Here is a 228,263-nt window from a genome sequence, read left to right as displayed (position 1 = left end):
TATTGTATTTATATATATATATATATATATATATATATATTTTTTTTTTACCAAAAGACTCTGTCAACAATTTTCATTGACTACAAAAACATACAAACTTTTTTAAGTCTTTATATGTGAAAACACATGTGGACCGTATCCTCGTGTTGTCTGGAAACCACTGCTGCCACTCTGTGGGTCACTGGACTCGTCTGTAAATATTTGCCAGTGGTTAATATTTTATTTACCTCAGTGAACATCATTAGTCATGTGCGCTTTCAAGGTTACTTGTGGCCCATGGACTGTACATAATGTGTTCTTAAACACATTGAAGCGGTGTTGTTTTTCCCTGTAAGCTGGACAAATGTGATGTACGTACCTCCAGAGCTGGAGATCTTTGCTATCCATAGGTTGTTGACATAATGTTGTTGTTAGGCCTGTAATATCAGCTGTCATGTAGCCATCGTAGGACATGCAGCTGGCAAAGTCTGTTGAAAATAATGACCAGTGTGGAGCCCGCTTGCCAATTCCAAACGGCAATTTCTTTTCAAACAACAGTTAACCCAGTTTCATCAGTGTTAAACTCTGAATCCACAATCCACTCCCTGTAAATCTCTCCTAGATCATTAGCTTGCTTGTTTTTTTCACCCACACCTTTTCTGAACTTATCAAATAGGGTCCCATCAGTGTGCAGCGGTCCTCAGAAGATCAGAGGGATGATAACAAGCAGCTATTTCTGAATTGGGACATGGTACAAGCCCAGCATTATGAGGCTGCGGACTGAACAAGAAGAGCAGAAGCAGCCCCAAAGAACATGCTTTGTTCTTGTTCCCATTTGGCTGGGATGAATGGGATGCTGGTGGAGAGCGGGCGCAGTGGCTGACATGCTTAAGACGGCATGAGACTGTCACGGTAGATTCTTGAAGCCTTAACAAACCTGTCCATCTCACCGAGAGGACGCACGTGTCATTTTGGCTTATCTCCAAGGTCTGAGTGAGTCACTGATTAAAAGAAAGCAGGGATAAAGCCTGTTTTTTATTTCTTAAGGCCATGTAAAACCCCACATGAAAGTCGATCTGTTTTCCTCTGTTTACCCCCCAAGTCCTTGAACTCTGCAGTTACAGTTTCCTGATGCAAGTGTGTTGTTTTTATTATTTTTGTTGTTATTTTTTATCAGTGGTCAGCATGGCCATTCGCTGTGGCTACATCTCTACATGGATTTAAATCTTGCAGTTTTTGTACTGTCAAACCATCATTTTGAACGTAATCGTTACATTTATGACTGAAGTGTTTAAAAAAAACATGGCTTTTACCACAAGGTGGATTGTTGCATGCTGTTATAATTTAAAAGTTTTTTTTTTAAATATTACGATGATAATCACATTATTATTATTAGAAGAGAGGTTTGATTTAATAAAATATTTACAGAATTTGATGTAATGATTTCATCTAACTAGCAGAGGTGAAATAAAATTGAGGGAAAAAAAGGTTTTGATTAACTTGTTGCACTCATCTGGATTGACAAAACTGTGTTTTGTTGTACACAAGTACAATGTCAATAAAGTTGAAATGAGTTTAATAGGTAAGAGGCAACCAGCAAGAGTCAATAAACACGGATCTCTATTATGGGAATGTTGTGTAAATATTACTGGTTTAGACATTTTGTTCACTAATAGATACAGACTGCTGACACTTTACCGTGTAGGATGTTCACAAATGACAACTGAAATTTTTAAAAATGAGTTTCAGATATAAAAAGCTTTAAGAGCTTCATATTAAAATAAGAGACTACATTGCAGGATGGTTATTATGTGCCCATGAGAAATCAGAATTGATGTCAAGGCCTGTTTTGTGGAAATTCTAAATAATTATTCTGTGATCACAAGTAGACAGAGCCTCTTAGTCTCCCTGTGTCCATTAGCACATGGAAATATTAATTTAGCTTTGAATAGTAGTCAGAATCAGGGGCGGATCCAGATTAATTTTGGTGGTGGTGGTGGTGCTGGGGGCACAGGGAGGTACAACAGATATTCTGGGGGGGGCACCGAAAAGTTGTAAGAAAAAATGAAAGCTGCAACTGACCTCTCACTTTTACAAAGTAAAAGCTTTTACAAATTTTTCATGTTTTTTTTTGCTCTTTAACCCAATAGGAAAGCTGTACACAGTGTCCTTGAATGAAGTCCAGGGTTAAAAAAAATGCCCACAAATTCTGTCAATGCAGTCTTCTAGTATATGTTCTTGGCTTCAATTTGAGCCCAAGATCTAAATCATTGGTTTGCAAAATGTTGCAAAAATTGAATTTTTCGATTTTGTTATATCACACTGCAGATTTATCACATTTCTCTAAGAAAAAGTCAGACAATACTTCACATATATCTTTCCAAAAGTGATATAGTACTTTCAAAACTGAAAAAGGATACATCAGTAAATGGTCATTGTTGATGACCCCATTGCACATTTGTGATAACTAAATCTGAGGCAAATTCAAATACTAGTAAATTTACTTATCACACCATAAACCCATTTGCCTCAAACAAGAACGGTTTGTTACTTATCCTTATACTTTTCTTTGCAAAGGTGCTTGCATTGGTATTATATTTAAGCAGCTAAAGCCTAAACTACCTTAATAATTATAACAATGTGTTACACACTTTATTACCTGCCAGGTAGTATTCCCTATATAGGCTTATACTATACAAAAACTTCAGAACATACTTGCCTGAAAGTCCTTAAACTAAAGCAACAATTCTTAAATGTGGTATGAGTTGAAATGCATTACTGTTTATTATCAAAGAGGAGTACCACGGTCAGTGCTTTGAGGGCAACGAATGCTCTAGATTCCTGCAAAACGTAGACATGTTGCAGAATATGTTACCAGAAGAGCTTCAGCCCTTTCACAAATGCTTTGTTGCATTGCAGGAAGCAATGAATTCCTGTTTTGGGTACACCTTGGATGCGCCTTTCAAGGACAAGGTGGCAAACTTTGCAACTTGCTAACAAAGTCTCAATTTGTCCATCACAACAAAGGGTACATGTGTTAACAAGACATGTGCCTGAATTCATCGATAGACACCGAAGCCTCTAGGACATTTCTGTGAGCAATGTTGTGGAGCAATGTCATTCTAAATTTGAAAAATTATTCAGTAATTACAAAATCAAAGATATTAATCATCCGAACTACATTAAAACAAAATTTTAAAATACAATAATATAAAGTAGCACTCGATACATTTAATAGTAAACCTGAGAAGATCAAATTAAACAGAGGAGACGATAAAACGATCAAAAAGAGCAATAACAGATAAAGGTCTTAAAGCATTTTCTAGGCTCAAATGAAAACATCAAGTTGTTTCTTCAAACATTTCCTCTTTCTTTTTTGTTCTTGGTTTGATTGTGGACAGATTTACTAAGAACTCATTTCAGAAAACTGCTTTCCAGATAAAGTCTACTAGTAGTTGAAGGCATCGATCAAACTAATGTTACCTTCTGATCTCCACAAACTTTACTGTTCAGTGAAGAGAATCAAAGTTTGTTCAGGATTTCTAAAGAACCCACAGGTGAAGGTCTGAGAAGAACTCAGATGGATGGTCTAAATGTGAAATCAAGACTCATGGTCACAAGTTTTAAGGCTTCTGTTAACCACAAAGTTCAAAGTAACAGAGAAAGTACTGAGAAACTTCTAAATCTTCAGTCCTCAGACTGTCGAAAAGTTAAATCTAACAGAGATCCACTGTGGGACTTAGAAAATTTCAGTCCTCAGACTGTCTAAAGGTTCAAACAGTGAACTACTCAAGGACTTAGAAAATTTCAGTCCTCAGACTATAAAGGTTCAAACAAACAGTGAACTACTCAAGAACTTAGAAAATTTCAGTCCTCAGACTGTCAAAAGGTTCAAACTAACAGGGTTCTACTGTGGGACTCTACTGTCAACCCTCAGACTGTATGAAAGCTCAGGTCCTGAGGACTCGGGAGGTGTGGAGGCTTTGGAAAGTCTTGGAACTGAGGGTTCAACCCTCCAGCACAAAGGCTGAAGTCCAACCTCCTGAGGAAAAACGGTCGAGACGAGACTCAAGTTAAAAAAAAAACTTGAAAAACCACAAAAAAATCGATGATAAATGCGCAAAAAAAAAGAATAATCAGTATCTGAGTGAGTAGCTCAGGAGGATAAGAGGGGAGCCTATTAAGTGGAAGGTTGTAGGATTGAGTCCCATCACTGGCATCTTTCTTTTTGTTTTCGTCTAAGTTTTTCAGAAAACTTAAAGAGGTCCAGGTCTTGAACCAGCGACCTGAAGCGCCATAGGCTAACCCTTAACTTACTGAGCTACAGATTAGACAAAAAATATATAATTTTGTCCTCCCTTTGTCATCGTAGTTTCCAAGTGACCACATGGGTGGAGTCAAGGCGGAGTCAGGGTGGAGTCAGGGTGGAGAGTAGGCGGGGAGGTGGGTGACGGCCTTCCCCCCTTGACAACCCACTGCCCCCCGCTACTCCCCCACCTCCCCCGAATATGACGTTTTCAGCGCGACATGCTGTCCTATGACGTTTTTTTGGACGACATGCTATCCTATGACGTTTTTAGGGCGAGATGCTATCCTATGACGTTTTTAGAGCGACATGCTATAATATGACATTTTTAGAGTGACATGCTATAATATGACTTTTTAAGGTGACATGCTATACTATGACGTTTTTACAGCAACATACTATAGTTTGACTTTTTTGGACGACATGCCATAATATGATGTTTTTAGAGCGACATGCTATAATATCACGTTTTTTGCTCGACATGCTATCCTATGACGTTTTTTGGAGCGACATGCTATAATATGAAGTTTTTTGGACGACATGCTATCCTATGACGTTTATAGGGCGTCATGCTAACCTATGACGTTTTTAGGGCGACATGCTATACTATGACGTTTTTTGGACGATATGCTCTAATATGACGTTTTTAGGGCGACATGCTAACCTATGACATTTTTAGGGCGACATGCTATACTATGATGTTTTTTGGACGACATGCCATAATATGATGTTTTTAGAGGGACATGCTTTACTATGACGTTTTTAGAGGGACATGCTATAATATGACGTTTTTAGAGAGACATGCTGTACAATAATGTTTTTAGGTCGACATGCTATAATATGACGTTTTTTGGATGACATGCTCAAATATGACGTTTTTAGGGCAAAATGCTATACTATGACGTTTTTAGAGTGACATACTATACTATGACGTTTTTTGAACGACATGCTATAGTATGACGTTTTTTGAAAGACATGCTCTAATATGACGTTTTTAGCGCAACATGCTATCCTATGACGTTTTTAGGGCGACATGCTATACTATGACGTTTTTTGGACGACATGCTCTAATATGACGTTTTTAGGGGACATGCTAACCTATGACGTTTTTAGGGCGACATGCTATATTATGATGTTTTTTGGACGGCTATAATATGACATTTTTAGAGCGACATGCTATAATATGACATTTTTAGAGAGACATGCTATACTTTGACGTTTTTTGGACGACATGCTCCAATATGATGTTTTTAGGGCAAAATGCTATACTATGACGTTTTTAGAGCGACATACCATACTATGAAGTTTTATGGACGACATGCTCTAATATGATGTTTTTAGGGCAAAATGCTATACTATGATGTTTTTAGAGCGACATACCATACTATGACCTTTTTTGGCTGACATGCTATACTATGATGTTTTTTGGACAACATGCCATAATATGATGTTTTTAGAGGGACATGCAATACTATGACGTTTTTAGAGCGACATGCTATACTATGACGTTTTTTGGACGACATGCTCTAATATGACGTTTTTAGGGGACATGCTAACCTATGACGTTTTTAGGGCGACATGCTATAATATGATGTTTTTAGGGCAAAATGCTATACTATGACCTTTTTAGAGCGACATACCATACTATGACGTTTTTTGGACGGCATACTCTGATATGATGTTTTTAGGGTAAAATGTTATACTATGACGTTTTTAGGTTGACATACTCTAATATGACGTTTTTAGGGCAAAATGCTATACTATGACGTTTTTAGAGCGACATACTAACCTATGACGTTTTTTGGACGACATGCTATACTATGATGTTTTTTGGACGACATGCCATAATATGATGTTTTTAGAGGGACATGCTTTACTATGACGTTTTTAGAGCGACATGCTATACTATGACGTTTTTAGAGCGACATGCTATAGTATGACGTTTTTTGGACGACATGCTATAGTATGATGTTTTTAGGACAACATGACGTTTTTAGCACGACATGCTGTCCTATTACGTTTTTTGGACGACATGCTCCAATATGACGTTTTTGGACGACATGCTCTAATATGATGTTTTTAGGGCGACATGCTAACCTATGACGTTTTTAGGGCGACATGCTATACTATGATGTTTTTTGGACGACATGCCATAATATGATGTTTTTAGAGGGACATGCTTTACTATGATGTTTTTAGAGCGACATGCACGAGATCATCAGTAAATCCACAATGAATAATTACAACCCCTGTACAAGTAGAATTCTGCGTACATTTCTACCTCAAAGTTTCTATTGACTGTCAGTATACTATAATATGATGTTTTCAGGGCGACATGCTATAATATGATGTTTTTAGGCTGACATGCTATAGTATGACGTTTTTCGGACGATATGCCATAATATGATGTTTTTAGAGCGACATGCTATCCTATGATGTTTTTAGAGCGACATGCTATAATCTGACGTTTTTAGTGTGACATGCTATACTATGACGTTTTTTGGATGACATGCTATAATATGACGTTTTTAGAGCGACATGCTATACCATGACGTTTTTTAAAAACTTCATAGTATAGCATGTCGCTCTAAAGATGTCATATTATAGCATGTCACTCTAAAAACACCCTAAAAATGTCATACGATAGCATGTCACTCAAAAAACATCATATTATGGCATGTCGTCCAAAAAACGTCATACTGTAGCATGTCATCCAAAAAAGCAGGGCGTTTGCCTCAGCCTCAGCCACCTTTGCCAGTTGCAGTCAGGCTCCTGAATGTTCCACATCATCTAGTTTCAATGCCAGTCTGTGTGGCTGTGGGAGCCCCCTGTCAGATGGGACCTCTTGCAGTGCCAGCTCCAGTAATGGCAGCAACCACTCAGGGATCTGCAATGAAACTAATGGGCTATATGATGGTGAAGAAGAGGCCATGGACCACCAGGTCAATCCAGAGCCAGAGAATGGTCAGTCTGAAGAGGAGGAGGAGACTTCTGACTTGGAAAATGGGTCCAAAGGAGACACAGCAAAGCTCTTCACTTTCAGCATAGTCATGGAACAGCCAACATCAGCCCGCTGCCCTGTGATGGTTTTACCAGTAGCCTTTTGTTTTTAACTTTAGTTAACTGTAGGCTTTAGTTGGGCACATGTGCACTTCTGAATGTATCGTAATATTTCTTGTTTTTAGAGCCACATGCTATACTATGACGTTTTTAGAGCAACATGCTATACCATGACGTTTTTTGGACGACATGCCATAATATGACGTTTTTAGAGCGACGTGCTATCCTATGACGTTTTTTAGGGCGACATGCTATACTATGAGATTTTTTGGAGGACATGCTATACTATGACGTTTTTTGGGACGACATGCCATAATATGACGTTTTTAGAGCGACATGCTATCCTATGACGTTTTTTAGCGCGACATGCTATACTATGACATTTTTTGGAGGACATGCTATACTATGACGTTTTTTGGATGACATGCTATAGTATGACTTTTTTGGATGACATGCTATACTATGACGTTTTTTTGGATGACATGCTATACTATGACGTTTTCAGAGCGACATGCCTTATTATAACGTTTTTAGAGTGAAATGCTATACTATGACATTTTTAGAGCCATATGCTGTACTATGATGTTTTTAGGTCGACATACACTGACAGTCATTAAAAACTTTGAGATCATATTTTTCAACATAATTTTCATTTTGAAGCCCGAAACTGGATTTTCTTCATATGAATCATTTGTTTAGCATATTGGCATACAGAAACAGAAATCTAAAGTTTCAAGAATGATTTCAAAATAAAGAATTTCACAAAAGAAAACGGCACCTGCCAAACACAAAGTCACAACAGTCAATACCGAGTATGGCCTCCATTTGCTTCCATGCAGGCAGCAATCTGTCGGCGCATGCTTTGGACCAGGCTTCTGATTGTGGGTTGGGAACAGCCCATACGCCTGGCTACATCACTGGAGCTCAAACCGGCCTCCACCATACCCAGTGCCCGGAGACGTCGTTCATGTGATAGACGCGGCATGATGCTGTTCACTGGACTAACAATGGTGGCCTTTTTTGGGCCTTTATATAGGCCTTCAAAACCCATTCTCAAATTGTGCAGATACTCACTGAGTATTGCTTGGTGTGTATTTGGTTCACTTTTGCAAAGTGACCAACCCATGTGCAATGAATCATGACAAAATGACAACTCATCATTATCTCAACTACCAGAGCACTAGATCATCAGTAAATCCACAATGAATAATTACAACCCCCCTACAAGTAGAATTCTGCGTACATTTCTACCTCAAAGTTTCTATTGACTGTCAGTATACTATAATATGAAGTTTTTTGGACGACATGCTATCCTATGACGTTTTTTGGTCAACATTCTATACTATGACGTTTTTTGGTCAACATTCTATACTATGACATTTATTGGACGACATGCTATAGTATGACTTTTTGTGGATGACATGCTATACTATGATATTTTCTGGACAGCATGTTATACTATGATGTTTTTAGAGCGACATGCTATCCTATGATGTTTTTAGAGCGACACGCTATACTATGACGTTTTTAGAGCGACATGCTATACTATGACGTTTTTTGGACGACATGTTATACTATGACATTTTTAGAGTGAGATGCTATAAAAACTACATGCTATTTAAAAATTACTATACTTTTACTTGTGCAATGAAATATTATTCTATGGCACTTTTTAGACGATCTATTGCACTCTGGTGTTTTATTGAATGACATACTATTTTCACAATATACTGCACTATGACATTTTTTGAACCACATATCATACATGACAATTTTAGGGAACATCCTATCATTTTGTGCATATTGAAATACAAAATAATCTATGGGTTGTTTTTTTTTTTCCCGACATGTTATACTATGAACTATGTTATTCTTGAAAAGTTAAATCTGAGCTGTCGGTCAGTATTTCAAACATCAAGTGCGACCCGAGTGCCCTAAAGCATGAATGAAACTTCAATCTCCACATCACCAACGACATTGTTACACTCCAAAGCAGAACACCTGTCTGCTGGACTTTTAAAAGTGGACTATAAAGGTGAAGAATGTGAGCAGCTGAACAGATGTGATCAGAAAGAAGTAATTTTCTTTATTCTTTTCTTTCTGGTTGACTTGATGCTGTCAGATGCAAATGTTGGAGATGATTCTGATAGCGAAATGTCGGATAAACAACGTTTCCAAGGTTCTCTGACAAAACAAAAGCCGTGATTTGTTTTACGAAAAAATTACATGATTTCAAAAATGTGACTTTGAAAATGTAAATCCAACTGTAATAAGCATTAGCTAGCTGCTCCACCTGCTCTGAATATTTTTGTTCTACTCTTTGTCAAGCCCAAATGAAAAATTAATCCATATTCTGGCTACATTACTGATAACAGCATCCATGGACTGACCGGAAGTTAGCCAACCTAGCGGAAGTGCTAATAAGGTCTGGTCCGGCAGGGATTATAACAGTCACACATGTAGCTTTGAAAATAAATCCTGTCCAAGACACAGAGCTGTAGCTCCGTTTCAGTGTGAGGTCTAGTGTTTCTCTGTGTGACTGACTTTCCCTAATAAAATCGATGCAGTCTCGATGATGACGTTTCACGAGTACGTGAGAACGCAGATACGGACAGTTACGGTACTGAGAAACGGCCATAGTCTTCTTACCGCTAAGGTACAAAGCTGCTCGTCTTCTCCTCCGGCATCAGGAAACGTCTTCAAAGCTCCTTCAAATCCAAACGAAATGCGATCAAAAGATCAAACTAGAAAAGCACTCAGAGAGTGCAGACCTCCGCCAAGGATAGAGAGGAGAACAGGAAACCCATGCAGTAAAGGATCACAAGCTGGAATTGAACCTGCGTCTCTGACACAGTTCTTTTTCTGAATCACTTTTTTAACCAGCTGAGCTATCTGGACACCTTGTTCAATTTGTTGGACGACATACTAACCTATGATGTTTTTGTCCTATTTTGGACCACATACTAAACCACATACTAAAAAATTCAGTGATCCAGAATCCAGGATCCTTTCCGGATTGCCACCAAAATTAAATCAGCTCTTCCTCTTACCATAGTCTACATCCCCTCAAAATTTCATGTGAATCTGGGGGGGCACACGGCACACGGGATGGCCAATCAGATCACAGGGAATCCGCCAATGGTCAGAATTTAACCAAAAAACTTGCATGCTGCATGTATTTTCTAAAATTCTGCAAAGAAACAGTTAAAATAATTTGATATTTGGTTTCTATGACACTCATGAAATTAATGTGATCCCTACAGGTCCACAAGTTGTCATCAAATCATGCTGTGTGCTTCTGTGCTTGGCTGAACAAAAAATAAATCTGGTAAAAAAAAAAAAAAAAAGTCATAGAGAGTTACATCAGAAACAGAGATGAGTTTTGCAAAATAGCATACATCATATTTGAGGAGGGGAATGTAAATTTAGGACTTAAAATTGTGCCACCTGGGAGCAGTGATCAAATATGCGTTTTATTTATATATTGCAGCATATAAGTAGATATATATTTTATTTATTACAGCCTAATTAGAGTGCTCAATCTGCTGACTATTTCATGTGTTCATAATTATCTAACAAGCTTGGTTGATGCACTTGATTGCACATTTCTAACAGCACCTTAGTGGTTGTGGTAAATCCAGCTTCCCTTCAAATTACTGCAGCCTCCCTTGCTCTGCATGTCAGACAACCTTAGTCGCATTTGGGTGGAGCAGCGTTTAAAAAGTTTATAAAAATAGTGTAAACTTGCATCCTAAGTATTCTCCAATCCGCTCGGATGTATAATCTATAATACTAGATTGTGTTTCATTACAATAACAGCCATTTTGATGAATACATCCAAGCTGTGTGGTGTTAAACTGAAGGGTTATATGATCTATAGTTTCTTTTCCAATGCTGTGATGTGGTGTTTCTAGGTGAGAACATGTAGATTATAAAATCATTTCATGTTTGGCATATGGCTACCTTCATCTAAAAAGAAAAAAAAAAAGGGCCCAACTGAATTATGAAACATGCTTGATTTTTTTTTCTATCACTCTGATGTGGTTATTGCACAATGCTTTTGGGTCTTTGATGTTCTTGCAAAGTCGTGCCATCTCTTTTATATGAGCCTTTGAAGTCGGACTACTTGCGTTGCGTAGTGATACGCCGCACTGTTGCCTTGGCAGTGCCTACTGTGGTCATGATGTGACACTGCAGCAGTGCCGCGGCTCATTATAATGTTACAGGTTTAACTATTCCATTTGATGTCTATTTAATTGAAGCCGCAGAATCCAGAAGTGATTTTGGTCTTCAACATCCGGTTCACTAATCACTAGAATTTGACTGGATTACTTTAACTTGTAGCTCAAAGAGTGTATTCTGACCCCTATGAAAGTATAGTGACAGCTGCTGTTATGACAAGTGGACTACTGTCCATTATGTAGATCAACAGTCACCTCGATGACTTTGTGAACTATGCACTTTGTACCACTAGGGAGCATCAGAGCACTTTTAAGAGAATGAAAGATTTGAATGTTATGTATTTGGCGTAGCTGAGTTTGTATTAGAAGATTTTCCAGCAGGGATTTGGTGGGGTTTGAAACTCTTTGTATGGATATATCAAAACAAATGGGGGTTCGTCTAAGTTCACTGTAATTTCAATGTGAAGGAATAATAGACAATGGCTCAGGGGGGAACTTTAATAAAGCATTTCATTATAGGTTGGTGGTGAAGGGGGGTGGTATACCCTAAGGGAGTCTGATGAGAACTTTGAAGGCATGTATTTCAGATTTGGAGCCGAGGAACATTCAAAGAGATGAACCTTTGTTGAGTTGTATATCATAAAATATTTTAAAGTAAAAAAAGAAGAACATGTAAAGAATGTGGGGGATGCCGGAGCAGCAGAGATGAGGTCAAAAACAACAGCATGAAACAACTTTTGTGCAAAGAAAATTCTGCTCCCGTTTGGTTTGAAATGCCGTTTGAAGTTTAGCATGAAAAAGAAACCACTTTTATATGAAGGAGTTGTTTTCACAATTATGCCTTCCATCATCAGAGCTCCTCAGTGCTTTGATGAATAACACTTAGCATGATCAGTGGAAAAGCTTGTATCAACCCAAATGTAATGTTATAAAAATTAAGCTATCAATTGTTCACACACAAACGTATAACATATAGCCTTTGTAACTTCTGATGCAAACCAAGTAGATTCTTTTTAAGTCAACTGTCTACATTTCAGGTTAATTACGCTTAAAATTTCTTCAGCTACAATTAACACACTTCAGTTCAGAGCGGCTCTAAGCAGCTCACTTCAAAGTAACGCTGTCTCCTTATGCTTTGTAGCTCAGAAGATGTATTTTTAATCATTAATGTAATTTGTGATTTTGAAGTGTTTTTGGAACATCCTGACTATGCATATGTCACCATTTGGAAAGAGTCTCTTCAATGGTTTCCAAATTAGCATCTGGTTAACCCCCACTTAATGCCACATTTTCCTACTTGTGAAATGTTCTTTTGAACACATGCGAGATGAAAACAAAAAGGCAGAACTTTGTCCAATTCTTAAAAAAACAACACACCCAAAAGAACCCCAATATCATTTTAATCCATGAGTGCATTTAACATTCAAAAGAATTATACCTACCGAGAACATGGACGTGATCTATACTTGGATCCACTGTAACCTTGTTTATGTGAGATGGGTTCATGAAATATTTGTGTTGATGAAATATTCATTGGACAGGAAGCCAAGTCAAAAGGCATTATGCCCAATAAACATTAAATTTAGTGGAAGTAATAGTTGACTGCATGTTATAGATACATCACCACTTGTAAATACTTGTCACTACATGCACAGGTTTCCGTTAATTACTTAAACAGAGCATTGTGGAAAAAACCTCACATTAGCCATATTGGTAGGAACGTAGCTTAAAAACAACAAAAGACAAAAAAAGAGAATCCATGTCTGGCAAATCACATAAAATAAAAAGAATAAAAATCAAAGTCAGCTGAACTTTATTTATGTATAAACACAACATAAATTACTGGTAATGACTAGTACAGACATTTATTCAGTTTCTTAAAAAAACGCCATAAAACTCTTGCATAATTTACAAAACATGGTGTCCCTGTGCTATCCAAGACACAGCTGTGTCTTGTCCCCCACCCCAACGGAGTTCTTCATATCTGTGCTGTCCTTTTCCCCCCACAATGGACATTGGGTATTTAAACATGTTTCTTTTTTTCCATTTAAAAGCATTTCAGGGAGAATAAGACATTTTGATCTTTTCATGATTACAGTGCTAAATCTGGTATACATAGTGGTTGTTTGGTGAGGATATTTCTAACATCAGAAGTCTCTGATTTCAAAAACAAATAGTTGCTCAAGGACACTGCTTTCTTCAGGACTGTGAACCCAGGAGTCCAGTACTTCTCGAGAAGTGCAGATATGCATAATGTAAACATTTCCTTTGCTCTTACAATACTCTGTTAAGCCAAACTTCTCTCGATGAAAACATAACAAACATAAAACACCTAAATTAGCTCACTGTTTCCTCAAAGACACCAATATTCCTCTGTTTTAGAGTCCAGAGTCCAAAAGGCTTGTGCTACAGAGGAACGGACCTGTAATTGCCATGTTAAGGCTTGGTGTAGTTGTACATTTTCTCTGTAGTCTCCAGGTCACAATGCACAGCATTGCTTCTGACCACTTTCAGTTTTTTTTTCTTTCTATTTTTTTCTTCTTTCTGTCTTTGTTTTTTTAATTTCTTTTATACAAAAACACATTGACACTCAGAGTACATATCAGCAACTTTTGATTACAGTTGCTTGTCATTTTGTCCACTAGTATGTCTCTACCAAAACAGAGTCTCTTTGGCAGAAAATGCACCTCGTATTGTTACCTTTTCCCGATTTCACTTTGCCGCAGAAAGTGGATGTTATTCGTGCTATCTGCTAATTCTGGATACTGCTCGATGGAAAGCACATAGTACCCATCATATCCCAAAACTTTTCCGCTACTCAGAAGCTGTCTCTTCTCCCCTTCTGTCCAGGGGCGAACCCCTTCCTCGCCATCTCGGACTCGTTGCTGCTCTTTGGCCCACGCACCCGCTAGGGCGCGCTGACGTGCCAGCTCAACAACTCGAGCTTTCTCTTCATCCACTGTGGATCCATAGCGGATGTGGAAAGCAAGAGCACCAGCGCGAATCTCCACATCTGCAAAACGCCGAGTCCGACTGTCCATGACCGTTGTAGACTGGGAAACGGTCACATTCACACCATTCTCCAGAGTCTTGTGTCCACTCGTGAGGTGCAACGCAGCAAGGTCGGCATCTGGAAGGCCCGGCTTGACAAAGTAGTGTGTGTCCCGCCCTTCTATGGTGAAGTGGAGGTCTTCCAGATAGAAAGCGTTGTTGAGGATTGTTGCAACCTTAATACAGTCCTCACTTGCCACGTTGAGAGTGTGAGTGTGGACGCTGCCCTTGTAGATGGCGAACATAACGGCTCTTCCGATGGGAGACATTGCAGCTGAGAACCACAGCCAAGACTTTTCACCTCTGCGACCTCGACTGAGATGGACCTCTGGCAGCCGCTCAAATGACAAGAGAGAATGCGCTTGTCTGGTTACTTCCTGCTGGACCCCAGAGATAGACTGTAGGAAAAGTGCAGTGAAACGTTAACGCCTGAACATGGCAGAGCCCGACTCTCCAGGCCATTTAGAACCAGCTACTGCTCTGCTTCAGAGGGTTTTTCATCCCCATCCAAGATAATGGTGTTTTCAAGCTGTGTTCTCAAGCCAAAAGTAGATAAATCCCCAAAGACAATTTTACAGCAACACTTTCTGTGTTAAGGCCTTAAACCAAAGAAGACTAGCATAAATAGCATCAAAAGATTGTTTTAACAGTAGCAACATTACATATAAAATTAGACAGCTAGTAACTGAAACAAGACAGAGGGAAGAATGCTTTTTCCTATTATGTGTTTATTCTTATTATGCAAATATGGCCCAATTAAAATTGATATTCTATGAAATACATTGCAGTCCAATTAAGAGATGGCAGCTTCAAATTACTGAGGTAAGAGGAAAACAATGAAAAAAAATAAATATCGTTTGTTGTCTGTTCGGTCCTCTGCACTAGCAAAAGCTTTTTTTTCTCTTCAGTTGATTTTGAGTTCAGTATGTTTGAGAGATTTGAATTTTACCCACCGGCAGATCATCCCAGAGCTGACTCTTCCTCAGTTCATAGGATGGCATGCTTAAGTCAAACTTGGGGACTGGAAACCCAGGAATGGTGTTGTGAAGATGAAAGCCAAAGGTAACAAGCCAGCTGTTCACGTCTGAAAAATGAAATTAAAAGCAGTTCAAGACAAAGAAAACCTGAATACCTCTCCTGAAGATATTTTTCTTCACTTAATGAGAATTTTGCTAAAACATTTATGCTGTATAGTGACGTGTGTGTTTTAACACAACTTAGGATTTAAAGATGTAGTTTGCAATTCATGAGAAAGATAGTTGGCATATAACAATTTGCCGAAATGAAAGAATTAGCATTAGATTTAGTATCCCTCTCACTCCTACTGCCACCTTTCCCCCTTTCCTGTGCACGAGCATGTACGTGCATGAGGACATATTTGAATAATGTCATGTGGACTGGTCTAAACCACTTTGTTTGTTTCCCATTCACTGAGCCAGGGCTGTGTACAAACACCAGATTTTTTTGATAGCACACACAGAATGGACAGCTGGCAGGCCATGAGGAGACACTGAATGAATCTGACAAAAAGTGGATTGGAATAGAATCACTGACACTACCTTTAAGTGACAAGTTTCAAACTTGTTCCTTTTATGCTTTAAAACTGCAAAGTATTGCACAGTCAACAAATACAAAACATGAAAATATATTGATCCTCAAAACCCACTGGCAGATTTAAATTGCATTTTGTCCTTAAAAGATCGTCATTAAACCATTTGTCCTAGCCAGAAACTGTAAAAAAAGAAAAAAAAAGAAGGAGGAAATGTCAGATTTTCCACTTTCCTGTGGTCCTTGAACAATCGTCTGTGACATGTTGGTTTAAAATTGTAATATTTCATCAAAGTTGCTTTAGTATACATGTCGACTAAAATGTACCTATAGTAAACCATTTGCACAAACTGGATATTGTACAAAACAAAAATTCTGTACTCCACAGTGAAACCGTGAAGCCATTAATGACTTCATGTGACAGAAATTCAGGGACCTCTCTCCTGAAGTGAACTGCCAGCTGTGTTTACACAGAGCAGAGAGGTACATACAGGAAACACATCAAAACTCTGAATCGTAAAATATCTCTAGTATGTAGAAACACAAGTCTTTTTCCAGTATCGGTTACACAGGTGGGCACTTCAAAAATTTTACATCTTGATTCCAGGCTTTGTCGCTTTATCGTAAAATAAATAAATAAAATTTACTTTTGTTCTCTATAATTGATGGCATGATACCTATCATTCTGCACAGAAGACATTCCTGAGTTCTCTGTACTTTCAGTACTTCTAGCCACGGCTGTGCTGTTTCCATAGAGATGCAGAACTATATATTGCGGTAAACAATACTAATAACCCTAAATTTGGTAGATGATCGTTTCATTAAACAGAAAATGAACACAGCTGAACATTTTTTGGCAAAACTGCCAAACATTTGCAGTTTCCAGCTTCTTATGATCAGATAGCATAAGGGCAGAGATTGTTTTTGCAAAAATATGAGAAATTATGGCAAAAGTTTTTACTCTTTTCTGAGGATTACAGCTAAAAATCATTTAGAGAAAGATGCACTTGCAGAAAAATGAGTCATGAAATAAACAGCTGTAATAAACTTTAACTGCTGTATTTCTTACCTGCAACATATTCTCTGACTTCATGGACTTTGCTGATGGGGTTGTTATTTCTGAACATGTACAAATTAAAAGGAGCTGGCTCTTGGCCAACTTTTTTCCAAGTCGAGACATCTGGAACAGTCCACCTTCCAGACATTATATCATAATCCTGCTCTCCGAAGTGCAGCAGCTTGGTCAGGGGATCATACAGTCCTCCATGAAACCCAAGCACGAGCTGGAAGTCTGGGTTTGAGTCAAAGTAGACCTCGCCGTATGCCGTGTACTGGAGCTGTTTGACCAGAAGGCCGTTGCTGGTGAAGACAGCCAGAGGTGTGCCAGTGTTATCACAAGCGATGTAGAACTCCTCCCCGCTGCTGATCTCCATCGCAAACAGGTGGCCTTGGAGGTCATAGTAGAACGAGGTGATCTCTGAACTGGAGTGGTTGTATACATGTGTTATTCTGGCTGGGTAGCTCAAGTCTGCATAAAAGTACTGCAGGTGTTGGCCCAAGCTGGTCTTGGTGGAAACTCTGCGGCCGAGTCCATCGTACCGATACTGAATTGTCCAGCCGCTGCTCTTGCTGTAAACCCGCACTAGGAGTCCTTTGGAGTTGTACTCAAAGATTTCTGCTCCTCTCTGACGGAGAAAGCCGTCTTCATCCATTCTGTACTGGATATCTCCGAGACGAGTGATGCGGTCTCTCAAGTCATATCGCAAAGGCAGAAGCCTTGCGCTGTTTCCTGCATTCAGCAGATGCAGATTTCCATTGAGGTCATATGTATAGCGCCACATTACTTTGTCGTTCAAGTACACAGTCTGGAGCTGGCCATCCACATCATACTCATAGCTGTACTTAGTGGTGTTGGCAAAGGGCCCAATCTTGATCTCTCGCTTGGTGACTCTGCCCACATCATCATATTGGAAGGTAATCCAGTACATGAGCGAACGAAATATCTCATACTGGATCTCCTTTATGCGGCCATGTGCATCGAAGTGCTTGGTGTATGTCATGACTGCAGTAGATATAATCTGATTTATATCATAGTAGATCACCCCGAACTTTCCAAACTGCTCAACCTTTCCTGAGATGTCGTCAAACTGGTATAGGTCGATGGGTAACGGTGTTTCATTGATGACGCCTTGCACACTGGTGACACGCAGGCTGCTGTCGTAAGTGTAATCAAAGCGTGCATTGACCATGCCATCCTCACTGAAGCGGAAAATCTGCCGGTCAACCAGGGGACCCACTTGACGATAACGAATGGAGCAGATGAACCCTTCATTCTGTAGGTTGACAGTCTTCAGCACACCTGCTGTCTCATCGTAGGTGAAACTGACCCTTGTGCTGTCATACAGGATCTCTGACAGTTTATTCTGCCGCCGGTACCTGTACAAGACTCTGCGCCCTGTGCCGAGGTGAGCTACTCTCAGTAGGAGGCCGTCTTCGCTGTAGTCCACAGCTACTGAGGCGTTGCTCTCTGGAGGGTGATAAAGGTTCCTGTAGTAACCCACTGAACGGATAGTCTGCATGGTGTAACGGGCTACGCTTGGCATGGTGACAGCAGAAAGCCGGTCCAGAGAGTCGAAATCAAATATGTACTGGCGCTGACTGTGGAGCAGGAGAACCATGGACTAGAGGGAAAAGAGCAAAGCAGAAAGTGTTTTCCTGGGTTGCATAATATTTCTACATTTTATTGCAAGGCAGGGTGAGTGCATGCAGAGTATAGAAATTTCCTTTTTGGAGGAAAGGAGAAACGGCGTGTATGAAAAATGTAATATGTGCTGAAATAAGCACTTAATATAAAACTTCTGTGAAGAGTATTTACATCATATTGGAGCTGAAAGTTTCACTTTGTGTATGTGGTGAACTGTCATTGTCTACTAGTGCCAACATACTTCTAACTGCTATTATCCCAAGAGACTTGCTTAATTACTTTACAGTTTACAGTTTAGAGTGCAGTCTGCCTTCCAAAAGGTTCGCCACCCTTTCTGTTTGAAATACCAGGCCCAGTCATGCGTTGTGACACTGAGCTTCTCTGTGCTCCCTCAGCCCTCTGTGTTACTTATGTCACAGTGTTGACATGGCCTCTCCAGGTCACACAATGAAAGGATGCAGCCAGGAGTGGCTGAGAAAATCTCTGCACGTTTTTGTAGCTGAGCATCCCTGTGCAATATTAAAAAACACTCCTCACGACAGCCAAAGAATATTTATGGAAGAGACATGGAGAGAGACAAGAGGGGGGTGCAGCAGAGGGTTTCTCTTTTGTTGCTTGACATGTTGTCAGAGCAGAATGCACAGATCAGAAGCCCTGTAGGTTTTCATTATTTCTGATAAAGGTACTATTCAGGGGACTCCTACAGTTTCCATGTATGCATAGTACACTTGCGTACTGATAATGAACTCATTATTGTTGCTGTTTAGCCACTGTGTATTCTTGGTTATGGTACATTCCTCTGTTTTCCAAAGTGTATTCTAAAGCTACGGACAAACCCTAAAGACTAATGGAAAAGACTGGACAGAATACTAAACCATTTCCCCAAACATTTCAGTATTTTATTCTGGCAGCAGCAAAGCAGCACATTAAATATGTGAAAAATGTACTCGCACAGGATTTCACTATTTGCCAAGGAACACATCTATAATCTTAACTGGTGGAAAGAGTCCAGTGCGAGGTGTCTAGCTAGGTTACATGTTTCAGCTATTTATTTATTTTTTATTTATTTACTGATTCTGTCACAAATCGAGACCATGAACAATTTAAATGTGGACTGAACAAAAATATATTTACAAGAGAGAATGTCTTACTAAATTCTATGCATTTCTATTTAACATAGGGGAATATTAGGGCATGGCACCACATATGCACTTCATGGGAAATGACAATGGGATGATTGAAAGTGGGGTCATTGACTAGAAATCACAAGTCACATCTGCAACACAGAGAATTTGCGAAGTTGTTGATGCTGCTAGTGAAATGCTGTGCCACTTGTCCTTAAGGCCTTGGTGAAGTTGACAGAAACGTTTTGGACACGATCATATTGTCACATTAATTTAGAGCATCATGTGTCAGACTGTCTGTCATACTGTGCTGTCTAAAATGATTTTGTTGATGACAAAGGGTGGAGTTATGGACATTTAGGTGCCTGGCTACAGCCCTAATTAACATACCAACATCCACCATGCCAGCATATATCTGTGTTCTCGTCTTTCTCTTCTTTTCTGAGGCATCATGTTATTTGAATTAAGCTGGGCTTTAAGGTGGCCTTTTAAAGCCACTGGTCAGTGGAGTGTTTGTGTACTGGTCACACTATCTGATCATTATCCTTTAAAACCAACAAGGCTGGGGATTAACTGGCTGGCTGAGAATTTCTCATCAGTTGAACAGCTCAAAAACTGTTTTTAACAACTGCTTAATTAAACCATTTTCTTTTTAACTCCAACAATAAAAAAAAAATGTTTTTTTTTTTTTTTTTTTTACTTTTCTCCAAGTCAGAATAAGGCCCATTGCCATGCTGTATTTATATTTTTGTTCAGTGTAAATGTTACCAGGACAGATTGTGATTTCAAGAGTAGACTGTTCTATTGCACATATTCTTTATGCTGTACTCAATGTATTTCAGACAATACACCACCATCAAGTGCTACCTACCACACTTTATTTGGATGAAAATATGGCCCTGAGACAATTATGGTCATTGCTCCTTCGTACTAAATTCTTAAGGATCTTTTTTTTTATGGTTAACCTGAAGAAACTGTCAGAAGACAGTTGAATAAACCATGTTGCATCTCATATTTTATTCTGTCATACACTTTCACCTCTCCTCAGAATTTTACAAGACTGAGTTATAGCTCATAGTTGGGAGATGCACTGTAACGGGAACCCAACTAAAATTTTTAATATCAAAAGCTTGGAAGTGGTGCTCATAAGTGAGCATTTGGCAATGATTGCTGTGACTGGACCTGGTGATTGTTGCCAAATAAGTCTTTTCAGGGTGACCTCTGCTTCAGTACTTCTTCAGGTCTTGAATCATCCTGTAGTGATAAAGAGTGGCCTGCTGCACAATGTATCTTATTACTGCTTCCTCTGGTCATGCTGTTTTCTTACCTGCTCCAGGTAGGTGTAACTCCATATCTTCCCATCAGCGAACACCCTGGAAATCAGGCGGCCTTGGCTATCATACTCAAGTCTCTCAGTGGTGGGGCCTCTCTGCAGGGCGCTGATTTGCCCGCTGCTCGTGCGGCTCACATTAACCGGCAATAGCTTACTGCTGGGCACCCAGAGGACTGGGTGGCCTGCGGTGTCATAAATAATCTTTAAGAGAAACTTCCTGTGGTCATCATAAATCTTCTCTGTCCTCAGGGTGCGATCATAATCGACAGAAAGAATGTTCCGTCCGTTTACCTGTGGTAAAGATTTGATTTAGGAATGGGGTTAGACAAAAACATCTAATACTACTCCAACTACTAGTGGTGATAATGTGTGATTAATGGACAACGCTCACAACGCTGATTGAACAGCAGTGCAATTTCAAGAAGAAAACCTCGGTTTTCCTACGACTATTCTTTGTCTGGACGGCTCCTTAAACTGCATTCACAGAGATTTTCACTACGGTCGTCACAGAGATTAACGCCCCCTTCTCAAGCCTCATTAAACTGAGAGACACTCTGGCAATTGTTCAGGTACACTTAAATCACAACTTTCCTAAATTTAGTGGAGGCAAAAATTACTGCGAGGCAAAGTAACCACCCGAGTTAAGTTCATGAAGTACCTTAAACTCATAAATCTGTGTCAGTTTCTAGGAAGGAGTAATAAGAAAAGGTGGACTTATGTACAGTACTAGAATATTGATAACCCTCTATATCAGGACAAATGTTGTAACTAATAAATTCAGTCGAAGGTAATAAGTGCAGAAACATTTCCCAAGGTTATAATAAGAATAGTGACACAGATATAAAGCAACAAGTCCGTTTGTGGACAGTTTGATTATTGATCCCTCACCCTAATATTGCCATACGCTATCACTCACTAAGGTAAGAAACGCCACAGGAAATGCTACGTTTTTTTATCTAAGTTTAACTCGTCATTGCATGCGCCATGAGAGCAAAAAAAACAACCAAACAAACATACCCTCAACTTCCGTCCAAACACGATAACTTTCCCTCTGGCTTGTTCCTTGCGGAAGCGCCACTCGACCAAGTTTTGCCCACTCTCTCCTGGCAGGCTCATGTTGCGTCTGGCTACCGTCGGGTTGGCGGCACCTGCCAGGATGTGGGGCTCTGTCTGGTAGTGGGTGTCCATCCCGTTGGCATAGGTGACCCTCAGCGAGTTGTCAAAGCCCACTTGATAGCTACTTCTACACTGGTCTGTTGATAGTGAACAAAAAAAGTGAAACTTAGAACAGCAATTACAAAGCACAATTAATGTTTTTGACAGTCTCCTGGGGCGATTATTGGTTGTATATGATTACACTGTAAGTCTTTAGTCTTTCAAATGAGACAGTTTTCAGATGAAGAGAATGGACATGAATGATGCGCTGAAATAACTGGACCATCTGGTTCTGGCAGAGAGTAGAAACCACTTAGCTACAAGGTTGATGCGTCTCCCTGACACCCAAACCCACACAGCGAGAGAGTAATCATTTACACTGTCGTCTGTCAGACCTTCGGAGTTGTAATGATACACGACTTAAGCTTACTCAACACTGCCCCGCCGACCCCTGAAACAATGACAAATAACAACTTATAAAATAGCTGCCCGAGTTGGGAAGACGAGCAGCGGGGCCTTACCCTGAGCCAGAGTGTAGAAGGCACGGATGGTGGAGGTATTCGTTGTGATGCTGATTTCCTCCTCTGTCATGGAGCTTTCGATGTCCACCGTCAAAGCGCTGTATATGTCTGTGTACAAGTTATTCACCATTCCGGTCGGGAACGTCACATTCATTAGCCGTCCTTCACTGTCATAGCTGTTTGACAAAAGGAACGTCAAACGACAAAGCATTGATATGTATGAGGGCTCTCAGTGCCACAGTGCATTCAATTATCAGCTCTTTTATACTTGTTGAGCAAGACCATCGACTCTCTCTTGTAATTAAAATGTCACATTTTCTTTTCTGTATATGTTCAATTTCCAGAGCATAAGTGAAGGTGGTGTCTGTATAAACCCAAGGCACATTCCAAATATCGTACATCGGAGAGTGACACATCTCATCAGCTATCACTTTCATATAAAAATAACACAGGCTTGTAATGAATTAAATATTTGGGATTGATGTGTCATTATAATCTATGCTGACTGCTTTTTTTAGTTATAGTGAGGGTATCATTCATGGCATAATGTGACGTGACAGCGAATTACACAAGGGAGAAAAATTCAATCACTGACAGGCTACGCTATCAAAACAAAGCATGATTGTGATAAAAAGTCCAGTTGGCTTATTATATTGGAATATAATTGGTGATTTTGTTCAGCTTTCCTTCTCCAAAATGTATGCATGTCAACATACCATACTATTCTAATCAACACTGCTGCCACCTATACTGTTATTGAACACATGATATACATGGTTTAGTCATGGAAAAAACAAGAAGAGAAATGTAACATACTTTTTTATGGACTTAGAGTTATTAGAGTCTAACTAGGCTATTGTAAAGATCTGAGGCAAATTTTATAATTAGGTTTCAATTAAATGTGCACCCTAAAGCAGTTTGCAGGTAAGTATGGTTCCCAATTATAGAGTAAACTCGTACTGAGCTGTGAGACTAGAAAGAGAATGCACAGGATTACACACATGCAAGCACCCTGTTCTCTTTGTATCTCATGACTTCAGGTTTTCATTTAGCGTTAAAAATTTATAAATATTAGCACAGTAGTAGGTAATGAGTTCAAACAAGTTTGTTTAATAAGACTTTCAGCTGACAGACAGTTAATACTGCCTTTTCATCCACGAGAAGCGCCGAAAACCTTTTTATTCCTCCACATCACATTATCTGCCAGAGTGCAAAGCACTTCTGTTTACACAATTTGTATTAGTATGCAGAAAGTGGGAGGTGTTTTAATTTGTAGTGTGGGCCTCTTTCCAGATTCAGAAAGCTTAAATGAATTGCAACCTAAATCAGTCTGACTTTGGCAAATGATACAAAGATTTCCACAGAACGATGTCATCACTCACTATTATACTTACTCGTAGAAAGTTGTCCATCCAATCTCAGACGTCTTTGTAGCCAGCAGGCCGTTGTTGCCATGGTAAGTGAGCAGCACCAGCTCCTGACCCTGTGCTGTGAGAGTTTTCAGCCCGCCGTTGGTGCCCATGGTCAGCCAGATCACCTGGTTGTCAGGGGCGACGATACGTACCGGCATGCGATTGGGATCCCTGCGGATCCTCAGAGTGTTGCCGCTGCTGTCGGTGACGGCTGTAATGTCGTTCTCTGTGCTGTAGCTGAAAGTATATTTTAAGTCGCCGGTGAGCAAGCTCGCAGTGTGTTGGTGGGTGCCATTGCTGTCAAACATATACAGCTCCTGGGTGTCCGGGGAAGCCACCTCGTATGTACTGGCACCGGAAGTTGAAGTTGGCCCGTTTCTAGAGATGGCCCGGATGCGGATGTTGCCCAGGTCTGCCACGTAGAGTGTTCCATCTGGAGCTGCCACTAAAGAAGATGGAGCATTGAGCCTTGCATCCTTGGCATAGCCATCCCCTGTCTGGTAGCAGTCACAATTGGCATCATTCTTGCAATCGCAGTCAGAGGGAGCCCCGGCCAAATGCGTTATCTCACCATCCACAGAAACCTTCCGGATCCTGCTCATCTTCCTCTCATCTGTCTCTGCTATGTAGATGGCACCATGGTAAGATATGGCAATGGAAACAGCAGATTCTAGAGGGGTTAACTGTGCCCTTTGACCACCAGCCACTCCACGCTCCAGGCCGGCCAACGGGCAGTGGATAGGTCGGCCAGCTGCAATGCTTACTTGACCGTTCTCTGTGATTCGCAGCACTATGTTGTTGTCCAGGACATACAGAGAATTATCCATGGGGCTGACTGCTAGGTCTGTGGGCCACTCCAAAATAACCTGAAACACAGGAAACCATCAGTTTAGTGCAACTAATTACACCCCAGCCATTATGGAGAATGGCTAGATGCAACATTGTGTAAATACTGGTATAACAGTGCACATTTCCAGACAGTCTTTCCTTCTTGTTGCATCAAGAACGAAAAAAAAAAGCTAGAGATAAGTACAAAGCCTGGCTCCTTTTTCACCTCCACATAGCTTTCTGGCAGACGGTCGGTTTCAGAAAGTTACAGAAATGGTCTGACACACCAGCCCCTATTCTGATGTTAGAAATGAGTGAGGGGAAGGGCATTTCTGAAGCTATTGGACTGTGTGACAGGCAATTGTGATGGAGTATACTGGCCTCTTAAACTGAGTTATTGAGCCATATTTAGCACATAACAGTCACACATCCCACATTTCTATGTTTGGGATTGTCTAAACTCACTAAGCAGAGAAAAAGAATAGTGTAGTAACAAGCCACAAGTCAACAAGGAGCCATGAATACATCTGCATTGCAGTCACGTAATATATTCACCCCTTTAAGCTTGCCTTATTTTCACTCTACTCAGCGAGACAGTGTATTTTTCCAAAGATGGTGTCTTTGAAACAGCTAATTCTTTGTTTTACGGTGGATATTCTACTATAAATGCTAGTGATCGAGACAGGCGAGTGCAGAAATCAAGCACGTGGCCTTAAGTTGTCGTTCTTTCTGTTATTATCGTTTTCCAAACTTTAAATATACTAGATTTTTTCAAAGACTCAGGAGAAGCACAGTTGCTGCATATATCAGAACTTAGATTAGCTCATCTCTTCATTTTGTGTTGATCTCTGCAGTCTGTACATTTCTTTAATTTGCTGCTAGTGCTGATCCATCAATTTAAGGGACAATTTTGGCCACAGTGACTGCTACGATAATTTTCCCTCTGTCTCTCTCTCGCCTAAACAAGTTTTAAGATGCTGCTACTGAGATTTCATCCTAAGTGAAGCGCCCTGTGTTGATTACAGCAAAGCTTTCAAAAGAACCACAACTTTGCACTTCACACCTTCCTGCTTCATTTTGCCCTGGATGACCTGAGAAAGAACCTCTACAACGGGCGATCAATTAAATGTAGCAAATTGAATCAGAATTAAAAGACATTTTCACACATTGAAAATGATAGCAGTATTAACAATGTCCTGGAAAAATAATAAGTACATTTCACAATCCAAAGCTAAAGCTCTGGCCAAAAATTACAGTCTGCTTGTCAGAAATGTGTCAGTGAATAAAAAGCTTATTTGTAACAGCACAAATGACTGGTCTGGCCTTCCAATACATAAGCGTGTCATTAAAACTGTCAAAACACTCCTGAATTGTGCTTTTCCACAGGGTGATTAATAATAAAACACGCTGCCTTCAAGGCTGCCACGAGTTAAACTGCACTGAGCCGGTTCTCCAGCTTGGATGCCTGAGGATCACACAGTCTCGCCAACACCATGTCTTTATTGGCTGGTACCAAATGACTTGGTTAATTAGCAAAAAGTGACAAGCTTAATCCTTTGTCTTCATGTTCTCTTATGTTCACCCCCTTCATGTTCACCACCCACAAAACACTGATTACTTTCTCTTATTTTTTTGTGTGCGTAAAATATACTCATGTTGCCAACAACAGCCTTTCATTTCCTCTCTCGCTCTTATTTTTGTTTATGCTTTTCCAATATTATCTAACCTCTCAATAGGAAAAAATTTGTGATATCTGCTGTCGGGGTCATTTGGTTTTGACTGCTGTGATCCTCCGTCTCTAATTTTGAAGTGTTTTGTTTGTAGACTTGTAACTCTTTCTTTTGTAAGCTGATCTGCATTAAAACATTAGAAATCTAATTAAAATGTAAATTGGTTCGTTAAAAACAACAAGAAAAAGACTTTGGTGCACACCACACGCGAGGTGGGTGAAGCTGATCTCTCGGCAATTTTATTTTCAGCGGCTACACCACTTTAGAATTCACTTTCTGCAGGAGCAAGAGTAGAGAACATGGTGTGAATGCAGGTATTTCCTGACGATAAAAGCCTGTTTGAGGGGGGTCTTATTTTCTTTATTATTCATTTTAGGTCAGATTTTGAACATTCAAAGGAGGTAAATGAAGAGGGATATCAATATTTAAGCTCAGAAAGCAGCACATCTACTTTGGAAGAAGTGTTATTGGTATTGTAATTTCTCAACCTTTTGGATCAGGACAGGGCGCTGCTTTTATGTCACCTCCTTCACAGGCAGAAACTAAATTTTGTTGGACAAAGCCGGCCATCGCCAGGTACTGCCGGAGAAGCGGCTTTCTGTGCGGTGAGCCCTCTACCGAGTGCTGCTTCATTATCATGGATGGTGTAAGTGTCCTCATTCCTGAGAATTTCTAGTGGAACACTAAACAGTAATTCAGCTCCAGTCACATCAAAACAAGCCCCCCAAACTGAGTAATTATTCTTCCCTCCATATCATCTGCCGTGACCTGAAAACTCATCTCTTCAATAAACACTTCATGTCTCCACTTTCTGCAAAATCACATCCTTTTCCCCAGCACATATTTTCCTGCTGTACTTTCAGAGAAAATGCTCTGCGCTTGTTGGGTTGAGAGCGAAAAATAAATAAATAAAGCATAAAGCCTTTTCCTCTATCTCAGCTGTCTCTTTACCAAGCGGACTAATGTTGTATGAATTCAGGATTATTCCTCTAATGGCACAGTTTCTGTCACTAAGACCTGTTAAATGGCTATTTAGCATTTATTTACCCAGGAAATTTGCACCAGGACAAAAAAAAAAATCCTTTCAAGAATGTCCTTGCAAAGATTGGCAGCAATAACAATGTTGCTGACTAACAACATCAAGGAGATGACACTCAGAAGATCAGAAATAAACAAAAATGGGATTATAAAACTGTGAATACAATTGTCAATAAGAATAATTTCAGCGGTCACATTAGTGAAAAATGAGACACAACCCAACAGGCAATCCAGACCCATCAACATAAATAAGTAATGCTATCAAATAATAAATGAATTACATTAAAACATCCATATTCTAATCTGCTACCAAATATCAGCAGCCAGAAGACAGCAAGCAGATTTTGCAGCAATGATTTAAATTCCCAGGAAGAGACCAGTTTTTGCAATTTATTTCAAATTTAATTGCGGAAGGATCCAGGCAGAGCAGGCGGCATGTGAAAAAGCTCTTTCACCTGACAGTTTGGGGGTTCTTAATAATAATATACACGGTGAGGTGAAATTAGAAAAAAAAATAATGTGGCTCTCGCTTGAAAATCATTTGCTGTGCCTCGTTTACTAGTGTGCACAGTTCCACAGCCCTGCATGACAATGATGAGTGACCAAAATGAAAGCGGGTTAGAGGGGTGGGGGCACAAGGTGGCACTGTGACACACTCTGCGAGAGCATACCGGCTGAGCTAACAACCGTCTGGCACTCCAGTGTTGAAGTCACCTGATTGATGTCCATGCTGTTGTCACAGGTCAGGGGGCGCGCCGATGTCAGGTCGTTGGAGCCGAGGAAAGTGGAGAGGATGCCGTTCTGGTCCACCTTTCTGATCGTGGTACCGTCAACGAAGTAAATCAGCCCGTTCTTATCCACGGCTATGCCTGTTGAAACCAGGTGAGATGGGGTGGGGGTGGGGGTGGGAGGTGGGGGGGAAGTGGAGAAAAGAGGTTAAAGTAAAAAAGCTTGTGATAACAGGAAAACATGGGAGCTATGCTGCATCCTTGCTTGCATGACTCAGTGGACGGAACATGATGGATACATGTGTCAAGCTTGCCTTCCCATTATTCAGGTCACTGCAAAAAGCACAGCCATCAATAATTCACAGGCTGCTTTTCTGGTATTAAATAATTTCTCAGGCAGAAGTGGGAAAGGCTGTATTCATACGGTATATATGCACTCGCCTTGTCTTGTACCCCTCCCGTCTAAAAAGGACCTCGGTAGGTGGGAGCGTCAATGAGTGGTGCTTTCAGGAGCTTTTTTGACATTGGCAATCATCAACAATCAGCACACCGTTTGGGAAATAAATAAGCGAGGGAATGAAAATGACAGAGTTGGACAGTTTTGGATGAAAGAGGTGAGAGACAGGCAGTTGCCTTGGTGACAACTGTGGACTAAATTGTCTCGGTGATTGAGTGTCAACTCAGAGTTGTAAGTTGCAGCCAAGCCAGTGAGGAGTTGCAATAACCATTTGTCCCAAACTGAGAAAATACATTACCAGGCCATGCCAGTCTGCACATCACTCTATGTGTCACCGTTCTGCTTAATAGACACCGGCACATATGGGATTTCAGTCATACCTACAAATGCAAGGAGGCTGCGTTTCATTCTGCACACTGGTTTTCAGCATGTAGAGTTTAACATTAAGAGCTGCTGATCTCAATGGCGTGTGAGCATAGCGGATAATTGTTCTTTAATTTTTGGAGGAATTCAAATGCTCTGAATATGTTATAACTTGGCTTTCACCTGCTGAGTATGATTTCTCTTTCATTGAAGTCTTAAAAAGCTTCTACGGAAGGTGAGTGGTTTGGTTTGACCTGTGGCTAGATTCTGCACAAGACTGCTTTCTGCTAAAACATTGACGAGCCGAGGGAGCCACGGTGAATCCTTGGGAGCTGGCTATTTGACAGTCTGAGATTCGCAGACAGATGAAAAGTGTCACATTTGAGCAGAGTTCAGCAAATGTCTGAGGGGAGAAGAAAAAAAAAAAGGAGCCATCTGCTGTTTCTTCTCTGGTCTCGGCTTCCACCCACTCCATCATTAGAGTCGCTCCCTCAGATTGCCTTCACTCAAGCCTTTATCACTCAGCTGAAGCTGAGCTATTGCAGTTGGCATTCAAAGTGGGCAACAACTAATGCGAAACAATTCATCCCGGCCTTTTCTTCCAAAAGAATTCATGGAAAAGTGAGCAATCACGCCACAAATGACCATGTGCTATTTGAATGTGGACAACAGCTTGTGCACAGCAGGTACAGACTTTTGAGTAGCTGCTAGCTGAAGCTTTAAAAGCCTGAAGACTTTACTTACTTTTTACTGGAGCGGTTTGGGAAAAATTGTTACGAATTAATACTTTTTCCAAGGATTTTTGTAGGAATACTCAAAACAACTTTCTGGTTAGGAGCATCAGCCAAACTAATGTTTTCCTGAGCTGAAAGTCCAGTCTACTTTTTACTTTCAACACATGAACCACGACCAAAATTCGCTCATTAATATCAGCAGGTGAGTAGTTGGCAGGGAGCCCAAAGCACACATAAATTTACATCCAGCAGTTGCCACACTGAATGAGAAACCCATCACCGTGGACCGCCCCTCCATTTGAGTACAACATCTTCATTAGTTTTAAACGATACCTTTGGGTCCAGTTAGAGAGGCCTCTGGAGCTTTGCCTCCGTCGCCACAGTGGTTCTCATCAAAAGGTAGACAGTGTTCGCCGGTTCCTGCTACCACCTCTGCGTTCGACTGCAGATCCTTGGTCCCCGTCAGAGTTTTCGGGCGGTAGATCCTCCGGGAGTTTGTGTCTGACACATACAGCTGACCAGTCACCGGATCAGTCGCCAGGTAATACCGGTGCGCCGGGTTGTTACTGTGTTCAGGACGACAACTCAGTTGTAATTGCAGACAGTGCTTTTCTTTAAAAGCCCTCTTTTTTTCATACAATGCAGCCAGAGTGTCTTTTAATGGTGCTACTTTACCCCTAAAATGTGATCTAATGCATCTATCTCTTAAATACCAGAAACTGTCTGTAAAACCCAACTGACCCTGATGGAATTTAGCCTGATTTTCCTTTTGGAAATGAAACAAAACAAAAAAAAGAACATTAAGAATGTTCCATTATGTAGATCGAAGAGATTCCATTATGTTTCTCCAGAGAGGTAACATTGCCGTCAGTATGGATTAGACTTTTAAAGTTGTCTGGAAAGGAGACACTTCTCAGAGATAAAAAAGGTCTCTGGACATTCAACGAGGTTTTAAAAATAATAATAGCAAGCCCTACATCCTATCACACATCCCCTCAAAAGCAAATTAGCAAACCCATTTCAGACTCGTGTAATTGTTAAATTACATCTAAAGTGACAAAGTTAATACGAACATTCAGGCTCAGGTTATCTTCTTAGTATTTAAGCTGCCGTTAAGAACATTATTTTCTAAAACACACACCATTAATTGGTAATTACGTGTAACTTGTATTTTCTGCCCAGTTGCGGCTTAAAGTAAAAACCTTATTATCAGCTCAAAATTAGTAGAAACCTTGTCATGTAAGTGGATAATGAACCAAACTAGAAAATAACATCTATTTTAAATGAGAGAAACTGTGAAGAATTTCCATAGCAGGCAAAAAGGGCCAAGCTTCTAAGGATGAAAGTGTGAGAAAACAGACAAGGTTGAAAAGATGGAAGCCAAACAAAATCTAACAGGATACCACTGCAGCGGGGTTCCAGCTTACAAAGCACAAATGACAATTCATGTGCGTGATCATTTCATTTGTTATCACTCCCCTGTGGGGAGAAGCTTTTGGAAATTACAGAAATGACTGGCTTGTGTTAACAAAGTGCAACAACTAATGGCACCGGATTCTGCTTATTTGCATTCCTGTAACTGTCACATAATGAATATAACTCCTCATGGATCACAGAGAGAACATGGCGAGGGTTATGAATCAAAAGACTTACCAACACGAGTGACTGATATTTATATATTTTTAAAAAAGTCAATTAAAGTATGATCTCATGTGCCACTTGCATCTCAATAAACCAGATATTTAAGAACTTCTGAATTAAGGCAGAGTTGATACATAGCAGGTGCTTAAGTATCATTAAAGAGCTCAAAACAGACGCACTTAACATGAAAAATAGCTTGTTTTACAGTGCAGTCGTAAACACGGCTTCGCTGCTTGTACTCCAGCTTAATGGTACCTCACTCAATAGTGGTTGGCTTCGGAAGTGGATAATGTGACGGCAAAATAAATGTGGCAATGAAACATCTTTGTAAAATGATAAAGATGGAGTCATAAAACTTGACAGCTATTATGAGTCAAAGTAAATGCCCAAAATGGGTGGCTGCTATCAAGTTCCTATAAAGAATTCAGTGAGTCTAGCATTAGTAACCCTTTCTTTTACAGTCAACCTGCAGGGGGTGGACATAATAAATGAGACACCTGTGTGGTGTTATACAGTCCAATGAAGCAGTCACCCAATACTTATTACCACTGTGAAGCTTCTAATGTTGAGACAGATGTATGTAACTTTTACTATATACATACATGTTTTTACTATCATGTGGTTTTGCTTATCATTTAAACACAAGAAACATGACAAATCTCAACAAAAAGTAAACTACTACCACTTGAGTAGGCGTTTTCATGCGACATTTTTCTCCCACTCCATCTCCAGATCTTGAACATACCTGGCTCAGGTGCGAGCACAGGTGCTAGTTACCTCCTCATTAGGCAATCACAGCATCCTGGTAGCTGGCATTACTCTGCAGGCAATCACAAACCCCCAACTGATCCAGAAATCAGCAGCCATCTTGATAACAGGCGTTCGCATGCCAGGCTGCCTCCCTTCACTGGCCTCCTGTAGCAGCTCGCTTTTATTTTTAATGTACCAATCTTTTTAGATTAATACTTCATTAATTAAATATTGCATTATTTGTGCAAATCTGAATCCCACCTAGAGTGGGGTATCAACAGATGAATGAGCCCGTCGTCACACCAGAGGCTTTGTTTGGACAGCCAGCTTAATAAACTTTCTCCGGTTTACTCTCTGGAGCACCTCTGGCACGGCCAACTGAATCACTGGGGCAACCTAATTGCCACCAATGTGCATCTTCACTTACTACAGCGCTGTTGCCTTAGTCATGAATACAAAGCAGTTTTGTAAGCCCCTCTGGATGAGAACATCTGCCAAACATCATCACCGGAAATGTAATTATAAGCTTCACAGTGATGACTGTTTATTGTGGCACCTGGCATTGGACTGCATTACGTAGGTGTTGATTGTACATTTTTATGTGAGCAGCGCTTTCGTTTCTGTTTACACATCATGCAGTGAGGCCGTAATTGGTTATAGTTAGAGTCACACATGGTGATGCGCACAGGTGTTAAAGTCGACTGTAAAAGGGAGAGTTATTTATAAAAAAAAGGATGACGTACAGGAAGAAGACAACAACACATACACTTAGAAATCATACCTACCTGTGTCTAAAGTCTTTATTTCTGTGAAAGAGTATAGAGGAAGCAGAAAAAGAGGAAAAAGAATAAAGATAATGAAACTGATACATCTCAAGGAGGTACTTTCACTTTCTTTTTTTTGTACTTTTTCATTTTCAAAGTTGTTGCATGCCCAATTAGATTCTTCTTTTCTTTCTCTCGTAAGAACAACTTGTAAGCTTGACTTGATTTTTTGCCAAAAGCCTTTAATCATTTTTGGCATTCCTCACTGAACCCATGGAGTCATCAAAAGCTAGTGCTAAAAAAAAGAGCTAAAAAGCCTTATTTTTTTTTTCACAGAATCTCATGAAGAGAAACAAACAGCCAGAATTCAGAAAGTCAAAGTAGCCCCCTTAAAGCATCAACACAGACGCTCCAGAAAGTCACAGGCAAAGACGCTCCGGTTTTTGGCAGAAAGTGGAGTACATGCTGCAACCCACAGAGAGGAAAACATGGACTCCTGTGTTCAAAATGCCCCATCACTCATTACCACTGCTCTCCTTGATTTGACCACTCATACTGAAATATTGATTCTGCAACTTGCTACGCTGACCACTGAACCCAGAATCTAAATACAGACTTTATGCCAACAGCAGCAGTTAAAATAGGTTGAGGGAGTCCCAGAACTTCAGCCACTTGGGTCTTTGAATGTTTAAAAGAGACTAAGATCAAATACAAGATACGTTAACTGAGCTGCTTTCGTTTCTGCAAGCATGTTCTATTACACAGCCAGACTTCTTCTTCTACTCCACTCGTTTATATCTGTGTTGCAACTGCCATCTTCTGTGAACAGAAATTTTCCTTAGAGTGCTTTTTTTATGTCCGACTAAATTTAATAAAGCTAACGCAAGTCCTCAATGTAGTAGTTTGTGCTCCTCTCCTTGTAAACAGTGTAAATAGTTGCTCGGAGTCATAAACCATTTCTTAAACTATTATTTATCTAGCAAAGGTCTGCTGAGCATGCACGATCCTTTACAGCCGCACACTGCCTCCATTTCATACTGTTACACACTTTTCCAGCAACAGAGCCACACCGCACACGCTGATCCCTTTGCAGGTACATTAGCAGGTTTCTGGGGTAGATGGGAGTGCTTTTCAATCACTTCTCCATTTTAGATTTTCACCAAGCATCCACTCTTGTAATCCCGATATTAACTTACAAACCACTCGGCGTCCAGCTACCTGCCAACACTGTGGTGACCTACATCCTTTTAAGGCAGTTTTCATATGTTTGTCATGTATGCGTCTCGTGGAGGACGGTGGCCCAGTGTACATTTAATCAACATCTGCCACTTTGAAATAAGCCAACTGGCCGAATCGGAGTCATTGCTAACAGAAGCCAACTTGGCATGAGGGCGTAAATCATCCCAATTACACAGTGAAGACAGGATGTCTATCCTAATTATGGAGACGGATAGGGAAAAGATTTCAAATTTCTATGGGTAGGGGAAAGATGTGTGTGACTGACAGTCTGTCCACCACGTCGTTTCAATTTCTCTCTGCAAATTGAACACTAAATGTAGAAATGAAATGTGGGCTCTTGTATGTCTTTATGCTTTTGGGTTCGGTTAGAGTACGTAGCATGTTTTGTCTTGTCTTTAAAAATCAATAATACATCATTTGTATTTTTTTTAAACTAACACAAACACTAAAATGAAGTCTCTTTTGTCCTTTCATTTTGAGTTTATGTCCAGTAAGTCTTCATTCAAGGGTCAATTCTGACAACCTAAAATGGATCTAATTTGTTTCAGGGTCAGATGTAGCTGGATAATAAAGGTCAATGAACAAATGAGAAAAAAAATCCAAACAACGAGGCCTTGATCTCACCTGAGCTCCATGATACTTGTCACATTGCCAGATGGGTAGATGCGGCGGATGTAGTTGAAATCTCCGACGTACAGGCTCCCATCGATGCCCCACGCCAGAGCCACTGGGGCCAGCAGCTTGTTGCCCTGAGCCTGGCCGTTACAGCTGGGGCATGAGATGCTTCTGCGCCGTCCGTTCCCCATGACAGTGGAAATCACAGGGGGCTGGAGGGAGATGAACTGGTTCTCCCCGCTCCCTTTGTAAAGAATACCTGACAAACAAAACAGCAGCTATTTGCAAGTGCAATTGGTGTTTGTCGCTGCTAGCAGATAACTGCACTCATTATTCACTCTTTTTTTAAACCAGGAGGTCTCTTGAGATTGGGAGAGCATCGACAGACATCTACGACAGATCCAGATAAAATGCAAGCATAGAATAGTTGAAATGTAAATACATATATTCATTTAGGAGTGTAATAACAGTTCGACATTTTAGGACAATGTGTGTATTTGTTTCCTTGCAGACCGTTGGATGAGAAAATTGACACCACTCGTATGTCTTGCTGTAAAGTGGAGAACTGCAGCCAAGAGGCAATTATCTGAGCATAAACACTGGCATAAAATTACTTAGAAAAAAAAGTTAAAAGTGTTTAACACAGTGATGCCACTGTGTTTTTTCTCCAGCTTCGGGTACTTTTGTTAAGCTAATCACCTGATGACAACAGGTTTTACACATAGACATCAGTGTGTATTTCATAATTATGCATTGTTTATTTGCTGGCAATGAACAAATTCTCCAAAAATGATTTCCAAAATTGCCCATTAGCAAGTCGATTATATTCCAGAGGCGTAAAAGGTCTTTTGAGGTTAATATTTGTGTCATAAAAAGTGAGAAATTATTGTTTAAATGAGTTTGGCTCATGTTTTCCTCAGCAAAAACAATGATGTGATTTAACTAGATCAGGGAGTGAAGGCAACGAGCTGACCATCAGTTTAACTGATTTACACCAACGCTTCAGCGCTGTGCAATGCTTTACAACAGCGTCAGTGGCTTCCTGGAAGCCCTCCACAAGTATATTTTACGTAAAATGATGTTCTTTTAACTTGACAGGGAGTCTGTTTTTCCCCAAGTCTCAGAGAGGTGGTAAACATATAGTCCTGTGTACCTCCCCCTAAAACGGTGCATACATTTCACTGAGCACTACCCAAATTTGGTGAGTCACTACAGATTAATATTTTAACAAGAAGCAGATATAAATGGCTTTTTAGGGGCTGCTGATATAGTGGGACTCTCTTCAAAGGGGGTGAAAACACATCAAAGGGAAGAAGTACATGCTGGAAGCACTTAATTATTCACATCCAGTAACTTGTGTGAATTCACACTGCCTCTGTCCTAATTAGTGGATCTATGACACCAGTGAATGGCCACATAATGTCATTCTCCCACAGCGTTATACCATAAGCCATCGTAAACCTCGATGTATGTGAAATCAAGCATGCAGCTGAGCTGCTTGTCCCTTCTCTGATTAGTTCCTTTCATTGATTTAATTGATTGAAGGACGAATTCAAATGAAGGCACGGTCTGGCGAGACAGGACGATCTGACCAATCCGTCTTTTGTATCCGCGAGCATTATACATGAGCCTCTAACAAAGACAAATAGGTCCGTGGGAAGGCTTTATGTGTGACGCCATCAAACGCGCGACCTTGGGACTTTAATTGAACTGTGATCCATGCATCTGCTCACTGAACGAAACATACAGTGTGATGAAAACGATCAGTGAGCCGAAAGGTTGACACTGCACCCAGAAACGCAGCTACAAATAACAAATACGCCATGTAATCTGACTAGAATTTTAATGTCTGTTTGTGTAATAACTCCGTAACATTCTCGGGAAGACAAAGACGTCTTTAATATCCAGGATTTAATGCAGTGTGCAGGACATGGCTCAGTTGCAGCACTACAGCAGTGTAGCAGTTTGGCTGACGTTCAGCGTCAAAAAAAAAGGAAAAGAAAGAAAAATGAATGCTGAGGTCATTTTGGCAAGCCACTGTGGTCCTGTCTATTTACACTTCCATCACAGTTTACTGTACGCACACGTCTTAGCATAGGCTATTAGACGGCGTAATGGAATAGATTAGAAACACTTATCAATCATCAGCCACCCCCCACCATCACTCCACACTTAGTATTGACACTACACTCTTTCACTTTGATTTTCCCACGTACACAGCGTCTGCCGCCAACTTTGGAGTGAGTGAGCAGATTAAGGTTCAGCTTTCCCCCCTCAAGGACACTTGGTCATGACACATTACTGCTGATGAGTGTTGCAAGGATCAAGCTTGTGACGTCTCAGCTGGAGAGCTGCACTGATGGGAACTTGGCTTGTGACTATCCAGCGCCCCAGGGCTGAGGACGGGGACTCCTACAGTGTCCACACTAAAGTGGCTTTGGAGTCCATAAACATGCATTCATAAATATTTCAAACTTTTACTTCACTCGGCTCGGAGTCGGGATGAGAACTACTAAGCTGTAAACACAACTTTCTCAAAAAATAAGGTGCAGCTACTGTTGTGTGAGACGAGAAGAAACGCAAGTTCGCAAAGTTCTGTTTCTCTGCACAGACTGAAACAAACTAGTGCTCCCTCGACAGATTTTGCAGAGGAGACTTCAAGTCAAAGTATAAGTACGGCAGCTGAATGGATCAGCCGTCAGGGATGTGGATGCTCATCGATTAGTAAATGAATGTGCGGAGGCGTGTTTTAGATTTGGATAGAAGTTGGGGAAAGAGAGAAATCACTGTTTAACTTGGCATAGTGGGAAAAAGGCTTTTTCCGAAGTCTGAGAATCTGTTGTCTCGTTTGCTCCAAGATCACTCCAACACTGTTCCGTTCAACAAGCACACAGCCCAGAATGTAATGTAACTGCATGTCACGGAGCATTTACCACTTTATTAAACGCTCACACACAGCTAGACTCTGAGGGCAGCGTGGAACTTCCCAAAAAATAACAGAAGAAACACTGAAAACAATCCAACATATAAATGTGTATGAAAAAGAAATTATAGCGAATGAGATGTGGAGAAAGCATGAAGGCCATTTTCTATCATAAAGGATAAAGCAGAAAATAGAAAACTCAAATAGGAGCCATTACAGACATATTTGAGCAAGGAGCAGAACATCATCTTTGCAAACTTTCCCTCCTGCCTGTATATAGAAATGATAATTCCTCACTAGACTGCCCCAAACTGAATTGATTCTTGGAATCATTACAGACCATAATCATTTGTTTGATAAAAGGCTAATTTGAGTCATGTAGTGGGGGGCGGGAGGGAACGCTTTAATGTCGACATCACAGCTTCCGCAATGATTAATGGTACAAACGCGAGGCCGAGTCTCCGTACCTGATAAAAAAAAAAAAAAAAAACTGGAGCGCCCTGAGCAATGTCACCTTGGTGACACACAGAGAGCACAGAGATTGGTAGGGGAGGATTGGGAGTGTGTCTTAATTGCACCCTGTCCTTCTTTGTTCTCCTTTGCACTGTGTCATTCTCCCAGATACCACCCAGGCTCCCACTGATCCTGATTGAGGCTAAAAGTGGGCAGGAAATCTCTCAGTGCTTCAAATGCAGCGTGTGTGTGAGCAGTACAGTAGGCACACTCAGATTCTGGATTCCTGAACTCTGCCTGTGTCCAATAAGAATCAGCTATGTTACCCTAGATAGAGACGAGCCGCAGATTGAGTGGAAGCCATACCCACTTGTAAGGAAGAAAGGAGGGGCAGGAGGACATGACTAAAGCACAGACACCAGCAATTTGCCTTATCTATTTTGACAGGCTCTGGAGTGGAGACTGAGGGAGGGAGACGGCTTTTGCTCGGATCTTGTGCCACAAACGATGAGAGAAAAAGTCCTCAGATGTTCGAAGTGGTGCAAAAATGAAGCAGGAGTCACAACAAAGAGCGATAGCAAATGTCTGGAGCTAAACCGCTGTGCAGCTGCGGAGGACCACCGCTTGATAACATGTTGGGTGAGGACATTAGTCAAGGTTTACAGCATTAAAGAATCAATACAGGAGCAGCAATGAAGGCAAACAGTGATATTTGGATTCATCTTCATGCCGCTCGACGATATCGAACTGCATTCCTTGCCCAAAAACCCACGTGGGCCATAAATCTCAAATGTCAAAAAGTGGCTGAATGCAAGATTGAATAATTCAGTTTGGAGGAATAAAACTAGATGCCTCCTCACAGCAACTGTAATAAAAATTAATGTGTGAGGGCAAGAAGAGATCAGTTTACAGATAGGGTTATGGTACTTTGATGTGAACTCCGTATACACTAGTCGCTACCAAAAAAAACATTTCACAGTCTTCCCAAGCTTCACTGTCTTTGGGATGAGCTAATAGGATTGCAATATGAAACCCTTTTGGCAAATTGATTAAGCTCGTGTCAGACGGCGGCAAATGAGATGGAACAACACGAGTTTGCTCCACTATTTTTGAATCTTTTTAAATTCAGTCGGACTCTGCAATGTATATTGAGTGCGCTGTTGTAACAGGACGAGGGAAACGTGTGAAAAAGCCTTGGGGAGGCTGCAGCATTTACGGCATAAGAAAAACTCCACACCATCTGGTTCTGGTGTTATTTCTGTCATCACTGTTTCCATGTACAACAAGCATTCACGTGATTCTCCATGCACAGCGACTTGATTCAGCATACATTAGCATATAACACGGGCTGCACCTATCTGTTGATCACAAATGCATCTCGCAAACGACTACAACTCCAACTGTGATGCTGCCACTGTGAAAGCTTTGGAGATGGGAGTGCTATACTTTGAGACGGGTGGGATGAAACGCAACACACCGGCAGCAGTCAAGCTAGAGGCACATTTCCCTGTTCTTTTGCACACTTCACAAACTTCAGGTTCTGGATGGCTTGACAGATTGGGTTCGGAAGTGGGCTCCTATGTCTGTTCTTTTAATGTTCAACAAAGAAGCAGGACAAAGTAGCATCAAGGACTGAACAAAGTAAAGAAACTGCTTTTTTGACATGTTTTCAGCAACCGCATCCGGCGGTTTGTGCAATCTCAGGCATGTGAGAGGACTGGTATAAATGTAGAATACATGGATGATATTACTGTGCAAACCCACTGAGTATTGTGGGATGAATAATGTTGCCCCTGCCAATTGTGGGTGTGAATGTAAGATGCTATAAAAGACTATATTCTAGAAGGAGGCAGAACAGAGTGCTAGCTACACAAATATGCCTCCTTACAAAGCGACCTGCGCTGGTAGCCAAAATATCTGGCAACAAAAATAATCTCAGTGGTTTACTTAAACTTTGATGGACTGGGCCAAAAAGACACAAAAAAGAAATAGATTTATACTTTTGTGTCAGGCGGTTGCAGAGGCTTTGTAAGGAGCCTCCAGAGCTCATGTGAACCTCCTCATAAATGTAACTACACACAAAGGCCGTGCAGACACCACATATAGACCTCCAGAAATGTGACTGGTCAGCTCGTGCTGCTTTTGTTGTCTCCTACATGCTTACAAAGCAGGTAGAAATTTAGAAAAGCAGTGGTTCAAACTCATTATTAACACAAGTAATATAAAAGCAGCTGTCGATTTTTTTAAGCTAAATGAGCCACACAAATCCTTTAATAGTGTGCTGTTAAATCAGCACATTTCATTAACCTCTTCAACCTCGCTCGACCTGCTGGAGATGCCTTTAAGCCACTGTTTATTCATATTGATAAATACATTTTCAAATGAGAGCTTTTGCCATTTAGAAACCAAGCCTTTACAGAACTTTGTGTGTCAAGCAATGCACTTGAAAGACAATAAATAAAATAACATTTTAAAGAGATTCATTTGTCAACGAATCTAAAAGCAACGATGATACAGTCATTCCCAGCACCTGCTTTCAATGTGAGGCAGCTTCACAGTAATATACATTAAAGTGTTGGTCTGTGCCGAAGGCCAACCTGTTACCTGATAAAAGCTCAAACAAAGCTGCATCGGTGTATTTTTTGCTGCTTTTGGAAGCATTGATTTTATTTCTGTTCACACGGAGCACTGCGAAGGGGAGTGAGTCAGAAAAGCAGGATGCCTCTACCTGTTAGGTGAATAGTGTGACCTCTGAGTGAGTGTAGGTGTACAACACATCTCTGTAGAGTGGAGGAAACCACAAAGGCACACTACACATACTACACTCCAGATGACGTCTTGCAGGGGTTGTTAATACTAACATCATTGTTCATCTTGAAACTACCATGCTACGAAAAGGTAAATAACATTAATGAGAAAAAGACACTTTCTTGTTTAGTCTCTAAACTGAAAAGGTCATTTACCTCACATTGACAAAATCTGGTGTAGCCTCTTTTTTTTCACCACACCGACCTCTAAAAACATTTTTAAACTGACCTACACCTTGCACAGAAGCCTGACAGAATCTGAAATGTGCATGTCTACAAACATAAAACTGAACAGAAAAAGAAAATCAATCCCAACCCAACCAGTGTGCCCTTTGGCCTACAGAACCAGGCAAAAACCAGGCACACCACTACCACAGGTATAATTACGAGGTGCTGGGATGCATTTGTTGTTCATGCACTCTAAAATATCATACTGTTTGCCAATGAAACAGAAGGAATCCAATATTAATTTATCTATGCTCTTTGAAAGTGAGTCATCTATGATTTATCTTCGACTTGAAAGGGATAAAGTGATTATACAGCTTAAAACTAAAAGCAACGACCAGCATTAAATACTCACTAAAATATAAAATTAGGAACAAATGAGCCTGAAACAAAACCTGCTCTCTCAAAAAAAAAAAACAAAAGATCTAGTCACGGACTCTAATCTGTCAGTGTGGAACTAGGACTGACCCTCCACTATTTTGGAGATGAAAGGGACACAAATTGTGTCGGACATCTGGAACAACGATTGTGAGCCGGCGTGGGTTTAATGTCAAAACAGCGGTCTGGCACACTGACAGTGCGCACTGCCCTGAAGCCCTGAGGCGTACTTCTTATAATTGCAGTCATATTACTGCCTCCACCATAGTAGCACAGTGAAACCCTTTAATAGTGTGCTGACTGAATCCTCCAGATTATAGAGTGTGACCTCGTGGTCCTGTAACCCACTAGTGACTCTGCTGTATGTATATTTGATATTTTCATTATGCATGTTTCACTCCGTCATGTCTGTGCACCAGCACGACAAAGACTAACTCTTGTCCATTCATTGTACTCGCCGATTAAAGAGGATCTGATTGATGACGGAGCAGGAAATTAATTAAGTTTACTGAATTAATGCGAGAATTAAACATGACGCCTGTTCATCAAAAGCATGAGCCTCGGCGAGGAGCAAAAGGCCGACTTCTTCCTAAAATAGCTGAGCGCTGTGGAATTGTAGCGAGCCCTGCACCCTGGTGACTTCCTCACTGATTTATTCAGTCATTACTGTGAATGATCGGCCCTTCAAAACTCTCCTCTATTATCTGCAGATGGGATGACGAACCATATTTCATTTTGATTCAAGTATTTACTGCGGTGATTCCGGGTAAAGACCACCTGCCTGTAACCCGAAGAGGCCACCCGTCTTTGGCCCACAGCCACACACACATGCACTGCACATGCGAGCCTTTCTTACCGTTCTGAATGTCCAAAATGTGGTGCTTGTCTAACATCCATCCTCCCATGTCAGACGCATCCAGTTCATAGCCTTGCAGCACCGCCGTCCTCTTCTCCCAGAGCACCACATCAAGGCAGGACTCGTATTCATATCCCACTGACACTGAAAGTAATGACAGCAGATGCCTATGGTGAGCAAGGTTGTAACCTCCGTACTTGACACTTACAGCATCAATGAGGCTTGTAGCTTATAAGACATTCAGAACTCGTTGTGGCTGTTTTCTGTATTTGCTGGTTGTGCTGTCTCTTTGACTATGTAATTTTCTCCAGCTGGGATGATTTTAGAAGACCCATGGGGTTTCTGCGTCTCACCTGCACTATTTGGATTTTATGTGCTCTTGTCTCATTTGTCTGTTTTATCTTGCGTAAATGCAAATAAAGCACAATGCAAAAGAGCCTGTAAAGTGGCATGAGTTATTGAAACGATAAAAGAGAACATTTTAGTAAATACAATAAATGCTGTGATAATGATTCCAGCCATAGGGCATGAATGAATCCTATTGATTGTCAGGGTTATGCTTTGGGAGGGCTTTAATATTCATCCTTCTTAACAATTTAAAATCTTAAAACTTAAACAGTATGGACATCAGCAAACTGTAAATGCAAGAATAATGCTTACAATGCATTTAAATGATGAAAAAAGGTGCAGAAGCTATTTAAAATGGAAGCTCAAAATCATATTTAATCAAAATCTATGTAAAATGTGATGTATGTGATGCAAAAAAAAACAATTCAGAGATATTTCGGTTGAACTGCAGGCTGTGTTTACACAGAGCAGACAGGAGACAAGAATGGAAACAAAAATGAACATGTAAGCATTAAAATATCATAATTTTTGTACATTTTTTTGCAAATACTTCTATTTATGTCTTTTACTCGACTAGTTATTTTTTTATTATTATTTTATGTCCTTAACTTATTTGTCTTGTATGTTTAAAAGGAAGAAAGTCATCTGGAACTTCATTGTACACTGTGTATAATGACAATAAAGCTTTTCTATCTTATATTATGTAGTGTCACCACTTTTTCTCCAGTACTGGTAAAATATGTGGGCACTTGAAAATGTAATACATGTTGAGTGCAAATAACTAATCAAAGAAATTTACCTCCTGGTCTAATGTTTCCCATAGAGGCGCAGGATTTTATATTGCAATGAAAAACGAATCCACTGTCAGGAAAAATGTGGTAGAAGCCAAACGCCAGATACTGCTTGGGGTTCATAATTAAAAGATTCTATTAAAAAAAAACGATCTGCCATTTCATTTTTCAATAGATAATGTGACGATTGACTCGTTGCTGATTTGTTTTCCCTCATACCGCTGCTTCATAGGCAGTATTTTAGTTTAGTGCACAGCTGCTGAAATATCATACGTGCAAAACAAAGAAGTCAGCAAAAGAGCAATGGCCTTCAAAAATGCAGCACTGGGGGATTTCTGGATTTCACACCACCTGCTAAATCTTTATTGCACATGGTAACAAAAGCAGTCCCCAGCTAAATAATCCTCAATTTAAAAAAAGTAAAATCAATCTTTCAAAGTTCATCCAAGGTTCACTGCCTGAAGGTAGCGCGAGTATCCGACAGTGTACCTGTGCTTACACAACATCTTCAGTAGGCAGCTTCACAGCGGGAACTCACCCACAGCCTCTGCCAGGCCAAAGACCTTCTGATTGTAGGCGTCTGTTTTATCCCAGATGAAAGTGTAGGAAAGGTCGGGGAAGGCGGGGAAAGACTTCTGGAACTGACGGCCCATGACGGCCACCATCAGGTGCACCTTCATCAGGCCAAAGGGGAGACGGTCCTGGGTCAGGAGCACCTTGAGGATGGGCTTGTAGCCAGCTGCCCTGGAGCTCAGGTAGACCAGGTTGAGGTCGCTGCCTGGTATGGCCACTTGCTCATGAAGGACCTATGATTTTAATTAGCAGTCAGACTGGTGCCAAAACCACAGTGTGAAGTATCGACTTAAGTAACACAGCTAATTGGAGCAAGTGGAGTGTGTAGCCAGTGTAGAGGATGGCTGTAACCGTGGTATATACATAAGATTTATGTGGAAAAATATTAATTTATTGCAGTTCCTACAGTGGCGTTCCTTATTATCATACAGACCACAACAAATTTTATTGCACTGTACAAAAAAATGGTTGCCTGACACTGGCTAATCCTGTTCCTCTGCAGTGCAGTCAAATATATAAATTAGCAGCCAAACTATTAAAAACAGGCGCACCACTGACTACAATGTTCAATATGCAAATTGAGCTAACTCCACAGGCAATAACTTAATTCTTCTTCTTAGAAAGAAACTACTACAACACCACAGCTCTGATAATTGACAACTCTTACTCTACTTTTTTAAGGACTCTCAGTTCTTGACCGTGTTGCACCACAGACTGCCACTATGCTGAAGCATGTCCAAGCAATTTGGACTTCTTCCCTCAAATGTAGCACATAAATTTTGTTTTAACGAGTTTAAATGGCAAAAGCTGCAGAGTCACATTTTGCATTTAGGGATTTTCAACTCTGATTTGGGCCAAATGGATACAAACCAAATCCTGAGGCACGTAACCTCCACGCAATGTGCCCTCAGAATTTATCAGTGTTGCTGTGAGATAATTTACGGCTTAGTATTTGGGGAGATGCCTCAATTCAATCACAGCCCAAAGGCAAACTGAAAGGCAAATCTGACTCTGTTTAAAATAGGCAAGAAAAGCCATGGTAAAAGGAAGATAACAGTATTATCATTTTCTCCGTGCATGTGTAATTTCAACAATGCCGCCTGTAATGTCGGGATCAACATGAGTCAAATTATTGAAGTCATTCAAAACAATCAGATATGGACGGAAATTTGGAATTGACCATAAAGCCCTGTAATATGATGCCTCCCAATCGCCTCGGTGACGTCTCACCTGGGTCTCGGGGATGATGGGACTGTCCTCTGGGGACGTCTTGTACAGGGTGGAGAGGGGTGTGGCCAGGATGAGGGGGTTGGGCCGGACTAGACCAGTCAGGTAACAGCTGGGGATGTCGTTCTCCTCCCGCTTCATCACCACGGTGTCCATCACGTGGTAAACGTTCCAGGGCAGCCACACTGTGCGGTGCACGGTGGGGAACGGGGCGCGTTCGTAACTCAGCGTCAAAGAAGCACCGCCATTGGCCAAGAGGTCAAACCTGAAAACACGGAAACACATTGTGAACAACAAATGCACGGATAAACTGTACCTTTTTAAGCCTAAAAATAAATTATCTGCAAAAACCTTTTATTGAAATCCTGGGTTTTATTTTCATTTCCATTGGTTCTGATAAGTTTATATACTCATCAAACTAATATTGAGGTTTAAGAAGATGACAACATTGTAATGTCAAAACCTGACAAGTAAAGATTATCTGACAGATTACAAACAAGTCATTTGTTTCACCACATCTTCTAAACCACTTTATTTGCAGATAAAGCCAAACTGACCACACCCAAAATAAGATTAGAGAGGATAAGTCTTTATTAATCCCACAGCAGTGAAATGTGCAGTGTTACAGCAGCAACGGTGCAACAACAACAAAAAAAAAAAGAGGTTCTCCTATATGTAGAAATCCAGATATTACACAAATTGCTTTGAATGTGGGAAATAACAATATTGAATTGAATTGGTATTGCACAGATTCTTCCATGAGTAGAAAATACTAATTATAATTTAATTATAAACATTGCCAATAATTGGTTATTTACCCCGAGGAATTACTGACAGAGAAAGCTACAGTAGGTTTAAGGAAAATTAGGAGGTTGGACTGACCTCTTATTTGCCACATTCCCAGCACTCATCATCATTACCTCGTGTCTGTGTGTGTGTGTGTGTGTGTGTGTGTGTGTTTGTGTTACTTTCTTCATTTTTCGAACATTTTTTTTAACAGAAAAACATTATCGTCAAAACTTACACTGAGATAATTTTGGAATTTTCCTTCAAGGGCTAAGTAGCTCAGTAAATATTTATTTCGGGACTAGCCTAATAATCCTTTTTTCAAAGGAAGGGATGTGTTTTTTCCCCCTTAACCAGAGTGTTCCCTCTATTCAGCCTCCATATATTATTATTGTTCAGTGAATCTAATTTATGACTTGTGTTTAACCAGGCATGGCGTCAGAAGACACTTTATGGTTGAATTTGGTTTGGAGTGTCGAGTCTTGGGAGTTTTCTCTGGCGAACTGGTTTTAATTAGTCCAACATTACTCAGGGAAAAGTTACTGGTTTGGAAATGAAGGGCGAGCCTTTGAAGTGTTGCTCTATATATTCGGCGAGCTCCACTACCCAGGGGGTAAAGCATCTGTGTGGTGACATCGCATGCATTCACATGCACAAAGACACACGCACACACTCACAGATTTGAATGCTTGTGCACGTCTCTCATGCACGCGCTCACACTCAGAATGACACACATACACACGGGCGCGCCAACAGCCAAGCTGTGCAGCTGACCTAAAACAGCTTCCTTCTCAAGCTCTCTCCACTTTGGGCAGTGGGGAGCTCACAGCTGCAAGAGGCCAGGCTTTGATGCTGCCCCCCACTTCTTAACACACTGAGCGGATCTGTTGGCTAACCAAGTGTGATTATCCCCCACCATTTATCACGCTCCTTGTCAGAAGAGTTACAGGGCGGAATATCTGAAGAAATCAGCTAATCCTCAGCTATCTGGGGACCCAAGGATTGTGATTCATAACAACAGCTGTACAATTCTCTGCCACTCAATAAGCCTTTTATTCCACTCTGGCGACACATAAACATGGTCTCTATCTGTTGATTTTGAGAGAAGGCCGAGCTCATAATCTCTGATGACCGTCTGCAGAATGAAGTTCCTACCTGAGGTGGACCCTCCCCGTAAAATATGTGACATACGTTCGTCTTGTATGTGTTTGCACTCCCATTATTAAGGACCCGTCTGTGGTAATAGCAGGAGAAGGTCAGACAGTAATCCCATGTTTTACTGCACCGCGGGCAGATTGATTCTATCCTTGCTGATTCAATGCATTTTAAACAGCCTGGTTCAAAATGGCCTCCACCACTGTGACATTTGCATGAGGAATTGTTCTAGGGCACAATGTGCTGCTGTTTCGATTTGTTTTGAGCGCTTTTTGGAAAACAGCCAGGGCAATTCTCACAACGTTGGACAGCTTTTTCTGCATTTTTCCACGCTGCACTGGGGACAGCGTATGCCACAAATAAATCGTTGTAAGGGCATAGGTTGGACCTAAGGACTGAGCTGCTACTGAGAGACTGCTTGTGTTTGTTTGAACATGTAAATCAGTGTTGATAAATGCAGATGGATTGCTGTGTGTCCCTGCATGCGGCACCTACTGATGCATGTGTGCACGGGGGCTGGCTTACATGCCGTCTTGCCGCGTGATGGTGTAGCCGTACTCCGGGTAGTGCAGAAAAGACACGTTGACTCCAATCAGCGGCGTTCCGTCTCCCGTTAGGACCTGACCCCGGATGACTGATGCCAAGCTGTGTGGGCGCACAAGCACAGAAAGAGCTGAGTAAACAAACAATGCCAGCCGGCGTCAACAGGCGACCACAGCATCAGCACTGCTAACAACTGTCATCCCGTTGCCAGCAGCAGTGGTAGGAGGTATGATATACTGACCGTTAGGAACACACACGTCAATGGTTGTTATTCATGAAAATGCCACTTTACAGAGTCCCTCTCTGTCTGTCCACTGCTTTGAAGAACTCACAATTCACTGGGATAAGGGTGTCTGTGAAGACTTTGCAGGACCTTGCACGTGTATTGCAGCATTTATGTTGCACAAAGATCTATTTTTTTTACATTTCAAGCAATTTTATGACATAGCGCAACATGCGACATTATATATAGCTCTCATAGCAATTCAGTTTGCGGGGCCATTACAAGCTAAGAATATAAGCAGCATATTATCCAGCCAACAAAGATTCACAGTTAAATCATCAGTCTGCCAAGCAAAGTCAACTTGGTAAATGAAGTGTACAATCCACCCAGCAGTGAGGCTATCAAATGAGATTCATGAGTGAAATATTTGTAGAATGGTTATCACAGTGACCTTGCGGAATTAAGAATTTCCCCTAAAATGCATCTGAAGAGGTTGTGATCCAAGCGGGATTATTCTGGCAAGTACTTTAGCTTCCAAAAAAAGTCTTTTGTCAGTGTCATACTGAAAGCTGGTGCTCAGTGGCGTGATAAATGTCTGTGGTAATACTTGTGATGAAAGATAATATATCAACAGGAATTGTGTTAGAACGAGCTCTCCAACTCTGTTACAGATATCCTCTTGATGTGAGAACTTGCAATGCTCAGCGTCTGACGTGTCAAGAGGCACTTTATAGGAATGCGTAACAACAAAATGCAACGCTGGAGGCAAACTGTCACCGAAAAAAAGAAAAGTGTGTTTTGAAAGAAGTGAAACACAGGAATGCAAAAAATAAAATAAAATCGCCACAACAATTTAGAAAGGTGAGGCCATATGTGGTGACAATTTGAATGCAAAAAATGCAAAATGCTCAGCTGTGAAAGTGGAAACATTTGGTTGGAAGTCTATAAGCAAAAATATGCTCCATATTTATGGAAAAAAACATGAGGACATATGGGAAAAATAAATACAGGAGCCATTTTCTGAACACAGATCCTCTATTCCAGCAGTATTTTTATGTACAGTCACACCTGATGGCGGCCTTACTTAACCCAGCTTCCTGTGCTGGCCAAACAGTAATGCCACTGGAGAAGATGGGGGGGTTAAATGCTTCACTTCAGGGCACCTCTGTGGCAGTTTGCCTAGCATGGGAGACCATTACTCATTCACTTTCCCCACTCAGATTTTCCCTGCTGGTAAATGGATTTGCTTCTGGTCAGAAGGCTCTCCACCCCTAGCATTCCCCTCTCCTGTATTCACCTAAAAAACTGTATTTTCTTTGGCATTTTTGCTTTATAAATCACACACACACACAGAAGATTCATACATGATTAAAGCCTGAGAAATCCGCCGCCATTATTCAACATGAAGCCAGGGCCTTCAGGTAGAACTCGTCCAACACTGATCCTTATTCTTATATTCTTAAGAGTGAAGTCATTTGTTAAGTCAGTGCTGTGTATGAAGGCAAGAGGGGAAGACAATGCTATATTTCTCCATCAGCGTTTAATCATTCCCCACTTCTCAACCACAGAGTGGAATTTTAAGTGTTGCCTCTGCATTTGTCACTGGTGGGCAAAAAAAAAAAAAAAAATTGTCCCATTTTGCCACTTTATCTCCGGGTCATTACGTATATGAGACAGGGATGATCAACAGCTTCAGCGCCGCTCTTCTTTCCCTCCTGCTCCAAGTCTGGCACGACCATCTCCCATCGTTTATTTACTGGCTCAAAGAACAAGGCCACTTAAGAGCCCCAGCAAAGGTTCACTCTTTCTCCGCGGCGTCTCTATTAATCTTTGGAGAGGCAGACGGGTGCTACAAGAACCGAACACCCCCTCCCCAAAACAAACGTGAAGTGACACCACCTGCTGAAACCCCAGACGTGCATCATATAATTCATGCATTCTTATCTGTCAGTGTCCCACACTGGCTGTAGAAAAACACCATCTGAAAACCCAGTGGGAGGCTTGTGTGGGGACATGTGATATGGCTGGGGGGGGTACTACACCACGACACATGTTTTATTCTCTGCGCTACACAAGGGACATGTTTACTGCTGAGTTCTGAAAGCTGACCACACGCTGAAATCTGCTCCCCTTTCTCTTGGCTTACACAATGAGCTCCTGCAAAAAAAAATAGAGAAAAATTACCTCTAACTGTTCACCGTTTCTGTACCCTTAAACATTAGACACAACTTTGAATAACAGTCCCCTCTGCTGTTGGAAGACTTCTCTTCTGGCACCGTTCCAGTGCTTCAGAGAATTTTTTATTTTTTGATTTTTTTTAGAATTTACATTCTGCAAAGTCTCACGATAAATTATTCACACTGTAACCTCAAATTAATGTTAAAAAATGGGTCTCCTCACAAACTCTGCCACTACTGGAATTCTACTTCATTATAGGACTCTTTGGAAAATTATTTCATGTGTGCAGCGTTTGTGCTGATGCGATGTGTAAAAAAAAAAAAAAAAAAAGATAATTAATTTTGTCAAACTTGGTGGTATGCATGTTTGCACAGCAACTAAAATGCTGTTTTTGACTACAATACTAACTTCTACGACGAGATAAAAGGCAAATGAATATTGTGAGCAAGAGAGTTAATGCAACTGCCAGACATGAAATCGACAGTAAGCTGAAGACAATGAGGATGAGGATTACTGAGAACCCGGCTGGGGGGGGGATTACCTCATTCTATATTTTCAGTAAAGCATGCTATTTACATATGGATTACTTTAAACTATTGGAGGAAATATTCCCAAAGCCTTCTGCACACAGTTAGCGTTCATTTTCCTCTCCTCCAGTCACAAAACAAACTCGACTTGCGATTCTGCACAGATGTGGGAGTGCACTGGGGGCTTGGTGAAAAATGTAACCGTCTCCTCGGTTCGCACACTGATGCAGCTCGGCACTCTAATAATTGGGTAAGATCTTTCTGGCCTTTGCATCAAACTTTTCAATCAATGTCCTCACCTTGATAAACCTAAAATTTGTATTCTCGCAACAAGCTGCAAACTGAAAAATCACGAGTTCCATGTATACAAATGTCAAAAGTCTTTAAATCATGATAAAACTCCTGGGTTAAAACATCTAGTGGGATCTGCACAAGAAAATAAATCTGAAAAGTTTATGACAAGTGTAAAGAAAATGATAAAACAGGGATACTTTAGCCTTCGTACTTGCCCTAAACATAACGTGGATGTTCAGAACGTAGAATGTTTAACATGTTCTCCATTGTTGCTGATGTGTTTGCATGCTATCATTTGTTAATTAGCACTAAAAACAAAGCAGGTAAGGCTGATGGGGCTGTTTCCTTTAAAGGTGTTTGCTCTGGTATCACCAGAGTGATTCATCCTGATAGGAAGGTGACATTAAATTACATGGCAATACATGCAAAAGTCAGCTTGGACCAAGGTGGCGGACCAACCGACAGCTCAACAACACCTTCTGAAGAGTAACGTGTGGCTAATATTAACATCACATGAAACACTTTCTTTTCCTACCCAAACACCCAAAAAACAGCACCTTTATGAGTTGTGAACAGAAGAAAAATCCTTGAAACTGTCATCAAAGTACAGAAAGTATCAAGTTATGTATCACATACAAGCATCGCTGGGTGTAATTTTAGACAATGTTTTTACTCAGTGGTAACTTGCAAAATAAAAAATACATTCCTCACACCCTTGTTTGATGTTCTTTTGTTGGACGAACACTTTCAAGCAACAAAGGCTTTCTTGGTAATATCAAAGAAATGTCTATTGAAGTTTTTCAGCCTCAGATATACAAATGTACTGTGTGATGCGGGGAAAAATATTCTCATACAAGATACAGTATACGGGAGATTGATTTGCAGTGAAAATGGCCACCTTGCCTTTGCTGTACTTTCCTTTTCATTTTGGAAAACCACATGGTCCTGTTATCTTGATGTAAACAACCTGATGCGTTGGGTTTCACTGTCACAGGGGCTATTTTTATGGAAGGAACAAGCTCACTCTTGAGCTACTTAATCTTTACTTGCGTGTGGCAGCCAAACTACTGTAAACACACTTGTCATTTTGACTGCAAACACAAAGAGATGTGAGATTCTTGGACGTTTCAGAGTGGCTGCACAAACACAGGTGCCTCCCTCCACTGGTAATGAGACAGCAAACAGCTAACGTGATCCAAATAATTAAAAAGCTGTCAGTAATTCATTAAGCTGCTTACCTGCTGTTGAAAGGGTTATCCCAGGGTATCACGTGGCTGCCACTGGGACCAATCAAGAAGCTGACGCGCTCGTAAAAGCTCTTAGACGTGGGCTGAGCGGCTGAACTCTGGCCCTGGCTCGCGATGGAAACGGGGTCAGGCGAGCCGCGACAGTAGGTCTGACCCTGGCAGGAGATTTGAGTGCAGCAGTCTGGATCCATGCAGTCGACGAGCCCATCTGGAAAACAGGAGGGATGTTGAAGACAGGCAGGAAGAGCTCGGTTGACCTGCATACGCTCGGGTTTGACAACAGCAACGCCAGCATCTCCATTGCTGTGCTGTGCTCCAGTACACATAGGTGACTTCTAACACGAAATAAAGTGTGTTAAAGCGGAGATTCTGCGCTGAGACAAAGTAGGAACCATTTCAAAATATGCCACCTCATGTGAACCTGTGAAGCGTCGTGCCTGCTGGTCAGGCAAAGGAGCAGCTCGTTACAAACCCAGCATGTCGGGTGCAACTATATAGCTCCAACTGCTCCTTATAATTGATCTACTGTATATTCTAAAGCGCGCTGTTTAACAATCCGCTCTGCAGCTACATTTGCATATTCTTTCCAGTGATGTTTTATGTATGATTGATTTGTTTTGTTTGTTTGCGCTGTCACCGAGGAGCCACATCAAAGCCAATTTTCTGTCTGGCACAATAGCAGTTGCACACAAGTTTTTCTGAAGCTAAAAGACAATTTGTACAAAGCTTTTACTTCCTCCTACCTCCCTCGTTATCCTTGCCATCTGAGCAGAGCGTTTCGGTCGCCACGTCGCAGCCCAGCCCTCTCCATCCTGACTGGCAGATGCAGTGCCAGACGTTCTGATCCAGGACGCACCTCCCGTTGTTGTTGCACAGCCCGGGGCAGCCGTCTGTCAACACATCATGTACATGTCAAACAGTGGAGCAAGTCGGAGCAGGGAAATCAGGAAGAAGAAGGCAAGGGAAGAGGGCGAGAAGACAAGAGCGAAGGGGGCATTTAGAGTGGACGGGGGGCAGAGGAGGGACAAAGATGATAAAAGACAGTATCGAGTGAACATACAGTACGATACACCTCTGACAGGACTGGGGATGGGGGCGGAGGTTGTGAGGAGTTACAGTCGTTTCACATGAGTTTTAGGACTGTGCAACTGTAGTCAAAAGTGAACTGTACGGGATAAAAAGGAGGTGGGACCTGTTAAACGGTTCACTTACTGTCAGGAGACCAATGGGAGATGCTGCAAATGCATGTTGAGTCAAATCCTCATAGGAATTTTCGAAGTTGTTTTTGTGCTGAAATCAAAGTTTGAATGTCTCTTTGTGAGTTGAAGTGACTTCTTTTATGGTTGCATGAATCTTCACAGTGTGACTTTTAAATGAATGCCTGTCTTCATGTCAAATACGCAAGTTGTTTTTTTTTTTCCTTTCTTTTTTTTGTATTTGAATTCGAATTTCAAGGATGCTTTTCTTTATTTTTTTTAGTTCAAAGTTGCACAAATCCCATTTAAGAAGCTGAAAATCACTGTCTTAGAAGTCCATTGCTTTCCCCTGAAAATAATTAAAGTAGGAATTGCCCAGTGCAGATGTTTGAAACACTCATGTGAAGTAACAGCAACATCAAAGGGGAAGAGGAAGTATATATGTAAATAGGGGGAAGAGGGGGAAGAAAGAGGGAGGATCTAGAGTCCCCACATTTACAGAAAACAGTGCACTTGCTGCCAGATCGCATTCCTTCTAGTGGAGGGTGAAGACAGGGAACCGAAACATGACTAAACCACACCAGTTCAGGGCGTTTAATCTGGCAGACACAGGGAATTAAGACAGGGTGGTGGAGTGGGGGGAGAAGGGACCGTGGAGTCTGGTGTGAGACTGGTTAAGACGGACAGGAGATGAGGGGACATATCGGGGGGGAGCAGGATCACAGCAGAAACATTATGATCGACTCGGACATAAAACAGGTGTATATACGCCGTGCTAGGAAAGACAGAGAGCGGGGAGGGATTGTTCGTGACAATCTCCCTTGGTGGGGTAGTGGTTCAATTTACCTTTATATCCTATCTTGACTGCTCCTATTACACAACCGAGGAAAGGGAAACATTTGGAAAAGAAAATTACTTATCTCTGTGGTGGCAGAGAGCTAAGACTGACAAACACATTTACTTATTGTAACTTGCAGGGAGTACAAAAACGTGGAAACGGTGGCTGGCGTAAAGCTGATGTACCTGCCAACGTGGTTTAAATATTTGCAAAAGAAGCTTTGCAGGTAGTTTTCCCAAAGATTACCGTTGTCTTCGCCACGTGTTTCTAATTTCAATCTCTCCACTGTGTATGTAATTCACAGCAGTTACGGTGATTGAGCTGAATAGCTAACACTAAGCATGAGTGACAGGATACCACTGATATTACTGAAAGAGAGCCAAGCTGCGAGTTCACCCTTTTTTTTTTTATTAACAGAGTTCACAATTCACATTTTTTTTAAAGCAAAATGAAGCTGGATCTTGAAAAATCAAAATAAAATAATAATAATAAAAAAAACATCTAGCATGAAGAGTATAATTCTTAAGCAAAGTGAAAAGAGTGTTTTTTTACCTGATACTCTGGAATCCAGGGCTATACATGTAAGCCAAGAGGGAGTTGGAAAGAGACAGATAGGTAGGCAGAGAGGCATACAGACATAAAATAGAAAAGAGAATGGATATAAGTAGGAGTTAGGCATTGGAATGCAAATAGAAAAAAAAAACACAAGTAGAAAATCTATGTAAGAGGGAGACAACAGAGACGGGGCTGCATATTTAGAGCAGATTCACAGTTTAGCTGGGGCAAAGTGGAAAAATTCAACTGAGAGTGTTGATGTTAATTAAAGCATTGAGTGATTAATCGGAATTATAGATGCCTCTGTGGTCAAAATCAAAAAGCGTCTGTCAAAGCGCTGTGAATGGTGGTTATATTGTTGTCTATAGGAGAAAGCAGAAATTAATTCAGCAACTTGTGCTCGGTGAAATATTCATTGCTAACACTCTCCATCTGCTTCGCTTTGACAAAGCAAGACAAGCTAACACAATGGAGAGAAAAAATAAAACACAGTTTCTCTTGCTACATGAGTATTGTAATACCCTTTGCTTCCAGGCCATATGAGCCGGCTTCATCAGAGCCTGCTTCAAAACACTTCACTGTCTGTTTACTGCCATGTATACAGGCTCAGTCTGATTCTAATATGAATGCATCATGAAGCAGAATGCTACACTCCGCTACTTTTTTTTTTTTCAATTTTTCCATCATCTCTACTTCAGTGGTTTTAACAACAGCATGGCAATAAGCTAGTGATATACTAAGACAAATCAAAAACACCTTAGCGGTAAACTGCAGTGCTGAGAAAGCAGTGACAATGGGTTAAGCCTTGCATATAAAACAGGATCTAGATGCTTGTGACAAAAGAATGGCCAAGGAAGTCCTCTATTCAAGCTCTGACCATGTAATGTGATTAAAAGGCGCTTTGTGCAAATGGCAGTTATTCAGCGTTTGAAAGACAAAATAAGCTCCTGGTTCTCCAAGAAAAGGTAACGCATTGCCTATTCATCGCCACTGCATCCAATGCAAGGAGTTGCTTTCCTGACGGGAGCCTTAAACAGAAGGAAAAAGAAAGAGAAAATGGATGATGCACAGTCGGCCCTGAGGAAGGAAAGATTAATAAGATCAGGAATGCGACCCCTCCGACAACTCCCTCACTGCAATCTCCTCTCCCCTCAGAGATGGATTTGCGCTGTGGACAGGGGATTGCTGATGAGAGAACTTGTAAATACATAATTAGGGTTCAAGAGTTTGGAGTGCCCGATCTTTGTTTCAGGGGGGAATGTGTCGTCATTGAGAGGCTGGAAATGACACTTGAGGGAATGCTGTTTGACGCGGGGTGTCAAGGTTTAACTACAGGACCTTTGACAGAGGCTAAGGTGTCGAAGAAGTTTGAGTTAAAGGTCAATAGGAAGTGACATCTCAGAAGTCATTATCCTCATTAATGCCAGGTGAAGCACTGCCATTTCAGAAAAATGATATTCCAAAGAGGCCTACCCGCGGCTTTTTGGCTCCCTAAATACCTGCCCTCGGCACACTAATACAGGAGCGTCACTTCAGCAGTGGAAAAGGTGGAATATCTAAATCGATTATATAAATTACAAAGTTAATGCGAAGTGTTGCAAAGGGGACAATTTTGAAAAGAGAGAAGAAAAGTATGCGACAACTTGCCCAAACCAACGTTGCAACACGTTTTTCTTTAGTTTTCACTTGGACTAAAGTCCATCACGACAATTTCAAGTTCAAATTTGCTACATTTTGATTCTATTCATCTTTGGTTTTCAATCTCACTATTGTCCGAGTTGAATTCCAGTCCATTCAAACTTCCACACTGGCCACACATTTTGTCTGTAGACAGAGGACGAGTTATTTTGCTGAATAGAAAGATGACATTTGCAGAAGGAGTCACAGCCTTCAAAAAATGAAAAACTCATGTGTTTATGTGTTTAGCAACAGTCCGCACAGAATGATGAAAGACAGACTCAAAGCTTTTACTGAAAGAAAAAGTCCTTGGAATAAAAATGTTAGTCAGGTACAAAAGTATTTTCATCAACACTCCACATATAGCTATACTTCTATATCTATAGCATCTGGTTCAGGTTTAGGCTGCTTTAGAAACATTGCAAATAGTTTAAAGTTATAAAATGCAACAAATTTCACAAGCTGATGATAGTGTATGATGGGGATGTAAAATATCAATGAGCATCTAGTTGTAGTGGAGCAGAAATTGGGAGGTGAGAAATGAGAAACAGACAAAAGTATCTCGAAGATGTTCTTAGGCACTTGAGTAAAAGTTTGCAGTTACTTGCCCCCAGTGATTGTGGCTGACAAGCCTTCAGAGAAGAAATAAAGAAAGAAATCCACGACCACAGTGTGTGGTTCAGTGATCTTTGGAAATTGGATTCCAAGAAGCACTGAAAATATGACTAAAACTACTCATCACTAGTTTGTCATGCAAAGGTAGTTGTTTGGAGAAGGTAGGCAGCAACAGGGGTGTATCATGATCGCTGCCAACTGATGCTTGTAACTGAAAATACTGACATTCACACTCTGTATTTTCCCCTTTAAGCCAGCCCATAAATGAATTTCCTCTGTAGCTGGTGCCCTTCTGTCAAGAGTGTGTAGGTGTACAGTACAGTTTGTGTCACCGTGGCTCACCGATGGTGCAGTGTTCACCCGTCCAGCCCTGGTGGCAGTCACACTTGCCCTCTCGGCAGACTCCGTGGTCGATGCAGCGTGGGTGACAGTCCCTCTGCTCACATTCTGGTCCTGTCCAGCCTTCCTCGCAGTGACACACACCACTGATGCATGAGCCGTGGGGACCGCAGTCCACCACACACACCTCTGTCGCAAAACAAAGAGCCATGGAGACATGTAGCTTCTGTTCTGTGAAAAGCAGTTTTTTTTTTCTTCTGCTGCTGCACTGGGGTATTTTTGTATTCTGTATAGATGCATCTGCCACCACAGAAAAATGCTCTGATGTTTGCTGAGAAGTCTTGGCTCCCTCAGTTAAAGTGGGCCAACAAGTTTAACTGTAAACAAGACATGCTTTAAACCCTACTGGTTTAAAAAAAACTGCTGTAAAAATTCTGACTTACACTGTATGGTAGCTATTTCTGCTACTATTTCATCTAAAGACACTCAAAATTACTGCTATCTGTTAGAGGAATGTTTAACACGCTTCATTTTACATGGAAAATGTCGGGCCTTTACTACTTCCTCGTGCTCTATGGATCTCAATGGACTTGTCGTGTACACAATTCTTTTTTAAATGAGCGTAGCTGACATACCAAATGTCAGCGCATTAAATCGAGGACAAAAACTGAATGCCCAATCAACTTTTATACTGCTGCCATGTACCAAAACACACAATTGGTAGCTTAGGGAAAAAAAGGGCTTAACTCATCCTCTAAAAAGTATATTAATCTTGATATATAGTCTTATTACTTTTATGGGATCAGGCCATAATAAAATCCTTTAAATTCTCAGCACTCGACATTTCATCTGTAAACTGTTCTCCACAGCACAGCAACAACACAATACAATCCAAGTACACTAAAACCAATTAAAGCACATGGGAATCCACACTGATGAAATAGAAAACTGAAACATATTAAGGTATCATATTGTGCTCCTATAATGGCACATAAATTATATACTGTATGACTCAGATTTAAGTAAAATTTACTCAACAATTTCTGCAGGACTTTAATTAGCTTGTAAACAAAACTGCTCCAATCAGTGTTACCACCATTGTTCTTCAGTTTGAAGTGACATCAACGCTAATCACATAAAATAAATAAATATTTCTCTGAATAATTACCTGGGAATAATAAAAAATAAAAGCATTTCCCCCCCTCAAGCACATGCACAAACAAAACGGTTTGTTGTCATTTTTCTTTCTGCAGCTACTTTAACACATCTTTATCAGACTAATTTCAGAGACCACTTTATTTTTTTTTCAAGATTGCAGAAGCCCTAAAATAAAAGAAAACATGTCATCCCTCTAAAAGCTCAGAAAACTAAAGCACTGTAATTACTGTGCATCTAAAAACTCCCACAACTGCTTTTCAGTTTTACATTTTGTGAAAGCTCATTTGCATGTAGTCCTGGCAGGCTGAGGCGAGGGTTATGGATTAAACAGGTTCTTATGTCTGGACTCGGATGTTAGATCGTCATCAACGCAGCATTGGAAACGGTGAAGCAGTTGTTTTGAGTCTGTTATCTTCAGAAAATTCTAATGATTGACTCCATGGATGGCGAGTAAATCAGTCCGCAGCAAGCAGACTAAAGCTAAAGCTCAACAAGCTGTGACTGCTCTTGTGTGAGAATAAGAAATGTTGATTTTCTGGAACCGAGAGCTTCTATCAAAGCTTTTGAACAGAAGAGCCATAAAGCTTTCGGCTGAGACAATAGCCGTCAGTGTACTAGAGGAAAGGAGCTCAAGTATGTTCTCAAATTTTACGAGACTAGATGCTCCAGGAAATTTATATAGCCCCACAACGGAAAAAGTTTGTGCCTTTTTGAAAACTTGGTACAGCCTTCCGGGAAAGCAAATTAGCCCACATCATTCTACAGCCCAAAATGTAACAAGTCATGGATAAAATATCCTCTCATTTTGTTCATGTATTTTTATTATTTTTTTACTGCTTTCCCCACACTCATCCCCATTACTGAGGCTCTTTTAACTGTCTGTTCCAGCTCTCTGAATAGAGTTTTTCTTCGATTGAGGGACCTTGGATGGTTCTGATTAAGCTGAGCCGACACTGTAGAATATTAAGCATGCCTCTGGAGGGGAGTCATTCGATTCCAAAGGAATACCTCCTTCCCATAGAATCTATGCAATCAATTTTTCATTAGTGCAAAAGTGTTTATCTGCCTTTAACATGCCCCTGACTCGAGCTGGATAGGGGTTGTGGGCGTTCGATCCATGCTACGCGCTTGTTAATTAAAGTTTATTTAATTGAAGAAGAGCCACAGCATTAATTACGAAGGAATCCTCCACCCACCCAGATGGGTAAACTCCCTAACTTTTGGACCGCAGCGAGGCCAGTCTCTTCAGTGTTGCTCCTGACAAGCCTGAGTTATCTTGCCAAGCGAGAGGACTGTGTCTGAAATTTTGAAAACTTTAACAGAATAAGAAATTACTTCTCTTTAAAAAACGAAAATAAAGCACGACACAAGAAGAAAAAGAAAAAAAAAATCCCTTTTCACCAACACAATTATTCTTTCTTCTTGGGCACGGACCAAACAAACAACACGCTGCTTCCAAAGGTCTGCACAGGCATCGATCATCTCAAACGTACCATCCAGCTTTCTTATGCTTTAATTTCTAATTCTAGTTCAGCCAAGAGGAATATATTCAACCTCCTTTTGTACTGACAGAAGCAAACTGCAACTCCTGCTTTTAATTGTTTGACACAGTATGCGTTTCTCTGTGGATTTAACATGCAGAGAATGAGTCTATTCTGAGAGGCGAAACGCGAATAAATCACCTGAATCTCAGGCACAGATAACAGATGGGAGTGGCCAGCCTTTGAACTAACATGTCACCTACCTGTGTCGCAAGACAAACCCTCTGAATACAAACCCGCTAACAAATGAAGAGGCGCTGCTGCGAGCAGATGGGAATGCAAAAATTGTCTCTTCTGCTTGAAAAAAAAATTGAAGTTGCTACAAAATGCTCTGACATTTTTGGGAAATGTTCTGAACAAATCTAGAAATCTTTTTTTTTAACGACGCACTTTTGTTTCGATAAGAACATACCCTGGGTCACACACATAACATGTGGTGTGACTGTTAACATATGCTGTGCTTACAACAAGCACACGCTTACAAGTGTTGATTACCCAACTTTGCGAGTGTGATCACACCCACAGTTTGATTTGTCTCGTCCAGAACAAAGCGAAAGCATTTTTATATATTCTGTACTTAGCCTTTTTGCTTGTTACACAACACTTTTCAAGCCTGTGTAATTCTTGACTATCAGATGTCAACATCTGTCTCCTCATACCCAAGAAAGCCTTTGTATTGGATTCGTTTCCTGTAGTGGTTTCAGATTACTATCTTACTCCTACTTGGAAAAGAGTTAAAGAGTTAAGACTTTTCAAAGCATTTCAATGATTTTGTCTTCTGTCAGCACACATTTTAAGTTGTCCTTGTGTGAACTAATGAATTGAACTGCCTAAAAAGAGCTGCTATTAACAGTTCCAAAAGCTTTGTGAACACATTGTCATCAACACTAAAAGCACTCTTCTTTGTCATCAAGGCTGACTTGTGTTTAAAATGTGTGTGAAAATGAAAAGTGAAATTTCACTCAAGGTGATGGAGAAACGGCGTAACCTAGAGTAATGCTCATAAAACCCAACGGTGCTGGAACATGTGTGCATCGATCAATGAGAAGGAAAAATCTCAGACACACTCGCCGACGGTGACTCAGTGGGACGTCACAAATGAATCTTTTTTTTGTTTTTCGTGCTTACCTACGGGAGAGATCTAAAAAATACTGATTGATTCAAAGGGTTCATTCCAAATTGTGGCACTCATGCAATTTAGGAATACAAATTATTCTCTAATGTTCACTAAATTATATTTTAACAGTAGTGATGATGAATTACCTCAAATAGCGGAATGTTTCTTGTAAATAATTAAACATTGAATTATATATCACATAATTTCTTTTCTTTTTTTCCTTAAGACACCCGCGCGTCGACATACTGCACTGTATGAAATAGATATTTTATTTCAACTTACAGCCTGTTAATGAGGGCTTATACATCTGGTGTTGTGGACACCTGGTGTCTGCGCACAGCAAGGGGGGGGTTTGTTTGGAATAAATACAGAAAAATGTGGTGCCAATTATTTGCTAAAGCAACTCAAACCACATCCATAAAAACAGCAACAACAAAAAAAAAGACAGAGAAACTAAAAAGGCATTATAGACCTGACAGCACAGTTTGTGAGGACTTGTTGGTGGAGTACAAACAACACTTTGATAATTCAAAAATGTCCAACTTTGTGTCTCCAGTGGTAGTATCAAAAAAGATGACACAAATGTCACATTTTTTGAACTTGTATCATTAAAATACGAATACCACATGCAGCTCAAACTCAGCCTTGATCAATCAATTAGTCGATCAACAGAAAAGTTCCCCGCAACTAATCTCAACGTCCTTTCTCAGCATAAAAGGTCAAACAAGAGCCTTTTTCCAAATTCTCAATTCTTTTGATTGTGTTTTTCATAACTTTTAATCTTTGCCAGCCATTGGAGGATGTCACCTTGGCCTTGAAGAAAGTCTCTTTCCCTACTTTTCAATGGCCAGACCATGAATTGAGAAAGTATCTGCAGTTTTATTGATTTCGAAAATAATTATCTCCTGCAACCTTGAATCATATACAAACTCTCCACATAATGGCTTTAAGTGATGGAAAGAAAGGTGAAATGTGTTCTGACCTATGGAGCAGTCGGCACCCGTCCAGTTGGCCTCGCAGATGCAGGTTCCCGAGTCGGTGTTGAAGGTGCCATGACTGGAGCACTGCTCGGGACAAGTGCTCTTCAGGATCTCGCAGCTGATCCCTCCCCAGCCCGGGTTACAGTGACACTCACCATGATGACAGGCTCCGTGACCGGAGCACTTCGGGTCCACACAGTCCACTGAAGACACACAGTGAGGGTGACAGCGGTGTCAGTTTACCACTTCCAGACGGGATATCAAACCTACTTATTTACCCTGGCCACTTTGAGTCTGCCACCAGCCAAAAATCATTCGAGAGTGGAAAAGCTCGAGTGCCAGATGATGGCTAGGGAGCCACAGCTGAAATGTCTGCAGAGTTTGGTGGTGGCCGGTAGTAATTTTCCACCCTATGTTCAGCTAGCTCCTCTACGCTATATTATAGGGTACTTCCAACATACTGACAGTATAATTATGCTCCATTATAGGCACTAGGAAAAGCAGCACAATTAGTGTCTAGACAGATATAATCAATTACTATTAACAATCTGCAGATCAACTAGCTGATCTAAGTTAATAATTGGCAATTATGACCAGCATAATCAACCCATTACTAACAAGGGATAATTTGGAACAACGTTTTTGTGCTTCCCCTGGAGTCAATTGCTGTGTGCATTTTTATATCCACTTGGATACTGATAGTGATTATTTACCTGAACTCATTTATCAAACCAGAGCTACAATATACAAGCTTAGAACAAATGCAGCCTCCTCCCATATATATTTCCTTGCAATACTGCTTCACTTGGAAGAAAAACCGCAATATATTCATTAAATGAACTCAATAGCTTTTTACATGTAAGGTCAACAGCTCCCACATGTAAATCCGAGCTGATAATTGCCTTTTGTCTGCATGCAGATCAATAAAGTTAAATGCACTAAAGTGAGGGAGGAGGTGGAAAAGGTTGACAAGACAGAAGAAGCAGCTCTTTCTTAGTAAACGGAGAAACAGATGCCATTGACTGATCGATTTAAACAGGTGTCTTCATCTGTGGAGCCTTCCAATAGGTGACCGCATCAATGGCCACCGCACAGTGTGTTCCAGCTCGTGCACTGATGTGGTCTAAACACTAAGAGGGAGTTAATTTATACACACGGTATCAATAGCAACATCCACAGCATTATCTGCTCGGTGGAGTCGAAAACACCGATTGTTTCACCAATGGACTGTGTCAATTCCCCCTGAGCCTCACCCAGAAATGTGTTGCATCTAGCTGCTTTAAATCCAACGGGAAGATTTTTCTCTTTTTTTAGGTTACCTTGTTCACAGTTGGTTCCTTTGTGGCCGGTGTTGCACAAACAGTTTCCTGCCACGCACAGTCCGTGTCCCCCACACTGGGGATCGATGCACTGGGAGGCAGGAACGTCACACTCGGTGCCCTTCCAGCCACTGTAGCACTGACAACGCCCCCTGGTGTACTGGCCGTTACCGCTGCACAGCACCGGACAGGCGGCTGAGGAGAGATGACGGGTTTAAAGAATCCATCAACAGAATGTAAAAGGACCTCATCAGCCAGTTTGTGCTTTTAATTTTTGCCGTGCAAATAACAAAGTTCAGTGATATTTCTTTTTTAATAGAACACATCGGATATGCTATGTCTGCATTTTAAATCTTAGAGCTAGCACAAGTAGCTTGTTAGCTTAGCGTAGCTTAGCATAAAGTTTGGAGACTGAGAAGAGATTGTCTTGGAGTCTCTTTAGCGTTGCTAGTAGGCAGATTTTGTGCATAGATACAACTACATAATTAGTGCACCGATATTCCTTTCAACTCAGCAGTTCATTAATGTTTGTAAATTTAAAGATGCGGATTCAGCTTTGGGGTACTTTTCTTTTTAAAAGTCTGTTCAGCCAAAAGATATAACATTTTGCCACACAGATAGGTTTGGTTTCATTTGCAAGATGCACTATTTTGGCACTAAATTGATCACAAGGGAACTCTTCGCACATTTATGTCATGAAGCAGGGGTGTAAGAGAGGGAAGAGCACATCGACCAACTGCAAACACAGACTTTGTCTAACTTGCAATCATAAATTTATTGGTGCAATGTTACGGTACTAGACCATCACACCAGACAAATAGTACAATTTGCCTGATGAATCATCAGGCAAATCAGGAGTCCTTCTGTGGCACTAAGCTGATGCCAAATTTTTAAAAATGCGTCTGTACTTGTTTTTGTACAATACACAAAAGCTCTGTGGATGCTGCATGTATGGGTGACACCGCACAATAACAAAAACATGTGCAATCGCAGCCGCAACAGGTCAGCTGAGAGTTGTGAGAGAAGAAACAAAAAGTCACAGATTGAGTCGAGTTGATTAGGAACAAATTAATCAACCAAAAGCCAGAATGCTAACAGTGTCAGAAGATTTCGAACAAAATGAGGAAAGACTTCAAAATTATCTAAGCAGCTCAAAGACACAAATCTGGGTCTGCACACAGAAAAGGGCTAAACACAATACACAGGCAAATGTGTGTTGTTGTGGACATTCTACTTGTGCTCTCTAGGGAACAGGCAATGTAATAGTGGGATTGTTTCTAAACTGTCACAGAGGCAACTGTGGCATTCCTAGTTTGAGATTTACCGTTACCTACCAGATGACATATATACCAAAATAAGCTACTGTTGGTCCTGGCAATTTATCAATTAGGCCCTCGAGACGGAAATTCATTTTAAGTTTTTTTGAACACCTTGAACAAAATCCAGTTACATACGGGCGGCAACACAAATCTCAGATATCTGAAAATCTGGGAAACAATAATCAAAACCATTGCTGGCTGGGTAAGAGAGAATAATAATGTTCAAATTTTGGGTGAACTGACTCTTGAGATAAATGGAAAAGTTGAGTAATTACCTCTGGAACAGTACGGTCCTATGAATCCTGGGAAACAGTGACACGATCCTGCCACACACTCTCCATTCCCGTAGCAGTTGTGTGTGCACTCCGTTACAGATTCTGTGGGCACAGCAGTGTGCAAATCCAACTATCAATAACTCATTGGATTGTCATATTGGACAGATCTGAAATTTCTCTTTAATATAACATTTGACAAGTGTGCAGTTTATGAAACACTGTGAAACAACCAAGCCACCAACTTATCTTTCTCGCCTGCATGAATTTAGGATTTCTAAGCATCTCTTATCTGCAGTGCTTGTATCAGGCATGGCATACATTTACAGCTATTTGTCCATGTCCCACTAAGGTCTAAGCCTCCATAACAGTATGCTGCAGCCCGGCTGTTCCCATCTAAGCCATGTTAAGTAAAAGCCACACAAGCATTTTAAATTAGACCCAATAATTCCATTTCTTTGACACATTTTCCTTTCCTCCTGTCTCCTCTACTGCTTCGCCACCATCCCAACCCCCTGAATGACTGATCATGCCCGCACAAGCCATGCAATCTCCTGAGTGTTTACAGCGAAAATCCTCTCCGAGTTGAAGTTAATCTGACATATCCTACAGACAGATCTTGTGTTCATTCAACAGACCATCGCTCATAAAGGGCACCCCCAAAAGGCTGGGACCCTCATTTTGATCAGCGTTAAGAGGGGCCAACTTTTTTGTTATTACACAAGCTTGCATCGGATGCTCATTGAGCCAGTGCTGGACCCAGGCAATTTTGACCTCTCACATCGATACCTTCATATTTGTAGAGCCGGATCAATAGAACCCCCCAAAGGAAATAGAAAAAGAAAAACGTTAACTCAACTTTAGTGTTTTTCCAACCTCAAAACCCACAAGGAAATTTCACAGACTTCAGAACACTGAAGAGGTTGTTAGAAGAGAAGGATCAATGTTGTATATGGGCTTGTATTATAGTGTTGAGCACAATAATCCACTACCCTCCAATGGAAACCTAGATCTGCCTCCAAGGTGGCTCAAACTTTAAAAAAACCTCAGCTTGTTTGTGCGGCTGCCAGATTTTCCAACAATGTAAGTGCTTGTTCATGCCGGCGCAGCTGCTTAAGGAAATTAAAGTCTTTCAAACTGCTCATTACACATCATTCCAATCACACTCATCAGCCATCACGGCAGATGTGCGTCCTCTTACCCTGGATGATGGTGTTATAGGATACCGATTCCACACTTCTTCCGTCGTTATAAAATGCAAAGTGCCACACCCCTGAGTCCAGGAACTGGATGAATCCGGCTTGGTGAATGGAGACCGGGTGATCTAGCCGAGTCCTCGTGTCTGGTTCGCTCAAAGTCCGGTGCTCTTTTGCGATTAGCCGACTGCCATCCAATAGCTCCACGAAGTCATACTGCAAAACAACACCCCAAACAGATCCCACAAGATGCAAGTGTTATTCAAATGTCAAAGTTCAAACAGCTTATTTTTTGTTCATACTGGATGCTTTGTATGCAGCTGGTGATTTCCCCAACAGCTTGACAGGAACTCTGCAAAGTTCTAACGCAAGACACATCCAGAACAGGTTTGTGTGCACAGCAAATATTCCGAGTATAATAAATGTTGATTTTTCTGTGACAGTTATTTGGAGTTGATAGATGTTGTTTGGAGACTTGTTTGTATACTGATAGAGCTGATATAGCTCCGGGGCAAATGCTCAGAAATGTTCCAAAAATACATTGTTAACTCTGATGGGAGCGCACTTACAGACATGATGGCAATCTGTTAAATTAACATTGATAATGCGGTGTGTAGATGCAAGTACTTAAAATTCTGATTTGCTCAGTGCTGGTGTGCCTGCACAAAATATAGATACAAACTATTGAGCTAAGTGTTTGGCTATTTTTCAAATTAAAGTTAATAGTGAAGTGGATTTACAAGCTTTATAAACTGTCACTGATGTTTAATTTTTTTCTATCAGATTGACTGCTAATCTGGTATGATATATAAATTCTCTTAGGAAAAAGGTAGGGAAACAACTTCCATATAGAACTGAACACATGACATTACAGTACATACACAAAATTAAAAGAAGTATGACAATATATATACCCTCAGGTATATTTTTGCTTTTGTACACATTGGAAATTCAGCAAAATAGTATCTCTACATTTATTTATTTTTTTCCGAAACAAATATCGATTTCCCGAGTAAACAATGAATAACGAGTTATCCCTGCCAATGAGTAAAGCAGTGCATCTGCTCACACTGCACCTGCTCAACACCTGAACCTCATTTTGACTGAGGCAGAAGGGTACGGAGCACTGCAGCAGAAAACAGTGTAACACATACCAACAATCTCCAAACAGGCTATAGGCTGCAGAGGAGCTCAGCAGATGAAGACAGCAGATCCCCTGGCTAAAAGAGTTGTTAGCTACACAGATGTACTGAGCCTATAGTGAAGACTCAGGCTGGAACAGAATCTGTGGGCTGCTTAGGAGTGTGATGAATACTGATTGGCACTGAAGCTGTTTTTAAAAGTGCTTCAGTTTAAATCCAGTGATGAGGCTGTTTGTGGAGGGCTTAGATGACCTGCTTAAGCCATTGATTTTTGACTGATACGCTGCCGAAGAATTTCAAATTTAAACTTCAGGCACAGTTGTTTCTAACAGGAGAGACATTATATTTTTATAATATAAAAGATAAAAAATGTGCTTTTTTACATAAAAGAAATAGCTCAGTTTAAATTGATTTTCACTGAAATTTCCAGCACATAAAGACCATCTGTTTCCTTCAGCAGGGAAACTGCTACTGTGGTTCAGAGTCATCACAGGGTTATCTGATGGCCAGGGCAGCTCATAATGTGCTCCCAGCAATAAAAAAAGTCACAAGACATGAATGTGATAAAGGCGCACGTCAGCAAGAAACAATGGAGGATCTTTATTTTTCCTTCGAAAAATTAAAACAAGGAACCAGTAGAGCAATAAATATGTCATTGCAAAGCCAATAACTTTTAACATTAATTGTGGAAGCTGAATTAATCACTGCTTGTCCTCTAGTGGTGAACCGTTGATGAATGAACAGTTTAAACCTGGATGTATAAAATATGCAGAATCATTGTGGGAACACAATGGACTCCCAAATGGTTAAAAAAAAAGCATTAAAACTGGACTTAGTGCTCAGGAATGTGACCAACATGGACCCAAGCAACCATTCAGTTGACTGCAGGAAAGAGAGCATTAAGCGAGGGGCAGGTGAAGTCAGCGCTGTGATTTAAACCCCTTTGAGTAAAGCAGGAGGCAGGGTATGGATATTAACCTGGCGGAAGTTGACTTCTTTGTGTTGTTGACTTGTGGGGGAAATAATAAAACAGTTCATCCCACAAGCCCTAAACCCCCTGGCCAAGTGCATACATCTCGATTAGCTGGTGTGAAAGCCCGCCAACTCATCTCAGTACAACAATACCAGTGAATAACAGTCAAGAGACCAAGCGTGGAGAGACTGCCAGATGCCCCATGGACAGAGGAGGAATGCTCAGCGCCTGTAAATTCTTCAGCCTTTAGATTGAGGGAACTTAGTCCGGTGCAACAAATTCCAAAGAGAAAAACTAAAAAAGTTTGTTACTCCTAACTTGTCTGGTTTGTATCAGCACAGACAGACACTCAATAGCAGATGGAGGAAGTCTATATTTGAGAAAGGTGGAAAGGCTGTTGCTCTTAAACGCTGTCTTGTCTTCCAAGCTGTGAATACGACCAACAGTCAATATCTCTCATTGGGGTCTTTCATGCTCAGTTAAGTAAATGCATTGATTTGTGCCCCCAGTACCTGAGCAGAATGTAATTTAGAAGTGGCCACAATGGACACAGTGTCCAGCATTGACAAGCTTGAGTGTCTGTACAACAATTGCTCGCGACATAAAAGTAGTGTCTTGTTAATTAGTACCCTTTGGTCTTTGATTTTGTTGGGCTTCCTTTTTTCACCTTGAAAGTGCAATGCAGCTCACCTGTTGTCACTCTCATCGGACTTTCTTCCATCAGAGAGTGGCCCTAACTGTCTACACTTGAGTGAAGCCCATCTTTACTAAGACAGAATGTCGAGAAGGTGAAGCTAAGAGCTTTTGCAGTCAAGTGTGGTGGAAAATAGCCATTGTCTGAGTGCTTCCATCACCATCACCAGACATCGGACATTCAGATGCCCAGAAATGTCATTCAAGTGACACATCAGACTTTTTGGAGACACTTCAATTTGCAAATGGCAGACATTTAGTGAAAGCGAAAGGCATGCATGCCCACACACAGACAAACTGACACAAAGGAGAAAAAAGGAAAGTAAGTGCTAATTTGCAAATGCACACGCTCAAAAATTAAAGCAAGTAAACCCGTGAAGGCAGATAAATATTGCAATAAGTAATATGAATTTACACTGATTGACACAGTTATAATTATTGTAGATTTTTTTTATTTTAATGCACTGTTGTGATTCTCCTTTTTCTAAAGTACAAAGTGAAGTGGCCTCTTCACATCCTTAGAGATGTTATAATTATGTTCATGTATAAACCACCGACCGCATGGCTATGTTTAATGTGAAAAGGCTAATTTCTAGTGATAAACCCAAAGATGATTGTTGTTATTAATATTAAAACTCATTACGGCATTCGCGGAGAGGTTTCACAGCTCACAAACTTTACTGTTGGTTCAGTCTCACTGCTCTTACCAGGGTCTTTTCCATACACAGCAGGCAGTCATTCCTAGCGAAAAATCTCTATAAACCAATGCACACTATCTGCCCAGCACCAGATGGCACACAGACGTAGTGGTGTAGATAAAAGAGCATTTAACAGATAAAGAGACAGAGATTTTCCTAGGGAGTTGGTAGAGACCATAACAGAGCAAAAAAGTATGTCACTGCAAATTTCCACACTGTGGGATTACCAAAAGGCTTATCTTATCTTATCTTATCTTACTATCTTATCTTATCTTATCTTCAGTCAGTATTGGAATTGTGCTTCATGTGTATACCATCACATCTTTTTAATTTGATGAATATGTCAGTGTTGTGTTGTGTCCAAATGGTAAAGTAAATAAATGACGGAAGTTTAAAAACACCACATTTACACCCTTAACATGATGTAATTCTCATTGAATAAGAACATTGCTCAGGACATAAAGTCAACAGAGATTCAGAGATTTCCAATGGCAGAAACCAATTTGTATAATATATAATAGTCATAGAAAAAGGCGTTTGATATTTATATATATATATATACACATATATAAATATATAAATGACTATATAAATAAAAATATGCAGTTATGCAACAATGTTCTGCTTTGAAACCTTCTTCACATGGCTATTACTTTGACTCATACCACCCACCTAAGCATTATTGCAGACAAAGCACACCCTCCATGGCAACAGCTCTGCCAGACGGCAGCAGCCTCCCCCAGCAGCAGAATGTGCCCTGCCTCACCACAAAAACTGCTCTGGAACAGCTCAAGGAACATGATAAAGACACCAACGCTTTGACTTGGCTGGATCGTCAGTTTCCAATATGATCACACATTAGAAGGTGCACAAGCACAATCCATGGAGCCCCCACCCCGCAACCAACAGATCCAGTGTCCTCTTTTAGTGGCAGACGAGGGACATGCACAATATTGGGTTCTTGCTCAGTCTCTTTCTTATACCCTCTACTGCAGGGTGAGGTCACCATAAATGCAAGAAAAAGCAGCAACTGTGGCCATGAGTGGGTATTAAGGAAATTATTGACTTTCCCTCCATTTGCTTCTGTAATAAAACTACTAATTTGTGACATGTCTAAATGCATTTTAGCAGTAGCACAGGCAGACACCAGAGTCTTAAAATCTGTCAGCTGACCCAGTAATGTCAGTTACAAAGCAATAGCTATCAACATTTCTTAACTTTAATTAACATCAACCACCGCAAGCTTTTAGTCTCAACAGATCAAGAAGCTGCAAAAACCTTGATCGCATTTAAAGAGAAATGTATTTTTTCCTTATAAATGATCCTTTACCAACTTAAAGCAAAAGTTACATAGCATCGTAAAAAACAACAACATGGTAGTTTAACAGTGTCTTTAATCTCACAGAAATCTGATTACTAAGCCTTTTTTAAAAGCCCTTACCTGAGTGTGAGACGGTGCGAGACCCTTTCGTCCATAGACTCCAATCAGTGCGTTCTTTTGTACCGAGATGTTGAACTTGAGGAAGCGTGGTTGCTCCATGTTCAGCTGAGAACGCCAGAACACCCCGGGTGGGACGCTCTGACCGACCCTCTTCCCTATGTCGACTTGTCCAGAATCAATGGAGTTGTTCTCCTGATGGAGCACGTTATTCCTTCCTGCAAGACAGAGACACAACGCAGAATTAAACTGATATGATGTCAAATAGTCATCGTGCCATCAGCTAAAGCCGTCGCACTCGGATCTGAATTGTACTCTTGATATTTGCACGTCTTTGATCTCTTGATATCTGTAAATGCTGCACTCTATCTTCTACCTTCTAGTGTAATCCTATTCCTTTATTCAAGCACAGACATAACAATAAGACGGTTATATCTTTTCCAAATGAGCAGTAACCAAGCAAGACAGGATTAAAAGTAATGATTCCCTGTGGTCCGTGATGCACTGTTCACCTAAAAAAAAGTGGACCAGATATAATTGCCTTTTTATAAGACTCTTTTCTTTGGTCCTGGTGACTCAGAGTAAGACTTCGTATCAGATAAGGTCTAAATGGAATCTGTCAGATATACTGAGCACTACCTTGCTAGAGCAGTAACAGCAAATCAAAACAATTTGGCGAATGGTGTCCTTAAACTGTGTCCTTACAGTGCCAACAATAGAGAGCTGGTGGGTTTTAGCATGAATTATGGTCACATGAAAAACTGTAGCCTGCAAAGTGCTCTTCCAAGAACAATTTTCATTGCTAAACAGAAAAATCAGTAAAGCGTTTTCAAGTCCTGGCCATCGAAAGCTCTCTGCTGAGGAAGGGATGCAGCTGGATGATACGAAGTTGTCTTGCAACATAAACAGCTCAGCATGTGCAGCTCCTTCTGTTCAGAAGCATTTTAGTGTGTGAACACATGTATACTGTAGCTGCGAGTATATCTGTTTGCGCCAGACCTCCATTATTTGCATGCCTCTGTGTTGTGTGTGTAATGAGGCCATTGCCTGTCACTTTAGCTTCAGTCAAAGTGAAGACTGGAAGCCAAGTTTACCTCTGGAGAGAATAATAGCTGGCTATTGATTGCCTTTAAACAGTCCAAAACCTGCCTCATGCTATCTTAATTAGCAGTACTTATGAGGATTTAAATCTAGCTGAGTTTAAACAATTGAGCTTTTGCCTGGCCTACTCAACTCAATTAATGCTTTCGTGGCCATGCATTCTAAATACTAGAGTGTGCTTAGAGATTAATTTGGTGGCTTTTGCTGTAAAGGTGAGCAGAGATGGCCTGCTTGTTGATGAATACACAATGGTCCAACATTATGATTAGGGAATACAAAGCTGTCTGGAATCAGTCAATTAATATTCAGAAGATGAAAGATCTCAATAAATTCTAAGGACTGGGCCTCGAGCTGAACATGGGGGCCAAATGTTTTTGCTTCTACAATTTGTCTTTCTTAATCATCATTTGAACCTTTCCTTGATTTATTTCATTTGGATTTTGGTGTTTTAAAGATCCCTTAACCCTTTTTTTTTTTTTTTTTTTTAAGTTTATGCATTTAACTTCTAAAAGCATTAATTATAGGCAGCCTTCTTTTCCTGACAAGTTAAGAGCAAGTCTTCGTCCAAGAGCATTTGACAGCTAGTCGACACCCCAAGCCATTAGTTTTGTTTAGTTTTTTTAGTTTCATATTTTCATTTGGAAAGAAGAAAGAAAAAAAACCCATGACAACAAAACTTATAGAATATTTTAAAAGCAACCTTGACCACAAAATTTCAAACATACACTGAAGCCAATGAAAGAACAAACCGATTTATTACTGTGCATGAACACAATATTAAATGTCATTCTTCGTTGCTCACCATCAGCAGCCAGAGCTGTCACTATGCTCGACTGAGTGGGCCCTGTCTTCCCAACTCCTCCGTTTTCAAAAGCCGGCTGGTTTTCCAACTCTTGGAGCTGCCAGTTGAGGCCGAAAAGGTGCATTGCTGTGAAATACACACAAAAAAGAAAAAAAAAGTCTGTGGGCTTGTAGAAACGGATAAACAAATACGCAAATAGTTGCAGAAAAACAATCAAGTCACTTAAGCACAAAAGACCGGTGGGCGATCCCAATGGATGGATCCAAAGCAGGCAGAAAACAGCAAGATTAACTCCCAGTGTTTTAGTTAAAATTCTGTTTTCAGTGGCTACTCTGCCATGGGTGGCTTTTGTGTAAACACAGCTCTGATACAGGCCAGACAAAGTCATTTCAATCAATACTTGCTGTGGTATGTTTCCTTGGGGAGCGCTGTTCATTAACGCTCCAAAGTGTCTGCACACAAACAACTACTGTATTAAAGAGAGCAGCAGGCAGAATTTCTATTTTGACACAAAGCTTCTACTTCATACAAGCATAAAATGTCTAAAACTGTTCAAGTCTAATACAAAGCAGAAAGGACACAGTCAGTGTGTGTGTGAGAGAGAGAGAGGAAGAGTAAGGAAGAGACAGAAAGTGAGACTTTTGAGGAAGCGTAAGGCAGTGTATTGAGACAGACACTCGCAGCAGGAGAGGGGAAGTGAGAGAGTAGGATTCTGCAACACTCCTCTAGTTCTGTTACATAACTAAACTGTGTCTGGCTTTTATTCAGATAACCTGCTTTATTGTCACAGTATTGGATGCAATCAAACTGTGTACTTGTTGTTTTGGGAAGCTGAGGTGCTTCTGTGAGCACAGCGAGGGGGCCGGTCTCCTTCAAAGTCACCGGCCAGGGAACATGCTGAGGAAGCATCTTGATTTCCGACCATTTGATCTGCGGGAGGAACTTTTCTCCAACACCCGTCGCTCGCTGGGAAGATGGATATCGACTGCAGCAAATAACTTGAGAGGTGGATGTGGGGCCAGAGAGAATATCAAATGTGAAGGAGACCAAAAGCGAGATGGAAAACTAGTATGGACAAGAGTATGAATAGATACTTTGTTAAGAAATAGAGTGTGCTTTGTTAAAAGTGTACTGATGAAAATACTTGGCATCGCTTGAGTGAGAATGCACACAGCACTCGTCCTTGGTAGATCAAATGAACAGGGGCGCCGTAGCCTTGAATTTCAGTCAAATAATGCAGCTTTAACGCCGAGTTGGATGCCTAGCACATTCAGTCGACATGATGCTCGGTGTCAGAATCCATTTTTGTAAACGTCGGTGCAAACCAGCAACATCACCAGTAGAAGAAATGGTCTCTGACTGGTTCATCAATAGATCTGACAAGTCTGACTCTTCTCAGGCTCTTCTCTCCTCACAATGTGAAAGCCTGTGAGAACTGTGTACATCTATGTCTCGTTTTTTTTTTTTTTTTCAAATTTGCTACATCAGAAGGAGCTCCAATTGCTATTGATAACATTTCAAGATGTTCTGAAACTTTTGCTATATTTAACAAAATATAGATAATTCTCAGTACAGGAAACCCAGACAGGCAATATCTGCAATTTGACATAATTTGCAAAGGATCATACCGTTCCCTCACACTGAACCCAAACACACAGTACAGGCTCCTGTGTAAATATTTTCAGCTCTTACACTGACATGTTGGTGGCTTTTACCGAGGATAGAATGTCAAGAAACCGTGGTCTCCGAAGCAGGATCCCAAATTGCAAGGATCAAGTGAAGACATGGAGCATAAAACCAGAGTGAAACACAGTCCGAATGAAAAAAAGAAACTGGCACCATGATTGACAGCATAAAAGTAAAGGAGGTTAAGCTATTACTTAACCAATAAAAGGTGGCATAACCATAAATCTTGCATTGTTTAGGAAAGTTGACCCGTTTAATGCCCAGACATAAATCTGTCTCTAAGCTGACTGGCAGAAGACAGGACACCAAGCTTTATGAAAAGGACACTTTGAATGACAGACAATGCACTCACACACAGTGACTGGTTGCCGTTTTTGTTGAGGATACAATCAGCTTTGTTGCCATGGACAACACTGACCAGCTTCACCGACTTAGATTAACCTTTGAGTACAGCTAATGTTGAAGGGAATGGCTTTTCTTTTGCACATATTTGATCACAAACAAAAGTGTTGAACATACGTCCTCCAGGGATCCTGACTACCTGCAACAAATTTCACTGCTTTTCACCCAGAACCACAAATGTCAACTTCACCGTGGTACAAACGGAAAAGTTAGGATTCAGGCTCATGAATTTCTATTCCAAGTCAATCCATCCAATAGTTATAATATTTCAGTCTGCTGCAAAGTGGTGGGCAGCCTGATCATCCAATAAGCAATCCAACCAACACTGCCATCCCTTGGGCCGTGCTGCTAGCAGAGCTGAAAATTAATACACTTTGCCTTCAAAAATTTAAACCAATACACAAAGCATGAAGTCTCTCTGTCTGAAAAACACCTTCACTTGGCTGGTTTTTGCATTGCAGACTTCATTTATTCCGATAGGTGCAGAGACTCTCTCCTCTGCACTCATGTCTCCTAGTATCACCAGCCTTCCTCCAGAGAGGGAACAGAGCCTGGCCGTGAGCTCTTGTGTATCAGAGGCGCCACAGAACCACCAAGAGCCTTCCGCTCTTTGCTGCTCTTAGTGCAGCAGGACCTGAATCCCCACTTACCTCATCAACAAATTGCCTTGAGGTGAATAGCCCTCAATTTATGAATTTGCATAAGTTATTTCTGCAGCCTAGGCCAGTCCAATTAATATTTATGGGCCATGAGCAATTCTCTTCCTGAGCAAGAAGCTGGAAAAGCTAGCCTCTAATCGCCGATGTCAAAATTTGCCCTGTGGAACATCTAAACTGGCGCTGTAAGAGAGGCTGAATTTGTAAGCTCACACCATGCTTGTTTGAGCTCTGACATCTACATGGTATTTAGTGTACAGAAGCACAAACACTTCTACAACGTGAAATGTAACATGCCCCCCAGAAAATCCTCCTGGACGCTCTCACAGCAAATCCCTCCATCTTGTTCACAGGATTATTAGCGGTGTTGCTGTGGACTACAGACGAAATTAGTTTTTTTTGTTTATAGGAAAATCAAAAAAGAATGTTTATCTCTGCAACCTAGGGCATTAGGAAACACGAAACACTAAAAAAAAAAAAAGCTTCTTAAGTGTTTCTTGTTAAAACATGCAGGTGACATTCTGATGGCTATCATCACCAAGGATAATTAGTCCATTTACCAGAGAGAACGGTGGCCCATCTGGAGTCACAGAATGCCAACAACAACTTGGAGCTCAACAGCCTCAAAATTATTGAGATAAACATTGTTTTATGCTGGAAACTGTGTGCACATCTCCCTAGAAACATCCCTGTGGATCTCATAGAAATATGCTGTACAGCTCAGAGCGTAGCTGTTCTCTGGGAGAGTGTCTCCTTCCACCTCAAATGCATTAACAACACCTCCTCCACATGCATCGACCAGCACGAGGTTTGTCTTCAGGTCCTGTGGCAACTGGAGCAAGCTCAATGTCTCCTTGTGTTAGTCTCAGGAGGTTCCCGGCATTCGATTAATATAAGAAGCAGTCACGTCTCCAACACCGTACTCAGCTTCACTCATGAGTGGAGACACCCGAACCGTCCACTGTTCTCCCGTAACAGCCTTGTTAAACAAGTTCCCACTGTCAGCGTTTTCACAAGAGCCACAACTTAAATCAACCGACCTTCACTGAATAACATAAATAATCCGAGATTGAACATCTCTTTTTGTCATAAAAGATTTCAGGAAATGACTTTCATTCTAAATTTGAAAAATCTATAAGATGCACTTTCACAAAGCCACAGTTGAGACAAAACGTCTCATGCTTCATTTAAAAACACGAATAACTGATATATTCTCCATATCTGTCTGACATTCAAAAGCAAATTTCATGTAAAAGAAGCAGGAAGTGACAATTTAATCAGTGAGGATATTGTTCACATTTAGTCTTTTGTTTATGCAGTTCGATTTGAAGTGCATTTTTGAAAATCCACACGGTGTTTCGGCATCCAATCACAGCATCAAAGCTGGATTCGGTCCTGATTGGCCTCCCTATATCTGAACAATCGCTGAAATCCTTCCAATCAGGCCAGTTTGCAGAGCTGGAACGGAAAAAGCCTCACCTCAGCAGGTTTACCTCATTTGAATTGCAGGAGGTTCGCCAGAGTCCAGTTTTTGTGACTTTTCTGCTAGTGAGGAATTGAAAAATTAAGTCTTCAATCTCATTCAATAAAAAGCACATTTTATCAGCACACTGTTTGCTTCTAAGATATCACGACACGTATAATCTTTAAACCGTGAAACAGAACAAACAGAAATTGGATAATATGGCGCAGTAAACTTCAAACACAGTCCATTTTACCACAACAGATGCAGGTGCGTCTGTATTTGTCTTTGAGCTTATCTTTGTACTAATGGGACTGTGTGAGCTGACAGTAGAAATGTATTAAAGTATGAGTGCACATTGTCCCTATTTGAGTCATTGCACCTGGCAGGTGAATTGGCGGTGGATGAAAGAGAGAGGAAGTGGTGGAAACACTCTCAGACACCTGAGGCAAGTGGCAGAGGGCTGCATCTGTTTAACTCACTCTCCCTCCCTCACACCACCCAACACCAAGTGAGCCGAAGCACCACAATCTGGAATCAGGCCAGAAATACAATTCCCCAACATCCGACAGGTCTGCAATTAAACAAGTTTGGTGATTGTTGGGATGAAAATGTTGTAAATGAATCCAATCTGCTAGAACTGTTAGTGACAGCAGCTGAACAAATGACTGTTTCGGCACATTTTCCCAGTGTAAACTGAGCAGATCTGTTGCGAGCAGAAGCTCATATGAGACAAACAAAAATAGCAACTGATTCCTGCACACAGAGGAGCAAAGGTAAAATACAGTATATATGCACACATCCATACTAATTTTATGATATAAGATCGTGAACCAGAAAGAGTAACAAAACAGTTAAGTCAATAAAGGCATTATGAATGTTGATATTGATATAGCACATTTATGACCTCTCTTCCAAGAGAGCACTTCCCTCTCTGTTCTGCAATAAAACACTGGTTATAGGATCTTCCCAACATCGGCCATATTTCTCCTTATACTACTGTGTCACATTTCCCCTGCCTCCAAGCTGGATGAATACTTATATATCCGCTGAGGGAGAGAGGCACAGCGTAAAGATTAAGGGCTTGGATGACAAAGGAGGGCATGAGGAGGGATGAATCTGTAACAGTTTTATTGCTGTGGTCAAGATTCTAAAGGTTAGCAAGAAGTCAGCTTTGACAAACCCTATAAAAACCAACAACAGCAGCAGCAAAAAAAATAAAAAATTTCAAAAGGTTTCTCGTAGGAACTGATACCCAAAGGATGGAGGGATCGAGGAGGAGCATTAGTTTATCTTCCTGACCGAGATGAAAGCATTTCCTGTACGAGAGAATGAGTGAGTTTCGGTTCAAGTACAACAAAGCCTTTGCGGACCCTGGTCTTCTCCTTTAAATTTCAAGTTTTTTGTAACTGTTTCCTTTGTTATAAGAGTACAGCTCCCAAACTTGTGTTTCATTCTGACATAGCCATCTGCACCATTTGAACCTCCCTCCATGCTTGTGTTTTAACAGAATCTCCCCCGAGGCTTTTTATGTGTGAACTGGGGATCAGAAGTGTAGGGATGATGCACAGTCAAAAAAGGACAAACAGGAATGTCTTGTTGGAAGCTGTACTGGGGCCATGGCTGCATATCTGACAGAGAGCTTAGTCAGATAGACTCTACTGAATCATATCGGGACATCTGCAATTGGTGCAAAAAGGAAAAGGAAGTGAAATAGAAATACTCCAGGCAGAGATCAAACTTCATACAGACTAAGAGGCAGGCCTGCCAGCTCCATTCACTCTAAGCAGCTTGTCTATCATTTGTTCCATTTGACCAAATGACATGTCTAAGAATTGCTTAATGCCACTGCAGATAATGGAGTCATGTTTTCTCTCCCTAACACTGTATGAAATGTATTGCTCCTGGCACAATAACTGCTGCTCTTCGTGCACTCAGGTGACAAGCAGTGCTGCACCTCTGCGTCAGGCAATAATAAAAAAAAAGCATTCAGTAGAAATATATCTGCTAAAGCTTGGGGGTATGTTTAATTTTGTCTGGCTGGATGGCTGATTAGTTCCAAATTAACACATTTAACAACAGTCCGTGCAGTTGGCATCTAATAGTGTTAAAAATATTGCCAGTGAATGCTTTGAGTACAAGATATTTAGACCTAAATTCTTTTTTAATTGTTACTATCGAGAATCAAAGGCGGAAGTTTTGGTTTAAGCCTACCGTCAGTAAAGACGTACAGCCTAGAATATCTGGCAATGTGAGAAGTTTACAGATTGGATTTCTACCGGCTGAACCACTTCTAAACATGATCAAGGACCGAACCTTGTGAGTGGACTAGTGTGAGGAAGATAAAGAGAAGTTTTCAAATTGCTACCACAGAGCTGTAAGGCTGCAAGTTTGATAGACAGCTGTAAGTGAAAGGGTATCAGGAGTGTGGCCATGAACTGATGAGGCAGAAGAGTCTGCAACTCCACAGTTGAAGAGTTGTGGAAAATGTGTGCAAAGGGCGACAAAAGCCAAAGAATGAGTGTATTTCTGCATGTATATGACTGAGACAGACAGACACACAGATGAGAAAAGTCACGTAAAGTTCAGTGGTTACAGACCAAATCTCCATTCCTTGGAAGCATGACCCATATAAATTTGAAAGCTGTCATATTGCAAGACATGGTGTAGGAATTTAAATGGTTAATTAACCCTCTGAATGCAAAAATGTACCCGTGGGTTAAAATGCATGTTTTCTTTGTTTTTTTTTTAAGTGCTAAAATCACAGCATTTATCAGATCCAGAAATATAAAACAGAAAGCGTCATTAGATTTTCAATTTCCCAATGTGTGATGTGCATTTTGTCAGGAAAAAACACCAACAAATACTTAAAAATTGTGATATTTCATAAATAATCAATCAGAAATTTGCCAAAAAAAAATAAACCGTTCACACTGAAATGTAAAAAAAAAAACTAAAACCACTCTCCGCTCCCCTGCACAACTGCAAGGCCACAATTGATTAAACTGTGACCAAAAGACACAAGACCAAAATTTGTTTTTCAGGTGAACTGCAGGCTGTGTTTACACAGAGCAGAGAGACTGAGAGGAAAAAACAACATACATGATCAATAAAGTAAATACAGCAAGGCTCAAAAACAGTAAACAGAATAAGGCAAGTTGTTGGAAGATACATTCAGTCACAGTGTGGAGAGTTGATGTGCACGGTAGTGTTAAAATATCTACTTTGCAGAGAAAAATGTAAATAGTAAAATATTTATGGCATTTAGAAGCATCACTTGCCCAATAATATTGGTAATACCTGTGGGTACTTTAAGGTAGACTTAAAGCAATCTTTTGTCTTTTCTTTTTTTACTGATTTGTACATTTTAACTGTGTTGTCTTACATAGAAGGTGTTTCTTAGGTCTTTAGATTTCGAGTCATGGTTGTTTTGTTTCAACAGTGGTGCAGGATTTCATATTACGGTGAAAAATGAGCCTAAAGTGAATGCAAATGTGACAGGAGTAACTACACGCTGCCCAAATTGTTTTTCTAATCTAAGAAAATATAATCTGTATAAAATATCCTCTTGTATGTATTGCAACCAGTCAAACTTCACAGCTCTTACAGTCTGATCCAACACTTACCTATACAGTAGCAGAGAATGATGGACAGCACCACAGCTATGCCGACAGCGATCAAGGCGGTGCACTTCCAGGAGCAATGCTTAGGTGACTTCTTGAACTTGAAAGCCCCTCTGGACAGGCTGTTTCTGGGCAAAGGGCGCGCAGGTGTGGAGTAAACCGTCCCGGTTGCCATGGTGTAACCAGGGGCTGCTGCACCAAAGAAAGGTGTTGTTCCTGTGCCCGTTTTAAAAAGAAAGTGCCTGTAGGAGGAAAGAAAAAATAAAAACAAAAAAGAGAGAGCAGCTTATTGTGATGGCTATAGTCTGATGTGTTTCAAGAAAACATCCCTAAAGTTTTCTAAACTTTGCAGCTGCAAATGAGTCCATCTCTGTCAAGTCTCAATTTGTTCCCGGTTGTGTCTCTAATTGGTCCCCGATAGCAATATGTGAGTCCAAGTTAGCCTTATATGCCGAAAGAATTACCAAAAATGCAGCATACCTGACAATACCACAACTCCCATGTGTATCACAGGGTACCAAGAACCGGGCTATAATGTAATATCCAGCACAATCCTGACATTGGAAAAGGTGAACAAAAAGTACCTCATAAAAACAATCATCTCCCACTTGCCCTTTTACAACTGGGCCTTTGCTAATAGCCCATTATACCTGGGGTAATTAAGAGGGTTTAATCAAATGCACTACGGAGTGATCGTCCTATTAACTTTTAAACCCCACGTGAAAAGCTCTTAAGTAAATGAATTAAGCCTTGTTGCCACTCTTGCCACTACTTAGAGATTAATACCCAAATGCCTTCAGGCTTATGGGGACAGCGAGGGAAATTGGACAGATTGACCATGCATTGCAAATGTACTTCCAATCCACGACTGTATAATTTCATTGCTCTGCCCATGTCTTACAAAAAATAAAACACATTTACATTTATTGCAAGCAATATTACTTTTTTTTTTGTTTTAATCTGGCTTGTGTACTTTATTTTCCACAAATAATGAACAGGACCAAATGCGAGGCTTAAACTCTTCACCATGTGTGCTCAAGTGTTTCGGTAAATGCTTGACTGTAAAACCCAATTTATAACTCTTTAAATAATAATGCAACAACAACAAGAACCAAAAAAAAACATTTGAATAAATTATTTACTTTATCATACTGGCAACACTTCATCTCTTCACATTCGCTCCAACACACAATGTTACAGTGGAGCATCTTGTCCAGCTCTACCGCAATAATGTTTCTTCAACTGGAACATTTTGAGGTTAAGTGGTACAAAATTGGCACTAAAATTGTACAAATGCGAAGGTCAAGTTGTTTGAAAGGACCACTAAAAGCTTAAATTCAAAGAATATTGCAGTAAAATAAAGGCTATATATGCAGCAGCACAGAAATACTTGAATAAGAGGAAACATTTAGTTAGTTAAATGCCACTTTAAGCAAGCAAATACATGCAAGATCATGAAACAGTTAAATTTCAAGGATTAAATGTACAGATATGCTTTTTTTCCTGTGCATTCGGTATTCACTTCTAAAAGCCTTTTACATTTACACCAGTCGGGTTTTATACATTCTATAGATCCCCGCAGGAATGTTGCCATGGCGACCGCTAATTTAAATAACACCAACAAACTGATAAAGCAGTGTTTGCTCATCAGTTATTTGTGTGGCATCTGTGAAGTCTCCATGTAAGTTTTGTAAAAGCTTTTTTTAATCCTGACTGTACTAAAGAGCTTGAGAACGGCTAATTGAGCGAAAAGTCTGAAGCTGAGCAGCTAAAGACTGAAAATCCATGTAGTAACACTTACTAATCAGCCTTCCACTGATTATTTGATGGAAACAGTGGGTCAGCACGGCTTAAGGAAGCAGTGAATGCACCTAAAACATTAGTCTTTCAACCATAAAATCCTTAACTTTTTTCTTTTTTTTCTTGTTCAGACAAAATATAGCCGGGCAGGGTTAATAATACATCGGTCAACTGCAGTTCTTTTCCACATGTGGAAAGAGAACACGCATCATAAACTTTCATCAGGATGCGTTGCCCATATCTCAATGCCATCGCTGATATTTCAGGGCCCCTTCGTATCTCCTGTGAGGACATCTCTGAGGTAAACCCGTCTCTGATCAATTCTTGACTAAAAGAACAAATGTCAGATTCGGATCGTCTGGCCCAAATGACACGTGCCGCCATGATCAGACAGGGATTCCGTTTAAAGGTTACCGCGTTTCACAGTTGGAATGACAATGCAGCACGTGACTGCAACCTGGAGAAGTTCAGATTCTGGTACAATCTGTACTGTTGCTACGGCAAACTCTGTAATATGCAGTTGGGTACGAATTGAGGTCAAAACTTGCACAACGTCGGAGGCGGCAGATGTGTAGCGAGACACGCAGGCAAATAGACACCGCCATCTGGGGAGTCAAATGTAAGTGGATGCAGTCTGATGAGGTAGACAGAAAGGGACGTGGACGTGTGTGCTCATGTATGTGCGTAGCGGGAAGGTTACGGACTCTATTTGTAGAAAGTTGATACCTATTGCAAGTTGGGGAGATGATCTGTCGACAGTTTTGCGTGTAAATAAATGCAATAAAATCTCAAAGGACTTTTATTCGGGCAATGCTATTATGCTCTTCTGGCCTTCAAGCCAAAAAGCACCTAAACTCAAGTGACACGTGACACCCAAAACAAACAGAGAAGGCACAATGTTGGCAACTATTAAACTAATCAATGAAAAAGCAGCATTAATGAAAATTTGGACTGAAACTACGGGTGAAGAATTCCTAAAATAGTTTTTAATTGCACTAATTGACAAACTGAACAACGTGAGTGAATATATAATTACCAGAAACATATGGCACGCCATGGGTGGTTTAAAACTAGGAAATCAGCTATATTTCCATCATTTATAACCCCGTTCTGTTTTGCACATAATAATACAGGGTGAACCAGAGTCCCCGAGACAACTTCTGGACATTTATTACACTTGGCGTTTAAAGTGATTCTGGTGCTGATGGTTTTTATGTTTGCCCGTTTGGTTTTTCTTTTTCCTTTTTTTTTTAGAGCAGACTGAAGGGGTTCAAAGATGAAATGCTGTTGGACATGATTAACAAACAGCAGACCAGTGTAAATGTCTGCAGCTATAGACACGGGATGACCGGCTGTAATTGATTACAGCCAGTGTGATGCAACAAGGCACATTACTATGCTAATCCCGCCAGCCCGAGTGATAGCAATGTGGTGCGTTGTGAGAGAGAGCGAGGGACAGAGAGAGAGAGAGAGAGGGAGAGACGGAAAAGAGACAATCAAGAGAGAGTGTGAGACTGGGAGGGAAAGGGAGTAAATGAATGGCTGTGCGTCAGTGTGATCACAGTGTGTTTGTGTGCACGCCTGTCTGTCCCATTGAGGAGCCCGTAACACAAAAGCAGCAGCCAGCCTGCTCTCCTTTGCTCTCACAACATTGCTTGTCATCATGATGACATTTGAAAACATCCTCACAGAGGACAAAGGACTAAACAGTGAGTGGGTGGATTTGTCTACGGCTAAGCTCCAGCTGTACGGGTGAGAGAGCACGCGAGAAACAATGTGAATCGAAGCCCTCAGAATATGTAATCTGCCTATTAGCCGCTGTTCTGTGTTAGCATTAGCATTTCAAGGTGAGAGCTGGAATAATAAGGCCGCTTTTAAATACGGCCAAAAAAAAAAAAAAAAGAGACTACAGATGTGGTTCCACATTGCAGTGACGGGTTTTCACACTTGCCGCCATTGTAGTCTCTCCTCTAGATCACCACCTGCCCTCTCGACAGGGGGTCTGCTAGCAGGTGCTATTCTGGTACAGTGAGCTCTGCACCATGTGAATGTATTTCAGTGCCGCCGTGCTTTTTTTGTGCCATCCTGCCCACGGAGATCAGCGTGGTGCCATCTTGAGGAGCTCCAACAGAGTGCTCAGATTGTTTGCACATGGAGTTTATCATACTTAACAAGTTGAAGTCTGACATAAGAGGAGCTCAGCTCTTTAGTACACAGTATAAGACCATCTCTGGAGTCTAAGACTGAGGTAGTTACTCTGTAGCTTAAATTTGAGGGATAATTGCGGTGAGGATATGTACCTCTGCAAGCCAATTGCTGGTATATTTGAGCCGCTGCAGGTTAAATTTGTGATGCATAATTCCTTCTGAGATGAATAAGTGTCTCAGATACCCTTCACTAAATGTCTGTTCGTGTAAGCTTTTACATTTGCTGGCAAAATCATCTGGACAAGAAGCAGTGTGTGTTGCTCACAGCAGCAGTTTATACAGTAGCCTGAAATAAGTAGAAAAACGTTGCACAACTCTGGAATCACCACAAAAATGTGTGCTTGGCACTAAAGATGTTGGCAAAATAAATAAAAAGGAAAACACATGAGAAAAAGAAAAAAATATGTCTTGAGGATTACCACTTTGTCTACACCACCATCCACTTTGGCAGGTAACCAGCATTTACTGCAAGCTCCTTTCTGTTCCAAAAGGCTAGTTGGCTGGTATCTTACACATGACTAATCAGTCCTGGTGCAATCATGACACCGTGGCTGATGTACAACAAAAAAGTTCAATTTTTTCTCCCTCTGAAGTGAAGCATGACTGCCTGACTCAGGATTTACATGTGCATTCACCACAAACAACTCCACGCATACACGAGCACACACACAAACCAAATCCTGCCTGGATTACCTCTGCTATTCTTTTTCACAACCGGGAACACTTCTAACACATTTTATATCAGGAAAGTGCACTGTCTGTGGGACATTGCAGCACATGATGATTTTAGAGCTGAGACATAATTTCATTTCACCGAAGGACTCCCTTGACACATGAATCCAATGAGGATTGACAGTACATTTATAACTGCAATGTGTGGCTGGGCAGGCCTTCAAAGACTCATTCTGAAATGTCATCACGACTGTTCTACTTGAATCTCATTGAATCTAAGTGCAAAAAATGTTGAAGTGGGTTCTAAAGGACATATATATGTGTGAGCAGATCTGAGCCACAGCTCACGGTATTGTGTTCTGTATAGCACGTATAGAGCTTTTAGCTAACAACATAAAGGCATCAAAAATACCCATTTCATTCATACTGGTATAGGGTATTTTAAACAAAGCACTGCTCAAGAATAATTAACTCATATGTGCATTGGTCTCTTAAGAGACCCAGTAGTTCATTTATAATGAAATTCAATGGAATATTTCTAATTGAAAAAAAAAAAACTATTTCAGTGAAACCAAGTGGTGAGAAAGGGAGACCTGAGGGGTTTATTAAAAGTACTCCACACGTTTTAGATCTGAATGTCTCCTCAGCACTTGAGAAAAGCAATGAACAGAGAGCTCTATCACTGTGCTGCTGCCAACTAATTGAGCCTTTTAAAGCTGGGATATGCAGTATATTTTGGCATCACTAGGGGAAAAAATCCATAACTCTGTTTTCAGGCTTTAGCAAATGTGGTAGGAGATGTTGTGATGGGGGCTGCACAGTGACTGGGTGGTTAGCACTTTCGCCTTGCAGCTAGAAGATCCTCACTTCATGTCCCAGCCCTCCCAGGATCTTTCTGCATGGAGTTTGCATGTTCTCCCTTTGCATGTGTGGGTTTCTCTGGGTACTCCTGCTTCCTCCCACAGTCCAAAACATGCTCAGGCTAACTGGTAACTCTAACTGTCTGTAAGTGTGTAGGTGTTTGTCTGTATATGTAGCCCTGCGACAGACTGGTGACCTGTCCAGGGTGTCCCCTGCTTTCGCTCTAAGTCACCTGGGATAGACTCCAGCCCCCTGGTAACCCTAATGAGGACTAAGCGGTGTAAAGATGATGCATGGATGTTGTAAATGGCAACAAATTCTGCAGTGGGAGTCGGATGTAGGGGCAGAATGGGCTAATTGGACGACTTCGGAAACTCTGGTTTGGATCCCTTGTGAAGTTAAAAATGAATGCGGACTGATTTTTGCAAGTTGGGAGCATGTTTATAGGTCGTTCCTCATCTGGTGGGAGGAGGGCTACATTTTTCCCTTTTCCATACATCTCTGTACTCCTGAGTGTTCTCAGCTGCAGCACAAAATCTAAAGCAGAATAATTTCATAGAATTATTTGAAGTGTCTGAGTTGCAACGCAGACTAATGTTTGTTTCATTTTTCCTTTTCCGGGTTATTAAAGAGAAGCTTCATTTGTCTAATGTATATGCTTGATCTTTCCAAACTACAGGCATAAATGAGCTGAAATTAGGCGCTCTGTTTTAACACAGCTTTGACAGTATGATCACAGTGGGATCAGTGACTTTATCCACTCACCGTATAATAATGAGCAGGAGTTGCAGTGGTAGTTACCGAGTGCAGCACTTCACTCATTTAAAGAACACTGAAAGCCATTCACTGTGAAAGCTAGTTGGTACTGAGTCAAATTAGCACACTCGTGCTTTGAAGACCAACACTTTTATGGGAGGTTACACACACATAATTCATTACTGCTAATTGCTGTAAAAGTAGCTAATGCTGTCAAATGAGTGCTTTATTTTCTAGGAGGTCGTCATGTCAAAGGAAATGTATTAAACAAGATCATAACATTGTGATTTATACTTGACACTTTTTTTAATCAGCTGCCATGTAGAGAATAATTTACTGTCTCCACATATGACCACTTCTACTGTGCTGAACGCAGATAAAATCCACATCACTGTTCAGGATTCTAAACAGATTCAGACCACTGTGGCCACCTACGTGTGTTCTATGCCAGGACTTTGCTGCCCCAAAACCCCCTGATGGCATCCTAATGAATACTTTCTAGAGCTTCTGTTTACATTTCCCAACCTGGTGGTTTTCTTGACATCTGTAATTATGTGCTGAACCGGGTCTTCCCTTTTGGCCCCGTTGGTACGCAGCAGCCCCCTGTTCCCACCCACTGACAAGCACTTGATTTAGAGTCCACTGTGGTGATAGTGATTTATGCCTCGGCTGATGATAGGTGTGCACATATTGTTTTGTCGATGCAGCTAAGACAGCTCAAGGTCATTGCGCGGTTAGTATTCAATCACCGCATCTTCCCGAGAAAGTGAAACTGTCACCACATATCCCAATTGATTCAGTCAGATCATAAGAGGTTGTTACTCCATGCTGCCACAGATGAAATTCAAAGTTTACATTCATCCAAGCTTCAGAAAGAGAGCACTCGTGCCAAGGAAATATCAAGCTAGAATGCAGTCACCTACTCGAGGCCATTTCTGAGTCACGGCGCAATGTACCACACTTCATTAGCTGAGATATTTTGAGCTCACTGATTGAGAAAGATGTAACTGATGTTTCAGGAGCAAAACTTGGCAGAGACTCTTATGTCAAAGTGTGATCTTGCACAGCAAATTTTGATGGAAGACACAATATGCTTACCAGGTTTCTTGATAAGTTATAGCCTCTCTGATTTTAACGGGCGAGCTCTCCGATATTCGCATGCTTCACTCCAATCACACGGTCTTCTTTCTCGCTGTGTCTAATTTAGCAATCAGCGCTTAATTGTAGGTGCACACAAAAAGAAGAAAACCAGTGAACACTTAACATTATTCCCAAATGAAGAGAGACTATGTCCGTATTTATCAATCGCAGCAGGGACTATATTATGTCACGTGCAATTTGTGGCATAATATTTTCACTTGATGAGATGTGGTACTTAAAGTTTGCCTGAAAATGTACCATCCTTATAAATCCTGGAGAGAAATAAAAAAAAATTACCCCCTTTTGTTCGAAAGAGTGGCACTGAAACATTAACAAAATCATCAACTATTGAGAACTGCCGTCTACTATTTTAGATTCCCAGTGTGTGCAACAGTCCCAGTTGTTCGACACCCCACTGTTGTTTTGTGGAAGGTGTAGCCCAGCAACGAGACCACATCCCAGCAGTTTCTTTCACCACTGAGCTTGCCTTCAGCTCAGTGCAGGTCACACAAATGATTGCAAAGGTGTACCAAAGTCACGAAAGCATAAATGTAAAGCCGGTAAGTCATATTTGTCGTTCAAAAACAAACTGGTGGTTCAGTCATGACTGAGTTAGTCACTGATAGCATTCACTGTGAGTTTGAGGAATATGGGCCAATATCTGATGTTTTAAAAACACATCAAGCGTGCCAGAGGATGAATGAGACAGGCCAGCAGATCTGGGACATCCAAAATGAGGCAAACAAGCCATCAAATGCAATATGTAAAACAGACTTGTATGTGCTCTTTTCTCCCTCAATTTTCGAATGGAAAATGTATAAAATTCAGCGATACAATGGCTTTTGGAGAATCGACTGAAAATGAAATACGCATTTTAAACAGCAGCCTGCCCCCAGCTCATTTATTTCACATCATTTTGTTTTCTGAGTCAGTGAAAAAGGATCCGTTATAACATCTGGAGCTGGATTTTCCGGTTCTGTTGGAGGTCACCGAGGGTCACTCACCTGCTCTCCAGGGCCACATTGCTGCCCAGGACCCAGCTGTCCTGCAGCTGGACGCATTCCGCCGTACTCTGCAAGTCAGCCGCCAGGCCGGCTGTTGGTGGTGGACTCGGGCTCCTTTGATTGGCCAGTGAGCTGCGGCACAGCGAGGTGATGGACGGATGCTGCTTGTGTGGAGGTGGGGCCGGTGGGAGAGGAGGTGGGGCTTGCTGACTAGACAGATGGTCACCTGGAGAGGAGCACAGAGACACGCACATCTGAATATTAGTTTATATATTCTTCATAATAGCAAAATAAAAACAAGTATTTTATTTTTGCTGATTAAAACTATACCCACAGTGAACAAACGGCATTTCGAAGAGACAGCAGATGGGTAAGATTATGCATCTGCCTTGTATGCAAGATATGACAGCACACAGTCACTTAACAGACCCAGAAAAGTAAATACAACCAAGAGCAAGACATTAAAATGAGATGCAACCACTGCAAAAAAGGGGGAAATAAGAGCTGCTTTTATGGCGATACACATAATAATTGTCACAAAACGCCACACGGCTAACAGTTGGGTTCTCTTAAACAGAAGGTCACTTAGAGAGGCAGCTGTTCTTTTATGGCCGCTTAACGCAATGTTTCACGTTTGATTACAGCCAGAGAAGACTCTCAAATAACTAATGACCAGAACATCCATTAGAGCTCTGAGAGAACAGGTTTTCCAATTTCACACAAAGCTGTGTAATTGGCCCCCAGAATGGCATGTGGTGATTATCTATCCATCTTCCCTGTTTAAAAGGTAAAAACCCACAGTGCTGACAATTCTGATTTGCTCCAATGAGCCCCAAATGGGTATCGTCTTTCTTGTCTTACAAAGGCTTGGAGAATATTGAGAAAGCGGGCAGTTGCGTCTTTCAGGAGCTTCTGTTGTTTTTGCTTTGACAGCATGAATTTTTATAAAGCCTAAAGGAGCCTAAACGTGGCGCATACGAACACTGGAGGTCAACGCATGATTTAACCTTTGCTTTTTCAACCGTGCATACAAGGATCAAAATCTGCTCTGTGCATTTGGCTGCACAGAGCAACTTCAGAAAGGGGACACGAGTCGTTGTTTTGAAAAGATCCTTTAATGACCATGCCATTTTTGTCCTTGTGTATGCGCCTCCACCTTTCACTGTGCCCTTCTATGCATCAAACAAGCTGTTCAGTGCTGGCAAATGAGCTATTTGGTTCCACACAACTGGGTGGAAACTGAATGCCATTCAGAGATAGGAAATCATTCCCGGCGCTTTGAGGTAAAAACCTTTAGGCTACTGTACATGCAGGCTATTAGTACAACTGAAGATTACTGAAGATTAGCCCTCTCATGTTCAAAGCGAAGGAAAATTGTAACAAGCATCATTACAGAGAGTAAAGCTTCTTCCTATTAGCTAAATGCAAGGACACTGGACACTGGTTGCTGCAGCAAAGATTGCACACACATACATACATATACATATATACATAACCAGCTTGGTGGCACAAAGGTGAACCGACAAATTACTGCCTATACAAACATTTTTTTCAACATCAGTTTCATCTGTAGCTGAGCAGATAAACAGGTTAGATTGACAGATAAACACGGCACAGAGCAGAATCAGGAGCAACAAAAGTCCACACCGCAAGAGCAGAAAACCAATCTAGGAGTAATTAATTCCTGACTGCAATTACATAGCAACAGCATGTGGCCGTAAAGACCATAAAAGCAAAATCATCAAATGCAGATGAAGGTTGTTTTTTTTTCCCACTCTCTTTTTTCTTCTGGACTGTGATTAGAGTTTTATCAAACCCAATCAAACATGATCCCCTCATCACCCCACATGGCCATGTTCAAAGTCAGCTCTGAATCCTAACACAAGCTTTACCTGAGATCAGCTGCAGTATTGGCTTTGGAAAAATATAAGGGTCCCATGACTTAGTGATAACGAATACAAGACACCCCACTCATCTCCTGGGCTAGACTGTGAGCCCTATTAGAAACGTGCTAAGTAGGCTAATAGAAATGTGGATTATCTACCAACACTGGCTGCTTTTACTTCACCTCTGGGCCTTATTCCACAGTATGTGCCAGCAGCACCCATGAGCTCCACTTGTCTTCCCAGCAGAAGCATTTTTTTTTCATATAATCATTATGCACCAGTGAAACAGTAAAATGTCAATGAGCGGGGAAGCAAAATAACACTGAGCAGACAATCGGATTGACTCGGAAAAACAGAAAATTGTCTAAAATGAGGGTAAGTGGAATGCTGACAACTAGAAAGAATTATTTTCAATACTTTGACACTTGTTAATAACACTTGTGAAGATAAGGTTAAAACAATCTTAATTGTCTATTAAATTCAATTAGAATTTTACTTAAAATGAGGACAGCATCCTCTTAAAGTGCCACAAAAGCTTCTCTTTAGTAAAATACATAAAACAGCTGATTTGTTTTCCTGGATAAACATCATCTTTTTATTTTCACACCCACATGAGGCGAGTCGATCCCCGAAAATGATCTTCCCTCCCATTATGCATCACAAATAAAGATACATGACAGGGGCTGCACAAATCTGCTCATTTATCTTCATGTCTGCATATCGATCTGGACATCTTTATTGCCCTTGTTTAGTTTCTTACTGCTGGGCTACTTGGCCTGACAGTCTGAAAATGCAGCAAACTTCAAAGCCATAAAACTGTACAGTATGCAGAGCGAGTGCATTATGGTTGATGGAAATATTGCAGGCACAGCAAGCACAGAGCTCAGACTAAAGTCGTTCTCTCTCATCAGTTTATGGTTACTCCTGAATCAATTTCTGATGAATCAACATGTGAAAATGCATGTCCGAACAGTAACATGACATGAACCGTTTTTTATTTATTTTATTTTTTTTAGGTGAAAGCACATGCTGAGCATAACATTCTGAAAACACAAATCCCAAAACCTTCAAAGGAGTGGGATTTGACATGCAGCAAATCTGAATGTATAATCCCACAATGTACCAAGGGAACATAAAACCCCATGAACTGAATTAAACCTACTGTATGCAGCGCTTTACAAACTGCCACAAGGCTGCTGTGCTACTATTCACTGATGCGTCTGTAACCTAGAAAGATCCAGCAGCTTTAAAAAAACAAAAAGAAAAGTCACTGTTTTTCAAATTAAAAAAGGACGTTGATTGTTTTGCCCCAAGTGCCAAACAAGTCAAATAAAGTGCACCAATTAGACTAAATCCACCACATCACACGCTTTTGCTGAACTTCCTATTGCACATCTTTAAGTCTGAGGAGCCACTAAACTAGCCAACTCACCCCATGAGTTATCACTTAACACCAAGTTATGCCCTTTTAAGTATTTAGATCTGAAACCTGACTCCTTGTGGAATTTGACCGATTAATTATGCAAACATTTTCTCTCAGAGTTTAGGGGTTATATCATCTCCTTAATCTTTGAGCAGCTAAGATCAAATGGTGAATTAGTTGTTTTTTTTAAAGGAGACTTCATATGTCTGGATTTTAATGTCAGAATCAACATTTTAACTGCATGCACCCTTTCAGTTCAGCGAATTTTGAAAGCGTTGTCTGCATGCGTGGTGGCCATTTGTATTTGAATTTCCGGGCTCTAATTTGAAGTGTGGGTTTGAATCTAAATTCCAACAAGGTCCCCTTGTGATTAACATCCATAAATGATAATCTCACTCCGTTTCCATGTAAGTCAATGAGCTAAATGTAGTGCTATCGGTACAGCAGTTCGGTGCTCATTCTCTGTGTACTTCACTGCCAAAGTTGGAGGTTTGAAAGCCACGGGGGCAAACCACGCTGAAATATGGGCTTTTAGCAGCACAGCACTTTGATTTACATCATCCACTGCTGAGCATATGTTGGACTGTGAATTTTAAACAAAATAAGCGCACTAAACAATGAGCCTTTAAGAAAGTCTGGCATTGTCTTCAATCAAGACACACAGGGAATTAAGCTGGCCTTTAATGTGCAGACTCACTGACTAGGAAGGCAGATGAAACAGCTGTGTGGTTTATGGGGCTTTGCTTTGAAATCAGATCAAGACGGATGCCTCCTTTGCATAATTCTTCAACGTCAGCTTGTCATCATCTCCATCAGCAACACGCTTTAAAGGACTTTTGTGATTAATACTGCATGCCAGAACTGAAATGACAGACTCATTCCCATCCCAATCATGCTTGCAGTACCTATCAAATGTAGCTTTACGAAGTCTGTGTGTTTTTATGAAAATGGCACCTACAGAGGCTCTTTGGTTCAATTTCCTTTAACATTTATTTTAGAGATTTGTGATCTGAAGTTTGATTTATTACAATGTCCACAAGAGAAAGCCGCACTCTGTTGTATCAGTGAACCAAAAATGTCTATCAGATAAAATATGCCTTGTCATATGTAGTTTTCTTAGAGAGCATTTTTTTTCCTCGAACATATTAGAATGATTTAAGTGGTTTAGGCTTGTCCATTCACCGAATTTAGCCCATTTTAAATAACTGTGTCAGAGGCTATCACTGTCTACAAGCTTAGTTCAGATTTCACTTCATTTTCTTGAACTTCTTGATGTCACTTCTTGATTTTCAGATGTTTAGGCCAATTAGGTTTCTATGATGTTCACTCCTTTGAAAATATCCTTTTTTGATTAAAGCGCTGACAAGCCTTGAATACTGCACATAATGTTCCAATACGGAGTCAGGACACAATTAAAAGCCGTTTTGCACTCACTAAGCTTGGCAAGCTCGGTGAAAGCCTTTTCATATTCATTGTGTAAGTACTGCAAAAGGTCTTGTGCCATTTTACTCTCCATTAAGAGACTGATGCAACTGCTAATGGAATTGAAAGGGCATTTGCTTTGACTGGCTTGCCCTTCACCAATAGGAAAATTGCAGTATGTGTGCATCACGAGAATTCCGCCAAAACAGATCACAGAACTTACAGAGGCCCCTGCTTTTCTATTATAGCCTAAAGTACTCATTTTCTACAGAAGGATATTGACAATTACAAGAAGCACGCAGCACCTCCACTCTACGAAGTTTGAATTTCAGAGGCCCTCTGTCAAAATCCCCATTTGATTTTATACGAAATGAATAATGGATGACCTCCATGATAAAACATGCCATTTGGCCCAGGAAGGATGTTTATATATGTCAAATCAATAAATTCATTCTCATCAATCACTGGATTTCCTCGGCACAACTCCAGTGTGTTGTTGAAGGCAGCAGCAGCAGTGTTCTTCAGTGAAGAATAAAAAAAAAGAGACAGCAGCTCCTCACTGGGAAGCCCTGAAGGTGGGGTGGGGAGGTGTTGGAAGGGGTGGAGGCGGAGGCTTACTCAGTGGAATATGGGACCATTAGAGCAACCTTGCCCTAGGTGAGTTTTGGGGATTTACTCTGCAAAGAGAGTTGGCAATTTTCAGGGACTTGGGGTTTGGAGAAAAAAAATAGGAAGAAGAAGAAGCTGTGTGAATTCCATCATATTTCCTGCCAGAGTACCTTCACTGCGCTCACAGCCTTGCCCACTCTTCTCCTCACTTTCTATCTGATCAAAGACCGAAATTTCTTTCAAGCTATTTCTGAGCCGCAGAATCAGGATGTAACCAATATTTCAAGGATTGCATAATCATTGTATTATTGAAAAAGACATTCCATTTACCCATACATAATGTGCTCCTACACAGCCATATAGGCATTCATCAACTTGCATTCGACGCAAATTCTAGGCTGCCATTCATTTAAAATGTATGATTTGTAAATACACTTAGAAAATTGAACCCGCTGAAGATGCACTGCGAATATAAGCAGCTTCACATCACTGCTTGTCCATCTCTCCTTCTCTCTCTCTCTGTCTCTCTCTCTCTATCTCTCAGACATTGCTACAGATGGCAGATCATCATACAGATGATGACTGCTTAGCAGTTCTTTCTGACAGCTCTCCGATTACATAGCAATTACACTCCTTCTCAAAAGCTGCTTTGACAATTAGCCTGCTGACAAAACACTTAGTTGTATTTATTCATGTGTGGACAGCTTTGGCTTCTTTGTTCGTCCAGAGATATTGTGTTCACACCTAGACAAAATGTTACAGTTTCTAACTTTGGTGCTTGCGGCACATTTTCTACAGTTAAGTCCTGACATTACACATATCGCTGTGTTTTCTTAAACTTACAGAACTAAAAACCTGGCACAGTCCACAGGGAAGTGTGCCAGTTCTCACTTCTCTGAAATCTAAACTTTATTTGTGTTCACACAACTTCATCAACCAGTCACGGAGTTCACATTCAACAGAGCAACTGATAATAAAGCACGGAATAAGTATATAGATTTTTTCCTGTCAAGAAATGCCACAAAGATTTTATTTAAAAGTGGCATTTAACATTATTGAAATCATTATTGAAATCATTATAGCATCATTATAATAAAGATGCTAAATAAATCAATATTAATAAAGATAAACAATGACATAAAACCCTTTTTCGATCTTTTTTATATCTATATTTGTAGTGTGAGGAGGATAGTAGTGATTAACCCACAGAGAATTATTTGTCAAATAATTATTTTCACTGAACACATAGTCGCTTGACTTATTAATATAAACATATTGATTATACCAGCTTCAGGAACATGCAACATTAGTACCACAGCTGGCTATATTTCTCAGTGCATTGAGAAACTAATGAACCTACCGCGCCGGTCTCAAGTATATGCCATAAATTTGCAATACCACCTTGCAGTCCCAATTGCAACAGTCATGCTGGCTACAAATCCTCGGCTTGCCAGTTTGTTTACACCTTTAATGTTGTGTTATAATGACAATACCAGCAGCAACCTGTCACTTCCTATCCTTCTGTTTGATCCTTGAGCAAGAGTAAGAGCAGAATAAGCAACAAACTGTACATTATAAACAAATCACGACAAGGAGGCAGGAAACGGAGACACTGGAGAGACATGCTCTCATCCAAATGTGCCTCTGCTCTGCACTTTGTTGCGAATATGTTTTGAAAGGTTGCCCTGGCATTCTTCTGAAAAGAAGTTGCCAGTCTCGATCTTTCTCCTGTGCGTATTTGAACTGAACCGGCCTTGAAGGTAGTCATCCACTCTGTCTAAATTGCTGTGGTGGCTTGAATGGCTTGAGTCCTCAGTAAGAGCTGCGATGGCGGCGGGCTGATGGAGCAAACATGAAACTTCAGCTGGGGTGGTCCCAGCCAACCGCAGAGAGGCTTTTAAACATTCTGAGGCTCGGTGGAGGATATTAAGAAATATACTTTCAACTGCACCAAGCCTCTGTGTGTGTGCGAGGAATAACAACAAAACAATGCAATCCAGTTCGGCTGAACTGTGAGTCACTTCTCTCACGAAAGCAACATCGATTTGAATTAGTAATTGCACAAAAAAAACAATGAAATAAATAAATAAAAATGTCTACATCATCTTAGGGGTCATTGAAATGTGACGGCATTCTGAGAACTATTCATGTGCCTCCCCATTCATTTACAGCTCGCTTCCCCAATCACTTGAGAAAATGGTTGCAGGAAAAAAACAAACCACTTATGGTTGTATTGGCACAGTCTTTTCCAATGGTTGCTATAATTGCATTTCCTGTGCAAATCGCTCAGTTTGTGGGGAAACCAGACAAAGGAAGCAGTATCCATCTAAAAATGGAAAAGCCTATCTTTTCCTGATTAATTGTTGGCATATTGTTCTCAACTGGATGCACTCCACTTGCAGAGATGACTAATTTTCACCTCCATTGTGAGGAAATTTGAGGAAGAGATTCATACCGTGTGTATCTTTCACACCGCATTGAATAAACAAATAGGCCCATGAAACCTATATGATTCTCTGGAGGTCGACATTTTTTTTTTTGTCTTTTATTAATACTGAGCTCAAACTTCAAGGAGAGTTTCATATTATTTAACCATTATGTAAAAGCATGTTCCTATTAGGATAATGCAACAAAGAAATGCAAAAGAAATTAAAATAGCTAAGTAAAAACTAAACATTACTGTGGATCTGCTGGTTTTAAATAAAGCAAACAGAGTGACTAATTGATAAAAAGTCACCGACTGGGTGATCAGCAATCAGCTGCCTACCAGCAGAATTACTCTGCTGATCTTGAGTATATAGCAATTTTCTTATCATTGCAACGAATGTTTATTTTAATTAAGGATTCATCTGCAGATTATTTCCTTGAATTTTCTATTAATTGCTTTTTCTATGAACAGTGGGACAACAGCAGCAAAAAAAACAACAAAAAACACATTTGATTTTACATCTTATATAATATTCAAACTGCTTGTTTTGTCTGAGCAGCAGAACAAACCCGGAATAATGCGAAACAAGACAAAGAAAAAGCAAGATTTTCTCACATTTAAGAGGCTGGAACTAGTGAAGACAAATAAATGGTGTTACCTTATACTGTACACATTAGGTCAGTCATTAATTATTTATGCAGTGTCATCCAAGTCTCTTTATCTGAGGAACTAGAATGAACAAACAACACATGTTGGTGCCTTTATATCTGCCCCTGACCGACTGCTTCCAACATTCCCACATATTCTCTAAGCCAACATTTCTTGCAGCGTCTGGCTCCAGAGCTGGAGCTATAGCACACAAGCTGAAAATCCCTCTGCTTTCCAAAGAGCTTTCCTGAGGCCAAGGCTATGAATTGATACCCCACTGTTGCATTACTCTTGGCCACAGAGCAGAGCACGGGACAAGAATAATAATAGGAGAAATCAGTGGTTTATTCTTACACTGCTCGCCAACTCATGGATTATAGTGGTGAGGAGGGTTGGGCCGGAGACGTCAATATCCTCAATGGGAATAAGTGATAAACTTTATGTCTGCATGTACATGTTAGGATATACCGTCTATACATGTGTGCGCGCACACACACACACACACACACACACACAAGTCAAAGCCCGCTGAGAAAAGCCTTCCAGCACTACTGATGTTTTGGAATTTTCCCCCCTCGCTTCTCGCGGCAAGAAGAACTGAGATGTAACCTGCGTACCCTCTGAGGCTTGGTGGATGCTCAATCAGCAACATGATATGGCCCACGGCTCTGTGCTGAGGTCACTGCTGGAGTCGTGATGACTGATCATGCATGAGCTAGCAACACAGTGTTTCCTCATGATGTGCCAAAGCTAGCCCTGCTGCTTCTACAGCTACTCTTCGGCTGCATAGCCTGAGCTCCACCCTGAGGAAACTGGAATCTACCTAAAAGAAATCTGCGTTCTGGGCATGAACAAGTGCAGAGACTTTTAAGACACGGGCACTGAAATTTTAAGCCGTTCAGCTGTCAAAATTTGAGACTTATCCCAGGAATTTGGTCATGCTGTGAAATAGAGACGCTGTTCTGATCTGAGGACCAATCCACTCTAATCAAGATGACTGTACTTTTGTACTAAGCCCAGTTGGAGGCGAGGTCTCTCGAGTGGCCCCGCATCACAATTCATTAGTGAAACTGGCCTTTAAAGTTTAATCTGCCGTGCAGTCGTTGTTAATTTTGAACCTCATCTCCCCTCCATTTCAGGCTGGCTCTCACACATGTCCACATCATGTTAATCAATAATAAAAGTAGTCAGGGAAGTCAGATGTACTGTCCTTCAAAATCTCTCTAATGCCGCTTTGCTTGACAACAGCAGACAGGGCTGCCTGCGTTCCAGTCTTCATTCACCTTAGAAAATACCACCCTAAGCCTCATCTGTCATGTATCGGCTGCAGCCTAACATTTCACTTTGTTTGGCAGACATTGATTTTACCTCCAAGGTGTTGTCAAGGAGGCATCCAACTCATACATACCTCCTCTGCTGTCTCTCCAGAGGCTGCTTTAGAAGCAATTGTGGGAACACACACACACACACACAAAGGAAAGCTCATAGAAATGATTACATTTAAAGGTAGTCTAAAACAGTGCCGTATTTGTTAAATAAGGACACGAGAAGGGATGGAATGTGTGGGTGATAAGCTGGGGCTTATGGAGGCAGCACTTCTCAGAACCTGTTTTTGTTGTCCATGTATTGTAATAGGCTTGGCAGCGTGTAATCCAGATTCAAATATATACTGTAAATACATGCTGATTGTTGATGTGTATCAAAGCATGTCAGCTGCACAAGTGCGGCGCTATTGTGGTTTTACGGCTTCTGTCCACACCACCTCGCAGCCAAAAAACCTCTCAGGACACCAGACGTCAAAGCATGTGGTCACTAAAGCAGCCTGGAACCTACTTCAACTGATTTATCCAATCCTCCATCCATATGTTAGGAGTGTTTTCCACCACAGCAAGTCAGATAACAACAATTTATCAACCGCTGTCTTGCCACAGCCTCCACCCCGCCCTGTACGCAGGCAAACACACACATTTTCAGCCCAGCAGAGTAACACTTTATATTCATTAAGTGCCAAAATGTTATAACAAATAGCCGGCTTAAAAGAGCAACAGTATATCTTGTTTAAGAATTATTTGGCACCAAAGAGAAATGATCTATGAGGCAGCCTTGAAGGAAGCATCCTGCCACAGTTTGATAATAATGTAAACTGCAAGACTAATTAAAATACAGTGCATTTGTGCTGAGAAGCACTTTTACCTGTGCAACTTACAGCAACTTACAAAGATCAGGCCGACTTCATAAAATGCAGCAATCCTATTAGAATGTTAAAAAAAGAGATTAAAAGTGCTACTGTGGTTTATTTAAGGCTCACAAATAGAACTCGTTCTCATTTTGTTTTCAGCATACCATCAGCATATGAGCATTGATAATAATATTTAACAGTTTCAATGATTACCATTTTTAACCCTATGAACTACTCTGATTAAAAAAGACGCAATTTATCAGAGCCACAAAACTGTCATTTTCAATTTTCGACTCTCTCATTGAATGTATTATGTGTCGTGTGCAGTTCCATCTGAAAAATAACCAAAATCACTTTATTCTACTCGTCTCATTTAAAAAATTCACGAAAAATATACTGTTTGTGCCAATCAGAAGCTGTAAAAAAGAAAACATTCTGCGCTCTTTGGCACATCTGAGGAGCCACGAATGACTCAGCTGCTGTGACAGAAATTCAGGGACTTTTCAGTTGAATGGTGTTCACACAGAGCAAACAGGAGACACATTTAAAAAAACTAACTCGTAAAATATCTATAATATATAGCGAAGCTTCCTTTTTTTTAAACTGTATTGGCAACACCTGTGGCCGCTAAAAAAAAAAGTTGTTGAAGGTTGTTCAATTTTTGTAAAATAAATAATCAAAGAAATTCAACTTTACTGTTCTTTTTTTCTGAATTATGACATTACAATCATACTGCACAGACATTTCTGAGTTCTCTCTACTTCTAGTCATCATTGTGCTGTTTTTATAGAGGACAACGATTATACTTTGCAGTGAAAAATGAGCCCACATCGAGTTAAAATGTGATAGGGGCAAAAAAAATGCCCAGAATCTGCTTGGGCTTCAGAGGACGGCTGCAATCAGACCCATCTAAAAAACCCACAAATGTCAAACATATGTTGACAGTAGGAGGAAAAGTCGAGGACGACCACAGTCAGTGAAACATCCCTTGAGCGTAGATGTTACATTTCATGACAAATCAGCCAGCAGTTGTTGGAAAGCAGCGGACGGACGACTGCTGAGGCACAGAGCTGGAACGGCTAAACAACTTTCAGAAGTATAACTGCAAAAAAAACACACAAGAACAGCCAGTCCTTTTCTGCAGTAACAACAACTATTTTCTATAAAAAGACAACACAAAAAGAAATCCTGCAAACTGAAAATTCTGCTCTCTTTTAGCCCTACAATAATTTGATGCTCTCAACAGACTGTCCCTCTTTTCACTCCAGGTTCAATCTCACCTCCATTTTGATATTATCATGTTGTTAAAAATAAGCGTCGATAATGATACAGTGCCAGCATGTCTTTTTACAAAATGGCTCAAGAGGAAGACAAAGGAAGAAAGAAAGACGCAGGCAAGGTTTGGCTGTGCATCACTCCGCCTGCTTACATCTTGCTGAGAGCGTGCATCATAAAGCTGCTCTGTTCTAAAAGCATGTGATAAATATAGTGAATATTTATGAAAATGAAAGAGACCAGGGAGAACAACTTCATCATTTCGACACGCAGCAGACTGATAACGGTTTCCCACAGTTCACTGGCTTAAATATTAGAAATCCTCTCCCAAAAGGTCAAAAGTTCATTTTCTGCAGCAACAAAATCTTTCCCCAGCGCAAGTCCCTGAGTTGTTACATGACTGTGACTCATTCTGGAGGCGCATCGGCTTAATCTTTCATATGCAAAATGTATTTTTTACTGCAGCTAATAGCATAAGTAGCAAAAACTATCATTTGGGCTAATGGCCGCAAATGCAATCATTGCTGTTTAATGGCTTTGATGAGTGTATGTATGGTATACTAATAAACCTGATGAGGAAACTTTTGTCTGACATAATGGAACTGAATTTGCAAATACAGTTTTATAGTCATTCCAGGATTAAATTATCTGTTTGCTTCTTTTCCTAAAAAGCGACCATTTGGATAAATTTAGATAGAGATATGAGTGATGTGTGTTTGCGGGTGTCACGTTGTGTGCGAGCGGGCAAATGATGTTGACATGACGAGAGCTGCAGAACAGCCCTGAGCAGGTAGCAGTGGTGTATCGACAGCATCCATTATGCTGCTCTGTGCACGTTCTCCATTTAGCCCCTTCATACGACTCCGGCGGGGCTGTGCACGTCTGCAGTTTGGTTGCTGTACTTGTAAACTATGCAATTTGCGTTTCATGCCACAGCAGGCATCAATTAGCACCTCTCTCACGCCTCTACATCTGAACTGCATCAAATTTGGTTCTGTGCTGCCGAGAACACGATGTGAATTTGTCGTGACTCAACTGAAAGGCAGGAAATGTTCAACACCGAGGAGCTCGCTCATTGCTCACCTTGTGCTTTCAAATCAAGATTGAATATCAGATGTTGTGGTTCATAATCACAAATTGAAATGGCATTCATCACAGTGGCGGGATTATCTGAAAAAGCTACAGTATGATGGAAAAGAAATAAAAGCTATTTTGTCTGGGATGCACCTGGATTTTTTTTAAAACACACATCACCCAAATAAATTAAGGCTTTATTTGTAGACTTTTCATAGCATTGAAAGGGGGAAAATATGTTGAACTGCTTCATGTTGTAAAGCTCTTTTGCAAAGTATAATGCCATGGGCTGAAATCACAGATGCCCCAGATACAGCTGCACAAAAGGTCAAGTTCTCAAAGTTTTATTGAGTTTGGATTTCAGGAGGAAACCCCAGCAATTGTTCATTTTTTTTTAGATTGTATCATCAAATTTCACTGCTAAACATGGATACTGTAGTTAATTGCCATTGCTCTTCACTTGCAAGCAACACAAAATCAGATGGATCATGTTTGAAGGCTTTCTTGCCTCAAAAGCAGAGACAGCTGTGGGGTCAGGTCAGAACAAAACACTTTCAGAAAATAGGAAACCTAAGCATATTAACTTAGGTGAAAATTCAGAACAGTTCCAGTTACCAGCTTAAATCCATCTGTGCATGTGCATGTTGTGTCATAGCAGATAGTTAGATTAATATCTAGATTTGCCCTCGACAACAGAGAACAAGATCTGCATCTAGTCTCCAAGAATCTACATCTTTGACTATGACAGTGATTTTGACCTTTCCAAATTTGCTTATCCGACAACATTTACCACAGAGCAGTTGCAGTGGTTTAAGCTTAGTTGCATCCCTGTCATAGGGGCTGAAGTTTAGGAAACACATGTTCTGTGTAAGGAGACTTGACAAGCAACCTACTTATAAGATTGGGTATAAGTCATTTTTGGAATTAGTCTTAGTGGGGGAAAAAAAAAAAACTGTATTCTGCAGTCACGTGTTTGTGTTCAAACAGCAGCTTGATGCTGTCGTTAAACTGCTTGTCTGCCTCTGAGCAGCGCACGCGGCAGATCGGGCATGACTGTGAAACGTCTCTGTGGTGGAAGACACTGATCGTCCTTCAGATTGGGCTTAATCATGTTTGCTTTGCCCCAATTAGATAAGGGAGGTGCGTCGTCAACACACAAGCTTTCTCATGTCTCCTCTGACGGCTCCTGTGCTTTTCCTCCCGCTCACCAAATGGCAGCAGTAGGAGGCAAAGGATGGTCCACATTCACACCCGGCTGAGTCATTTCACACTGGAATACATCCATCAGAATTAAGATCATAAAAAGCCAAGACGAGACTGACAATGGAAACTGAGAAGTGAAATCTGAGAGAAAAGGCGGCAGCAGCAGCATATGGCTTAGCAAAACCATAAGTTGTCAGTTTATTAAAGGCAGCAGCTGGTTAAGTTTCCTGGCCAGGATTAATATTGTATGACAGCACTGTATATTCTTTACGCTTTACCAGATTAAGCTGCACAAAGGCGTATTGATACAGCAGCAAACCCTTAGTTGACACCACAGTCTGAATTCGTACGATCATGTTTCGACCATAATGCACAATGGATTGTCACTATTTGCATATGTTTTCCTTGTGTATCTTGATGACATCCTTTCTCTTAGCGTCTGTAGCAGAATACAAAGCGACATGATGACAGGATACTCCATTTTACCGGTCTCTGAGTGGATAATATTAAGGAGCTGTAGAAGCATGTTGCAGCTTGGAAGAAGGACCCGGCAGCAGAGACGATGGCAAATCTCAACTAACATGCAGTGCACACAGTCAAAAGATACACTTCACAGCCAATCTGTCATGCTGGACACAATCTGATACCACAGCTAATCACACAACAGTATCCTTTCTCACCGTCAGCTCTAAAATTATATCAAGATTGGGATGTTTAACATTGAATTATGATAATTCATCGCATAAAATAATTATTCAGCACCAATGAGATATGCTCCGTTTGCTCTAAAACCTCAACATGCTCCGGACGCTGTGCAAATAGCGAAAGACAATGAATTTTGACCTCATCCTGATGTTTATTCAAGGCACTGTCAATAATGTAATCCCTATGATTTACTTAGAAATCACATCTGCCACATTCAGGTGAAGGCCACCTTCCTCCTACATATTCATAGGTAACAATATTGACTAAATGTCTTGTCTGGCTAAATATGCAATGGGAAGTGTGATACAAGAGGATCAGTTCATGTGAATATAAGCAGAAGAGAAATGCATACAGGAGATTCCGGGATTACCTGTGAAAGCTAGTATGCCACTGCAGTCTCTTCAGTCAGGTCTGGACACTGACACCAAGGACTTACTGTAGCGAATGTTTGGCAGACAAGATAACAGCGGTGTACAACTTCCTGAGGAGTGCGGAGTTCGGAAGACTTTAAAGTTTCCTTCGGCACAAGGGCCCAGCAGTGGAAAACAACAGTCTCCATGCTCCAAACTTCATGCTGCAAATCATACCTGTAGTGAAACTAACCCGCGGCTACAGTAGCGTTCAGCGGTAAAGGTCAATACAAGACACGTTTACGGAGAGTCTTTGTGTTCCCAGAGTGACAATGGAATCTCATTGTCAGGTGTTTAGTCAGATAAGGTCGCACACCCGCAGGGATTAGCGTCTGCTTTTCATCAATGTAATGCTTTAAAAACAGGTTTAACAAACGTGCGGTGGATCAACCAATTTAAATGCTAAACCTCTTTCTCTCTCAGAAGATTGGGGCCAGGGGCTAAACACATACAGATAAACAAATCAACCTCGCTGTAAAGACTTAGAGCGGGGGAATCAAATGAATGACCCTTACACCTTTTATTTGTAAAGGGACTACTGGGGAAATGGTGATATAGCCCGCCAAGCGTTGAGGTAAGAGCCTGATTCCCTTGTTTTCCGTGATAATACTTGCAGTGTCAAGTTGCTCAGTTAGTGAGAGCCATCCTGAGGCAATGTATGCAGCGCTAAATATTCAAACAGGGCTTCAGGAGTTTGCGATAACAGCAGGAGGAGGTGATTCTGAAATGTCACTGGTTCTGGTTTAACATAACGCTGTTGTAGCCGCTTGTATGTACAGTAGCAATATGCAACGCCACTTCTCATATGCTACCCACAGCAGTAGTTGGATTAGATGCTGGCTGGATCATGCTGGGAAGTGACATTACTCTTTGAGAGCAGCATAATGATCACTATCAATCTCTTTATTGTCGAGTCACATTAGTGAAATATCAGGGAGGAGTACTGGAAAGGGGAAGGAGACCGCCGAGAGACATCCTCCACCATGGCGGCATGGCAGTGCATTAATCACAGTGGCGGGACCCTCTGCATGTCCGGGCTGAAGACTGTCAGGGTAAACACTTCAGTCAATAGAGATGCCACTGTTAGGCTAGGGAGAAATTCCTCGCCAGTTTCCCACCACATTTGCAAGGAGCGGCAGGTTCTGCTTTGGAGCACTTAACTGTCACGGCTTTCTCACTTCAGATTCACATTTTTCTCTTAGGCCATTTCAAAATGTCGCTGCTGATATCTTCAGTCATCTTTTTGAAGAAATACAGAGCCAGGCGAGCAGACAAAGCTGTCATTATTTCATAATCAGCCAGGCACTGCGAAAGATTTCCTGCTGCATATATTCAACTCAGTCATTTTGAATGCAATAACAAGCAGCAAAGATGCTGTATTTAAAACTATAATACCACATCTGACATGCACCATGAAACAGCTGGATGAACGCTTCGTGACTTTCAAGGCCTATACAGAGAGCAATCCCGGAGAACTCGTAACGATTTCATCCATTAACTCCATCAATCAGAGTTTGCTCCATCAGTTTCAGTTAGTGTCGACTGTCTCAACCGTCTCTGGCAGAGAGCTGCTACAAGTGCCCTCGCTAGGAGAAAACATTTTGGAGGTGAAACTTTTTTTTTTTAAGTCTTTGCGTCTAGTATAGCAGCACACATGTCATAGTCAAGTGGTTTATGAAACCACCCCATCCCCTGCGCTGCTACTGCCATCTAAATAATGAATACTCTGCCACTTGCAGTAATCCTCCAGCAGCCATTCCCAGAAATAGAACAAAGTCAGACAGAGCACTCGTTCTCTCCCGTTCACTTTTCAAAACAAATAGTGCTGATTCCTGAAAAACTCCTTCAAGATGCTGCCAGTCAAATCATACAGCACATTAATGATGTGCAGCACTCACTGTTTGCAAACAAAAAAATTTGTGAGCTGTTGAGTTATTGCAGTGATTCGACATTCTTGGCCACATCTAGGTCGCGACTTCAAAGTTTTGCTTAGTACCCATTTGAAGGCAACATCAAAGCGTGGGTAAGCCAATGATTTCAAAAGGCATCAAGAGCTAACCAAAAAGGTACAGTAACTGCAAAGGGCACCTTTGGGCTTCCTATGATGGATGATAAGAAAGAGAAAAGACAGAAGGAGAGAGGGGGGGCAGGGGAGAAAGAGAGGTGGGAGGAATAGGCGAAAAGAGAAATTACGGAGGAGAGAGGTGAGCTTATATGAAAGGTATCCTTAATTAGATGGAATGTTTGCCCTCTTCCACAAATTCCTTCATGTGCTGCCAGGAAAAAAAAAAAGACCAAAGCTGATGAGTTTGGGGAGAACTATCTGCCTAAGTGGCCTTTTATTGAGGGATAAAAAGCTACTCTTTGCCTCTGTTCCCATCCAATGCCCTGATTATGGAAGAAGCGAGGGCAGATAAAAGGAGGGGCCAAGGATTTATGACATGTCCTATTGTATGCAGATGTGATGATAAGCTGGTATTTTGCAGATGAAACCAGCTGACTGTCTCTCTCTAAAGGGAGAATGCACAAATCTGTCGGAAATATTTTATGATTCCATAAGGACTAACAGTTTGTATTTCAATATCCTATCACAAATCATTTTTATTTAACAATGCCACCTTGTTGTAATCAATGTTTCGGCTATTTAACCATGTCACTACTTCGAAATATACATCCATCAGGCCAGCATTAAAACCACCGACAGATAAAGTGAACATCATTAATTATCTCGTTACAATAGCACCTGCCAGGGGGAGGGATATACTAGGAGGCAAATGCATAGTCAGTTTATTAAGTAGATGTAATGTAGTGAGGAAAAAAATCGGAAAACATATAGGTCTAAGTGAAGTGAATTTCTAAAGGGGAATAATTGGTCTTTGGCTAGACAGCTGAGTCCCTCCGAAGCAGCTGGTCTTGTAGATTGTTCCCACAGGCAGACCAAAAGTGACCACCAAAAGCTCCTATGATGGGCATGCGAGCATTCAAAACGGACCATAAAGCAATGAAAGAAGCTACTGTAGTGTGAATCACGTTTTTTTAATTTTTTTGTCGCATGAATGGCTGTGCACCATTTACCTGGGGGGGGAACAGCAGGATACACTATGGCTAGAAAAATAAGCCAGTGAAGGCACTGCGATGCTCTGGGCGATGTTCTGCTAGGAAACCTTGGAAACCTAAACATTTTTGCACATCCCTTCATGGCAACAGTATTCCCTGATGGCAGAGTCCTCTCTGAGCAGCCGCATTGCAAAAAATGTTCAAAAACGGTTTGAAGAACATTAAAAAAAAAAAGTTGAAGGTGTTAAGTTTTCCTCCACATTCCCCAGATGTGAGTCGAATCGAGGACAATATCAGGCAGTGTGGTTTTAATGTTGTGGCTGAATGATGTATGACAAGCACTAATGAATTGGCAGTTCTGTCTTTCCTGTGTTGACATATATTCAATTATGTGTCTGCAGCCAAACCATAAAAAATTATCTTGCGGCTATGTCAACTGTGTGTCATGATTATCCGAATTCGTATAAAATTTCAATTAAATTAGACTTGAAGGGAACCTGCAAACAGCGATGATGATCTAAGTATTACGGTTATGTTCTTTCATCTAAAAATGCATCAAACTTTGGCACTGGCAGCAGCCTTGATTGATCAACTGACACGCTAATGAAAGCTGTGAGACTGAGGGAGATTAGATGGCTGCTAAGCTTTGACCCTGGATGTGAAAACAGCGAGGGCCGGGGATGCTATCATAAAGCTGCTAAATGGCTTATTTCACCTCCAGCTCTGGTAGCCACCCACTGGCATCACCGTTTGGATAATGATACCCATAAATGTCCGCAGTAAACAGCTGAGTAACAGGGGCTCCGGCCCGTCCCCATCACCATTACATGAGGTAAGGATGATCGTTATCTTTTGAATTCTGGTCACAACAGCCAGACAACCACATGTGCAGTTGTGTGTCATGAACAACTTCTAAGTACAAACATAGATGGTTGAAAATTCTGGGCAACATAAGACATCCTAAACTTTTTTTTTTTTGCTGTGGATTTTTTTATTTATTTTTTTGCCTGGATTTTGAAGAAAGTTTTTCCTTTTATTTTTAATAGTGCTGCCACACTGTTCAATAAATAAAACTGGCACAAACTTCTAATACACAGCATTTAAAGGTCAATTATTAAAATGCAGAATATCCTAACCAAAAGGACTTTTGGAAGCATTCAGAGCTCTGCAGGTCTTGTCCACATATCAATCCAACTGAGAGCAAACTATACGAGTCAAATTTTGCCACAGTTTTGCCATTGTGATGCATTTTCATAACAGCGAAGAGTTTGCGATAGTCTGCATAATATGTCAGTTAAGCTTTTAAACACTGAGCAGCTGTGGTATGCTGCAGTGAGTACACATTTAAATTACTTTGTTAATGCCAGTTTATGTTATTTAGATCTTCTTTCTTCCTCTGTAAATTAAGCAAAAATATTACTAATATTTATTTCAGCAGAGTAAGTTTATTGTACTGGCTGTAGGTTAAATCTAATTCCAATTCAACCTTGTAAAATATAGTAAAAGTTTTATAGATATGAATTTGCTGATATTTAGTAACAAATGTTAGGATGATAGGTGCTATTATTTTCCCAGGATGGAAATGGAAACACGATATAAATGAATAAATGTGCCAATGATTCAGTCAGTTAGCATCATAAAGGCGTCTATTGTGTTTCTGTTACTGACAGTGACATATAAAAAGCTACCGCAACAGTTACTTTTCAGATCAATATGATTCATGGACGTAATTACATCTGGCAGTACATTTACTTTTTCTGTTTTCAAATACGTTTTCAGCCGTGAGAAGCTGCACACTGTACATGTCCGACCTTGAAGTTTTAAATCGCATTCAGCCTTCAGCCTGTGTTTAGTTTGAGGGTTTGACAGTCGAGTTTTTTCCTCTAAGAGCATTTAACCACCAGCGCATTTCACAGCTGCTTCGTTATCACAATGCTTACATTAATAGGAATAACAATCACTCTTCTCATTATCCAACAAAGTTAACAAGGTCAGATCTGTATTTTAGATCAAATTTTTATTATATATCTCCAAATAAACTCTTCTTTTAACATTTAAGTTTTCCATTGCAATTAAATTTCATACTTTAATTAACTTTCCCCAATAGACACTGGCTGGCGCTTTCAGGTGTGCTGATTTTTCATCCACATTATTTGACTTCGTTTTAATTAAAAACAAGGGTTCACTGTCTCCCAGATGACATCACTCCGCGAACAATTTCACACTCACATGCTTTCCAAAAACCTTATTAAGATTGTTTTAGATGTGGATGTGAAGATAATGTAGGAAGAAATAATGCCAGCTTTGTCCCCCGGGGAATCAGGTGCAAACACTTTTATTCTTTTCAATCAATCACTCAATCACCCACCTGGTAATTTAATGAGTGCATACACTGTGTGAGTAGAATGTGTAAGGCACACTCATGCTTTTAGTATGCATTTATGTCGCATTTAGGGACATTGTTTTCGAAGAAATTGTGCTCAGCAGTAATAATAATTATAATTTTCTAATTAAAATAAGTAAAATAAAATAAATGTTGACACTTGTTTAATTATGCTCAACTTTAAGGCACTTTGACTCAATTTTTATGCACAAAAAAATAAGATGATGGGAATTTAGGGATTAAAAATAAATAAAAAGCATTTTTGCGTGATTCGTGGTGGGGTTTAGTTTTGAGATTTGAAGCTGCTGATGTGCTTCTTAATCGGATTTCAGCTGAACCAGACATAATTTCGGAGGTCCACATGGAGCGACTGAGCTCTGCCCAAGAACAAACTCCTCATTCACATATTACATAAATTAAACAACAGTTCATCCTTTCATTACATAAATTATGGAGCAGTTCGTCCTGAAACCACATCATAATGCACCAAAGCCTTTGTTGGCTAAGGCTCTCCCTGGCCCTGAAGTCCTGACGTGTGTTTGCCAGTAAGACTAAAAGGAGAATAAGAATGGCAGAGCTGCCTGGTGAAACATGAGATAAGAAAATTAAAACAAAAATTGCTCAGACCTCGCTGTTAATGCGAGTGCCGAGCAGCTGTCGTCCACTGAGAAAACCTCATGAATCAAAAGCGAGCCTGTGCAAAGTATTGATAGTCCATTATGATTTATGATGCTCAAGTTATCATCATTCCATTTCTGATTGCACATGTGGTGACTGTTGCCATTAAAACTTTACCTCTCCTCCAGCGCGTGCCACTCAGAATGTATAGAAGTGCAACTGCCTCCTTCTCCGGGGACACAAGCCCATTTTTTCTATGTAATTACCGCTGACACATATGAAGATGGCTGGATCACAATAAACCCACCTCCTCAGCACCATGCCCACCCCCTCAATTACTCCAACGCACTGCTGCACACGCGACTGTGGCCAAAACCCAGCTATAGCAAGAAAAATACCACCATGAGGCTGCAGCTTTGAAATGACAAAACTGCTTGGTGCTAAAATGAGCAAATAAATATACGGTGCGATTAATTACGTCTCACTCATTCAGATGGGTAAAAACATATCTGCCTTGCTCGGCGACTCACCTCATGGCCTGGGGAATAATTCACTGTGATACCTCATAAGATGCATCGCCCGTAGAGGAAAGGCTCATTGCATTTACCTGCTCATATTTACCTGTCACCTGTGAATGTATGTGGGACTGCCACTGTATGACCCTTTGCAGCACTCAGACTTATTCCTCTGTTGATGCATCTGCTCTGCTTACATTGGCCACCACTTGCTACACACCAATTACTCTTTGTCTTTGTAGCTATTGGTCTGCTAAGCACTTCAATCCATCTCTGTCTCCGAGGCCATGACGTCAACCCAAAATGATTAATCAAAGGCGGGTCAACACCCAAAAAGCAACACCTAGGGTGCCCTCGTTGCATACATTACCTTTAACACTCCACAGATGTCATGTTAAGCAGGGAAACAAGGGGAGAATTCCAAAAGGAGAAGCAGCTTCATTTGGAGCATGAGCCAAGAAATACAATCTTATCGCTCTGATGCAGTTTAGAAAGCTTAAGGCAATATTCTCTAATATTGTGTTTCATACAATATTAAAATACCCCTCTGCCTCCATTTGCTCCACATAATCAAGTGGTACTACTGATGCTGTGTGAGAAATAATAATTCATGTAAAACAGCAATTAAATTCACCACAAAACCCCTGACGAAAATGTTTTCTAGGTGACCACAGAGTAACCCGACCCTGCTCCAGTCCAAAATGTGCCCTCACTTATTCAATAATGCAAATATTTCCCAGCCTCTTCCCCATGATTTCCAGGCAAGTGCAGGATGCTCTATTATCAATTTACACGTGTTAGGCTGCAGTACCATTTTAAACACAACACACACCGCCCCCTCATAAAAAGAAGATCCACAAGGGGATTGAAAGGAATACAATAGACTGTAGATTCCTGCAGTAACAATAAGGCCCAGGCTACGAGAAGAGCAGCCAGCACACAGCCCTCGCAATGCATTAAACATTATTTCGCCACATCCAAGTTGTTGACAGAAGCGATTCATGTTCAACTCCAGATTTGTCAGCACAGATGTCCAGAAAAAAAGCAAATACACTGAAATAATACAGTAATTGGCCACAGGAGTGGCAAACAGATTAGAATTTGAAGCATTTTTTTTTTAAATAGTTTTTTATCAAGGAATTACAAAGAACTTGGTGTGTTACCTTTAAAGAATGTCTGTAGCAATTCCCTCCTCTGAGGCTTTACTGTAACAAGGTCCACTTCTCAGGCTGCGATGCTGCTTTGTATTGGATTTACAAATGCTCTGGATCTCCTCCTCTTCCCAGCGTCGCTACACGAGCTACACACTGCACAGGAACATTATCACACTGACACATGGATGGCACTCAAGCGATGTCAAAAGGGTTAAAACCTAGTGGACTGGAAAGTCACACCAGCATCGTTCTAGTTGCCAGCCACCGCTGCCGCACTCTCCACCAGCTCTCAACCACCTCCTCCTTCTCTTTCTTCTTTCCTTTTTTCCTTTCTTTTTTTTTTTAACTCAACCTATCTCATGGGCTTCTCCCCCCCCTCCTTGCGTGAGATGGTAGACGAAAGCGCTGGGAGATTTGCACCACTCTATCATGGATCGTGTTACGCTGTCTGGCTGTAGCGGCGGTCACAGATGATAGGCTGAGGAGCTTTGCGTGTGTGTTTACCCCTCAAAAGAAGCAGCGGCAGAAGAGAAGCGAACAGGGAGGGAGGGAGAGGTAGGCAGCCTCCCTTTATAAACACGCAAAAAAAAAAAATCTGGAATGGTATCCAAAAAAGATTATCGAGCCAAGTGATGGGCTTTGACATGAAACGTTGATGCGAATTCATGACGGAGAGTGCTGCGGAGTTGCTGCGTGCAGACCTCCCCGTGCCACTTTTAAATGGCTCTCCTTCAGTTTGACATCATTTGATTAATCAAGCAAAACGCGCAATTTATCTTTGTTTTGCTGACACACGTAATGGATATCCTCTGTCTGCTTTATTAATTTAATATTTCGTGATATCTTAAGCTCGCTGCGACATACATTGACGTGAATGTGATTCATGCTGCTGCAGACGGGAGCTGTATGGAAGCCACATTCACCATCTAAATGCTCCTGTCACATGCCCGGCTATTTTGACTGCAGATGAGTTTGTGCATGTGAAAAAACCAGGACACTAGAAAATAATTTATAATGCTACACTTTTACACTCGTTCTGTCAACATGAGGACGAGAGCTAAAGCTTCCTATCCTTGTTTTGACCCTCTCTTGGTGGCTGAGTTGTCCTTGTTCATGTTTTGTTTTTTCATTTTTGACAGTCTTTTAAAAAAATAGGGCTAAATGTTTTGCTATAAGACATGCCTTCACAAACCGTGGTTCCTAATCAAATGAAATTGTTGATTTCATGCAGTCCTCTGTGAACTGGAAATGGTCGCCTCCTCATAGCTTATCAAAAGATCGTATTCATTGACGTAGCCAATGTAAAGAGACGTATGAATACTAATCAACAGTATCACAGTGTCCCTTGACGGGACAAGGTGACTTATTTTTTATTGGCTACCCCCATGCTATGCATTTTTCTATGCTATGCACCTATATGGAAAAAAAATGGCTGCATAGCTTCTTGATTTTGATTGCAATCTGCCAATTGTAATGAACGTATACACTGACTGAATAATACAAGCGCAGCAGATTTATTATTGCCAAAAAGAGAGGCGATTCTTTTGCTTCAAGGTCCAAGAGTTGATCTCACTCATTTCCAGCTCTGCACGTTTCGTCAAACTCTGCCCTCTATTAGTGATGCCGAAAAGTGTCTAGAATGCATATATCTAAAAGGTCTTGAGAGAAGCTATGAGTAAGTACATTTTTCCGTATTAGGCTTTACAAATTCACAAAGTGAACTCAAATTTTATCGAAATTTAACTCACAAATTGCTAAAAATACATATCTAATAAGAATAAAAATTTGAGGTCACTCGACCGAGATTTCTGATGGAAACAAAACCAAGTTTCAACACAAGTCAGCGCTATAACTTAAGATGGACGTCTGACAAAAGACGGACCAAAAAACTTAAAGAATAATAAAAACTGTAGTGCCAAGGAGAATGTATTCAAACACCAAACTTGAAAAATATAGCATCTTGTATTTCCCAAAATGCAACTGAATAGTGTCTTTCATTAGACCCTTCTTCCATTCTGAACTCCAAACCTCCAGTTTATAACAGGCTTTGTGCTGGTGTTGAATCTACAGCCCAAACTACGATGGCCCTCTTGCCATCAGGGCAATTTCGTATTTTGTTGCAAAGGTCCTGCAGAGCCACAAATGAAGCTGTTTTCACAGACTGATCATCATGACAAGAACTTTATGTATAAAATCTATAGGATTGCCCCCCCGTAATTGCAGAGCATTTGGATCAATAAGTGGTTGAACATCTTGGCTGATTGTGTTAGCAGATATGCTAGCGGGAAATTGCAACGTCTTGTTCTCCCAATTGAAAAATCAAATAATAGTGCCCTCTCGCATCGGTGGCAATTTGTGAGACCAGACAGTCTTCTAATGCCAATGTATTTCCAAACTAAATGAATACATATTTCAAATTCTACAAAAATGTGAAGATAAATGATTCTGTAATTTCTTTCACATAATTTACAAATGAAAGCCACAAAGACTCGACTAATTTCTAATTTTTTTTGTTGCACTTTTTCCCTTATTCAGTGATTTATTATTTCTTCCAATGTCCCTATCTGTTTATTTGCACTTAAAGCATAAGTTCTAAATCTTTACAGAACTAAGTAATGTGTAATCATGTCATGCATATGGAAAACTGTTGCTGTCTTAAAATTCCTTCACTCAATAAACTCCCTCTTCTGATCGAGGAATGTAAAAAGTCACACAGTTCAGCAGTACATCATATCTTCTATCAAAATCAATTGGGCATTTCATTTTTGAAATTATCATGTGGGCACAGCAGCCTGTAATAATCTGCTTGCATTAATGATCAACAACTAAAACAGCAAAGGACTGATAAGACTCCTTTGAAGGTGGACATCAAAAGTGATGCCTCTGGGGTTGAGAACAAGGGAGCGCTTCTTTGACATTTTCCCACTGCAACCACACATTGACTCAAAGAGCTTGGTCACGCCTGTGGGCTCAAGTGGGGAAATATATTTGGAGTTTGTACTGCGGCCCTTGTAATCAAGGAGTGCCCCAGTTCCGTACGGCTTGAGTGAAATTCGTATCGAGTGGCCCAAATTATTATATTCATCATCCGTCCTGAAGAAAAGGTATTTGAGACCCAGTGTAGGACAGGCTATTTTAAGATGGAAGCATTTCTATTAGTCACTTTCGAACACCTTGGAGATGATGTCGATTTTAATTCTTTAGGGAATAACGAACGGCCTCATTAGAAATCCCACTGGGTGTGCCTTAGTGAGGTGATAGAATTAAAAGTAGACACAGTCACGTGTGCAAGTTAATGCCTTATTAACAATATTCTATAACAAGATAAATGCTCAATTAGCAGATTTAAACGCTGTATTCTTTAGCGATACCCGACAACAGAGCTGAAATTCAATACAGTATTTGTGCATGTTTTGTCGCGTTGTTTGTAACAGAAAACCGAGCAGAATGGGAATTCAGTGTACTGTATAAATGTGTACAGAGGATTTGGTTAGGAACACAGTAATTGGGGCGACTGAGAAAATGGTGGGCTTGGATTTCGACTGTTCAAGGAATAAATATCAATCTGTAGAAAAAGCTGCCTTTTGACAGTCACCCGTCTACATTTATTCAACTCCTGTCAAAGCAGGTTTACCAACAAAAGCCCCGAGATACTAACCCTACCTACAGCCATGTGGCTCATTTTCACTACAGCACCATGCGCTAACAATGAGGGCGGGCGGAGGAGGGGAAAAAAAAAATGGTATCCGCACTGGCAAAGATGCTGCAGTAAATTTTACCCGAGTAAACAATATGGGAAATGGGCCAGGATTTTCTTCACATAATATGCTTAATTCTCCAGCTGAAGGGGGAAAACGGACTCTTATTCCCACTAAAGAGCTGTTGCTAAATGGTGGCTATTCAGCCCAGTTTCAATTTTGACATGCCAAAGCTGTCTGAGGTACTCAGTTACTGGGGAGTGGGATGTGGGCGGGGGTGGCAGGTCTCTTTGCTCTTCTTGTGCACTATGGTTTCAGTCCAGCTGGCCTTTAGAATATGGATTATGTGGTGCCGTGGCCTGGCTCTCACTCCATGGGGGGCTGGACTGGGTGCCCAGCTTCAGCGGACTCCCCACCGAGACCCCTGGGTGAGAGGACGCTGAGAGCCCTCTCGGTTCTCAAGGCTGGATCATTGAGAACGTGGCGGATGCTTCCCACACCCGCACCATACGTCAGTGTGTGAAACAAAGCTAGCAGAAGAAGAAGGAGCAGGGGAAAAAAAAGGAGACAGTGAAAAGAGAGACGGTGGGTGGGTTGGTGGAGGGGATTGGGGCGAGAAGCATCGAGGAGGAAGCAGAAGCAACAACTGATTGTGGCAGAACTGCGATACAGCATTACTGCCAATCACAATGGCTGCTCTGTCGGGGGAAAAGAAAGGGGTGAAAAAACAGAAAAAGAACCTTGGGAGTGCAGCTGTGCAGTAGATTTACCTTTCAAAAAAGTCTGGGGCGATAATAAGTATCCAAATGACAGCTCTGTGCCACTGCATCCCCGACCAAAGTTAACCAGAGGTCCTAATGTCGAGTGCCAGCAGCAGACACAAAGGTCTGAACAGTGGGGCGCCAAGGCAGCTAGCACAGCATGGCTAAATGGGGCCGGTGATTTCCCATCTCCTCCACTGCCCTCAAGGCACAGCCAATCACTGCTGGGGAAAAGTGCCGCACCAGCCTGCAAGCTAGGAAGCCAGTGAGTGGAAGGGCTAGAGAGGGAGCTGAAGTCTATCTGGGACCATGCATTATTCACATGCATCGCTACGGCACTAAGACCTCCACAAAGGAAAGGCCTCAGGTTCCATCAGTGCCGACTTGTTTCCAATCTATTATTGATGGCAACACTACACCCTATACTTTTCCCCTGATTTACTGGATTCTATCATTGTTTCTATAATAAAGGCTATTTCCAGTAAAGTCAGAACAAATGAGCAGAATATATCCAAGCATAGTGCCAGTGGGTGCTGCTGGTCTTTGGAATCTTGTGGGTTTTAATTACACAAACTGTGATTAAAATTTAGGTTTTTTTATTTTCTTTTTCCGTGAAATGTCGGTATGTGCTCCCCCTAATATACGCAGCAAAAAGCTGAAACCATAGAGCGAATCATTGATCATGTCAAAAGTAGGTTTCCGTGCAAAATTAATTTCAGCATGGAGACCTCGAGTTAGACCTAAGCAAAATAAATGAGCTATCCAATTACCACATTATGATCACATGTAGCCACCGTAACAAATGCACTGACGAAATGTAATTGCCCCGGTACTGAGTGGTGAATGTATTCTTTGCAATTCCTTTTACTTTTGTTTAGAAATGATTATTATTTTAAGTCTGCATCTGTTCCTGCGCCTACTAAGCTTAAGTTAGAGGGCAAGTGACTCAGACGGAAACCTCACGACACAGCCGAAGAGTTATAATTTGTGGCTAACAGCAGAGCTCTCATGAAAATGTGCACTTGTCTTAGAGTGTGAAATGGGCCAAGAACTTCTAAAGCTGTAAAGAGATAGTAATAAGAGATAAAATGACACCCAATCAGTATGTATATTTATAGTCTTTTATGGTATCAAAAAGCCAAATTACCCTTTCTGTTGAGCTTTTTATTAGAATATGTTAAAGAGCTCCGGTTCTTCAAGTCAGAGGCAGGCCACATTATTACCATGCACACATCAAAGATTTCCCCTAAATCTCTGCAGGAAACACAATCAATCTGCTCAGTATGCGAGCCTAGGACAGTGGACCATCTCTCCCTTTGAGGATGTCGACGCATTTGACCGATGTGCAGTCGATCCCCCAGATTGTGGCTAATCATCATTACCGGCTGCTGAAACAATGACTTTCCTTCAGCCCACTCAGCTTCAAGAAGGACACAAGGGATCTGCCAGTTTTTCTTGGTGGCTTAACACTTGAGTCTGGATTTGAGGAATTAAGGCAGACTTGGACACAACAAAATGTGCACTCTGATCATCCATCCAAGTCCTCAACTATGGCCTGGCTCACACTGTACATCTGTCACACTAATTGTACAAAATTCAGCAACAGATACTGTATTTTTGGGGGGCCAAAGCATGAAGGAACTGCAGTTTCGGTTGAGCAACTTTCATTTCAAACATTTGTACCCTGACAAAAAATAAGAAATGATGACTGCTGCACATTCCTAAAAGGAAATAAGAAGAAATATAAAACAATAGGAGGGAAATAAGGACAGATGCATAGGAGGAAGTAGTTGGGGAATTCTCTAAAATGGACAGTGGATTATGAAAAATGACTTCTTTCTTACAGTGCTTAAAGGTTAGGTCTCTATTACACAGAGAGCAAAATGTCAGCAGTATCCCCTGAAAGACTGGACTGTGATATTAATGGAGAGTCCAGGGAATGGGCTTCCCCTGACTGAGTTTCCCCTCCACCAGACACATTATTCATTTAGTTGTCAGCCCGCACCTGGTGCATATAACACTAACATCTACAAACTAAATGATGGAGAGAATATAGCCCACCCTGGTAAGCAGTCAGTGGTGAAATGAATGTTGTTCATGAAGTATAATGGAGAGAAGCTACTGCTACTAGATAATCTAAGAGCTCTTCACCCGCACAACTGAAGTTGTCGCCCAGGATGTATTAGCATAATGTTCAATTTTCTAGCTTATATTGTACTTTCATGTGGCTTTACCTGGGAGACTATAAGGAGGGGAGAAAGTAAGCGCGGGTGGTTCAGCCATTAAGAACAGTAGACAGATACCCTGCCACCACTTTACCATGATGTGCTCAAAATTCTTTTTATTTTACAGTGGAAAAAGCGTCACATCCTCAGCAGAAAACGGATCAGCTGTGCAACTCGGTCCCCACTCAAAATAAACCATTACAGTGGGGAAAAAAATAAAAAGACAAAGACAGCATCTCTACTTTGGTGCACTTCTGTTTAGTCCTGACCGCAGACACCCTCATCGAATTCCTCAAAGCAATTATTAAAGCATTTTTCTATGTAATCTAAGCACCCAACATCACTTAAAACATAAATGACAAAGAATGTTGTGTTCTGGCGAAATGTGATAGACCCGGACAGAATGACATGATGATTTAATATGTTGCAGAGCGAGTCATCAGTCACACAGCCACCACTTTATCTAAGATGCAAAATGGCTTCTGCATGAGGCAGACTGTGGCAGTGGATTATTTGTGAGTAATATTCTTTTGCCATGGTAAATATATTGTGTCATGCAGCAGAGGCTGGAAGAAAAATTCTCTCTCAGGCTGTTTTAATGAAGTCCCAAATGTCATCCTCATACTTCTTTCAAGAGCAAACTCCAAGAAACTCCTCTTGAAGCCTGACTGTCCCTCAGTGCTTCTTCAAGTGATTTGAAAACAAGCAGCTTCAGTGAAAGGCAGCCTAAGAAGAAAAACAAAAATGCAACTCGATGGAAAAGGGTCAGAGGTGGGCAATAAACAGGTGGTTTGGACCATTAAAGAGTATCTTTATGATTTCAGGAATTGTTGAGGCAGCAGTGGGCTCCGGAGGGGGACGGCTGGGAATCTCTTTTGTCCAGAAAAACTAGTTAAGGGAAAGAATAGTTTAGCCAATCCTATGTCAAAAATTACTTTAATCATCACCATTTTATAATTCATTTGAAATTACCCCTCAGTGCTGCATCTTTTCAAAAAAGACTAAGAGAAAAAAGGAGAGAGTAACACCATTATAGTGAAAAATGTCAATGTAATTTAGTGGTTTTGGTAAGCGTAGCAAAGAGCGTCAGAAGCTGAGTTTAAATTAGAGCCAACACATTTTTCTCTCAACAATAGTGAGGAGCAAGGAGGGGGGGAGGGTGGACATCCAATTACTGGAGTACTGCGAGTGCCATCTTGACACCACGTTTGGGCTTTTTTTTAAAAAAAAAGATGTATTAAATATACTAGACGTAAGGCTGCACTGCAATAATGATTGAAAGACTAAGAGTTGCGGTCGTAGCTTTCATTGGAGGAGTTGGGGGAGGGGGGGGTCAGCGAGCAGTTTCACATAAACAACTCAATACAGTGTCAATATGTCTGTTTTGACAACTTCTGTCATCATGCATTAAGTCACGGTTTGTACCGAGGTTTAAATAAAGCAGAAAGGACACATTAATGCAGAGTGCTCTCTGTTCCAATGTGATTCCACTTGACTAAGCATCTTTTATTTTCTTTGAATGAAGTAATAATTTCTCCCACCCGTCGGCGTTCTTTTCCTTTTTTTTCATTCCCATCGTCATTAGAAGTTAAAGTAGACAAGAAACCAGTGACACTGCTTTACACGGCAGTTTAACTCGTCTTAAATCTGCACTGGGCAGCTTTGCACAGTGGCGGCTCCAAATGGCAACAAATGCGAGATTTTCAGCACCCAGATATCATGTAACATGACATACGCAAACTGCAGACAGAAAGCTCATGTTTGTCCAGCTGGCTGGTCTGATCACTTTATACCAAATGATTCCAGAGAGATGAGCAAGGCGTCAGATCAAACTTTGTCGAGTCCAGCTGGATGGAGACTCAGTTAATTTGGTAATGAGCTAATAAAGTTTGCACTGAAAATGCATTTGCAAGTATCGTTTTAAGCCCGTTTAAAAAAAAAAAAAACATTATCAGCTGCAGCTTTAGCTCCTCTGTCATACTTTACTGTGTGTTTGACTATTTGTTTGACAAAGCACTAAAAGAGAAATTTTTATGGATATTCTTCACAATCCTTTGACACTTTATAGACCAATCAAATTAAATGACTAAAGAAGGATAATAATTGTTAGTAGCACCCATGAAAGTTTATATATATATATATATATATTTTTTTTTTTTTTTTCATTTGAGTAATCAGTGCCTTGCAGTAAAGATCAGAGTTGTGGATGTGCACCAGGTTTTCTATAATGTTTTCACTAATGTACATTGTTCTTGTGTGGGGAATTTAACATATGGTCTCATATATATATTGTATCTCACGTATACACCTGAGTTTTGTAATGAGACAAAAAAGGTAAAGTTTAAAAATGAGAGACTCATACAAAGTTCTGCAAAAATATTATCTGATATGAGTGAATTCACTTTTGTAAAGTTAGTGCTCCTTTAAACGAACACAAAAGACCTGGAAGACTGAAAGCACAATCTTTTCCAACATTCGGGATTGACATATGTGGCAATATTGTTTTGCTATATTTCCCCTGTAAAGGTATTCTTCAGACAGTCACTCAGCCGCTTCCTATCTATAGAGCAAATCTCTCTTTCCAACCTTTAGAGCTGCCATGCAAAGCTCGGCAGACAGCTCCTTTGGGTAATGTAGAAAAAGACAATAGGTGGAAACTGCTCTAACCTATTTGCCAAATGGTCTGTCATCTAATGCCCTGGTGCTGTTCTATTGTCTAATCCTGCTGCTGAAGCCTCTAAAAGGATACATCGGTCTAATAAGATGAATGGGCTTTGACCCTGGAGCTGCTAAAAGCCAACCTGGCCAATTTATCTGAGTGACCTCTACTCTTGGCACAGACGGGCCTCACCTCTCTTGGAAGCCTTTAGGCAGGATCAATACCACTGAGGCAAAACAATCCAAAACAAGCAGCATCTGGAAGTTAGGACTCAACAGCTCATTGCCTTTTTATGACCCTGGATTATGTCCTTCATAGCAAAGATCACTGTTAGGTTATATCTCTCAACTGTGATTCCCCCCCCCCCCCCCATTTACTTCTCTGTGTGTCTGTCTCTGTACACTATAACATCCAAAGAGGGAAGCATGATTGAAATAACACAAATAATGCTATTTGTGATTAAAATGGAGTCTTATTTCACCTAAAAACGTCTACATTACAGCCGGGCTGTAAAATCTGCCCTAATCCAATCATGTATTCTCAAATCACAAATGGCTAATGTAAAGCAAAATGAGCAGAGTAAAGAAATATGTCAGCTCCATAATGATTCATCACTAATGTCATTATGCAAACCAACAGTCATACTGTACCTATCTCAGGGTCAGGATTGTAATATTGAGAAGTGCATTTTGAGGGAAAATAAGATTGTGTCGACTAAATTAAGGATTCTGTTTCATGTTCTGTTTTGTTGGTGTTGGGTCGTGTTCAACCGAGATAAAAGGCCCGGCTTGGACGGTCGGGGCAGGATACTAAGAAGAGACCCTTTTACAAGAGAATATGTTTTCTTTCTTTGCACATGAATCAGTTTACATGGTATACAATATCAATCGTTGGCCTCAAATCTATATCTGCAAAGTGCTTAGGTTTGCATTGGTGATTAGATGAATTGAACCGAGAACAGTGTGTTACTTGAGCATCCCCTCATAGCTCAGATACCTAATGCCTTTCCCCTGCCTCTGAAGTGACCACAGTTTCAGGATGCTTTGCTCTAGGCACTTGGCCAGAAAGCTTTATGTATTCTGATACCATTCATTTTTAATCAGGACCAGAATATCTTTCCAAACGTCTTGCACGTTGCCTTCAGCTACAAGACTTTAATTTTGTCGTATTTTAATTGATTTGGCAGTTTTCCTTATTGTCAACGGTATAAAGTTGACTTGCGCTATTGTTAATATTCCAAGCGAGCAGTGCTGCACTGCTCATTTAAAATGCTTTTCTCTTTTTTTTCCTGTTTTCCTCGTTGCAGAATTATGCCCCTTTCCCCCCCTCCCACACACACACTACTAGAAAGCATGGATGCAAACGTGTTGTGTGGGTTCAGCATATTTCACTTGGCTTTCCACGCCGACGTGCCCCGTCTCGTCTCTGCATGCCGTGGAAGGGTTTCGTCACATTACTGCTGTGGAGAAAGGACGTGAGAGCAGGGGTGGGGAATCTTCTTCTGTGGTATAATGAGTTTGACAATGAAAGTGACACTGCGTCCTCCCTGGACCTTGCCGTGTGATCAATCATAACAATGGCTCACCATTTCCTCCTCTGGATACTGACCTTTCTCCCTTAAGGAAAGGAAGTGTGTGTCAGTGTTGAAGTGTGTGTGTGTGTGTGTGTGTGTGTGTGTGTGTGTGTGGGCTCCTCCAGGTTTCATTGTCCCATCACCTTCTTTCCAATCAGCCCCTAAAGCCCTTCTATATAACCATAAGAATGTCCTTTAGCGGAGGGACTTTTTTTCCCCGGAAAATCAAAAAAGGGCCTGAAAGAAGAAAAAAAAAAGCCCTACTTTGGGAATACTGATCTATTTTATTCTGACGTCTAAACTATTTTAGGCATGGATAACGCACTCAGAATTTGGGGGTAAGAGGCATCAGGCTTATATATTTAAAATCCCATCACCTGAACAGCTTACGAGGTGATTTGATGCTGTTACTCAACTAAGCAGAACTGCCAAGATTTCATGCAAATATCAACGGGTGAGATATTTTAGGCTGATTCGCTCATGGATCAGCGCTCATAACGAGTGGCAGAAAAAGGACTGACGTGTGTGGCGAGAGCTGTGAGCACGAAGGGATAGGTGACTCCTCCTCTCGCCCTTGTCTCCCCCACGAGCCAACAGGACATTTCATTAGTAGTCTGCTTACTATATTTTCTGTGGTCCCGTTTCTATTTCTGTACCGTGTGTGCTGAATATCAGCCGGGCTACTTGAATAAAACATCGAGATTAAATCAAAAAATACTGTTGCCATCAAAATCCTCTTTATATGCTTCAGCCACGAGTGTCCCATGCCAGCAATAAGGCGTCTAGACCAGATTTTATAGCCACTTTTATGCCACTCTTAATTGTCATTTTATCTGCACCACAGATGTACACACTGCCTATAATGTCTTTAAAACAACATAAAAATCTGATCAATACACTGCTTCACTTGGCAAAGTAACTCAAGAGAGCAAATCTTTGAGAAAAGGTTGTGAATTTTAGCTTGTAAAATATAAATTTTACTTTTTTAGGTTCAGTTGATCATTTTAACTGGATTTATTCTTGGTATTCAGCTATTAGGTTGAACATAATGCATAAAACACACTAAAAGCAATAAAAAAATCAACTATATATATTAATGTGTACATAATTTTGTAGATTTTTTTGTTACCAGATACTGGAAGCAATAAAAATTACATTTTTTATATTATATTTTACAATAATGCCAGTAGTTTGTGGAGTTTTAGAAAATAAGACTACAGTTTAAATACAACTTATTTCACTGCTGATTAGCGAGTTGAGGTCTTTCTCTGAGGGCGCACACGGTTTGTATATAGCCTGAGAGGAAAAACCCAGGGCATAAAATATTTGTGAACACATGGTAATAATTTAAGGCTACTCAGACAAGCATTTTTATCAGCTCATTTCTTCTTGTGTATGTGGCTGGACCACAAGAGGACAGTGTTCAATGTAGCTTTAGCAAGAAAATGCACCTGAAGCTACAAAAGTTGGCAACACACACACTCCTGTGCCCACCGGAGACTAACCCCTTGATATATCACATTTCAAATTCTTCATTGCACAGCAAACAGCGCACTGCAGGCTACATTCTGTGTACAAATCTTCACCTTATTAGCTTAGCCCGATAATACGGGCTATTTGATACAGTGAAAGTAAATTGGGATCGAAACCCCTTTGATTTGTGGCATTGTTGGAGCTAGATGAAATGCTTATGACGAAAACTCCCTGAAATCCCGACTGAAGTCAAGGCCTTTTAATGAAACATTTATTCATGTGTATGAAAGACTCAAATACATTTCCACTGCCAATGAAAAGATCCAGGGTCGTAATTTGCAGTGAATATGTGCTTTTAATTGTGTGTGTCAAAAAGAAAATTAGAGTGGCGTAGCACAATTAGCACAAAACACTTTTGCACATATTTGTGGTATTATATGCTGTCCCTTAATTGGACTAGTTAAGACGAGTGTGGCTGCACTTTGGTTTATAATTAATACACTGCTGAAATTGTTTGTAATTGCCACTGGAGACTTTAGACTAAAGGAACATTATCCAGTGCTTATTTTTTTTGCTGTAAAAGTTTTGGTCCCAGTGTTGTTGTTTTTTTTGGTCAAGGACGTGTTGGAAGTGATGAACAAAGACCTTAAGTATGAAAACATGCAAAGCAGAGCCATTTTTGCATTCAACGGCGACAGAAAAGTCACCTTGATCTCTAACTTTTTGATTGTCAACATCCAATACTGAGGAGCGCAAAGGTCAACGCCACAGCACCATGACAATAGATAACAAATATTCCTGTGTCCCAAGACAGGGGAGAAAAAGGAGATTGTAAAAGAAGGAAGACAAGAAACCAAATAAATTGGTAGGTTGGTTGAGTCTGGGGACAACATCTGAAGACCCGGTGTCGAATTGGGACAAGAAAGAGAATCTATTTTAACCCATATGAAAAAAAAAAATGAAAAAAAAAAGATCTAGATACTACATACTGACAGCTCTCGGTGTTTGTCTGTCTTTTCAAAGATTTAGTTTTTTATATTGCAGTGCTAACTTGCAATAAATGGTAGAAAACAAAGCTGTGCTGTCTCGATTAATTATTTCACATGCAATCAGTGATATACGCGGCTCCCTATAGCTTCTCTCACATCTCAGGAGGGTAAAGGTGGATCGGAGGGTTCAGAAAAACACTGATGGTCCCTGATTGCAGAGGAGGTAACAGATATACAAGTAATTACTACACTAAACAAATGGATAAACATGCTAATCCTTGTTTCTTACATTGATATTCATAGAGTATAAAATGGCTTTCTGACTATTTCCGCATTGCATGGTAATACAATCTCTCAATTAGGCTGCGTGATGAAATGAAATGAGCCATTTTCTCTTGAGGACAGTAAATAGTGGCCCTCATAATTGACAACTGCAGAGTAATTCCTAATCGTAATAACATGTCCTGCAGTCTGGCACCAGCAAGTGATTAGGCCGAACCGCGACAGTGCTGTCAGTGAGGCTCTGCAAAACTGGGTGAAACTCAAGTTGGAGAAGCAAATTCTGTTACTCGACGATTCATCAGTGCTTACTAGAAATAGATGTTGGGCGGAGTTCGTAGCTTTCAAAGGTACAAATTCATCTTTGCAGTCTGTGTACGGTAAACTCAAAAGATTAACCCAAATACTGAATGTCTCCTTGACTATTCTACACACTATTTTCAAGTGCTCCACTTGAAACTCTGGAGGCAACATTACAGATACAACGTAGTAAATTAAGTGTCAGAATTTCAACTAAAGGTAAAATAATTACTGGAAGTACAAAATAATTTATCAGTAACTATTTCCATAATGGATAGATCATTCAGGTCCTTTATGATGCTACATTTTTAGCTTCTTAAATGTGAATATTCACTGCTTTCCTCTTTTCTTTCCACATCAAAAGATCTTTGATTACTGGTTGGACACAACAAGACGTTTGAAGAAATCCATGTGGGCTATAGGAAATTAAGTCTGCCTTTTTGTTTATAATTCATAAACAAACAATTAACATTTCAAATGTATTTTTCCTATAAAATATAAATCAGAAACAGCATCACTGGATCAATCAATTATGATTTTTTTTTCGTTGAATGCATATTCTGAAGCTTGCAAATGCATTTTAATTGTAATGTTGAATCACACACTATCTAAAATTTGGCTTTGGATATGATAAGTAAGAAGAATTAATTAGCAACTCTTTCCAAAAAAATAAAAAATAAAAAAATCAGTGTCTTCACAAAGATGTTGTTAGTAGAAACTCTATCTTTGAAGTATTAAAGAGACATAGCAGCTTCAAGAAAATCTGCTTTTCCTTATTAATATGCAAATTTATACAGCAAGACACTCCAAAGTCTAATCAGATCATCTACTCTGTGGGGGGTAGCTGTGGTGTGAGTAGAAGTTTTTCCACTATGTGTTGCTGTTGTGTGACAAAAAAAAAAAAGAGTCTACACACAACAAAACGCCAACAGCTCAAGAAACACAAGCTTCCCACACACACGGGTAAATTGAAATTCCCCCCTTAGCGGTCAGTTTGCCATTTGCTTCGATGAAGGTTGAAATGCTGCCGACCTTTGCTCCGCACAGAAACAGGGCAGTGACCTCCTAGAGATTTTTCCCAAATTACTCCGACACAGAAATCCACATTTCTTTCACATGACTGATGAGCACAACACCTGGTATGACACCTCGGCACGTCACCGTTGCATCCCTCATCTCCTGTCACCCTGAGCACTAACAATGTGAGCACTTAACCGGCGAAGCAGAGAAGTGATGACAATAAATGGCGGCAATCAAAGCACGTCTCCTGTTTTGACGAGACACGAGGTAAAGCTCAGACACCTTCCTAGCCCCTATTAACAAATGATAAAACTGTTTTCTCTGCCAGTTTTGGAGTGTTCTTCAAAAATATCACAGATGGCCGGCCCTTTTGACCGAGAGAGAGAGAGAAAAAAAAAACTGATGTTATTTATTCTTTTTGTGTTTGGTTTCTGCCATATTGAATTATGAAAGTGTGAGAGGATTTCTTCATGCTACGATCAATAGGCTGATTCCACCGTCACAATACAAGGCGCAGATCTGACACACGAGTTTGACAGATGGCGTGTCACCTTCGTCAGCGTGACGTCCCCCGTGCATGTGTGTGTGCGCGCAAATGTCGACACTTTTGCTTGATTTTTCTAATCTTAGAGAGATAAAGTGTGAGAAACAGAGTGAGATATCCAAGCGTGTGCGCATGCATGTGTGTACGTGAGACAGAGGAGAGGGAGAGGCAGAGAGAGAGGACATGAATACATGCACACATAGAAGCATGTTAGAGGATGTCTGATACGCTTTCATACTCCCACCCAAAAAGCCTTTGGTGCTTGCTGTGCTACAGCACACTTTGCTGTGACTCCTCCACTGATTTAATTAACCTTTTACTGGCACTGTTCACACAATGAATCTGTGGGCTATACTCAACTGTAAAATGTGTATGAGTGCAATGTAGACCTGTGACTTGGACAAATTGAAATTCTTTTCTGCTACTTCCCCCAGTAAACAGTCCAACAGTCCCGGATAAGAATTCAGCAGTAAAGACATACAAGGGAGTGCTACTTCTACACAGGCCATCCTCCATGAAAACATCAAAGCGACACTTTTTTTTCCCCCCCTCTGAAAAATCACTTTGGACAGAAGGTGCAGGCCCGAGCAAATGATGCTTCTTTAACCAAGGTTGACAGGCATCACAGTGGAAGTCCTTTTCTCCTAACCAGGGGTCAGCAGGCATCACGCCCCTCCTACTGAACAATAAACCCCATGTGTGATGGTTTGTACAGCCGAGGAGAGCTGTCATGAAGTACTGCAGCTCTGTAGCTGCAGTATCTAACAAAAAAGTGCAAGCTTTTTCACACCCTATTAGGAATACAACTCAACTGGGCCATGCTATGTTTCTGTTTCATGCAGTCATTCATGTTTTATGAGGGGTATAATATTGATTCTGAAGCCAAGATTAGGGTGGAAGAAAAAATAAAACTCCATGGTTGTGTTCACTTTTACTCAGCAGCGATACTTACCTAATAGCCCCACAAGTATATATTAATAATCACACAACAACAGTTGAACCTCTACAACAATAATTTCATATTAAAACATGAAAAATACATTGCAGTAAAGAGCTAGCGGGCTGAGCGGTGAAAACTTTGACGCCTCAGTTGGTTTTGTTTAGAAAGAATTTTCAAAATGAAGATATTTTGTGTTCTCTTTTGTTTTCTCTGAACATTCATCGCATTCAGCGTGTTAACTGAAGGTCAAGCACCGCTGAAGGTGAGCCCACGAATATTCTGAGGTGTTAACTCTGAAATTTAAACCATTTTCAATTACAACAGATGTACACAATTTCATTCCTGCTTTTATTCTGCACGAAAAATTCCAGTCTGACGAGAAAAGAAACAATGCGTGCTTGGTCCTATTATCTCCTTACAATTTCTCAAGTTATTCTCAAAAAAAATGCCACGCATTTCAGTGAAAACCGCATGCAGCAGTGAAACATCAGGGCATCATGTGACCCACATTCTAATCCACGTAAACACAAAATCTACAAACTTAAATGTTTTTCCAGCACAAATAATCCTTTAGCAAATACCAAAGTCACCAAAGGAAACCAGTAGTTTAATTTGTAATAAGTGTTTGAATAGCAGTTTAGGAAAAATACAAGGATATTTTAAATGCTTTTTCTCCAGTTAACTCACTAAATTATAGGTTTACAAATTCTAGAAAAAAAATATCACAGAAAACATTATTTGAATTTTTAACATGACAAGAATATTACAATAAGTTTCTATATAATGCTGTTGCTGGGGAAATGGGGGTTAATTTGGATATCATTTTCCCCCTCCAGATCTTCACTGGTTTATATGCATTTAACAATTCTGACTGGAAAAAAAACTCGGTTTCTAAAGCTTCTTATTCAAACATTCCTTTTCTCACAGGGTTGCGACTTGGAGAGCTTCACTCCACACAGACATGAAGTTCCAACACTTCCTGTTCCAACACTACAGCTGGGAGATGTCACAGCGCTAATGTAACATGATGCAGTCAGTGAGCAGAAATGTGTGTGTTTCTATGAGTGTGTGTGTGTGTGTGTGTGTGCGCATAGGTGTGTTTGTCCATGGCAAACCTATCAATGTCAGGTATAGGGTATATGTTAATAAATTATTTCTGCATGAGAAGGGCATAGACAGATTTTTTTTTTGTTCTCTGTACTTGTGAACATCACATTATTGTATTTATGCAAATATTTAAAAGAAAAATGGTGAAGAATTATTGAATTGTATACCTTTTGAATTGCAAAAAAAATGCATTTTTTAAATATGTATGTGAATTAAAGTGCTGTTTATTGTCCATATAGATCGCTACATATAAACAGGATGGTGTCATCTACTGAGACACTTACAATCACATAGCCGTTCTTACAACCAAACCAACAAAACGAATGCTTTATTCGATCAATTGTGTTTTCAAGGGATTCTATTAGTGCTGCAGGATTAGCTTAAGTATAAAATCAATGCAAGCAACCTAGCTGATTGTATTCCTCTTTCTTCCTTTTCTTCAATAAAAGCACCAAAAAAAACCCACTTCATATTGTGTCATAAATAGTCAATTGTGATTTAGCATTCATTTTGTTATGGAGCATTAAAATGCAACTAGGGGTTTGACCTAAAAAGGAAGGAAAAAAATACAAGTAAGAAGTTCTTAAAGAAAGCTGACACATAGATCTCACTACAAATTAGACAAATGCTAAAATGAGCACTATTATTAGCATCATAGGCACAGAACTGTACTGACAGCGGTCACACTGGCTTGGTCTTCTTAGTTCATTCTATTGGCATTTTCAAAAATGCAAATGCATCGCTTCACAAAACAACTCATCCCATTCAATCTGATCCCCCCCAGTGAGTCGTTTAAAGCTGCATGCTGACAGGGTGACCACTCTGGACCACTTGGGGTTCATCTTTAAAAGGTGGACCTCTTTCTCGCCGAGGTTACGATCTGCAGATGCTGCGCTCTGTGAATGTGCTGAGGCTTTGGTACTTCTCTGTGTCGAACACTCTGTAGAACAGAGCGAATTAGAATGAAATATTGAGTTCATTTATGAATAAGTGGGGCTGAACGGCCCCTTGTCGGAGCTTCTGCATGCATATTCAGTTGATGGAAACCTTTGGATGGGTCATTTCTCTTAGCTGCTTCATTAAATAGTGAAAGTCAAAAGTGCAATGCCTCCTGACACAAAAAAGGACCGAGATCTATAGAGGTGGAACAGTGGCAAGGCTTTTCTTTGTTAAGGTTCAAAATCTAGATAAAAAAAGGACTTTAGCTCCAAAAACAGTTCCACAAAAAGGTGGAAGAATTTTAAACTCCACCATGAAATCATGTGCACAGTCAGAAACACAGACAGAAGTTCAGTTAATAAATAAATTAGCTCTTCAGTCTTTTTGCTTGTTGTTGCATCGAAAAGTAATTTCACCTGGGATAAAGCAGATAGAGTGTTCATTTTTTTCCTATAATGGAACTAATTGAGACAATAGTGAGTTAGTTTGGGTCTCAGTGGGACGCTGTGCAAACTACAGCCAATCGGCAGCAGCTTCTTGAGGCGTTTCCAAAAGAAACTCCAGAGGAGGTATGCCAAAGGGGCGTATTGTGGTGTGTGAATGAGCGTGTGTGAATGAGTGTGTGTGCGCGCTCACACAGTTTAAGTGGTGGAGGGCAGGTGCAATCAAAGCTCAATAGAGAACAGTTTGAAGCCAGATTCGGCGTTGTCTTGCAGAATGGAGCGAAGGCTGGTGCCATGGTTTCATTCTTGGCAGACGTAGCAACAAATATGACTGGAGTGGAGTGCTAAGGAGGTGAGGAATATGTTTACAGGCACCTCTGTGGTCAGGGCTTAGCTTTTAGTGACTCATAAATGTATACAGTGGACCGGGCAAAAGCAAAGGCCAAACATTGGAACGAATACATGGGTCTGGATTTTGATGGCATTTTGAAAAAGGTAGAAAGACTTACTCAGCTCCCCCTCCACCCCTCCTCGGAGACAAGCTCACTATGATGAATACTGCCATTAAGAAAATGACTTGTCTCAAATGTCAGACTGTAGCCAATGTTTTCAGTATAAAAATTGATAGCACATGAACACAAGACATTTTCCTTTTTTACCCTCTCCTTTATGTTCTTGCCAGGAAAGTGTAATCAGCCCTAATTATTTAAACTGCCTGCCACTCTTTGAGACCATCGGATTCTTATAATAATTAGAACTTTTTATTGCAAGTGTTATGATGGTGATGGCTCACACTATGATGATGAATGCACGACGTCAGGAGCTCTTTCAGAAAATAAACTTGAGGGAAACAATTTTTTTGTTTAAAGCTTACACCACAATATATGCAGTTGAGATGATAAATTTGATGATAAGCCGGCTGAGCTTAGGCGCAACAGACTCGATTTTTTAATTAAAAAAAAATGAATGATGGAAGAAGTAGCATTTTTTTGAAGATGTGATATAAATTATTCTCCAAACTGCAAACTAGCCTCTCAGGAAGTGACAGCAATAAGCAAAGCGGAGAACAACAAAATGCGAAAGCTGTGCAAATTTCACAACAATGCAAGCTATATAGCCATCTTATATGCATCACCTCCATTTGACACAACAAAGATTTGCCCTCTTCAAACAGAGAACCTCAATCCTCAATCTCAGGTTTCCAGCATGATCAAATTTGCACTTCAAACCATTGTGCCCATTTAATCAGCCATTATGCATGCCCAGTCAACCACAGCAGAATTTCTAAGCAAAATCTCAGACTAAAGCACACAAAGCTATCTTTGATTATATGCTAGCCCATGGGGAAACTTTATCAAACTCCTCTGCTTCCTGTGGAGAAGGACCAGGTGACTAGCAACTACTCAATTTGAAGGCCAAATTCTTTTCCGCATGCGGCAAGGAAACACGCCTTTGATCCAAACAAAGACAGCTGCAAATGCCTCTCCAGATAGCAGTCCCACCAATGGCGCTTCCACTTTTTTTCCCCCCACCAATCAGGGCCTTGTCTCCGGCACCATCCATAATCCAGCCTACTGCTGCTTTTTCCACATTGCGATTTCCCCCCCCACCCCACCTCTGAAAAGCACTGGAAGCGTGAGCCGCAAACAAATGAACGTTTTGGGATTAAAGAAAGCAAAGTGTGCCCTACTCACCCATCTCGTTGTCCGACTTATTGTCCATTTCCGTGTCAGTGAGCGTGAGCGCTGAGTTAGAGCGACTGGAAAGGCATGAATTCTGCCCAGATTTTGCCCCCGTTCCCCAAAGAGTCATGGTACGTTCCGGTGATACAGGTTCATGGTTTTCCGTAGCGACCGGTCCTCTGGAGTAGCTGCTGAGTGGGTGAGAGAGGCCAGTCTCAGGGCAGAGAGCCAAGCCTCTGCGAGCTGATGGCTCACAAATCCCGAGTTGCCTCAGCGAAAATGTCTGCCCTGTGAATGACAGAAGTAGTAAAGTTAACAAACCAAGCAACAGCGTGTTAAACAGACAAGAGCAGGGATACTTAAAAAAAACACTTAGTCTAAGAGCGTGGCGGCAGGGGAGGGCGTAATTGTTAAATTAAAGCATTAAATAACATCCTCCCAAGCTACTTAACACTCATCAACTTATTAAGATGCACAAAGTCATTTTCTTTACCTCAAATCACACCTCTCAACCTACATGGTGCATTTTTAGATTGTTAATAAGCTCCATTAAAGATTTCAACACAAAACAAACGAAGATCAAATGTGCCTGGGTTTAGCTATACATATTAATAGGTGAATTACAAACACAATCTCTCATTTATTGTTAATAGTTTTCAAAAGCTGTTTCAGACATTGAATGTTTCATGCTAAACTTTAAATAAATTAGTTCTCTCTTCATTTAGAATTACTTCAGGCTCTGCAATTCACTGGAAATAAAATAATAACCTGCCCTGCCTTCAAAGACACCGCAGCATTTTTGAAAGAAATAACTTTACATTATTGCTCATAAACAAAAATATCTTGAGTTGAGTTCCTTAAGAATTCCTGTAGCAAGTAAGTGTTCTTATATTTCATTCACTGTACATTCCATTTAAAATACATTGAGTTCGTGTTTGCAATATTTATTTAATAGTTATTTAGTCACCATTACAGATATGTATATTTGTATTTTCTCCTGAAACTATTACTACTGAGATATGTATCATCATGTATAATATACATTACGCGCATTTTCTGTATTTTAGAAGTAGATAAAATCATCTGGAAGTATAAATATTTACCATTTATTCCTTTCAGTAACAGAATTTAGAGGTCAGTGATTTTTTGAGATTTAACATTTTAAGATTAAAAAATAACAGCAAAAACATTCTTTCTGCTATCAGTTAGTGACCTCTGAAATATTAAATATATATATATATATATATATATATATATATATATATATATATATATATATATATATATATATATAAAGCTGCAGGAATTATTTCTGACCTTGCTATACGAAGTCCTTTCAAATGCTCATTCATTGCACATAGAGAGCTCACACACACCATCTCACACACAGAGAGCACAATGAGCAAACATAGCATTTAATTGACACAAAATATGCTCTTTTTCCACCACCAGCATTAAATCTGACATTTACTGTGATGATGTAAGGCACACTCGTTAACACTAAATGCCTGGGTTTTAAAAAGAAATAAAGAAAACTAGCTTTCTTCCCACAACTTCATCATAATCACATTAATTCTAAAATGGACACCAATTAGCACCAAGAAAATGTAAGGGGGTAATGGATAGATTTTCTGATTACAATCTTATGAGCCCAAAGAGTCCCATAAAATAGAATAAACTGCTCAAAGTTTTTAATTACAAAAATTACAGCCGTTTCTAACAGCCAATTAAAGGAGGGGGTTACTTAGTGAGCATTCTTCCTTATTATTTTAACATCGTCCTGCAGGACATGAACATTTTGTAAGGTCATAGTAGCCCACAGTATCTTACCCAATATGACTTCTCTGAAAGTTTAGGGAAATTAAAACTAATTTATGCCTTTGTTTGACATCCTTTAATTGTGTTTACCACTGTATAGCATGCTGGCGTCGTGTTGTTATTTCTTGTCATGCTTGCACAGATTAAGTGGAAGATAAAACTGTGAGATGGTAAAATTTAGTAAATAAACAAACAAACAAACAACAAAATCCCTGCACCCAAGTTCATTTCCTAATGAAGTTTCACGCTGTTAAGCATCAGCAAACGAACCTGGATATAAGAATTTTGTATGCTAGTTGTATTTACTAAACTCTAACAAGCTGAAATCTCCACTTTATTGTCAGAATTTCCCCTTCAGATTAAAGAAGGGAGGCCATATAAGCTAGCACAGAGATTTGTTTTGACTACAAATCACATTTTTTTGCAGCCACAGTCATCAAATTGATGTACTCGATGTTACAGGCCCCACAGTTAAACATAACTGCCTTGTACTCATCCATGGCAGCCTCGATAGCTGCCCCTCTTAACCCATATTTTCCCAGCTTCGTCTGACAAACACTGAGAATTCCAGCAGCGAGACAACATTTGTTCTTGCTAACCTGGCCTGGTGTACTCCGCGCTTTCCTTGTGGACCATCTCCTTGACTCTGCCTCCAAACAGCATTCGCGAAGGGTCATGGTCAAAGGCCTGAAGCGTCTCACTGGAGCTGTAGGATTTCTGAGTGGGTACGCGGCAGGCTCCCTCGTCCCGATCAGCTGAGGAGGCGGTGTAGCGGCGCTCCCGATCCTTGTCTCTCTCGAAGTCTCGCTCTCGATCTCTCTGGCTCTTGGACAGCGAGCAGAAAGGCCGCTGCTCCCTCACCCTTTCCATGCTGCCTGCATGCTGGGTATCCAACTCCCTCCCCTTCGCCGCCGATGCTCTCCTGAGACACTCACCACTGGATTATTTCACTCTTTCCTTCCCCCCTCCTCTGGCTGTGATTCCTGTCCTGTAACCGATTCCCCCCCCCTCCGGTTCCTCCTCCTCCCACTTACGAACCTCCGTCGGTCACTTCTTCAGTCCATTCAGCCTTCCATCCACTCTACCTGGGAAAGAGAGAGGAGGAAAAGGAAGCAAGGAGCTCAGATAACACTAATCCATCTGCTTCATCTTCAAAAGCACACACTTATCCCCCTCTCCCTGCCCCTCCCCCAATGCCACCTCTCCTCCCATGAAACCTCACCCGTGAACCCCTACATACATGACTTCCCCTGCTGAAAAGATCGCCTCCTCATTGCACCTGTTTCAGCTTTTAAAATCATCTTTAGTGTGTTCGTTTTAAAAATTGTCAAGCAAAAGTAGTTTTGCAAAAAAAAAAAAAACACAACCTAGTGGTGGTGTCGCATAATAATTTTTATTTATTTATTTTTTTAAATTTTTGAGCGGTAGAGGTTGAGCTTTCCAATTTTCCAGTGATCATGGTCCAAAATTAACATCCACCGAGTGTCAACTGCTGGTTAAATGACGGATAAATCAATAAGTCACACGTCACACAGACAGTGACTTTCTGACATGATCATGAATACTTCCATTTCTAATTAAAATTGTGACTCATATGGAATTATAATTCTGAACCATTACGTGCAGGTTTAATCAGCAGTTTTCTCAAAGAAATGAATACCCATTTTATACACACTCCTGACAGAGAAATGCATACAGGGTTGGTTTGCCTACATTTCAAAATCTCTTGCTTCTGGTGGTATCTATGTGCAAATAGTTCTGATTTACTTTTCAAAGTTCTCAAATATTTGCCTGATTTTTTTTTTGCATTCACACCATTAAAATTAAAATAAAATGGAATGGAAAAATAAATGGAACTCCATTTGAGATACTCTAAGCACTGAAAATTCATACCAGAAATATGCTTTGCAGAACTTGTTTCTCTGCATAATCCAAAGAACAGGCAAGCAGCAGCCTTTCCTCAACTATTCACTGGTTGAAATTACCTGCACTGAAAATGATTTCATCTTGAGCTTAGAGCACCTGAGAAACAGAAGTTAAATGGCATATTGCCTTTTAAAACGCATATTTATGTTTCTAGCTAGTCAACCAGTGACATTTGAGAATAAAAATAAATAAATTAAGGGGGCTATTTCATGCAAACTGAACATCCGAAATGTGAGACAACATATTTTCCCAATTACCTCTCGCAATATCTGTGCCGGCTGGTTTGGCTTTACTTTCCCCAGGTTTTAATATGTGTCAGTCTGAGCCATGTGTTGCCACTCCGATAAAATGAAAGTGAACAGAATTTTATTTTCGTGCTCAAAGCATTGAAAATATTACATTTAAAAACTTCAGCCTTGCCTCGTTCCAGACACAGCGTCCAGAGACCCCACTGTGATGGGTTTTCATTCAATCTTCGTCCTAATTGTGAAATTAAGAACACCGTTGACAGCTGTGTTCCATCAAGGATTATATGCGTCTACACAAGGTGAACTCAATTTTATATATGAAAAACAAGCCCAGATAACAAATTTCTGTCAAAAAAACTGCAAAGCCGTGCACTGCTTTTTGATGTACCTGCCTGTGACAGTTAAGCAGAAGAATTAAATATCACACACTGCTCACGACCTCTGACCGAGTGTGTGCACTGCATTAGGCTGTCTGCACACAAACATTAGATATATCTGTGCTTAAATCGTTAACTTGTTGAAAATTCAAAGAAGACACTCACTGTGCTCTAAAATGTGGACAAGGGGGATGAGAATGTGACTAATCCGCAAAAAACCCTTGAGTGGAATGTGGATGGGAGCCGTGGTGTGTCAGAAGTGTTTATTACCAGCCATTTTCCACTGCCTCCTGACACACACGCGCACCCTCACACATGCCACACACCGCAATTTCATTTCTCTCTTGGCTGAGTTGTAAGACTTGAGTATCAGACTCCTTCTTTCCCCAAATGAGATCTACTTCGTTTCACATCAAGCATCAAAACCTTCCAATGAAGCCAGGATAGCGTACCGTCGCACTGCAAGATAGCACTGGCCCCGGAGAGACTTTCCAAAAACTGAAGCAGTCGCGGGTAGAGCACGGGATGCAGGGATAATGAAAATTGTGAGCTGTTCTAGGCCTCTTAAAGTTATTTTTTCCCCCCTTCTCTCAGAGTTGCTTGATATCATTCTGTTCCCCCGATGGGCCAAGATGCAATCAGTGGCACACTCTCTTGTAACCCCGACACTCGAGTCCCAACACTACCCCCCACACACTTGTTTTACGATGCCACAGGCCATCTCACTCACATCTCATCACTTTCAGGAAATTGTACACACCCGTCCAGATTGGCAGATTAATGCATGGGATGAGTGCAAGCAGGCACGCCCAGAAGCCTCCCTGATTACGACCCTCCACCCCCCACCCCCTTCTTTATGGACTTGTAAAGAGATTCACCGTCTGAAAAACAGCTAATGCCACAAGTCCTACCCACTGAGCCGCAAGCCTGCACTGTAGGATGGAATTAGATTTGTGTCCTAATCAGCTATAAGCCCTTGACTGACCAGGCAAGTCCCCGTATAAACATTCCTGTAATACGACGATGCCATCTTTTTCACAGCCAATCCAACTGCCCTGCTTGTATACAGGCAGTGCACACAGGGACCCTATCAGGATACAAGAGAGACATTCATGGTAGTTTAAATTATGCACTCAAAGGTCATACAGGCTCTAAAGGGAATTCTATTGTGTTAGTGCAGGCTTTAAGTTTCAAAGGTTTTAACTACAGTACAGTATGAACTGCACGATGCTCAGCAGAAAAGAATAAAAGCCAGTCTGTCTTTGCCTTGATTATGCAAAACCTGCCTCTAGTTACCCTATTGAGGGCACATACTAGTGCACACCGATCTGTAAATCGTGACGCCAACCCGGAAAAGTGAAAATGAATCTGATTAGGTTTGAAGAAACATTCTCGGAGTTTATCATGAATCGTGAACTGTTGAGTAAATTTGAGGCCCCTTTTTAACTTTTCTGGTATCGCTCACGCCTACATTCCCTTGTACCTTTGATCGTGCAGTTGAATCAGGACAGTCAGTCACCCATGACCACTCAGTGGAACAGTCGACACTGCAAAATTAGTGTCACACAGAGGTCCTCTCACAAGGCAGTGAGGCAAGGAAAAAGACAGTCCATGATCTACGCAGCACAGCTTCACACACGTCCCAATGACTCCCATGCCAGTTGAGTAGCGTCCCCCCGACGCCTGGCACTGTCCTACACCTCTGCACTTCTTTGAAGCATAAACCATAAACCATCTGTATAATACGGTGTGAAGAAATGTGTCCAAGTCAATTGGCTCTTCAGGGCAGTTGGAGAGGTTTCAAGGGTTTAAGTGAGATTTACTTGTTTCATGTCTGACACATATTCATCAAAGATGAGAGCAGAATGTTTTATGCTTTTGACTTGGGATTTAGAAGAAATGACCAAAGGAGAGGGCAACATTTTAAAGAAGTCTTGGAGCAAATAAGTTGGTTTATATAAAATTAACCAGAAAAGCAAACAACGTCAGTGTGTTATTCATCAAAAGCAAAAATAACATACTTTCTGATAGATCGAGCAAGGGATGGATAAAATGGAGAGAAAATTTCAAAGTAATTCTAAATCAATTAGTCAACTGATTAGTGCTGAAACAATTAATTAAGTGATTAGTGAATTAACAGGAAATTAAGTAGCAGCGTTTGAGTAAATGTTGAAGTCATTCCTCAAGGACTAATTCCATTTATTCTCTGATTGTAGCCTCTTCAGTGAGGGCATTTACTGCATCTCTCCGTTTTGTAAAACAATTCTTTGTTGAACAAAACAAGCAATTTAAAGACATTACTGTGGAAACCCTCATGACTAAATGAGCAACAGTTAAATTAAAACATATCTGAAAGCTTAACACCGAAAATCCTGCTGATAAATGGCTTCATCAGGACAGCATCATGGCTGACAGAGACCAAACACTGCCAACAACAGCCATCCAATTGGAATTCAAATGTTGCTAAATTCTGATTGGTGCAGCGGAGATGTCACTATTTTTGCCCTTCCCACCTCAAACCATCAGCAAAAGTACACAACACAAATCTGGAAATATCTCATGAAACAATCAAAGCTGTTCTAACTTTAGCAGAAAACTAACATGAACACCAACACTCCTAGTAAAGGGCTGATGGGGAAAGTAAGTTTTCAGGGTTTTAAAAGTCATTTATTAACCAACCATTGAACTACAGGAAATTGTGACTGACACTAACTAAAGGATTTTTATTTTTTTTACAAAGACAATCTGCGTTTGTGAGATGTCTAGGAGCTGATAAGGAGGTCTATGCAATATTAAGCTAATAAACAAATACACTGGCTTAAACTGAGCTGGCGTACACTTCTGGCTTTAGCATACAAAGCATTGTGCAAAACAACAGTAGCCACCGCTGACCAGAATGCTGAAATGGCAACTATTCACTAAGCCTTTGTTCGGTAATTATATTTCCGCGGGGCGGCTGTTCATATCAGCTCAGATCTCCCCGTTGGTGACCTCTGTAAATAACGGTAATAAAGAGCGTACTTGTCGTCGCCGGTGTGTCCCTCCAAGACAATTCACCTGTCACCAAGTGGCCTGGCCGGTCCCCCTACCTCTGCCCCCCCTCCGTCGTCTTGTTGTTGGCCATTTGCCGGAGCACAGATCAGACAGCTCTCAGCCATGGGGAGTGGTGAGAGTGGTTGATGGAGCTTGTGGAGATCAGGGCTGGCTCCCTTTAACACAGCCAGCACCTCCAACAATAGCCGCCTCTGACAGCTTTGCATAATTCATCTTGTCGAGTCTCTCTCCCTTTCCTCCTTGACGCTCCTCTCTCCCTCTCCTCTTTCAGTTTCTCTTCAGTTATTCTTTTTTTATTTTTTCCTTCTTCTTTTTTTTGTGCCTCCCGGCGCTTGGAGAATGGGAGAGGGAGAACCAGGGCAGTGTTCCATCAGATGCTGCCTGTTTCCCCCTGACACCAGTGATTCTGGAGACACAGAAGTGTTTGTCTGCAGCACGATGCCCAGACTCTGTCAATTCTGGATGCCATCTGAACCAGATTGTGTTCGTTCTTTATCGAGGCTCAATGCCTAAATCTCATTGCTGCAACATGAAGTGTAGAGCCATTACCTCAAAATGCATGCATCGCAATCAATACTGTCATTTTTTGTCATTAGCTGATGGCACTGTATGTGAAATTCTGATCCAATAGTTCCAACTTTCCATGACAGCGTAAATCCATACAGTAATGTCCATTATTCTTCGCGATTACTATAAGTTGGGCTTTCTCAATCTTAGAAAATATGCACTCACTGACCACATGAGAGTGCCAGACAAAGAGACAGAAAGAAAGGGAGAAAAAAAAAATCCTACATTTACCAGTAATTACATTTTAGGGGTAGGTATAGCTTGAGCATACTTGGTGACGGATGAGCTTCCTACACTCAGTGAGACTCTCAGGAAAGATGATGAAACCCTGCTCCATGCTAGGTCTCTTGTCTCAGTGTACGATGCAGAATATTCACAAGCGGAGTAAAGTGATGCAAATCTCTGATATAGCCACTTCAGATTATTCCACACACATGGAGCTTGGAGCTTCATCCCTCATAGTTGCAGCACATTTAAAAGACAAACAAAGCTGTGGTGACTATAAAAAAACAAATCAAAAAAGCCGAGCTGAACTCACAGTGTTTTGTTTTTCTTATTTTGCTTGTCCCTCTCTGGTAAATCATAGCGGTCAACATCTAATCCTCAGCATTTTATTGTTCGCTTTTTTTGTTTGCGAGAATTAAATAATAAAAGGCATGTGCCAGTTCCAACATAATAAGCTGAGCGGGGATGTTTACAAATCCCCCAAATAACCCTTCACCAGTGGCTCATGTGAGTTATATATTCATTGAATCTTTAGTGGAGAAATCGCAAGCACAGCCAAATTCATTTTTTAAAATGTAATTGCTAGGTGTGGACAATTGGAATATAAAAAAGCAGCGCTTTATAATGTTTCTTCTGCTGTATCTCCCCGAATCTCAAATGGTAATAACAGGTTATTCAGCGAATTCATACATACGGGCTTCAGCGTTTATCTGTATCCAAGGCTAAGTATTAAACCCAGCTCTTATCAAAATAGGTGCTCCCTTCCATATCACACACCCAATTACACTAGACGGTCTAAATTCAATGGAACACAGTTTGCTCCTCTTCCAAATTGGTATCACTGCCGTCTTATTTCACACAGGGGATCTAAGGAAGTAATGATGTTCATGTACATTCACTTAATTGAGAATCTTCCAAGACAGCACCAACAATTGTCATCTGATGCTTACAATGATCCGACTCCATGGTGTGCAAAATAAATTCAACTTTACAGACCTGTGGCAATTTACAGACAAATCCATGATCGACCCATTGTTACGGAAATAAATTAAATTGTCGTGATGCCGCAGCTGCACTGTAATGAAGCGACAGAGCAATCACAACGCCACAGAGGGTGATTGAAAGAATAAAACTCAAACCAAATCTGTCCCCCAACATGTCTGGTAAACAAAAGAAAATGGGTCCGAGACCCTGAATAATGCTGTGGGAAAAAAAGGAATTATTGTTGGAAGCTTATTTATGTTGACAACAGTACTGTTTTAATCACAAACTCTATCAAATAAAGCTCTTGCTTGATGGTCTAATCAGAACATCTGTACAACTACTGTAGCCCATCAACAGCTCACTCAGAGAGTGGCTGAAAATCATTACTCAAACGACATTTGAAATGCTGGGAGCATACAAACCTGGCAACCAGATAAAAATTCAAATGCGGAGAGGTATTCTAAAGTGCTGACATTGGGTGTCATTCAAATGCATCTCACATGATTGTGCAACAAACTAACCCTCCCTCTTTTTGCATGTGCAGGGGGAGATGGAATATACACAGCAATCATATAATAGTGGCAGACAACTGAGGAGGATGAGGGAGAGCGCCAGTGGTGAATACTGCAATGGGAATGCAATACTCCGCTGTTGCTGCGCCTGCTGGAAAAGCTCAAATCTGACCAGAGACTTTGACGTACTTTTGCTTTTAAACATCTACACAATTGCTTCAAAATGAATCAACATACTTACTTGAACAGTGTGAAATGAGACGAAGGAGAAATTGCAAGTGAACAATGAATACCATTTTTACACTTTACAGAGAATAATATATTGAGTGTGCTTTCTCTTTAGGCATATTGTGCGACATAAACCACACATTGCATAAAGAAACTGGAGGGTTTTATTCTTTAGCTGTCAGCGTTTTAAGGAGTATGTAGGTCATGATGGCACACTATCAGAATACTGAGAGACTGCAGGTCTTATAAAAGAAACATCAATCTGAAAATTCACCACATTGCACTGGTTCCTCTACTTCCAGGGGTGAAACTTGGTGAGTCTGGCCTGTAGCAATTGGCTAAGACCGACTTCTGAATACACACTGTTCTCCACTGGAAGTCAAAGATTACTGACCTGTATACCACTACACTGACTCTGAGGCACCAGTTTTACACTCTTCAATGGTCTGATATTCAATATTTTCTTCTTCTTCACCCTGCTGACAATAAAAAGACAGAATGTGTTACTGACTGGCTTCCCACATGAACCAGGCTTTCAGCATCACAGAGGTCGCGTCAACTGAATTATTGAGGCCATCAAGCGACTCCATCGACAAGCATAGCTGACGCCCAACTTCCCACTGGGCTGTCCACAAGCCACAATAGAGCAGACCTAAGGACCTTGGCAGGTCCAAGCTATTCTGGGAAACCTCCTCCAGGGCTAATATTGCTTTGTGCAAGTTAGCAGCAAGAAGAAATCGGTCTTTTGAATTTTGGCAACTTGGAGGACTGTGAAGGACGGGGGAAAAAAATCCGTCATGTTTAGAAATAAAAGTTCCAAAAATGTTTTAATGCTAGCTGGTTGACGACGACTATAATGTTCTCCATACAATATCTCGGAAGTATGTAGCAACTCCTGACATCGCATTCAATTTCTGGCTTCTGTAATGCCTGCGTTTCACAAAAGCTGAACCTTGACACCGCGCAGGTATTCACTCAGGGCAATTTTCACAAGCAGAGAGCACAATGCATTTCTATCTTTTTCTCCCTATGACACAACTAAGCACATTTCTGTTTGGCTCTCCCTCACCAGGCTCAGCCCGGAGCATGCAGCGAGTGTTGTACTGTTACAAAGTCAAACCCACTCCTCAATCTTGCCACTTGGTCTTGACCCAGAAAGTCCACCGGAGCATGCTGAGCCATAAATGTTAATCTGTAGGTTACAACAGTGTGAAGTGGTGCTGCTCCCAGAGCTGGACCAGCAGGACAGCATCCTGTGGCTAATCGCAGGTGGCTTTCATCTCAGCCTGCTTTGGCCAGAGAGCTCAAAACAAAACCAAGAGCTGTCAAGCTTGAATATTCGCTTTCCTTGAGTTTAAGTAATCCATGCACAGGCTACAGCAGGTCTTCCACTTCACCACACACAATTAGAAGCTTGGCTGTTTCGTCTGCGGACACCTACGCACGACAGCACCGCCGACACATTTGCACGTACGCGCGCAACGAGATGCAGAACGGGTTTATGTTATGCACAACACATCAGGTCGGGCAGTCAGCCTACAGTAGCCATGAGGCGGGTACAATAGCTGTTCCCTCGAGAACACCTCCGCTCGCCTTCCCAATCACAGCACAATGGCAGGTATCACATTATACGGAGTAGATATTCAAGATGGAAAACACAAGGCAAATCCATATTTAGGTTAATATAAAATTTAATTTATATTCTTAGCTGTTCCACGCTTTTTCAGACACCCGCATTTTAAGTTAATAAAACATATTATGAATTGGGGAAAAAAGATAAATCTGTTACATAAAGTAATTTAGCATAGGGCATATATAGTGCTCTACCAGCACACATCTTTACCGTAGTTTTTTAGTGTTTTTTTCTTCTTCTTACCCTCTCTCGTGCAGCATACAATGTAGTTAAAGACCACAGAGGTAATGCATCAAGTGCTGTCACTAAATATCCCTACTCTAAGCACATTTCAAGAGCACGCAATCTCCTCCCTCCTAAATCCTAGGGTGACTTTCAGCTATAATTTGGCAACTTGCACGTACCACAACAATTTTTATTTATTTTTTTAAACGGGCTAAACTTTGCTGCAGGTGTCACATCGCGGTGCTAAACCCAGGTAATCCTCTGACTTGAGGTCACAAAAGGAAATCCGCGAGCCTGTCCGTCGATGGAGGCTTCGCAACGCTTGGTTTCTTTAAATTTCTGAAGAACTAGAGAATGCATCATGGCATGCTTTACTTTCACGCCAACTATTTATCATGATGTCTGGCTGCTCTCGTGGGAGGACAGGGAAAATGTACTGAGAGAGAAAACAGGTGAAAGAGAGCACAGCAGACAATAACCAGGCAGGCTGTGTGTTAATAGTAACAGATTAGAGGGCAGCAATTATGTAAAGTAAATATGACATGGAACCGATCCGTCGAGCCCAGGGAACTGTGGGTAGTTTGTCAGGCTGCATTAACCTTCACGTGTTTGCTCTGATGTGTTGAAACAGGCGAGTCGGCCATGCTGTTTGCCACATCAAATGTTATAATTCCTAAGGTCATCTTCTGAGCCACTGTCGGCATCCACAAGTAATAAGGTGAAATATTATAGTTGCAGGTCTGCGCATCGACTCTGCCCCCCATATCTGCCACATCTCGGAGGAGTCATTTTTAAAGATGGAGAGGAGTCATCTCGACTGCCCCTTAACAATCTATAAAACTGTTTAGGGCCAGTATTCAAGCAGGCATTATCCCTAAAGGAGGCAGTTCTCATCACACAGAATATTAAATTCTCCGCAGGAATAATGAAAGGGGAAATTACTTAAGGATAGAAACACGGAGTGGCAGTGTTGTGTACACAGTTCTTCTAATATTTCTGAATTAATTAGATGATTTTAAGCTCTGGGTATTGTAAAAAAGAAAAAAAAGAAAGAAAGAAAAAATCCCCTCGAGAATTTCCTGCACTCTGCTGCATTAGAAATTGTAGTCACCTGCCTTGATTAGTGGGCTTAAAGGGCGATGACGTTTAAAGCCTCAGTAAGGGGTCACAGCAGCAAGCCTAAGTCTCGGTGCAAGATGTGTAATCGTCTGTCACATTATGGCGCACTCTACACAAGACAACTGCACTGGGTTATTGCTTCCCTCTGTACAGCTGTGCAAAATATGTCGAAAGCCTAATATTCACTAGCACTGTTCTGACTGCAGGTGTGCTTCAGGAAAGTGTAAACACAACACACTTCATTTATCAGGAAGCTGTGGCAGTCACCCGAACATTTGTCGTCGAGATTGTTATATCTTACACAGGAAAGTCAATTTCAATTATGATCAGTGCCTTGAGAAAAGATAATACAAGCTGTACTTGTGTTCTGGTGTGCTGCTACAAAACCACATGTTCAATATCGCCCAATAAGCGTCACCGTAATGCATTTACAGGCTGGCACAAGAAAGACAGACCGTTTTCTCTGGTAGTTTGAAGCCGCTGTTTGTTCTTCTGTGGCCCATGGCACAGCCGAAGGCTAAAGATTACGAAAATATCGATCACTTAAAAACTTTTTTCCCCTCCATAATACACCTGCTGCTTTACATCTGACAAAACCTGGGCTCTGTTTTTTTTCATGTTAATAGATGTAAGTGTTGTGATTTGCAGGCCGACAAAAAGCTTTTCCGCTGCTATAATTAACCACTGAGGCCTGAAGTGCTGAAGATCTGCATTTCTTTACAATTGCAGCCTTTGTCAGAGACAGAATATGAAACAGAAAATGGTTTCAACTGTTGCAGTTCCTCAATGGAACTCAGGACAATAGCCATAAATCAACTCAGCTGGATAGATATACTTGTCTTTCTGGGCTATCAAGTGGAGTCAGATGCGTGTGTCTGGAGATTGCATATAGCCTGATCCATGCCACGGTGAAATCTGATCAACATTTCTTCCCAGCTCATGTCAAGAACTGAGACAAGTCACCATGTTCCTTTGTTGAGACACATGAAAGGTGGAAATTCACCCAGTTAATGTCAGAACTGTTTTGTTTAATTAACAGTGCCCCTTGATGTTCCTCAAATTGCTCCACTTCTGAAAAACAAAACCCAACAGCAAATGGCACATTGCATATCCATCTCTTGGTTGTCAAGCAACCAACCCCTTCCCTCCAGAAAATGCAGTCCTTGAGGTTGCGTCTTCTGAAGGCACACCTTTGAGTTGCTGTGTGAGACACAACCTTCCTAGAGGCCTCTTTCAAAGTCAATAAGAGGCTCTGATGAAGTTTCTCCTGCTCCTCAGATTTTGTAAAGTGCAAAGTTTGAATCAACTCATCAACACCTGAATATTCATATTTAGCAGAATTAGCTGGTTGTCTATGTTGGTGAATTGTATAGCATTTTATACACACTTTTTGGAGATACTGTGTTAACCCCTTGATCAGAGGTCCTGAGGACAGAGGGGCGAAAAGTGATAGAGATCAGGAGGATGTGTGTGTCATTATGATTATCATTTATCCTTTTTTTCCTGTGAGAAAAAATGTTTAATAATGTCATAAAGCAGCACCAGAATCCTTTTTTTTTTTTAATTTTCTTTCTTATACTTTCCCCTCTAGGATGGCTTCCACAAAGAGCTGTGAAATCTTGAAAAGCAGATTATTTCAACACATGATGTTCTCCACAGCTCAGTAGGGGACTTCCGAACTGCATGTTTTTGATAATTAAACTTCAGATCACAATGAATTTCCTGTTGAGAAATGCACCCATCTTGCACTCACTAAAGCAGAGCATTTAAAAAAATGCAAACAAAATAAATTATTTAAAACAGCACAATTTGTGAACCAAATGTCATTTTTTAAATCAAGATAGCTGTGATGGGGGAATAGAGGGTTGGGAGCTCGGCAGGTTTCTGCTCCACATCTTGTCAGAGAAGTCGGAATATTGCAATTGAGCGTTCAGACCAAATTAGACACCATATTACTGCGCACGGGCCACCGGTGCTACTGTCGTTTATTTAAATTACGCGGGTGATTTCCATTTAGAGCAAAAGGAAAATGGGAAAAAAATCTAACTGCACACTGACCTGCATGAAGCTTCAGTCCGAGGCACATAAACTTCCAGCGGTGCGCTTTAGTCCAAACTTGCAGCGGGCAGAGCGCGTGTCGGTGCCGTTCTCTCTCTCAAAAAAATAAAAAAACAAAAACGCGTGTGCAATTTGGCACAGTGTTGATTCTGAACACGCTACAGATTCTCCATGGACAAAAAATAAATCAAAAAAGAAATCTTGGCTCGCTTGCAGCAGACCTGCACGGCGGAATAGTGGAGTTGTGCGCGGACGTTGCGCCGCGTTAAAACGAAGAGAGCCTCAGCTGGCAGCTCCGTGTGGAACGTCTCTGAAATCTCCCTCGACTCGAGCTCAGTACTTCCAACAATGCAGCTTTCTCCTCTCTATATTCAGGAGGTAACACAGTTATATGTTTCCTGTCGCTGTGCAGGATGTTTTTTTTAAAGAAGAACTGGTAGGGGAAAAAAACTCACTCGATGCGGAGACTCGCCAGCCGCTCTGCTGCTCTTTTGTCCGATACGCACTTGTCAGCTGATAAACTGCGCATCCCGTCGCTCTCCTCTCCTCTGCCTCGCCTCTGGTCTGCCTATCAGCTCCGGTGTAGGCCGGTGGATGCAGAAAGGAGGGTTCAACTATGACCTCCAGCCGCCGAGCCACACGCAAACACCATCCTGTTTACCTCAAAGGACCTTGACCACATCCTCTCCCAAGTTCCAGTCTGAAGTTAGTTATAAGCTGGTGGGGGAGGAAGAAAGGGGGGAAAAAAGACATGGTCCATGAATTCAGCATGAAACAGCAGAGGTGGATTTATTCTGAGCCACAACTTCCTCTCAGCCCACCTGCCTTTCTTCCCCTCAGCCTGCTCTCCCCTCTCCTCTTTTGTACAGAGAAGCTGTTCATTAAACTCACCTGTGGTCGAGCTTGCTGCCATATAATTGGCCAACTCACAAATCTCCAGTTTCTCACCTTCAGTCTGACAAAAGGAGAGGCAGGCTGATGTAAATAAATGTGTTATTTCTCGCACAAGACTGGCGGCTAAGGGTTATTGAAGCTGTTAATTAAGCTGTTAGATAAACAAGAAGGCCTAAACGACTTGGTGTTCAAATTAAAAAAATGTTGCTTTTGCACTGGCTGTCCAATAAGACTTGATTTATATTGTCTCGCTCCATGTGCCGTGAGATTGATAAAAAATGCAGCAGAGATGTGCCCATTTTGCATTCTATCAAGCCAAAGTACTCAGGAATGATATTCTAATGGCAAGATTTTTGCCCCCCTGTTGCTCACATTGACATTCAATAGGACATGATGGTGCCTTTGTGCAGGCGGTGATAGGGTTTCTGTTGCTAAATGAGCAGACAGAGCTGAAGTTCTTCGGCACTTTGTCAGAGGGAAAACTTCATCATGATGAGCTCCAGTTACAGAGATAAGTACACTTGCCTCGCGGCCGTTCTCGGTCCCGGTCTAATGCCGAGACCACATTTACTTTGAATTGGCTTTGTGATTTACGAAAACATACGAGGCACTATCTGATAGGCTTCAAATGATAGCATTTAGAGGATATACCACAGAAAGCGGAGTTTCATTAATTACAAAAGCAACAGCTCACTAATCCCACTAGAAAGGCATTTTGAGGCTGAGTCGTTCTGGTTCTGAGGGAGAGAGAAGAGAGGAAGACTAACAATACCAATGGTAGATCACAGACCTTCAAACTATGGTCTGCAGGCCCCACGGCTCAATAGGGGGCCAACTGCTGCAGCTCTGACTGGGCATTTTTTTTTAATCCCCTTCCTGAATTTACCCCACGTCTGACCACATGCAGTGATGAAGTTATCACTGAGGACAGCTTTTCTCCAAGCAAAATCAGCCCTACCCCTCGATGCTTGATTCTTCTATTATACTCAGAGCACATCAAAAACTTCCCTCCATCAAATGGCATTATCAGCATGAAAGGCAACTGCCCAACAATCTATCTCCAACTCTGCCATTCAATCTTCAGTCAAGGGCATGCGAAAAAGAGAGGGACATAAAAAAGGAGAGGAATTTTTCTTGTAAGGGCTGCCGAAGCCAAATACACCTCCCTCGTTCCTCTAATTCAAGTCAAACTACTTTTTTTTTTTACCCAATTCTATAATATTCTTGGGGGCTTTTCAGAGAGACTGTACATGGAAGTTGGTTACTAAGCAACATATTCACACATTTCATCCACATGAAGGTTCTTTTAAGTTTGGTACACGAGAGGGTTAATGATAAATTAACAGTCCTTCACTTTCTTGAACCAAGCAAAATAGCTCATTCTGTCTCGCAAAATTTTTCCTTTATTACGGCTTGTAGTTATTTTCCATCCTCCGTACAGATTTCCTTTATTTGTGAGACCTTCGGCGAGGCTTTGGTTTCTCCCAGTCACACACGGTGCGTGTCCGTGCAGTCAACTGTGCCCTCTATTGGAGGCCACTCACTTTCAACATCCAAATTCAAAGACTAAAAGCACAGTGTGTTTTACATGATGAAAAAGGCATTTAAGGAATTCAAAACTGGAATGAGATGGAGATGTAAGGATTCAATTTTTAAAAAATTGCTTTATACCAAACAAATGACCCACAGACACATTATGGATTGATAGCTTATAAAGTGGACATGGTTTTATCAGTATGAACACGCAGTCCTTGATCCGTGCGTCCTGTAGCGCAGTGGTTTATTTGCACTCATAGATAAAAGTCAGCAATAGCCACTGAAATTAAATGTCGCAGCACACGAGGAACATACCACCTTATTATTTGGTGCATTTTCTCCCCAAGCTACTTACAGGCAGCAGGGTGCATGCCTGAATACACAAAACATGAACCAGAAACTTCACCACTGAAGCCCAAGAGCATAGCATACATTAAAGAATAAAAGCCCATATCTCTGTTAGGCCCCGTATGTTTTACATATGTTCAGTATCAGCATGGAAAACAGATGGGCCACACCGTGGGGACAGAGAGACCTGTGGACATTAGGAAAAAGCAACATTGACAAATTATGCATACACTGCCTTACTCATCCTATGTATGCAGGAATTTGTCCCCATGGGGGTCAGACAGCGAGTCTGATGTGTTCAAAACTGTGTCTTGTCTTGTCCGGTGTCTGTTAGAAAGCAGAAGTTACAATAGATGTGCTCTCTATATGTGTGCTGTGCATTATACTCACACTGTAAAGGCTATTGGCTTTTGTTGGAGTAGTATTGTGTTCAGCAAACTAAACGGACATGTATAACGGGATTGGAGAGAACTTCTCTTTTCATGTGGAAATGAATCCCTTCCAAAGGGACAAAACAGCTTTCACCCTTGGTTATACAGCGAGGATTTTGGGGAAGCACCTTTCTTTCTTTTATATCTGAGGAAAAAAAGGGGGGGAGAGAAGAAAAAAAATAACCAACAACAACAAAGATTTACTGCACAAATACAAGTTTATGTCAGGAAGTATCAACACTTTGGAGAAATGATAACAATAAAAAAAGGAAGTGCTGGATTTTGCAAATGAATTTCAGATTTATTCAGACAGGCCCAAAAATGTTTCAGAGTCACCTACAGTAAAGAAGGACAGAGATGGATGTCTCTCTGCCAAGCTTTCAAATCTCCGAGGACGTTTGGAAACAAGGAGGGAGGGCTGTGGTTTTCTTCTGAGGCTGTTCTCTGAACATGTCTATTGATTGTAGTGGGTCGCTGTAGCACCACCAAGATGAAACAGGCAAAAGCAGACAGTCACATAGCAATAGTCAGTTTCATGAGAGGTTTCAAAAAAGTCCCATTTTTCGTCTTGCATTATCCTCATTTCGAATTACATGACTGCTTAAGTCCTGCATCTCAAATAGCAAACTTATGGACTTTTAGGATATATTTCTGCTTCAGAATTTTCCCCATTAGTCTCAATTTATTTTGACTTTCACGTCAAAAGACAAGTCTTTTAAACTTCCAGCCAACAGAAAGGGAGTTTATATTTTAAAATATGTGCTTACAGTAAAATGAAACACCCTCTGAAATATTAAAGAGGCTCAGCGTCATTCCAAATTTTTAAGATGGATGGACAACCTCAAAGGCGAGAGACCTCTGGCAAATCAAAGCTTGTGATGGAAGACCTTGTGGACTACATTCATTTAATTCCAAAAGATTAACCTGTAACCAAGAAGGCAGCCTCCAGAGATAAAAGACATTTTTTCCCTCCAGAGTACTTTTTTTTTTTTTTTAATTCATTTTTTTGTAGCGGAGGAGGCAGGAGCTGTTTTGTTGACTTTTTCTGTGAGTAACATATAATGTCATATCTGTGGGATTATCGTGAAAAGGGCACGTTGAAAACACACCAGTTACCCATCAGCAAGCAGCTTTAAACTTTGTGTACATCACTGTTGTTGCTGTTTTCTTTTTTTGGAATTTTCACAGTTTTATTTGAGTACATATTTGGCAGATGGTGTGCTGAGTAACATTTGGAGTTACAAGTGAATGAAACCGAATCCAACTCGGGGAGGAATGCCTTAAAATATATGCACCATTAATATTGCTTCGTTTTTTGTACAGTATATTCCTGTGAAAGCAAGCCTGGGTACAAATATGCATTTCTTTCTACAGTAATAATCTACTGAGGAAACAGGGCAAATATTTCATTTGCTTTTCCCCTTAATTACACCATTTGACATGACATTCCTCAGAAACCGGATTTCTCGACAGAGAGGCGATCATTGTTCTGTACGTTAGAAGAAACTACCAGCGTTTCCAAAGCAGTAGGGTGATATTTTTTTCTTCCTTTTGAGTTGTGTTACAATGTCCTGTATTAGTCTTTATCACTGCACTTAAACGCATACAGCCAGCTAAATCAAACAAAGCGTGCTGCGAAAAAGCGATTAAAAAAGCAAAAAAAAAAGCAAACATGTGGCCTTGGGTAAAGTAAGTGGTTTGCTTTGTAGCATGCCAGAACGGTTCACATACAAGGGAAGCATGGAAAATGCTAAGAGACACCCATGAAATGAAGACAGATAAGAAGTTTGAAGACTGGCATTTCGTCCTGGAAAACTCATCCCCTTTTTGTCAGTTTGTAAACAACACAGACGATGTTAAGTATACTGTAAGACACTGAATGGATGCTGTTGTCTGCTCCATGTCTCTATCATCACTATTATCCTGGTGATAGTGTGTTTCTTGTCTTTGTCTGTTCAAGCAGAGTGGCCCCTATCGACCCCTAGTCTTTTCTATTTATCAAAAAAAGGAAGCACACACACACACACACACACACACACACACACACACACATATATATATATATATATATATATATATATACACACACACACATATATATATATATATATATATATATATATATATTCATTTGAATGAGATGCTGAAAAGATGAAGAAAAAAATGGAATTCAAACTCAATAAAATGCAGGTGTGAGTCAAATCCCAAGTGCGTTAGAATAAAAATGACATTAATGTGTATTGTTCAGCTAAACTGATCCATCAGCCAGGATAATATGTAGGTTTAGGTTAGCTTTTATGAGCAGCTATTTTGTTTTTTTTAATCAGTGTTTGCTGACAAATTGATTTTTGACTTGTGTAAATTGTGACACGTACTGTTTCTTTTTCTCTTTCATAAGCAAACACACAAAGAAAAGCAAAACACACACAAACAAAACTCACAGCAGTATAATGCAAGTGATGAATAGACTAAGCCCTCACTTTGTTCTACGATAACTCTGCTTCTTCACAACCTCAAACTTTCAATAAAAATAATTCAAGGCTGTCTCCTGCCATACCAGACACGGTGAGCTGCCTGTTCCTTCGCTGCAGGTAAGATCCTTCATGTCCTTGTGGGTGCTCATTGTACTGCCTCTCTTCATTTTACCTAAAGCTGTGTCAAGAACCCCTCAGGTTGGTGCAAGGCAACTCCAACACTAAAGACCAATACCCGAGTCCTCCTCAGTGCTGAAATAGAGACGGAGATGTGCATGTCTGCTTGCATCGCATTACTTAAGAATCATACTAAAACTGAAAAGACAGCAACAAAAATAATATTAAAAATAAAAAAAACAGTCTTGTGGCCTCTCTACATATATTCTGTACACACTGGCTATTTTTTCCATTGGAAACCAACAAGAATATTTATTGTATTTTATCATCAAGATCTTATTACTTTAGCTTTTAACACAAAATCATTAGTGGAGAATTAATTGGAAACCAGGAGGCATAAAATTAAAACAAGGAGCAGACTTTTTAACACTGACAGTTGTAATAAGGTATTTTTTCATATTTTTTTCATTTAGTCTTACATTGCAATTTTATATTGCAAATGCAGGATTATTTTCAGACTGTTAGCCAATTACTAAACCACAGAACCACAGATTTTTTTTAGTATCACATATTGATATTAAAGTACTCTCCAGTCTGTGACTTAACTCCTAAAAACTCTTCTTGGATTATCTAAGTGACATATTTGAAAGTAACCTCACCTACAACTCTGCTCACGCTATGCTTCACAACATCCAGCTGTAATATTTGAGCGATTCAGTCCTAAATATTTAAACTGGAAACCAATGTTGAAAAAGAACAAAGATACAGGAAAGCCTCCAAGTTGATAAATTCACACATATGTCTTTCATTATATTAAAAAATGCATTGACATGTTAACAAGATGCAAAACTTGATTTTCATCAGAGATCACTATAGGCCCTCAGGCATTAGGGGTTGTCTCTTTTTTTTCCCCATCTCTATCAAGTATCAGTCTAGCTAATTTGAGATTTGTTCACAGAATAATGTAAATACTGTGTAACACACCAATTACACCCTCCCCGAAAAGTTTTTTCTTCTCAGTTGCTCTTTCAGCAATAACAGCTTGAAGTTTACAACCTGTGAATTGCTGCCATTTGATTCTTCTAAGAGCGTTTGCTTCTTTCCTGAGTTTTTGCTACATGTAACCAATTAGAAGAGTTGCAGACACACCCCTAATTTCAACGACAAATATCCCACGTTTAGGAAGCAAGACATTCTCTAAATAATTGCACGTAGCCACACCTCTGTCTCAAGCTTACAGAGAGTTGCAGAAATTTTTCACAGAACATGTCGGATAACAAGGCCTTGTGGAGCCAGAGGCCGCTTTTTAATTGGTTCTGAGTTGGAAAACACACTCCCCCAGAAAAGACACCTCTGGTTTGTTTTCCATCTGGATAGAAAAAAAACATGGCTTTTGTTAAGTTTGCCATGGTAACAATACATTGGCTGAAAAGTGGAGCTTCAAGAACATGTTTACAGTGTGTTTACAGTCTGTGCTCTCTTGTTAAGAACTGTGTGAAAATTATTGGGGTGGGGAGCAGAGGCTGAGCAGTATAATTCACTTTTTTACAAAGCAAGGGCCTCCCTAGTGGCATTAATGTGGAAGAAAATTTACCTCTCCACAATATCTCAGGGTGATATAACACTGCTGGCATGGTGGTTACTGTAATTTTGCCATTAATAACCAAAAGTGCAAGAAGAATTTAAAATGGTTTATGAGTACATAAGCACACTATCAAACAGATACCTATTGCTGCCATCAGCATTGTTGCATCCCAACATAATATAATCATCAAATGAGCATTTTTGCATAAATTGCACAATAGAAGTGGAATTAGCAGTTGCTGCAACTGTAACAAACAGTAAAATGATAAAGAAAATGTTGACCAAATATCTATCCATTCATCTATTTTTACTTACTATTTCTCCTTTATTATACCCGGATCAGTCACAACATTAAATCCACTGATAGGTAAAAGTGAATGAACTATGTTCTGGACTAGACAGTCATGCAGAAATTTAAGATAATTTAACCTACAGTTTCTGGTTTATAAAACTGTTACTCTCTAAATGAAAATTGCCCCCCCAAAAATATGCATATACTACCGTTCAAAAGTTTGGGGCCATTTGGGAAATTCCATGTTTTCCATGAAACTTTTATTCATGTGCTGACATAAAGGCACAAGGGTTTTCTAATCATCAATTAGCCTTTCAACACCGTTAGCTAACACAATGTAGCATTAGAACACAGGAGTGATGGTTGCTGGAAACGTTCCTCTGTACCCCTATGGAGATATTCTATTAAAAATCAACTGTTTACAGATAGAATAGTCATTTACTACATTAGCAATGTCTAGACTGATTAATTTAATGTTATCTTCACTGAAAAAAGTGTTTTTCTTTTTAAAAAATAAGGACATTTCTAAGTGACTCCAAATTTTTTGAACAGTAGTGTGTAAATATATATAGTGGTGATTTCAATGTCTTTTTTTCGTCCAGATCAAAAACCAGTGAACTTGGATACATCAAATCTTGAATACATTTTCATACAAAGCCTAAAGTCTCTATAAAACATACATTTTGATATGGCAAACCATTATTTTTTGTGTTAGACTGTAAAAACATTGAGATTTCAGTGTTTTGTTTTTTTTTGCATTTGAGCCAATTTAGACCAGGTTCAGATCAAAAGCCAATGAACTTAGGTGGGTTAAATCTGGGGTAGATCACATTTTTATACCAACGCAGTTTCTACTGGTAGAAGCCGATCCATGAAGATCACATCCAGCAACCCAGTGGAACCAAGGGATCCACTGCCAATGCCACAGGACCAGACAAATCAGGACATCCATAGAGGTCTCATGTTTATGTAACAACGATCAGAGCTGTTTTGGCAGCAGGTGATTTTAATGTTGTGGCTGATCGGTGTAGATCAAATTTATGTTAAAGGGCTAATAATGTGCTCATTTACAGGCTCATAATTTTATTTTTATGGCCTACTAGAACATGTTTGCATGTGTTATTGTGCAAAAAATGACATTATTGTTCTCAGGCTGGACATTGTTCACCTGTCACCCTCATCTGTCTGAAACACCCTGGACGTTGTGTCCATCAGGGTGCAATAGCAAGAAATTCAAAACAGGCTTCAGGGTTTATTATATCACAAATAATATGCTCTGCTTCAGGATTTCAATGGCTTGCACCTGTCTTCAGACTCCGATAATTGTGCCCGTTTAATTCTTGTGGGCCTCAGCATGACTTTTCATTTCAAGGACCAGGTTAGCATCAAGACTTCGTGCTGAAGTGGTTTGCCTCTCACTTAGCCGTCAGGTCCTCTACTGCCCCAATCACTTGTGCAGTACGTCAAGGTTTCATCAGCTCTATTAACTGTGTGTATGCTACTGTCAGGCTCCATATTCCACAAACATAATGTCTCCTTTTATTGTTACACTGATGGCACACAAATATACTTGCCCTTGAATCCCAGACTCCACCTCTGTCTCATCCATCTTACCTGCCTTCTGGAGGTGATGTGCTGGATAGTTTAAAAAAAAAAAAACTGTCTTCAGCTGAGTGAATATAAGACATAAGCGTCTTTGATACTCCTCACATCACAATGACCATCACCAGCCACTTAGGGCTACATGAAACGTCATGCCTATGCAGGAATCCTGGTGTCGACTCTTGACAAACAGATCACCTCAGAGGTAAAAAAGGTGCTACTTTCAACTGAGGAATGCTGTCAAACTGAAATCCATCCTCTTTCTAAATCACATAAGACTGTGACCACTGCATTACTCTACCCAAGGCTACATTACTATAACTCACAGTGCCTGGTGTTGGACAGCCCTCACTGCCTTATCTGTTATCTCCTGGCTGATTAAAAAAAAAAGACAGAAAGTATCACACTTGCACCAGCATCACTGCATTGGCTATCTGTTAAATACACATTTGGTTTCAGAGTTATTTTATTTGGATGTAAAGGCCCTGCACAGGATGGCAATTGGAGAAAATTCAAAACTTCACCTACTCTACCTCTAGGACTCTTGAATCCTCAAAACAAGTGCTTTTAGCTGCTGCACAGTCAAGGCTAAGGGTGTCTTTGCAGTCACAGCGCCACAGCTTTGTAATTTCTGTCAAGCAAATGTTCGTCCTCCACTGACCTTTTTAACCTGTTTTTAATAGCTTTTGGTTGTTCTCAGTGGCCCTAATATTTTAAATTTATCTTGCTTTGGAAAACTATCTCACAAGTTGTTGTTCTGATTGTCTTGTTGTTTGCAGAATTTTATATACATTGATTTTGCAAGTTTTCTGTCTTCCTTGTTTGCACATTTTTTTTGTTGTTGCCTGTCTTACAACATGTGCTGTATAAATAAATTGGATTTGATTTGCTAAACAGGTAATAAAACAGAAACGCCACATATTCCGACCAGCCTATAACTGCTATAACATGACCATCTGATGCCTGCGCTGCGTTATTAGCCGCTGATGTGTGTCAGACTGCTGTGCAGGATGCTGCCTTAATTTCTTCCAGCTCAGGCGGTTTCTGTTTATTATGCAGAGGCAGACAGTTGCAGGTGCACGGTGATCACAACAAGCAAATGTCAAGCAGCACAATGCACCACATTCTCACCTCCAATATGGGCAGAAAGTTCAAAGACACAATAATGTCTCTGGAGATTTTGCTTGCTTATGAAACTTATAAGGTCAAGAAAAATAGTGACAAAATGACACAATCGCTGGAGACAAAATTACTAAAAGCTCTCCTCGACTTTCAAATGAGGAGTCTTTCTCTTAGCAAAATGCAACAACCAAAGAAACTTTTGCACAGTCCCTTACTTAGAGTGAGATTTGTCTTACGCTATCCTTTGTGGCTACTTTTTGCTAGTAAAACAGGAAAGATGAGCAGCATTGCTATTTTCCCAGCTGTGGTCCAATGACGTCCGCTTCGTACTATACATTTAATCATCCACCAAACCTCTGAGATCATTTCTTACTGCGGCACAGGAGTGAAAACAATTCTCAGACAATACAAATTCACGTTTAAACAGGCACAAGGTGGTGTTGTAATGAGAGTCTGTTTTACCTCAACACTGCACATCTAAACTGCAAAATTCCTTGCGCTGCCCGAGTAAAACTGATTCTGATCTAATGTTAGCTAAGTACACCATTATGCTCTCCCTGGCTGGTTATTGCCTTCATTCAGTAAGCAATAACATTTTCTCCAAGAAGACTTGGTTAAACGAAGGCAACTTTTGTGTGCTAAAAGTGCCACGGTAAGAAAACAGCACTACGTTTATCAAAGCCTGAGTGAACGCTACTGTACTCCAGCACGGGGCTAATGAAGAGATATGTCCTCCATTACGCTGCAATATTCCTGCAGCAGCGATCTGAGAACTCTCCAGAGGGGCTCTATCACAGGCTTTCATTGAGTCTGGACCTTTGCAAATCTTCATATCCTGCACAATTTTCATAAATTGAAGTCTAATGAGCACATTTGACATAACTATGATTTATTGTCTCGGAGGCTTACCAATTTCACCAGTGCTCTGCAAATTATGAATGTCAAGGGTTTAATCATATTCATATATACTCTCAACAAGGGGAATGTGATGCGTCATGTGAGTAAAAGAGCCTAAATGTCTCTCCCGTTTTATTGTAGGTGTGTTATGATAATACTTGCAAACATGCAGAGCACTAACAAGCTCCCTGAGGTGGCCTGATATTGTTGATGGTGAGCACAGAGCAATATCTTTCCACGCATCTCTTTGGGACTCGCATTGTGTTGTGGCACGCTGCTATATTACAACTGCTCCGTTTTCAAAGACATAATTACTCTAACAGTGTTGTTAAAGTTGTGCGCGCAATTTGTAGTTTGGTATTGACATTGCAATTTGGTGATTGATTTTTAATTTTTCCGTACGCTGTAGGTTGAGGAGTTTGGAAAACGTGCTATCAGAAATCCCGCTCTAGCTGTTGAAGAAAGCACTGAGCTGTTTTATGCTGATGGTTTTATTACTTCATTATTTATTTTTTTCTTTAGACGTAATTACATGTCCTCTGTGAGATATTAGAGCAGTTTTAATTCAGCACTGACAGCTGTGGGTTTAAAAGAGTGGTTTAAAGACTGGGTCGAAATCCAAACCTTTATTGATAGTTTTACATCTTCTTCTTCTCAATCTATGACCACTCGAGGACTGTGATGAGTCAATTTTTCAACTAGCCTCTTGCTTCACCTTACAGCCAACCAACAGGGTCCACTGTTGTGCTCTGCGTCGCAATGGATGACATATGACGGACCGACAGCTCGGCCATTGTGAGAGCAAAGCAAGCATTGATAACAGCCCATAGAACTATTGACATGATAACATTTCAGTGTGCTGGGCCACAGTGGCACTGAGCTGCAATAAATTGAGATGAATGATCAGTCGATGACAATTTCCATAATCGTTATACCTTCTGTAATTCATCAAGGTAATGATACCCGCGCCCCTAATGTCACATTTATTCCATTTTGTGCGCAGCGGCAGGCACAGAACGAGCAGCTCCCCCCCCCCCACACCTCCCCACACTCCTCCTCAGTCCCCTTCCAAAAGGATTGATTACAAACCAACTGCCTTTTGCTCCTGCTTGTGAGTGGAAAAGCAATGTGTTATTTGACCAAAAATAACAATGAAGGGGATGGGAAATGCAATCTAATTCTACTCATTCAACTTCCTCTCTCCCCCTCCAGTGACAGGCGAACGGGAGGCCATTTCAGTTCAGCTCTGGCACCGTTCCTGAACCAGAGGGAAAAGGAAAAAAAAAATCTCTGCTTCCTGGCTCTGTGGAACGCAGCGAAATTCATCATTATCACGTCTCTCGTCTCCTCTTTTTTCCCCTCCACTCATAAATGACATAGTTCCTCTTTGACAATTATTTGTCATTATTGTCGAACAATAGCAGTGCGAACGAGTGCTGTGATTCAATTACAGACACAGTCATTCAAGATTAATTTCCCCGCCCTGGTGTGTTGCACCTCGCTGCAGACATGCGTAAGCACACCTTGACAAAAATAACACCTTCATTCAGGGCGGCGGTATCCAAGGTCTGAGAATTTTTCAAAATACAGCTTCTATTCTGTTCATGTGTCCAGTACATTCACCCTGTCTCCTACCGCTGCAGCATGTCAGACTGTCAATAACAGAAGGGCTGAGCTTCTATTCAAATGGTTTTCTAAGACAGTGAAACGCTGAGCATCAAATAAAATAAACACCACGGCTCTTTACTTATTACGCCTGTACAGACTGCAACCACGCTGAAATTACAAAGACTGGCAACATAAAATTATTTGTTTTCAATATGGAAGAACAATTTGGTTACATTCACACTCACGTTATCTGAAATCTAATTAAAATGCTTGACTTAATCTGAGATTAATTGAGCTACTGTGAGATACAAACATCTTCCTCAATTCAGTGATTTTTCATGACATGCATAATTATATGGGCACATTGTGATGGCAAGAATAAACTGGGCATCTTTTTCATACTTATTCAGTAATTGATATTTCTATTCGTGGACGAGGCACAATAGGTGGGAAAGAAATCCGTTTTCATAGCAACAGGTCAACTTCAGCATGCAGCGTGAACAGAGGAGTAGCTCAGTATCACATTATGTTAGAACTCCAATTCAAATGAATGATTTGAGTAAATAAATGTCAGGAAAACAAGAAAGAATTCTAAATTCCTGAAGCCCACGGCGTTATATTCATGCCTTGTTTTATCCTCGTATCAGTTCAAAACCCAGAAATACAGATATTCAGTTCACTTTCACAAGAGACAAAAAAAAGTGACACCTCTTTCACAAGTCACAAGCTGTAACTAAAGACTGTTTGGCATACTTGCCAAGAAAAAGGACTTGTTGTTGCTGCTGTCAAAATAGTTGCTGATTGGTTGCGCAGCATTATCCGCAGAGAACAAAGACTATTTGTGCACAGCTGCCACGCGTGTCCTCAAAATGCAGCTCTACATCACACACTGCTGACTGTTCAGTGGGATTGGTTTTATTTCATTTTTATTTAGTCTGCATAAACTGATGCAACAACCAGTTCTCTCATATTTTAATGCCTCGTCATCGGCAGCAGTCGAAGCAAGAGGGATCATGTGCTCGTAGAGTATCTCTTGAGCACACTGAGGGAATTTCTTTGAATTTGGCACAGATATCGACTTCGCCTCAAGAATGAACGCACTGAATTTTGGTGGTCAAAGGCCAATGGTCAAGATGAGCATGACCTCAAAAATCCATGGTTGGCAGGGACTCAAATTGTGCAACGCCTTGAGAGAATTGCATCAAATTTATGTTTACTTGGACTCAGCAATGAAGTCATTATATTTAGGTATTCAAAGATCACCACACAAAACACGTTATTAAGTCACAAATGAATACTGATAATGTATAATGTGATATATATTAATTATAACAATATTGTACGCAACTATGTATCAGGACAAAATGATGGTGCGGTGGCATGTGGGTGCTCCCGGGTTTCTTTGGACACAACACCACGATCTTTGCTCCCCATCCTACTTGTTGGATTTAGACCCTCATCCCTAATTTGGCTTCCTAGTTGCTAAAATTAAATTCAGGTTGAAGGGTTGCTGTTTTGACACACTTTAGGAGATTCAGCACCCATCAAACATGGTCCCAGACGTGTTTACATAATGGGACTTACAAGCATTGCAAAAGCGCTGGGAGCTCTGTAACGCTGCAGAAGAAGACTACTTCCACAGGGATGGCAGCCAAATTTAAATTAGGTACAGTTTGTGATTTTTGAAGGCAAAGTCTTGAAACTTTTTGATCGAACTTCGTACGACAGAAGTCTGGACGGATATGGATGTGAACTGTGACTTGACTGATTGGTGGAGACGTACGGCTGTAAGGAGGTACTTCTAGTTTCTCATGATTTTCTTACTAGGTTTGAATGCAATTCAGAGTCTACATTAACAGATTTATCCTGATCTTAAACTGCAGAGATGTAAATTCCCAAAACCGTTGAAAAATTCAAACCAGAACATGTCACGTCTGTATTAAACTATTTCTAACCCCGAGAAAAGCCCTTTTGATTCCCACATCATTTGATTTTCAGTGACTTAACATGCAAGTGAGGGTGGGTGGGTGTACGTAAGATCTACCCCCGAAGGCCCAGGCATTCACATCAACACTTGACAGACATGCTATTGATTTATCTCTCTAAATCCCAAGACAAACTGTCAATATACATGTCTCAGGAATAAAAGGCCGGGATCAGAATCGGTAGTCATGGACAAGTTTTGGAAAGTGGACAGTGTGGGAGCAGTGAGTGACTCAACATCCCCATTAAAAAATAGCAGAGCAACGGGAACTTAAGTTTACCATTAAGAAAAATAATTATCTCAACATCTTTCCAAGATGAGAAGAACTTTCACAGGGGCTTTGCTGAGCACTACAGAGGACACAAGCAGCAGGGAGTGGATATAATTGAGCTGAAATTGGTCTCCCATGGCAATGATACTTTGTTCAATCTAATGCTCTGCAGTGATTGGACGATCATCTCTCTCATTCCTTCTCTTGAAAAGAGGTTGAAAAGAGGCTCATCTATTAGGCTGTCTACCATCAAATCTTTGATAGGAGACATATTTCTTGCCCCGAGGGATAACAAGATGTTTTATCGGCTAGACACAGAGCAACCTTAATGCTTTGAATATTATCTGACGTAGCCATGTCAACAACAGATGTATTGGATGAACTCTTTGAATGCAGGTCTAACATTTAGTATATAGAATTTAGTAAAGAACCAATATGAATGGAGGCAATTTTAGGCACACATGCATAGAAAGGCACACTATATACACTCAAAATGCAGAGGACTGTAAGTGTTCTGTAAATCGTACTGCATGTTACAGAGATGAGAGCATAATGTTCTTATGCGAAGCAGAAAATCAAACTTGTTTATATTTCCTGACCTGAACCAGTGTTTGAATAGAATAATCAATTTCTCATGCATCTCTTTTGGATCAATATTTACATGTGGGAAAGCAGAAAGTGGAGCTCGCAGGGGTTCCACTGGTGTCTCCAAAGATACAGAGGCTTGAAAAAGAGAGAGGAGATGAGCGAGCTAAAAAAAGGTCCTGATCTCTTTCTGTTTTTGTATTAAAGTAACAGCAAAGGTTTGGGCTACCAATGTGACTGTTAAAACCCCAAGATAAGCTCCTCAACAGCCTTTCAAAATCAAATGTCCTGGCATGTAGTTTGACTCGTCATTCATCAACAATGAAAGGATTTCGACAGAACTGTGTCCAATACAGTTAAAACATGACCAAATTCCAAGGCCATGAGCTATTTTCAGCAGAGAGGTAAAGTGACATATACAGTAGCATCCCAGTAAAATAGTGTCATCATCCCTGTGATGAATTCTATAATCTGTATTTTAAGGATTAATAACGGATCTCTTATGGAAGGTGTCACGTCGTTATCATTATGATTTGAGCTACTGGGAGCCCCTCTGCAATGACATGTTTGTGTAAGTGACAATACATGATGAGACAACCCTTTTCATTCTATGTACCTCTGTGTGTTATCGTGCCATGGAAACTAACAAAAGGAGAAAAAAAACAAAGTAGTTGTGATTAAGTCATAATCCATTGGTAGAATCGCAGGCATTTTAACACATAATTGGATCGGTTTTGGTGAGAACTGTTACCAGTTCAATATGCCCAGTGGACTGATTAAGAACGGTGGTTTAACTGTTCAATAGCTTTTGTTTCAAGTGGGGTTTTTTTTCTGATTTGATTTTAGCAAACATTTTCCTCTCAGACAGAAACAGATTTTTGGCATAATTACTGGTAAATATTTTTGGTGAAGCCCATGACCCATCACATTCATTTCCACCTTGGATATCACATATATCCATAGATCCCTTTCATGGCAGATGGCAGTTTCTGTACATTAATGCAGTTTGCTAGCCAACTAATGCACACATCCAGTATAAAATATTAAAACTGAGAAATTATCCATTGTCTTCTTTTAAGCTGCTTTATCACTAAATATCAAACACTTCATATTTTAGGGAAATTTTACTCAAGTTAATGTAAAAGCACTCATTTAAAAACAGTATTAGTATTAAAAAAAAATAAGTTTATAAACCTACAGATAGTTCATTAATCACTATGTGGTGTCTATCAGCTTTTAGCTTTTTTCATTTCATTGCTTTTTGCCCAATTCAAATCAATTAAATTGTTTTTATGTAAGGCCACTTCACAACATGAGTCATCTCAGGCTGTTCTCATAATGGGGTTGAGACCTTACAATATTACATTATAGAGAGAAACCCAGCAAATGCTTCTCTTTAACAAGCACTTTGGCATCAGTAGGAAGAAAAAAAATACTCCCAGTCAAAGGCAAAGCTAGACCCAGGGAGGATAAGTCATCTGTCTCACCTTGTTGGAGAAAAGCTTAAAGGTAAGGGACAAAAGGACAGCAGGGAGAAACTAAAAAGAAGACAACAAATGGGATCACAATAAGCACAGGTGCAGGTTGGGAGGAGGATCAGAAATGTGCCACTCCAGAGCCACAGATACCTACAGAAAGGACAAAATATATACTACGAGAGAAAGAAGACACAAAGTTAATAATGAGCAGTGGTGGCGTAAAAGTGTATGGAGAGTTAAAGAGTGTAGAGGAGAGGAGAGGTGCTCAGTGCATCATGGGAAGTCCCCGAGCAGTCCAGACCTGTAGCAGCATAACTAAAGGATGGTTCAGGGTCACCTGAGTCTGGAGCTACACAGTATATTATGATATAACGGTATAATATCGTACTATCAGGTCTTTTAGATAAGATGAAGCTTGGTCATTAAGGGGTTTGGTTTAATGATCATCCACAAAACTGTTTAAAATTCACTCTTGTCTTAGTCTTTCCTGCAGAAGCAATGTGATTCAGGCAAAAAAAAAAAAAAAAAAACGCTCAAAAAAGCCTCTGAATCCTTCCTGCACTGCACCAAACGGTGCACAAAGTTTGCTACTAGTTGATGAACACAGTGCATCATTTAACAGCTTCTGAGTCAGATATCTCCCTCAGGTGTGTGTGATGTGCAAAACAAAGTTAAAAAGAGAGTGAATATTGGATTTTGTCAGGTGGACACAACCACAAGTCCAAATTAGTTCTAATATTGTATATGCCCCTTTGAAGTGAGACTAAGCCAGAAATTAGTAACATTTTGCCATATCAGCCATAGAAGATATTACAGTGTTAACTTGTGTTTTATAGCTTGTTTTAATGTGATAGAGTATAGTGTCCACTTGTTTTTTTTCTTAATCTGTACATGCTCAATCAGACACATGAATAATCCCAAAAGACTTATAATGTTTTGCATGCAGGTGATGGGTTTTTGTGCCCCAAGGAGAAGGTAAAACAATGAGGGAAAAATAAAAAAAAGTGCCAACTACGTCACTGAGTTTGTCGCTCGACTGACTGACAGCTCTCATGATAAATTCATGGTAGTGACAAGGCTGAGTGACTCTTGGGGCGTGGGTTAATTTGTCAGGAGGCCTACAGAGCCAGGAGTTGTGGCGCAATGACAAAGCAGAATGTCACCATTTCGTTTAGAGAGAGGGAGAAATAGGCCGTGAAATGGCTGACTCTTTTGAACCAGCATACATGATACCAGAGATATGCCACGCTCACCTAGCCATGTCTTAGACGGTGGGAGTCCGGGTTCATCTACATCTATTTTCAGCTAAATTTAGTGTAGACTCCCTCTGAGTGGTCATTTAGCTTCTGCATGTGTGTTTGTATCAGCAGGGGAGGAAATGGTCTTTCTGAGGGGCTTTTGTTTTCTCAATTCCAGCTATTTTATTGGATTGTTGAGGATGGAAGAAAGTTTCTAAGAACATTTGCTCAAATACTGCACTATTTCTGTTTTATGTAGCATTAGATTTTTACTCCCACACATTTCATAAGGAAATATTGCACATTTCATCGTACTGCATGAGGTATATTTTGCATTAGTAAAACTCTTAATGCCAGACTTTTACTCCACTGTGGTATTACTATTTCCACTTCCATAAAGCCACCAGTGCACTTGAGTTTTGGGAAGACTGATGCCTGATGGGGCTGCTCTGCAGGCGCATCTTGTGCTTCCTTTGTCAAATCATGATGCAGGACTCTTAACCTTTTAAAACGATGTTTACTCTGAACAAATTTTAGGCAAACAACAATAATTTTATTGTTTCCCAGCACTGGTCACTGAACTTTGTGTCAGACCTTCCAAGAGAAACAAAACATGCACAAGCTTCATTAAGTTCTGCAGTAATCACCATGATACATTAACCATGAGCATTCATGGTAATGGAGCTGAACATAACCTGTTATGCCAATGATGTCATTAATTAAGCTTATTACTTTAAATTTTAATTAACAGCGACTTCTGTCAACATACTTGTTCTTACCTGGGTGGTAATAAACTGAGCTGGAAGTAGAAAACTCCTGGTGAGTGACATTACCTGATGTGTATTTTTAACAGTATTTAATCAGCTTTTCACTGATTGATTTTGATTAAAGTACAAGCAAAGAATTATATTTTCTCTTGCCTATTTTTACTTTCAGCAACATTTTACCCCATTTAGTTGCTTGGCAACCAGGAGTACATTTGCGCATGCAATGTAATGCTTCTTGTTCCCGATGTGCTGTGACCCTCATTCGTGTGCCATGCATTTCAGCGGGAGAAAGACCAGCTCCTGCATGATGATGGCTTTCACCTGAATTCAGTCTTTAATAATGCACTGCAAGTCTATAAATTCCAGATATTGGAACCCCATCCATGCAGGTAAGAAAGCAGCAGATTTGAGGAAAGTGGTCACTAAACTGAACATCAAGAGCCAAGTCACAATCCATGAAGCACAGGTCAGCAGTGTCGTGGTGTACGCTTCACTGAGATGGATAAGTGCTCAACCTACTCATCTTGGCCAGACGCAGGCTTTGAAAAATTATTGGAGTAGACCAGGTCTCCTGCCGGTTCTCAATTAGCCAACTAGCTGCAGCCTCAGACGTCAGGTTGTTGCTGTCTTGTAAGCTGCCCACCCACAACTGCCCCATGTGCCCTCCACCATATGTCAGGTGTTGCACCGCTTGCCATACCAGACCACCGTATCTCCTCTTCCACTCATGAGCACACTCCTTGGACAAAGGTTTAATCCAAACTGCTGTCCGAATGTGGAATCGCCTCTGAGAGGAATGTGTTGGCCAGATAACAGACACTGGTCTCCAAGCCTTTAAGGGGAGATGAGTAGAAAACCTCCTGACCACACTGTTAACAGAATCTGACTATTGAACGGCAGTGAACCATGTTATTGGTCAGCTAATGTACTGTATTTGGGCATTTTATTTGGCTATTGATCACAATCAATTAAAGAGGGGTGGGGAAAACCCCTTCCAATCACATAATATAAGTTTATCACAGTGTGTTTTGCAAACTCTGCAAATTCACAACTGATGTATGTGTTAGAGGAAAAAGTAAAGTATTTTTCTTGAAAGTTTTGTGGCCTTAAAACATGTTTTCATGTACTGAAATATTCATGGAGAACTTTAAAATCGTACCAGACCTTTAGCTACATGGAGGGGAACATTTAGTGTGAGTGTGTCCACTTGACAACATGAACACTGCAACATAAAATCTGGATTGCTGACAATTTAGACTAAAATGACAAACAGTATTGATGGCAAAAACTGAAATCAGATTTTGCAGAGGCATGTTTGAATCTTAACTGAAATCCATCATCAAAGTGCACCTACACATGGTGCCATTTCCTAATTACTGCACATTCACACTGAGCAGCTGAGGGGTCAAATGCGTTGTCAGGGACACGCAGTCTGGACATCTGAGTCAATACAGACTTGAAAAGGCAAAAATTATAGTTTGTTCATGATAAAATGCCCATTTAGTAACCCATGTCATTGTTAAGTTGTACGGATAATGACTAGAGACAGAAGAATATAGTCTCTTTCATGGTCAATGAAAAGTGAGACTGAGACCATCTTGTTACTCCTCATCAAAAGAAGCCGTGACAGACTGAATCCTACTAATCCATCTTCACAAGAGTTCAGAGGAGCTGCACAGCTATATGCAGGTCACAGTGTCCTCGACTGGGAATTAAAGAGTAGAGTGAATGTGCTGTGATTAGGATGTAAAGGAGGCCATTCAAGTAACAGTCTCACCAAATATAAAAATAAAAATAAAATAAATTAGCGTTAGCTCGCCTTCCAAGTCATTTTTCAGAGTTAGCTCTTGCCTGCAAAGCTCCTGTTAGTTTTAGGTTTAGACTGAATAAATAAGATTTCCACATAGATACGCAAGGCCCTCACATAGAAACATGAGATTTTTTTTGTATCATTACCAGGCTGTTTCATTTAATTACTTATCAAAGGAAGCCTAGAGGCTGAACAATGTTCATTAGTTCAAAATAAAAAAGGAATCAGCAGAACAATTAGACGTGATAAAATATATCACGATGAGGTTACATGAGATTTCACGTTCTATTAATCATCTCTAGACCCCAAGGACCTGCATGGTTACCTTCCTATCCCCCTGAGGGTCTCAATCTGAACCTGCTGCCCGATGCTTAGGTAGCAGTCAATCTAAATCCTGACATTTATTCAGAAATAACTTTCATTATGTCAGCTCTGTTGGCTGCGTGCACATTTGTTGTTCCACCTGCACCATTGACTGCAAATATAATGTTAAAACAACCATGTGTGCTAATCCGATGACCAGACTAGCTTGTCGACTGTATCCACAAAGTATCCGGATGATTCATCTATTCATTTGGTTTTCTCAATGATCAATCAGCCATGATGATTCCCCGCTGCTGTACAGATGAGAGGTTGTGTTGAGGTTATTAGATAGTTTTAATGAGAGAGATGAGGAGGAAAGAGAAGAGGACAATTATTGAAATTTTCAGAACCCACTGAGGTGAAATCAATAAGCTGCTGGTTTTAACAGTGAACCTGCATGTTTATTTTTGAATAGATGAATATCAGCTCTTTCTCCGAGCCGCCCTGAATACATAAAAGGAAGGCTGTCTTTAAAAGCATTCAAATTCTGAGGCACACCTAATATACCCACAGCTCGCATCCACTCTTTCAAGCCTATAATCGAGTTAGCACAGACATAATCACGTTATCGTGTGTTCTCTTTTTGCTGGTAAATTTACATGCAGGGCTGTTGTTGCATAGGTATTTTTCATATACAGTATGCCATTCTTGTTTCTGACAGAAATGCGTCACAAAAGAAAAAAAAAAAGAAGAAAAAAAAGGACACGAGAACTGTTACAATCCAGCCGCTATTATACTCCTCCTACACATGCACAGACATTGATTATGATTATATAGTGATTATGCATTCTGCATGCCAGCCACGCAGCAGAAGAGTGGAGGGGAGCATTAAGGGGCTTGGCGACTGTGGGACCTCCTGCTGAGATGAGAAGGGAGGTAAGAGCCAAGGAGAGGGGAGTGTGGAGAAGGCTAACCAATCGGCTGTGCGCTGGGAACGGGACCAATCATGGCTACTGCTCGGGGCTCTGTTGCTCCCTGGTTCTCTGTAATTCTCCCTTTTTTCTTACATCTCCATCTTATTTACTTCTGCGCTCCTAAACGCTCTTTCTCTGCAGCTCTTACCACTTCTTTTTCACGGCCGTCTGCCTCGCGTATCATGCGACTGGGCCCCACACACACCTCTTTAAGTCCGACCCCAACCTCCATCCTCCAGAGCACACCCTTCCAATTTCACCCCCCCCTGCAACCGCACCTCCTCCACTGAACACGTTCCTCCCCCTGGTTTCTTATTCACTGGCCACCCCGCTTTTACACAGTCCACTCCCCTATGTCAGATTATTATTCCGTCTGCAGTCACTAAGGAGATGCACACTCCATCCATCACAATGCACAAATTCTCAGCGCGCAGATTCAGTTGGATCCTAATTAAAAAGCCTTTCCACTCGTTTTCTTGAGAGATAATTAGACTTTCATCACACCAGGATGCCACATCCATAGATCCATTCTCTTCTTCCAGGAAGCCTATAGGAGAAGAAAAATAAATTCAAGGGTCTTTAACCACTCTCCTTCAGGGCACCAGTCAATAATTAAAGATATCTTTCCTTACAAAAAAGTCTGCCTTGAGTAGGGTAAAAAAGAAAAAAAAAAAGGAAGGAGACTAATATCTTCAGTTCTAAAAGCAAATGAGTTAAACTGAATGGGGTCTCGGGGAAAGTTTTTTTGTCAAATAAAAAAAAGTTGAGGCTTCATATCGCAGATGTCTGACTTAAAGACATTGATTTTTGAGTAGCAACACCGAAGGAAGGGCCCACTTAGCTGTACGCTACGGTGTCTTGGTGTAAGTCTGATGTGAACTTGGAGGCCGTGGAGGTTTGGGCCTGATATGAGACAGCTGGAAGGGTTGAATTATTGAAGAGCACGGACCAGCTCTGAAACACGGGCCATGTCCTCCCAGCTGCTCCATGCGCTGAAGCCGACACTTCAGCAGTCGTCAGACGTGTGCAGTTAACAGGGTCCATCTGTTATTGAGGCGTAATGAACACAGTCATAGCCATGGAGAAATGAATCACTGCCACTTTATTAGTGCATGATAATGAAAATGATTGTGCCATCCGTACGGTCGCAACGGTAATAATTATGATATTTGTGATTAGAATGATGATTAGAATGCAGATAGATGATGGCGGCGGTGGAGATGATGGTGATAATGAAGGTGATGTCTGCCTGCTACGATGATGACGGTGCGCAAAGACATGAGTTGGGAAAAATCAACACGGTGACAACATTCACATTTACGCTCATTATGCATGCATGAAACAAAAACCATTTGCATACTGGCAGTGGACTGAAGGACCTGCAGGCCAGGAGAGAAATAACAAAACATTAAACTCACTGTAGCTATAATTGTTGACAGTTTCATGTAAACACCTGCCAAATTGAAAACTCATCATTCTAATGTAGAACAGGCCAGCGTTGAAAGGCATGCAGAGTATAACCTCGAAAATCAATAACCAGCCTGCCTTTCATTACATAAGTGAAATTTGTATTCATCTCAGAGATATATATTTATCCCACTTATAACCTTGGCTCAGGAGCAAATTCATTTAGTAATGATTACCTGACTCAGGTAAAACCAATTTCCATTCACTTGTTACCCCGAGTTGGTGACAAGGGCACAGCCAGGGTCACTTTTCAGCAGTTTTTGGTTGGAGGCGCACCATCAGCACTTGATGTCATGGACCGTGTGTGTGTGTGTGTGTGTGTGTGTGTGTGTGTGTGTGTGTGTGTGTGTGTGTGTGTGTGTGTGTGTGTGAGATCCATTTGCCGTAAGACCGTCAAAGTAGATGCGTTCCAATGACACAAACAGAGCTAGTGCATCTTGTAGTGCTGTTGCTTAGTTCGAAGGCTGTCAGAGAGGCTGTGTGGGCGATCAGCAGTCCCCCCACCCCTCCGAGAACTGCATTCAGATAAAAAAATACTACTACAAATAGAGGAAGTAGCGCTTGATTTAAGAATACACATTATTTCTGGAGCCATGAAGAGCAGAAGTTTTTCTGTCAACATAACATACTTTAGCCCAAAGGTAGACAACAGCGCATTATGTCATTTTGAAGGTCTTCTCCCCTCCAGCCTAGCAGACTAGCAACCTTCTTTTGTGGCTGTAGGTGGAAGAGACATGACAAATTTGAATTGCACTGTCTGCCCGGGCAAAACAATGCTTGTTTTAGTGCCACAAAACCAATCAGGGTCAGAACAGTCAAAAATAAATAAAATAATGAAACTACAGCAATCTATAAACAAAACTGAAAAGCTGTAGTTATGTATGCAGAATTTAATGAATCCCTTTCTTGATTTTTCACACAAGGTGAAGTGAAAGCGTTGGATGCTCATTTTACGTTGGACTTCCACTTGACATCAATGCAGATAACGACGGAAAAGTTTTATTCCTTTTCACTTGCGAATATGATACCTTGAAGACCTTCAGCCTTGTCTTTCAGTATGTTCTGCAACAAAATCAGCACTTCAGTCATTAATGTCAAATTATGTTCCTTAGCTTTTTGTTTGACTGGTAATTTAACTAGTGCAATGTGTGTGTAAGCTGTCCATTTTTCAGCCACACTTGTGTTGTAAATATTTCAGCTTCTGAGATCTGCTTCACACTGGGAAGTCTGTTAAGACAGCATGTAGGACAACTGTAAAACAGTGTAAAATTATTAATTAAAATTGTCAGAAGATGACATTTAGTCACTTAGTGCCACCGTGGCAGATTCAGTGATGTTCTATCCATAATCTATATAACTGCATGGCGTGATTTCAGTTTAAGAATTTGCAATGTTCAATTAAGCAGCTAATGGACAGTAACAAATGGCTGCATTGACATTCAGTAGATAACAGACCGTACATGTGTTTTTGTTTCCCTCCAACAATACAAATCCAAACAAAAGAAGAAAAAGCACTAAAGAGCGTGGCTGCCAGGCACTGTGCCAACCCCGAGAAATTGAAGGTGCGCTAGTTTGCTCTCATTTTATCCGAGCATATTCTCAAGCCATCCAGAAAAAACAGAAATGGGCCGAGGGGAAAACACATTTTAACACAGATTCTCGGGTGTTTTATTTTAACTAAGGCACTGATTTTATGGTGTGGCGGTGAGGAGGGAAGTGTAGAGGGGGTAACTTTCAGTCGTATTCAGCTGCGGTAGAAGTGAAAAGGGCTTAATGAAGTTTATTTAACTCCTCGGGCTCAGCGAGATAAAAACAGTTACCAGCTGCACCCCACAAGGCTACATTTGGAATTTCACAGATCATAGGTTTTGCTCGCTGTTTCATTTGCACAGCTATTCAATTTGTTTCTCCCCATTACAAAACAGGGAGATAATTGTAGCTGACGCCATCAGAAGTCATTTCGTCCATCGTCGCCGTGTATCTGTGAATGATGGGATAATGTAACACAAGTTTGGTCTCAAGTTCATGTAATTATTAGCTGAATTGTTAGTTCCTGTGGCTGTGATCAGCACTTGCCAGCATTAATAACAGTCGCCGAGCTCCCTGCTGTGTCAAACATTTTGCACTCTAGCTGTGAGGGTGTATGTAAGCCACGACGCCACATCTCGTTTCCGTACATTTACTGTAGATGTAGTGTGTGATTGTTGAGCTAGGCAAGTGTTTACACGTCGAAACCAACTGGTCGTCCTCTGAGATGTCGCCCCTATGATGGGAGCTCTCATTAGTATCAACATCAGTAGAAGTAGCTCAACATCACACGCTTCATCTCTTTCAATTTACTTTACCTTCGTCTGGAGTTCTCTTGCGTTATGCTGTGACGAACACCTCATTTAGCTTGGTTTTTATTTGTATAAATTCTGTGAAGGAAATATTGCTTAGATGTCTACTGAAAGCAGACGCATTTTCCCCCAGCAATCAATGCTATTGGTTCTCTCCAATCTTAGTCCCTCTCTAATTAGCTGCTGTGAGCATCTGACAAGAATAACAACATCTTTGTTGCTCTGCGGGGGGTAGCAGAGGGTCAAACAGCATCCAGCTACAAACAGCATAACAGCAACACACTCCAGCTTAGCAGCTAAATTTAGCTTTACCGCCAAACTCATGTAGATCTGAAGGAGCGCGGTTAAAGTGACATATGCTGCTAATAATCTAACAGTGAACATGCATCTCCCAGTCAGGAGAAGCATAAGAAGCCGCCTGTTGCCATGTCAGACACGCACCTAAACCCAGCAAGAATTTGTTATGAATAATGAACAGTTTGAGACAATTTTGGATATGGAACACTGTGGTGCATGAGGCACATTAGCCTTTGCTTTTGATTGCAGTCCTGCTTTAGGGAGAGATGTTCAAAGCTTCTCCACGGTGAAAATGCCGCCCGCTTTCAAAGACCCCCTGCTGCTTGTGTCAGAGCACCAGTTCTCTCTGTACTCCATAAATTAAAGTTATCCCAAATGTCTTGTGGCATAAATTGAAGCTTCAATCCTCCACACGCATTAATTAGGACTAGAACACAACCTTTCTCTATCCTCATAAACAGAGAGTGGTTTGGAAACAACTTCGGTGTCCTTTCCCTATCAAAAAATTACATTAATGTTTATCTACGAGACAACAGGGGGGATAAGAGCAAATTCGCTGGTTATGAGCCATCCATCAAAGCTATTACACCAAATATCACTTTATGCCTTGGTTTAATATTATTAATGCACTGCTCTGGATGGACAGTAGTCAGGCATAATTCAAATAATTTGTAGTTTCTATAAAATTTTGGTTTTGGCAATGTGTGGAATTGCTCATGACTGATGAAAAAAACGTCTTTGTTAAATAGAATATTGATGAAAATACTGTCCCTTGGGAATATGAATTACTGCATATTCCCACTACAGAAACCCCAGAGGTGAGAGGATTGATTACATTTTCCTGTCTTCACTTGCCCTAATTAAAGATCTAAGGGATAGCCCCACATGGGAGGACTAACTCCACTGTTTGATATACCCCATCACATACAACAACGGCACACCTCCTCTTTACCTTTTGGACATACAGTAAATTGAAGCTCATTTGTGCACCTGAGTTCATTGTGATTTGACCACAGAGAGATTCTAAATTTGGCAGGGTGATGGGAGAGCACTCCTGCTGTGTGAGAATAAAGCACATAGGGAGACAAATACCCACGTGATTTTCTGCGCTCTCCACAACATGACATCATGCATTATTTTCTCTGCACGGAGAAATGGAAATGACACAGGCGCACATTGCGAAACATGCTATGAGACTGTCAGAAAAAATGACAAAAGGAGAAAAAATGACAGAGGAAAGGAATTATCATAGCTTCTTCCCACTCATTCAAAAACCCGTACTGTATGGCAATGAAACAGATGGCAAGGCGTAAATGTTATCCAGTTCCATTGATTTGGCGACAGGTGCCAATCAAAGTGCTGCCGCTGACTTTGATGATGACGGAACGTAGAGTTAACATGCTTCATTATGCTTCCTCATTATCTGGAGAGACGCACACCAGCGAGTTTCGACAAATGGACCTTTCACCTTCACAACAGCTTCATTTGAATCCAAATCAATAATTCTCTCTCCAACCTGAAAGAAAACAATGATCCAAATAGAGACTGCAATACTTGCAGCACTCCAGAGGGCCTTTTCTTGTGCTTGGAAAGAAATTGGCCTTAAATTGAATTTGGAAATCAGCATGGCTTAAAAAAATCTTTACTAAGCAAATGAGCGTACATTGTCTTTTGGTATCTTAAGTCAGCAGGGAGAGGAGAGGTGTCCAACCCTGATTGGAAGCTCTATTGCCAACAAAACAATTCAATTGCGGTGCACAGATTGGTTATTTGTCTCAATCGTCTGAATAATTCCTCTAACATTCATTCTAATTAACTTCAATTGAATTGGTTGTGTTCGAGGAAGCAGTGGTAACAGTGGTCAGCGCTCAGAAGATACTGAGGTTGATTTGATTACTTCGCCTTATTTTTATACATCCCAAGTGTATTTAAAGACCCTGCAAAGTGAAAAATGACTTTAAAATATAATGTCTGAGCCATTAATTTAAAAAAAAAAAGGTTGTCTTCAAGAGGTGGTGTGCAATACAGGAAAAGACATTTTTCTTCTGTTTTACCTCGGAAATATGTCACGGCCATATGGTTTGATCGACATCCACTTAATCAAGCAGGAAATATTTCAAGCTCAATGAATAACGACAGCTTCCTGAAATCAAAAGGAATCTGAGGCATGTGCTTAGAAAGAATAAAATTGACATTTAATTAAAAGCAAGCAATTCTGAAAATATGAGGACAATGACATACATGTCCAGGTGGCCTTGAGGAGCTGCCTCATCATACTGTACACAGTCTATATCCTCCTGAGACCCGACCCATTCATTTATGTTCTCTGTACTGGACATTTGTTCATGATCTATGTGTTTAGATTCATGTGAGCTACCCTAGCAAATCCTAATGTGCTCAATAGAGGACATCCTGGCCTTTCCAATGACATCTCATGTGACTGGGTGGGATGAGGAGAATTTGTTTTCTTGCTGAGACAAAATGAAGACTGCTGCAAAACGTAGGTCTCCTGACTGTTAAGTTGAATTCAGTTTCTTAAAGTTTCATTAGAAAATGGTTTGACTTTCTTGTTTTCTTGTCAGCCTTTGATTTCGAAGTGTCGCTGTTTTGGTGTAGATTTGCTTTAAAATCTAAAATAAAATGTTCTTTGTTGTTGTTTTAGCTCCCAAATCATAAAAAAAGTTAAATTGAAAGACACATTTTTTTCGTCGGTTCTCTGGAGGATATACAGCACATACTAGAACCACAAATAGTGATTCATGGCAACAGATTAATGGCTTTTTTAGATTAATTTGTCCTATTCTTAGTGTCTACAGTCGACATTTTTGAAGTAAAAGTTTGACATTTTGTTGCTTGTTAGCTTTCCTGGTTCAGTTGTGAAGTTCTCACAGGTAAATTTTGCTGGCTTTGGTTGCTACCTTGCTAGCTGTGTCCAGTTTCTGCGATTGACTAAATAAGCTGGACTGTCACATCATACTTATCCTCTAATCTAACTCTCAGACAGCCTGTTTCACACAACATTTAAGCTTCCCTTCAAATGAAAAATGAAAACAACAAATTAATGAAGTGTTAATAAAACAATAATGCTGTGAAACAATAATAGAATACAGGGAAAGCAAGTCTGACATTTGAGAAATTGGATTGAGCGAAGGTTTGGTATTATGCGCTTTATAAATAAACTGAATTAATTAGTCAGGTATGACAACAGTTGTAGTTGAAAGCTTTGTTATTATAATAATAATGGATTATGAGCGCAGTTATCAGAGACAAAATTTATCTGTATCTCCCACATTTAGTTTGTTCCTTAAAATGAAATCTCACTGCTTGTATTTTAGCTTGGACCAAAACCTTTTCACATTTACAACTTCCCAATCCCTCAGGACAGGTCAGAAATTCAGTCCTTAGCACTACATCTTGGCTCATCGTTGCCTGTCTACATTACAAAGGCAGGATTGACAGTTACATTCCTCTGTTGCAGAATTTCTAGTCTAAGTTGTCAAGAGTCCTGACAAATTGCTTCATAACCAGCCCGTTAAAAAGCAGCTGTTGTCATAGCTGTTAGGCATCAGCATGAATAACAGCAAAAAACATTTTTCTATTGTTCACAACTGTCCACAGATATACTGTAGCTTGAACACAGCCTTCTGGTTAAATTATTATCACTACCACAGCCTCAGCGCTGTATGGTTCATAGGGTCCAGAGTACAAAATACTTCTCATCCATTTCAAATTATTATTCCGGTTTTGTATTCCTCCGTCATCTAAATTACTGGGATGTATGTACTAATATAAAGCTTTGTCACTTTTAATGCTTTTGCTTAATGTGACAACAAGTCAGGTTGTTCACACTGAAAATGACTCTTTACTAAATCAAACCATGCAGAAAAACAACAACTGAAAAAAGTAGCAGAAGAATATGCGTGTTAAGACATCAATCTGTCTGAGGACTTTGCCAGATACTCTGACCTCCTCTGAAATGCCAGAAAATCAAATGAATACTTAATGCATTTAGAGAGATTACTTAGGAGTTTCCCCGCTCACATAATTTACACACATCTGAAAAACAGAAAGGAAATAGATGAGCAGATGCTGTCGCACATTTGCTGGTGATGTGTGGCATGTGCTGCACAACTGCAAACATGTTTGTGCTTGTTCATTTTATTTAGTGTTGAGCGCAATTATCTAAAGAGCTGCACAGCATGAACATAAGCACATAAGTTTTTGGCATCGGCAGTCAAGCACAAGCAGCTAAAGAACGATTCGTTCTCTCCTGCAGTGTTGGAGAATGGACCCTGAAGTATTAAAAGCAGGCATTAAGCTATAGAGGACAAGGATTAGATGGTTTTACACTGCCAGTGCAAACATTGTTCTTGCTAATTAGCACATTTTCTAGCATAATTTTCTCCAAGTAGATTACTTACAAACCCACTGATGGTCGTTACGTTAACAAATGAAGTGCAGATTTTAAGCAGCAAGAAGGTGAGTGATTGATGTGAAGGCAGTTTCTTCTTGTTTTTGTGTTTAGAGAAAAAAAATAGCTGCATAGTCTGAGCTGTAGAGGCAAATCACTTCATTAGTATATATTTATGTTCTGTTCAGTTTGGGTTTTGTTATTAATTGAGAACAATATGAATGTGCAATATGAGTAATGAGATAGCTACTGATTTAAATCCTCTTTTTATACAAATAATAAGTCAAGGTCAGTATGAAAGACATATCTTTGCTTCAGTACACCTTCCCCGTATATTGACAGAAGGCCTTGGATTAGAACCCCATGAGCTATTAAACAAAATACACTCATGTCAAAGACAAACATTCCACATCCATCTGATTAACTACAGAAGAGTTCACAGACACAATACATTAATGGCTTCACATCACTGCAGTGCAATAAATACATCAACTTCCAGACAAAAAAAATCCTCATTGATTTTTAGTATATCAATCAGAAGTCAGTTATAGACCAAGACAAGTTATTGATTTGTAACTGAAAGAGGGATCGGTAAGCAAATTCCTGCTACGGCTATAATGAATTTTTCCAAGTTAAGTTAACACGTCAAATAATATGAGAACTACTTGGGTTTTTTTCCCCTGTTATTTATGATAGTTTGACCCTGGGGACTAATAAAGAAACTATTGATCACTCTGCATGTGACTTTATGTACTCTGTTGTTATTATGTGCAGAAAATAATCAACATCAATTCAATTTCAGTAAAAATGAATTCATTATTTGTGTCGTGTGCAAATACTAAAGTGAAAACAAGGTGAGGTAAAAGGAATAACAGCGAGCAACTGTAAGGGAGGTGAAAGTTTCATTTATCTGTTTGTACAAGTTCTAGAAAGATATTCAAATTGGATGTACTTTTCCAATTATTTGATAACAATCCCTTGTCAAAAAGTCTATAGACAATTCTTAAAATCCTTAAGGAATCAAATTGGAATTTATCTTATTTTGGAACAAATCCTCCAAGATTTATAGCCCAAAGAAGGATCTCTGGGCCAAATTCTCCTCTGCTCCAAATTTGTTTTGGCACTCCGAGGGTTCAAGAGTAATTTTGAGATAACTTCCCATATTAATAAAAGACATGATGACATAAGACCTAAGAAGCAATTATTTACTCATTAAATGGGTTAGCAGGTTGGCCTAAAGCTGCGAAGGCTAATTAATAAGGTAGTTGGCTCAGTCCCTGACGGGGGGCTGTATTCCCTCAGTGAGCCAGTGACTGAGGGCTTCCAAGTGTTACTTCTTTAGTGCAGAACAACACCGATCCAAAGTCACTGACAAAGGCCCTTGACCCCAAACTCATTAAAAAGCTACAAACAGGTAATAGCTCGATGTCACAATATCATGCTGGGGAGTAACACTAATATCCAGCTGGTTGATGATCACACACATCTCAATTTAACTCCGGCAACCAAAGATTGCACTCTAGGAATTTTCATGTTGCCATCACCACACTTCCTAATACTGTGAACAGACACAGTAATGCGCAAAATGAAAAAAAAAAAAAACATAAAAAGTTTTAATAGTCAAAACTTGTTCTACAACTTCTCTGTACGGCTTATTTAAAGCAAAATGCAGTTCTAGCTCATTTCAATTGGCTTATAATTGATGTGCACCTGTCCTCGTTGCTCTTATCTATTTAAATTGTGCTTTTTAGAGAATTTCGAATTGCAATTGCAGATTATTCTTCACATGCAACCTGTCAAAGGTTTTTTTTTTTTAAATAACACAGCTTTGGCCCTGGGCAGACTTTGAGCATTCATACCGTTGGTTTTATACATGCTATGCAAAGATTTATTTATTTTTTTTTAAGATGGATTCATTATTCCTATTTTCTGTATGCTATTGAAAATTGTCATTCGGTGGAATGTTTTGTAATGCAAACCTCCCTATGGTATGTGAAATATGTTCATTGGTGGCAGAGTTGTGACAGTTCTCTCTATTTGGAATGTATTTTTTTTTAATCCAGCCATTTGAAGGTCTAGCACCGAGACGTCGCTAATAAACATATTCTTGAAAGTCAGACAATCCGCTGCAGTCTATTTGAAACTTTTGCATATACTTTTCCCTCTTCTACACAGCTGCCTCATTAAATAGATGTGGGACAAGTTCCTTTGTCTTAGATATTCCAGCTTGTGAAAATGCATGCCAGTCTGTCATCTTAAATAGTAGAATAGCAGAATGTAACTGTGTCATAGGTTAGTGGTTGTATTTTAATAAATATGGAGATTTTGCATTTAAAAAGTCCAAAAATAGCAATGGCAAAAGGCAAAGTAGCAAACATATTTCATTTTAATCCAAGTAAAAAATGTGTGAGGCCTCTTCTCCAACTTATCACAGTCACAGTGGTTAGGTTCAAGCTGTGACTAACCGTTTTGGGTCCTAAAATTTTATAATAGAGCATCGCACTTCAATCCCTACCACAGTGTCTTGATAGAAGAGGTGCAACAGCACGACTGTCACCACTTCAAAAGCTAGTTGTCCCGCGGAAACACCGGGGATTTCAAAAATAAAAACAGTTAATCAGTCACTCCATCAAACAATTTGAATCCCACCTCAGCATGCTAAGGTTACTCCTCCCCAGATACTTGTGTGTCTTATCAGGACGTTTCAGGCAGCAGGGAATAGAGAGAGAAAAAGAAAAGACAGACGTGCCCCTGCCAGTACCAAAAAAAGTGCCTCTTCTTGCTCTCTTAGGCGTGAAGAGGAATTTAAATCTCCAGAGTAATACCTGTGGTTTTGTGATACATTTACCAATATGTTTTTTTCTCCTCTAAATACATCTGAGAACCCCCTTAAAACATCTTTTGAAAATGGTTAGGGATCGGGTTTATGCAGCCGTTGGATTCAATGTACTGGAAGAATAGTGCAGTTTTCTATGTGGCAACACTTCATTTTCAGGAAAATCGTCCCACATCCTCCTCGTTTTCTTTTTGTATTTTGCTTTTATTGTTGCTTTACTTACATTCAAACAATTCAAATACATTGGTAGGCTATCAAGCAGACCTTAGCCACTTGGAAATCTCGTTTAAAGTTTCTAGTGGTCTTTAGCCTTGTCATGCGGCTACAAGGCTGCAGCTTTATTATTAGACACACTGTCATAAACAGATTTGCAGGATAGCACTGTGTGGTTAATGCTTCAGCCCCATCCTCTGGATCACAGGCACAATTACATTGTGATTGACTTAGCTGGATCACTAAAGCTACTGATGAGCACTGCTCTGTCACTTCTCTTTGTCTAAGCAGCATTCTCCCCTCCCTGCAGAGCGACCTTAATAGACCTGCAGTATGTGAAGCACATCTAAAAACCTTCACTGAGATGTTTAAATTTATCACTTGTGACAACAAAAGGAGAAGTGAAGAGTGGCTTCAATAAATAGAAAGAGAAGCACAGAAACTATGTAATAGAATTAAGAAGCCTTGTCCCAGATGTAACTTTGCAAAGAGCGTTTAATATATATTTTTTCTATAATTAATCCCCAAGTCCAACTTCTTCATTGATGTGCTTGAGAGGGGGGGGGGGGGGGGGGGGGGCAGTCTTTGTTCAACTTTATTCAAATAGACCCCAGAGAGATGAATGTCCTTTAAGTGAAAACAAATAAGAGTAGTGCTTAATTCCCTGTTACCATCTTTCATGTGTTCAGCAAACAACCAACAACTTATTGTATCATTTATCATACAACTGCAGCATATAAAAGAGACTACATTACACTCTACTATATGCACTAGAGAGCACAATGTAAGACAAACAAATGCAGTGACTAAGTTGGGATTGCGCATTTTCTTATATTGTCCTAAGACAGATGTCGCTTTCACAATGGGAAATAAATCATCTCTTGGCAGTTTGGACATAAATACGTTGGAGATAAATATGGACTTTCATTAGTTTAGTAGTCATCGAATACCACCAATTATCAGAGACGTAACAACAGATGTGAAAAAAGCATACTCCAAAAAGTAAAGGAAGAAGAAATATGATGTTTTTAGCTAAGGCCATATTGGAACAGCACAAAATGAAGTTGGAGAAAGCTTTCAAATGTTTTACTGTGTAATTACCCTAAATTAAACCTGAAAGCAGAGGTAACAGAGTACATTATGCCGCACGTAACATACAAAAAGAGGCCCTTGATTCCTCTAGTGTAACTGAAAACATTTTTGCCCACGACAGAAGGAACAGCGGGGTTGGATTGAAGTTTATTCCGAGCATCCATCCACCCACAGACAATGCTAGCACATGACAACAAACCATTATGTACGGTATTCTCCACTATTTTCCCTCTGGAGCAGCAGCAGCAGCAGAGTGTAGGCTACTTGACATCCAACTGGGCACTGGCTTCCTGCTACTTAGAAGTCTGACTGTTAGTTAGAAGTGCATGCATGGATTTATCTTTAATCCGGCATGTCTGACAGTCTGTTCAGCAAGCTTCAACTAAATGAAAAAGCAAACACTGAATGGCTACAAATCCTAGTTTGCAGGAGACTCAAACATTCAATCACAAATAATACAGCTGTATCTAAGCTCCTGAAGCCTCCGTAGATGGCTGACTGACTATGCAGATTTGCTAACATGATCTCAAGAGCTGACATGACTGGGAGTTTAAAAAAATGGTTTATGCAATGGATTGGCTCAAATGAGTTCCTGTTATTGAATGGCATTGGTTTTTCTTAACATATGTGCATCGTGTGTAAAACTATAGTGTAGCACAGAAACAGGCGAGATTCAACATACAGCAAAATGCAACTTAGGCATTTGTGTGATTTATTTTAAAGCTGCCAGCAACATGAGAATAATGACAAAGCCGGAGCCTGCTGCACTTTGCAAGAGCCAGGGGGTGCTGGATTTTCTTCCTATCAACATTTCTAAGTGGCTTCTGATTGAACTAAATATGTGCAATTCAAAATCACATTTGGAATCTAAGAAATAGATTCAGCGGTTAGCTTTTTATAGATAGGTTTTGCCCAAGTCTTATTGCTCAGTCAACCACAGCATTAAGACCCCTCTTCTGAATAGTATTGTGTAGGTTCCTCTTGAGTCGTCAAAATGTTTCTGACCTGTCAGGGCATAGACATGGGACCTATGAGGGTATCTGGTAAAAGGACAGCAGTACCAGATCTTTTGGGAACTGTGGAGTGGGGCCTCTGTGGATCAGTCTTGTTCTAGTGCATCCCGTGGATCCACAACAAGAATGAGATCGAGGGAATTTGGAGACCGGGTTAATGCCTTGGGCTCTTTCTCATCCTTCACATTAAATCCTGCCCCACTTTCAGGAATTTCAAATCACATTCAAAGGCTCACCTTTTCTCCATTGCCTTCCTGGAACTGACTCAGTCACGTCCACTCCTAGTTTCTTTTCATCATGTCGCTGTCTTGTACCGTTAAGTTGCCTGATTTCACTCAGTTTTGTCTTTGACTATTATAATTCTGCCTATTTCTTAATGTCACCAATGCGCTTGACTTCACTTATTCTGTTCATATAGATATCTTCACATACGTAGATCCTTGTCGTTTCCTCCACGCCTTTCATCAATTTTGTCTTCTTGCTCTGGAAGTTTGTGTTTTGTCCTTTCTGTCCTCTCTCTCAAGGTATTTCTAGTTCTGGATCGACCCAGATCAGATCTTCGGCTATTGGCCAACCACTAACAGGTTCAGTATTTGTGCTCTCTTGTTTGTTTGTGCTATTCTTTTCCCTGTCTTTACCCTCAACCCAAAAGGTTGAGGCAGATGGCTGCTCTCCCCAAGCCTGGCTCTGCTGGAGGTCTCTTCCTGTTAAAACGGAGTTCATCTTCTGCACTGTTGTAAATATGTTGCTTATAGGGAATCTGCTTATAGATTACACTGTTAGGTCTCTTCCATAATATTTAAGCTTGCTAAGTTAATTTAAGCTTATTAAATTAATTCGCAATGGCAGTCCTATTTGTCTACTAGAGATCAAGTTATACATGTGCGGCATAAAAAACAGTGCCTTGACTTGACTTGATTTTGTCATGTTCTTCAATCCCTTCCTGAACATTTTTTTGGTGTGGCAGAACACATTGTCCTTCTTGGGGAGTTGGCAACAATGTTTAAGTGGACCCTACATGTCAAAATAACATCCATATGATCGAGGATTCATAGCAAAACATAAAATTGAAATGAAAATATTAGAATCAATCGTTGTAATCACAATAGCATCTATGGTACTGCTTCAATACTATATATTAATCAAGTGTCAATGAATTTGTTGGTTAAGGTAAAGAAAAGAAAGTAGCAATTAGCTAGGTGATTGGGATTTCTTGGCAATGCTATAAAGGAGAAAAATTGTAACTTCATGAAAAAAAAACTTTTCTGGGAGTACTTTTTTTTTAACTGATGTTGGTTTACAGACTTAAGTTGTGTTTTCTCTGAAGACGGATCTGTTCCGAGGAAAAGTCCATCCTGTGCCAGCCATGCATTTTTTTCTTCTTGTTCTTAGGTCTGACAGCTGGTAGCACAGCTTACCTGACTGGCATTTTACCCCATTTATTGCCTTTGAAAGTTGACTTGTCTTTTAACACCATCAGAAACTTCGTCTTTGGCGCTTGTTTTTCAAAGGCAGGTCCTCTGGACAAACCTTCGAACCATCTGTTTTGGACAACACGGAAGAACATAAAGAAAGAGCTAATAGGACTAAGCTGGCATTTTGATTAAGCATTGATTAAGGTGGATTTTATTTGTTCTATATTTAATTTCTGTGTCAGAAGATGGGTTTTTTAAAGCGCTTTTTGTAAAAAAAAAAAAAAACAACAACTGAAAAATATTTTTGTTGACATGGTATTTCCTCAAACAAAGGTAGCCCTTCACTTTTTGGTCATTAGTTTGTTCACCACAACACATGGGTGGTTTCATTTTTCAAATACCAAATACATACTGTAGTTACAGTTGTTTTTCTAGTTTATGTCAGATATTAATGTGAAAAAAAATAAGACAAATTGCCATTCTATTTTTAAATATCCATATATATATATATATTAGTATTGGCTTCGAAAATCCAATATCAGGTAGGCTATAATTTGAAACACCCTGGAAATTGATACAACATTTGTCAGCAGCTATCAATCAGACAGCAGATATTGTCCATCAGGTATAATATACAGCAGTGTAGTGGTTTGGTTATACATCCCTGTTCTAAAATGCCATTGCTCTCACCCATACTGACATTGTTTATGCCCTCTGAGACTGCTATGAAGGACATTAAGGAAAAAAAACTTGAAAGGACATTGATGATTTATGAAGTTATTATTAAAAAGAGATTCTTTTAGGTGCTGTTCTTTAATTTGGATCAATAACACAGGTGAAGGTAATAATACTCTCTCTCTCTGTCATCCATTTTCTCTCCATCAGATACCTGTCAAATCACACTAGGACTTCCCATTGTTTAAGGAAAACCAATGAATAAAATATAAGTGAAAATTGTATTTTTCATATGAATAATGTAAAAGAGGGCACGCTGTTGGCGTCCACGTCTCAAGGTTAGACTATATTGTTAGTTCCCCTGCCTGGCCCATGCTTTATTCTTGTTTGGTACAAAATGAGAGGATCCTGTTCTATCAAGTTTTCTGTTCTGAGGGACACTTTGCCTCCTCTGCTATGTTATTCCAGGATCTTGAAAGGAATTCCCAGCATGAGGTATGTAGTGTCAAGGCACTGCCATATGGTATATCTTGGAGGGTATGCCAAAACTTCTCACCACAGCCTGTTTCTTCACTCTGTCACAATCAACTGCTTCCTACCAGGAGGTAAACTGAAGGAGACGAGGAACGGACAGAAGGAACATTGGGATAGATTTATATGCCGAAATGATTAAAGATGACACTTAACTGATGACTTCATGCCAAAACTGTTCTCCAAGGGGATTTTAGTTTGATGAGTGACTTGTAATCAAAATCCAAAGCATTGAATCTAAAGGTTTACATTCATCATTTGTTCCTTCCGTGACGGGCCGGTAATCTCTCCAATGGGCAGCAGGTCTGAGGGAGCTGTGTGCAACGATCACACGATCTATTTTTGTAAACACAATTCAGCGGGGAAAATGAGTATTCTGTGAAGGTGTCATCCTCACTTTTCTGTATTAATTGATTAGAAAACAAATCCTTTAGCATTGTGCAATAGCTTCAGTATCACATTTTTGTGGACTAGAAAGAGAAAAGGATTTATCACTGTCTGAGGCAAAACTTAAAACACTGAGTCATGCAGTTACAGTGTTGTTTTAGACTTTGGCAGTGGAGAAATAATAAACTTTATTTTCACCAACTATATATTTGTTCATATTTTATGTGTAACCTGCAGCTCAGAACAATTGACTGCATGTAAAATTAGTTTTGATTTTTGGCTGGGCCATTTTAATTTTGGAAAAAGTGGTGTCTTCTTTGTAGAGTGCATCCTTTGGAGGACACATCTACACACGCACTACACTACATTTAGAAAGTATTGAGACTCCTCCAGATGTGACTTTAAAATTGATTGAAAAAAATCCCCATCAATCTACACTCAATAATTCAAAATGAAGAAGAAAATGAAAAATAGCTCCATCAAATTGAATGGGAAGCGTCTGTGTCTTCTGCCATCTTCAGGCTTCTCCACAGATGGGGTTTAAATCTGGACGCACATGGGCCAGTCAAGGACAGTCTCGTTCTGAAGCCTCTCTGACTGTATGCTTCATTGCCATGCTGAACTCTCACCCAGTTTTGAGGTCCCTGCACTCAGGAGCGGGTTTTCTTCAACGGTCCACTCTATTTGCTGGCATTCATCCTTCTCTAAAGTCTCCCCATCCTGCCATTTGAGACCACCTGCTTGGCATGATACTGCCACCACAATGCTTCACTTTCGGGATGGGATTAGTCAGATGACTCCCAAAGAGCTTGGAATGCTCTCCAAAGATTTCATTTTTTCACGTTCTTTAAGTGTTGTTTAACAAACTCCAAGATGTCACATGCCAAATACCCATTCAGTAGTTTCCATGTAGCTGCTCTACCATAAAGGTCCAATTAATGCAGAGCTGCTGAGATGGTGATCCCTCTGGGAGGTTCTCACATCTCTCAGTTTCATTCATGTGGAATTTAGTCGCACAGTACAGAAAGTGGAAGTGTGTGAATTGATTGGTGGACTTTCAGCTTTTAATATATTTAAGTAACTTTTTAACATCAGTTCAGACACATCAAGCAAACTGACTGATTAATATTATTCATTTAGATGATCTCATTAGAGGCGGTCAATGGGTTGGCTTGCCCGTGAAAACGAGTTAGATGAAGGGTCAGCTGTTTAGATCCCATATAGAATATATGAATCAGTATTTTCAGTAAACATACACACTTTAGTTGATCTGATTGTTAAATATGTGAGAAAAAAAATCAACATGTGATTACTTATCATATATATGTGCTTTTCAGTAAAGTAAATTTAAAAAACTCCTTCAACTGTGAGCCTTCAACTGTCTTACAGATTGAATATTCATATTTAAACGTTATATTTTAACACTAACAATAATAGCATAAAACCATAACTCTAGTGCCAAACTGACAACAAATAAAGCAGCTTCAGTGTTTTTTCAGTACATTTAAAAATAACTATACATTTAGACGCAACAAATTAATGAAGAAGATAGAAAGCAACAACTATAAGCATTTGTGGGCGACACTGCAACAAGCTCATGCCTCTAACAAACTCAATCTGATTCAAGCTAATTCCAGCAACAAACACAGCACAAAAAGCTGAAAATGGCCTGAGAAGCAGCCGGTAACAAAGGTAGCTTATGTCAGCTTGCTGACATTTGCCGAGCATGGACCGTTCTGAGCTAAACCATCTACTAAAAGCACAAGCAGCAACATCGATTGAAAGCACAAGCAGCAAATACTTGATTTCCTGGCATCTCCACAGTAAATTAACCCCACGAGAGAAGTCAGCGCGATCCCGAGCTGCCAGCAGTACAGGCAGGTTTCTGCTTCCACCCTTGAAGTAGTGGAGTCTGAGCACCCTGATGTAAATACCGAGTAGGATGCAACCACTGAAAATTGTCAGGTTACAAAACCACCCTGCATACCTGTTCCTATAAGTGGAAGTTCCTGCTGTGGTTTTACCCAGAACCAAGAGATCACATCACCGACAGATCACATCACTTCTGCTTTAGCCTCTTTACACAGGCTCCCAGGGCATTTTAAGGATAGATTTTAAGAATGTACTGATTATACTTAAGGCCCTTTGTGGTCTCTCTCCTAGTTATAGCTCTGACCTTTTAGTTTCGTACACACCAGTATGCACTTTGAGGATCTCAGGCAGAGGATTTTATGTGTCTGCTGAAAACTACAGCGGACAGAGCATTTGCAGTCAAGGCCCCAAGGCTCTACAACCATCTGCCTGAAGAAATCAGTGAATAATAAGGATATTTTCCCCTTTTTAAAACTGCGGTTTTTGTTGTTGCATCATATTGTGCTTATATTTGTCTTTTAAATTCTAATGATTTTATGACTTGTCTGTTTTATCGTGCTGCCTCTTGAAACATTTTATCACTTGGATTTTGAAAATGTTCTATAAATAATGATTGATAGTATATACCATGAATATAGAATAGAGTAGTACGTTTGTTATTGTCATGTTAGCTTGTTAGAAGAGACTATTCACAGAATCCTTAATGGAAATATATGGGAGAATTTTGACAAAGATGGTAGTTGTATGCCACATGTGGCGCCTCTCCATTCAAAATTCAATCTTCTGTTTTGTAGCATCCCAACTTGAAAGCATTTAGACAGTTGGGAAATGCCTTTAGATGCTTATTTTGGGGCAAAGTCATCAAACTTTTTCAGTATTTTTTTTAACAGATTTGACTGGTGATTCTAAACCTGCAGCTGAAATGACAGTTTTGGCTTTCTCGCCATTAATTTAGATAGGGACCCGGTCTTGTTAGATTGACGCCTGGGGGTATTACCAAGAAGGCTGTCGAGTTGTGAGACTTTAAGGATGTTGTTTGTTGTGAGATACTTGCTTGTTAGAAAGCTACAAATTGGCAACGCTGTTACAACAATTAGCATTAGAAGTGGAATATGTTTCAATAAACATGAGATTCGCTGTGATGTGTGTTGAATCACCATCAGTTTTGCTGTTCAGTAGAAGTGTTGGGAACATTTGGTGGGGCAAAATAAGCTGTTAAATCTCTACACGAGGACAACATAAAAGCAACTTGAAATTTTGTACATAAAACGAGAATGCAGAGACCCCTCGACACACCAGTTTTTGTGGTCTTAAGAGTGAGTCCATGTCACAATTTTCGCATGTCAAAATGACAGAAACTGGAACCTTGGCTTGCCGTATTTGCCATAAATCAAATTCTACTGACGTTAGACACCTCAAAGTTGAGGAAAAGTAGACCAAAGCCTTATTTTAAATAGGAAACGTAGACACCTCCTTAAATACTAACATGAACTATCCAGGCCCCCAATACTATCCTTGTTTGCACCTTCTTCACTTTCTAAGGGTTGGTAATTAAAGATACAACCTCTGATGGAGGAACTAAATCATTTGGATCTGCTGGAAACTATTTTGTCGGTGTCCTCACCAAATTCCATCGTTGTGTGAGTTCTATTTATTTATTGAGGATAAGAATTAAAAAATAAACAAATCACAGGTCTGAAAACATATACATGTTTTTAAAATTCTGTCAAAACATTTTTAGGACAAAGTTTTGGGTTCCAAATAACAAATAAGTAAACCCTGAAGAAAACCTAAGGCGGTGGAACAACACTGCTACCCAAAATGACACTGATTGACTCTTGAAATAAATAATTCAGAACTAAATCCCTGGGCATTTTACATTTATTTTTCCTCATTTGTTTCACAAAAACAAATGGTGTTGCATGCATTATTTAAACGCTTAAAGGTTATTCCAGTCACCTTTGTTTTGTTTTTGCTTCTCTCTGCTTTGAAATATGTGCACTGTCCCTTTAAGACAGGTTCCGCCCACTCCGCATGTGACACAACAAGGAAGTTTAAGTGTAATGATCGATTAAATCTAACTGCAGCTTTTATATCAAACGGATTCTGTAACAGCCCTCCTTTCTCTTGTATTATTTAGTCTAGTTGGGACATTAAGTGTTAACGCTCTAATAGTAGCGGTGAAATGAAACAGAGTCGTTGTGAAGCTCATTAATCGATACGACAAAATGTTAATTTCGCTCCTGATTTGCTCGTTAACGTTGCTGTTCCCACTTGGACACTCGTCGTTACCTCTTGTAATCAACACCTGGCCTTTCAAGAACGCCACGTATGCAGGTAGGAGACTTTTACTGTGTATTTCCTAGTACACAGAGTAGTTTGAAGACATTCAATCAGTCTGGAGCTCAGTCATGTGACGCTGTGGTACATTAGTCCACCCCTAAACAGATATGAGAGCTCACCAACGTATTGTCTCTGCATTTGTCTGGGCTTTTAATATCCCTGGACAGGTTCGTCACAAAAAAATGCTGCACTTTACACACTATTTTACTGTATGCTGTGCTTTCCCTTTCAGTTTGACAATTACAACAAAAGTTAAGTCACTAAAACTGTTGTGCATCAGTCTAACAACAGACATATTGTACAATTATTCTGTATTTATGTTAACACAGCAGCGATAATTGTTCAGCTCTGCAGAGAAATCATTACAAGATGATCCATGCATCTGCATCAAGGCTGACAGTCTAATATGGTTTATTTTTTGTAGTATATCATATGAGTATATGATATTATTATTACGATTTATTTTTAAAAGAACAAGTCTACTTTAAATTCCTAAATAATTACTTGTCTAGTTATCTGTAGAGCTGCAATAATAGGTTGGTTAATCAATTACTTGTCGACTATAAAAGAATCTGCAACTGTTTCTGTAACTGATTAATCATTTGAGTGGGTTCTTAATTAAAAAAAAGTGTCAATTATATGATTACAGCTTCTTAAATTTGGAAGTTTTGTGGTTTCTTTACTCCTGTATGACAGTTTTTGGATTGTAGACCAAACAAGACACTTGAGGATGTCATTGTGGGCTTTGGGAAACACTGACTGACAGCTTTATTAACTATTTTCTTACATTTTGTAGAATAAAAACTAAATGATTAACAGAAGAAACAATGGACAGATTATTGGATGATGAAAATATTGATTAGTTGGAGCCCTGGTTACCTGCTAACTATATAACTATATAATAACACGTTATTATTCACTTACTAAATAAATATACCAGCCACTGTTTGATTCTCAAATGTAAGGATTTGTTGTATGTTTTTGTTCTAATAATAATAATAATAATAACTTTATTTATAAAGCGCTTTCCTTCAAAGTGCTGAACACAGAAATAAAAACAGATAAATAAAAACAGAACAATAAAAAAGACATCAGTAAAACAAACAATGTGTGTTTGTAAGTTAAAACACGCAACACCAAATTGGCACTGGGTTATTTATCATTCATAATAATCAGAAGTGTTATTTTTTTAGATTACTAAACAGAAATTATACACTATCGAATAAAATTAGGAAATAGTGATCAACATTTTTAGGACACATAGTCACAGGAATATATAGTCACAACTGGAAAAATCAATGGGAAGAGAGACCGAGGCAGACGGAGAATAAAAATGATAGACAGACTGACGTCATGGCTACACATGGAACGAGCAACATTCACAATTCACACAGCAAAAACAAAATCGGATTAGATGGAGAGAAATGGTGAATGACATGTCGATTGATTGATTGATTGTTATTTTCCAGTTTTTTCTTACATCTTATGGATCACATGATTGATCTTTTTCTAAAGAAAATGATCAACAGATTTATTGATTCTGAAAATGTTGGTCCAATTTGAATTCATTTAGGAAGTTTCCTTCACGAACTGGAATGTGTTTGTGTTGCTTGTGTGGTGCTGTGCAATCACTGGCAGGCTTCATAACCATTATTTTTTCAGAATTCTCCCTCAAATTTTGTACTTTTGTTACCTTTTCTTTTTTTGCCCTCTTTTTCCTTGTGAATAAGCTTGAGCTTATCTGACCAGTATATCAGACCAATAAGGTCTTAGATGCGGATATGAAATGGGCAAAACCCACTAGGCTTCATAACTGCCGTTGCCACATGTGCCCTCACTCTATTTGATTTCCTTCAGGATGATACATTGGACATGTTCAAATTGCTTGTGACTTATCCGTCAAGTGGATTTCCACCAGGTGCGCAGCTCAGCACAAAAAAAAAAAAAAGAATTGATAGAAATGGTATTCAAAACACCTCATGCAACAGCTCAGACCTGTAGGTGATTAAAGTTAACTTCAAAATCTCACTATTTGATAGATGGATGCCCTTTAATTTATCAGACGGATGTCACTTCTTTTCCCCGTGGTGGCTATGAAAATGAAAAATGCACCCAGCTATCTGTTTTGCAGGGAGATACTTAAAGGTGTAGTCTGTGAGCCACGACTATTGATCCGCCCATGCAGATCTCTCTTCCTTTGGGGGCTAACAGAAGCAGCTGACAATAGAAAGCTAATCTCCTCTTCTATTCTGCAGCAGTTTCTCCAAGAAAGGGAGTGAAATACTGTGTTTGATATGAAGGGAAAATAATTATATTCTGAGAGAAATTCACACAGAGTTAGTGGATGAATAGAATTCATAGATTGATAAATGAGAAATGATAAAAGCAGAAATTTGTGGTAACATCCTGCTGGACATAATAGAATAGTCTGTAAATGTAGAGCCAAGCTGGTGGCAGTGCTACCAGTTGGTATTTTGATCCCTCATAGGCACTTGGGAGATCAGAGACCAAATGCTTCAGCTATAGTAGGAAGACATCATACTGGTCATCTTACACATGATTGGAAATTTGAATTAATCAACCTAGGTTTGTAAATTTGGTGAAAAGATCTGAATATGTACCACATATTTAACACAATGTAAAGGTCCCATAAGGTGAAAATCCATTTTTATTGTGTTTTTTTTCTGTTTGGAGGTGTAAAATAAAAGCTATTCAGATAAACAATCCCTTGTGCCATTCCTCAAGCCACAACACACCTCGTCAGCCTCACAGCTTTACAAGCCAGTAAGAGGAATTTGGCCCAGGTGCTGTGTTGCACCGACTAACCAACAGCCGTCCAGCTTAAACTGTGATTGACAGCTCTGGCAGATGGGGAAAGCAGCAGATCATTGGTTTTCAGAGTGAAACTGTCCATTTTGAACTGCCATCAAACCAGGGTTTATACAGTTATGGTGTAGCTGAAAACTAAAAAAATCAAAAACACTATGAGGATATGTGAGACCTTATGGGCACAATATGGGACCTTGGAAACCTCCAAAAAGCATAGGTGAGTTAGGATATTGTTGTCACGTGTTTCTAGGAGATTTTTTAAAAGAACGCTTTTTTGAACCTATCAACTATCAACCGAAGCCAATGAATATCTAAATTTATTGCATGTTTACAGATATATTTCTTGTATTTGTCAAATATTTTGTGGTATCTGTCTTATCAGCAGTGTCTTTGTCAAACTCAACTGGATCTAGTCAAAAAGAGATTTTCTGGACAGGGTGAGCACACCTTGTCAGATTCAATAATGTGACTGGCAGAGGTTGTATTTCCTACCCTGGGCATGGGACTTGTTTCATTGCATATCACATGCTGAATGAGTCCTTGCATCTGCAGCATGGAATGCCCTGAAGGCTGGTGGCTCAGTGTTGGATGCAGTGGAGAAAGGCTGTGCCCGCTGTGAAATGGAGCAGTGTGATGGCAGTGTGGGTTATGGCGGGAGCCCAGACGAGTCTGGAGAGACCACGCTGGATGCCATGATCATGAACGGGTAAAGCATGGACATACAGTGCGCTGTTACTAAAAGTAAAAAATAGGCCATGGCATGCTAAAAAAAGAAAAAAAAAATTACAGTGCAGTATAGTTGAGCTGTAAAGATCATTAACGTAAAAAAAATCTGTCTGTACTAACTGTCATTTGTGCACCATAAAAACAGCTTTGTAAGACAGTGCAAGCCCATTTGTTATCCTTCCCAAATGTTAAGTCTTAGTCCTATTTAATTAAGCCTGAACTATTTATAAATGAGCAAAGAAATGTTTGTGACACTTCTTAAAATTAGAAATTACCGCTATTTGATTGAAAATGTGCAACGTCTTCATCATGTTTATTAGGCACTGGCGGCTGTCAACATAGTTATTTCATGTTTTTGCAACCTGTGCTGGTGCTGTCTTTATACCTGTAACATTTACAGACTTAACTGGTTGACCTTTCCTGCTAGCCTTGCTTCAATAAAACACCAATTAAGTGTCTCATCAGGATCTGAAAGCTTGCCAATTATTCGGTCCTTAAATCTAAACATTTACACACTCAGAAGTTAATATTGGAAGTAAATGTCAGCTCACAACAAAAAGCGAGCGGCAAGCTGTTTGTTATTTCTCCATGGAATGTTCCTCCTTTCATTTTGCCAGAAAATTGACTTTTTTTGGTTACATAGCCATGAATGCATTGTGGGGAGAGGATAGGCTCCCACACATGATCCAGTATAGCTGCGTACGAAATCCAGTAGCTATCAACAGCGGGCATATTGTGCACTCTGAGCGCAAGAATCTAAACACCTGTACAGTTTAATGTAATCCAATAGCGCAGTCTGGCAATAAAATGGAGCTCTGTAAAAATGTTAAATTTTTCATATCGTGTCCGGGAGCAGTTGACTCAACTCTATGATTTTTTTTTTTTTGAGGCTACACTTTCAATTACAATAAAATCACTAACTTCAGACTCAAAAAAACTCATGAGAACTTGGGGTTAAACTTCACTCACATGAAGAAAGCTGAACATTACACTGCAGGCATTTTTCATAAATTTATATTCTAAAATCACTTATACGCGTCAGCTCTTAACTCTCTGTTGCTTCCAAAGACAATACACTATTTGTAATAATGTCTGGGCAGCTGTTTAGGAAAAGCACACGGGGTCAGCGGGGTGAGGGCAGCGTCTGAGACATGCACCCACACTGTGTCAATAGATGACTTGCAGATGCTATTTGTGTCCAAGAAACTGCAGGAATGTTTATTGTCTCTGTACTCTCTGCGAGCAGCGATACAATGGAGGTTGGCGCAGTTGCAGGCCTGAGAAGAATCAAGAATGCCATTGGAGTTGCAAGAGCCGTGATGGAGCACACTGACCACACACTGCTAGTCGGAGAGTCGGGTACGTGTTGACCACAAAAGGTTAATTAAAATAAACAAAAGAATTATGCTTGATGTTGAAAAGGAATAATCTTGACATTCTGAAACTCATTCATTTACTTGAACAACAGGTTGTATGGAAATTCTATTTACTGATCTAATGCAAGTTCCTTTGTAAGGGTTAGATTTGTGGAAAGGAAATGTTAGAAATATGCTTTAAGGACACTTGAATTTGCATTAGTTATCTCAAGTGGGCACTTAGTACATTAGGGATAAAGCCTTGTAGACACAGTAAAAGCTTTAATCTGTAGAAGTCTAACATTAGCAGTTAATAATGACCACATGAGTCTGAGCTACTGTATAATGTTTAGAACATTGATTGAGGAGGGCTGAAGTGCCTGGAAACAAAGCATATATAAGCATGCGTTTATATTATTTTCATGAGAGCGGTATGTGAGCAGAGAAAGAATAATAGGGCACCTCTCGACAAGCAGTTTAAAGGAAACTATAAGCCAGCATTGGAACATTTTATTCCAGTCTGATAAGTACCTTTGAAATCAAATAATTTTAGTTTGTGTGTGAAGAACAACTTATTCATTTAATTGAACCGTCATTCTTCAGGGAGAGGGAAGGTCACCACTATTCAGAGCAGCAGCAACTTGTCACATTCACAAACCAAGGCTACAAGCTTAAATGAAATGAGATTGCCTCCAGTCCCTTCTTTGTTTGTGACCCTTTGTTTTCCTCATAACCCAAGGTCAGAGTGGTCTAGAATGTTTAACTTGACCTGAAAGTATTTCTTCTCTCTTTATAGCTTCTGTGTTTGCCGAAAACATGGGCTTCATTGCAGAAGACCTGACTACCAACAAATCTCTGAATATTTTCTCCCAGTGGCTGAAGGGCAACTGCCAACCTAATTATCGAAAGGTGTGTGTGTGCGTGTGGAACTGTGTGTTTTTCCTCACTTGTGTCGGCTACAGGCGTGCTGCTTCTAAAAGATTGATATTAAACTGCGAAATTGACAGGCATACTAAAGTAGTTCATAAAAAGTCAGCTTTCGTGGAAGAGGCGATGCCCCACAGCACGGAGTTGTTGCAATCCGTTAAAACTCTCCCGTTCACTCCCCCAATAACATCCCAAAATCTCCGCAATACGTCAACTGGTCTCAACCCAGAGACCATCCAGTGTTCTGTTGATCTAATTTACACCATTTTTACTTGGGGCTACCCGGTACAAGGACAGATTGTGTTCCAACTCTTCATGACTCTAGTTCAGGAACAAACCACTTGTACCATCCAGATTTTCCCCTCGCTTGATTGGTTCAAGGTTCCCTGAACTACTCATAGAACCTTTTCTTTCATAAGGTAGAGTACATCTAAAATAGTTGTAGAGATGCGCATTGAAAATATTAATCTGTAAATACTGAAAAATGATGCAAGATACAAGCCTACAGGAAACAATGTACAGTTCCATCATAAATTGAAGAATCCATGTCTGTTTAGAAAAATAAGCACACCTGAAGTGACAGACTAATATTTAATAAGATTTAGGTTGGCTATAAATTCATAATTGTAACAGCTTGAATCTCCAGAAAAAAAGTATAAAAAGTAAAATTATTCTCCTTTTATATCGTAAATACATTATTTCTTCGATGTGCTTATTTTGCAAATCTTCAGAATGCTGCTGAGGTGACTGGGGGGAAAAAGCTGCACTTGCATTAGTTATAAGCAAGGAGAATGTTTTCAAGGGTTTTACATTCACCTTCATGAAGGTAATATAGCAGCCTTTGCTTTATGAATAATGCACATACACTTTCGGAACAAAGGCAAGCGAATTTAAACGTTGGCATGATGAACGCCTGGTAAAAAAAAAAGTAATTGTCTCACATATTCTGTATTAGAAGACCTCTAAGTTTTAGTTCGCATTTTCAATTGAGGCTGCACAAAAGGTATGGCATTTTTTTTCCCAGAGGTTTACAAAAATCACAGCTTGTCGTCACTCCTCATTGATCTTAAAATTTGACAGTTGTTAGCAGAATTTCACTTACCTGTGGCACCAAAGGAATAGAATGAACTCCTCACACCTCCCAGCAGGTCGAGCCAGTGCACTCAGTCACTTCTAAGAGCGGAGACGACGCCTTGAATTAGAGAGACGGGGATACCCTTTGTCATACTGCTCTACACTCAGACAGATAATCATTGCAGTCTGTGCTGGCTATTCAGAACAGCTTAGAATGAATGAGCGGGTACAGTCTGTGTTTCATCATAATATGGTATTTGACTGCAGAAGGAGATGAAAAAAAATCTCACCTACTTCATATTATTTTATCTTAGATACCAAACCACCTGTTGACAGTAGTGCTCAGGGTTTTGTGTAATTAAATCATGGTAAATCAAAGTGCCTACAGATCTGCATGTCTTGTTTGTGTGGCTGTGACAGTAATTAAGTCCCAGGATGACGCTACTATGCAAACAGCGATGTAGTTTTCTTTCCTGTCAAAAGAATGTCTATCCAGATCCTTCCAAGTCCTGTGGACCCTACAGGCCCAAGGCGACAGTGGCACGGAGCAAGAGGGCACCGCATGCTAATACGCACTCCCATGACACTATAGGTAGGTTTTATCAGTTGACACCGAAGCCAGCTTTCCTGGGGCATTTCATACTTTAGTATTCCAGCACCTCATTGAAACAAGACAGGTATAAGAGAATGTGTAGCAGTGTAACAGGCCAAACAGAAATGAGCATAGACACACAGACTAAAGTAGATTTTACAAGGGGATAGTTCAGTTTTTTGAGGTCTTGAATTTGTGTTTCTGTCTAAAAAGATGCGATCCAAGACAGGCGGTGATTAGTTATCCTTCGACTCGAGTTCTTTTAATGGGTCTGAGCGAGCTTTATGTATTGATCAGAGCACCTGGAGCTGCTAGGAATTTAGTAGTGTGCTCAAAACCCTCATCAGTGTCAGCACTGACATACATGAGTTTTTCCAATGACCTTTCTTTTTCCTAAAAACTAACAAGCAGTGACTGGTCTTTCAGTATTCTATGTGCTGTTTTTGCACCAGGGATTATTGCTCTTGATCGAGATGGTCACGTGGCTGCTGGTACGTCAACCAACGGACTTACTCACAAGGTTCCAGGGTATGTAGATTATGTTCATCTGAGCTCCAAGACTCAGAGTTTTTAGAGGGATTGTTTTATCTTCGCTCATCTTTAATGCTTTATGAATATGGGAGCTTTACACAGCTACTGGATACACCAGTTGGTGTTTTATGCACTGATGGTTCAAGTTTAGATTGTCCTGATCTGAGCTGATTGGAACTGAGGCGGATCAAGGCATTTAATGACTGAATGGTGTCCACTTTATTGAACACAAACTTAAGCTTGATCGTTTTTTATTGTAAAGGGAGATTGCGATTTGCTCTCCTTTTCTTTTTTTTTTGGTTTGATTGGCAGTTTGCGAACAACAACAAAGGCACATTACTGCCACCTACTGGACTGGAGGGTGGACGGACAGCACTAATTGCTGCAGGATGTGAAAGTGTCTACAGTGTGGAAATATTTTAAACTGGAAAAGAAAATCAATTCAGCATCTACCTGTAATGCCTACAGGTGTTTTAAGACTAGTATCAGGGCTGCATTCAATACTACAAATTTGATTTGGCACCTAAAATAAATAGTACAGTGAGTTCACTGAGGTATGTCAGACAAAGGCTGCACAGAAGCAGCACATTCTGGAGGATACTTTTAAAAGAAGAGAAATTTCCGTGAGACAGTGGCCAGAAAGACCACAGAGGGGTAACTAGATTCATCACGATGGATGAGCAGCCCATCACTGTGGTAGAGATGCCCTCTTGACATTTCAGACAGATTCCTACTGGAGCTTTACAACAAGGTTTGTGACCACCTACATCACATTAGGGGAAGACCTTGAATGATTTTTTTTTATTATTACTGCATGGCAGAGGTATTCAAATGTAAGGCGTATACATTGGATTGACTTTTAATACCTTAAATGTACTTGAAGTGTGTATTATCTAGGAACATTTTGCCAGATTGGTGTCATTAAATATTGACACTGATCTGTGTTTGGTCATGTTTTCTATCCTGCAGTCGTGTTGGGGATTCTCCTATTGTTGGTGCAGGAGCCTATGCAGACAGCGCAGCTGGTGGCGCTGCAGCTACTGGAGATGGAGACGTCATGATGCGCTTTCTACCCAGGTACCTCAACCATGTCCTCCATAAATTAAAAATGTCTTTCCTGTATTCTTATCTCTGTCACTGGCTACACCACTGCATGCGGGAAAATGATAGCCTCAAACACATCAAATGGGTTATTTAACAAGGGAAAATCAGAAATCTTTAGACCCACATAGATCTTTTAACCAATAATATGGATAAAAGGAAAATAATCTGAGACATGTGCATCATGTAAAGGAGGGTTTCTTTTTGATTGTGAGCTCAGAGTAAAAAATAAAACCCTACATTTTTAACAGATTGCTCGATCTTCACCCAAGTAGTGAATTGCAGAAACATTTTTGCTTCAGGTAACAACAGCTTGATTACTGCAGCGCCATAAATGCTTCATCTGTTGGAGTGTTGAGCTTTACATCTTTCCTTACATAAATATACAGCCATCAGGTCGCACCTTAAATTCCATAAGACATGTTGTCTGAATCCTTCGTACAGCCTACCCTGAGTTTATTTCCCAGCTACCTTTTGAGTAACAGCACTGTTATGTAGCTTTCCCTGAACAGGAAAAAAAAATCTCAGCAAAATATTGACATTTGTGACGTGTATATTTTAAACAGCCATCTTCTGGTTGAGTGCCTCTAGCTGGAAGCACATAAATAGTATAATAAAGAGTGGAGGCGTGACTACTTTGCCCCCAAACTGTCATTTGTACATTCCACAGAAGAAGCAAGATTTCACTAAAAGCGACTGTTTGTTTCCAGGCTGTGAGAATATGGCAGTCTCAGAAGGGTTTCCTTTTTCTTAAGATTGATTTATCCAGGATAGTTTGGTGAGCACACATAGTGTTCTTCTAAGTAGCTCTCAGCCTTCATCGTGGTGCATGAAAATCTAAGGACTGCCTATTTCAATTACTGTTTTCCGTCTCACTTCCTGGAACTAGTGGGGGGTTGTTTTTCCAGGAAAACCATGTTACTAGTGCATTTATAAATGCACAAATTGTTCCTGGCTGTTAAATAACTGGTAAGTGTAATCATAAGTCTTCTTATGGACTTTACTGTAAAAAGCAATAACTCATCTGCATCAATGCCGTGGGCACTTCTGAGCCGTTTTTGCTGTATTAAAGGGCATAATGGGGTGTGTTTGGTCTTAAAAAAATATCCAGATGGGTGGTACAGGCCACAGTAACAGCCACATGAATGCCATGATCCAATATTTTACAGCAGAACATTTCACTATGACAAGATGGCAAGTGTTTCAACCTGCCAGTGGTTATGATGTTCTGGTTGATTAGTATATATTCATAGATGAAATACACTTGTGCAAAAATAGGGATTTTATTCACTGACTGCCGTATTGTATAGTCTTAAAAATAACATGTAACATGGTTCATCTCGTCAGATGTATTGAAGGTTCTTACCTATTTTTCGTTTTGAAAAGCATATATTTCCTCAGAGGTCAGTTTTTCCAATTGCAGACGTGTCACTCGTCATTATATACAATTGACCTCAGGCTAGTGGAGTTAATGACAGTTATTAGTGTCTGCTCAGGGGAAGCAATTTAAAAATAATGGTAAATTACTACATTTTCTCCCAATTTGTTGATGCTGTACCCTTGTCAACACCTAACAAGAAGTGGCATGATGATTTTGCATACCATGGCGTGATCCTGGGAATAATACTGCTTTTTATTTTAGGGTTTCCGAATATCATATTATTTCTTGCATCAGCTGCATCCCACGTTATAATTTCAAGAACATCACTATCATCATCCTGGTTGGTGGCCTTGACAGCACTTGTTAGTTTGCCTCATGGTACTCCATGTAATCCTGCCAACAGTTACTTGGCCGTGGAGCTGATGAGGGCCGGGGCCGATCCCTCGGCAGCCTGTAAGTCGGCCATTTCCAGAATCAAGAGGCATTACTCCGAGTTCTTTGGAGCCATCATCTGTGCTAACACAACAGGCCATTATGGTGAGTGTTTGGGTTCGCAAATACAGACTGCAATGCTCCTTTGCCAAAGGTAATGAGATGTGGCCATAAATATATTCAGCTGATATTCACCTAACAGCATGTCAGACGTACACAGTAAACATCTGAAAAAGCATATTTCAGAAAATCTAGTGCAACTCAGACTGAGATAACAGTGTAGTCATACACAATGTGTATGAAAAATACAAGTTTGTGGTAATCTCAATTGTTTCTTGCTCTTTTATAAATAATAGTAAGTTTTTAAATTCGATGCTATACCTAGACGTAAACATAATCTAATCTTACAGCGCTGAATGCATTTTTCTGTAGCTTTATTACAAAAAATATATTTATCAAAGGTAATAAATCTGCTCAAACCTGACCATGAACATTATAGTACGTTTGCTTAAAGTTTAGCTGAATGTAATTTTGTGATGTTTGCATTTTGAAATTTTCAGAGAAACGCTTTCTAACACCAGTAGAAGTAAAGCCTGTAAGGTCAGATACGAGCAAATCCAGTATTTTGAACATAAAAGTGACAGTAAATTACCTTCTGTTCAGAAGTGCTCAACTGTCTGTTCTACCTCGACATTGCTCGTTTCTCACAACGATAACATAGTTTGAAATCAGCGTGACAGCAAAATGACACATTATCGGTCCATTCTCCTTCAAAAACTCATAACCTCTTTATCTTCAAATAACAGTTTGTTCAAAATTTTATCCGTTCACGCTACATTTAAACTGTTTCTGTTGCTTCTTCGTCATGCTTTCTACTTTTTACCACAAAGAACTGAGATCAGAATGTAGAGATATCTAGATTTACAGATGGAAGAAGCTAATAGGGTCTGTCATTCAGATAGCATATGCAGATAAAAATCACATTTGATTCTACAACTAAATGCGACATTACTTATAAAGAAATGAAGAGTTCATTTGCAAAAACAGGTAACTCCGTTTTATAAATTTTCAGAAAACTCATTTTTTTATTGTTTACTTGAGATAATAACACGAATAATTTATTTTTTCTCTATTTTGTCATGTATTTTACTACTGAGTCAAATACATTCAACTTCAGTTTGATATTATCTCAAGTAAACAATAAAAAAAAAAGTTTTCTGAAAATTTATCAAAACGGAGTTATCTGTTTTTGCAAATGAACTATTCAAATACTGTTTTTTCCTCCTATAACTGTACATTGTTTTCTTTTTCATGTCCACAGGTGCAGCTTGTAACAGAGCTCCCGGCTTCAACCAGTTCCACTACATGGTGTCAAACTCTGAGACCGACACACCAATCCTGAAATCAGTCGATTGTTTTTAAATACTGTATGAACGTATGCATCTCTTTTCCCACAATTTTCATACTTGATTTTTATGCTGATGATTTGATTTATAAATAAAATGTAATTTCAAAAATACATTGTTCACTTCAAAGGTTAATTGTTCTTTCACCCGTTTGGGTTCTTTATTAGATTTATCACAATTTTATCATGATAACATTAAAGCAAGTGTTTAAAAGATGTACATAGATACACAATATTTCAAAATAAATGCAAATTGGCAATTACAACACATGTTTTTCAAGCAAAGTGTTTGGTATGATCTGAAGGTCATACATTTAATGGATTTTCCTCATGGAATGTACAGTTGTCAGAAATGGGTGTATTTTGTGCTGGGAATATTGTATTATCCATTAACTTTTCATATAAGTTTATCTCTGGAAATGTAGAAGTTTTACTTAGAAGTAATTGCATTTTATAAACACATTAGCAGCCAGGGAGGATGGAAACCCCTGGTCCATTCTCTGCCCACTGGAAAAACTCACATTGTTTACCCTTTGCAAAGCTGCAAGTGTAGAAATTCCGACCATTGTTGGGCCCCAGTTTTAGAACGGTCCTCATTAAACAGCGTTTCCCATGGTGACAAAGAGGAAAGTGCAAGTCTGCCCACTGCAACAGAGAAAATAAGATTTTATTAACTTTGTTGATGCTTTCTGTTATTGTTGTAAACATATTGCAGTGTTTGCTGATAACCTAAAACTCAAGCCAGTGCCAAAGAGACAAGTTGCTTTCCACTTTCACCTCAAAGAAGTTGCACTTGGTCTCTCTTGGTAGCGAGCAGGAGTAGAATTGCCGTCCCTTATTCTCCCCCTCCTTGCGGACCACTCTGACTACAGCTGGGCGACAATGGGATGCACAACAAGGAGCGCTGGGACTGGAAGAAATGGAAGCTGCACGGCTTGTCGAATCCATTTTGTGCGTACTGACAGAAATGAAGAAACAGTCTTATTAGTTTGCAACACATGCTAAATAAAACGCTGGAATACCTGTCACATCAACACTTATTAGCGAGCAAACATCCTCTTTCTAACCGTGTGTGATGATGTGTGCTGATAATAATTCTATATGCCTGGAATCCCACCATAGCTATTTATCAATGTGCACTTTTTTTTCCAACAATGTTGCATTAAAATTCTACAGTCACATGCTTTTTTTTTTATTCCGCTCATCTCCCTGAAGTTGCAAAAAAGTTCTCTTATTATAAACTTATTCATGAATAGCCAAGTAAGAGATTCACTCACCCTGAGTTGGGGGCTCCATTTTGAGCATTGTTACTGGGAAAGGGACTGTGATCAATTCTCATTTTCTTGGATGGGTGACTGTAGGAGGCCAGTGATTCCCCATTGGAGAGCTCGACACTTTGCTTCTGCCAGCCACCAGAGGCATAATTGGGGCTTGTTGTCCCTTGGCAGACGCTGTATTTATATAAACCTCCTCCTGCCGCCAAGGAATTCAAATGACTGCCGACTGGGGAGAGCGGGAAGTTTACAGGCTTTGGCTTCTTGCTCAAGTCAGAGAAAACAAGGGTGGAAGTCCCGAATGCAGACCTCCAGTTGACTTTGAGCTCCTCTTGTGGTTTCTTGAAAGCGGTGCAGGGGTATTTAATCAAATCAGCGGTGAAGGGTGATGCTTCAGCGCTAATGTCATCTTTGTGGACTGCGGAGACGGAGCCAGAGAGAAACTCAATTCAGGTTCAGCAGCTGCAGCTCATTCTCATACACTGGGTACTCATAAAATGCAGGTTGCTGTTACTTTTAAGTGGTTAGCTTGCTATAAAATTTACTAGTAAGCAGTATAATGCTTTGCTGTGTAGTCAAATAAAGTGTCACACAGTCTGTGGTGCTAAAAATGCCCATATGGAAAATTCTGCGAAAGGCGCCCCCACATTAACATACTTTGAAAATAAGCTCATGTTTTCGACTATGGACCTGAAATCTGTCATCAACAAGGAGCTGGGAGTCAGTGTAACTCTACAGTCCCACAAAAAACAGCTATTGTGTGCCCTTGAGCAAAGCCACTGTGGATGATGCACTGATATAAATGTACATATGCAAATCAGAAGAACAAGAGTGCTCAGTCAGCTTTCCATGGAGAAATAAGCGTCCATTGTTCATTTTCACCGATTTCCAAGAAATCTAAAAATACAGCCTATATCCTTACTTACTCACACTCTCTGCTGTAAAACGCAAGTGGACATGAACATTTGTATATCCTGGCGACTCAGGTTTGCTCCTGTTTCAAGCATTGATTTCAACAATGTTAGAGCTCAGATAATTAGGTATTGCAGTCCCTCTAAAAAGTGTTCATCTCCCTGTGGAAGTGGGAGTGAAAGTAGGAATGTTTTATTGTCTTAAAAGACTGAACCAAACTCTGATTAATATAAAAAGACTCCTAGAAATCTGAATTATAGATGATCTCTACAGCAGACATCTAAAAAATAAATAAATAAGGGTTTGTGAATACAAAAAGAAATATGATAACAATGCCTTTCTATTTGGACTGACTACATTATCTGAAAATTACTTGGAAAGCTCAAAACTGTGGAGTGACACTTGTACAGCTTTTCAGTTCTTCAGTCGGCTATTATTTGATTTATTTGAAGTTTGTCAGTGTGATAGTAAAACAATAAAAAATACTAAATGAGCCATTCAGCTGTGACTTGGTTGTAGAAACAGAGACCCAGCAAGAACTATTCTTTCATACTGCTTCACTGCTGTCACAAGACACCTCAAGACAGTCAGAGAAAAATAGCCAACTGACAGACGTGCTCATTATTTGTGCTGCAACATACAAACACAACCACAGAGAGCTGAGCCCACTTGACTGCAGAGTCACTAAGTGTTTACAGTCTTGCTCAGAAGTACTTAAGCACAGTTGTCAAACCGTCCACGTTATCATTCAGAAAACTACAGCGACGATTATTTTAGCTCCTGTTAGCAAAGCCTCATTAAATTCTGTGACTATAAAGGCAGAACATTTCACTCACCCTCTGGTCTTGGAGTAAGACAGGCATCACAGGCTTTTGCTGCTGGCTGGTTGATGAGCGTGCAGAGTTGACAGGCCCAGTCCTCTTCCTCCTTCTTACCCACATTATCATTGCTTCTCTCGTTGTAGGTCCAACCGATCAAACTGTTTCTGAGGGGGAGCTTACTGGATGAACAAAAACAGTACAACAAGGATGATTCTAATAAATCTTTGTTGCCAAGTATTGAATTAAAAATGTGAAATGACACTGAAATTACTGTATAGAAACAGATGTAAGGTTACCTCGCTGTTCGCACAGACACACATTTACTTCATTATTACGTGAACACGTCACACAGTTGTGTCTATATATCTTCCAATCATTCCGAGTTTTTACAGTAATGCCTCTAAATATTCCAAACATCTCTCAGCATTACACAGTACAGTTCAACAGCAGTACAAACTGCTGCCTCAATGACCAACATGAAACTGAATTATCACCTCTCCAAAACAGATTCAACAAAACTGAACAATAGAACCTTCACAGGGGAAGGATTTATTGCAGGGCTGTTGTATTACACTGCATTAGTTATAGCAAAGTGTGCCTAATAAACTGACACCTGAGTGCAATTTCATTTTTGGAAAATTACCCTTCAGTACAAGGCAATATGACATAAATTACAGTTATCTATAATGTGTGTTGTAAACACTAATTTTAGGAAGACAAAACACTGTTTATAGTTGTCCTTTACACTAGAAACTTTGTAATGTTTAGTTTAATGATATAAAAGATATCACTGAGATGATAGATATGAAAGAATCCAAAAAAAGTAAAGTATAAGATTTCAATTTGCATCTTATTTAAGGAATAATGACAGGTCAGGAGGAGATTCAGTAAAGAGTGAGTGATAACGATGACATTAAAGATTTATTCATGAGTCTATTTCCCAGGCATTTCTTTTCTTTTTTGGGAGGATTATTTAAATTTAAATGCAGTGAAGAGAGCCTACTGCAAGTTCTTTCTTTCTCTGGACGGACTGTTAATGTTTGATGTAAAGATGTACCATAACAGACTGGCCACAAAATGGCATGACACAAATTATATTCAGTTTAATCCACGTTGTCATCTTATTATTGAGCAGTTTAGATGTTTAGTAAGCATTAATTTAAAACAATTAATCATAGCAACTGCAAATTTAAATGAGCAACAAATATAAATGACTCAACAACTATTCTTGCAACCTGACTACAAACCACACAGTCAAAAAAGAAAAATGTAAAGACAAACATTTGCAGCTCAAGCAGAAGATGAAGAGATGCAAGAATCCAAACGTGCACGTTAGTGCTCTGACATGAAGTTCGACTATGTTTGACAAGAAGGCAAATCTGCAACGCCAACAGTCATGGAGGGAGAAAGTAGCAGCGGCTTTCAGGAAACTTCTCACAGATTGCTTTATCAGCTGTGTAATGCGTTGTAAGGGCTTTAGACTATAACCCCTCGCAAAGCTTTGCTCAAACATAGCCCAGGAGGTGTTGAGCCTGTGCCCTGTCTGGCAAACGCAGCCTTACATGCGCATTAATTTCCCCCCATAACACTTCCCACTCCCTGCCAAGCCCATCTGCCTGCAAAGATGGCCCCTCTAAATTTGAACATATTATCTAAAGAGCTTTAGAACTTTCGGCAAAGATTAGGTTATGAAATGTGACACCTAGCTTAAACATGTTGCTCTCTGCGCTGGCATTACATTTTGGCAACAAGTGCATTAAGAATTCAAACAAAAACCTACAGAACTACTGTTATAAGAGGATTTGAGGTTTTATCCTAACACCGGAGCACTGCTGTGCAGAAAAGCAATAGAGCATCATGTAATTGCAGTTTGTACATATCCTAAATAAAATGTCAGCCATGAAAGTCAGAATACTGATTGGTGGCATAAAAAAAAGCATTGCTTGGGGGGGGGGGGGATGTTAAAAGGTTTACCATTGATGTTAAACACAGTTGGTAACATGTTGCTAAACAATATCTGAACAAACCTTCAAAGGAACAGTCCTTACGAGAATGCAAGACAATACCTTCTGAGTCAAAGTGCCAAAGGTCTACAGGGGGTTTTACCTGATGTCAACCCTGCTAGGATCTCCCTTCTGACAGCGCTCACAGAGGTAAGTCATCCTGCCGTTGTCTCCAAGACGACAGACTGTGATGGCATTAAAGCACTGGCTGCACTGGGGACGCTTGTAGACTTTGTAATGTTTGTAGAGAGGAGAGCCAGATTTGCGACACTGATAGAGATGAGGAGGGCAGACAAGCATTAATAAACAGAAGGATAAAGAGAACCGACAAAGAAAAAATCACGTTCCTTCACTTGTCTATTATATATACATATATAGACAGGCATGTGTGCTTTATCTGTTCTCTAGGCAGCGGCTCTTTGACTTATGCTCTCTGTTCTTTACAAAAAAGGATTTTAGTTAAACTAATAATAAACTCTGAATAATAACTCTGAATGAAGTATCAGCTAAATACCAAAGAGTAAATGTGTATGCATCTATAGAAAGCCATTCAGATCTCCGAGGTCTGTAACAAGCCCACTTTAACATTTGATATATCAAACTCTAACCTTGTAAAACAAAAGAGTGAAATCACGAGTCATCTTCACCAAGTGGTGGATGTGCTCGTCTGTCAGCTGCTGAACCTGAAATGAAGCAGCAGTTACTTACAGTTCACAGCCAGAGAGTGAATAAACCGTATTTGTATAGCCCTTTATTTCAAAACAGAGGCGAAAAGTGCTTCACAGTCAGCAAATCAATAATACAAGCATATAAACAATAAAAACACCAGACGTGAACGAAAAAACCTGATTTAAAATGATGCAATGGAGAAAAATCACATCCAGACTTGTAACCAAGGCTGCAAGGACCTCAGTCTGGCTCAGAAAGTGCAGGGAAAAAATGGACTTGTTGCTCTTTCAGGACAGCTAGGGGCTTGGTAATGGAGGAGAAGCTCAAAGATTCAGTGGTCCCAGAAGAAGAAGGGGCCAAGAGTGCTAGATTAATGCTTTGGACCTGTGTGCTATATTCTTATACCACATGTAATACTTTCTAAAGGGGGCAGACATCCTGGTGAAGCATAGCCCCCGGTAATAGTTGAGTAATAGAAGTAGTCATGCTGCAAAGTGTCTCTTACCTGCAGTGAATGGGTCGCTCTAAAATTACACTTTTCATCTTTAGTTTGCTTATTAAAAAAATTCCTAAGAGCAATTTGAAGCATTCAATATCTCTTATTTTATGTATCAGTTGCAGATCAGGATTACAAAATAATTACAAAATAAGCTACTAATGGCTATGTCATGAATATTTGCTAGAAAACTGAGGGAAAAGCCTTGAAATTCAACAAAGACCATGCATATACAGTATATATAAAGGGGAAAAAAATAAATTTTAAAAAATTCTGTTTTAGAAATGCACAGAGGGGAGGCCACATCTGTGCCGCAGTGCGTTTGTTTGTCTTATCCCTATTTCACCCTCCTCATTGCAATGCATCACTCAATAATACAAGGGCTTAAACTTTTTCTGTGAGAGTTGTCTTGTATTTTTACCCTCTTTTTTTATTCCTCCGCTGAACACAATCCATCATCTTTTCCATACCTTCACGGCTGGATGGAGGCCAGAGTCAAACAGGGCTTCGTTTTTAATGATGTTGCCGACTCCCGGCATGACGGCTTGGTCTAGGAGAACGTCACAAAGCATCCTGCCACTTTGGCTCCTCACCGCCTCCTCAGAACGGCAGAAGCTGAACTTAGCGGAGCACACATCCAGACACTCCATGGCCCTCATTCTCTGCTCGCAGTCCTCCGTTAACCTGAAAGCACACTTGCTTTTTAGTACCGGGAGATTTTATAAAAACGTATGGCCTCTGTTATTGCAAGTGTGTCATCAGGTCAACTTTTGATCTCTTGAGGTTACACATTTCAAAATTGTTTCTTTCATATATTCTGTTTTGGTTTGTTTGTTATGAAATGGGACAGCATAGGTGAAATTTTCAGACAGGAGAAATAAATGTGCGTCTGGAAACAGACATTACACCAGGACCTTGCAGGTCATATTCAGGACAAATGTCAAGCTAAAAGGGCTGCATTTTTCAAGCAACAACAGCCACAGCATAATATAGGGCATACTCACTGAATGAGACTCATACCCCAAGGTGAACTTCTGCCACCTCCATCTATCTAGGCTAGGCTGGTGTCCCCGTTACCTTATTTCTACAGTGCTGTCAAAGAAGCACACAATGTCGTTGGTGAGGTGTATTTCCAAGACTGGAGCGGAGCCCGTTCTATCCCTCTTCTCAGCAGGGTTTATACGCATCGATCCATTCATACCAAAGTGGACTCTGGAGGATGAGAGTATGAAAGAAAGTAAGAGACAAATTCCTGAGTTGACAACAGAAGGACAGAGAGGTGGCCTGGTACATGGCCACTCAGCTCTATAATAAATATCACAGTCTCTATCCTCACAAGAGCTCTGGTGGAAAGAACTGACACCTCTGGCTGCTCGTTCACACTGATTAATTAAATACTTTTAACACTCAGTTTTTTGGTATTAGATTTTTTTTTTTCAAAATAAAGTATATGATACAGTTTAATGACTGTGCATGCACTCACAATAAAGCTGAAGTTTATTGGAGATATTTTGTTTTCACAAAAGTATTCATTACATGAATGTTATATATTTGTTTGTGTTTTTGCATGAGGACCATCAGAGATTTATGTTTTTGTTGTTTTTTTTTTTTAAGTAGATAGTTGTAAGAAGAAAAACGTAGCTGTATTTCTTGGTGTAAATCCTATTTGCGGAAAAAAGAAGAAATCTGTTTTTGGCTTATCCACTGACCTTAACACCAAATAAATGAAAAAAAAATCACACAGAAACAAATACAGGGTATATACAGTTGCTTTTTTAAATTCTTGACATTTAGATATATATATTTATTTATATAAACTGTTAAATAATATATTTTCACATTGATGTTAACACCTCTCGCATCATTGCAGTGTCTTGATTTATTTATTGGGTATGTGATTCACTGGGTAAGCGGAAAACACACATTCCTGTCTCGCTATTTTCTTCACAAACGAGCTGCCAGTTGACTCTCCAGAAAATATACTTCTTTGTAGTGCAGAAATACAATTACATGTTGAAAAAATACAAATTGTTTTCCAATATCAGTCACCCATTTCCTCCTACAATCACAGATTTCTTAACAACTAAAGAAAGTAAAGGGTCCAACACAGAAAACAACACAAACAAATAAATACAATGTTAATTTAAGTAGACACTTTCGGGAAATGTAAGCTTTACTTCAACATGAAACTTTTTAAAATCATTTTTACTGACAGTATTTTTGCAGAAAGCTGATACCAAAGATTGAGCCTCCATAGTAATTTCAAGCTTGTGAAGAAGCAGATACAGACAGGGTCACAAATTTTGATAGCTGTGAAAGCAGAGACTGTAGAGAGGTCTGTCTGCTGAGCACTGACACTTCATCTGTCAGTGTCTGCTCGACCCTTCACTGTTTTCTGTGCCGCTAATCCTCCAGCTGAAGCCACAAAATCTGGGGGTTGACTGATTTTGGCACAGCTAAATAAGATATCAAAACGTGTGACACCATGTAAACACTATGCAGGCTCCACGGTCGGCAACTGCTGCTATCAAATAAAGTATTTGACGCAGTGATAGTGACAACAAAGTCTGTAGAAAGTCCTAATCCGGTCACATGACATAGCTTGGAGTATCACCCAAACCCCAATCAGCTGACTAAACTAGTAGCCGTTTTGTTTTTTATTTTTTTATTTACCTTAAAGCTTTTGGACCGAAGTACATGAAAAGTTCCTTGCCCAGGGTTTCGACATGGGTGTACTGAGAGCCATGAAAACAGCGGAAGGCATTTGTCTCAGAGGAGTTTTTCTGTTCAAGGACATAAACCAGTTAACAGCAGCAAAAGACAACACAACAGCTACGTGGCTAAATGCTGCTTTTGCTAACTAACTTACTACTACATGACATTAACTTACGTTTGATGTTATCAAAGTGCCTCTGAGCTCTTTCAGCTTCTGTCCTTTCTTGACTTTCGAACGGATTTTCTCTCCGTTTAATGTGCAACCCGGACCTTCAACCATCTTTCTGGTTCAGTCAAGAGTCAACTGTGCATCAGCAGCTAAAAGGTTTGTTGACGCCTTCGTTCCCCGCCATAATATTTAACTTGGCGCATGCGCGATATGCTTTGTATGGCGCTACAGGAAAACGCTGCATTAAAGGTACGGTAACCTATTTATCCCACTGATCTGTACTTTAAAATACTTAATATCAGTGGTGGTTAGAATTGGAGAAAAAAACATTATTTTGCACGTCATATGTTTGTGCTTTTAATAAATGGGGCAGCCTCTCTTTTGCAATTTTCTGCAACAAATTTTTCTATAATAGGTAATAAGCTGTAACATTGGATTTATATAGGATTATGTTTGTTTACATTTATTTTGTTTATTAATTTGGTGTTTATTTATATGGTGTATTGAATTTTATTTCATAGATTATTTGAATTATTTGATAGTTTATTGTTTTGTGTTTCCTCATTGCCATGTGTAGTTGGTTCCGGTTTTGTTTGTTTCTGGTACGACCGTTTTGGGTGTGAGACGGAGTGTGAGCGCGGGTCGGGGAGTGTGTGCCGACTGGAATAAAGCGAGCTGAAACTGTCCTGCCGATGTGGTGATTGAATAGCTCAGAAGACAGCAAAAGATAAGAACCACAAACTATAAGAATTGTAAGCCGCCTGACCCACAGCCCTGGAGAGGTGAGACGACCAATTTTTAGGCTTACAAAGCTATCAAAGGCTTGATTGGCTCAGCCTAAACATCAATAGTAAAATTTTTGTTGCATGTTTTATTTTTTGTTTGCTAACCCTACTCTAATCTCAGCAACAGATTTGTATGTAACAGGGTTGCAAATGCATGCTAATGTCAGTTTTTTTCTCAGGAGTATAAGGGTAGCTATGTAGTTATCAGTTACTGCTGACCAAGACAAAACATACCTACAGAAAAAAGTAAAAACAATTTGTCTTATCCTTATGGCAAGGTTGCATGAAGTAAAGTGAGACATTTAATCAAGGCTGACCATGTTATGAAAATCTGAAAAATAGTAGTGAGGACATAGCTTTGTTCTAACCATTCTTTTGGAAACGGTGGGTGTTAATTCCAGCGTTTCCTGTGATTCACTGTTTTCTTTTTATTCTACCTGATAAACAGGTTATGGTGAGAGGGCTGGATGCATGTTGTGGGACACACATTCCATGATAATAGCTATTATTTAAAATATTATGTTGAATTAAAAAATGCTCATACAATTATAAGAGGCATCAATGAAAAAATAATACCAAAAACTGCATTTTAGGGGGAACTCCAGACTTATTCAGTGTTTTAAATAATATTTTCAAACATCATTTTCTTACTGTTATTGCTGTTATTGTCACTACATAAAATATTTTTATTATATTTGTTAAAAAAAATTCAGCGATTTTATTCTTACCAGTTCCTTTAGAATTCATCTGCAAATGACAAAATAGGTGGTTAAAATCAGAGAGGTCTAACCCACAAAAAATCCTAAATGAGTTTTACATAATTGCTGTAATATTTTATGGTCTAGATTTTAGTGGCAGAGTTTGTCTAACCCCAGCCCAAATACAGTGTTACAGTGACACTTCGAATGTTACACCATTCTTGAAAACACAAAACTTTGAACCCATTTTTCTCAAAAACTACAGAAAGTGGGTTCGGCCACTCTGCTTCCAAACCCTTCAAAAGTTTTGTTAGTTATGCATTAGACTAACTATATTTCATATAAATATACATGAGTCTAGTCTAATTTACTCTAATGTTAAGCTTTATATAGTTATTTATATACTGCAGGCCTGTGTTTATACTTTCTTTCCTCTGTCCCTTCATCCTCTTCGTTCAGGCATTCAATAATTTGTTTATTTGTTTCAGATTTTTTTTCACCAACCAAATCTTTGCAGGTATCAGAGAGAGAACATCAATATTCAAAATTCATTCATTAGTCATTCTTTTTAGAATGAAATGCACTCCCAGCCCAACACTGGCTATGCATATATTCATAAAGAAATGAATAAAAACAAATAAGAGTCAAGGGAATCACGAACCGAACAGATACAAACCCAGTCCACTAACATACCGAGCTGCTTCACGCCGAATATCTACATACATGCCTTGACTTAAATTAATACTTTTTGTAAAACTTTCCCACAGTAAGAAAAAGAATATTTGACCCATGTTTTCTTCAGATTTTTTGAGATAATTTATCTATATCTTGTATATGCAGTGTGATCGCATGGACTTTATAGATGAACTTGACTCTTAGCAGCAATCTAACTGTCATATGCTTTCTGTATCTGTTTTATGTCTCCATGATTGGTTGCTCTGGGTAAATATTGAATGTTTGTAGCTTTTTCTAAGACGTTCTGTGCATTTCTAACATCTGCAAAGATTATTAAATCTAATTAAATCGTAAAATTAAAAATGCACGATCAAACACAAAAAAATATTCTATAGATCTAAATCATAATTTATAAAATGACTTACTTTCAGTCTTGCATTTTAAACACTATGGAGCATCTCATGCCAATATGAGTAATTTCCTTTACTTTTCACTTGAGGGCGCTAGAGTACTATTATTGAGCCTGTAACCTACACAAAGTCATACCTGTGTCATACGCTGCACTGCAATGTTTTCAAGGAAGGATGGATGGATGGATGGATGGATGGATGGATGGATAGATAGATAGATAGATAGATAGATAGATAGATAGATAGATAGATAGATAGATACTCAATCTTCCTTTTACTTACACTCATCAACACAAATTTTTACTGCTTGATTTGTAAAAAAAAATTGTTGTTTTAATGTGACAGAAGTTTCATTAAAAAATATGGTTGCAAAAAAGCACACATGGAAATGCCTTTTGAACTAACATTACATGATGTGGCACATTGAAATTCTTGTCTTCCTGACTACATCCTTTACTGTCCCAAGTTAAATTTACCTACCAGATATGAGTTGAATGACCTACTCCACCTTGATCATTTAAAGTGTCCAATCTGACTGAAAAAAAACCTCAATTACAGAATTACAGAATTTGCATTATTGTCAAGATTTTCTGCATGGCTTGCTTTTGTAATTGCAACAACTTGTTTGCGCTGCAGTTTTACCATCCAGAAACCCTTCTGTGGGTCCAGATAAAAATAGATAGACCTCATGTTCTCCAGCCAAGTGTACAGCAAAAAAAAAAAAAGGCAGCCCTCAGCAATAACGTGTATTAAAATTTGAAGCTGCTCTCTCACATTGGCTCTAAGGGAAGCAGAGGACTTGAAGCTGGGTCTCACCCAAGGAATTATCAAGTAATTCAATCCCATTTGCTAAAAATCTGATTGTGCCCTCTTGCCGTCCTCTCTCCTACTTCAGGGCCTGTAAAATCAGCATGTATCTCAGAGTTTCATCTCCTCAGAATGAGCATTATTGAAGATTAAAGGGCAAACAAGTACATTGTCATGTTCAAAATGTTCATTTTGAATGCTTGGTTTCTAAGTACAGTAAGACAGCATAAAAATGAACAGCTACAACCATCATCAGCAAGATCACGCATACTATTTGACACAGTGTCCAGAAAAATGAATGCATGTAATATGAAAACACTGCTTCTCATTTACTTCAGCAAACAGAATTTTACCAATTGGAGCTGTTACTTTACTGACCGTTCAGGGATTTAACTCCCAGTTTTAGAAGTTACATTTTACTTGGATCCGTTTATTACAAGAAAAGAGCAAAAAAAAAAAGATTATGTATATACTTTATGTTCATATTTACTTTATGAATGCATTCATTTTCATTGTGCAACACAGTCTGTAAAGTTCTTTATTGTGCTGCATAAAAAGTAGAATCATTTAAGATTTGGGTACATTTGAAGGTTACATAACACAGAGAACACAGTCAAGCACAAACAAAACAGAATGCAGCAACTTAAATGATTTTTTTTTGTTGTTAATTCCTTTAGACAGCTAAGGAAAGACTGATATTGTTCTGTATTGATTCAAATATATTAGTTTCAATCTGTTGTCCTAACAGCAACTGGTTCATGCAACTCACCATTCCCATTCTGCGACAATGACAGAACATAATATATGTAAGGCAGCTACACTTTCTGTCAAGCTTCCAAGCCTAAACAGTGCATGAATACTGATTTGCCCTGTGATATTTACCCTACTTTGTATTGTGTGTCCTTCACTCTCTCACTCTCCACACTGTAGTTCTGTTTTCTCTTGCTTTGCTCTGTGTACCAACATGTTGACCTATGAAACGTTTAGTTGTTGATGTTCATTTCTGTTTCGCAGTAAGATCAAGACGGTGACATCTGCGTTGACTTAGCACAAGCAATGGCATACTGTTGACATCTTTAAAGGGATTCTACTCAGTGAAACCTCTGAGACTAAACTCAAACACAGATTCAATGGCACAAACAATGCAGGGTTTGTCTGCTAAACCGTAAAAAGTGCAGCAACAGAGCTACAGTATTCCAAGAGCTAGATGAGCACCCAGGCATGGCCAGCAAACTGATGAGCACTGGGAGCAAAAATATCAACGTGTGGCAAGATAAATGAATCTGGCTCTTGGCCAAAGTGGATCCTCAGAATGTAGATTTGGACAACAGTGTGCAAACAGAGATGTGTCTGTAAGCGTGTGTGCAGGTGTGTGTGCATTTTTTCGTGTCCCTGCATGTGTGCTGACTAACAAGTACAAGTATTCTACACCTGGTGTTTTACTCCCTTACGTCTTTCATACACCAATGTGCTTACAACACTAAAACCACCGAGACGTGAAGTGAGTATCATTGATCATCTTGTTGAAATGTGACAGCTTGCTGAGGAACTTTGAGTCCTGGATTTCATACTTTGACAGGAACAGCCCACCTGAACACTGCCGCAGGAGCCTCACAGCTGGCTCAAGCAGGACAATGCTCTCTTCCACATAGCAAAAACTGCTCAAGAAACGCAACAAGACCTCAAGACACTAAGCTGATCTCCAAACTCCCTCGTTCCCCATCCATCGATGGGTTGTGCCACAACCATCCCAGTTCATGGAGGCCCCAACCTGCAACCCACAGGACCCTAGGATTTGCTCACTACACCACAGCACACCTCAAAAGGCCAATGTCCATGCCCCAAAGGGTCAAAGCTGTTTTGGCAGAACAAGGAGGACCTTCATAGTATTAAGCATGTGGCTAAAATGTTGTGGCTGTCCAATATACGGCTTCAAACTCACTGAATAAGATCATGCCTTCGTGCTGAAGTTATGAATTGTGCATAGTTACATTTGCACTATTTACATTCTATTTAAATTGCCCTGGTTTGTTATACAAATCAGCTGCAGCAGCTCATTTAATGTCTTCAGGAACATTTTAGGTCACCAAGTCTTTATTGAAAATTAAAATAATAGGCACAGCACCAAATGTGCATCACTGTAAATGTGCGGCTAATTATCAACATGCCCTCATTTTGGGTAATTGGATATTTTTTTACTCTTGATGACCACTGCAGAAAGTCATTACCACCGTATTTCAACATGGTTACACATTCCAATGCTAGAATACTTATAATATCCAGCACAGCTATGGGTACAGAAGTGAAGCAACATTGTGCCTCGTGCCACGTTTTTGCATCTTAAAAGACGCTGACCATGGGTGGGACTCAATCAAAGCGGGAGGTTATGATAAGAGAGGAGTTGGGTTAATGGCGGCGGAACACCCACCCAGAGAAGCCTTTCTCCATATGTGCATGATAATTTGCATGATGTTCTTTCAATCGTCCAGACTTGTGTATAAAAATGTATAAGTAAGGTTGTTCTAACTTCCTTTTGCAAAAGTAAGTCTTGGCTATGATTTGAATCAAAAAGGACCAAACTAAGTTGTGTACAGTGGGTACATAAATGAATTACCTTTTTCTATATGTAATTACCTATTTTCCATCAATTAGTCTCATGTGAGCCTTAATATCTTTTGCAGGATATTGAAGTACTTTCATAAAATCCTATTTAATGATATTTTACATGTGGCAAGTGTAGCTTGAAATTGGAAAATTATCTTCCAAAAGAACAAAAGAAAGTTGTCCAGAAAACACAAATTTGACATATCATACCTGAACTTGATGTCTTGTTTGTTTCAGGATCACAAACAGGTGAATTTCTTGTAACAAACAATTTAACTTTGCAGGGCTGTTACAAGCTTAATTAAGAAAGATGCCGCTGTTGCATAACAACTTCTGACAACAATATTGCATCGCTGCTGCCTGCAGATGATTAGTTCACAGCCTCAGTGCTCTCGAGACCCAAGTCACTTTCAGACTTGTACTTTGTGTTTGTCTTAAACTGCAGATGTATGCACATGTGTAAGATATTAGAATTGAAAGTATGTCATGCTTGCATAGCATCTCCAGTGGAATTTTTTTTTTATTAAACCCTTGTAAGACTCCTAATGGATGAAGCAAATTGTCTTGAGGCATGCAAGATTATTCTCATTGTCCTAATAGTCTCCTCCTGATTGCCCTAATGCGTCTCCTAATTGTTAAATATAACTCAGGGTTTGCAGTTGGTGCACAGCTGTGACCTTCTTTGTGTGGCATTTAAACATATATCGGTCTTTTTGTACATATTTGTGCATAATATGATATTAACACACATATGGTTAAGCTTTAGATAGACAACAGAGAGTTAAACTGCAAGTCAGTATGTCTACGTGGCTTTGTGATAAATAGTCGCCCGAAGGTAAGTAAGACTTCATTTATTTAACAAGAATGAAGAATCTATTCAGCTGAGAAATGAAGCATAAAGTGATTGCCTGACATTGACTTGTGCGTAATTAATTAGTTTAACACTCTAAAGAATGTTAGGCCAAATATTCGTAAAATTTCTGTGCTCATGCGCGAGATATTCTCTGTAAAGATAAACACTTTATTTGGGATTTTTTTAATGTTCCAGGGCCTTTATTTAAAGCAAGAAAATATCATTTTCAAAGTATAGCTCTGACGTAGAGTGTGTAAAATCTGTGGCTGTGAACTGCTTATAATACTACTTGCACTGAAAAAGTATCATACATATGTGTTTCAAAGCTACAGTTTAAAGATGTGTGAATCTATTGTTTGTGTGTGTGTGTCTGTTTTTTTTAAAGCCTCATACTATTCAGACTGAATGGTGCATGTTTTTCTCTGGAAAAGTTTCATTGTATAAAACTGCCTGTGAAGCAAATATGACAGTTGTTTCTTTGGCGGAGAGAAGCTTAGCTGCAGATGGAGATGTGTTGCTATGCAACTGGGATTTCAAAAGTACTTGCAGCACCAGGGTCACATTTCAGTTTGTGTCTCCACCAGCTTGGCAGGAACTGATGACTGCTAATAATGCTATTTTTGAAGCGTCTCATTTGCAGTTCCTCCTAATGTGAGTATTCTATAGTGTACATAATGTGGCACTACTGTTGCTGTAGCGGCACTGTACATGTGATCTCATGTATTCTCAGTAATGTTAGAAATCTGAGTATCGATTCAGGGTTTTTTTTTATGTGTGTGTTAATCAAATGTTCATCCTATCAACAGAAATAATTGAGATAAACACCTAAATGAAATTGTAGAATTTGACAGATGTTTCTGAGCTGCATTGTAATGACCGTTATCTTTAAAAACATCTCCATCACCAAAATCCCCTACATCTTCAAATTCTTTTGTTTTTTTTTTAAACCATACCCTGCACCTTCTCCTCCATAATCTGCAGGGCATATTGAACACACCTCATACATAGCCTATAATGTGTTCACTGTGTCATCTTGCTCTGAGGATTTTTTTTTTCTTTTTATTGTTCTATTTTCACTGGCTAAGGGTAGTGAATAGGAGCACACACTAAGCAAGGAAAAATCAGCTTGTGACTCTCGACTCCACCGGCCCACCCTGAATGCATGCACACACTTATGGTCCCCTGGTACCTGTGGAAGAAAGCCCCCCTTGTTTAGGGCTCTCAGCTGGAAACTTCCTGAGTAGCTGTTTCATCCATAATAAATATCACCCAACACACAGCATAAAATGTCCAATTTACTTTTTTTGGTTTGCTCCATTAATAAACAAAATTCGTTTTGCCAGATTACAAGAGGTAGAAAACTAATGTGAATGATTTCTGATGTGAACCATGCATTGTTTTGAATAATGTCTTTACTTTAAATTGCAGTTGAATCATGACAAATCATTTCATGGAAGTACAATATCTGACTTTCTGTATCATTTTTTTCCCCAATAACACTTCATAAGATGATCATTTTTCACATTGAGCTTTTTGGTTGGGCTGCTAGTACCCAGTTCACCACATTAAACCACATCCTAGCACTCAACTCACACCTCACCTTTCAGACATGGAGGCCTGTCGGGAGATCAAGAGGTCAGCCGAGCAAGTTCTGTGTTGAGTCAGCCTTGGACTGACTGAGAAAACAGGATACAACTAACCTTGTTCCCTTGAATGTGAAGCCAGTCGCTGTAGGAATACCACACACAAAACACAGACGCACTAATTCACATATGCTCAAGTGTCAAAAGGCAAAAGAAAAAAAAAGGAAGGTTAAAACAGAGGATATACAGATGCCCTAAAGCCCTGTCAGTGGCAGACACAAAAGCCAAGGCAGAGGCTGACTTTTGAGATGTTGGTGATGTTTTCATTCAGAACAAAATGGCTGCAAGGAAAAGAAAATCTAATTCAACTACAGCTTAGCATTGATGCATTTCTCCACTAGGTGGCAGTGCTTCCTTCATGATCAATGACGTTTTCTCTTGGAGAGGATTGTCCAGAGCTTGCAGCTGGCAGCAGTTGTCTCAGGGAAAGTGGTGAAATTTAACTGCATTAGTTTAAATCAAGATGGCCAGCTCTGGTTTCATTAAAACGCTGCTGCTGTCAGAAAACAAACTTGATTGTCAGTTGGCATCATTACTGTAATTTCCCAATCAGGCAGCACATAGCCTACTGTTCGACTAATTTGATAATGGCACATTACATAAATATAATCGATGGCACTTGCACGAATACACAGAGCTTTATCAGTGAGCCAGTCTAAGAATTTTTATCCCCCAACAACAAAGTTTGATGATGCAGGAATGACCCAGAAATCAGTACATTTAAACAGATATTTTCCATAAGCTGTATGGCAAATGAAAAATGTCTTCAGGAAATGAAGCAAACAAAAGCCCTTTTGGATTGAGTTACCATCTTCAGGACCTTTAAAATGTATCTTTCCATTTGCATGATCATATGACCCAAAGGTGGTTGTATAATTCTGGAAAGGTCACAAGCAGATGGCCTTTGTGATCTTTTTGATTTTGGTCCAGTGTTCACAGATATTTGATCAGATAGGTACAGTGTTCATTAAAAAAAAGTGTTTATCCCCTTCAAAGTTTTGCCTTTTAATTGCTTTTCGACATCGAATCATGGTAATATACGGTAATTTGACTTTTTTGATGAGAATTTACGAAAAGGACTGTTTCATGCCAAAGCGAAAATGGATTTTCTACAAAATAACATCAATTAATTATGGGGAAAAAATGTGAAATGAGTCTATAAAATTTGCTTTTACTCACATTCCAAAGGGGTGAAAACTTTTTGTAGGAACTTTAAACGTAAGTGAGTGTTATATGTGGCATAGTCCACAATGTCCTCTCAAAATAACAGCAAAGACAGAGAAAAAACTAACACAAAAGAAAATTTCTATTGACTCTTGCAATAACTACAACAGCTTTAGGTAGCTAATGACAACTGCATGATTTTGTTTAAGAAGTGCATGCTGTCAAAATATGTTTGTGTATATTTATTATAATTGACAATTAGAGCAATTGTGTTAATGTAGACTTCATAAATTTGAAAATATGTGCCACTATCTGAAAATGAGACTCCCCATGTGCAGTGGCAAAATCTATAAATTAAATTTTTTCTCTGATAAATTCATAAATATGGCTGAATAAATAAATTAAAGCTATCAAAAGAGAGAAAATGGAGACTCACATTGGCATTCTTCAGTGAGCAACATTTCTGAGCATGCCTCCCTCTTGATTTGAGGGAAAATGTCATTCGTAATTACATCTTGTCTCACTGATAATTTTGCACAGCTCCTTGTTTATTAATTCCAAACAAACCAGCCCCTGCCAAATGACACTGAAAGATTAAGTGAACTTTTCCTGTGAGGCTGCAGAGATGATTTTAGGGATTTCAGTGCCACAGCTATGACAGCTACAAAAATTTAGAAGGCAGAAAAAAAAATCATTAGAGTCTTTCGTGGTGCAAATCAACATGCAAGACAAGTCTAATCTAGGATTTTTACATATTTCGTTGTTCACTGCTTTAAAAAATCTAAATACAAAAGGCAAACTAGTGGCTGAATTTCTGTGAAAATGCAATGTTTTTAAATCCTCGTCTGTGTGTCACATGTCAGTAATAGCTACTTTTATTTCAACATAGTATCATTACAGTCAATCATGCAGCTATCTTTAGTCCTGGTACGTTATAGTTAAGCATTCATTCAAGGAATCATTGTGGCAAAATACAACATCCACACCTTGAAATTTGATTTGAGCAGGCAGCATTTTGGAGTTGTTGATCCTTTTATCTCAATATTTGTTCTATGTCTAATCCTTATCGGAATTAATTTATTTGCAGAACTCGGGCATGAACATAAATTTGCCTCAGCAGCAATTGTCAGAAGCTTATTTACATATCTCGGACTGAAAGTAATAACACACAGAAACAAACAAGCACCAGCTTTGGTCTCAATTGACTAACTGAAGTTTTTTAAATGTGGCATAATTTTGACAAAAAGAAACAAAAGGGAGAGAAATAGAGGTCAGTGGTTTTGAGAAATCTCTGGAAAGGCAGAGACTCCATTTGAAGATTTTCACCAATCCAGCCTGATGTTCAGTCAAACCACTTCTTAAAAGAGGGACTGATGTCACGCTTGATATCAATTTGATCATATGTGCATATTTGATGTTTTCCATGGTTAGCTGCACTCCATGGTGTCCTGAATCATCATTTCATGCAGTTTGCTTTGCCCACGTACTCTTTGAAATATCTCGTTTGAAGCAGATGCTACAAAAGGAATGTTCCAGAGGAATTTAGAGCACATTTCCAGCTACTTTGTGTAAACTCTGACTCTTTAGACTTTCAATTTTTGGCTGACATTCATTCTGAATTAGCATTTTCGCTCTGCTTCAGAATCCAGCCTGAACCTGCCACAAACAGTGGTGGTAACAAAGAGGTTTCAGCTATCAGCTCTGGATTCTTTGTAAATATTAACAACAAAGTATACACCAATCAGGCATAACATCATGACCACTGGCCTAATATTGTGTTGGTCCGCCTTTTGCTGCCAAAACAGCCCTGACCCTTTGAGGCATGGACTCCACTAGAAACCTGAAGGTGTGCTGTGGTATCTGGCACCAAATTGTTAGCAGCAGATCCTTTAAGTCCTGTAAGTGGAGCTTCCATGGATCAGGCTTGTTTGTCCTGCACATCCCACAGATGCTCGATTGGATTGAGAACTGGGGAATTTGGAGGCCAAGTCAACACCTCAAACTGGTTGTCTTGCCCCTCAAACCTTTCCTGAATCATTTTTTTGCTGCCACAGCCATCAGGGAATATTGTTTCCATGAAAGGGTGTACATGGTCTGCAGCAATGCTTTGGTTGGTGGTACGTGTCAAAGTAACGTCCACATGGATGCTGCAACAAGTCCTCATATTCATACGACCGCATCAGTCGTTTGCACCGTGCACCGGAATACGGCCTATGCGGTCGTATGAACGTTTGCGCCCCTACGGGGAAAACGAACGCATTACGGGATTTAATTTGCGAAATGGCTTTTCCGTCGGAAAACGGCTTTTTTCTCACTTTCCCAACACGTTTTTAGGGTTATGGTTAAGGTTAGGGTTAGGGATAGGGATAGGGATAGTGTTAGATAAAAGTTTGTTCATGATGACGTTTCACCTGCGACTCCAGAGTGTCGATATTTACTCAACCGCCAGAGGTCGCATACGTCAAAACGTAACACTGGGTCGTAATACGGGCATGTACAGATGACCTATGTGGACGTTTTTTGTTTGAGGACAGGCTGGGATGGTAGGATCCAAGGTTTCTCAGCAGAACATTGCCAAAAGCATCACACTGCCTCTGCCGGCTTGCCTTTTCATAGTGCATCTTGGTGCCGTGTGTTTCCCAGGTAAGCGATGCAAACGCACCCAGACATCCACGTGACGTAAAAGAAAACATGATTGATCAGACTAGGCCATCTTTGTCCATTCCTCCGTGGTCCAGTTCTGATACTCACGTGTCCATTGTTGGCCCTTTCGGCGTTGCACATGGGTCAGCATAGGCCCCTGACTGGTCTGCAGCTATGAGGCCCATATGCAACAAACTACAATGCACTGTGTATTCCGACACCTTTCTATCAGAACCATCATTAACTTCTTCAGCACTTTACGCAACAGCAGCTCATCTGTTGGACTGTACCACATGGGCCAGCCTTCGCTCCCCACGTGCATCAATGAGCCTTGGCTCCACATGACCCTGTCGCCAGTTCATCACTGTTCCTTCCTCTTTTGATAGATACTGACCACCAGGAGCACTCAACAACAGCTGCAGTTTTGGAAATGCTTTGACCCAGTCATCTAACCATCACAACTTGGCCCTTGTCAAATTGACTAAATTTTTATGCTTTCCCATTTTTCCTGCTTCAAAGACAACAGCTTTGAGGACAAAATGTTCACTTGCTGCCTCATATAACCAACCCACTGAGAGAGGTGCCATGATGAAGAGCTAATCAGTGTTATTCACTTCACCTGTCAGTGGTCACAATGTTATGTCTGATAAGTGTATGTTTCAGTTACAATCCACAAGTGACTCTTTGTGCAAAAACACTGTAGTTGACTCTGTATTATGTTTCATTAGATTTGCTTTCAAATTCACCTGAGGCTTGCAGCAGACTGATTACAGCTCTTATTCACAACCACACAAGTGATCAGCTGAACACACTCCCATCGAATGACATTCTCATTTTTGTTCTGTCATCCTGTGTGTTTGTTAGCCCAGAGATGACTCATTGCAGCATGTGCTTTTCCAAACCCACCTTGCCAGGTTTGACCCTCGCAAAGTCAAATAAACTCCCACTTCAAAAACGGCATTATTCTGACAAATTGGAAGTTATCAGCAGGGAAATCACTGGTTGCAGGTAAACTGTGAGTACTGCCGTTTCTGTCTTCTTCCTGTGGTCCTCCCTTCACATATAGGTCTTGCAATTTAAAATAAAGGAAGTAGAAGTAAAAAGACTATGCTGGAACACTTAACTTCATGCATATACCATCAGCACATGTTTATGAGTTGTGTTTGTCTCAGAATATAGCACTGGATACAAATGGATCCACAAGGAGGATACAGTTTACAAGCACAGCTCCCTAAAGCAGCTTGATAATTTCTCAATTTTCTGTAAAATTAACAACTATTGCATGCAAATGATAAAGGTTTCCAGGGTTAATTGTTGTCAATGGTCCTCCCCGCCATTACCACCACACATACAAACAATACACACAAACTCTAGCTTCCACTTCCGAAAACATAGACTGCAGTCTTGCATGAATATCATCAGCTTGAGTCTCATTTAAGTGAAACATGATTACAGGCTGTCAATGAGAACACAGTAAAAGTAGTGGTGACTCAATTAGTGTGACAGGTACACCTACCTTTTTGCCACTTTAATACAGTCTGTCTCTTTACATTTCACTCTCACAGTTCTGAGGCAGTCACACACCCACACATACACACAACTCAACCGCAGTGCACGGTCATTATTTTGCCCGGTGCATAGATTTCCACAGCTAATCCTTTGATCTGAGGCCTTGATTTTTTGGGGAGCTGCTGTGCTCTCGGCTGCCTCAGGCAACATTAGAGTTCTATTATTTATCACCGAGTGTCACGGGGCCCAGAAGGGAAGAGAAGATGAGGGAAAACAAGGTTCATCTTCTATTATTCTTTGATACACCTCCTCACAAAGCAGTCAGAGAAGCTGGCGTGCACAGTGATGGTGTGAGCTTTCATTTGTCTCATTCAGTAAGCGTCATTGCTTAGGAAGACTAACATCTCTCCTTATGCGCTGCCTGGACAACATTTTGGCTGAAATCAAAATAATAAGAGTTTAGTCTGAGTCATGATGTTTACTTTAAAGCTATAGCATGGGCTATAGCTACAGCATTTTAAAAAAAATGTTATTAATAGGCAGTGCAGTATGTTATATTAACACGTGCTTTAACTGACAGTATTAATTTAGAGGTGAGCATGAGATAAGGGAGATTGGAAAGAACATGAAAGGTCCCCAGACAGGCAGTCTCAGTTAGACTACTATGCTACTAAATCATTTGTTAGTTTGATTTACTTCAGTTTTGCAGCAAAGGCAGTTGAGTGATTAGATGACTAACTCAACCCAACTATTGCTTGAGTGTTACTCTGTGAATATGCTCCTTTATGATCTCAACTGTGTTACTTCATAATTATTTCAGATTTTCTCTTTTTTCTTGCCTTTGATGGCTTTTAGTTCACACCTTGTAAAGAAAGGTTGACATAAACAGATTTTTTTACATAAATCCTTTGATGTTTGACATTTTTCAATAATATACACTTGCATGCATTGCATTTTTTAAGTTTAATAAATCTTTCCTGAATTTTTGGATTTTTTTTTTCTGTATTTATGAAAAATACAAAAACATAACAGTACATTAGATGATAAACATGAGGCAACATCCATCTGGGCTTACTACACAAGAGCAATAGCATGCCTCTGTCCACTAATAACAAAATGTGCCTCCGGCTATCTTGTTTATTCCAGAAACAAACCCAAAGAAACACCCACAAAATTTCAAAACTATGTGACAGACTATGGTTCTGGTGGATTATGTGACAGACTGT

At 40.2% G+C, this 228,263-nt stretch overlaps 3 protein-coding genes across 7 annotated transcripts; 1 reads left to right on the top strand and 2 right to left on the bottom strand.

Moving 5' to 3' along the window:
* Positions 1–12,906: 12,906 nt before the first annotated feature.
* Positions 12,907–149,428, bottom strand: si:dkey-237h12.3 (teneurin-3). 5 transcript variants are annotated; one of them, XM_022210825.2, is made up of 31 exons: positions 148,629–149,428; positions 136,072–136,557; positions 133,667–133,942; positions 90,034–90,259; positions 81,597–81,835; positions 73,765–73,890; positions 71,865–72,079; positions 66,923–67,133; positions 65,725–65,826; positions 64,131–64,325; positions 62,814–63,014; positions 58,019–58,204; positions 55,382–55,402; positions 54,838–54,861; positions 53,539–53,685; positions 52,787–53,003; positions 48,309–48,428; positions 45,846–46,107; positions 44,581–44,848; positions 42,904–43,047; positions 35,271–35,520; positions 33,429–33,449; positions 30,586–30,818; positions 28,685–28,839; positions 24,357–25,240; positions 22,963–23,138; positions 22,304–22,539; positions 21,281–21,577; positions 17,195–18,806; positions 15,531–15,661; positions 12,907–14,975 (listed from the first exon to the last, which is right to left on the bottom strand). In XM_022210825.2, exons 2-31 carry the CDS (start codon positions 136,340–136,342, stop codon positions 14,223–14,225), a joined length of 8,199 nt encoding a protein of 2,732 aa, XP_022066517.1. In that variant the 5' UTR covers positions 136,343–136,557; positions 148,629–149,428; the 3' UTR covers positions 12,907–14,222. The 5 variants fall into 5 exon arrangements, with proteins under 5 accessions (XP_022066517.1, XP_051810258.1, XP_022066524.1 ...); XM_051954298.1 differs by having other exon boundaries at positions 136,072–136,553; XM_022210832.2 differs by lacking the exon at positions 54,838–54,861.
* Positions 149,429–191,519: 42,091 nt separating this feature from the next.
* aga (aspartylglucosaminidase) lies at positions 191,520–204,301 on the top strand. The gene is made up of 9 exons (XM_022210864.2): positions 191,520–191,828; positions 195,216–195,369; positions 196,636–196,748; positions 197,541–197,653; positions 199,229–199,337; positions 199,790–199,865; positions 200,838–200,945; positions 202,754–202,887; positions 204,104–204,301. Exons 1-9 carry the CDS (start codon positions 191,720–191,722, stop codon positions 204,202–204,204), a joined length of 1,017 nt encoding a protein of 338 aa, XP_022066556.1. The 5' UTR covers positions 191,520–191,719; the 3' UTR covers positions 204,205–204,301.
* A 158-nt stretch (positions 204,302–204,459) lies between these two features.
* neil3 (nei-like DNA glycosylase 3) lies at positions 204,460–213,420 on the bottom strand. The gene is made up of 10 exons (XM_022210853.2): positions 213,253–213,420; positions 213,036–213,145; positions 211,440–211,574; positions 210,833–211,046; positions 209,806–209,880; positions 209,301–209,467; positions 207,210–207,373; positions 205,465–205,879; positions 204,965–205,145; positions 204,460–204,832 (listed from the first exon to the last, which is right to left on the bottom strand). The coding sequence occupies exons 1-10, from the start codon at positions 213,355–213,357 to the stop codon at positions 204,650–204,652; spliced, it is 1,749 nt and encodes a 582-aa protein (XP_022066545.2). The 5' UTR covers positions 213,358–213,420; the 3' UTR covers positions 204,460–204,649.
* Positions 213,421–228,263: the final 14,843 nt, after the last annotated feature.

This window comes from Acanthochromis polyacanthus, chromosome 10 (assembly GCF_021347895.1).
Source record: "Acanthochromis polyacanthus isolate Apoly-LR-REF ecotype Palm Island chromosome 10, KAUST_Apoly_ChrSc, whole genome shotgun sequence".
Lineage (NCBI taxonomy): Eukaryota > Metazoa > Chordata > Actinopteri > Pomacentridae > Acanthochromis > Acanthochromis polyacanthus.
This window is presented reverse-complemented; position numbering and strand designations above follow the sequence as displayed.

Bases quoted from the DNA above. Each gene is read 5' to 3' on its own strand.
- si:dkey-237h12.3 (XM_022210825.2), bottom strand. From the start codon at position 136,342: ATGGAAAGGGTGAGGGAGCAGCGGCCTTTCTGCTCGCTGTCCAAGAGC. The intron at 67,134-71,864 runs GTAAGGGCTTTT...GTTGTTTTGCAG, and splicing joins TCGCACCGTCTCACACTCAG to TATGACTTCGTGGAGCTATT. The intron at 54,862-55,381 runs GTAAAAAAACAC...GTTGTGTAATAG, and splicing joins CCTGGATTCCAGAGTATCAG to GAGCAGTCAAGATAGGATAT.
- neil3 (XM_022210853.2), bottom strand. From the start codon at position 213,357: ATGGTTGAAGGTCCGGGTTGCACATTAAACGGAGAGAAAATCCGTTCG. The intron at 209,881-210,832 runs GTATGGAAAAGA...GCTTCATTTCAG, and splicing joins GCCTCCATCCAGCCGTGAAG to GTTCAGCAGCTGACAGACGA. The intron at 207,374-209,300 runs GTAAAACCCCCT...TTGTTCATCCAG, and splicing joins CCTAGCAGGGTTGACATCAG to TAAGCTCCCCCTCAGAAACA.
- aga (XM_022210864.2), top strand. From the start codon at position 191,720: ATGTTAATTTCGCTCCTGATTTGCTCGTTAACGTTGCTGTTCCCACTT. The intron at 195,370-196,635 runs GTAAAGCATGGA...CTCTGCGAGCAG, and splicing joins GATGCCATGATCATGAACGG to CGATACAATGGAGGTTGGCG. The intron at 202,888-204,103 runs GTGAGTGTTTGG...TCATGTCCACAG, and splicing joins TAACACAACAGGCCATTATG to GTGCAGCTTGTAACAGAGCT.